Here is a 288,358-nt window from a genome sequence, read left to right as displayed (position 1 = left end):
TTATCTATTGTAACTATTTTGACTATGTGTGATTTTCAAGTTAAACAGAACTTAAATTTAGATAAAAGGAAACTGTTGATATTAAAAAAAAAAAGTAGATAATTTTCTTTAAAATAAAGCTATTGGCTTTTGAATATTTAGTTTAATTGTTTAAAAAATATATATCTGTTCAGAGATTCTCTGGGTCCAGGAGCTTTTCCCAGTAAGTAAAGTGTATCAGACTTGAGACTAAAACTGATACTGGAAAATCATTTGATCTAACAAAAATTGACTTCCTTCATTTTTAAAATGGAGATAATAAAGGTACCTTCCATGTAAAGTCATTGGAAGATATTCAATGAGATAATGTAATTTCTCAGCTTTATATTGTATTAGATATTATGAGTTCTAATGTATATATAAAATACCTATTAATATTTTTAGATTATACATATCTGCCTTGTAAATGGAAGGTCTTAGGATCATTTTTAAATAATGCTGTTCAAATCCATTACAGGTCACATGATTCTGTACCCTTTCTTTTAAGAGATAAGTTGTTCTTGCGACCCCTTGAACTGCAGCACGCCAGGCCTCCCTGTCAATCACTGACTCGGGAGTCTACTCAAACCCATGTCCACTGAGTTGGTGATGCCATCCAACCATCTCTTCATCCTCTCTCATCCCCTTCTCCTCCTGCCTCCAATCTTTCCCAGCATCAGGGTCTTTTCCAGTGAGTCAGCTTTTTGCATCAGGTGGCCAAGTATTGGAGTTTCAGCTTCAACATCAGTCCTTCCAATGAACACCCAGGACTGATCTCTTTTAGGATTGACTGGTTGGATCTCCTTGCAGGCCAAGGGACTCGCAAGAGTCTTCTCCAACGCCACAGTTCAAAAGCTTTAATTTTTTGGTGCTCAGCCTTCTTTATGGCCCAGTTCTCACATCCAAACATGACTACTGGAAAAACCATAGTTTGACTATACAGACCTTCATTGGAAAGTGATGTCTCTGCTTTTTAATACACTGTGTCTAAGTTTGTCATAGCTTTTCTTCCAAGGAGCAAACATCTTTTAGTTTCATGACTGTAGTCACCACCTGCAGTGATTTTGGAGCCCAAGAAAATAAAGTCTCTCACTGTTACCATTTTCCCCCTATTTGCAGTGATGTGATGAGACCAGATGCCATAATCTTCGTTTATTGAATGTTGAATTTTAAGCCAGCTTTTCCACTCTCCTCTTTCACCTTCAACAAAAGGCTCTTTAGATCCTCTTCATTTTCTGCCATTTGAGGTTATCTGCATATCTGAGGTTATTGATATTCCTCCCAGCAATCTTGATTTCAGCTTGTGATTCATCCAGCCCAGAATTTGCATGATGTACTCTGCATATAAGTTAAATATGCAGGATGGCAATATGCAGACTTAAGGTACTCCTTTCCCAATTTTGAGCCAGTCTGTTGTTTCAAGTCTAGTTCTAACTGTTGCTTCTTGTCCTGCATACAGGTTTCTCAGGAGACAGATAAGGTCATCTGGTATTTCCATTTCTTTAAGAATTTTCCACAGTTTGTTGTGATCCACACAGTCAAAGGCTTTAGTGTAGTCAATAAAGCAGAACTAGATGTTTTTCTGGAATTACCTTGTTTTTTCTGTGAGCCAGTGGATGTTGGCAATTTGACCTCTGGTTCCTCTGCCTTTTCTAAATCCAGCTTTTATATTTGAAATTTTTTGGTTTACAGACTGCTGAAACCTAGCTTGAAGAATTTTGAGAATAACCTTGCTAGCATATTAAATGAGTGCAATTGTACAGTAATTTGAACATTTGGCATTGCCCTTCTTTGGGGTTGGAATGAAAACTGACATTTTCCAGTCCTGTGGCCACTGCTGAGTTTTCCAAATTTGCTTGTATATTGAGTGCAGCATTTTAACAGTGTCATCTTTTAGGATTTGAAATAGTTCAGCTGAAATTCCATCACCTCTTCTAGCTTTGTTTGTAGTGATGCTTCTTAAAGCCCACTTGACTTCGCACTCCCGGGAGTCTGGCTCTAGGTGATTGATTACACCATTGTGGTTATCCAGGTGTTAAAGACTTTTTCTTTCTTTCTTTTTTTTTAAAATAAATTTCTTATTTATAGTCTATCCCCTTCTTCTTAATATCTTCTGCTTCTATTAGATCCATACTTCCTGTTCTTTATTGTGCCCCTCTTTGCATGCTCTAATTTTCTTGAAGAGATCTCTAGCCTTTCACATTCAATTTTTTCCCTCTATTGCTTTTCATTGTTCACTTAAGAAGGCTTTTTTTGTCTCCTTGATCTTCTTTGGAACTCTGCACTCAGATGGATATATCTTTCCCTTTCTCCTTTTCTTTTCACTCATCTTCTTTTCTCAGCTCTTTGTAAGGCTTCCTCAGACAACCATATTGCCTTTTTGTATTTCTTTTTCTTTGGGATGGTTTTGATCACCACCTCCTGTTCAATGTCCTCCCCCATCTATAATTGTTCAGGCCCTCTGTCTATCATTTCTAATCCCTTGAATCTATTTGTCACTTCCACTGTATAATCATACCTGAATGGCCTAGTGGTTTTCCTTACTTTCTTCCTAATACTCAAGAGATGAGTATTAGGAAGAAATTATTATTTTTCACATACAAAGTAAGAGAAACAGAATCTCATCTGTTAAAGAGTAATTATTAGTTCACATAACTAGTAGATAATATTAATTAACCATCTTTTATGCACTAAGCGTTTTGTTGTTGTTCAGTCACTAAGTCATGTCTGACTCCTTGCGACCCATGGACTGCAGCATTCTAGGGTTCTCTGTCCTTCACCACCTCTTGGAGCTTGCTCAAATTCATGTCCATTGAGTTGATGATGCCATCCAGCCATCTCATCCTCTATCACCCCCTTCTCCTGCTGCCTCCAATCTTTCCCTGCATCAGAGTCTTTTCCAGTGAGTCGGCTCATCACAGGTGGCCAAAGGATTGGAGATTTACCTTCAGCACCTGTCCTTCCAATGAATATTCAGGACTGATTTCCTTTGGGACTGACTGGTTTGATCTTGTTGTCCAAGAGATTCTCAAGAGTCTTCCCGAGCACCACAGTTGAAAGCATCAGCTCTTTGGTGCTCAGCCTCCTTTATGGTCCAGCTCTCATCTCTTTACACGACTACTGGAAAAACCATAGCTTTGGCAATATGGATCTTTGTTACCAGCATTATGCCTCTGCTTTTTAATATGCTGTGTAGTTTGGTCATAGCTTCTCTTTCAAGGAGCAAGCATCTTTTAATTTCATGGCTGCATTCACTCTCCACAGTAATTTTCGAGCCCAAGAAAATAAAATCTGTTACTACCTCTACTTTCCCCCCATCTATTGCCATGAAGTAATGGGACCAGATGCCAGATATCAGTTTTTTGAATGTTGTGTTTTATGCCAGCTCTTTCACTCTCCTCTTTCTCCATCTCAAGAGGGTGTTTAGTCCCTCTTCATTTTCTGCCATTAGTGTGGTATCATCTGCACAACTGAAGCTGTTGATATTTGTGCTTAAGTAATTCTCTGTGGTAAGTATTGTTGACCTTGGTTTATAGATAAAGAGACAGGTTCAGAGTGCCTAGATGAATTGTCCAAAGTCACATAGGTGATAGTGAGAAAGCAGATATGTCAATATCTAGTTTTAACTATCTTCAAAGATTAAGCATAATTCTGAACTGTGATGGGTATGGAGATGCACTGCCTTAGTTCTTCTAATGTGCAATATCATGTATCAGCTGCTCCCTAAAGGATCCTAAAGGATCCTCAGTAAGTTTCCAGGGTGGCCAACACTCAGTGACTGATACGGCAAACCTAACTCAGTTTTGACTCAGCTTACAACTCTGATGGACCATTTTGATTCCAAAGCCTCTTATGTGCTTGGTTGAGGTTTTCAGCCTGCTTATATTACAAAGTTAAGTTTTTCTCAGCCTGATCTTGATCCCTGGACCTTCTTGCACCAGTGTTGATTCCAAGAGTACTCCCTAAAATATCCTAAACACTAAAGTCAATCTCAGTTTTGTTTCCTGGAGAACACAACTTACAACACAGGTCAGTTAGAGAATGGTCTATTGAATCCCTTCAGCTATCTCTTAGTATCCCAGTTAATTTTAATTTTTTTAAGGGATGTTTTAATGCTAACTATCGAATAACATTATAAATCCTTTCTGGCTACTTTATTTATATAGAATTTTACCTGATGAAATAAGAGACAAAATTGATAGTTTTAAAATTTATGGTTGAATGTAAGATATCTCTCGAATAGATATCTTACAATATGTCTTGGTGATACATATTTGTAAAATGAAAAATAACTGTCTGGTTTTGGTAAAAAGATGGACTTTTAAACTGTGGGTTGGAAAGACTGAATTTTTGCTTTGCCCATTCACATAACTAGCTGGATTACATAGTGCAGCTCTGTCTTCTTTTAGTGTCTTATCTCCAAAAATAAAATGTTTCTGCTTGACTCTATACAGTTCCAAGAATGTGTTGTTTTTTGGTTTCTGGTTGATCTTCAGAATTTTTTTTAGCATTAAGCCTCTCTGTTTCCTCTAATCTTTCTATGAAGTAGTTAATGAACTAGAAACAATTGCTTCAAAACACTAGTGGAGTTTTAAAGGAACCCTGAAGTGAATCATTTACAGTGTAAATAATCACCACCTAATTTATGTGAGTTGTAAATTCAGATTTATCTATTGGAGTATGTTACTTATTCTAAGAAAATCTGACCTTTGACAGTGTGGTAGAGGTAGCTTCTAAAAACGGTCAAACTTTGGAATGTAGTTTCAAAGGTGAAAAAGGGCAATATTGAGACCACATTTTTAACATTTTAACATCCTGACCAATAAGAATTCTCCAGTTTTTGTGACTGAGAACATTATTTCTTAGTTGACTAAAATCTTTAGAGCTTCTGAACTGTATTCAACAGCAGTTAGTTGTACATGTCCTTAAAAATAACCTTGACATCCTTAATACCCTCTGAGAACACAGAAGTACACAGAGATTTTATTTTCACTGCTTTGGGAATAAAGTACATTCTGCTTCATTTCTCTAAATAAGACTATGTTAAAGTTATTTATTTTGCCAAGTTATGTTCAAGGGGAATATTATCCTAACTACTAATCTAGGCTCATGCTTAAATATCAAAACTGATGATGCATTATGAAACATAAAATTTTAACCAAACAAAGAATGAACAGATAGTGCAAAAGAGATGCCTCCAAAGGAAATGTGCTATATATTAAGGATTATGAATAAATTAAAAATCTTAAAAATAGTAATGTCCAGGATGTCTCTTGAGCACAGTGATAGATTGTAAAAATCATTTCAAGTTTTAGGTCATATATCTAGATAGTCTCAAAAATAAACTCTAATAATAATCCATGAACCTGGCTACCTCACCTTCCTGAAGTTCCTAGATTGTCATTATTGAAAATCATTGCTTCTCTTCTTCTCTCTCATGGAACTTTGTTTTCACATCTCTTGCACTCAATTCCTTCTCCTTCTATTACATGTAGTTGTTTACATATTCTCTCCTCTTATTAGATTATAAACTTTTGTGTGTAGAAGTTTATTCTCCTCTAAATCTTTGAAAATCTGATTGAACTATGATGAGAGTAATCGCAAAATAGTATTGGATGAAAATGGGTTAAATCTAGTCTGAAAAACATTTCGGTATTCTGCATTAACTTTTTATTTTTAACTGTAATCTTATATAAACAAACAATCAGATGAAACATAATACAATTTTGGCAACGGTGCATTTATAGCAATGAATGTTGTTCTAAGGAATGGAGAATGTTTTAAAAGTTAGAATCCAAACTAAATATGAACATGATGTTGAAGAAGAAGTAAGAGGCATAATTATTTTATGGCAACTGTTGTTATTATACTGTAGATGATTTAATTCTTTATAAATTTTAGAAATCTCTTAAAAATGAAAGAAAAATTTCAAAATCCAGACAGATCTCTTTGGAATTTGCTATCTTGATTTCTTGATTTATATTTTTCAGTATGAACAGACAGAAATAAAACATAAATGTAATTTTGCCTGTTCACTAAAGAAGCTAAACATGAAGGATACAATTAGGATTATCTCCTTTCCCAGTGGTTTCAATAGCTTGTGCTCTATTTTCCTTTTCCATCTTGTAGCAAAATATCTTGTAGATCTCTTCATCATCAATTTCAGAACTGAAACTATCTCATTTATATATAATAAAATACCTAGTCTTATATGAGTCAAAACTTTCACTCCTTTCACCTGTTTCACCAAGTCTTACTCTACTTCCCCTCAGAATGATGAAAATGGTATTATCTGCTTTCCTTCTGTCCACCCTTGCTAGGTTGCCTCTGACTCCTCTAGGACTGGGAAACAATAGGAGCATTAGTAGAAAAAGGCAGTATTACAATGGGTAGCATTTGTCACAGATGCCCATACAACATATGTGAGGTATTTTTGTTGACTCTTCTGAGGGTCCCTTTATTAGGGACCCCAATAGTGCATCCTTTACATGAGTGATAGATTTTTAATTTATTTATTTTTAATTGAAGGATAATTACTTTATAATATTGTGTTGAACCTCCCTCCCACCTCCCACTCCATCCCACCCCTCTAGGTCATCACAGAGCCCCAGTTTGAGTTCCGTGAATCATACAGCAAATTTCCACTGGCTATCTATTTTACATACGGTAGAATACGGTAGTGTATATGTTTCCATGCTACTCTTTTCATTCTTCCCACCCAGTCCTTCTCCCTGGCCTCACCTGGGATTCGTAAGTCTGTTCTCTGTGTCTACATCAAATTGCTTAAATTTCTGTTACAGCCCTCAGCTCCTGCACTCAGACCATATTCCCTGAAGAAACTCTTCCTGGGGTCTTCTTGACTGATCAATCAGCCTCCTTTAGTAGGGTTATTGCCACATTGCTTATATCTTATTTTTTATAGTATCTATGGCATAAAACTACATATTTTGTTATGAAATAGAATAACATTTATTATAATATGACTTATTACATGAAAAATATGCCCAGTATGACTTTCAACTTGTTAAAATGCCATATGGGTATTTGCACAAACTGGTAAAATCATGTCCTTAAATATATTAAGAATCTTTAACTCTGAGATTTCAACTGGTTTTAATTTTCTTCCTTGTAGTTTTCCCCGTTTTCCAAATTTTCCATGATGAACACTGATTGTTTTTGTAAAAAGAACAAGAATAAATGCCTTTTTAAAAATAGCATTTTAGAGGATTTTAATGTGAAAAAGAAAAGCTATTTTGAAAGTTAACATTATTGCAGTGTCCGATGGAGGCAGCAACAGCCCCAGAAGGAAATAGACCAGGGGATGCTAAGTCACAGTTTAGAGGCAGTTTATATTGTGAGTGTGGTGGGTTGAACACTGTCTCCCCCAGATTCATGTCCCTTGAGAGACTCAGAATGTGATACTTAGAATAAAGGTCTTTGTATATATAATTAAGATAAAGATCTTGAAGTGATATCATCCTGGAGATTCAAGCGGGCCTTCAATTCAGTGATTGAGGTCCTTATAAAAGAGAGGCAAATCTGAAATTCATCAATTCACAGGAAGAAGTCATGTGAAGATGGAGGCCAACTTTGGAGGTATCCAGTCACAAGCCAAGAAACACCAAAGGTTGCCCTCAATCACCAAAAACTGGGACATAGGCAGGGAACAGAATCTCTCTCAGATCCCCCAGAGGGAACCAACCCCACTGAGAGCTTGATTTTGGCTGCTGGTCTCCAAAACTGTGAGACAATAAATTTTTACTGTTCTAAAACTTTACATTTATGAAGATTTTTTGCAGCAGCCTCAGGAAACAAACATAGTAAGAATCAGGAACACATACATTGGTTGATCAGTTTCTACTTGAGTTTTATCAATACTTCACAACATTTAAGGTAATATTCAAGAACATGTATATGAATATGATAGAAATAAAAATGGTGATTGAAAAATTATGACTAAAAGAGAGTTATACAAAGGTTTGCTTTATGTTCTTGTGTAATATATGAAGGATAGTTCAAGAAGCTATTTTCTGCTCTCTTACTGTGCTCTCACATACTGTGTTATGGGAGGAGTGGGTGGATGTTTTTGATTTGGGTTTTTTTTCTCATTTAATTTTTATTTTTTTATTTTCTTAAATCCCAAACGGCAAGTTATATTTTTTCTACTGTTTCCTAAAAATGTGAATTGGACTGTATATGAAATATTTGGGGGCTTCTCTGATGGTTGAAATGGTATAGAATCTTCCTGCAATGAGTGGGTTGGGAAGATCCCCTGGAGAAGGAAATGGCAACCCACTCCAGTATTCTTGCCCAGAAAATCCCATGCACAGAGGAGCCTGGCAGGCTACAGTCTGTGGGGTCGCAAAGAGTCAGACACGACTGAGTGACTAACACACACTAACACGTGAAATATTTAAATCAGAGAGCTGCTTTAAAAAATATTCACTGCTTGCCACAACACTTCCAACTGAGAAGCAGAAGGTGCTAATACCTGTAACTTCAGACCTTTTCAATGCATTGGATGGAATAACAAAACATGTTATGAGCTGTGATGATTATTTCAAGAAGATTGTTCTCCACATCTAATTTTTCAGTTTATATCAAGCATTGGTTTTCTAAATCTGGGCCCTGGGAAATGATTCCTAGGGTCAATCCAAATCTAGGTGAACAGTGAATAATCAAGAAATCCAGGCTGCATTGTGTGGCACAATCAGAGTTCTACAGCTTGAGATAAGACTTGTGTTGCATGAGGAGTGTGAAGAGATGTAATATTGATATTTAGGATGTAGTTTATGAAATCCTGGATCTCTGTTTATTTCTTTGCCCTATCTTTGGTCACTGTTAACTGAAAAAGAAGGAAAGGAAAAATAGTATAAATGAAACTTTAATTTACTAATGTGATATGAGTGTAATGAGATCCTAATACTTATTAATATTATTTATTTGTGTATTTCATATAATATTTATTGTAATGTATTTTATATTAATATCTTAATTTTATTAATGTTGAAATTATTTTAATTTGTAATTTATACTTTATTTTTTTACTAAAGAATTCTAAATAACTTTATAAGATTAAAATCAGTATTGTGAAGTTAAAAAAATCAGAAACCCTTTAAAAGAGTTTTTAACCTAATGTTCATAGTTATAATCTGTGAAACTTCTGAGTGTATATGTTTAATTAATTTTACTGTATGTGTTCATTAATTGGGGGGTGGCTTCATAACTTGATCATGTTGTCCAAGTATTAGTAGGTCCAGAAGTGTTAGGTATCACTACTTTGGAAAGAGAAATATCATTGTACATAATTCAGAATAGTTAGTTACATTTATTGAATATTGAATTTCCCTTTCAGAATTCTTGTAGACAAAGTAAAACACACACACAAGCACAGAAGCTATATATAGCTCTTGTATAATAAAGAAGTACAATTTCATTTACAGGGATAGAATATTTTAAATACTGAGTTTCCAGGGAAATTAATCATATAGCTGGTTCAATAATAAACATAACACAATTTAATTTCTAAGTATCTTCGATAGCAGGATTGCAGAAGATATGAATGCTTTAAATTTATGTTTCTGGTGAAATAGAATGAAAGAAAAGCTGAAGACATGCCTTTACATCTTAACTGTGAAGGCATGACTATGTGTTGGGGATAAGTAATACAGACCAGATGTAATAATATAGAAATATAGCTCCAGCCTAGAGAAGTGGAAGTTTAACATATCTTTCAGATGAGCTCCTTCAAATATCAGAGAGGGCATGTGGTGAATGTTAGTCATTCCATTGTTGAATTCTTTGGTACTGGCCTAAAAAGAAATTGGTTGAAGAAGGATCATTTATTCTAAGAACTTGATATTAAAATGACAACTTTTATTGATTTATGTCATGATGAAGGGGCCATCTAAATATGCATAGGTGTGGATAATAGAAGTGACCCAAAACATGATCAAACTTTTCTCAAAAGTGAATATTTTATCCCAAATACTTAGAGAGTTACTCAGGTAAAAGTTATGCAGTTAGAGTTACTCAGATGTTAGAATTTAAATTCAGGACTTACTAAACTGCTTTAAACCACTTGAATCATAATTATGGGTCAATAGGATATTTACTTTTCCCAGAACAAAATATTGATGAATCCACTAGTATATTTTTGATAATTTTATTTATATTATCTATTTAGACAATTACAAATATTTAACAAAGTTGATTATAATCTTTGCAGCCAAACATGGAGAAGCTCTATACAGTCAGCAAAAACAAGACCAGGAGCTGACTTTGGCTCAGATCATGAACTCCTTATTGCCAATTCAGACATAAATTGAAGAAAGTAGGGAAAACCACTAGACCATTCAGGTATGACCTAAATCAAATACCTTATGATTATGCAGTGGAAGAGAGAAATAGATTTAAGGGCCTAGATATGTTAGATAGAGTGCCTGATGAACTATGGACGGACATTTGTGACAATGTACAGGAGACAGGAATCAAGACCATCCCTCAAAAAGAAATGGAAAAAAGCAAAATGGCTGTCTGGGGAGGTCTTAAAAATAGCTGTAAAAAGAACAGAAGCGAAAAGCAAAGGAGAAAAGGAAACATATGAACATCTGAATGAAGAGTTCCAAAGAATAACAAGAAGAGATAAGAAAGTTTCCTCAGGAATCAATGCAAAGAAAAGAGGAAAACAACAGAATGGGAAAGACTAGAGATCTCTTCAAGAAAATTAGAGATACCAAGAGAATATTTCATGTAAAGATGGGCTCGATAAAGAACAGAAATGGTACGGACCTAAAGAAGCAGAAGATATTAAGAAGAGGTGACAAGAATACATAGATGAACTGTACAAAAAAGAGCTTCATGACCCACGTAATCACGATGGTGTGATCAATCACATAGAGCCAGACAGCCTGGAATGTGAAGTCAAGTGGGCCTTAGGAAGCATCACTATGAACAAAGCTAGTGGGGGTGATGGAATTCCAGTTGAGCTGTTCCAAATCCTTAAAGATGATGCTGTGAAAGTGCTGCACTCAATATGCCAGCAAATCTGGAAAACTCAGCAATGGCCACAGTACTGGAAAAGGTCAGTTTTCATTCCAATCCCAAAGAAAGGAAATGCCAAAGAATGCTCAAACTACCGCACAATTGCACTCATCTCACACACTAGTAAAGTAATGCTCAAAATTCTCCAAGCCAGGCTTCAGCAATACATGAACTGTGAACTTCCTGATGTTCAAGCTGGTTTTAGAAAAGGCAGAGGAACCAGAGATCAAATTCCCAACATTCACTGGATCATCGAAAAGCAAGAGAATTCCAGAAATACATCTATTTCTGCTTATTGACTATGCCAAAGCCTTTGACTGTGTGGATCACAATAAACTGTGGAAAATTCTGAAAGAGATGGGAATACCAGACCACCTGACCTGTCTCTTGAGAAACCTGTATGCAAGTCAGGAAGCAACAGTTAGAACTGGACATGGAACAACAGACTGGTTCCAAATAGGAAAAGGAGTACGTCAAGGCTGTATATTGTCACCCTGCTTATTTAACTTCTATGCAGGGTACATCATGAGAAACGCTGGACTGGAAGAAACACAAGCTGGAATCAAGATTTTTGGGAGAAATATCAATAACCTCAGATATGCAGATGACACCACCCTTATGGCAGAAAGTGAAGAAGAACTAAAGAGCCTCTTGATGAAAGTGAAAGAGGAGAGTGAAAAAGTTGGCTTAAAACTCAACATTCAGAAAACGAATATCATGGCACCTGGTCCCATCACTTCATGGGAAATAGATGGGGAAACATTGGAAACAGTGTCAGACTTTATTTTTTTGGACTCCAAAATCACTGCAGACGGTGATTCCAGCCATGAAATTAAAAGATGCTTACTCCTTGGAAAGAAAGTTATGGCCAACCTAGATAGCATATTCAAAAGCAGAGTCATTACACTACCCTCAAAGGTCCGCCTAGTCAAGGCTATGGTCTTTCCAGTGGTCATGTATGGATGTGAGAGTTGGACTGTGAAGAAAGCTGAGCACCGAAGAATTGATGCTTTTGAACTGTGGTGTTGGAGAAGACTCTTGAGAGTCCCTTGGACTGCAAGGAGATCCAACCAGTCCATTCTAAAGATCAGTCCTGGGTGTTCTTTGGAAGGACTGATGCTAAAGCTGAAACTCCAGTACTTTGGTCACCTCATGTGAAGAGTTGACTCATCGGAAAAGACTCTGATGCTGGGAGGGATTGGGGGCAGGAGGAGAAGGGGATGACAGAGGATGAGATGGCTGGATGGCATCACCGACTGTATGGACATCAGTTTGAGTTAACTCCGGGAGTTGGTGATGGACAGGGAGGCCTGACATGCTGCAATTCATGTGGTCGCAAAGAGTCGGACATCACTGAGCGACTGAACTGAACTGAACTGAACAATGTTAATATAGGTTTAGAATAGTTGTAACAAGCTTTTTTTTTTTCTATCCTTGTTTTATTAAGGCTACATTTAGTTCTTAATGGGCTTGCCAGGTGGCTCAGTCAGTAAAGAGTCTGACTAACATATGAGAGACCTGGGTTTGATCCCTGGGTTGAGAAGATCCTCTGGAAAAGGAAATGGCAACCCACTTCACTGTTCTTGTCTGAAGAATTTGATGGACAGAAGAGCTTGGTGGGCTATAGTCTATGGGGTCACAAAGAGCTGTACATGACTGAGTGACTAACTATTACTTTCTTTCACTTAGTTCTTAATAATAAATATATATTTTCAAAATAAATGTTGTTTGATTCTTTGTTCTTTTAGACATGGATATGTATCCAATCTGTCTGATAACCATAGCAACTATTGTATTCCTATACTTATTCACTACTGCTTCATTCCAAAGAGATGTGAGAGTTTAGAAAGAGTTCTTTCTGTATTGTTTCAAAAGGTGAGGGAGTGGGGAGTCTCTAATGTGCTATTTTCCCTCTCAAATGATAAAGCCTGAACAACAACAACAAATTTGAAAGCTATTAGGAGTTTTTAAAATATAACTTTCACTGCTTTTGGCTTTTTTAAGTTTAAAATCTTTTTTGTTTTACTCATTAAGATATTATAAAGAAAACATAAGGAAAAACTCCTTGACCTTGGCTTTGTCAGTGAATTTTTTTTGGAATGACATCAAAAGCACAGGCAATAAAACCAAAGTATGTATACACAGGACATCAAACTAAGAGCCTTTCCCACAGCAAAAGAAACAACCAGCACAATGAAATGACAATCTATGGAATGGGAAAAATACTTGTAAACTATATGACTGATAAATATTTAATATCCAAAGTATATTAAAAAACCCATATGAGTCAACATCAAACAAACCAAGAAACTTGATTTATAAATGGGAAAAGGACCTGAATAGAATTTTCCCCCCAGAAAATGCACAAATGGAAATCAGGTACATGAAAAGATGCTCAATATCACTAATAAACAGGGAAATGCAAATTAATACTTCAGTGAGATATCACCTTTCATCTGTTAAAATGACTTATCAAAAAATAAGAAATAACAAGTGTTGGCAAGGATGTGGGTAAAAGAAACTCATGTACGCTTTTGGTGGGAACATAATTTGCTACAGCTATTATGGAAAACAGTGTGAAAGTTCTTCAGCAAATTAAAAATTGAACTACCATATGATTCAGCAATCCCATTTCTGGGTGCAGAGCACATCTTGCAAAAGGCTGGGCTGGATGAAGCACAAGCTGGAATCAACATTGCTGGGAGAAATATCAATAAGCTCAGATATGCAGATGACACCACCCTTAGGGAAAAAAGTGAAGAAGAACTAAAGATCCTCTTGATGAAAATGAAAGAGGAGAGTGAAAAAGTTTGCTTAAAACTCAACATTCAGAAAACTAAGATCATGGTTTCTGGTCCCATCACCTCATGGCAAATAGATGGGGAAACAATGGCAACAGTGACAGACTTTATTTCTGGGGTCTCCAAAATCACTGCAGATGGTGACTGCAGCTATGAAATTAAAAGACACTTGCTCCTTGGAAGAAAAGTTATGACCAACCTAGACAGCATCTTAAAGAGCAGAGATGTTACTTTGCCAGCAAAGGTCCATCTGGTCAAAGCCATGGTTTTTTCAGTAATCGTATAGATGTGAGAGTTGGACTATAAAGAAAGCTGAGTGCTGAAGAATTGATGCTTTTGAACCGTGGTGTTGGAGAAGACTCTTGAGAGTCCCTTGGACTGCAAAGAGATCCAACCAGTCCATCCTAAAGGAAATCAGTCCTGAATATTCATTGGAAGGACTGATGCTGAAGCTGAAACTCCAATACTTTGGCCACCAGATGAGAATAATTGACTCATGTGAAAAGACCCTGATGCTGGGAAAGATGGAAGGCAGGAGGAGAATGGGACAACAGGATTAGATGGCATCACTGACTTCATGGACATGAGTTTGAGTAAGCTCTGGTGTTGGTGATGGACAGGGAAGCCAGATGTGCTGCAGTCCATGGGGTTGCAAAGAGTTGGATATGAGTGAGCGACTGGTCCAAAGGAAAAGATCACTACCTCAAAGAGGTATCTTCCCTTTCATGTTCATTGTAGCAATTCACAATTGTCAAGACATGGAAACAACCTGTGTTTATCAGTAGTAAAAATACATATGTACATTGGAATACTATTTAACTATAAAAAAGAATAAATCTTGCCATTTGTTACAGTGTGGGTGAGCCTAGAAGACATTATGGTAAGACATAAGCCAGAGAGAGAAAGACAAATACTATTTGGTGTCATTCATATATGGAACCTTAAAAAGTTGAACTTGGAATGAAGGAATAAAATAGTTGTCACCAGGGACTGAGGAGTGGAGAAAATGAGAAGAGGTTGGTCAGAGGATAAAACTTCAGTTATAAGACTTTTTAAACTTGTTTTTTAAATGGAGTATGATTTCTTTACAATGTTGGGTTAGTTTCTCCTGAACATGAATCACCTATAAGTATACATAGATCCCCTAGATCTTGAGCCTCCCTCCCGTATTCACCCCATCCCACCCTTTTAAATCATCACAGAGCACTGAGCTGAGCATCCTGTGGTATATAGCAACTTCCCATTAGCTATCTATTTTACACATAAGGTAAGGTAAGGTAAGGTGAAGTCGCTCAGTCGTGTCGGACTCTTTGCGACCCCATGGACTGTAACCTACTAGGCTTCTCCATCCATGGGATTCTCGAGGCAAGAACACTGGAGTGGATTGCCATTTTTACACGTTAGTGTATGTATGTCAATGCTACTCTCTTAATTTGTCTCAGCCTCTCCTTCCCTCCCTGTGTGCACAAGTCTGTTCTTTATATCTGTGTCTCTTTTCCTGCCCTGAAAATGGGTTCATCAGTGCCATTTTCTAGATTCCATATATATGCATTAATATATGATATTCGTTTTTCTTTTTCTGTCTTAGTTATAAGTAAAATACTGTATTGTATGTTTGAAATTTGTTGACAGTAAATCTTATGTTGTTACCACATTTAAAAAAAAAGCACAAGAAACAAGTAAACAAAAGCACTTCAAACAAGTAGCTATGTCAGGTGATGGAAGTGTTAATTAGCTTGATTGTGGCAATCATTTCCTAAGGCATACGTATATCAAACCATCAGTTGTATACCTTAAATATATACAAATTTTGTTTGACAATTATCCTAACAGTGCTGGAAAAAGATATTAAACAAAATACACAAATATATTCAGTCCAAATAACAATTTAAATGACTATTCACATACTTAAAGGAGTATTCATATATATATATGTATATGTGTATGTGTGTAATAATGTGTGTATATGTATACATATATATATATGCAAGGGGGTAGACATTCAGTATATTTATATGGCCATATTGAACACATATGTTTCATAATCTATATTGAAGTTGTGCTTCACTATGAATGTCAAAGATAGAATTGTAATAAAAAATAATTTAAAAAATCATTACACTAAAAATACCAATATTAATTATAATCTTGCCCCATTTGGTTGGATAATCTTTAATCAGTGTTTTACTTCCTTTTATAATATGTCTGTTTTGAAAGCAACAGACTCAAATGTCCATAGGTTAGTTAAATGATCTATAATTAAATTGAAGAAAATTATGTAAAGGCTTTAAAAATGTTTCCAAATGTACAGTTATATGCCATATGAACACACAGAGAATAAATGGGAATATTATTTATCCCATAACCTGTAAACCTAAGTATCATTACATGAAAATGTCTAAATGTTTTGCAAAGCACCCATAACAGAAATCAGAACACATACAAAGTGTTAATACTCAAAAATTTATAAGACTGCAAATGGAAAGTTCTTTTCCATCTTCATCTAACATGCTATACCCTGATAACTCCTAATAGCTGTAGGTAGTGTTTGGAAAACAATGTTTGCATCTCTCAGCTGGCATCTATGAAAATGTGCAGAAGTTCCAACTGCTAATAAGCGTTCTTAATGATTTTGTCACCCACTGGTTACCATGGCATCAGAACCTTAAAGTGCATATGTACACAGTCTCACAGATTACTGCAGTGAGATGAACAGATTCCGCATAAACCCTGGCAGGGCGAAGGTTAAGATGCCAAGCAGCCATAGGCTCCTTGCTGATCCACTAACAAGAGTAAGCAGATCAGCAGGGACCTTATGGAGGAGTGCTGATGAGCCTAATTGGCAACAGATGCTAGATTCATGGACACAGAGGATCGAAGAAAGAGAAGGAAATGAAGACTTGAAAGTACATCTCATCCTAATTACACCTTCATGCTAGTGAACCTCCCCCTACCCCTAAAAACAGCCCCAAGCACTTGCTGTTGAGGGACCAGGTGATAGTCAAAGGTGTTTTCTTATCCTCATATCTTTTGATCTTTTAATTCTTTGGTCATAAAAAGAGATATATGGATAGTTAATTTCCAAGATTCCTTTCAATTTCACATTCAATGTTCATTCCTAATTTTATGGATTCTTCTTGAAATTGGCTAGAATTTTGAAATTTGGATATTGAAAAACACTTTTGTTTGTTTAGAAGAAAGAATGTTGTAATGTCAATAGAAAAAGCCTGTGTGATGGAATAAGAAAAACAAGGATTTTACTCTTCCTTCTATTTCTATGTATCTTGAGCAAGTCTCTTCAGTGTCTTCATTTGGGAAATTAAGACGATAATATCTAACTTGCAAGACAGTGGTGGAATAACTTAATGTTCATTTAATACAGCAGAATTTCAATGAGCATGTTTGCAAGTGTAAGAGAAACTTAAATATAAGTCAGAAAATATATTTATGTGTTATACAAAGAAGACTCTTGACTGAGATGACTAAAAGTACTATAATTTCCTTAATTATACCTCACCTCTTAGGATCTTTGATGCTATATTCAGGCTTTCATACCTATACTTTAATTTTGTTCTTTTAATTCACATTTAAATCCACATTTGACAAGCTTAAGTCTTATGACTGTCTGAAGTTTTTTTCACACCTATTGGTTTTCCCATTTGGCATTTCTGAAGATTATAGTCATTATTCCAATTATATTAAGTTTAAGAGATATACCTTTTATCACTAGCACAATGCATTCTTTTCTTTTGTTTTATATTTGCTTGAAAATAATACAGCAACATGCAAAGATAGTAAATCTTGAAATGTTTGTCTGCTGGCACAATTCTGAATTCTGTGCGTCGAAGACATAGAGGTATGAGTTAAAACACTGGAAAGCTGAATGGCATAAAAACCAAACAAATATTAAGTGCCTATAAATATACCATATTCCTTACATTGTGAGTCACTTTTTTGATAAATTAATTGTCCAGTTTTTTACTTTGTAATTTTTGAACAAATTTGAAGCATTTTACATCTCTTTTTTTGCCAGGCTGTTAAAAATCTCATGAACCACTGAAAAACCTGAAGGGATTTAATATGATTTATCTGTTTCTTGTTTTCTAAAGTATGTATCAAAATCATTAGTTTCTCTTAGGCTATTTAAAATTTGTATTACTGTCTTCAGTTTAGAAACAACCAAGAAACAGTAGAGAAAGCAAAGACAATTAACCTAGAAACAATTTCTATTAACATTTTGGTGTGTAATTACCCAGTTTTTCTATTTTTTTTTTCTTTTAACCATGCAGTAACTTATTGGGAAAGTATCTGACTAAACACTATTGTTACATTTGTGAATTACATGACACAGTGTGTATGTGTGTGTGTGCTCAGTCATGTCCAACTCTTTGGACTCCATGGACTATAACCTGCCAGGATCCTCTGTCCACGGGAATCTCCAGGCAAGCATACTGAAGTGGGTTGCCATTTCCTCCTCCAGGGATGACATAGTATATCCAGTGACAAATGCTATTTTTGAATCCTTTAAAAGAAGATGCTGGTAATAGAGGATCACTGATTCAAGATTAGGAACTCATCTTTTGCCTTCATTGATTCTGTTCAATAATCTATATACTCTTTAGGCAATAATAATAATAATAACTTCTGTAACATCATAACAATGTTTCTAAAGCTTCAGAGTTAACAAATTCTTTTGCAATGTTGATCCAACTATCAACTATCAAACTTAGGACATTTTTAAGCACTAAAGATAACCTCAAATATCTTCTGTAGCTCTCAATATGGAATTAAAATTAACTTTATATAGGCAAAAGTATATAGTCATGATTTTTAGAAATAAACAGCAGAGTATTTCATGAACAAAAAATGCATCCCATAATTAGACTTTAGATGAGTTAACACTAAATGAATCAGAATCACAGATGGGGGCCTTTATCCCCTTTGAAAGTATGTTTTCATGTTTCATGTTTTAGTTAAAACCTTATGAGTAGAATTATTTGGCAACATATTGGTTGCTATTTTATCGATCCAAATCATACACTCAATTTATGATGCTTGATAAAGGCATAATTCTATCATCTCTAATGAGGTAGAATTTTTAAAAGTGGAGCTTTTGAGGTTGAAAAGGCAGCTGCAATGTGTTTCTTATGAAGCTTTACTGTGAATTCATTATAATGGATTATTATGACATGACTGGATGAAAACAGCAATCTAGTTTGCTGAGAAGCTCCCTCTTACTATAATCATCCTAGGGAATTTAAACCATAGAGGAGAGCTAATGTTATTCAAGTGCAGATTTAAGTACTCCTGAGTGATGGCATTTGGTGACATCTAATGTTGGCAATACCCCAGTATTTAGATTTTTAAAGGGAGTGTGAACTGTGTCATTCATTTGCTTTTGCTATGTCCCCTTCTCTTCTCATTATCAACATAGTAAATATTTTGTAGGAGTAAACAAAGCCAAAATCCATAAAATAACAAGAGCTAGGGATAAGATTTTTAGGTGATACTTGAACTTAAGTATATGCCAGGGTTTAAAATATAGTTATTTTTAATTATGTGAAGTCAACAGGATCATTATTTTAGCCCCTTCACTGACTCTGTAAAGCAGAATAATTTAGTTATTTAGAAAAAAAAAATGTATGTATATTTTAAACTAAGGTCCCTCAAATATCTTAGATACTTTTAAACTTCCCCATTTAAAATTCTTTTTCATGGAAAGATTAAAAGCAAAATGAGAAGGAAAACAAGAGTTTTCATGGTTTTTTAGTTAAATTGACATCTCCCTATTAAAATGTATTACAGAGTGTACAAATGCTGTTGTCTAATCACTTAGAAGCATTTCCTTTGTAAAAGTGTAGTAGCATAGGACAGGTACAAAACATCAATTCTTGGTTATTCGCTTCTATGGGGAAAAAAAGAATAGAGAATACAAAACATTGAAATATATTCTGTAATTTTCTTAAAATGCAACAATCACATTTTTTTTTCTTTTTAAATTATCTTCCTTATTATTGTCATCTCTATACACATCAGTAGCCAAATGTCTTAAGGAAGTCACTTGGAAGAGGCAATTCATAACAATAAGAAATGTATCTTTACATTTTATTCGCATTTCTAGAAAAACTTTTAAAAATCTATTTGTTCCTCTCAATCTAGGTGAATCAGTCTCTAATCCACTCCCCTAAAATCTCTTTCTGACCTCGGCCCACCCAGCATTAGCTGTTTCTCTCTTCCCCTTTCTTTTGCCCCTACTTCTTTTTTCATCTTTCAATCAGTATCAGCTCTTTCTAGTGCATTTTCCCAAATCCAAACCAATTTCTAGTGTTCCTTTCCTTCAGGCCACTCTGCCTGATAAAACTTGAGTGTGTATATGTGTGTGCACACATACACATACAGGGGAAGTGTTGGTCATTGCCTATTAAAGATAAAATTTTCCTTAGCAGATATTAAAGGGAATGAGACTCAAATATTCTGATCTTAATCATCTTCTCCGTTCCAAGAAGAAAATTGCTAGGCATTTTTCAAAGAAATATAGGTAAGTAGATATCTAGTATTTTGATGCAATCTTTTTTCTCACAGTTGTTTTTGTCCCTTTTAAAAAGCCTGGCTTATTTAAGTAGGGTTTAAAATCAAAATAAAACTTCTTTAATAAAAAGCAATGCTGAATAAACTATGTAATAGATGCTTCTGTTTGACAATGAAAGAAGTTCCAAAAATTTGTTGAATAAATGAAAAGTGAATGAACAGATATTCCCTCTCCGTTTTTGAGATTAACTCCAATCCAAAACTATTTTTTTATTTTTCCCATTTCTGGCCTAGTTTTCTTTTTACTTTTAGAGATGAGGCCAAGGTGATCATGACTGATTGTTTGCATACATTTTCAGTGGTTAAAGCAAATATGTTCAAATTTTGATGCTACTGCATAAATAGCTATACAAAGTTATCTAACTATATGAGTGTCTCTGTTAGCTTTGCATCTGGCCTTTTAAGTCAGGTCAGTCCACTTATGTACCATGTCTAAATTTACTTTTAAGTAAAAATAAGATGCAGGTTGGAGGAGGCCCTGTTCAGTTCAGTCTCTAGGTCATGTCTGACTCTTTGCCACACCATGGACTGCAGCACACCAGGCCTCCCTGAACATCACCAACTCCCAGAGATTACTCAAACTCATGTCCATTGAGTCAGTGATGCCATCCAACCACCTCATCCTCTGTCATCCCCTTCTCCTTTTGCCTTCAATCTTTCCCAGCATCAGGGTCTTTTCAAATGAGTCAGCTCTTAGCATCAGGTGGCCAAAGTATTGGAGTTTCAGCTTCAGCATTAGTCCTTCCAGTGAATATTCAGGACTGATTTCCTTTAGGATGGACTGCTTGGATCTCCTTGCAGTCCGAGGGACCCTAAAGAGTCTTCTCCAACACCACAGTTAAAAAGTGTCAATTCTTTGGCACTCATTTTTCTTTATAGTCCAGCTCTCACATCCATACATGACTACTGGAAAAACCATAGCCTTGACTAGATGGACATTTGTTGGCAAAGTAATGTCTCTTCTTTTTAATATGCTGTCTAGGTTGGCCATAACTTTTCTTCCAAAGAGTAAGCATCTTTAATTTCATGGCTGCAGTCACCATCTGCAGTGATTTTGGAGCCCCAAAATATGAAAGTCAGCCACTGTTTCCACTGTTTCTCCATGTATTAGCCATGAATTGGTGGGACTGGATCCATGATCTTAGTTTTCTGAATGTTGAGCTTTAAGCAAACTTTTTCACTCTCCTATTTCACTTGCATCAAGAGGCTCTTTAGTTCTTCTTCACGTTCTGCCATAAGGCTGCTGTTATCTGCATATCTGAGGTTATTAATATTTCTCCCGGCAATTGTGATTGCAGCTTGTGCTTCCTCCAGCCCAGTGCTTCTCATGATGTACCCTGCATATAAGTTAAATAAGCAAGGTGACAATATACAGCATTGATGTACTCTTTTTCCTATTTTGAACCAGTCTGTTGTTCCATGTCCAGCTCTCACTTTTGCTTCCTGACCTGCATACAGACTTCTCAAGAGGTAGGTCAGGTGGTCTGGTATGCCCATCCCTTTCAGAATTTTCCACAGCTTATTCTGATCCACACAGTCAAAGGCTTTGGCATAGTCAATGAAGCAGAAATAGATGTTTTCTGGAACTCTCTTGCTTTTTCCATGATCCAACAGATGTTGGCAACTTGATCTCTGGTTCCTCTGACTTTTCTAAAACCAGCTTGAACATCGGGAAGTTCATGGTTCACATATTGCTGAAGGCTGGCTTGGAGAATTTTGAGCATTACTTTACTAGCATGTGAGATGAGTGCAATTGTGCAGTAGTTTGGTCACTCTTTGGCATTGCCTTTCTTTGGGATTGGAATGAAAACTGACCTTTTCCAGTCCTGTGGCTACTGCTGAGTTTTCCAAATTTGCCGACATATTAAGTGCAGCACTTTCACAGCATCGCTTAGGATTTGAAATAGCTCAACTGGAATTCCATCACCTCCACTAGGTTTGTTTGTAGTGATGCTTTCTAAGGCCCACTTGACTTCACATTCCAGGATCTGGCTGTAGGTGAGTGAGCACACCATCATGATTATCTGGGTCATGAAGATCTTTTTTGTACAGTTCTTCTGTGTATTCTTGCTACCCTTTCTTAATATCTTCTGCTTCTGTTACGTCCATACCATTTCTGTCATTATTGAGCCCATCTTTGTATGAAATTTTCCCTTGGCATCTCTAATTTCTCAAAGAGATCTCTAGTCTTTCCCATTTTATTGTTTTCCTCTATTTCTTTGCATTGATCATTGAGGAAGGCTTTCTTATCTTTCCTTGCTATTCCTTGGAACTCTGTATTCAAATGGATGTATATTTCCTTTTTCCTTTGCTTTTGGCTTCTCTTCTTTTCACAGTTATTTGTAAGGCCTCCTCAGACAGCCATTGTGCTTTTTTACGTTTCTCTTTGGAGGCCCTAGCTTTTTGTTTAATGACCGCCAGTCTACACCATTTTCTCTGATCCTCGTATCTCACTGATTGCAGTTTCTATACTGAATGTGAATCTTGAATTCTCATTTCTCACATTGGGTGACTACATTAATTTCCCTTTGGTATTTTAGACTATAGATATGTTGGAATAACTTTTGGATTTACCTAATCATTTGAACTTGAGGTCTTCTCTTGTCTACACTTGAGTTTTATTACAGTGCCTAATAACTTCAAGTTAACTCTTGAACTCATTTTCCAGTGACTGATTTTATACAGGTATAAATAGACTAGGGATAAACAAGGAAATAAACTCTACATCCCTAGAAATAATAGGGGCTGGCTAAATGGTTGTAATTCATTCCAGATTAAGTTTAATGTAGAGTACCCATACAAGGGCAAATATGAGTTGAGTATACTTAGCTTTGAACTGGCAAAAATGCTAACAGTGGCGATATAATTACTGGGATGAAGCTAAATCTATATTGAAGAAAGAGGTAGTAATAATTTTATTTTCCATTATTTTCACACCAGCATAACAAACATTGGATTAAATGAGGATTAAATGATTAATCAGAAAACAAATTGAGGACTGTTACACATAGTGGGATTTTATTTAAGTCATACCTGAATGTGTCTAGTGGTTTTCCCTACTTTTTTCAACTTAAGTCTGAATTTGGCAATAAGGAGTTCATGATCTGAGCCACAGTCAGCTCCCAGTCTTGTTTTTGCTGATTGTATAGAGCTTCTCCATTTTGGCTGCAAAGAATATAATCAATCTGATTTTGGTGTTGACCATCTGGTAATGTCCATGTGTAGGGTTTTCTCTTGTGTTGTTGAAAGAGGGTGTTTGCTATGACCAGTGTGTTCTCTTGGCAAAATTCTATTAGCCTTTGCCCTGCTTCATTTCGTATTCCAAGGCCAAATTTGCCTGTTACCCAGGTGTTTCCTGACTTCCTACTTTTGCATTCCAGTCCCATATAATGAAAAGGACATCTTTTTTGGATGTTAGTTCTAAAAGGTCTTGTAGGTCTTCATAGAACCATTCAACTTCAGCTTCTTCAGCATTACTGGTTGGGGCATAGACTTGGATTACTGCAATGTTGAATGGTTTGCCTTGGAGACGAATGGAGATCATTCTGTCATTTTTGAGATTGCATCCAGTACTGCATTTCGGACTCTTTTGTTGACCATGATGGCTACTCCATTTCTTCTAAGGGATTCCTGCCTGCAGTAGTATATATAATGGTCCTCTGAGTTAAATTCACCCATTCCAGTCCATTTTAGTTCCCTGATTCCTAGAACATCGATGTTCGCTCTTGCCATCTCCTGTTTGACCACTTCCAATTTGCATTGATTCATGGGCCTAACATTCCAGGTTGCTATGCAATATTTCTCTTTACAGCATCGGACCTTACTTCTATCACCAGTCACATCCACAACTGGGTATTGTTTTTGCTTTGGCTCCATCCCTTCATTCTTTCTGGAGTTATTTCTCCACTGACCTCCAGTAGCGTATTGGGCACCTACCGACCTGGGGAGTTCCTCTTCCAGTGTCCTATCATTTTGCCTTTTCCTACTCTTCATGGGGTTCTCAAGGCAAGAATACTGAAGTGGTTTCCCATTCCTTTCTCCAGTGGACCTCATTCTGTCAGACCTCTCTAACATGATCCACCCGTCTTGGGTGGCCCCAGACGGCATGGCTTAGCTTCATTGAGTTAGACAAGGCTGAGGTCCATGTAATCAGATTGACAAGTTTTCTGTGATTATGGTTTCAGTGTGTCTGCCCTCTGATGCCCTCTTGCAACACCTTCTGTCTTACTTGGGTTTCTCTTACCTTGGACATGGGGTATCTCTTCACGGCTACTCCTTACCTTGAATGAGGGATATCTCCTCATGGCTGCTCCTCCTGACCTTGAACGTGGAGTAGCTCCTTTTGGCCCTCCTGTGCCTGCACAGCCACTGCTCCTTGGATGTGGGGTTGCTCCTCTTGTCCCCGCCCCTGACCTTGGACATGGGGTAGATCCTCTCAGCCGCTCTTGTGCCATCACAGCCTGGCACTCTCAGCCACTGCCCCTCCAAGTCAGGCTTCAGCAATACGTGAACCGTGAACTTCCTGATGTTCAAGCTGGTTTTAGAAAAGGCAGAGGAATCAGAGATCAAAATGCCAAAATCCGCTGAATCAGGGAAAAAGCGAGAGAGTTCCAGAAAAACATCTATTTCTGCTTTATTGACTATGCCAAAGCCTTTATCTGCGTGGATCACAATAAACTGTGGAAAATTCTGAAAGAGATGGGAATACCAGACCACCTGACCTACCTCTTGAGAAACCTATATGCAGGTCAGGAAGCAACAGTTAGAACTGGACATGGAACAACAGACTGGTTCCAAATAGGAAAAGGAGTACATCAAGGCTGTATATTGTCACCTTGCTTATTTAACTTATATGCAGAATGCATCATGAGAAACACTGGACTGGAAGAAGCATGAGCTGGAATCTCTGGAGATGATGATTGCAGCCATGAAATTAAAAGACGCTTACTCTTTGGAAGGAAAGTTATGACCAACGTAGGCAGTATATTCAAAAGCAGAGACATTGCTTTGCCAACCAAGGTCTGTCTAGTCAAGGCTATGGTTTTTCCAGTAGTCATGTATGGATGTGAGAGTTGGACTGTGAAGAAAGCTGAGCACCAAAGAATTGATGCTTTTGAACCGTGGTGTTGGAGAAGACTCTTGAGAGTCCCGTGGACTGCAAAGAGATCCAACCAGTCCATTGTAAAGGAGATCAGTCCTGGGTGTTCTTTGGAAGGACTGATGCTAAAGCTGAAACTCGAGTACTTTGGCCACCTCATGTGAATAATTGACTCATTGGAAAAGACTCTGATGCTGGGAGGGATTGGAGGCAGGAGGAGGAGGAGATGATAGACGATGAGATGGCTGGATGGCATCACCGACTCGATGGACATGAGTTTGATAAACTCCGGGAGTTGGTGATGGACAGGGAGGCCTGGCGTGCTGCAATTCGTGTGGTCACAAAGAGTTGGACTCGACTGAGGGACTTAACTGAACTGAACACATAATGGGATTGTTTAATACTATGTGAGATAAAGACAATCATGGTAATAATTATGATTAATGAGGAAGACTAAGTTATGTTACTTGCCTAGAAGCTTTAGTTTTCCAACCCCAAATTCCAGAGTAGTTTAGATACTCCTACCACCAGCCTTTTGCCACACCAGGCAACGTTTTACAGCCATTCTTAAGAAAAATAGACAGGTACAGTATATATTTTCCAGTATTAACCTGAAGAGGATAGTCCTCTAAGATAGAGTCTGAAATTTTGCCTCCTTGTGTGTAGTAGAATATCATTACCTGACCATGAGCTGCCCTTAGGAACAAAGGATCTGACACCATGGAGTTTTCACTACCTAACCCTATCCCTCCCTTACCTTTCCTAGAAAAGGGTTTTGCTGAAAGCTACCAGGGAGTTTGGGGTTTTTAGTGCATGAGCCACCCATCTCCTTACAGAATTCTGCAGTTAACCTTTCCCTGCTCCAAACTCTGATGTTTTGGTATTGTTTGGCCTCACAGTGCTTTGGATACACAGACTTGCATTTCATTAACAGTCAGATAAGGCTTCCCTGATGGCTCAGTGGTAAAGAATCTGCCTGCTAGTGCAGGCCACTCAGGTTTGGTTCATGGGTCACAAAGATCCCCTGGAGAAGAAAATGGCAACCCCTCCAGTATTCTTCCCTGGGAAAATCCCATGGACAGAGGAGCTTGGTGGGCTACAGTCCATGAGGTCACAAAGAGTCAAACACAGTGACTCAACACCAAAAACAAAGTGTACTAGAAAATCAGTCTTGGTAGCAGTTAGGTTACAGGAATTTAGTAAAACTTTAAGTTTAATATATTAACTATGAACATATTAAGAATTGATTCCTGAACATTTACTGTAACTTTATTGTGATTCAAGTGTCTGTATTCACCTGTTGGTGGCTACAATTTTGGTCCCCCGATATGAAAATTTCTTTGTCACTTCATGATTGTAGAAATACTGACTTTTTAAAATACAGTTTCTTCTCCATCCCAATTCATTTCAGGAACCCCAACTGTCCAGAGTTCTCTTCTGATTATTGCTCTTTGTTTCTGAGTGCAGATAGTTATGCCAGAAGTTCCTAACATTTCCACAGCAGTAGTTGTTTAGCTAGAACATTGCTGCCTTCAACATTTCCTATATTGTGAATACATCTTCACCTTGTATAAAGACATATAGGTGTAACATGAAATAAGTCACGCCCACTGCCAGTGGAACCAGAAGCAGGTTCTTGTGCTTCAATCACATATATTTGTGATTGGTACAGTTGTGAAGGACAGAGTTGCCTTCCTCATTACTTTTGCCTTGATAGCATGCACAGAAGACTATGGGAAGCTCAGTGTGGCCAGTGGTTATGTAACATTCCATAGGCAAAATAGGGTCCATCTCAAAAAGCAAGCGTGACTCCAAGGCACAGTGTCATCTTGGAAAGTGAAAGTAGCCAAGGAAAAAACACACTCCACAGACAGTATTTGGGCCATCCAGAAGTTGAGAAATATGATTAGTTTTTATGGGCAGGGTAACTTGATAGGCTGTGTGTGAGGATTATTCCAACTATTTGGGGGAAGTGGTGGGGATTTCTAGAACTGGGCCACCATTCACTTTTTGTCCTTTTATGATTAGCTTCTGAAATGTCATGTCATCTGTGGGTGTGTCATTTAGCTTGCTAATGTATAACAATGCACATATAATGAGGCTCATGGTCTACTGAAAGTTGAATCTTCCACCATCTTGGACCTAGTTGGTTCCAATCAGTTTATGTCATATCCTCAAGGGCTGTGTCATTCTTTTAGAGGTTTTGCACTGCCCTCTTCCCTTCTGTTTCATTCCTCCTTCAGAGATTTTATTCCCATATTCTTTTGGGAGGCAGAGGGACAACAGCCCATCTTCCATAATTGCTTCAAAGCTGACAGACATTGACCCTGCCTGTCAGGGAGTAAAAATCTCTGGATGGCTGATTTAGGGGCCTCAGGGGCTGGACAATGCCTTGTTTTAAGTTGGTATGGGCTAGAATCCTCACATAGCCACCATTTTGATGTGGAGCTGTTGTAACTGCTTCTACAGCCTTCCTGTGAATCTTTTCCATGAAGCACTTTGTAACAGCATCAGAGTTCAACAATAACCTTCTATAAATGACAAAAGGCTTAAAAGGCATGGTTAAACTTCTGATTATAGTGTAATCAGATAACAAAACTTGGTTACAAAAACCAGAATTACAAATGATTACATTTAACTTAAAACACAAATAATCTTGGCTAAATATTTCTGAGATACCTCAGGGGCCATCTAAAGCACCCCAAACTTAACTGGAAATCAAAAGAAATTAAAATAAAATGCGGTATTTGGGAAGCTTATCAGAAAACTGTAAAACAGTAAAATAAGATGATAGGTCACTTTGAAACAATACTTACTCCTTCACTTGCAGCTAATTTTTAATATCAATAAAACTTCATTAAAATGAACATTTCAAGTTTCCTTATTCATCCTTAATATTTGGGACTATAAACTGTTACTTCATACTTTCATGATAGCTATCCAATACATCTGAGTAGTATTAGGCAAAAGGACATTCATTTTTATAAAATATGGTGTGTAATTTGCATTAACAGTTTAGTATTCAAATAAATCAAATATACACTGTAGAAATCTCTGAGTAAAATTTTCCTTCTCAAATTTAAAATTACTTTCTGTTATAATAAGGCATTTTATTTTTGAGGAATAATTTTAAAGTAATTTTAGGTAATTAAAATATTAAAAGGTAATTTTGAAAATTGATATGAAAGAAATCTGTGTGTGTGAGTGTGTGTGTACGTGTGCTCTTATAGCAATTTGTCTTTGCCTTTTATAGCTTGAACTTAATGGAGCTAAATATAAAATCTTTAAATTTTGAGGGAACAAATAATTTAGGAAGAAACAAATTGTAAAACTGGCTTCAGGTATTTTCACATCAGAGTTTTGTAATCTCTCCTATTCAGGAAATTAAGATGATAGAAAAATTCATATTACTACCAAACATTGCAAGTAAGAAGTTATATTTGAAATTTCCCTCCCAAGAACTTTAAACTATAAACTTCACATCTAAATGTTCAACTATTTGTTTATGTCCATGTAGTGAATATTTGGTGCTACTTTTATGACTATCCAGAAAGTCAGTTTCATTCTTTATGAAATATAAACTGTGTTACCTGAAGCAAAATAATTGACCCCATGAGAGTCTTCTGATGATATTGATTTTTTCATGATTGGGTTGCTAATTTTTGGAAATTTATTTAGCAAGAATAGTTTTGTAATTAAAGAAAACTCTCTCTGGAGTAATAAATATACCCCAACATCTTAGAGGAAGAAAAGAATAACATTTTGTTTCTTATTTAAATGCCAAAGTAGTTGTTAATGATGATTGTATGAGAAGCTCTCTTCTAGTAACTGTTTTCACTGAGCCAGTCTTTTTCCTTGTATCTATGCCATCTTTCCTCATGCTTGTCTCTTAAGCTGGTGAATAAATAAAAACTATGGAGGACTTCCTATGAGAGGTTTATCTGGGCCAGACTGAGAAAATGAGCATGTCAATACTTTTCTTTCCATAACTGGTCAGAACTCATTTGTATGGTCACAAATAATGACAATTTTGTTTTTTGTCCAAAAGTAAAAGGAAATAAGCCTGGTAAACAGCCAGTAGTCTCTATCACGATTATAAAGGAGATACACATTGATTTTAGTTTTGAGTGCATATGTAAGAGTGGAAATACTAGGTGGTATAGTAACTTCATATTTAACTCTTAAAGCTTTATGGAAAACTCCAAACTGTATCCCACAACTGTTGTAACATTTTGCATTCTCATCACCAGTGTACAAGGGTTCCAATTTTTCCTTATTCTTGTCAAAACTTGTTATCATTCATCTTTATGGAGTTAGATATCCCAGAGGGTATAAAGGAGTATCTTATTATGGTGGTTTTTTAAAACATTTTCCTAATTACTAATGGTATTCTGCATATTTCCATATTCTTAGTAGCCATTTATATATCCTCTTTTAAGAAATGTCTGAATCTTCCTTATATTTTAAAGTTATCTATTTTTTTTAACTACTGAGCTTTAACCATTTAAAAAAAATTCTAAATATGTCTCTTATCAGACATGATTTGTAAATATCTTCATTCATTTTGTGGGTTTTCATTATATTTTCTTTATTTAATTTATGAAAATTTTAAAGTTTGCACTCCACTTAACATTATTAAAAAATATTGGCTATTTAAAAAATATTGGCTATTAATATGTTCCCTGTGTTGAACAATATATCCTTGTAGCCTGTTCTATACCCAATAGTTTGTATTTCCCACTCCTCCAGGTCAATATTGCCTCCCCCACTACTAGTAAACTCTAACTTGTTCTCTATATCTCTGTTTCTTTTTTGTTATATTCACTAGATTCCACATTTAAGTGATATCATTCAGTATTTGTCTTTCTCAATCCGACTTCTTTCCTTCTATTTTATTGATGAGATCTTTTGAACCACAAAAGTTTTTAGTTTTGATAATGTCCAACTTACATAACTTTCTTTTCCCCACTTGTGATTTTTATGTCCTAAGAAACCATTTCCTAGTCCAAGGTCAAGAAAATTTAATCCAGTATCTTCTAAGAATTATATATTTTTGGCTCTTACATTTAGATATTGAATCTATTTTAAGTTAATGTTTCTATTTAGTCTGAGGTCAGATCAGCTTCATTCTTTTGCATGTGGATATTCATTTGTCTTAGCACCATTTGTTGAAAAGATTATTCTTTCTACATTGGATGGCTTAGCACTCTTGTTGAAAATTAACTGAACATAAATTTAAGGGTGATTTCTAGAATATTAATTCTACCTCATTTATCAATATATCTATATTTATGCCAGTACCATACAGTATTGATTACTGTAGTTTTGTTACAAGTTTTGAGATCATGAAGTGTGACTTCTCTAAATTTATTGTTCTTTAAGATTGTTTTAGGTATTTGGGACCCCTTGCATTTTTATATGAAGTTTAACATTGTCTGGTCAATCTGCAAAATATTAGCTGGTATTTTATAGCAATTTTATTGAATCTATAGATCAATTTGAAAAGTAGTGCCATCTGAACAATATTAAGTATTGTTACTTATGAACATCAGATGTGTTTTCATTGATTTTAGCTCTCTTTAATTGCTTTCTGCTTCCCTTGTGGCTCAGATAGTAAAGAATCCGCCTGCAATGTGGGAGACCTCAGTTCAATCCCTGGGTTGGGAAGATCCCCTGGAGGAGGGCATGGCGACCCACTCCAGTATTCTTGCCCTGTGAATCCCCATGGACAGAAGAGCCTGGTGGGCTACAGTCCATGTGGTCGCAGAGTCGGAGATGACTGAGTGACTAAGCACAGTAGTATAGTTTTGTATTTTTTTTGTGTGTGTAAAATTTATTTTAAAGAATTTCTTTGATGATATTGTAAATGAAATTATTCTTTTAATTTTATTTTCAGGGCATTGCTTGGTAGAATATAAAAATACAATTGAAATTTGTGCATCGATTCTGTATTCTTCAACTCTGCCAATCTCATTATTAATTCTAATTGTGTGTGTGTGTGTATATATATATATATATATATATATATGTATTCCTTATGATTTTCTACCTACAAGATTATGTGATTTGGAAATAGAGATCATTTTACTTCTACTTTTGCAATCTGCCTTTTATTTATTTTTCTTGCATAATTTCCTTGGTTGAAACCACCACTGCAATGTTGAACAGAAGTGGTGAGAAGAAGCACCCTTGTCATGATCTCAATTTTAGGGGAACTTGTGTGGTTATTCATAGTCAAATATGTTAGCTGTAGGCTTTCCATAGATGACATTTATCTGGTTGGGGAAGTTTCCTTCTATTCCTAGTTTGATGAAATTTTTCTGTTTTTCTATTTTATTTGTTTTGGTTGAAGATGTTAAAAAAACTCAGTGAAAGCCACAGTTTGCTAAGCTCTAAAAGAAAGTTAAACACTGGGTTCACTTTTAAAAAAATGAATTTTAATATACAGCACTTTGTCAGCTGTGTGGTTCAGTCAACATTCCTATGGCAACAATGACTTTCCCAGTTACTCTGCCAACTTCTGTGTTTCATTCACAATGTCACAACATGCTAAGTACTGTGCTTTTAAGAAAATTCTACATGATACATAAAAAATATTCACTAGAAAGAAAAATGTTCAAGATAATGGTATAGGAAAACCCTGAACTCACCATACCCCTTACCCTCAACATGGTAATGTGCATTAGGGAGGCATACCACAGAGGCCCCCACCTTTGTGGATTTGCCTACCTCAAGCAACAGCAAACAAACAATGGTTTAAAGGGAACCTAGACTATATGTGAAAGAAATCTATTTACTAACCCTAGAGCATTTGCCAAATGGACAAGGAACTACTATTAATAGTACTCTCTCTCCGAGGTTGGAGGTGCTGAAGAGTGCCATTTCTGTGTGTGTATGTGTCTCCATCTTGATAGCAAGAGTGGGAACACAGTCCAAGCCCTCTACCTGGCCTGCCAAGGCTGCCAGCATGCACCCGAGTTCCCTGGTCCACAGCAGCCTCAGCCCTCCCTCTAGGGTGGCCCTGGTGTAGCATGCCCCCATACCCCTAGCCTGTACCCACTCCAGCTCCCCCTGGCCAGCCAAAGCTGCCTGGCACATGCAGACTACACAGGAGACATTTCTAAACAAAGTCATGCCTTCAATACCAGATGAGGTAGAGGTAGCTATTTTATCTAATTAATAGAAACAAACACAAACTTGTCAAACCAAATGAGGAGACAGGGGAATATATAAAAACAACAACAAAAAATAAAACCCTGGGTTAAAAAATCCTAATGTAATGGAAATAAGTAATTTATCTGATAAAGAGTTCAAAATAATACTTATAATAATACTCCAAACTCAGGAGAAGAATAGAGAAAAACAATTAGAACATCATCAAAGAGTTAAAACATATAAGAAAGGATTAATCAGAGCTGAAAAATATCATAACTGAGACCATGAAAAATACACTAGAAGGAATCAACAGATCAGATGATACAGAAGAACAGATCAGCCATCTGAAAGACAGAATAGTGGAAATCATTCAATCAGAACAGCAAGAAAAAAAATAATATTTAAGGCACCACTGGGACAATATCAAGCAACCTAGCATTTGAATTGCATGTGTCCCAGAAGGAGGCAAGAGATAGAAAGGGGAAGAAAACTTATTTGAAGAAATAATGGCTGAAAACTTCCTTAACCTGGGAAAGAAAACAAATATTAAGGTTCATGAAGCACAGAGATCCCAAGCAAGACATATAAAAATTGAAATATTGATAGTTAAAGAAAATTTTAAGGCAAAAGAAAAACAAATAAGCACATATAAGGAAACTCCATAATACTGTCAGATGACTTTCCATCAGTAACTTATATTGAGGAGATGAACAGGGCTTCAAGAACCTGTTAGCTGATACCAAGTGATTAAATGAATGTGTAATTCAAGTACTAGAGAGAAAAGGGAGGCTGGGACAGGAAACATATTTGAAAAATAATGGTTGAAATCTTTCATTTTTTTAAAAGTTAGATATTTGAAGACATAAGGTTCTAAACATTAAACAGAATGAACTATTAAAAAATCCCATGCGAAGGTATATATATCATGGTAAAAAGCCAAAGATAAAAAGCAAATCTTGAAAGCAGCAGGAAAAAAACAAAACAAAACATATATTCTGTGCAGCAGAAGAATGATTCAAATTGTCGCTAACTACAATGCCCACTCACCCACCCACAAAAAAAATAACAGAAAAATATCTTTAGAGTGTTGACTTTAAAAAATCTGTTCACCTAGAATTTTACATCTAAATTTTTTTCAAGAATGAAACTAAATTGAATTTTTTTTCAGCGAAAATAAAGTAAAATTTTGTTACCAGGAGACTTATAAGAATTGTGATAGGAAGTCATCTCAAGGTAAAAGGAAATGATAATAGATGAACACTTCTGTCTTTAGAGGGAATGGAGAAATGATAAATGAAGGGCATTTTCCCCTTTTAAATCCTAACTTTGTTAGAAAGCTTATAAATTGTTAAAATAAAAGTATAGCATTGCTTTATGGAATTTGTTACATATAATTGTATTACATAAGAGCTATAACAAGTGAGGGAATAGACAGAGATATATAAGTTTAAATATTTTAGTATTTTACAACCTTACATGTAGTAATTAAGCTGTGTTAAAGATTATATACATATGCATATATGTATATAGTCTTCTATACATAATATTTACAAGACAACCACTATGAAAATAATGCAAAAAAGAATAGGCAAAAATAAAGCTGCAGGAAATTAAAAATTAAAGAGAATTCTGAAAAAGTTTCAGTAATCTTGTTAAAAGTTAGTAAAGGAAAAATAAAATGGAAAAAAAGTTGAGATAAGTAGAAAACAAAAACTAAAATGTGTACCTCTATTATATTAAAATTTTAATGAGCTAAACAGTCCAGTTGAAAGAGACTATCCAATTGGGGAAAAAAAAGCAAAAATAAGATGTAACTATATTTTTTCTCCAAGAAAGACATTTGAATATAAAAACAAGATAAAAATAAAGGAACAAGAAAAATTTATTGTGCAAGCAGTAATGTTGTGAAGGCTGGAGAGACTACATTTATACCAGAGGAAAAAAGGCTGTAATTTATTAGTGGATATAGGAGAAACAGCTTGTACTGACAAAAGCTCAATACAATGACAATATAATAATAATAAATGTGTACTATTCATTGACAAAGCTTCAAAATAACATGGAGCAAGTTTTGAGAGAATTAACAGGGGAAAAACAATTCCACAATCATAATTTCTCTCTCAGCAATTGAAAGATCTAGTCAAAATATCAGGAAGAAACTAAGATCTGAACAGTACTATCAACTCCAGTGATTTAATTGACATTTATATTTCAAAAAATATGCTATACAACAAGAGAATACACATCTTCTTTAAGTGCACATTATCTGTTACGAGGATACAAACATGAATCACAAGACTTTTCTGAAGTTTGAAATTATACAGAAAAATTTTATTTACCACACAACTAGAAACAGTAATAACAAGAAAAATGCCAAATATTTTGAAGCTAAACATATATGTTAATTACAGAGTCAACAAAGAATTCATAATTTACATTTAGAAACATCAGAAGTAGAAAGTATAAATCAGAATACTGTGAAATGTATGATAATGAGAATAAATTGTCCAAATTAGTGGGAAAGAGATAGAACAGTGCTTTGAGAGAAGTTAATACTTTTATTTTTAAAATTACTTTTATTAGAGTATAGCTTATCTATAATGCTGTGTTAGTGTCTTCTATACAGCAAAATGAGTCAGTTACACATATACTTACATCTACTCTTTTTAATCTTTCGCCATATGGGTCATTATAGCATATTGAGTAGAGTTTCCTGTGCTATACAGTAGATTATTATTATTTATCTATTTTATGTATAAGGTGTGTATGTCAATTTCAATCTCCCAACTTATTCCTGCTCCTTGTCCTGGTAACCATAGGTCTGTTTTCTATATCTGTGACTCTTGCAAATAAGTTCATTTGTACCGTTTGCATATTATGCAATATTTGTGTTTCTCTGATTTATTTCACCCAATATGACAATCTCTGAGTCCATCCATGTTGCTTCAAATATAATTTCATTCTCCTTAATGGCTGAGTAATATTTCATTATACATATATACCACATCTTCTTTATCCATTCATCTGTCAGTGGACTTTTTGATTGCTTCTATGCACTGATTAATATAAATAGTGCTACAATGAAAATTGGGGTGCATACATCTTTTCAAATTAATTACTTTCTCTGGATATCAGAGAAAATATCTGATAGCCCAGGAGTGGGATTGGTGGATCATATCAAGCTCAATTTTTGAGGAACCTCTATACTGTTCTCCTTAGTGGCTTCACCAATTTATATTTTTACCAATAGTGTAGAAGGGCTTCCTTTTCTCCCCACCCTTTCTAGCCTTTATTGTTTGTAGATATTTTTGATGATGAAATTAATGTTTTTAAATGCCATTCATAGAAAGAACAATCTCAAATCGGTGATTTAATCTTCTATTAATACCTTAAGAAACTGGAAACAAAATAGCAAATGAAACCCAAATGATGAAAGTAAATAATAGCAAAAAAGCAGAAATCAATGAAATAGAAAAAGAAAATAGAAGAAAATCAACGAAACTAAATCTCATTCTTTAAAAACTTAATATAATTCATAGGTCTCTAGCTAAGTTGATTAAAAGGATAAAGAAGGAAGACAAAAATTACTAATACCAGGAAAGAAAGATGGGACATCAATGTAACCTCTTCAAACTTTGAAATGATAAGAAAATATTATGAGTAACTTTATGCTAATAAATTTGAAAACCCATAATAAACATGAATTTCTGAAAGATATAAATTAATACTGACAAGAATATATAGTAACTCAAAATGAATCTTAAGGGTAAAAGTTAATATAAACTTTTACTAGAAAACACAGAAAAATATTTATAATATTGAGTTAGGCAGATTTCTTTAATAGAACCTTGGAACAATAATAATAAGCCCCAGAATACAAGGAAGAAAAGAAAGAGAAACAAATAAAAGATAGGACAAATTGAAAGAAAATTGTAATACAGAAGATATAAACCCAAATATATCAGCAATCAGGGTATATCAATGTGATTAAAGTTTTAAATATTAGCAAGGCAAACATTCTGAGAATGCATAAATAATATGATTGTATGCATAGAAAATATCCAGAAGAATGTATGGATATATTATTAGAATTAATAATAGTTTTATTAGGCTGCTGGATACTGTCAATATATAAAAACCAGCTAGTATATTTCTATAAGCAGCAGTAAACAGAAAATAAGATGCAAATATGTCACCTAGCAGCACAAAATATGACACACCTGTAAATTATCCTAGCCAAAGATAATCAAGGTCTTTATATGGAAAAACTAATTATTTTATTATGTTTCTGTAACATTACAGACAATAATGAAATAAAAACCTAATCAAATGGAGATATATACTATATTTATAGATTTGAGGCATCAATCCTATAAAGAAGTCAATTATTCCAAACTTGATCTATAGTTTCAAAGCAGTCCTAATTGGGGTGTGTGTGTGTATGTGTGTGCACATATCTGTAGAATTATTCAAGCTAATACAAAAATTCAAAAAATAAGCAAACCATTCTTAAGGGAAAATAATCAATTGGTTCAGTTCAGTTCAGTTCAGTCGTTCAGCAGTGTCCGACTCTTTGTGACCCCATGAATCGCAGCACACCAGGCCTCCCTGTCCATCGCCAACTCCTGGAGTTCACCCAAACTCACGTCCATCGAGTCAGTGATGCCATCCAGCCATCTCATCTTCTGTTGTCCCCTTCTCCTCCTGCCCTCAATCCCTCTCAGCATCAGGGTCTTTTCCAATGAGCCAACACTTCGCATGAGGTGGTCAAAGTATCGGAGTTTCAGCTTTAGCATCAGTCCTTCCAATGAACACCCAGGACTGATCTCCTTTAGGATGGACTCGTTGGACCTCCTTGCAGGCCAAGGGACTCTCAAGAGTCTTCTCCAACACCACAGTTCAAAAGCATCAATTCTTCGACACTCAGCTTTCTTCATAGTTCAACTCTCACATCTATAAATGACCACTGGAAAAATCATAGCGTTGACTAGATGGACCTTTTATGGAAAAGTAATGTCTCTGCTTTTCAATATGCTATCTAGGTTGGTAATATCATTCCTTCCAAGGAGTAAGCGTCTTTTAATTTCATGGCTGCAATCGCCATCTGCAGTGATTTTGGAGCCCCCCAAAATAAAGTTTGACACTGTTTTCACTGTTTCTCCATCTATTTCCTGGTCATGTCTTCAGGATAAAGTTATTTCTTCAACAGGTGACATAAGGAAATGATTGGCAAAATTAATTTATTTAGATTTCTTTTTGTTAAATGCTTTGGTATAGGAGATGATATTGGAAACATATATGCATAAATGACAAAAATTTCATATGAAGAACTCTAACAAACTATAAGGGAAAATTCACAGACAACCTAGTAAAGAAATGTGCAAAAGACTTGAACAAACACTTCACAAAAGATAATTTATAAATGGAATATATGAAAAAGTATTCAACACAGTAAGAGATGTGGGTTCGATCCCTGCATTGGGAAGATCCCCTGGAGGAGGGCATACCAACCCACTCCAGTATCCTTGCTTGGAGAATCCCCACGGACAGAGGAGCCTGGCAGACTGCAACCCATGGGGTCACAAAGAGTCAGACACAACAGCACCTAAGCACAGCACAAACTACAAAATGGGAACTTTATAAAGGCAAAACAAAAATATGGCAAGATTAACATAAATTGCTTGTTAAGAATTAGGATTGGAGATGGCAAGAAGTAAAGGTGCTTGTTAAGCAGGAATTGGTTGGGGGTTTGGAATGATTGCAGTTGCAATGGGGTGACAGAGACTTTGGAACTACAGAGATGCTGCCAGCAGCTGGTAGCAGATATTGTTTTAAAAATGGCTGGTGATGCCCTTGAGTTTGATATGGTTCAGAGAAAATTCAAGTTCTCACTAATGCAGGAACATGTCCAAAAACATATCCACACTGGTTACCTGGCTTCATTTTGGACCATTATTACTCCATTTTGATTTTTTAACGATCTTGAAAGTCATCAACTTCAACAATTTCATCAACTTCAGACGTCTATATTTTAATAGAGTCTGGATATATATGGTAATTCTTTAAATCTGCCAAGGTATGTGGCAGTATGACAAGAGGATGTTTGAAGCCAAATAATACATGTGGTACCACTTTTACTTGAATTCTGGAAATGGAACAGGAGAATTTTCATTGCTAAAGATAAAATGATTTTATATTAAAATGATCACAAATATAGTAGAGAATGCAATGTTGCATGACTTTGAAAGCTAACTTTAAGTTTTAAATATTTTTCACTTTTAAAACAAATCTTATTTTCCTTATACTGCTGCTACTGCTAAGTCGCTTCAGTTGTGCCCGATCTTATGCGACCCCATAGACGGCAGCCCACCAGGCTCTCTCGTCTCTGGGATTCTCCAGGCAAGAACACTGGAGTGGGTTGCCACTTCCTTCTCCAATGCATGAAAGTGAAAAGTGAAAGTGAAGTCGCTCAGTCGTGTCTGACTCTTAGCAACCCCATGGACTGCAGCCTACCACGCTCCTCCGCCCATGGGATTTTCCAGGCAAGAGTACTGGAGTGGGTTGCCATTGCCTTCTCCTTCCTTATGCTACTTCAAGCTATATTCCTCCAAACCCACCCATCCAGTAAGATTTCCACAAAGAAAATACAAGCACAAATACACACAAACACACACACAGTTTGCCTGGAAATTTTTGGAGTTCACTACTGAAAGTCACTACTGAAAAATCCTCCAGTTCAGTTCAGTTCACTCAGTCATGTTGACTCCTTGTGACTCCATGGACTATAGCATACCAGACTTTCCTATCCATCACCAACTCCTGAAGCTTACTCAAATTCATGTTCATTGAGTTGGTGATGCCATCTAACCATCTCATCCTGTGTTGAACCCTTCTCCTCCTGCATACAATCATTCCCAGCATTCAGGTCTTTTCAAATGAGTCAATTCTTCTCATCTGGTGGCCAAAGTATTAGAGTTTCAGCTTCAGCATCAGTTCTTCCAGTGAATATTCAGGACTGATTTCCTTTAGGATGGACTGGTTGGATCTCCTTCCTGTCTAAGAGACTCTCTAGAGTCTTCTCCTAGAGAAGGAAATGACAACCGACTCCAGTGTTCTTGCCTAGAGAATCCCGTGGACAGAGGGGCCTGGAGGGCTGCTGTCCATAAGGTTGCACACAGTCTGACACGAGTGAAGCAACATAGTATGCATGCATGCTTTCGAGAAGGAAATGGCAAACCATTCCAGTATTCTTGCCTGGAGAAACACAGGGACAGAGGAGGCTGGTGGGCTGCCATCTATGGGGTTGCACAGAGTCAGACACAACTACAGCGACTTAGCAGCAGCAGCAGCAGCAGCAGAGATTTCTCCAACACCACAGTTCAAAATCATCAATTCTTCAGTGCTTAGCTTTCTTTATAGTCCAACTCTCACATCCATACATGACTACTGGGAAAAAAAATAGCTTTGACTAGACAGACATTTGTTGGTAAAGTAATGTTTCTCCTTTTTAAAATGCTGTCTAGGTTGGTCATAGCTTTTCTTTCAAGGAGCAAGCATATTTCAATTTTGTGGCTTCAGTCACCATCTGCAGTGATTTTGGACCCCTCCCCCCAAATAAAATCTGCCATTGTTGCCATTGTTTCCCCATTATTTGCCATGAAGTGATGGGACCAGATACCATGATCTTAGTTTTCTGAATATTGAGTTTCAAGGCAACATTTTCACTCTACTCTTTCACTTTCATCAAGAGGCTCTTTAGTTCCTCTTTGCTTTCTGCCATAAGGAAGGTGTCATCTGCATATCTGAGGTTATTGATATTTCTCCAGGTAATCCCGTGCTTCGCCCAGCATGGCATTTTGCATGATGTACTCTGCATATAAGTTAAATAAACAGGGTGATAATATACAGCCTTGACATACTTCTTTCCTGATTTGGAACCAATCTGTTGTTCCATGTCCCGTTCTAACTGTTGATTCTTGACCTGCATACAGATTTTTCAGGAGGCAGGTCAGGTGGTCTGGTATTCCCATATTTTGAAGAATTCTCCACAGTCTGCTGAATCCACACAGTCAAAGGCTTTGGCATAGTCAATAAAGCAGAAGTAGATATTTTTCAGGAACTCTCTTGCTTTTTTGATGATCCAACAGATTTTGGCAATGTGATCTCTGGTTCCTCTGCCTTTCTAAATCCAGCTTGAACATCAGGAAGTTCACGGTTCACATATTGCTGAACCCTGACTTGGAGAATTTTAAGGATTACTTTGCTGGCATGTGAGATGAGTGCAATTATGCGGTAGTTTGAGCATTCTTTGGCATTCCCTTTCTTTGGGATTGGAATGAAAACTGACCTTTCCCAGTCCTGTGGCCACTGCTGAGTTTTCCAAATTTGCTGGCATATTGAGTGAAGCACTTTCACAGTATCTTCTTTTTTGATTTGAAACAACTCAACTGGAATTCCATTATCTCCACTATCTTTGTTCATAGTGATGCTTCCTAAGGCCCACTTGACTTCACATTCCAGGCTGTCTGGCTCTAGATGATTGATCACACCATCATGATTATCTGGGTTATGAAGAACTTTTTTGTGTAGTTCTTCTGTGTATTCTTGCCACCTTGTCTTAATATCTTTTGCTTCTGTTTGGTCCATACCATTTCTGTCTTTTATTGTGCTCATTTCTGTTTGAAATTTTCCCTTGGTATCTTTAATTTTCTTGAAGTGATCTTAGTCTTTCCCATTTAATTGTTTTCCTCTATTTATTTGCACTGATCATGGCAAAAGGCTTTCTTATCTTTCCTTGCTATTCTTTGGAATTCTGAATTCAAATGGGTATATCTTCCCTTTTCTCCTTTGCCTTTTGCTTCTCTTCTTTTCATAGCTGTTTGTAAGGCCTCCTCAGACAACCATTTTGCATTTTTACATTGCTTTTTCTTGGGGATGGTCTTGAACACTGCCTCCTATACAATGTCACCAACCTATGTCCATAGTTCTTCAGGCACTCTGTCTATCAGATCTAACCTTGAATATATTTCTCACTTCCACTGTATAATTGTAAGGGATTTGATTTAGGTCATACTTGAATGGTCTAGTGGTTTTCCCTATTTTCTTTGATTGAAGTCTGAATTTGGCCATAAGAGGTTCATGCAATGAGCCATTGTCAGCTCTGGTTTTGTTTTTGCTGACTTGTGGAGCTTCTTCATCTTTGGCTGCAAAGAATATAATCAATCTGATTTTGGTATTGACCATCTGGTGATGTCCATATGTAGAGTCTTGTGTTGTTGGAAGAACCTGTTTTCTATGACCAGTGTGTTCTCTTGGCAAGATTCTGTTAGACTTTGCCCTGCTTCATTCTGTACTCCAAGGTCAAATTTTCCTGTTACCTCAGGTAATTTTTGACTTACTACTTTTGCATTCCAGTCCCCTATAATGAAAAGGACACCATTTGGGGTATTAGTTCTAGGAGGTCATATAGGTCTTCATAGAACTGTTCAACTTCAGCTTCTTCATCATTATTGGTGAGGGCATCAACTTGGATTGCTGTGATATTGAATGGTTTGCTTTAGAAATGACAGAGATCATTCTGCAGTTTTTGAGACTTCATCTAAGTGCTGCATTTTGGACTCTCTTGTTGACTATGATGGCTACTCCATTTCTTCTAAGGGATTCTTGCCCACAGTAATAAATATAAAGGTCATCTGAGTTAAATTCACTAACTCCAGTCCATTTTAGTTTGCTGATTCCTAAAATGTTGGTGTTCACTCTTGCCATCTCCTGTTTGACCACTTCCAATTTGCCTTGATTCATGAACCTAAAATTTCAGATTCCTGTGCAATATTGCTCTTTACAGCATTGGACTTTACTTCCATCAATAGTCACATCCATAACTGGGTGTTGTTTGCTTTGGTTCCATATCTTCATTATTTCTGGAGTTAGTTCTCCATTGATCTCCAGTAGCATATTGGGCACCTACCAACCTGGGGAGTTCATCTTTCAGTGTCCTATATTTTTTCCTTTTCATGATGTTCATGGGGTTCTCAAGGCAAGAATACTGAAGTGGCTTGCCATTCCCTTCTCAAGCAGACCACTCTTTGTCAGAACTCTCCTCCATGACCTGTATGTCTTGGGTGGCCCTACACTGCATGGCTCATAGTTTCACTGAGTTCGACAGGACTGTGGTCCATGTGATCAGATAGTTAGTTTTCTGTGATTGCGGTTTCCTCCAGTCCTAGACAACCTGTGATGTATAGTAAGAGGCACTTTAGAAGACAAGCTTTAAAATCTTTTTCTTACACTACTTTTTAATATTTTGGACACTAACAATTATTTATTTATTTATTTATTTTATTTTAATTGAAGGCTATTTGTCTAGTCAAGACTATGTTTTTTTTCCATGGTCATGTATGGATGTGAGAGTTGGACTGTGAAGAAAGCTGAGCATTGAAGAACTGATGCTTTTGAACTGTGGTGTTGGAGAAGACTCTTGAGAGTCCCTTGGACTGCAAGAAGGTCCAACCAGTCCATCCTAAAGGAGATCAGTCCTGGGTGTTCATTGTAAGGACTGATGTTGAAGCTGAAACTCCAGTACTTTGGCCACCTGATATGAAGAGCTGACTCATTTGAAAAGACTCCAATACTGGGAAAGATTGAGGGCAGGAGGAGAAGGGGACGACAGAGGATGAGATGGTAGGATGGTATCATCAACTCAATGGACATGTGTTTGTGTGGACTCCAGGGGTTGATGATGGACAGGGAGGCCTGGTGTTCTGCAGTTCATGTGGTCGCAGAGTCAGACAAGACTGAGTGACTAAATGAGTGACTTTACAATATTGTGGCGGTTTTTGCCATACATTCACATGAATCATCCATGTGTATACATGCGTTCCCCATCCTAAACCTCCCTCCCACTTCCCTCCCCATCCCATCCCTCAGGGTCATCCCAGTGCACCAGCCCTGAGCACCCTGTCTCATGTATTGAATCTGGACTGGTGATCTATTTCACATATGATAATATCCATGTTTCAGTGCTATTCTCTCAAATCATCTCACCCTTGCGTTCTCCCACAGAATCCAAAACTGTTCTTTACATATGTGTCTCTTTCGCTGTCTCACATATAGGGTCATTGTTACCATCTTTCTAAATTCCATACACATGCATTAATATACTGTATTAGTGTTTTTCTTTATGACTTACTTCACTCTGTATAATAGGCTCCAGTTTCATCCATCTCATTAGAAATTACTCAAATGCATTCATTTTAATAGCTGAGTAATATTCCATTGTGTATATGTACCACAGCTTTCTTATCCATTCATCTGTTGATGGACATATAGGTTGCTTCCATGTCCTGGCTATTGTAAACAGTGCTGCAGTGAACATTGGGGTACATGTGTCTCTTTCAATTCTGGTTTCCATGGTGTGTATGCCCAGCAGTGGGGTTGCTAGGTCATATAGCAGTTCTATTTCCAGTTTTTTAAGGAATCTCTACACTGTTCTCCATAGTGGCTGTACTAGTTTGCATTACCATCAACAGTGTAAGTGGGTTCCCTTTTCTCTGCACCCTCTCCAGCATTTATTTTTTGTAGACTTTTTGATAGCAGCCATTCTGACCAGCTTGAGATGATACCTCATTATGGTTTTGACTTGCATTTCTCTGATAATGAGTGATGTTGAGCATCTTTTCATGTATTTGTTAGCCATCTGTATGTCTTCTTTGGAGAAATGTCTGTTTAGTTCTTTGGCCCATTTTTTGATTGGGTTGCTTATATTTCTGGAATTGAGCTGCAGGAGTTGCTTATATATTTTTAAGTTTAGTTCTTTGCCAGTTGCTTCATTTGCTATTATTTTCTCCCATTCTGAAGCCTGTCTTTTTACCTTGCTTATAGTTTCCTTTGCTGTGCAAAAGCTTTTAAGTTTAATTAGGTCCTATTTGTTTATTTTTGCTTTTATTTCCATTACTCTGGGAGGTGGATTTACATCAGAGAGTGTTTTGCCTATGTTTTCCACTAGTTTTATAGTTTCTTGTCTTACATTTAGATCTTTAATCCATGTTGAGTTTATTTTTGTGTATGGTGTTAGAAAGTGTTCTAGCTTCATTCTTTTACCAGTGGTTGACCAGTTTTCCCCTCACCACTAGTTAAAGAGATTGCCTTTTCTCCATTGTATATTGTTGCCTGCTTTATCAGAGATAAGGTGTCCATAGGTTTGTGGATTTATTGCTGGGCTTTCTATTTTGTTCCACTGATCTATATTTCTGCCTTTGTGCCAGTACCATACTGTCTTGATGACTGCAGCTTTGTAGTAGAGCCTGAAGTCAGGCAGGTTGATTCCTCCAGTTCCATTCTTCTTTCTCAAGATTGCTTTGGCTATTCGAGGTTTTTTGTATTTCCATACAAATTGTGAAGTCATTTGTTCTAGTTCTCTGAAAAGCATCATTGTTAGCTTGATAGGGATTGCATCGAATCTATAGATTGCTTTGGGTAGCATACATATTTTCACTATATTGATTTTTCCGATCCATGAACATGGTATATTACTCCATCTATTTATGTCATCTTTGATTTCTTTCATCAGTGTTTTATAGTTTTCTATATATAGGTCTTTTGTTTCTTTAGGTAGATTTATTCCCAAGTATTTTATTCTTTTCATTAAAATGGTGAATGGAATTGTTTCCTTAATTTCTCTGGTTCTTTTTTTTTTTTTCATTGTTAGTGTATAGGAATGCAAGGGATTTCTCTGTGTTAATTTTATATCCTGCAACTTTACTATATTCATTGATTAGCTCTAGTAATTTTCTGATGGAGTCTTTAGGTTTTTCTATGTAGAGGATCATGTCATCTGCAAACAGTGAGAGTTTTTCCTCTTTTCTAATCTGGATTCCTCTTATTTCTTTTTCTGCTCTGTTTGCTGTTGCTAAAACTTCCAAAACTATATTGAGTAGTAGTGGTGAGGGTGGGCATCTTTGTCTTGTTCTTGATTTCAGGGGAAATGTTTTCAATTTTTCACCATTGAGGATAATATTTGCTGTGGGTTTATCATATATGGCTTTTATTATGTTGAGATATGTTCTGTCTATACCTGCTTTCTGGAGGGTTTTTTTTAAATCATAAATGGATGTTGAATTTTGTCAAAGGCTTTCATTGCATCTATTGAGATAATCATATGGTTTTTATCTTAATTTGTTAATGTGGCATATCACATTGATTGATTTGTGAATATTGAAGAATCCTTGCATCCCTGGGATAAAGCCCACTGGTCATGATGTATGAACACTAAGAATTTTAAAACAAAGCAAATTATAATTTCAGAATTTAGAAATATACTAAAACTGAAAACTATTTTGAAGTTAAATTATGTTATTTGATAAATATGACTGCTTTATGCTATTTTGCCCAAATGAAGTTTCTCCTCCTGCTCAGAAGTATAGGCAAACCTTACTTACCCAGGCTTCCTTTACCTGATCTGAGGTGAGACACGACTGAGCTAATTTTAGCCAGAGGCAGACCTGAGCCAAGGTTAAGAACTGACTGGATTTTGAAGGATATATAACCATAACATAAGAAAGAAGAACAAGACATCTGAGAAAGAAAGACAGAATAAGTTGTTGGAAGAAAATTATGTGATTTATGGCCAAAATGTAGGACTAGAATTAATGACTGTAGCATTAAAACTTTTAATCTATAACATTTTTATGAGATGAGAAAATTCAGTGTTAATGCATTACATTTTGAATCACTGACTTATGTGAAGATATTGATATTTTATTCTCCTTTATTTCTAGATACTTTAAAATTTATTTTTTCATACTCATGTCTCTACTTTTGACATATACTAATATCACCACTAAGAAAGTCATTCTGATTTAGAAGACTTGACTCTATTTCCTGCTTTCCTAATTTGAACAGTCATAATTTAGTGTTCTTTTTTTTTTTTACTGTATTGAAGCATTAAGACATGAATTCCCCAGAGACAGAAATGACTATGAAATCAGTAAGCCACACAATTTAGCAGAAATTGTTTTTATTTTAATATTAAATTGTTATTTAAGGAGGCTGTATCTCCTGAAAATATCAATTCCCATGAACTATACCCTTGCAACTTGCATACATGTGCAAAGTTCAGTTTGCCTTTTGGTGAAATAAAACCAAACACATTGTGTTCAGTTAAATGATAGAGTCTGTTTACCTGTTATTGTCTGGTGAACAAGTTTATTTTGGAAGCTAGCAGTGTGCAGGAGAGGTAGCTAGAGTTTCTACAGACTGCTTTGGAGTATGCTTAAAATCCTTGAGAGAGTGAAGTTGCTCAGTCATGTCCCAGTTTTTGCGACCCCGTGAACTATAGCCTACCAGGTTCCTCCACCCATGGGATTTTCCAGGCAAGAATACCACAGTGGGCTGCCATTTCCTTCTCCAGGAGATCTTCCCCAGCTAGGGATTGAACCCAGGTCTCTTGCATTGTAGGCAGATGCTTTACCATTTGAGCCACCAGGGAAGTCCTTGAAGACTTATTTTATTCTCTTACCTTTATGAGAAAGAAGATTTCCATGAAGTTTGGAAGTTTTATGCTATTAACTCTTACCTTTTTCTACAGTGTCACTTTCAACCCCATCCCTAAGAATGTCATTTTAAATAGCAAGGATTTTATGAGCCATCTTGTATTTTTTGTGAGTAACTTTGGGAGCTTCCAAGATAGACAGTCCTCTCTGTTTTCAATTCAAAGGGGCAGAAAGGTAGAAATATGTTTTATAACACTCTCAGGTCTTTTTAACTTGAGGCATGCTTTCTGGCCTTGTGACCATGGAAAGAGAGAAATGAAATGAAGCCTACTCTTATGCCTGTTACTAAGGTTCTCCCATCTAAAAATGACAAGAAAGTAAACTGTCTTGTAGGAAAGAGACCTTACTTCCTTCATCAGGTGAGGAGTTTAAAGGAAAATAATTGTATGCAGCATGAAATTTAAAGATGCTTACTCCTTGGAAGGAAAGTTATGACCAACCTAGATAGCCTATTCAAAAGCAGAGATATTACATTGCCAGCAAAAGTCTGTCTAGTCAAGGCTATGGTTTTTCCTGTGGTCATGTATGGATGTGAGTGTTGGACTGTGAAGAAAGCTGAGTGCCAAAGAACTGATGCTTTGGAACTGTGGTGTTGGAGAAGACTCTTGAGAGTCCCTTGGACTGCAAAGAGATCAAACCAGTCCATTGTAAAGGAGATCAGTCCTGGGTGTTCTTTGGAAGGACTGATGCTAAAGCTGAAACTCCAGTACTTTGGCCACCTCATGCGAAAAATTGACTCATTGGAAAAGACTCTGATGCTGGGAGGGATTGGGGGCAGGAGGAGAAGGGGATGACAGAGGATGAGATGGCTGGATGGAATCACCAACTCAATGCACGTGAGTTTGAGTAAACTCCGAGAGTTGGTGATGGACAGGGAGGCCTGGTGTGCTGCAATTCATGTGGTCGCAAAGAGTCGGACACAACTGAGTGACTGAACTGACCTGAATACTTATAGCTGTTATTTTCTATTATGAAGAAATAGTCTGTTTTATAAAATGATTGTATTTTACTTGCAATAAGGACCTAAGTGAAGTGAAACTAAATGACATAACAGTTAAGAACATGTCTTATTGAAGTATAATTGGCAGATTTCAAAACTGGAAAAAATTAGTAAGAACATGCATCTGGAACTAGAATGTGTGTACATGCTAAGTCGCTTCAGTCCTGTTGGACTGTTTGAGACCTCATGGACTGTAGCCCGCCCAGTTCCTCTGTCATGGGATACTTCAGGCAAGAATATTGGAGTGTGTTGTCATGCCCTTCTCCATGGGATCTTCCCCGCCCAGGTATCAAACCTGCATCATTTACATCTTCTGCATTGGGAGGTGAGTTCTTTACCACTAGTAGCACCTGAATGTAAAGCCTGGATTCATTACTTCTATCTGTGTATATTGGCATGTATTATGGACCTCTGAGATCCACTTCCCTTAAATGTAAATGTAAAATATGGCTAATAAGCTCTTCTTCACAGAATAGAGATTAGAGCTGAGAGACAGGAGTCTTCTCTGACTCATCAGAATTACTCTACACATATTTAGTTAACGAAATCTTTACAAAAGTGGACTTTTCTAAAATAAAATCAGTAAACAATAGGGAAACTGGCATTCTTAGAGATTTATAATGATTTTCCTTAGTTTGGGAAGATACCCTGGAGAAAGAAATGGCAACCCATTTCAGTACTCTTGCCTGGAAAATCCCATGGACGAGGAACCTGGTAGGCTACAGTCCATGGGGTCGCAAAGATCAGACACGACTGAGTGAATTCACAAGCAAATATCATAACATAGTTAATTCAATTTTATTTTTAATAATATACAGGTATAATTGCATTGCCAATGATTTGATAGGCCATTTAAATTTTTCATTTGCTTCGTGGCTTTTCCAATATAGTACTTCTAGTTTTGCTATCTGTTAGTAGACAAATATAAAATAACTAGTAACCTTGCTCTTGAAATTTGGATAGATTAAATGATGAAAAATGATGAACAATAATCACATCCTCTAATCAACTACCAAAGACCAGAGCTGTCATGTTGGCTCTCAGCATATCAAGAAACTGAAACAAAATTTTTAAAAAACTTCCAATTTGATCAAGTGTGTTTTTCATATGAAAACTGTGATAATAAACACTTCTTCACATAATTTTTAAGACAGTGACATTATCCTTACAAAAATCTGATTACAAAAATACTTTTAGAATTTATCATTTAAAAAGACAAAATATAAAAGATAATCTATTATCCTGGCACATCTTTGCATTTGCCAATTATACCAAGACTTCTAAGTTCCTCCTGTTAATCATAAAACTAAATGGGGTAATAAATGCATGAGAGCTGTTATTTGAAAAATAATTTCAGATTTCTGCAATTTAAATTTGAGAAGAAGAGTGATTTCTTGAGATAACATGTTAATATTCCATTTCTCTATTTTTCTCTCTCTTCCTCTCTGACTCTATTTCTTGCTCTTTCTGTGTGTGTATGTAAGTAACTTGCTGTTTAAAATACTTAGCTAATTATAGGTTTAAAGGATTGCCTCATAAATTATTGAGCAATTAATTGCATTATTTAATTTTTCTGGGTCATTTGAATAGAGTTTAGATACATTCAACTATCATGAGTCTTATCTGTTCTACTTGTAATGGAGGCTCAGGACCAAATTAAATGATGTTATAATTTCATAAAGTTTTAGCCCAGTTTTTAGGAAACTTGAGTCAAAGATTACTTTTATACACCCTCAATTCTGTTTCTTCACTTGTAAACATAGTTGTCTTACTAGTTTTTCAGTAATTTTGAAACTTTCACATTATCTGTGCTTCAGTACAACCACATGACTTCTACCCGTTTACCCTGTCCATTGCACTGAGTTCTTTTGAAATGAACGTTAGATAACAATAGATAAGTCTCAAAGAATTAATCTTTTGCAAAAACTGGAGGCTTAGGCTAGGTTCATTATCAACTAGCTGGATTGTGGGCCTAAAACTTTTGGATGAAGACACCAAAAACAATTTAGAAAATAATTATTTATCATTAAAATAATATAATATTATTTAGAAAATAATAATTTTCTCTAGAAACCTTTTCCCCATGCATTAAGATAACATATATATATATATATATATATATATATATATAGTTGTGTGTAAAAATAGTCATTTATTAAGGAAATGGATTTAGAAAGAATAGTATAATAAATATCAAAATGTGTTTCTTTGAAAGATAGGACTGTTAGGAAATTTATTTATGATTATTATACATATTTCAAAAATCATGCAAAAGCTCAGCCACTTCAAAAACTCATCAAAAATAACATACATGGAAAGAGTGAAAATTTTTATAATTTTGAGTCTTCCATTTAAGATTCAAACATTTGGAAGTCAGTGGATTTTTATTACTTAGTTTATTTTTTAAAAATTTTATTGGAGTACAGTTGATTTACAATGTTGTATTAGTTTCAGATGTACAGCAAAGTGAATTATTTATTTATACATATATCTATATCTTCTCTTTTTTAGATTATTTTTCCATATGTCATTGCAGAGTATAAAGTAGAGTTTGCTGTGCTATGCAATAGGTCCTTATTAGTTATTTATTTTAGATATCAGTTCAGTTCAGTTCAGTTGCTCAGTCGTGTCCAACTCTTTGCTACCCCATGAATCACAGCACGCCAGGCCTCCCTGTCCATCACCAACTTCCAGAGTTCACTCAGACTCACGTCCATTGAGTCAGTGATGCCACCCAGCCATCTCATCCTCTGTCGTCCCCTTCTCCTCCTGCCCCCAATCCCTCCCAGCATCAGAGTCTTTTCCAACAAGTCAACTCTTCACATGAGGTAGCCAAAGTACTAGAGTTTCACCTTTAGCATCATTACTTCCAAAGAAATCCCAGGGCTGATCTCCTTCAGAATGGACTGGTTGGATCTCCTTGCAGTCCAAGGGACTCTCAAGAGTCTTCTCCAACACCACAGTTCAAAAGCATCCTTTTCCAGCACTCAGCCTTCTTCACAGTCCAACTCTCACATCCATACATGACCACTGGAAAACCATAGCCTTGACTAGGCGGACCTTAGTCGGCAAAGTAATGTCTCTGCTTTTGAATATGCTATCTAGGTTGGTCATAACTTTTCTTCCAAAGAGTAAGCGTCTCTTAATTTCATGGCTGCAGTCACCATCTGCAGTGATTTTGGAGCCCCCAAAAATAAAGTCTGACACTATTTCCACTGTTCCCCCATCTATTTCCCATGAAGTGATGGGACCGGATGCCACGATCTTCGTTTTCTGAATGTTGAGCTTTAAGCCAACTTTTTCACTCTCCTCTTTCACTTTCATCAAGAGGCTTTTAGGTCCTCTTCACTTTCTGCCATAAGGGCGGTGTCATAGTGTTTATATAGGGGCTTCCCTGGTGTCTCAGTCGATAAAGAGTCTGCCTACAATGTGGGAGACCTGGGTTTGATCCCTGGGTGGGGAAGATCCCCTGGATAAGGAAATAGCAACCCACTCCAGTATTCTTGCCTGGAGAATTCCATGAACAGAGGAGCCTGATGACTATCGTCCATGGGGTCACAAGTGTTAGACATGACTAAGTGACTAATTTTCATTTCACTTTTAATGTGTATATGTCAATCTCAATCTCCCAATTTCTTCCTTTATCCCCTGGTAACAACAAATTTGTTTTCTATATCTGTGACTTTATTTCTGTTTTGTAAATAAGTTCATTTGTACTCTTTTCTTTTTAGGTTCCGTGTATAAGCAATATTGTTTGACATTTGTCTTTGTGTATCTGACTTACTTCATTCAATATGACAATCTCTAGGTCTAGCCCATGCAGTTACAAGTGGCATTATTTTATTTTTTATGGCTGAGTAGTATTCCATTGTACATGTAAAACAGTACAGTGATTTAGAGATGGTATTTATCATGGAATAATATATCAGATAAACACAATATTCATCTTGGTTATGTCTTCTTTGAAGTTATAACAGTATGGAATTACTGAAGGTAAACAAACAGTTATGATAGCATAGTGTATCAGTTAAGCGTAGTGTATCAGTTACTATGTATTATTATATAAGTCACTAGTATGTGTATGCTCTTTGTATTTGTGTGTGTTTATATATGTCACACAGAGACAGAGGTAGAGAACTCCAGAGAAAGGGACAGAGAAAGGTAAGGTTAACAAGACAAGATTCTTCTGAGTATTTTTTTTGCAATATTGATACATTGTTATATGCTAGATACCACACTCCCTTTTTTAGCCTATTCTCCTTTCTCTGTTAGAGTATCACATTCCAGGTACCATATTACATTTAATTATCATGTCTCCTTAGCTTTCTTTTGGCTGTGACATTTTCTCAGAATTGTTTGTTTGTTTGTTTTTGATAATCTTGTTTGTGAGGAATATTGATAAATTATTTTGCAAAATAATTGCCCCTCAATTGGGTTTTGTCTTATTATTCCCTTATGATTATTGTGGGGTTATGTGTTTTGTGGAGAAAAATCATAGAACTAAAAAGTCATTGTCATCACATTATGTATAATCTATATGACTTACCTATTAATTTTAACTTTGATCACCTAGAAGTAGTTATCTTGCCTCATTTTCCCATATTCTTAGGAAGGAAGTCATTGTGTGTAGCTCATATTTTTAAGATATTAGTTTTTCTTTACTTCCTTATAGATGAGATATGTATATAAATTATTTTGGAATTTTTCTACTGTGAAATTTGTTTATTCTCTCCTATGTATTAATTTAATCATTTATTTACACTGGCACGAACTCAAGAAAATTTATTTTATATGTCAGGTTATAAGCTAATACTACATTTTATTGCTTAAATTGCTTCAATGTTGGACACTGGGAACTCATCCATTTGGATCCTTATGACATACACTGTAGTTTTCTTTTCTTTTTTTTTCTTCTTTTTCTTTCTTTTCTTCTTTCTTCCTTTCTTTCTTCTTTTTTTTATTACTCTCTTATTTTCTAGCAATATAAGATGTTCCAGGCTCATCTTATACATTCCCTGTCCCAGTTGTCAAGTCAGTCCTTTCTCTGAGGATCACTAGTTTATTTCATTGAAGAATGGTATTAGAAACCAAGATCTGAGCTCAAGGTGTGCTCTTTGTTACTGGGGTGTCATTAACTTTAGACCTTCTCAGCTGTCAAAACAATGACATGTATGTATACTAATCCACATGTTTACACACACACACACACACACACACATATTTTCTGGATATAACAACCTGTGCCTATATTAGATAATACACATGAATTTATATTGACGCTTCTGAGTCTCTTCCATTGCCACATTCTAGCCTTCTCTTCCTTATTTGTAACTTCCTACTTCAACAGTGAGAAACCTGCTACTCATCACTGACTATTCATTTACTTAATTTTCAATTCCAGTATACATATGCACTTGTTTAAAATTAATCTGTACTCCTTTGAGAAACAACTTCCTGTACCACAGTATAGTACTTGTGGGCAGTTTCTTCGTCTTTAGTATCACAGTTTCCACTCATTCCTATAGTTAAAAATTAGGTCATTTTTTTTATCCCCTCCATTGAGTTTCTTTCATGCATATGTAGTCTAGCTTTGATTTTTCTGACAGATTCTGCCTGATATTTCAGTTTCCTGAAAACCACTGCTCTATTTATTGCTTCTGTAATGTATTTTCCAAGATATCACATAAGTACAATCATATAGTGTGTTGCCTTTTCAGATTGGCTTCTTTATCTTAGCAATATGCTTTTAAAATATATTCATCCAGGTGTGCCTTGATATATCATTGCTTTTTATCACTGAATTATACCTCATTGTGTAAATGTACCACAGTCTGTCTACCCATTCACTTATTGAAGGTATATTGTTTCAGCTTTAGGGAATTATGGATAAAGTCGTTACAAACATGTATGTGCAGGTTTGTGTGTACACAAGCTTTCAAATTTTTTTCATATGATAAAAAGAAAATAACTATTTGACTAAATGAGATAAATACTCACTGTTGAATTAATTGCAATGCCAATATTTCTAATGCATGATCATTTCATAAGTGAAGAGGCTTATTAATGACTTCTAAAGCACTCCAGTGTCTCCACAGTGTCTAATTGTAAAACTGCTAAGTGATATATACAGTAATGTTTCCTAAGTAATTATTCTCTTCTTTGATCACCAATAGAAAAGTATGTATATTTAAATAATTTGGAGCTTGACAATTATTTCAGAAACTTGAACTGACACTAAGAAATATTCTTGGCAAGATAATTATAAGTATTAATCAGAAGAAAGATTTGAAATAGTTCCCTTTACCAATCAGCTTTTGAATATAAAATATATCTAGAAAAGTTCTTACTGATGAACTGTGAGAAAAATATCCAAACATATATCGTTCAATCATTTTTACCACTTCAAACACATCAAAAATTTTGTTTTTCAGTATGGTGTATAATATTACAAATACTAAAATGAACAAAATAAGATCCCCACTGCATACAGATTGCATACTATCACAGACATGTCATCAGTCACTTAATCATGTGGCATAGATTGTAATAAAGGTATGTAGGATACGTTGCAGAAGAATATATAGGAAAGAACTTGCCCTAGAAAGGACATTCAAATATTTTTGGATTATGTGGAAGTATATTGGGTGGGCAGGGAAATAAAAGAGACGTGTAAGGGGGTGAGTGGCAAAGAAATTCTATTTTTTAAGAAATTCTAAACAGAAGGAACAATATTTTGAATGATTTATTTGGAGATTAATCACTTGATATGACTGCAGCAGTGTGGTGGGATTAGAAATAATAGAATGAAAGGAGAAATAATAGAATGAATAATAGAATAGAATTTTTTCAAGGGATTTATTTTGACTTTATCTGGTGGACTGTGGTAAAAAAAAATAAATGAGATTTGTTCTAAAAGTACCTAATGTTTCACTATTTGGAATTCTTTGATGTACTATAAATAATTCATTTGCCATGTTGGATCATATTCTTGTTGGAAATCATGTTTTTACCATTCTAGTTAGTATTTTTGTGTATACACTTATTCTGTTATATTTTATTTTGCTTTGCCTCACTTTCATTTTACCGATACATAATCCCTGGCATCTTTGTCTCTGTTCAAGCTACGTCCAAGTTAACTTTTACATGGAAAGAACACTCTTTACACATTAGGAAACAATCTTTGTTGGTAGACAGCTCCACATGTGTCATTCTTTCAGGTACCAATCAATACCTTAGTAAAGGAAGTATCTAGAAGCTCTCTTTTCAAGGATCTCACTCATGGGACCACCACATTCTTGAGGTACCTGACAACTCACTTGACTCTTCTCAGTTATTTTTGGACTAGTTATACTCAGTCACAAAGCCTATCTTTGTTACTATAGATTCAGATCTGTAAAATCACAGTGACTTTCTTATTTTATAGGGAACACAGAAAGAGAGGTGAAAGAGACCCAGTCACCAAATAAATGATTCACCTGTATTTGTTGTCTCAAGAGATTGCAGTTCCTTTAGTTTATTTATACCCTAAGCTGATGGTTCCCAAGGGAAGGAGTGGCTGCTTCCTCACTGAGGAAACATTCCCGGGGCTTGGCCTGAGGTGAATAGTGGTCTGAGGAACTGTTCCAGGAACTCTCTTTGTTTTGTTAATTAAAAAAATACAGAGCAAACAGAGAACAACAGCTATAAGCTGTACACTTTTTTCAAAAAAGTGCTGATCATATAAGAGAGGGAAGAGAGAGGTCAATGGAATAGTAACTGACAGTGAAGATAATGTGGTTTTGATAAAGATTACTAGATTATGAACACATTTATATCTGATGAAAATGCTTTGTTTAGAAGACTGCTTTGTTTTTTGGGGGATAAATGTTTTTCATCTTTGAATTATGAGTATTAAATATGACTTCTGAAACTGCTGAGTTTTACATTTTGCACAATTTAAACTTAACAAATGAGGGTTTTTTGTTTTTTGTTTTTTTGAAAAGAGTAATAAAACATGCATGCCCCAAACCCAAAAGTGTGTGGGTAGCAACTGAGAACATAAATAATCTAACTTCAAAAAGTAAATTCCTTCTCACTCAGGACATTATTATTAATAATTGAAACTATGCAACTCCCCATGGGTATTATTATAACTAACTTAGAAAGTACAAGTGAAATAGATGTTTGCACTCTACAAGCAAGAAACAATAACTAAGAGTAAAGATTAAATTGATACCTGAAGGGGTCAATGAGCAATATGTTCACTTCTGAGAGTCAGTGAACAATGAACAGTGGTACAAACAAGAAAACATTTTTTTCTGACCCGTGAACTGACTACAACAGATACTCTGGAAAGACAGATGGTTTAACTTTAACAGCCTTCACCTATAAGACTGAGCAGTTAAGGATTCACTGACAGGGTAGAATTACAAGGATAATATTTTCTCAATAACAAATTGCAGTTGAACAAAGTAAATGACATAAATAGACCCTTCGGGAGGTTGTAGCTTTGTTCCTGAGCAGAAATGTTTGTATGCAGTCAGTTTGTGGAAACAAACTCTACTGGTATATGATTTTCTTTCTGCTTGACAGAAATGTCCAAGGATACTGGGGACAGGATCTTATTTCCTTCCCACTAGGCTTATTGGGTACATAGTGAAATACTTTCAACATTCCAACGTGGGTGGCAGTTAGGAGGGATCTCCTCCATAGTCTGCTTTCACAATTAGAATGGAAAGTCGTTTTAAGCTTGAGTGTCAAAAAATGTATGTTTTATGATAATACTTAAGAGAAAAAAGAGCAGAGCATACATATGTTACAACAAGGAAGGAAAGTCACTCTGGTTTTGAATACTAAACAGAAATCATATTTGCTGAATAAGATCAATTGCAAAGTTAACGTCAACCAACCACTTACCAACTGCTTGAATTTTCTAGTCTTCTGAGCTGCTATGACACTGATGGTTTAAACTAAAATCTATGTCTTAAGTTTGGTGCTATTTGCAAAGGGTTAAAATACATTTTTTTAAAATTTTCTTTTCCTTTATGTTTGCAAAAACACTATAATTATAATAAAGAAAAGCTTAGAAAAAAAATGGACAAATCTATGATTTCACTACTCTAACCCAACAATCTTCATAGACATTTATCTTTTATATCTTAAAACCTCACAAGATTGATTTGTTTTCCTTTTACCTTGCCTCTTGGTTCTCATATGGGCATAAAAACACACTGGTATTTCAAAAAAAAAAATTGCTTCTTTTTAGATTAAAAAATACTTCAGTATTCATCATAAAAAATTGCCTTTGTACATATCATTTTAAATGTAGATTTTTAATAGGAATTTAAGTACCTGAATTGGCTCTTCATTTGCTAAAGTCTATCGTTTTATTTATAAAACTGCACTTAACTAACTAAATAAAATAAATTATCACGACAGATGAAATCCTTTCCAAAACTAAGACTGAAAGTAAAATTCTAATTCTCTTTGTATAGAATAATGACTCTAAAATTAATGACTGCATAATTACATCCAATTTGTTCAAAGGGTAATGTTACTCTGCCACTGTTGCTAAGTCACTTCAGTCCTGTCCAACTGTGCGACCCCATGGACTGCAGCCCACTAGGCTCTCCCATCCCTGGGATTCTCCAGGCAAGAACACTGGAGTGGGTAGCCATTTCCTTCTCCAATGCATGAAAGTGAAAAGTGAAAGTGAAGTCGCCCAGTCGTGTCCGACCCTCAGTGACCCCTTGGACTGCAGCCTTGCAGGCTCCTCCATCCATGGGATTTTCCAGGCAAGAGTACTGGAGTGGGGTGCCATTGCCTTCTCCGAATGTTACTCTATGAAAGCTAAAAACATCACGGTAATTTCCCCTTTTAAATTTATCAAAATTCTAAATGTGTTTCAAACAATTTTATAGCTTTTAAAAATTGCATGAGAGAATTTGCTGTCTAAGATACCTAAGACATTTTTTTAAATTGCAAAACATTTCAAATGCCATGTTTACCAAGAGCCAAGTGCACAGAATGAGGAAAATAGAACCTTTTTTGATTTTTTAAATGTTTAGAATTATATGCACAATATTCATGAAGTATCACTGTTTTATGTACTCTAAGCACACAATCTAAAGCATCTTTAGCAACTGTAATGCAATCATAATCCAATTTTGATAGTACATTTAAAAAGGCCAAAAGAAATCTCAAAACTAAATGCTTCATTTGTAATGTCTCCTATTCTAAGATATTCACATGGAGATTGGTGTCTATATTATTTTATATGATTTTGTTTATTATTATATTTTCCCTCTCCATTTTTCTCATCTTCTTCCTTTCCTTCACAAGTTGCTTTTAGTTGCTTTCTTAGGACATTTGAAACTTACTTTAAACATCAATTGCAACACCTTTCATACAATTCTTAATTGCCTGCCTTACTATTTAAAGAGTGCTTCTATTAAATTGTTAACAGTTGAACACTTCTCCTTCTCATAGATATGTCTGCATGTATAGCATTGTGGTGAGACAAAGATTTTGAAGCAAATGGGAAAGACCTAAAATAGTTTGAGACAATAGAATCCCCTTTCTTTAGCTCTCTTTTAGCTGTTTCATAATATTCCCTATTCTGTCATGTCAAAGTTTATCAGCCTTTGCCATTTTATCAGCTCCTCTTTTTTTGTTGTTCTTGATGAAGTTTGTCTTACTTCTGAAAATTGCTTAGAAATTTTTGTAAAGCTAAAGGGAATTTTGGATTCCTTTTTTATTTCTCTCATGTACTATCTTTACATAAAAAATATTTGCATACATCCATTTAGGTCTTTTCTAAAATATCTCTTTGACAGGGGTTTCTTACAGTGTTCTCTATTTTCTGTTTGACGTGCATATTCTTTTAACATTTGCATAAGTAGTTTGGGTATACTTAGTTTTTTCTATCCGAGAAGGCAATGGCACCCCACTCCAGCACTCTTGCCTGGAAAATCCCATGGTCGGGAGGAGCCTGGTGGGCCGCAGTCCATAGGGTCGCTAAGAGTCAGACACGACTGAGCAACTTCACTTTCACTTTTCACTTTCATGCATTGGAGAAGGAAATGTCAACCCACTCCAGTGTTCTTGCCTGGAGAATCCCAGGGACAGGGGAGCCTGGTGGGCTGCCGTCTCTGGGGTCGCACAGAGTCGGACACGATTGAAGCGACTTAGCAGCAGCAGCAGCAGCAGCAGCAGCTTTTTCTATGCGTATTTGTACGTTTCTCTCTCTCTCTCTCATACACACACATGAACACACATACACACATACACACACACACACACACACACACAGAGGTTGTGAACATATGGCTCACCTCTCCATTGATATCCAGTGTTTTAGTGGTGTGGGGAAATAGAACATTTGAGGAGATTAATGAGTTTGTTTAGTTTTAAAGAAAGTAATATTGGATTTTGTAGCAGGACATTAAAGAATATATCATTAAAAAAAGGATATATCATGCCTACCAATCTATTTTGTGTAACTGTTGCCTGAATCATTGTTTAATGGTAAAATTTGTGTATCTTATTCTCTTCTTGTATTCCCATCTTGTGATAGAATATAGGAATAATCATTAACACCTAAATTTTTTCTATTTTTTCTCATATATCTTATTATTTGCTAGTTGGTAACACTAATATGCTATTTGATCATTTTGAATCCATTAAGACCATTTTGATCAATGAATAAGAGTTTTCTTTAAAAATTGCAGATAATCTTTACTTGTATTGCAGTTTTGCTTTATCATGTTACAGAAAAATAGCTTAAACCTTTTGTCTAACTCATACTGGATATCTATCATATTTTAAAGTTTTGACTAAAATTGTTCATAAAAATTTAGTAAAATTTCTTTATAATGTTAAAGTAACCAGCATGTTAGAATCAGAATTAAAACAGCTGAGAGGGTGAAGAAGACCATGAGATTATCCTCATTTTGAGATTAAAATAAACCCTGTACATTCTCAACAATGTTAATTGACAGATGCGCATGAAACACTGGTGATCAACTCTGAACTCTCTTTTTCTGAATTAAAAATCACTCATTTTAGGTCTATGGTCATTTATGTCACAGCCTTCCTCCTTCCCTCTTCTTACAGCAAACCCAAACCTCATTATTAAATTTTCTGATGTAGTGATAGAATAAGTTATAAATACCAATGTACTTTTTTATCTACAGATTTACTCAGTGTCTCTCATTAAGTTAACATATCAACTCACACTCTATAAAAATATTAAATTCTTATTTTATACTTTAATTATAGTTATAAATTATTAAATATGCCTTAACAAATATGTCTAATCCTGCTGCTGCTGCTGCTGCATCACTTCAGTCATGTCAGACTCTGTGTGACTGCATAGATGGCAGCCCACCAGGCCCCGCCATCCCTGGGATTCTCCAGTGAGTTGCCATTTCCTTCTCCAATGAATGAAAGTGAAAAGTGAAAGTGAAGTCGCTCAGTCATGTCTGACTCTTTGCGACCCCATGGACTGCAGCCTACCAGGCTCTTCTGTCCATGGGACTTTCCAGGCAAGAGTACTGGAGTGGGTTGCCATTGCCTTCTCTGATATATGTCTAATACTAAAATGTAATTTCTGTTAATATTTTCACTGACTTCATTATTATAACAGTTTTATATACCAAAAAATTATATTTATATCATATATAAAAATAACAATGGTGCTATCTAGTTCTAATCACATTATAACTGCTAGTTTGTAATACAGTCCTTGGAACTTTTATCTAGCTCTGAGATATTTTGTCATTCACTTAGCATAGATATATCACTTATATCCATAAGAAACATAGAACTCCTGACTCTCCTTCAGTGAATCTGATGTCAAGCCACATTCTTGTCATTTAAAGGCAAGGATGCAATTGCCTCAACTAAAAAAAGAGATCCTGCATACAGCAACAAAGAACCAGTGCAGCCAAACAAATAAATGAAAAACTTAATAAAGGCAAAGCTCATTTTATGTATAACTCAAGAATAACAACTTCAAAATTTGTTGATCAATCAGATAATGTTACTGTAAACTCTATTATGAAGTTTACAATGTATATTAGTTTTGCAATAATATCTTGCAAATATTATTAATCTTAAGAACTGAAGGATTTGATGTGACCCTGGCATTTCTTGCTAATGCATTATTATTCTTTCTTGCTAAATGTTCTTTGTTCTCCTCAGTTTATCTTCATCACTAATTTGTCTGATAGGTTATATGTTTGTTACAGTTTAGTTTATGATACCAAAACTTTAGTTTTTAATATGAATATATATGTGTGTGTGTGTGTGTGTGTGTAGTTATGGTTTCCCAGGTGGTGCTAGTGGTAAAGAACCTGCCTGCCAATGCAGAAGACATAAGAGACATAAGTTTCAATCCCTACTTCGGGAAGATCCCCTGGAGGATGGCATGGCAACCCACTCCAGAATTCTTGCCTAGAGAATCCCATGGGCAGAGGAATCTGGCAGGCTAACTGTCCATAGGGTCTCAAAGAGTCAAACACAACTGAAGTGACTTAGCACTCACATCTGCATATATATGTAGTCACCTTGGAAACTAAAGTTTTGTATTTATATACATATGTATGTATAGGGATTGAATCCAGGTCTCTTGCATTGCAGGTGAATTCTTTACCATTTAAGCCACCAGGGAAGCCCATATATATATATATATATATATTACATAAACTAAAAACTAGAGTTTTTGTATACACACACACACACTCTGAAGAATGGGTTTTAGCACACATCATCGTCTCTTCTAATTTACTGCCACCTTTTTCCCTGTGAGATCCGAGGATAGAGCTCTTGACATGCCTGCCTCCAACCACCTCTGCCACTTATTTTTTAAGAGTCTCCATTGTGAAAACTTTTGAAAATTTGATCTTGGTGTCTATAAGTAAATAGAATTGTTGGAAATAGTTTTTGAGTCTAAAGAACTTAGTATTACTGAGTCAAATCTATTTAAACTCCACTTCCAAGAAGGGTTTGAAGGCCCAGCCCTCCAGGTGATGTCCAAACTGTCCAAACAAACACCTCTGTGGTAATAGATGAGCGATAGAGAGATCTGCTTGGTCTATGGAGAGGAAATAATTTTGACAAGAAACACAATTTAGGGAGAAATCTATAAAAGATAAGATACATATTCTGGTTTTATAAAAGTGCAGCTGAATGGGTTAATGGAGAATTAAAAAAAAATCTTATTAAAGTAGAATGAAAAAGAAATGACTAAAACTAGCTATTGTAATACCAATCAAGTCGCTGTTATATGTTCACATTTCTTTGGAATATAGTAGAATTGTGATGGATATTTATGCATTAACTATTGGAAAAAAAACACTAAATTAAAATGTTGATTAAATGTAACCTGAATTAATGTGAGCAAGTTACTAAATCTTGGGGCATGTTACTTTTTTTTTAATAGCATAAATTGGTTTATCCATAAATTTCAAAAGTTGGAATGTAAGGACTAATACTCTTTAAAACTTTTTGAATATGAATTTGGAGGTTTGGGAATTCTTTCTTCCAATTTTAGGCTGTCTCCTTTCATCCACAGCTTGTAACACAGTGATGTTTAATTTCTTTATCAATATTTCTAAGTTTGGTACCAGTAAAATATGCATAATTATGATTTTTTTTAATTCTCCATATAGGAAAATTTAGTTTTCTTGCAGTTAGTTTTCTCATGCACTGTATACTCCTTTTTTGTTTGTTTTGAAATGCGAGAGAGATATATATGTAGGAAATAGGAAGGACAGCCTGCAATTTCATCATTAGTGGTTCATTCCCCCATGTTAAGACATTACATATCCATTAAGACCTATGGGAGATATTGAACATGAAATGATTAAAGTCTACAATAAATTAATTTACTATAGTAACAAGTAAGTTCCTAAAGACATGACTGTGGGATACATAGAGTTTGTGGTTTCTACCGGAGGCTAGAGTTGGCTATACACCTCTAGAAGCCAAAGCAGCCAAAACATACACTCATCAACAAAGTGGAAGCTTGCATCGAGGAGAAATTGGTCAACATTTCCTGATATCTGTGCTTCTTTTTATTTCTGTATATGCCTTTCTATTACAACTATCACTTCTCTCATGAGCTCACATTTGTATTATTACCAGAGGACCGTAACTTGTTATGCTGTTCTTTGTCTTGCCTCCCTTCAATACTACCTCTGTGCAATTTCCAGAATGCTCTTTCTAAAACACAGATCTTATCATATTACTACAGAGAGTATGCGAATTTCTTATTTTGGCAAAAGATCTTCCTCGTCCAGCCTATGTCTGTTCTCTGTCTTACCACTTTTTCCTTCCATGGCACCTGTCTTGAATTACTTGAATTTCCTCAAACAAAATGTCCTTGTTACTGCTTCTGTGCCTTTGTACCTGATATTATAATTGTCCATATTCCTCTTGTCCTCTTTCCTTTTCTAACTCATGAACTCTTTATTAGTTTTTGTTGTCACAGCTAATATATCCTCTCCTATATAAGGATCCCTTGGATTTACAAAAACAGAATAATCACTCTTCCTTTGTTTCATTTCTTTATTTCATTAGGACTTCAAATTTCTCACTTTATCATTTTGATATTCTGATATTTAAAATGTTATTAAAAATTCAGATACCTTAGAGTATTCATAAGTTTTTCAAGTTGACAATTAGACAATGTTAAATTAGTCCAACTGTGTGCCACAGACTATATTCTCTGGAAAACACACTCTGAGGTTGGAATTCGTATGCAAAATATTTATTGGAGTATTCTGTTGACAAAAATTGCTGGAAGAAATGAGAGAACAAGATTGTGCAGAGATAGAACTTGAATTATACAATTGTACAAAGGCCTTAACCAGTTCTTGAGCTTGTCAGAGATGTCTCAAACAGAGTCCAAGGAGCCAAGCCTCCCCGTAAAGTTCTTTGAAAACAGATGTTTCTGAACAGGAGTGTAGTTCTGGGTGAGGTTCACACTTACTCTAAGGGTAGTTCCTAAAGATGTCTACTTGTGACCTGTCAGCAGCCAGCACCCCCAGAAGCTGCAAGAATGAGGGCCTTAGTTGTGGAAGGCAGGTCTGGGTAGCACATCACAGTGTCCCCTACTCTGCACTTTAAGTCTTTTACTTGGGTCTCACTCAGTCTCCAATTAAACTGATGATTTGCTACGTAGGAGTAACTGGTATCTAAAGTTCTTTCCATTCTTCTTACAATGAAATTCTATTCTCCTCTTAATGTACTGTTCACCTCTTTGCTGCTGTAGCCACAGGCTTTTATATTCTTTTTATGAGCAGCAGCTTCACAAAAATAATTAGAAAAGGTAATCATTTAGAACCACACCAAAAAAGATAGCTCACAAATAAATACAATTAAGCTATTGTGTTTATTTACAGGGCTGCTGTTAAGATAATTAGAGAGAGAAAGTAATATTGTGTTCAGACAGAAGCAGTGGGAGGAAGAGGTTAGGCCTGTAGAACAAATTAAGCCATAAGAATATGCTTTACTGAAAAATATGACTCTTATCAACATATGTTTTTACTTAACTGCACTGACTAAAGCAATTTTCAATGATAGTGACTGCTGGCTCTTTATATCCATCACTATCTTGTTCTTACTGAAACATTTTTAATAAACAGACTCTGTTGGATAATGACTTTAGGAAAACATCATGTGGAAGCCAAGGAGAACAACAAAGTGAGGTGAAAGAAATCATCCTAAAGTGGCTAAAATTATGAGCTTTGGATTATGATTTATTGTAAATGGTACATTTGGGGCCTCAGGATTTTTTCACATGAAGGGTCATATTGGTAGCCAGGGAGACATAAAAAGGAAAATTTCCCATATGAACATTCCCTCTTTCAAAAGAAGGAGAAATAAGATTAAAGACAAGTTTTATGATATTGTCATAGAAGCTGGGCTTTTTTATGATTTGGTTTATTTATTTTGCTCTAGGTATTATTTGTTCCATTTAATCCTTCCTTTTTATTAGAAACACTATTCTAACTGCCCTGGACTGTCAGTGCTGAACTCTGATTGGAGATCATAGCAGATCTCAGTGGACTTAAAGTATATGGTGCCTCTAAACTTGCTGTTTCAAATATAGGTCTGCTTTTCTTTTCCCCCAAATCAAAACTTTCCACCACTGCTAAATTTTGTGTGTGTGTATGGTAGTAATATAACCTTAATATCTCAATATAGATAACTCTACATTCACTCACCTTCATTGCTTCACAACCTATCTCACAGAGTGTAATCTGTAAAAGAAAATGCAAGTCAAACATTAAAAATAAAAAGCTTGAAAGGAAAAGTATGTCTATGCTAAAGAGCGAAAATAGAGAAACGCTTTACATGACACATGGCAAAATATCCTGATTTCTCCTTTCTCCTCTGAGTCCCCAAAACCTCATTTATCCCTGGACTTGCTGTTCAAGTAACTGTCAATCCCCTTTTCCAATTACTTCCCCATTCCCATCTCTGCTGGTTCTTCTGTCTCTTCCCACTTCTGCCTCCTAATTGTGGGATCTTTTCTGTTCTGATATACACACACCAAGCAATTCAACTCAGTCTCTTTTTCTTTCAAGTCTTGCATCAAACATTACACTTAAAAGACAAAGAAGCTCAATGAAATCTACATGTCTACCGCAAATGGCTCTAAACAGTGTTTTGAATACCCTAATACCATCATTTTAGTATCAATTACATACAAATTTCCCTACCATTATCATTCTACAATTTTAACTGATTAGAAGTTCAGTATAAAGTCCAATACAGGATAAAGGCCAATATAATATAAAAATCAATACTTCAAGAACATATGCTAACAAAAAGATGATGTGTTAAAACATCTGCTTGGCTATATAAGATAATGTGATTTGTTTCTAGAAGGAACCCATATGAAAGGATTGCTAAAGATTCTGGATGGGCTTAGTTAATATGGAGAGATGACCACAGTACTTTTTTTTGTCTAGGAAGATGGTCCTCATAATTGATTCTACTTCCTTTGAAACTGACTTTCCTATGCTTATTATTTGAGATGTATATATTTAAAATTCACAGTGTACTTATGTATACTTTATATAGTTCTTTTGACAATACTGGAGTACAATTCTGATTTTTTTGTCTTCAGTTCAGTTCAGTTCAGTCGCTCAGTCGTGTCCAACTCTTTGCGACCCCATGAATCGCAGCACGCCAGGCCTCCCTGTCCATCACCAACTCCTGGAGTTCACTCAGACTCATGTCCATCGAGTCCGTGATGCCATCCAGCCATCTCATCCTCTGTCGTCCCCTTCTCCTCCTGCCCTCAATTCCTCCCAGCATCAGGGTTTTTTCCAATGAGTCAACTCTTCACATGAGGTGGCCAAAGTATTGGAGTTTCTTAACTGACTCTATATTTTGTTCTGTTTAAATATGTATAAATTGTCTCTTCTCTCTATCATAAAATTCATTTAATTTGTTTCTACCTCAGTGTCCCTTGTACAGTTATTCTTTCTCAAAGATGGGAACAGTGAGGCTCAAATAAGTTAAAGGGCACAGAGATGAATAGACATTAGAAAGCTAAGTGAAGATACTAAATCCCTTCTTTTATCTTTAAATCTAGTACTTTATTCATTACATCTCAGAATCCCATTCAAAAGGGCTTAACTGGGACATAGATTATGAGAATAAGCTGGGTGTAAATGTTCCATATAAAGAGAGTATAACATTTGATAGAATGAGTATGAGAGGTGGGGATGCTAAATAAGGAATCTTATCAAAGCAGCAAAGTACATACATTGCATTTCTCCATGGAACAGGGTTAGTCTTTGAGGTGTGGACTGCCTTTAGCATAACAGGAAAAGAAGGCTTATGTAATAGATTCATTTCTAATGCATCAGACTCTTTACATAGGAAAACTGGGTGGAAGGAAAGGGCTCATTTAATTCAATACTGCTGGTTTAGTTATGACTATGAAATAAATACATTTCCATATTTCCTGCTTTGAGAATTGTGTCTAGTTGTATGTAGAAATTTGGAACCATATACGTATATTAATATTATCAAATGCTTTTTATATCTCAAAAATTTTGTATACCCAACATCTTTTAGAATTTTATATCTGCTTGTAGCCAGGAAATATAATTCAAAAAATATTTGTCTCCATCTTATCCCATTCCCTCAGTTCTCTGACACTAATTCTCCCTTCTTTCCATGGTGCTTTTCCATGAGATAGGATCAAAGCCTTTTCCTTTATTGCACTTGGCATCTGGAAGAAAATTCTTGCATTTTTCTGCATCACTGATGCTATCTCTTTTCTTTTTTGTCATAGAGTTTTTGAAAGTCTCTTCTCCCTTGCCTAAAAGCTTTGTTAATTTGCTTCTCTCTTTGTGGTTATTTAACTGTGTAATTGTATTATTTAACTTTATAAATCATTTTGAGGTTCTGAGACTGTAAGTTGCAGTGTGAGTAAAGTATTCCTTGAATTGGATTTGTAAGTTCAATGGAAAATTTCACTTAAATAGCATTTGCACAAAGTTGGATTCTTTATTGATCTTTACTTTTTCCCATTTAAACCAGTATGATACAGGACAGGAAAAATAGATTAAAAATTATCAACTTAAGGTTTTTTAATCATTCATATATAATTGATTCTGTATTAAATGTGTTATCCTTCCCTGCTCCCTATTTCCCTGATGACTCAGATGGTAAAGAATCTGCCTATAATGCAGGAGACCTGGGTTTGATCCTGGGTTGGGAAGATCCCCTGGAGAAGGGAATGGCAACATAGTCCAGTATTCTTGCCTGGAGAATTCCATGGACAGAGGAGCCTGGAGGCTTGCAGTCCATGGGGTTGCAAAGAGTTGGACATGACTGAGCGACTAAGCACAGTACAAATACTACAGTAGTTTTTATTTTAATTGGAAACTGGTCGATATTATATTATACAAATAAGCAAGATAACATTGGTAAGTTTCAAACTTACTAAGCCACATATACTCCATAGTAACAATGATAACTATTTTTGTTGTTTATTTTGGTTTCGTTTGTATGTAATTTTCTACTGTAAATGTGATGAGTTCAGTTCAGTTCAGTTCAGTTACTCTGTCAAGTCTGACTCTTTGCAACCCCATGGGCTGCAGCACACCAGGCTTCCTTGTCCTTTACCATCTCCCAGAGCTTACTCAAACTCATGTCCATTGAGTAAGTGATGCCATCCAACCATCTCATCCTCTGTCGTCCCCTTCTCCTCTCACCTTCAATTTTTCCCAGCATCAGGGTCTTTTCAAATGAGTCAGTTCTTTGCATCAGGTGGCCAAAGTATTGGAGTTTCAGCTTCAGCATCAGTCCTTCCAATGAATATTCAGGACTGATTTCTTTCAGGATGGACTGGTTGGATCTATTTGCAGTCCAAGGTACTCTCAAGAGTCTTCTCCAACACCACAGCTCAAAACCATCGATTCTTAAGCACTTTCTTTATAGTACAACTCTCACATCCATACATGGCTACTGTTAGAGCCATAGCTTTGACTATATGGATCTTTGTTGGCAAATTAATGTCTCTACTTTTGAATATACTGTCTAGGTTTGTCACAACTTTTCTTCCAAGCAGCAAGCATCTTTTAATTTCATGTTTGCATTAACTGTTTGCAGTGATTTCGGAGACCAAGAAAAAAAAGTCTTTCACTGTTTCCATTGTTTCCCCATCTATATGCCATGAAGTGATGGGACTAGATGCCATGATCTTAAGTTTTTGAATGTTGAGTTTTAAGCCAGGTTTTTTATTCTCTTCTTTCACCTTCATCAAGAAGCTGTTTGGTTCCTCTTCACTTTCTGCCATAAGGGTGGGATCATGCTCATATCTGGGGTTATTGATATTTCTCTGGCCATCTTGATTCTAGCTTGTGATTCTTTCAGCCGGCATTTTAAATGATGTACTCTGCATATAAGTTAATAAACAAGGTGTCAATATACAGCCTGATGCACTCCTCTCCCAATTTTGAATCAGTCAATTTTTCCATGTCTTGTTCTAACTGTTGCTTCTTGAGCTGTAAACATGTTTCTCAGGAGGCAAATAAGGTGGGCTAGTATTCCCATCTCCTGAAGAATTTTCCACAGTTTGTTGTGATCCACATAGTCAAAAGTTTTAGCATAGTCAGTGAAGCAGAGGTAGATGTCTTTCTGGAATTCTCTTGCTTTCTCTGTGATCCGACGGATGTTAGCCATTTGATTTCTGGTTCTTCTGCCTTTCCTAAATCCAGGTGTACACCTGGATGTTCTTGGTGCATGTACTGTTGAAGCCTAGCTTGGAGGATTTTGACCCTTACTTCACCAGCGTGTGAGGTGAGTGCAATTGTGCAGTAGTTTGAACATTATTTGGCATCGTCTTTCTTTGTGTTTGGAATGAAAACTGACCATTTCCAGTCCTGTGGTTACTGCTGAGTTTTCCAAATTTCCTGGCATATTGAGTGCAGCACTTTCACAGCATCATTTTTAGGATTTAAATTAGCTCAGCTGGAATTCCATCACCTCCACTAGCTTTGTTTGTAGTGATGCTTCCTAAGGCCCACTTGACTTTGTATTCCAGGATATCTGGCTCTAGATGAGTTATCACACCATCTTGGTTATCTGGGTCATGAAAATCTCTTTTGTATAGCTCTTCTGTGTATTCTTGCTATCTCGTCTTAATATCTTCTGCTTCTCTTAGTTAGGTCCATATCACTTCTGCCCTTTATTGTGCCTATTTACATGAAATGTTCCCTTAGCATCTCAAATTTTCTTGAAGCGATCTCTAGACTTTCCCATTCTATTTTTTTCCTCTATTGCTTTGCATTGATAACTTAGAAAGGGTTTTTTCTTATCTCTCCTTGCTATTCTTTGAAACTTTGTATTCAAAGGGGTCTACCTTTTCTATTCTCTTGCCTTTTGCTTCTCTTTTCTCAGCTATTTGTAAGGCCTCCTCAGACAACCATTTTGCCTTTTTCCATTTCTTTTTCTTGGGTATGGTTTTGATCGCTATCTCCTGTTCAGTGTTACGAACCTCTGTCTATAGTTCTTCAGGCCCTCTGTCTATCAGATCTAATCCTTTGAATCTATTTGTTACTTCTACTGTACAGTCATACCTGAATGGCCTAGTGGTTTACCCTATGTTCTTCAATTTACGTCTGAATTTTGGAACAAGGAGTTCATGATCTGAGCTGCAGATCAGTCTTGTTTTTGCTGACTGTATGGAACTTCTCGATCTTCAGCTGCAAAAATCATAATCTATCTGATTTCAGTATTGACCATCTGTTGATATCTATGTGAAGACTCATCTTTTGTGTTGTCAGAAGAAGGTGTTTACTATGACCAGTGAGTTCTCTTGGCAAAACCTTGTCAGACTTTGCCCTTCTTTTTTTCTTCAAGGTCGAATTTGTCTGTTACTTCAGGTGTCTCTTGACTTCCTACGTTTGTATGCCAGTCCCCTATAATGAAAAAGGCATGTTTTTTTGGTATTAGTTCTGGAGGATCTTGTAGAGATCATTCGACTTCAGCTTCTTTGGCATCAGTGGTAGAGAGATAGGCTTGGATTACTGTGATGTTGAATTGTTTGCCTTGAAAACAAATCAAGATCATTCTGTGGTTTGTGATTGCACCCAAGTACTGATTTTGGACTCTTTTGATCACTATGAGGGCTACCCCATTTCTTCTAAGGGATTCTTGCTACAGTAGTAGATAATAATGGTCATCTGGATTAAATTTGCCCATTCCCATTCATTTTAGTTCTCTGATTCCTAAAACATTAATGATTACTCTTGCCATCTCCTGTTTGACCACTTCCAATTTACCTTGATTTGTGAACCTAATATTCCAGGTTCCTATGCAGTATTGTTCTTTACAGCATCGGACTTGACTTTCACTGCCAGACACATCCACAACTGGGTGTTGTTTCCTCTTTGGCTTAGACTTTCAATTCCTTCTGGAGTGATTTATCCCCTCTTCTGCAGTATGTTAGGCCCCTACCGACCTGGGGAGTTCAGTGTCATATCTTTTTGCCTTTTCATACTGTTCATGGGGTTCTCAAGGCAAGAATGTTGAAGTGGTTGGCCATTCCCTTCTCCAATAGGCCACACTTTTTCAGAACTCTCCACCATGACCCATGTGTCTTGGGTCACCCTGAACAGTGTGACTTATAGTTTCATTGAGCTAGACAAAGCTGTGATTTATGCGATCAGTTTGGTTAGGGAAAATATTTTAAAGGGGTTAAAATCATTTGACTTTTGCTTGTTGCAATTTGCCCTTTGACTTTCGACATTCTTAATCTTTCTCTTTCTTCCTGTGAAGAAATAAAAACAAAGCCTATACATTTAGCAATTAACACTGTGAGCCTAAGGAAAACAGTCACACCTATGAATATGGTAAAGATGAAATAGAGGAAAGGTCTGGGTCACTGGTGAAATTATGGATCTGCCATATGAACTTTGTACTAACTATCTGAAAACTTCTTGATAGATAACAAAAAATAATCCCTTATTAAGTGAACATAGTTACATATATCTGCATGTAAAACTTAATGATTGTAGTATCAGAAAGGCAGTGATACAGAGATTTACTTGTAGATGTATATTGTAGAAATGAAAACAATGTCTATACATTTAGCAATTATGCTGTGAGCCTAAGAAAACAGTCACACCTACAAATATGGTAGAGCTGAAATAGAGGAAAAATCTGGGTCACTGGTGAAATTTGCCATATGAACTTTGTTCCGTCTGAAAACTTCTTGCCAGATGACAAAAAAATAATCTCTTCTTCTTTTAAGTTAATATAATTTTAGTTACATATATCTGCATGTAAAACAATGTTTGTATTATCAGAATTGAAGTGGGTTTGGGGCTCCATTCTAGTTGGGCAACATGAAAGATAGATAATTTTATTTTACAAGGGAGGCTGTCCTTACCTCTCCTCTTTGCATCTCTGCAAACCATCAGGTCCAGGCTGAATGCTCTTACTATGCTTCAGTAGCCCTGTTGCTTACTTCTGTCATATCTTTTATTGTACAGATTTATAGTTGTTTGTTTGACTTTCATCACTTCAGAGATCAGGTTGCCTGGGAAACAAACAATGAGACAGAGATTTACTTGTAGATGTTTAGTGTAGTGTATCTTCCAGATCAGCTCTTAGGGGGGATTAAAATAAGAGGGAATAGGAAGTGGGAAGATTCAGTCTGCGATATGGTCACAACAAAGGCCTCAGACAAAACCGGGGGATAGGGTGCTTATGCTGCTGGAATAGTGCTTCATAATGGACAATTCTGAGGCAAGAGGACTGGAATATTACACTCACTCCTTTCCCCTATACAACTAGTCTTTGGAACTGGGCTTTGCTCAGAGAGGGAACATAAGTTTTAGCAAGGAGTCTTTGGTTGAGGGCAGTTCTCAAAGGGACTTCCAGAACATGGCCATCAGTACTCATGCTTTAGCTCCTATGAGGAGTGAGTAGTACAGACCTGAAAAGTGGATGCACACTGTAGTAGACATGGAGAAATTATGACCAAACCTCCTCTACAAAAGTATTTGTTCTTCAGCTTCTGGAAATGTAGTCATCGGTCATCACTGAACAGTCCCCTTAAGGTCTGGTTCAGTTGCAAAAAGCTGCCTTTGGTCTGAGTTCTAGGAAACCCCATGCAGTGACTGATCAAGGTGGAGTGTGAAGTCCTATCCATTTTTGCCGAAGCATGGAAAGCCCAAAGAGGTATTTCAGTTCCAGAGTTCCCCCTGGGGTGGACAGTTTGACTTCTGCAACTACCCAGTGCTACTTCCTCCTTCTACCTTCCACCAATGTTGATGATATATTCTAGAGTTCCAATGCTTTGACTGTATCCTCTTAGATATGCTCAATTACAAATTTCAGAGTTCCACTATTTCCCACCAGGGCCATGATCCTAACCTAGCATGCTTGCTGGGGCAGGGAATTTAACTTTCCCTAGAGCTAAGAACTCTTGTAATTAAGTCCTCAGCTTTTTTAGCCCATGGTTGTAGGAGATGAGTTTTATTATGCTCCCAAATAACATTAAATTCCATTTGATTTTCACACTTTATCTTCATTTGCTGATTCAATAACCTAAACTTTTCAGTCTTTCTCAATATACCTATGCCATCCAACAGGACCAATGCAGGAGCCATTAACTTTATAATTAATATTTTTTATATCCGCTTAAAAGCCTGAACTATTGTGCATGCTTATGCTTGCTCAGTGTTTTAGTCATATCCAACTCTCTGCAACCCCAAAGACTATAGCCTGCCAGGCTTTTCTGTCTGTGAGATTATCCTGGCAAGAAAACTGGAGGGGTCACCATTTCCTTCTCCAGGAGATCTTCTCAACTCAGGCATGGAAGCCGAATATCCTGTGGCTCCTGCATTGGCAAGCAGATTCTTTACTACTAATTCTTACCTATATATTCCCTACTAGTAGTATCCCACTCCAGTTTAACACTTGTAATTCTGACGATTGCACTTCTCTAAAAGAGTGTAGTTATTGCCTCATTTTACATTTGTGATGGCATCTTCATTGCCCTACAACCGGCTCCAAAATCCCATTTCTTCAGTCCTAAATACCCCCTGGCATCATCATCTCTCTTAGTTTGTATTTTCCATGGAACAGACTCAGAGATGGAGATTTTTGTTCAGAAATGGTATCTAAAGAGGCCTAAGGAACAATTTCCACCAGGAATGAGACAGTTGGGTTTTGGCAAAGGGAGGAGTCACAGTGCAAATCAGTTGGAACACGGGCTTCAACCAAACCCCCAGAAAACTATGGAATTCCTGGTATGCTGTTTCATGGTTATTCTCCTTGAGGTAAGTGAGCCAGGATTTTATTCATTCATTGTCATTGAATGAGGATTGCTTCTGGGGAAGAAGTGTAATATTATACCAGATAGATCTCTTCAGCTAAGGGAAATGCTCAGAGAGGGACCCAGCTGAGAGTCATCAACCCTCCCAGGAGCTAGGGGAATGAGTGCCTTGTGCATGAAGGGAGGGTCTGGGATTACATGTATTGCACTCAGTCTGGACTCTGAGTTTCTTTCAGAGGAAATTAACTTATTGATCTTCACATACTCAGCATCTAAGATGATCCCAGCATAGAAAATTGAGAATTTCTTACTGAATAAAAATAATACTAGCTATTTACTAACAGACCAGTACAGTTGTTTGTTAATAAAAGATTCAAAATAATTATTTACCATTTTTATTTAAATAGAAGAAAACAGGAAGAGTTGTTAACTTTTCAAGTATGAGATTATTAACAGCAAAACATATTCATTTATTTTTCATCTCAACACTTATTTGTTGAATGCTTTAACATGTGCTAGGCGTTATGTAACACAATAAGGCAAATGATTTCTCTTAATGGAAGATATGTTAGAGAAAACAGCTAGCTTCCCTTATCTTTTTTTTTTTTTTATAGACTTGTTTGAAAAGGCAGCATGGAAACTGATGCTTTCTTATGTTCTTTGAGCCTCCACCAGCCATTGTAATGATCATCCCCCCTGCTCTAGAATGGCTGACATTTGCTGACTGGGAGAAAATAATGATAATTGTTGTATCAGCCACTCCAATTACACCTGTGTGTTTAGAGCCTTTATTCTGTTTGGAGCTGAATACAGACTAGAAATGGGAACAAGAGCAATCTAAAAGAGACAGTCATCTAAATTAAAACACTTTGATTGTATCCTCAACTTGGTGTGTACTGATATAAATATATAAGAAGTGTGTTCCTACCTAGAAATGAAACTCCTCTTCATAATCCTTTTTCCACAAGTAGCCACAAAACTACTGCTATAGTGGATATTTGTTTACCTGCATCTGCTACAAAGGTCAGTGGCACATCATTGTCTTAACTGACAATTGGCCAGAAATTATATGACTTTCATTAATCACCTTAGTACTTCTCACTGGTTTATCAAAGAGACTACCTAGATTGAAAAGACATGCCATGCAACTACTCAAATATAGAGATTGTTTAAAAATATGCTCTTTTTTTCACAATGGATTTTTGCTTCAGTAAACAATGTGTTAACACCCTAAAGTAGATGTTTCCTAGAGCAAATTCAGTTAAAAATAAGCAAAGCTGTGACTAACTGAACACATCTCTTTCACTACATTTCCTATCATTCTCAGTCATGCTGAAAAAAGAATTGCTACTTTGATCCATTATAAATAGCCAATAAAATTAGAAAAAAACATATTTTAAGGGACATCAATATGGTAAAATGAAAAATGGGTATTTCCTTTGACTAACATATCCTAGATTGTGTTGACAAAAACGACTAGAGGTGGCATGAGCTCCAGGAGTGGGGGGTATTCAGGTCTACACTATACTCTACTTGTGAGATAATAGCATATGTATTTATTTTCTTGGGCATCCAAGGTGGCTTACAGGTAAAGAATCTGTCTTCCAATGTAGGAGGCCCAGATTCAGTTCTCAGGTCAGAAAAATCCCCTGGAGAAGGGAATGGCAACCCACTGCAGTATTCTTGCTTGGAAAAATCCAATGGACAGAGAAACCTGTTGGGCTATAGTCTAGGGAATCACAAAGATTTGGACATGACTGAGCAGATTTATTACCTTATGAATAATTTTCAAAAACTTTTTTCTTATATTTCAGTTTCCTGCACTATTTTGTTCCACTTCTCATCTATGATCTTATCCTAGAGTTGCCATTTTTCATTCTTGCAGTAATTTAAATATTTAAAGAGAATCTATATAACATTTTTGAGAATCTATATAATAGTTGGGTCCAGTATTTTTGAGCTTCCCTTGTGGCTCAGCTGGTAAAGAATCCACCTCCAAGGCAGGAGACCTCAGTTTGATCCCTGGTTTGGGAAAATCTACTGGAGAAGGGAAAGGCTACCCACTCCAGTATTTTAGGCTGGAGAATTCCATGGACTGTATAGTCTATGGTGTTGCAAAGAATTGGGCACGACTGAGTGACTTTCACTTTCAAAGTATAAAACCTATGTTGTTAAGACAAATAACCCCACTTTAGAGAAGTTTAGAGTTTTGTTTTGCCTAAATTAATAACAGAAGCAACTATTTAAACTTTTTGAGAGTCCAATCCATTTGTATCTGATAGCCCAGGTTTAGCCATCCTTTCTAAAATTTTATTATTATTTTTTAACCAAAAATTAGCCATGAAAGAGAGTCTTATTCTGGATTTTTAGAGTAGTTTTGTATTGGTTTCTATATAGATTATCGATCTAGTTCAGTGATTGTCCGACATTGATGTGCATAGGAGTCACTGAGGGATCTTATTAAAATGCAGATTCTGGTTCAGAAAGTCTGGGACAGGACCTGAAGATCTACATTTCAAACACGTTTCAGATGTTTTCAGTGCTGCACATCTATGGTAGCAAAGGTTTAGTTAATATGTTCTCTCACTGATGAATTATAATTCTAAAAAGATAAGCAACTTTCCTGTGAGAACCCATTATAAAAATACTTCTGCCCAATAAAGACAAAAGAAACTAGGAAAATTGTCTCAGATGATTGGATACAAAATATTATTGAAAAAAATGTGTAATTTAAAATAGTATATGGGGAAAAATAACTCCAAGACAAAGTAAGAGTTCAACATTGTGAGCTCTGTCTTGAAACTGTTTTTATTTCCTAGAAATGGTGAGCATCTTTACTGGTATCATTTTGACATTCTTTCTGTGATGCTTGGTGATAACTGGAAGTATATCATAGAAACAGTGGGAGGTTAAATAGAAGGAGAGGGAGCAAAGCTTTCTGTTTTGAGTTTAAAAAAGAGATACTTGATATTTCTTATATTTGGATGGAGTTGGATGAAATTCTTATTCAAAGTTCATTACAAAAATACTTATCCCTGGGGAAATCACTGCATTTCTATGTCTATCATTTTTAATATGATATATGAAAGTGTTATATTAAATAGTCTCAAAAATTCCTCCCAACTTTAATAGCCTATGATGTTATGATTCTGATATATATTCATGGAAAGATTTTATAGACTACTTCCTGAACACTCACAAAATTTTTTTAGAGCTGTTGAAATTGATGCCAGCCAAAACCAGCATATGGCAAAACATCTCATATTCCTCTTTCCAATCTCTTTTCAAACTCTAAAGCTACATTTCAGTTCTTTAATAAATAACCAGTTCTATTTATCCATATTTTTCCTTCCAACATAGCTCACCTAATGAATTCCAAATTGCTTGTTCTGACATGCTTAGCTAGATATTAGTATTTAAGGTCAACCTTAATTCAAACTTCTCAAGTACACTCCTGAACTTCTGGCTATAGTCATAAAACACAGACTATGTATTAAGGTTTCTTATAATTAATCAGGATAGTGAATATTTTAGGTTTGTAACACATGCAACAATGATAGTAATAATAAGCTAGTGAAAGTTGAAAGTGCAGATATAATTGAAAATCCCTGAAATTCATTACAAACCAGTAAATTAATAAATTTACAAAATGATGATTCAACTCAAATACACAAGTACTTCTGATTAATGCTTTAAAACTATGGAATTTGTGTATTTAAAATATAATTGAGGGCTTCCCCAGTGGCTCAGTGGTAAAAGTCCACCCACCAGTGCAGTAGACGGGGGTTCAATCCCTGATTTGGGAAAATCCCACATGCCTCAGAGCAAATAAACTCTTGCATCACAATTATTGACTGTGCTCTAGAGCCCCTGAACTGTAACTACTGAGCCCATGCACCGCAGCTACTGAAGCCCGTGTGCCCTAGAGCCCATCCTCCACAAGAGAAATCACTGCACTAAGGAGCCCAAGCACCACAACTAGAGAGTAGCACCCACTCATCGCAACTAGAGTAAAGCCCACGCATCAACAAAGACCCAGCACAGCCATAAACAAATAAATAAAATTATTTTAAAAAAGTAAAGTTGACTCTTAAAAGACTGGCCTATACCTGAAGTTTCAGAAATCCATCATTACATAAAGTAAAGCAACATCTGTATAGTAAAAAATGTTGTCTTCCTGAGAGGTATTGATAATTAATAGACATTCAAGGGAATACATTCAAGCTTAAGCAGTTAAGGATTAAATGAGTAAGAATGATGTTGTTGCTAATGCAATATACTAAGAATTAGCTCTCAAATAAGCTGATCAATAAATTTTTACTGTAATTTAAATTTTTAGAATAACTTAAAGTAAAAAAAATACTTAATGCATTGTAATATGATGATTATAAAAGGCTATAAATCCTACTCAAATATTTTCTCTTATATCTGATAAAGCAAAAGCTGTGCATGCATGCTAAGTTGCTTCAGTCATGTCAGACTTTTTGCAGTCTTATGGACTGAGGCCGCCAGGCTCCTCTGTTCATGGGATTCTCCAGGCAAGAATACTGAAGAGGATTGCATTTCCTCCTCTAGAGGATCTTCCTGACCCAGGGATCAAACCTGGGTCTCATATGTCTCTTGCATTGGCAAGACAGTTCTTTATTGCTAGTGCCACCTGGGAAGTGAAAGCTGATGCACTGACAACTATTGCTATGGTTATAGAAGTTCTCTTATTTATAAACTTTTTCATTCCAAAAAGCATTTGGGTTGTCTTTTATAAAAATATCTTCATATTTAAAATAAAGATGAAAACCTAAAAATATAAGCCATGTAAAGAAAGCAGTGATATATAGAAATAGTCTAAATGTATATTAATGATTCAATGGATAAAGAAAATGTGAAATATATGCACATATATAAAAAGATATTCATACAAAGAAATAAATCATGTCATTTGTGACAACGTAGATGAACCAGAAACTGGGAGGTCATTGTGCTAAGTGAAATAAACAGGAAAATAAACACTGCATAGTGCACTTGTATATGAAGTAAAAAAAATAGTTAAAATTATAGAAAAAGAGAGTAGAAAAGGTTTGTCAGGCTCTGTGGAGGGGAGAACATGGGGAGAGATTGGTAAATGGGTACAAGCTTTTAGTTACAATGAGTATATAATGTGTATGTGTCTATAGCTGATAATGCCATATTGTGTAATTAAAATTTGCTAAGAGAACAGAACTTAAATATACTCGCATATATTTATATAAAGATAAATATAAGTGAAGTCACTCAGTCGTGTCCGACTCTTTGTGACCCCATGAACTTTAGCCTATCAGGCTTCCCAGTCCATGGCATTTTCCAGGCAAGAGTACTGGAGTGGGTTGCCATTTCCTCTCCATGGATCTTCCTGACCCAGGGATCGAACCCGAGTCTCCCTCATTGCAGGCAGACGCTTTACCTTCGGAGCCACCAGGGAAGCTCAAATATAAATATATATCATATATAAATATATATCATCTATATCACATCTATATCACATATATATGTATATGTATACATGTATATAAATATAAAATATCATATATATCATATATAAATACGTGAGGTGATAGATTTTTAATTGACTCATTGAGGGTACATTCTTTCACAGTGTATATGTATATCAAATCATCATATTGTACACTTTAAATATCTCACAATTTTATATGTCAATTATACCTGAATAAACTGAAAAAAATCTGGAAATCTGTGTCTAAGATAAATACACAACAAAGAAGTTATTTTTTAAATTTGCAATGATTTAGAGATGATACAGAAGAAGGATTAAAGTCATTAATTATACCAGAGATAAAGAATAAACAGAACTTGCTTAAAGTATAGTATAAAACTGTCTTGATAGTCAGAGAATAAATATATTTTTATTTCATTAAAAACATGAAAGAAAGAGGAGATACAAAAGTGACTTAAAACATGAAATAATTATGCAATCATTTCAGCCCTAAGCTTTCTGTCAATTAATGCACAAATAAGATGATATAGGTTGCAAGATGTCCCCTGAGCACAGAAAGAATACTGGTACTTCAAGAGACGTAAATGTTTTCCTGACAATAAAAAATGAACATTTACCATATAGTTTTCTCTATGATGGTTATTGAGTTCTGATGCAGTTCTGACATAGCCAGAAAATCTCTTTCTCATAGCCATTTTTTATACCTATATTTTACCTTCATGGATCACAGTTTTGTCATGGAAAAGGGGCTTGCATAACTCAATGAAACTATGAGCCTTGCTGTTCAGAGTCAACTAAGATGGACAGGTCATAGTGGAGAGTTCTGACAAAATGTGATCCACTGGAGAAGGAAATGACAATCCACTCCAATATTCTTGCCTGGAGAATCCCACAGACAGTATGAAAAGGCAAAGAGACATGACACTGGAAGATGATCCTCCCTCCACCTTCAGGTAGGAAGGTGTCCAATATGCTACTGGGGAGGAGTGGAGGGCAATAAGAACCAGCTCGAAGAAGAATAAAGTGGCTGGGTCAAAATGGATATGACACTTAGCTGTGGATGAATGCATCTGGTGGTGAAAGTAAAGTCCGATGCTGTAAGAAAAATATTGCACAAGAACCTGGAATGTTAGGTCCATGAATCAAGGTTCAGTTCAGTTCAGTCACTCAGTCGTGTCTGACTCTTTGTGACCCCATGGACCACAGCATGCCAGACCTCCCTGTCCATCACCAACTCCCAAAGTTTACCCAAACTCATGTCCATTGAGTCTGTGATGCCTTCCAACCATCTCATCCTCTGTCGTCTCCTTACCCTCCTGCCTTCAATCTTTCCCAACATCAGGGTCTTTTCAAATGAGTCAGCTCTTCACATCAGGTGGCAAAAGTATTGGGGTTTCAGCTTCAACACCAGTCATTCCAAATGAATATTCAGGACTGATATCCTTTAGGATGAACTGGTTGGATCTCCTCGCAGTCCAAGGGACTCTCAAGAGTCTTCTCCAATACCACAGTTCAAAACATCAATCCTTCTGCACTCAGCTTTTTGTATAGAACAACTCTCACATCCATACATGACTACTGGAAAAACCATAGCCTTGACTAGACAAACCTTTGTTGACAAAGTAATGTCTCTGCTTTTTAATATGCTGTCTAGGTTGGTCATAACTTTCCTTCCACGGAGTAAGCATCTTTTAATTTCATGGCTGCAGTCACCATCTGCAGTGATTTTGGAGCCCCCCCAAATAAAGTCAGCCACTGTTTCCACTGTTTCCCCATCTATTTTCCATGAAGTGACGGGACCGGGTGCCATGATCTTAGTTTTGGAAATAGTCAAGTAGGAGATGGCAAGATTGAACACTGACATCTTAGGAAGCAGTGAATTGAAATGGACAGAAATGGTCAAATTTAGTTAACCAGGCCATTATATCTACTACTATGCCAAGAATCCCTTAGAATAAATGGAGTAGACCTCATAGTCAACAAAAGAGTCTGAAATGCAGTATTTGAGTGCCATCTCAAAAATGAGAGAATGATCTCGGTTCTTTTCCAAGGTAAACCATTCAACATCACAGTAATTTAAGTTTATATCCGAACCACTGATGCCAAAGACGTTGAAGTCAAACGGTTCTATGAAGACTTAGAATATCTTCTAGCACTTAACACCAAAAAAAGATGTCATTTTCATCACAGGGAACTGGAATGCAAGTGTGTGGTCTGGAAAATGTGTGTCCACCACAAGGACATAAAGTGAAAAGAGAAACTGCAAAAGTAAAAATAGCTATCTTGCTTGTTACTAGGTTTGTTTGACACCATTGGCACTAGTTCAGAAGCAGACCTAATAGAACCGTGCCTTATCACCAGGAGATTTCCAGGCTAAAGATACATTATACAGGTGTCATCCAGTTGGACCTGCCTTGTTTTAGTGATGCCAGCAAGGGGAAATACTACATCTGATCATATGGTGCATTTCCTTCTACTTCCTCACAGAAGACAGTCAAAGATTTGTTATACATAATGCCGTCATTACAGACATTGATGCATAAATCTGCTAAGAACCCTCTCCTGACATTTACACTTGTAACCTTAGAACCCCTATAACTAACTGAATGGTTTGTCCTGTCAAGTGCTGCTTCCCATTTAATGATTTTGTAGTTAAAATATTCTGATCATTACCAGGTTAATATGTGATTGCTGCTGCTGCTGCTGCTGCAAAGTCGCTTCAGTCGTGTCTGACTCTGTGCGACCCCATAGATGGCAGCCCACCAGGCTCTGCCGTCCCTGGGATTCTCCAGGCAAGAACACTGGAGTGGGTTGGGAGTTATTCAAAGGTTTTTAGAAAAATACCCTTGTCATTTAGTTCAGGACCAGTTCTAGGTAAGGTATTAACTTTCCACATCCATCTTAGCTTACCAAGGAAAGTATATTCTTATTTAGAATGACTTTTTAAACTGTCAGAAGAAGTTACTAGTTTGGTTTCTGTAGATTAGGGAAAATTTCTCAGTTGAATTCCAGCCACATAACTGTCTTTAATATGTCTGTAAGATTGTTTATGTAGTTTTTTTTTTTTTCAAAATGAAAACATAATTTTTTGAGAATATTTAACTTGTACTACTGGATGGTAAATTCAGATTTTACTGAACAATGAAATGAGTTTGGTTACAAATAACAGTAAAAATAGCACTGAGAACTAGGATGCTCTTTTTTAATGCCTCTACTCCAATGAATTGAAAGTTTTAATCTGATGAGGCTGAGGGGAATAATTGTCTTTACAAGAGCCATATTCTTTTCTTTGCCTAGTCATCTTTACTTTCTCAGGTTAATGATTTCCTATTATCCATGTTCATACTTGTTAAAGAAATTATCAGACCTTTGTTCTAAATGGCTCAAAATCCACACTTCAGTACAGTTGTATTCTAACATTTATTGTTGATCTTACTGTTGCTACTTGTTAGGTACTAACTTTTCATTATTAGAGATTTGCTTTCTTTCTGTGTTTTCCCACAGAAATGCTTGCTCTAAGTGCTCATGGTCTTAAAAATGGAAGCGGATATCTGTCCTGTTTTCTCATGGCTTGGTGGGTTCTGTCCTTTACTTCTGCTTTGAATCTGTGGTCATTGTTTTAATGATGGAAAAAGCAAGAGATTTCCAGAAAAACATCTATTTCTGCTTATTGACTATGCCAAAGCTTTTGACTATGTGGATCATAATAAACTGTGGAAAATTCTGAAAGAGATGGGAATACTAGACTACCTGACCTGTCTCTTGAGAAACCTGTATGCAGGTCAGGAAGCAACAGTTAGAACTGGACATGGAACAACAGACTTGTTCCAAATAGGAAAAGGAGTATGTCAAGGCTGTATATTGTCACCCTGCTTATTTAACTTATATGCAGAATACATCGTAAAAAACGCTGGGCTGGAAGAAACACAAGTTGGAATCAAGATTGCCGGGAGAAATATCAATAACCTCAGATATGCAGATGACACCACACTTATGGCAGAAAGAGAAGAAGAGTTAAAAAGCCTCTTGATGAAAGTGACAGTGCAGAGCGAAAAAGTTGGCTTGAAGCTCAACATTCAGAAAATGAAGATCATGGCATCTGGTCCCATCACTTCATGGGAAATAGATGGGGAAACAGTGGAAACAGTGTCAGACTTTATTTTTTTGGGCTCCAAAATCACTGCAGATGGTGACTGCAGCCATGAAATTAAAAGATGCTTACTCCTTGGAAGAAAAGTTATGACCAACCTAGATAGCATATTCAAAAGCAGAGACATTACTTTGCCAACCAAGGTCCATCTAGTCAAGGCTATGGTTTTTCCAATGGTCATGTATGGATGTGAAAGTTGGACTGTGAAGAAGGCTGAGCACTGAAGAATTGATGCTTTTGAACTGTGGTGTTGGAGAAGACTCTTGAGAGTCCCTTGGACTGCAAGGAGATCCAATCAGTCCATTCTTAAGGAGATCAGTCCTGGTTTTCTTTGGAAAGAATGATGCTAAAGGTGAAACTCCAGTACTTTGGCCACCTCATGCGAAGAGTTGACTCATTGGAGAAGATCTGATGCAGGGAGGGATTGGGGGCAGGAGGAAGAGGGGACGACAGAGCATGAGATGGCTGGATGGCATCACCGACTCAATGGACGTGAGTTTGAGTGGACTCCGGGAGATGGTGATGGACAGAGAGGCCTGGCGTGCTGCGATTCATGGCGTCACAAACAGTCGGACACGACTGAGCTACTGAACTGAACTGAGCTAAACACTGCCCGTCAGAAGTTCAGGCTGAAAATTAGAAGTCCTTCCAGAAAGCTTCTTTCTCTCTCTCTCCACCACCAAATTATTTTTGAGTCTTATTTCTTCTACTTCCTATATTTGTCTAATGTTTTCTATATTTTAATCCAATTCAGCTTCTCATTAGTGCTCAGGTGAAATTTTGTAATATTATTTTGTTTTAATTCAAAGTGTCACCAGAGTGACGTTTCCAATAAGCAAATCTGATAGTGCTATTCCCTAGCTCTGAATAATCTGTAGTTCTCCATTGCCTCTTTGTTTATATTATGTCTGTCGTGCATCTTAGATTCCAGCCATGTTAAATTCCTTGATGGCTCTATGCTCTCTCACACCTTTTCACCTTTGCTTGGTTTTCATTGCCTGAAGTTCAAAGCTCAGATTTATACAGTTAGCGAATTCCTACAGGTTATTTAGAATTTAGCTCAATTTACCTCTTCTGAGAAGGCTTCTCCAAATCCCTTAGGCAAACTATGATGCTTCTTTTTCTGTGGTACCACTTCTACCTTCAAAGCAGTCATTATGTTTATTATGGGTTTGTTTCTTTTTTGATTCCCTAGCAGCATCTGAAATTTACATTGACAATTGGAGAGATTAAGTAATTTGCCTAAGGCCACCTAGCTTGGTACTAAAGGGCTAAAATTGGAATACAGATGGTTGGACTTCAGAAATCCGGGGTTTACCCCACTAGTTATCCCAGCTACTGTCATTTATTATGGAAATGATTGGTTACAGAATGCCCTTTGATCTGCTGTCAGGGCAGGTAAGCTAGTTTTGTTTTTGTTTTTTCCTTTTCTTTTCTTTTCTGTTTTTGTCAATATGAACTGAGATTTTGGATTGAAAAAGGCTTTGCATCAGGCTGAAATTATTTAACCATTAAGGACATTTCTTGAGTCTTCCCTACTAACTGATTTTTCTGACCAAAACTTTTTAGTATTTTCTGTTTGATGAATATTCTCTATGTTCAGGTAAAAATTAATGACATCAAACTCTTTTCTACCAAAGATCCCCTCTCACTCTTCTTACTCAAAAAGTATTCTGAGCTTCACTTCTATCAGTTTTATTCAAACCATGCTGTCAACTAATTAGGAAGAGAATTTGGCAACCTGCAGTTAGTTAGCTACAATTTGCATTATTTTAGGATATTCTTGGAAATAAAAACTTTTAAGATCCAGAAGTATGGGTCTCATAGAAGGGCAGCTTGTGGGTTTTGAAAGGATATATTGTCTAGAACTTAAATCACAATGATTGGATAAATTTCTCTCTGAATGGAGCTGGTGATCTTGCTTAGAAATTATCTTTTAATCTTGAAAAACTTACTACCAACATTTAGTGATGAAAGCTTAAGACTTTCTCCCAATATTTTATTTCTCCTAACTATAGCTCATAGGCATATGAATGACTCCCAATCTTAAATTTTCTAGCAAGTTGCTTTTGCTTCAGAGAAAAGCGGAAATAGAGACACTGCTGATCCAAACTATGCAGTAGGATCTCCTAAAGTCACTTCACTGTTCTACAATTTATATCACTTTATTTCATTACATTGATTTAAAATTATCTGTTATGATCTCATCCTCCATTAAACACACATAACTAATGAAAAATTAATTATGTACTGCCTTCTTGTGTTTCTTGTAAAGTTCAACACCATGTACTATAAACTAGCAGTTATTTGTAAATGCCAAATTAACACAATATTCTATCAATCTGTTTGATTCATAGGAAATATTTACTTCATTTGCCCATTACACAGGTTTAAGACAGTAAAACAAAGAGAAGAAAAATTATCTTTTTGCTCTACTCAGGAATCTAGCACTTATAACACAACTTCTTCTCAAACTGTGAAGCATGGTACAAGCTTACAACAAAACAAACATTCTGGAGTTATGAAATGTTTCCTTGTTCACGATGGTTTATGAGGACACCATTCAGAGAAAGCACAGATGATGTTCTAACACTTTTTAGTAGCTTACTTGAGAAAATATAAAATATGGGTAACCTGATTTTTAAAATGAAAATTAGAAAAAGTAAGTATAAGTTATTGTTGGAGTTTAGGAGTGTTGCATTGTTTGATTTACGTCAAATGGAGCTGAGAATATGTGGATGAGGGGGACAAGACACATAGAACAAAAGAGCAATCATAAAAGCAAGTCTCTTCCCCCATGGGCTACTTGAAATGGGTTGAAATTTTCTATGTAATCTTGCTCTACCCATTAAGTTGAAACCTTAGCTTCCCTCTGGGAGATTAGAGAATGGAACCAAATGGCCATATTTCATGATGCATTTATTGAGCTAGGAGAGATATGACAGAAGAGAATGGCATTTCCTTTCAAGTGTAAGGTAGGACTCAGAAATCAGGCTGCTACTGAAAGATTAGTCTTAATACCATCCGGAGACCACCTACAACGCCTTTATTTGTGTACAACTACTCACTTTCACTCAAGTAAACACCATCATTTTATATCTCTTTAAATTGTACTTTTCCCTTTCTCTAGGATGAGATGTATCTGCTATCTTCCTTCATTAATCCTCTTAGATTCATCCTTTAAAATTTTGTTTGAAAAAATACATCTGCAAAGATTTTTATTGATGTATTTCTCATTACAATGTGTGTGTTGTCTCCTTTGTATAACAAAGCATAGCGTATTTGAAGGTTATGACTATTTTTTCCCATCTTTGTATCTGAAGAATCTATTCAATAAATATTTATCAAATGAATACATTCTAAGAACCTGATCATATTTTTGGTTCACTGAAAATTAGTTTCAACACGTCTAACAAAATGTTCAAGTTATTGTTCTATGATTTTGATCTAACTAATCTGAACAAGTTCTCTTGAAGAAAATATTCTATATTTATACTAAATTCTGCTTAAACAAATATAGCTTTGCCTATTTCTTTTCTTTTTTCTTTACTCTGCTTTCTTAATTTTTTCTTTGTTTTGTTTAAATATATTAGCAAAGGACCTACTCAATTCCAACACCTTATCAAAATCACTTTATGTAATGTTGCTAGAAACTGTTTTTCTGCTTAACTTTCCATCATTCTAGGAATTAAAATTTTAAGGAGCTGCTTGTATTGCATAGGCATGAGAGCATCTGTGTATGGTTTTTTATTTTGTTTTGTGAGGGTTTTTTGTTTGTTTCATTAGTCCCAGCTTCTAAATGCTACATTTATACTTTATTTTGTAATTTACAGCCTATAGTGTTGAAGTTTAACCATGACTCTTATGTACATAAGAAAAAATCTATTCTGTTCAGTAAAACCTTTCCTAAAGTTTACTCTGCTTGTTGAGCTGTTGTAAAATGCTGACATGGAAATTTTTAATGAGAGAGACAGAGACAGAAAGACAGTGACTTTGAGGACAACAGTGATTCATACCCTAAATTTCTTTCTCAGTCTCCATATTTCTTCTTGTATGCTGGTGCCTGATGTGTGAGAAACTCAAATCTTAAATTTGTACTTAGCAGCAGCAAGAGAATGTGGTCACTTATTTATGAACGTCATGCTCTGAAATGGTTCTATATCCACAAAGTAGCAATAAATTTAAAAATGGGGCACATTACCTTCATTTAACCAACTTAGGGCATGTAATATAAGCCTAGCTTGGTAATGTTACATAGTAATTCACTACTGTCAAGGCATTAGTCCAATATTTTTACTCTCCTGAAAAACTCCACATCTAGAACTTTTCTGAAGAGTTGACCTTTATAATGATAGAATCCATGTCTAAAATGTGAAATGCTCTCTATGATTATGGGTTTTCTGGTTTGATATATTGTTTTCAGTTCTTTGGTTGGTCAGCTGTTTGAATGAAAGTATATGAAGGTTTTATGCCAGAGATTCTAAGGCAACTGGAGTGACTTTTTCTTTAAAGTCTAATTCATAAAAATCATAGGTTCTGTAGGGGTAGAGATCATTTGCTTATTAGTCAATATATTATTTTTAGTATTTAGTACAATATGTTAAAACATAAAAATGAAGGTGGGGTAAAGTATTTCTTTTATTTAATTGAAGAATTTCCTCAAATAGGAAATGTTTCACGTATTCTTTTGTCTAATTTAATGCTTGGAACAATTCCATAAATTAGCTTTTATCATTCTTATATTATAGGTGGGCATAATAGGTTTACGAAGATTGAGCGATTTCTTAATGTTATATTGAAAGTAACTGTCTGATGAAGGTTTTGAATCCAGATTTCTTTGACTTCAAAGGCCATTAAACCAGTTTTCTATAGTATCTCCAATATTTTTCCACTGACTCTGAAAATTGTATGGCCAAAAGCAATGAACTTTCCTTTCTATCTTTTTCTTCTACTGCTTCTTCCCTTTTTTCATTGAATTTTATAGATTTTTGTATGAAAAAATTGATATATATATAATTGACATACAACATTATATTAATTTCAGGTGTTTGACAACAATATTCATACATAGTATGAAATGATCATCACAATGTTTAGTTAACATCCATCTGCACATATAGCTACAAATTATTTTTCTTGTGATGAGAACTTTTAAGATCAATTTTCATAACAACTTTCAAAAATATATAGTACACTGCTGCTGCTATTGCTAAATCACTCCAGTCGTATCTCACTCTGTGCGACCCCATAGAGGGCAACCCACCAGGCTCCGCCATCCCTGGGATTCTCCAGGCAAGAACACTGGAGTTGGTTGTCATTTCCTTCTCCAGTGCATGAAAGGAAAAGTGAAAGGGAAGTCACTCAGTCATGTCCGACTCTTCGCAACCCCATGGACTGCAGCCTATGAAGCTCCTCCATCCATGGGATTTTCCAGGCAAGAGTACTGGAGTGGGTTGCCATTGCCTTCTCCATATGTAATACACATGTTGATGCAAATAGCTTTGTTTATTTTACCAGCTCTACAGGAGTACAGTATGAAATATACCACTGTTTGCATTCAGAGTGTCATGTTGGTGAATGCTTAGATTGCTTACATTTTATTTGCTAGTAAAATTTAATGATTCAATGGATAATCTTCTACACATTTTCTTGTGTGCTGGTGAGAATTTCACAAAAATATATACCTATACACGAAATTTACTGTCTTATGTATGTACAGCTACTAGGTAACACAGCATTATTCTCTCTCTAAAGTAATTGAAAATATTTGCATTCCAACTAGTGATACTTAAAAGTTTATATTTTTTTATTCTTTGCCAATATTTTAAATTATCAGATATTATTTGTCTTGCAAATCTGGTCAGAGCTAGAGTACTTTATTTATTGTTTCAATTTACATTTCCTTCAGGAATGTTGACCATACTTTCATATATTTATTGGTCATTAGAGGGTTTTTTTTTTTCTATAATTTAAAAATTTGCCTATTTTTTCTATTCATCTTTAAAAATTTAGATTGTATTCTTCATATATTCTAATTACTAATATTTTCCTGTTATATATTATGGAAGTATCTCTTCCAGCCTGTGTCTTTTAATTTTTAGTAGTTCTTAGGAATGGCTGGAATAAAATCACCTGGAGAGTATTTTCTAAATTTCCACTGACTCAGTATCACCCACCAAATTAGACCATCAATATTAATGGTTTATTGATGGTTTATAAATGGTTATTAATGGTTTATTACACCAAAAATAAACCACTCAATATTCTCCCACCCACCCAAATTGAACCATGGGGTAAGGGAAGGAAGGGTATGAAGTTTAAGGTTTACTTATTTTTTTTTTTAATTTAGTCAGTTAATTCTGAGGCAAAGAGAATAAAACCAATAATTTATTAAGTTCTGATTTTATGGGCTATGTGTTAGTTTTCTGAAAAATTCAGTTCAGTTCAGTTGCTCAGTCGTGTCTGGCTCTTTGTGACCCCATGGACTGCAGCACACCAGGCCTCACTGTCCATCACCAACTCCCAGAGTTTACTCACACTCATGTTCATTGAGTTGGTGATGCCATCCAACCATCTCATCCTCTATCATCTCCTTCTCTTCCCACCTTCAGTCTTTCCCAGCATCTGGGTCTTTCCAAATGATTCAATTCTTCGCATGAGGTGGCCAAAGTATTGGAGATTCAGCTTCAAAATCAGTCCTACCAATGAACACCCAGGACTGATTTCCTTTAGGATGGACTGACTGGATCTCCTTATAGTTCAAGGGACTCTCAAGAGTTGGCACGCAGCTTTCTTTATAGTCCAACTCTCACATCCATACATGACTAATGGAAAAACCATAGCCTTGACTAGATGTACCTTTGTTGGCAAAGTAATGTCTCTGCTTTTCAATATGCTGTCTAGGTTGTTCATAACTTTTCTTCCAAGGAGTAAGTGTCTTTTAATTTCATGGCTGCAGCTACCATCTGCAGTGATTTTGGAGCCCCCCAAAATAAAGTCTGTCATGGTTTCCAATGTTTATCCATCTATTTGCTATTAAGAGATGGGACCAGATGCCATGACGTTTGTTTTTTGATGTTGAGTTTTGAGCCAACCTTTTCACTCTTCTCTTTCGCTTGCATCAAGAGGCTCTTTAGTTCTTCTTCACTTTCTGCCATAAGTGTCATCTGCATATCTGAGGTTATTGATATTTTTTCCAGCAATCTTGATTCCAGCTTGTGCTTCATCCAGCCCAGCGTTTCTCATTGTGTCCTCTGCATATAAGTTAAATAAGCAGGATGACAATATACAGCATTGATGTACTCCTTTTCCTATTTGGAACCAGTCTGTTGTTCCATGTCCAGTTCTAACTGTTGCTTCCTGACATGCATATAGGTTTCTCAAGAGGCAGGTCAGGTGGTCTGGTATTCCCATCTCTTTCAGAATTTCCCACAGTTAATTCTGAACCACACAGTCAACGGCTTTGGCATAGTCAATAAAGCAGAAATAGATGTTTTTCTGTAACTCTCTTGCTTTATCAGTGATCCAGAAGATGTTGGCAATTTGATATCCGGTTTCTCTGCCTTTTCTAAAACCAGCTTGAACATCTGGAAGTTCATGGTTCATGTATTGTTGAAGCCAGGCTTGGAGAATTTTGACCAGTACTTTACTAATGTGTGAGATGAGTGCAATTGTGTGGTAGTTTGAGCATTCTTTGGCATTGCCTTTCTTAGGGATTGGAATGAAAACTGAGCTTTTCCAGTCCTGTGGCCACTGCTGAGTTTTCCAAATTTGCTGGCATATTGAGTGGAACACTTTTATAGCATCATCTTTCAAGATTTGAAATAGCTCGACTGGAATTCCATCGCCTCCACTAGCTTTGTTCGTAGTGATGCTTCCTAAGGCTGACCTGACTTCACATTCCAGAATGTCTGGTTCTAAGTGAGTGATCACACCATCATGATTATCTGGGTCATGAAGATTTTTTTTTGTACAGTTCTTCTGTGTATTCTTGCCACCTCTTCTTAATACCTTCTGCTTCTGTTAGGTCCATACCATTTCTGTGCTTTATTGAGCTCAACTTTGCATGAAATGTTTACTTGTTATCTCTAATTTTCTTGGAGAGATCTCTAGTATTTCCCAGTCTCTTGTTTTCCTCTATTTCTTTGCATTGATCACTGAAGAAGGCTTTCTTATCTCTCACTGCTATTCTTTGGAACTCTGCATTCAAATGGATAAATTTTTCCTTTTCTCCTATGCTTTTCCCTTTTCTTCTTTTTACAGCTATTTGTAAGGCCTCCTCAGATAGCCATTTTTGCTTTTTTGCATTTCTTTTTCTTGGGGATGGTCTTGCTGCTTGTGTCCTGTACAATGTCATGAACCTCTGACCATGTTCATCAGGCACTCTGTCTATCACATCTAGTCCCTGGAGTCTATTTCTCACTTTTACTGTGTAATCATTAGGGATTTGATTGAGGTCATACTTGAATGGTCTAGTGGTTTTTCTACTTCATTCAATTTAAGTGAATTTGGCAATAAGGATTTCATGATCTGAGCCATAGTCAGCTCCCTTTTTTTTTTTTTTTTTTTTTTTTGCTGACTGTATAGAGCTTCTCCATCTTTGGCTGCAAAGAATATAATCAATCTGATATAGGTATTGACCATCTGGTGATGTCCATGTGTAGAGTCTTCTCTTGTGCTGTTGAAAGAGTGTTTGCTATGACCAGTTCCTTCTCTTGGCAGAACTCTATTAGGCTTTGCCCTGCTTCATTCTGTACTCCAAAGCCAAATTTTCCTGTTACTCCAGGTGTATCTTGACTTCCTACTTTTGCATTCGAGTCCTCTATAATGAAAAGGACATCTTTTTGCATGTTAATTTTAGGGTGTCTTGTAGGTCTTTATGGAACCATTCAACTTCAGCTTCTTCAGCGTTACTGGTTGGGGCATAGACTTGGATTACTGTAATAATGAATGATTTGGCTTGTAAATGAACAGAGCTCATTCTGTCGTTTTTGAGACTGCATCCAAGTACTGCATTTCGAACCCTTTTGTTGACTATGATGGCTACTCCATTTCTTCTAAGGAATTCTTGCCCACAGTAGTAGATATAATGGTTATCTGATATAAATCCTCCCATTCCAGTCCATTTTAGTTCTCTGATTCCTAGAATGTCAATGTTCATTCTTGCTATTGCTGGTTTGATCACTTCCAATTTGCCTTGATTCATGGATCTAACATTCCAGGTTCCTTTGCAATATTGTTCTTTACAGCATCGGACCTTGTTTCCATCACCAGTCACATCTACATCTGGGTGTTGTTTTTGCTTTGGCTACATCTCTTCATTCTTTCTGGAGTTATTTCTCCATTGATCTCCAGTAGCATATTGGGCACCTACTGACCTGGTGAGTTCATCTTTCAGTGTCCTATCTTTTTGCCTTTTCATACTTTTCATGGGGTTCTCAAGGCAGGAATACTGAAGTGGTTTGCCATTCCATTCTCCAGTGGACCACATTTTGTCAGAACTCTCCACCATGACCTGTTCATCTTGGGTGGCCCTACATGGCCTGGCTCATAGTTTCATTGAAAAATTGAAAAATTAGAAAACATAAAGATGCTGAGCCAATTTGCAGCATGAATCTTTTTCCCCCAGAATGATTCATGGTTTATGAATCACCATATTTGGCTCAGAAACTGTTTTCTGTGCATTTACACTAAATATTCTAATTCTACGTTTCTGTCTCTTCTGTTCCTACTTGCTATTATCTTTCATGTCTCCTGTTGATCCAATACAACACTTTCTTTGAATTTTCCCTCAAAAAAGAAAGACTTTGGATTTATATATTGTTTATTTACTCCCACAGGAAATGTTTGAATGTTTTCATACTATAGGGGAGGAAAAATTATTTTCCCTCTTATCTGTATTCTTGGCTGAAACTCCTGTGATTAAAAAAAAAAAAAAAAAAACAGGTAAATAATCTCTGATCCCACCCTTGTGTGTATCTGCATGTAATCTTTTCCTTCCTAGTAAACACTTTACTTGTTTCCCTGATAGAAAGAGAGGCTAATCAGAAGAGAACAAAAAACGTTATATTTACATAGGAGACACTCAAGGTAAAACGAGTAACTCCCAGAGGTGGTTTGGATTTCAGGGTTAAATGCCAGCTTCCCTGATGGTCAGATGGTAAAGAATCTGCCTGCAGTGCAGAAGACCCAGCTTCCATGCCGGGATTGGGAATGTCCCCTGGAGAAGGGAATGGCTATCCACTCTGGTATTCTTGCCTGGGTAATTCCGTGGACAGGGAAGCCTGGCAGACTGTAGTCCATGGGGTCGGACAGGACTGAGTGACTAACACTTTCACTTTAATAGGAAAAGGTGAGGAGGTGGAGATGTAGGTCTCTTAAGGAGGAGGAAATGATTCCCAGGAAAGATGAATGGGCACTTAGAAGAATGATGGGAGGTATGATAGTTTGTGACACACTACGTCCAGAGATGATGGCAACTTCTAGTCTCCTCCCTTGTAATAGTAGTCAATCTTCCTTGCTTGATGAAGCTTCCTGGCGAGAGGATTTATGACAAATAAGTTCCTTTTAGAGATCTGTATTTAGGCAGATAAGGGAAGCCCAGAGGAAACCTCTCCTGCATTTTCTATCTTTCAAGAGCCAATAGCTTGGAATGCATGTGTCTCTCAGATAAATTCTGGTTTCCTCGGTGTGTATGCCCAGCAGAGGGATTGCTGGGTCATAAGGTAGTTCTATTTGCAATTTTTAAGGAATCTCCACACTGTTCTCCAAAGATACTGGCCACCATTTTGCAATAAGGGGACTGACTCACAATGAAGTTGCCGTCACTGAAGTGAGGAGGCAGAAATTTCAAGCCTGTTTAAGTGAACGTTTTACTTGGGAACTCCTAAATGGTACAAACTGCCTTTTGATTTCAGTGATCAAATACCCTTCCTTTTGTTTATGTCATGAAAATTCTTTTAGTAGTCCAGTGTTCCCCTCTGGGGGGCTTTATTTTATTGTTCTTTTTCTGACTTCTTGAGTAGCATGCTTAATTCATTCATTATTTTTGGTTTCTGATATTTTCAGTTAATTCCATAAAATTTCCTGTGAGTCTCACTTTGGCCTCATTAGATATTTGACCTCATTGTCATTCATTTCTATATTACTTTTTAATTTCTCGCTGTATTTCTTACTTAACCCAAGAGTTCTGTGTGTTGTTTAATCCCCTGACAGATAGTTTGGGAAAGGGATAGGAGAATTTATTGAGGTTTTCTTTGTGCCTAGTATTTGGTAATTTTTATTGAATATTTCGTATGTGTGTGAAATAAAATTATGTGTTTTGAAACAGAAAAAAAATAATAAAAATAAAAGAAAAAAAAAGAGCCAATAGCTTGGAATAATCAACATAACAGAGCAGCATATTTTGGGGTGGCTTTCAATACAAATGACTTCAATACAAATGTTAGCCTTCAATACAAATGGTCCACATACTCTGGTCTACACTTTGGAAACACCACTTTTTAACATGCCAAGCTTCCATATTCAAACTCTTCCATTTTATAAAATACTCTACATAAATATGATGTTCCTATTCTCTTAAAAGTTCCAAGTGATTTTTAGTTTTCTTGAGGAATACTTAGAGGAAATAATTATTTTCAAAAATCAAATCTGGCATAGATTGGAAAGGAGAGATTGCAAGGGAGACCACTTGTTTTTCTCTTCATCAGTTTTCTGCCTTATCCTTTATAGTTCAAGAGGCTGTCCTCCCAAGACAGATGAAGAGTTTACATTGTAACCAAGCATCAGGAGAATCTGAGCATAATGTTAAAGTCCTGAGTGCTTCTGAGGTCACAGGAAATGGCAAAAATGCCCAAGGACAGAGCTGAGAGAGGAGCAGAAGCCTCAGCAGAATGAGGAAACAGGTTAAATTCTTGAGGGAGGTTAAATTCATTCCCATATCCAAGGTGAGAATTATTTATTATTTATTTATTTTTTTATATTTCTACCTCAGATCAGATGGAAACCTCATTGTTTGGTGCAGTGGAGCATGGTCTGCCATGTTTGTTCATCCGGCTCTCTCTGGTAAGAGTAATGAGGCAAGAAATGATTTTACAACTCCTGATCTTTAAGCCTAATTCCTGAGTCATCAATGGCTCTTTGTTTCACTATCTTTTGTTTGAAACTAGCCAGAAACAATGCCTAAGGAAAAATCTGGAAAAGGACAGAGGATTTACAGGTTGGATGAGGCACCTTCTTAGTGGATTTGACTGTCCTCCTTTCCCCCATTGCTCCTCCACCAAAAACTTGGCAGGTGGTTAGGGGCTCCTCATCTTGTGTTCTGCCTCATAACAGACTGTCTATTCGGCTCTTCCTTCTGCTCAGTCAGACATATCAGCAGAGACAATGGCCTAACAGATGCTGATACAGCCGGGATCAGCCTATGTTGATTTTATGCTTATTAGTCTGAGCTAGTCACAGCCAGCTGGTTGCTGTTTGCCTTGAATGAGCAGTAGAAATACACACGACTGCAGTGGTCCCTTGGGTACATAGACACCCAGGTGCTGGTTGCCATAATCCCTCCCATTGCATGAGGAATATTTTTGGATTATTTAATGTTTTGTTTTGTTTTTAGCCTTAGAACAAGCACAGAGAGGGAATAAGAAGGACCAAGTTTATAAGACCGGTATACTAAAGAGAATCCCTGATGTTTGACACTGTGGTAACTAGAGAAATAACCTAAAGTTTAAAGCTTGCTTATTAGTTTCCTCCTAAGAACACTGAGAAGCTAGTACAGATTTTAAAAGACCCATAAGCAAGCTTCCTTTAAGGCATAGCTGGTGAAATGTTGCTTGGGCAGCCAGGTGTCATGCTGACTGGTGCCTTAGTATTCACAACTTACTCCTTTATTGGTCCCAGGAGTGAAATGTTTTGAACTGGCCATAAGCACTGGGGGCTTGCTGTGACCTGCTCACTTCAGAACTAGAAGCGTCCTGAATGCTTCAGGCATTGTCCTATCCCATAATGAAGGAAAGTGGGAAGTCCTTATCAGGGTTGAAATTTAGCTTTTCTGGTCTAGCTGATATTCTTGCCTTGATTTATAAAATACTTAAACTATTTTTTATTTAAGTTTTTAAATAGTCTACCTAACTAGTAATATAATCCCCCACCACCACCACTGTCCACCATTGGTAACGTTTTACTCCTTCCCCTAAAATGCTTACTCATCCTTCCTTTTATCCCATTTGATTAACTAAATAATAGTATCTTGAAAGATATATGTGGGCTTCCCTTGTGGCTCAGCTGGTAAAGAATTCACGTGCAGTGTGGGAGACCTGGGTTTGATCCCTGGGTTGGGAAGATTCCTTGGAGAAAGGAAAGGCTACCCACTTCAGTATTCTGGCCTGGATAATTTCGTGGACTGTATAGACCAAGGGGTCACAAAGAGTTGGACACGACTCACTGACTTTCACTCACAAAATATATGTATATATACGTGTATAATTAATTATTCTTTTCTCACTCATTTTCCTGAGCAATCATATTAAAGAGGAAATTGGAGTGGATGAACATGACTTATACCCTGCTGCTGCTAAGTGGCTTCAGTCGTGTCCGACTCTGTGCAACCCCAGAGACGGCAGCCCACCAGGCTCCCCCATCGCTGGGATTCTCCAGGCAAGAATACTGGAGTGGGTTGCCATTTCCTTCTCCAATGCATGAAAGTGAAAAGTGAAAGTGAAGTCGTTCAGTTGTGTCCGACTCTTCAGGACCCTATGGACTGCAGCCTATCAGGCTCTTCTGTCCATGGGATTCTCCAGGCAACAGTAATGGAGTGGGGTGCCAGTGCCTTCTCTGGACTTATACTCTAAACAGATGAAATATTTGCTTTCGGTTCCAGTTTATGAAAACGTGAGATAGATGTTATTAAAATATTGAAAATACCCTTGCTCTACATTTTAATGAATTATTTGGATAAGGATATAGTGGTCTTAGCAAATTTGTGTGTGTCCCATAAATATAAAGAATAAATATATATGATGGCAGAATAAAGTTTTGAAAATAGGTCAACAGACTAGAATAAAGGGCTCAAAATAATACTTAATAATATGATAAATGTTAAGTATGAAATTTAGAAAAATCAATTTCAGTATTGGAACAGTCTGGATTAACAAGATTTTAGGTTTAAAAATAGCGAATACATAGTAAGAGTGTACCATTTTCCATTATTTTGCCCAAGGCAGACATTACTAATAGTGCTCTTTCCCTTGGAGCCAGGATAAAATTTTAAATTTTGCTCAGGAAAATGACTAACAATTGATTACACTCGGCACCAGAGTTAAAACCTGTTGGTTTTGGATTTGTAATCTGGTCCTGGTTCCATCAATACTAGGAAAATAAGCCATGTAACCTTAGTAAAATAGTTTCCCCTCTCTAGTCTTCAGTTATTATTTCTTCATTTGTAAAAATGAGATTTGAGCTATTTGATTACTGAATTTTTTTCTAATTCTGTTTTATTATTCTATCATTTTATCAGTAAATCAAAATTCAAAAATATAATGTTCTAGATTTAAAATAATAGATAAACTGAATTAGATCAAAGGAAACAATGTTATAATGTGAAATGATAATAATCATGTTTACAATTGGACTTTCATATAATTTCCTAAGTATTGCTTTTAAAAATGATATGAATGAGTTCAAGTTATACAGAAGAGGGAATGTGGATGGTAAATAGTTTGGAAAAATTGTATATGGAGAAACTAGGTAAGTTTCATCCCACACCAAGACAAAGACAAAAATGAGTAAAAGAAAAAAAGTGAACATGAGCAGTGCTTTGTAATTATGAATAACTAAAGAGGCACTAAGTTGCCTTGTTTGAAAACATAAATGGGACCAAGGTTCCAGGAAGGTAGGTTCGATTCAATATAGGGAATAATTTTCTGTATTAAAGACTATCAAACAAAGAATTGGATGAACTTTTGGGCTCAAAAGATATACTTCCAATAAAGGCTAGAAATTTTGGAGACTCAACTGTAAGTCAGTCTGTCTGACTTTAAGCACTGTCCAAAGTGCTCTACTCATTTTAATACACTTATTGACACACTGAGGTAGGTACTATGATCTCTTTTTTTAAATGAGGAAATGGTGGCTCAGAGAAACTGAGAAATGTGTCCATATTGCAAAAGCAGATTTAGTAAACTTTCCAAAGTTGTCCAAGGTGACAAAGGCAGGACTTGCTACAAAGACTGTTCAGAAACTAGATTGTAGCATTATTCTGTGCCATCTAAACTAAGAGTATCAGTTTTATCCTCATACTCCAGAGATATTGAAGAAGAAAATGGGAAACTGAAATGGATAATGTTTAAGGCCCCTTCCCACTCTATGATTAATACTGAAATGGAATTGCCTACATTATGCTTTTTCAGTTTATGCAAATATAGAAATTTGAAAGACTTTTAAACATATTTTACTCTAGCTTTCTGCTATTACTCTTTAGTTTTATTAGTAGAGTTTCAGAAAATAGTCTAAAAATATAAATAAAGACAATGTTTATATATGGGTAAAATTATCTAAAATTTTTAATGTATTTTCTCCAGTTTGGTAGTCTTAACTAGAAGATTCAAGCTTAGGAAGGTATTAAGTATAGATATATGAAATATATTTTTCTTAAAACATCACTGCCTTTCTGACTTCTAACCTACAATATCCCTTTCCAGAAAGATATGCATCTATATTAGTGGCATTTATGTCACTATATCGTAAATGGCACTTATGTCATTTATTGTAAACACAATAAGTGTTACTAAAATGTATTCTGGCTTATTCATTGCTGTACTTGGTAACAGTAACTAAAGCACTTGTGAGTGACCCATAAAGCTCATGGGAAAGCAAAGTAATGAAGACACGAAGAATCTGGAAAAAATAAAAGCCTGGGCCTACTGTTTTCCATTTGAAAGTATAGCTCATCATTCTCTTTGGGTGCACAGTCCTCCACAAGTTCCTCCGAGCTATCTGGGACATTAATAACTGAGCAGTGCAAGACTTGGAAAATCTTCCTGGGAGCTTCTGGCTTTTGTACATGCTCTGTTTAAGGAAACAAAATCATATTTACTGATCCCCTCCTCTAGGTCTTTCTAGGCATTTTTATTTATTGTTATTTCATATACAATTAAATTTATAACTCAGTGATATTAAGTAAGGTCATTATAACTCCAACTCAGTAAGCTATCATAGAGACTTAGATTCTGTAATCAGATTGAGTCTATCACTACTGATGCTATGATTCTTTCTCCCAATGCTTTTATCCCTCCTGGATTATCAGTAAGCTTCAGTGACCTCTGTAGTTGAAGCTAGGGCCCAGAGCATCATCATTCATCAAGCTGCTTCTTCTGTTGCTACTCAGACACAAGAGTAGTTCTCTGGCATCTTTCCAATAGAATTTAGGCCTGAGTTATACTATGTTATTTATTTATTTTTTAATATTGCCCTTGCTCTGTGATTGTCTTTTATTCTTTGTTCTTTTTTTTTCTCCTAATCTTGATAAGTGACTTAACAGCAGCAGCAGCTACCTGTTTTATATACTTTTTATTTTACATGTCTATCCAAGTGTCTTTGCTCACAAATTAAAATGTATTATTTGTTATTTTTTGTTATGTGCATCTTACCAACATTTCCTCTCTTAATGACTGATCAATAAAAAGTGAAGGATATGTGGTTTCTCCTCAGTCAAAATAACATTAAGCTTGGTTGATATATGTGTTTTGATGATAACACTGGCCTCTAAGATTGCTGAGAGAAATGAGTGGTATAAACATTATACAATATATATGCTGTTCAAGTGGAAGTAGTATCATTACTTCTATTGTTTATAAGGAAATAAATTTATTATTAGAAAAAATAGCTAAAATGATTGAATTTTCTCTAAGAGATTCATAGTTTATGTACCAGTGTTAGTTACATAGAAGGATTGCATTTTGTGTAGTTGAGCCCCAGACTGTGCCTTGCATAATTACTGTCACCTAGTAAGTCAGTTGAATGGACAAATAAATAAATGAGTTTATAAATAGGATATGAAAAATAGAGTTTAGCTATTATTATACCTAGTTGGTGTGCTATATAAATTATTGTACCTGAAGAATAATAGAACCCATTAGGGAAAAGACATATGTGATTTTAATCAGCTTGCCTGATGCCATATTATATATTTTCCTATAATTTAAAATAAAAATGAATATATTTACCATTCGTGTTAGACAAGTATATTTACACAGCAAGAAAACCCAAAAGAACCCTTAGTTGAGTATATCATTTGATTTACTCATTCTTATTCATAAGTGTCTCATAAGTGTCATGGAATACAGTAGATTAAATGATCTTCGATTTGAGCATTAAAGTTTTGGTAATTTTGCAGTGTAAGTTTTTTCAATGGAAAGAATAAAAGCAATGTTTATGAAAGGTTTGAGAATCCTAGTCATATAGAATTATGGGAATTTAGATCTTTTTGAATCTTAGTATCTAGCATGTCTAAGCCCTTTAACTGTTAGATGAATTAAGTGAGTTTCCTATAGATTCAGTACAATGCTTGGGAGCTACAGAGTAAAACTAGTACAACTTTATTGTCCTGGAACTGAGGTTGTTTTCACTATTCTTTATTAGTTTTGTTCTTCCCAACAGAAATTCCACTCTTCGTTACAAGTTCATGTCAAAAGATTTTCCTAGGGTTTTTTCCCCAAATCTGTTTGTTTGTTTTATTGGTTGGCTGTTTATTCATGTGTTTATTTGTTTTCACATCTGCCAGAAAGACCTTGCATTGATCCAAAGTAACCAGTAAGTTTAAGTTTAATAACTCCTCACTTAGGTGATAGACAGTAGCATGTCAAGACCATGATGTAGTAAATCTACTACGATTTTGGCATCTCTACCGCTTCTTTGAAGTTCCTTTTACTAGCATCCAATTTCCTGTTAATATCAAGGTTTCCCCCTAATCCATGGTTGCATGAAGGTGCTAATTACTCTTTACTGTTTTATACTGAATTTTCAGCAGCTAATTGGGAGATGTTAGAATAGAAGTTAATCTGTGGCCCCAGACTGGCAGATATGTTAATTGCCCATTAGCTATTCTCTTTCACTCTTTTCACTGCATTAGGCAACCAACACCAGTCACTGATACCTGCTCTAAGTTCGTTCTGGAGGTTTCAGAGCCCTAAACAAAAGTGGAAAAGATGAGTTGTTGCAAAGAAAGGAGAATTCATAGAAACTATTTGAAGTGTTGCTATTTTACTTCCCTAGTGTGAGAAAGACTGAATACGTAAGTATGTTAAATCTCATTACTCCCTAATATTTTCTTAAAATTAGGGGGTTGCAATGCTATGGCTCCTGTCTTTACATATTTGTGTCTTTCCAAGGTTTTGGCTTGTTTGTTTGCCTTTTGTTTTTAGCCTTTTAAGATTTTTAAGAAATCTTAATCTCATTTCTTGAGATTTCTTCTCTGTTTTAGAATTATTTCTACTATCTTAGCCTAACTTTTTTTATTTTCAGTTATTTGATGGTATAGATTAAGTATGCTTCATTTTCTGTCATGTATTCATTTTAATTATAGAATTGGTATCTATCATTTCTTGATACTATATCCTCTATGATCCAAGAGCTAGAATTTCAATATTAGGATCTAATTTGAAATCTGTTGTAAGAGACCACTGGAGTTGCCAAAATAGGTAATATTTTTGACTGGAAAACAGTGACATATTTACTTTAGGTTTGCAGTGGCATTCTAATTAACATTCATTGAGAAATTTAGGAAAGATTATGAAAATGAAACATATATATGGGGCTTGCATCAGAATGTTCCAGACAGACCTAGGCTCACTAGATCTCTCCTGCAGAGGAAATGTGATCAAACAGACATTTGGATGTTGCTTTGACTTTCCCCTTTATCTGAAGATAAGGAATTGAGTCCTAGTAATTGGAAAGTGCACACACACACACATTTTCTTGACTTCAAAAGATTTCCTAAGAGATATATACATATATATATATATATATATATATATATATATATTTCTTTTCTGCATCCATTCCACTTTATTTCTTTTTGGAACTTCTTCAATTCTAATTCTCTGAATCCTGTCTCCACCCAACTCCAGGTATATGGGAGTAGAATCACCTTCATAATTGTTGAAGGAAAGATAAAATAAAATGCAGAATTTTTTAGAAAAACGTATTCAGAGCTGTGCTAAGTTGCCTCAGTCATGTCTGACTCTGTGTGACCCTATGGACTATAGCCAGCCAGGCTCCTCAGTCCATGGGATTCTCCCAGCAAGAATACTGGAGTGGGTTGCCATGCCCTCTTCGAGGACCCTCTTCCTGACCCTCCTAATCTAACCCACATCTCCTATGTCTCCTGCAGTGGTAGGCAAGTTTTTTTTTTTACCACAAGCATCACCTGAGAAGCCCCATTCCAGGCTACTGGAAATTTTATCAGGCACTAGAATAGTACAAATTCAACCTGAAAACTTGGAGCTCTGAAGAATTTTTTCGGACATGAAGTGAAAAAATACTGAAAAATGAAAGAATTTAGAAAAAAATAAGTCTTATGAATATTGTCAAAGAAGTCATCAGCAAGTAAGTCAGAAACCAATTCAGCTTAAACCCAGAATTTTGCTAAATGCAGGTTAGTCAAACGTGTAGTAAGTCTTTTGATTCTTCAAAGAAAACATGTGAATAATGTTAATTAATATATAGTCACTTGAAATAAACATTTCTGAGGGGAAAAAAAAAATGAAAACCATACATACCAGTGAAGTTAGTACAATTTCAACTTCACTAATTAATACCTCAAAATAAATCTGGATATTGTCAAGATGAATCCAACTTTTAGATCAAGAGAATGAGGAAATAAAATTTTAATATTACTCTTCTGGCTGTGGGATTTGAGGTATATGTGGGATTCACCAGGTTCAGAGAAACAGGTTTTGCTGCTCTTGATTTTCTAGTTAGCCAAGTCATTGGAACTAGTGCAAGAACATTTCTCTTTGTTTATTGTTTCCTTTTTTAACTTTTTCTTTGGCTTTTTTTCAGCTTCTTCATATCTATTTCATATACTTTAGCCTCCACTCCTCCTTTTGAAATATTTTAACTAATTTGAGAGGTGTTCTGGAACCAAAGTAGAAAGCAAAGCAAAAAGTATGTTTGTAAGCTCAGTGTTGATTTTGGCACTGACTTGCCATGTGAACTTTAATGAGTTACTCCATCTTCTATTCATAAAAAAGATTGGAAAAGTCCTCAAACAAAATAGCAGTAATAGCTGTTGTATATATACATACTGCATATAAGTTGACTATTAAAACATTTGATCCTTGCTTGATTTTTCTTCAGGTCATTTCAGTATGTATACTACTCTACATTTTACTAACATTTTTCAAGCATCAGGACATTACTTGCCTTTGCCCAATCCTATCCATTTTGAGAAGCTATATAATTTGCAGCTTTACCATTACTTCCCTTCCCAATCTTTTAACCATTTTTGCTACATTATCTCAATGCCTTTATTCATTTAAATGCACATTCCTATTAGAATGCATTTTATTACTAGGAGTCTTCATGTACCATCACCCTGCATAAAAGAGCCTATTACTGTCATCTATGTGGCTAAAGATGCTAAAGAAGTAGACCAGAATGCTGCCCATTTGATGTGTTTTGAACAGTGCCATAAAAATCCAGCTGCCTTTCAAAATGTCATCAAGTGCCTGCATTGCCATGGTCAAAAAAGTTTAAAGCCATTGAGAAGCTCATATAAATTAGCACAAAAAGTTAAATGATATAGAAAATAAGTAAATAAAACATGCATCAAACATTAAAAAATAGATGCCTTTAAATACAAAGTACATATTCAAAGTTATGATAGCATCATGATACCATTACATAACTGGACCTATAATGAGTGGCTAATTAATTTTAAAAAATTCCAGGTAGAAAACAAACATCTGGTAGCATGAAAAAGTTCTCTACTAATTAAAGACTTGCAAATTAAAACATTCAAAAGGTACATTTAGAACCTATTACATTAACGAACATAATACCTGAGGCTAATGAGATAGAGGTAAAACTGGTACATTTATACATTAACTAGTAGCAATGTAAATTGGTACAAAGCTCTTGAAAGGCAATATCATCATTCTGAAGACCTTGAAATTTGTTTCTACACATTGATTTCTTAAACCATATCAAAATTATTTTTAAAAATGCAAAAGCAAAGTGAATCTTTTCATCTCTGTTATTTACAGCATTTCAAAAAATTACTGAAACACTAAAAATGATTTAATAATCCCAAATCTTAAATTTTAACATTAAGGAAAAATAAGCCAAATTCAAGATTATATGAATATTTTCTGTGCATATGGTCAAAGACTAAAGGCGTAGTACAAATTTCAAGAACAACTGTTGACCTATTTTGTTGGGATTACTATTTAATTGGTTTTATTTTCAAATTTATTCTTTATTATATTGTTTTAATAATAACTTTTGTAAAAAGGACACAACTTTTTATAATATAAAATCTTATTAAAATTGCAACTTGGCTAGGAGACTAATAGGGCTTTGCAAGTGGTGGCAAAAGTGGTAAAGAACCTGCCTGCCAATGCAGGAGGCTTGAGAGACTTGGGTTTGATCCCTGGGTTGGGAAGATCCCCTGGAGTTGGGCATGGCAACTCACTCCAGTATTCTTGCCTGGAGAATCTCATGGACAAAGGGGCCTGGTGGGCTACAGTCCATGGGGTCGCAAAGAGCTGGACACGACTGAAACGACTTAGCAAACACGCACACACGAGATTAATAAGCTTAACAAGAGTATGTCAACAACAAATAGCATAAATTAACCAACCAGCTTTTGGGATAACGAAAGGAGAATTGTTTAGGAAAAGAATACATTTTTTAAAGAGATAAAACAATTAATAAATTCTGTTAGTGAACCAAATTCAGACCTTTTCTACATTGAAACTTGACCTAAGACTCAAGGTACTAATGATCTTCACTGCAGTCTAAAAACGAGTGAAAATTACCTTGTTGGTAGTTATCGAGTTGGCTATATTTCACCTATTAAATGTTGATGTTTTCATATATGTCCTCTTTTATCTGTATTTTTTTGTATCTTTTTCCTCCAAGTCACTCTTTCAGGTTATTTCAATATTAAAGAATGAAAAAATATAAATTCTGTGTATATAAGTAAATCATTTTATCATTTTAAGCATGCTACTTTATATTTTAGATATCTTTTTATGATTTTATATATACTTCTTTTATTTCTTCACTTACTGAATATCTTGTGGTAAATCTATTTTAGTTGCCGTTTTAATTTCTAGCCTTCCTTTCCAATGTGGATTAGATTTTCTTTCCGTTTACCTCTTTGTATCACTTTAAATCATGAGAAAGTCAACCAAGGTGACAGTTTGGATTAATTTCAGATCTTTCAGGAAATGCATTGTTTATAGTTTTTGTTAATATCTTTAATATTAGAAAACATTTTTGGTATTCTTAAATTGCTAAATTATGATTGGCCCATAAGAGAATGTAAATAACTCAATAATCTCAAGTAAATTATTGACTGAAATAAAGGTTTAAGAATGTTCTCATGGAAGGTAAAAGTCCTTCCTCCATAGTTATGACCATTACAATCACTGTGGAAAATTTTACTGACATACCTGTGAAATATTTAAATGCATATGTAGCCTTTCTCAGATGGTTTCTAAGCATAAAATATTTTTAAGCATTAACCTTTGCTTCCTAAGTATGTGCTTGAAAACTTTCTCTATAGCAATAAATATGTCAAGATCATAAATGAAAGCACAAGTTGTATTATTATCAGACGCATAGTTTTACAATAAATATAAAACATAGAATCCAGCAAAGCCAGAAGGTTATTCTTCTTAGGACAGGGGAGCTTAGTACTATTAAGAATGAGGTTTTATCCATTATTTAACAAATGGCAACATGGGCTAAAGAATGTTTGAATATTTACATATATTATCTTCATGTTAAAGCTCATAAGCAAAATTTAAATGACTAAATGAGGATACAAGAAAGAAGGAAATAAATATGCTCTAGAATTCCATAATCTGCACAGCAGTTCATTTAATTCTTACTCCAAATATAATAAAACAATGTCTGTCATGTCTGACTCTCTGCAACCTCATGGACTATAGCCCACCAAGCTATTCTGTCCATGGAATTCTCCAGTCAAGAATACTGGAGTGGGTAGCCATTCCCTTCTCCAGGGAATCGTCCTGACCCAGATATCAAACCTGGGTCTCTTGTGTCTCCTACATTACAGGAGGATTATTTAAGTTCTCGTCAACCAGGGAAGCCTCAAATATAATAAAAGAACATACTATTTTACCCATCAGAATGCTAGAACAGAGATACAATTTAGCCTCATTTTAAGGGGAAAAAGGAACCCTCATCAGTGGCCAGTGAAGAAAACCTTTTAGGAAAACAGATAATCCTGTACGTATCCTCCCTCGCCCCTAACTGTGTACATGGTAACTCTATGTTATTGTATAAAATCTGTCTTTCTTTGCCTTTATCTGTCTGTTTGTCTGTCTTTCTGTCTTTTTCTCTCTCTCTTATGGGATCTGAAAGTGTTCTTGCCTGAAGAATCCCAGGGATGGAGGAGCCTGGTGGCCTGCCGTCTCTGGGGTCGCACAGAGTCAGACACAACTGACGTGAATTAGCAGTAGCAGTATGGGGTCTGAACTCCAATTTAGAAGTTGGCTTACCTGTTTACTTTGATTAAAAAGCTTAACATTTCCATGCCTCAGTTGCTCGTATGAGATGATAATAGATTCTATCTCATAGAATTTTGAGGAATATAAGTGAGTTATTTTATGAGATGTGCTTAGATTAGAGCCTGGCACATTGTAAATTACCCACGAAGTGATGTATTTGTATTGAATGCTCAATAAATTACCTATTCAGATTGGGAATTATTTTCAGTTGCTGTTCAGTTGCCAATTTGTGTCCAACTCTTCCTGACCCCATGGACTGAAGCACGCTACGCCTCCTTGTCCCTCATCATCTCCCGAAGTTTGCCCAAGTCTATGTCCATTGCACCAATGATGCTGTCCAGCCAATCTCATCCTCTGATGCCCTCCCTCCTCTCTTTTCAATTCTACTTACATAAATATTTTAAAAAATGTGTGCTAGGAAAACTTTTTAACTAAAGACTGCTTGAAGCAATATTGCCTCCACTTCAAATTCAAACTGTTCTTATCCTTTATTTTAACTCAGAAAACCATCTGCCTGTCTCCTGTGGACTTTCTGTCATACTTGATGCAGTGACTGTTCTAATGCTTTCTGAGATGTCTCACATTATCCAAACACATCACCATCTTCTTTACTCTCAGAGAATGACCTTGCTTCCCACTTGTCTGTGATTAAATTCACCTTTCTCTTTGAGCTTTTTCTATATTAAGATTTTCTTACCTGTTCATTTCCTTCTTATTTCACAAGAAAAATTTCCTCTGCTCTTATATGTCCAACTACTCTGTGCCTCAAGTCTCTCTAACCTGTCTCTTTCCATCTCCTCCAGTCCTTGAGACATTTGTGATACTTGCTCTCTTGATTGGGTTTTTCTTGTTTATTCACAAGTTTCCATGTTCTCCTTGTCCTGAGCTTACTGTTTCTTCTTTACTATTCTTCTTTTATCGTTTCATTTCTTAAGGCTATCTTTTCCTGCTCCTACTGATACTGCTCCTACTGATCAGTATCCTACTGATACTACTCTCTCAGAATTAATGTCAATTGGCAAATCTCTTAGTTCCTATGTTTCCTACTGTTAATGGCACACTATTTTAATCTTCTTTTTTCTTCTTAATTCTTTTATTTTTAATTCAAAAGCCATTTTTTGAAAAACAGCTAGATACCAATTTCCAGGAAGTTACAAATATCTGTTATAAAAGATCTCTGCTATTCAGAAATTCCCTCTAAAATAGGAAAGATATGTGATGATTCTCACTGTAATATAAGGGAACAGTGATCATTGAAAGAGATGCAAGCAAGATTAATTTATTTCCTTGATGCAATGAACTTTATAACTTTATTTTTAGGATTTTTATTTGGGAGTTGTAGTCGATAACTATCCTTTTCTTTTGGCAGCGGTTGCAGTATGATGATGGTATATTATCTTAGAATGTTTTGGTCTGCTCTGCACAGTGACTGTTGATTGCATAATACTCTGAGGTAAGAATACCTTTGGGAATCCACATACCTGTATATATTCAAAGCTACATGGATGTCTTAGACTTTCTTTAGTCTTGTTGTTAATATGTGTTCACACAGGACACATATATTTACATTTAACCCAAGGCAGAGACAAGTTTTTTGGAAAGAATGTAGGATGGAGATTAAAGAGATTGTGTTTCTAATCCTGGACCTGGAGATTATTAGCTGAGCTGAAGGAAATCTCTTAATTAGTCTGGGCTTCAATGTACTCATCAAAATAAATGGCCTCAGTTCCTTTCTGTGTTTACATTTGTTTTAGATGGTCTCATCTAGTCATATGTCTTTAAAGATCATAAATGCACTGACAATTTTCAAATGTATAATTCTAACCCAGAACTGTTTTTCCCCTGAAATCCAGTTTTGTGTATTTAGCCTACTCTTAATCATTGCCACTAACTAAAGAACTATTAGAATTTCAACCTTCTAATATCCAAAAGTGACCTCTTGACTACACTGAAGTCTCCACTATTTTAGTAAATGGCAAGTCTAGACTGTCTGAAGTAAGGCATGTCTACTCCAAACCTGACTCTTTCTTTATACGAACTCAGAAAGGCATTTTGCTTGAATTTAATCTCCCAAATTCTCCTTAACAGACTTCCTCCAGTTTTTACTTGGTGGAGACTTGTCCTAAATGACCATTGTAAGAAAGATTGTCTCTATAACAGAGAGTTCAGGTCAAACTCAAATGTTTATTTGAAAATAGTAAAGGTAACATGAGAGAATTTAAATCATGTGAAAAGGGCATGGTAAGAAAGGATAACACTGTGAAGTTATCTTTCCATTTGACATAAAGGTCAGTGGTAGTACAAGAATTCTTTCTTTATCCCAGCCAGGAAAGACCATTTCGATACTGTGGCATGTGGAAGTTAATGGATTTTTAGATGTGAACTGGACTCGGGCTGAAGGGATAGGAGACAGAGAAAGGAGATAGGAGACAGAGAAAGAGCAGAGGGACATATTAAAAATTCAGCATTTTAAATGGACAAATGGAACTTCATTTGCTGTAAGAGAGAACTAAGATTCTGTAAAATGATCCTTTAGATATCAGATTTTCTCTAATTTAGACACTGTAGATAAACAAAACTTCTTTATGTGTAAAACACTATTGAAAAAGTACACAGTCATTTCAAATATAATTTTGGAGGTTGATAAGTAATATTTTTCATTTTTGATAAATACTTGAAAGTTTAAGAGTCAAATTTATAGCCATTGTCAGCATTTTTAAAATTAGAAAGTGTTTTCTATATGAAGTTAGATTTTTTTTAAAGTGATTAAAACTTTACTCTCTATACTGTTTTTTAGTTATAATTTTAAGACCACTTTATGTTTTTTTCTAATATAAATTTATTTATTTTAATTGGAGGTTAATTACTTTAGAATATTGTATTGGTTTTGCCATATATCAACATTAATCCACCACAGGTATACATGTGTTCCCCATCCTGAACCCCTCTCCCTCCTCCCTCCATGTACCATCCCTCTGGGTCAACCCAGTGCACCAGCTCAAGCATCCAGTATTATGCATTGAACCTGGACTGGTGATTCATTTCATATGTGATATTATACATGTTTCAATGCCATTCTCCCAAATCATCCCACACTTTCCCTCTCCCACAGAGTCCAAAAGACTGTTCTATACATCTGTGTCTCTTTTGCTGTCTGATTTTCTATTTTTAGCTGGATAATTTCCCCTTCTGTTTTCAGTAGAATTTGGTCAGTTGATATATAGATATATCTAGGAGACCACTTCACTGATTAGAGAAGGTGAAACTCCAGGCCCTATGTGTGGTTCATTAGGCTACTTTCCTAACCAAACCACAGACAGACTGAATGTCCATGGTTTATTTTCTTCAGAGTTCATAAATTACTAAATTATTGTTGTAACCACTTGAGTCTGGATTTACATTCCATGCTCTAAAGAAGATGATTACAGAATAGTGCTTTGCCAGTGAATAATTACTATTGAAAGGCTTTTTGAGATTTCAAAAGATTCAGAAAATGTGTCTTTAAAATTAAGATGAAGGTTTTCAGACCTTTAAAAAATGTGGACTCTCAGTTCTTGAATGTGAGTAAGATAAAGTTAAATGCTATCTATGAAAAACAGCAGACCAAATTATAGATATTCTGGCTTTGTGAGAGGAATTACATTTCAGAAGAATTTGTTTGAAAGAGAATCCTTTATTATATATTTCTAAAGAATCAGAAATTGGATAAAAAGGAAATCATCATCTACCTTTTATTTAAAAATCATAACAAGTTTATTGTATTTTTCTGTTTCTCTATGAATTACAATTAAGGACCAAACCTGAACACTGAAGGTTCTAAGCACACAACATTCTAAGTTCACAGTGGGGGCAAACACTCCTTTGTTCCCATTTAGACTTAAGGGACTTCAGAAATGGCCTTACAACCCTTAACATCACCCTAAACGCAAATAAATAGGAAAGGAGGATTGGAGAGATAGGAAACTAAAGCCTTTGAGGCCAGCAGAATTCAAGGTGATAGAACAAAGAAGACAACATCAAGAGACTTACCTGTTTAGCCAGCAGAGTTGCTGACCTGCTCTGTATTAGTTAAACAAAGGACAAGGACTGGAAAGGAGTTGCTGGAGTCAAGAGTGAAGGAAGTTATGTTCCTCCTCACAGTTCCCATTTCAAATTGGATAGATAGGAAGTTTGCTTGAATCAAGTAAACACTAAGAAAGGCAGCTGGGCTCTGTCTCCTTAATTTTTCACTCAAGATGAATATCCATTGCCTGAAGGTAGTCCGGCAACAAGAAGTGGTGGAGTGGAGCTCTTCCACCTCAGCAAACTGCAGTAGGAAGGCCCTTTTTCATCCTCTCCAAAGAACCCACATGTATATTCTAGGGGAGAGTTAAGGCTCGGATGGCTGCCACACATAGTCATTTCCCTTTGTGTGAATGTCCTGAAGTGTACTGCCAGTTCCAAAATGTGAATTTTATTTTGTGATATAAATTGGCATCATGTCAATATAAGTCAAAAGAGCAGAAGCATTAGAGAAGAGATATTTGCTGTCTCAGTGATCATCACACCGAGAGAGCCACAGCATAATGGATTACAGCTGGAAGAACTGCAAGACAAAATAATTTTCTAAGAGATACTTCAGGATAACTGAAAGTCATCAAGAGGGGAGGCAAAAGCTAGGATACTAGAGGAATTGTAAGTCTTTGCAAGGCAGTTATACTCACCACTCTAGCAGCAATGATGCAAGTTATTTGAAGACTTGTACCTGTACTTGTGCTCGGTTGCTCAGTCCTATCTGACTCTTTGCAATACTATGGACTGTAGCCCACTAATCTGTCCATGGGATTTTCCAGGCAAGAATCTGGAGTCGGTTGCTATTTCCTACTCCAGGGGATCTTCCCCACACAGAGATTCAACCCGCATCTCTTGAGTCTCCTGCACTGGCAGCTGAATTGTTTCTTATGAACACACCCTGGGAAGCCCTATACGTAGAGCAAACACTAAAAGCAGTCCAGCTTCTAGCCAGATTAATATAAATCTTTACACTGTAGGCCTATTTACCTCAGTTTTCATTACTGAAAACAAAACCTTGGTTTTCATGAAAAAAAAAAAATATATATATATATGGTATTGTTGAGTCTGGGTCAAAGTCAAAACCATATGTATGATATTTTGGGACCAGACATAGGCAATTACAAGTTTTCCCTGGCAGGTTGTGGGGAGAGAAAGAGGCTACATTCCCCATCCTAGACTTGATAAAAAGTCAGCCAGTTGTGCTTCTTTGGAAGAATTGTAGGCAAGCACTTAGACACTCCTTTTAGTCATATCTGCCTTTCTAGCCCAGGGACCTTCATTTGGATGCTTTCTTATTGAGAAGAACACAACTACATCCAGTTGATTAACATCAATATTGATAAATATTAAAATATGTACACACAACTCCAGTTAAACATGAAACACCATACAAATTCCTACTGCAACACATCCTACAAAATACCTGAACATTCTTTCTCAAAACTATAAAAGTCATCAAAAATAAGTCTCTCACAGCCAAAAAGTGAATGAGATATGAGTAGTAAATGTAATGTGGTATCCATGACAGAATTTTGGAAAAGGAAAAGAACTTTAGTTAAATTGAAGATATGTGAACAAAGTAGAGTCTTTTAGTTCAGTTCAGTCCCTAAATCATGTCCAGCTCTTTGACTACAGCGTGTCAGGCTTCCATGGCCATCACCAAGTCCTGAAGCTTGCTCAAACTCATGTCCATTGAGTTGCTGATGCCTTCAAGCCATCTCATCCTCTGGCATATTTCCCAGGATCAAGTTCTTTTATAAGTCAACTCTTCTCATCAGGTGGCCAAACTGTTGGAGCTTCAGTTTCAGCATCAGTCCTCCCAGTAAATATTCAGGACTGATTTCCTTCGGGACTGACAGATTTGATCTCCTTGTAGTCCAAAGGACTCTCAAGAGCCTTCCCCAACACCACAGTTCAAATGCATAAGTTCTTTGGTGCTCAGATATTTTATGGTCCAACACTCACATCTATATATGACTTCCTGGAAAAACCATAGCTATGACTAGATGGACCTTCGTTGGCAAAGTAATGTCTCTGCTTTTTAATATGCTGTCTAGGTACAGTAGAGTTCAGTTGCTCAGTTGTGTCCGACTCTTTGTGACCCCATAGACTGCAACATGCCAGGCCTCCATGTCCATCACCAGCTCCCAGAATTTACTCAAACTTATCCCCATTGAGTCAGTGATGCCATCCAAACATCTCATCCTCTGTTGTCTCCTTCTCTTCCTGCCTTCAATCTTTGCCAGCATCATGGTCTTTTCAAATGAGTCAGCTATTTGCATCAAGTGGCCAAAGTATTGGAGTTTCAGCTTCAACATCAGTCCTTTCAAGGAATATTCAGGACTGATTTCCTTTAGGATGGACTGGTTGGATCTCCTTGCAGTCCAAGGGACTCTCAAGAGTCTTCTCCAACACCACAGTTCAAAAGCATCAATTCTTTGACAGTCAGCTTTCTTTATAGTCCAACTCTCACATCCATACATGACTACTGGAAAAACCATAGCCTTGACTAGATGAACCTTTGTTGGCAAAGTAATGTCTCTGTTTTTTAATATGCTGTCTAGGTTGGTCATAACTTTCCTTCCAAGGAGTAAGTGTCTTTTTATTTCATGGCTATAGTCACCATCTGCACTGATTTTGGTGCCCCCCAAAATAAAGTCAGCCACTCTTTCCACTGATTCCCCATTGATTTGCCATGAAGTGATGAGACAAGATGCCATGATCTTAGTTTTCTGAATGTTGAGCTTTAAGCCAACGTTTTCATTCTCCTCTTTCACTTTCATCAAGAGCCTCTTTAGTTCTTCAGTTTCTGCCATAAGGGTGGTATCATTTGCATATCTGAGGTTATTGATATTTCTCCCCCTAATCTTGATTCCAGCTTGTGCTTCCTTCAGCCCAGCGTTTCTCAAGATGTACTCTGCATATAAGTTAAAAAAGCAGGGTGACAGTATACAGCCTTGACATACTCCTTTTCCTATTTGGAACTAGTCTGTTGTTCCATGTCCAGTTCCAACTGCTGCTTCTTGACCTGCATATAGGTTTCTCAAGAGTGAGGTCAGGTGGTCTGGTGTTCCCATCTCTTTCAGAATTTTCCACAGTTTATTGTGATCCACACAGTCAAAGGCTTTGGCATAGTCAATAAAGCAGAAATAGATGTTTTTCTGGAACTCTCTTGCTTTTTCCATGATCCAGCAGATGTTGGCAAGATTCTGAGGTCCTTATTTCAGCTGTGATCCACACAAAGCCTTTAGCATAGTCAATGAAGCAGAAGTAGATATTTTTCTGGAATTCTGTTGCTTTTTCTGTGATCCAACTGATGTTGGCAATTTGTCTCTGGTTCCTCTGCCTTTTCTGAATCCAGCTTGCACATCTGGAAGTTCTTGGGTCACATTCTGTTGAAGCCTAGCTTGCAGAATTTGAGCATTAATTTCCTAAATTGTGAAATGTGTGCAGTTGTGTAGTAGTTTGAACATTCTTTTGCATTGCCTTTGTTTGGGACTGGAATGAAAACTGACCTCTTCCAGTCCTGTGGCCACTGTTGAGCTTTCCAATTGTTGGCATATTGAGTACAGCACTTTCACAGCATCATCCTTTAGGATTTGAAATAGCTCAACTCGAATTTCATCACCTTCACTAACTTTGTTGGCAGTGATGTTTCCTAAGGCCCACATGATTGCCCTCCAGAATTTCTGGCTCTAGGTGAGTGATCACACCATGTGGTTGTCTGAGTCATGAAAATCTTTTTTGTGTACTTGTTCTGTGTATTCTTGTCACCTTTTCTTAAATCTTCTTCTTCTGTCAGGTCCATACTGTTTCTGTCCTTTATTGTGCCCATCTTTGCATGAAATGCCCCCTTGATATCTCTAATTTTCTCAAAGAGATCACTAGTCTTTCCCTTTCTGTTGTATTTCTATTTCTTTGCATTGGTCACTTCATCAGGCTTTCCTATCTCTCCTTGCTATTCTTTGGAACTGTGCATTCAGATATATCTTTCCTTTACTCTTTTGCCTTTTTCTTCTCTTCTTTTCTCAAGTATGTGTAAGACCTCCTCAGACAACCATTTTGCCCTTTTTGCATTTCTTTTCCTTGGGGATGATTTTGATCACCACATCCTGTACAATGTTAGGAACCTCCATCCATTGTTCTTCAAGCACTCTGTCTATCAGATCTGATCCCTTGAGTCTGTTTGTCACTTCCACTGTATAATCAAAACTGAAAATGCATGAACAAAGTATAGTCTTTAGTTAATAATAATATGTCAATATTGGTTAATAAATTGGAATAAATGTGCCATAATGACATAAGATTTTAATAATAGTGGAATTTGTATGATAGATTTTGTACTATTTTTATAATTTCCCCCAAATCTCCAACTGTTCTAAAATCTAAAGGTTAATTTTAAAAAAGGTTTGAAAAAAATCAGTAAAAGAATGAAAAATAAAAATGATGTGAAATGCATGCCACATCCTTTTAGCAGCAAGATCCAGAAGTTGTTCTTGTTATTTCAGCTCATATTTCATCTAACAGATTTTGGCTATTTAGTCTTACCTAATTGCAAATTCAGGATATGAGCCTACTTGAAAATGTTTCGTTGCTAATAAAGAAAGAAAATAAAGTAAAGAAAATGGATTTTGGAGAAATTCTAATTTTATCCCACAATTCCATGAGAGTATTATTCTATTAACATAAATTCATATAATACAGAGAAAAATCCGCAATGAAGAATTTTAAAAGCTCCTGAAGAATACTCTCATTAAGAAGGCTGAGTTCCAAAGAACTGATACTTTTGAATTGTGGTGCTGGTGAAGACTCTTGAGAGTCCCTTGGTCTGCAAGGAGAGCAAACCAGTCAATCCTAAAGGAAAATCAACCCTGATTATTCATCTGAAGAACTGTTGATGAAGCTGAAGCTCCAATAGTCTGGCTACCTGATGCAAAGAGCTGACTCATTGTCAAAGATTCTGATGCTGGAAATGTTTGAATGCTAAAGGAGAAGAGGGCAGCAGAGGATGAGTTGGTTAGATAGCATCACCAATTCAGCAGATATGAATTTGAGTAGACTCCAGGAAATAGTAGAGGACAGAGGAGCCTGGCATGCTGTAGTCCACGAGGTCAGAAATAGGTGCACACAACTTAGCCAATGAACAACAACAAAATGATATTTAGTTACCTAGATTAAAAACTAGGTAATGCCTGTCATGTTTCAGAATAAGAACTCTAGTTAATAAAACAGGATTATTTTCAAATTTAAATTGGAATGATAGAGAATATGAGCTCTGAGTAGCTCAAACTGTTCTATAAGGAACATGATGCTAAACATGATATTACAGGAGAGGGTGGTGAGAAGGAAATTGTCAAGGTGCTGACTGCTTGATAATGTCAAAACAAAATACAGATTGCTAAAGACTGCTGCCAGAAGACCCAATGAAAGGCCAAACAGAAGAGGCAGAAGGGGTGGTCATGCCTGGGAAGTTTCAAGAGCTTGTTGCCAAGGTGGTATTGAGTTACCCACATAGAATATGAGTCCTGTTTTATAGCATCATAAGTCAGAGGAAGGCTGTGAACCAAAGTCAGGCTGACTACCGGAGAACAAATCTTTTGAAGAAGAAATTTGTTATTACATGAGAGACCATTTAGGCAAAAAAATGAATAGGCTCTAACTGGAAAGGCACGTAAACAGTGAGGTCAATAGGGAAGAATTTTAAGTGATAGAGAAACATGCAGCCCTGATTTTTTATTCTGTGGTCTTTTTTCTCATAGTTAGAGATTCGAGAGGAATTTCCTGTAGTACTTTTGTAATGTCTTTGGTTCTGTCTCGTCACAACAAAAATTTGAAGTAACAGATGAACCAGTGTTACAGCCCTCGGACTGACCAGTGTTACAGCTCTCTGTTACAGCTCAGTTTTATTTAGAAAGTAAAGGGAAAAACATCCTCAAGGTGTGAGGGCATGCCGACCCAAAAGATTAGAAGAGAGCCCTCTCCCCCAGCCCAATATTGGCCCCTCTTTTCATATGCTTTTTTCTTCTCCCCCTGGGCCTGCCCTGTGTAAATTGGACTAGCCAGGGGTGCTGTTTGTTTCACCTGAGGTCCTCACTCCAGTCCTCAGACCTTCCTTTGTTCTATTTTTGTGGGTTTTTTCCTTCTTTGTCTTTTTGCCACCGCCAGTCTAGTCTCCTTTTTCCTATTCTAACTACCTAACACAAATCATGGGACAAAATTATTGCTTGGAGACCATGTGAGCAACCAGTTGGCTGAAGGCAGTGATATTATCACATCTTCTGGCATTAATTTGGCTAAAATGACTTCCCACTGTGACCTCAGGCTTGTTGCTTCCTATTGTCTTGAAAGAACAAAAAGTGGCCCCAAACTATGCAGAAATATTTCTGGAATCTTCAATCAAAAAGGAGTTGGTGAGGATGAACTTAAAGTGAAAAAGATTAGCCAAGGAGTTTAAGAGATATTTGTTTCAGGGCTCTCATTTCATCAATAATAGTTTTCTTTGATCTTGGACAAAGTATAACATTCTGTCCCTTTGCATCTGTTTCCATCCAAAGTAGGAATTTTGAGCAAACTAACATTCATAAAAGGAAATTAGGCTCTATGGACGGATAATCACTATGCAAATCTAGGTTTTAATAGCTCTAAGATAGCTTCTATTATTGGGGACTATGTAGAATTCAGTGAGATTATAACAGCGTTATTGATAGTAGCAGCCTAAGTACAATTTAATATTCTTGGTCATTTTGAATTTTAGTTTAACTATTTCAGAAATGATTGCAGGAATTTACTTTGATTTACTTTTCTTGAGCCAAAAATACAGCTGGAATATTATTAAAAGACATCATCAAACATTATTATTATGAGATGTATATCCCATCATTGTATGCTGCTGTACATCCTAATACAGTAAATCGATTTTTGTAAAGACTTAACTTGCATTAAATATATAATGCATTAAAATATATAATATCCTTTTATCTTCCATTCTTGCACATACTGTTTGACAAAGATTGGGTATTTCATGACTCCTCTTATCCCAAATTTTATAATTTGTACTCTCTGGCTGGAGAGATTGAATCTGTTTGAGGTAAACCTATTTAGTGGAGGTTTTCAGTGTGAGTCTAGATTCAGTCTTATTCTGGGGATAAACTACATAGCTGCAGGCCTGTCAGTGGGTGTGTGGCTGTTTAATTACCAACTCAGTTGTACTTTCAGACTAGATGTAGTGACAATCACTCTCTAAGTCCAGTGTCTTTTAACTTTCTTTTCCTTTATATATTGTCTTGCAATTTTCTTTATGTATGCTTATGTATAAATAGGTACATAAGTATGTGCACATATGTGTGTGTGTGTGTGTGTGTGTGTAGGAGAGACTAAAGTTGATTGACTAGAGTAACTGATCAAAATGTAATATGATATTACCTATTCTAATTATTATTAATTTTGATAATTTGGATTTAAGAAGATACTTGTTTTTTAAAATAAGTAACACTATGAAAAATGATGATTAAGTGGACTAGAGAAAATGAATTCTAAGAAATATAAAAGTTGCTTCTTATGCCCTTAAAAAGAGATTTGAATTTACAAGATACCTTAAGATAATTATCTCATGCTGATCTTCAAGAAGATTTCCTTTTTGTCCCAGCTTTTGAGATATACTTCACAGATACATTTGTAAGATATTTAAAGACTACAATAAGATCCCCTGGAACAGGACATGGCAACCTACTCCAGTATTTTTGCCTAGGAAATCCCATGCACAGAGAAGCCGGGTGGCCTACAGTCCAAAAGTTTGCAAAGAGTCCTCAGGCATGACTGAGAGACTAAGCACACACACATACACAGACACACACACACACATCCATCACCTCACATGTTTACCTTTTTTTGCTTCTATTTCCCCCCTTTTTTTTCTTTTGATGTGATTATTTAAGTTCTTATTTCTTAGTAAATTTTAATTATGCAATACAGTGTTATCAACCACAGTCACTGTGTTATATATTAAATCTTCAGACCTTATTCATCTTATAACTGAAAGTTTGTAGACTTTTACCAAATTCTCCCTTTTCTCAACTCCCAAGCTTCAGCAACCCCAATTTTCTACTATATTTCTGAGCTCAATTTTTTTTTAAGATTCCAAATATAAGTGCAATACCATATGGTATTTGTCTTTGTCTCCCTTATTTCACTTAGCATAATGTCCTCCAGATTTACATATGTTGTTACAAATGACACGATTTTCTCCTTTTTATAAGGTTGAGTAATATTTCCTTATATATATGTGTGTATATATAACAAGGAACTTCCCTAAAACACAAAACAGATCATTTGCTTCAATTCTATACAGCAAGTCCTTAATAATCCCTAAACTAGATGTAGTTTTAAAGAAGCAAATAGCACAGGGATAATCCAGAGAGATGATATGGGGTGAGAGGCGGGATGGGGGTTCAGGATTGGGAACTCATGTACACCCATGGTGGATTCATGTCAATGTATGGTAAAACCAATACAGTATTGTAAAGTAAAATAAAGTAAAAATTAAAAAAATTTTTTTAAATAAAGAAGCCAATAGAAGAAGTAACTGTAATTTACTAATGTAATCTGTGTATATACAAATATATTTGACATTTCTGATCTCTTACACGTTTATGGTTTTCTTTTTTAAGTATTCTCTCAGGTTATAGAAAAATCTTCTTTAATCATCTCCATATTCTGTACTTTTATTGCAAAGTAGAAGTAATTTTTATATTAGAATGAAAAATCTTATTTTCATTGAAAAATAGAAGTGTAAAACAATGTCCCATTGTTCTTCCATTCTAAAGTCAAGGCAAATGTCTAGAAGAAGAAATGAAGAGAAGATTATATAGCATAAAAATATTCAGTCATAGTACACTATCACTTTTGTCTCTATTAATCATGTAGTTACTTCCAATAGTAATAGTAACTAGCAAAATATCTGACTTATCTTGAATTGGTATAGAATAATATATATTCCCTGATGGCTCAACATTAAAGAAACAGCTGTCAATGCAGGAGACATAGATTCATCCCAGGGTGGGGAAGATCCCCTACAGAAGGAAATAGCAATACACTCCAGAGTTTTTTGCCTGGGAAATCCATTGCAGAGGAGCTTGGTGGTCTATAGTCCGTGGAGTCTCAGAGTCAAACACAGCTTAGCAACTGAGCACTCATGCATGCAATATGTATTTATATCTATGCTGTATCTCCCAGTCTTCTTTATAGTAATTCTTAACTACAAAGACTATACTTTTATTTTAAGCATTACAGTAAAATAAAAAATGTAAAAAAAGTATAATGGGGATAGGAGAAAAATATTATTATAAGTGACTTAGAGGCAAATTATCCAGTTGGCAGATGGCCACTAGCAATCCCTTTGATCTCTCATCAAGATTTGGATGCTATTTTCTCTCTCTTGAATCATTGCTAGTCCTATGACTTGTTTTGACCAGGAGAAGGAGGCAAAGTCATCTTGTGCAAGTTCTGGTGCATGGCTGTTCTTTACCAGGTATATCACCTTTCATTTTCATTCTCTTGGGATCCAGCCATGAAGTGAAAAAGCTATGGGCAAGATTACTGTGACAAAAGAGAAAAGGCCCAACGCAGTCTACACAGGCGTTCCAGTTACTACAAAAGAGGTGCCATGAGTGTGAATGAAGCCATTTTGAATATGCTATCCCAGCCACATTCCGCAGAAGGTAGCGAAAGAAGGGCTTTGTATTTTTAGCCAACACCCCGTGGCAAAGAAAGAAAGCTAAGTCAGCTAACTGAAAAAAGTTATAGGAAGCAAGAAATAGTAAATCATTGCCATTTTAAGTCACTAGATTTTGGATTCATTTGTTACATGGGAATTCAGAACTGAAACATGGTTTCTTTGAGAATATACATTCTTTTCAAGAATAAGAATTTTTTTTAAATTGAAATACAGTTAATTTGTGATACGTTAGTTTCAAGAGTAGCAAAGTGATTCAGTTACACACACACACACACACACACACACACATTATTTTTTCCTATTCTATCCATTATAGGTTATTATAAGATATTGAGTATAATTGCCTATACTGCTATAGCAGGTCCTTGTGGTTTACATATTTTATATATGCATGTGTGTGTGCTAAGTCACTTTAGTCTTGTCTGTTTGTGACCCTATGGACTGTAGCCTGCCAGGTTCCTTTGTCCATGGGATTCTACAGGCAAGAATATTTGGTTTGCCATTTCCTCCTCCAGGGGATCTTCCTGACCCAGAATGGAACCTTCATCTTCTGCACTGGCAGGTGGGTTCATTACCACTAGCATCACCTGGGAAGCCTATTTTATATATAATAGTGTCTATATTTTAATCCCAAACTTCTGATTTATCTCTCTCTCCCCACTCCTGCTATCCCCTTTGGTAACCATAAGTTTATTTTCTATGTCTGTAAGTCTATTTCTGTTTTGTAAATAAATTCATTTGTATCATTTTTTAGATTTCAGATATAATTGATATCATGTGATATTTGTCTTTGTCTGACTCACTTCGCTTAATATGACAATCTCTTGGTCCACCTGTGTTGGTGCAAATGACATTCTCTCATTCTTTTTTATGCATTTATATAGGTCACATTTTATTTATCCATTCATCTGATTATGGACAATTAGGTTGCTTCCATGTCTTGTCTAATGTAAATAGTGGTGCTATGAACATTGGGAATTGGAAGGGTTAGTAGCTCAAGTAGTGTCTGACTCTCTGAGATCCCATAGACTGTATCCTGCCAGGCTCCTCTGCCTATGGGGTTTTCCAGGCAAGAATACTGGAGTTGATTGCCATTCCTTTCTCCAGGGAATTTTCCCGACCCAGGAATCAAGCCCTGGTTTCCTGCATTGCAGGCAGATTCTTTAGAATCTGACCACCAGACGAAAATTGGTGTATGTGTATCTTTTCAAATTAGAGTTTTCTCCAGATATATGCCCAGTGTGGGGTTACAGGATCATATAGTTATAATACTTTTAGTTTTTTAAAGAACCTCCATGCTGTTGACCCTAGTGGCTGTACCAGTTTTCATTATTATCAACAGTGTCAGAAGGGTTTTTACTTTCTGTATCCACTCCAGCATTTTTTATTTTTGGGGGGGGGTAGATTTTTTAATGATCATCATTCTGACTGGTGTGAGGTAATACCTCACTGTAGTTTTGACTTGCATTTCTCTAATAATTTGTAATACTGAGCATTTTTTCATGTGTTTTTTAGCCATCTGTATGTCTTATTTGGAGAAAAGTATTTTTAGGTGTTCTGCTCATTTTTAATAAGATATTTTATATTAGATGCTTTTTCTGGAACTCTCTTGCTTTTTCCATGATCCAGCGGATGTTGGCAATTTGATCTCTGGTTCCTCTCCCTTTTCTAAAAGCAGCTTGAACATCAGGAAGTTCATGGTTCACGTATTGCTGAAGCCAGGCTTGGAGAATTTTGAGCATTACTTTACTAGTATGTGAGATGACTGCAATTGTGCGGTAGCTTGAGCATTCTTTGGCATTGCCTTTCTTTGGGATTGGAATGAAAACTGACCTTTTCCAGTCCTGTGGCCACTGCTGAGTTTTCCAAATTTGCTGGCATATTGAGTGCAGCACTTTCACAGCATCATCCTTCAGGATTTGAAATAGCTCAACTGGAATTCCATCACCTCCACTTGCTTTGTTCATAGTGATGCTTTCTAAGGCCCACTTGACTTCACATTCCAGGATGTCTGGCTCAAGGTGAGTGATCACACCATCATGATTATCTTGGTCATGAAGATCTTTTTTGTGCAGTACTTCTGTGTATTCTTGCCATCTCTGCTTTTGTTAGGTCCATACCATTTCTGTCCTTTATTGAGCCCATCTTTGCATGAAATGTTCCCTTGGTGTCTCTAATTTTCTTGAAGAGATCTCTATTTCTGCTTTATTGACTATGTCAAAGCCTTTGACTGTGTGGATCACAATAAACTGTGGAAAATTCTGAAAGACATGGGAATACCACACCACCTGACCTGCCTTTTGAGAAACCTATATGCAGGTCAGGAAGCAACAGTTAGAACTGGACATGGAACAACAGACTGGTTCCAAATAGGAAAAGGAGTATCTCAAGTCTGTATATTGTCACCCTGCTTATTTAACTTCTATTCAAAGTACATCATGAGAAATGCTGGGCTGGAAGAAACACAAGCTGGAATCAAGATTGCCGGGAGAAATATCAATAACCTCAGATATTCAGATGACACCACTCTTATGGAAGAAAGTGAAGAGGAACCAAAAAGCTTCTTGATGAAAGTGAAAGAGGAGAGTGAAAAAGTTGGCTTAAAGCTTAACATTAAGGAAACGAAGATCATGGCATCCGGTCCCATCACTTCATGGGAAATAGATGGGGAAACAGTGGAAACAGTGTCAGACTTTATATTTGGGGGCTCCAAAATCACTGCAGATGGTGACTACAGCCATGAAATTATAAGAAGCTTACTCCTTGGAAGAAAAGTTATGACCAACCTAGATAGCATATGGAAAAGCAGAGAGATTACTTTGCCAACCAAGGTCCATCTAGTCAAGGCTATGGTTTTTCCTGTGGTTGTGTATGGATGTGAGAGTTGGACTGTGAATAAAGCTGAGTGCCAAAGAGTTGATGCTTTTGAACTGTGGTGTTGGAGAAGACTCTTGAGAGTCCCTTGGACTGCAAGGAGATCCAACCAGTCTATTCTGAAGGAGATCAACCCTGGGATTTCTTTGGAAGAAATGATGCTAAAGCTGAAACTCCAGTACTTTGGCCACCTCATGTGAAGAGTTGACTCAATGGAAAAGACTCTGATGCTGGGAGGGATTGGGGGCAGGAGCAGAAAGGGACGACAGAGGATGAGATGGCTGGATGGCATCACTGACTTGATGGACGTGAGTCTGAGTGAACTCCAGGAGTTGGTAATAGACAGGGAGGCTTGGCATGCTGCGATTCATGGGATCGCAAAGAGTCGGACATGACTGAGCGACTGAACTGAACTGATCTTATATTAAGCTTTATGAGCTATTTGTGTGTTTTAGAAATTAATCATTTGTTTGTAGTATCACTTGAAACTATTTTCTCCCAAATCATAGGTTTCCTTTTGCTTTGTTCATAGTTTTCCTTTGCAGTGCAAAAGCTTTTAATTTAAATTAGGTCCTGTTTGTTTATTTTTTATTTTATTTTCATTACCCTAGAAAATGTATCCAAAAAATTATCACTACAAGTTATGTCAAAGACTGTTTTGCCTGTTTTCCAATAAGAGTTTTATAGTATCCAGTCTTGCATTTAGGTTTTTAATCCATTTTGAATTTATTTTTGTGTATGGTGTTAGAGACATTCTAATGTCATTTTTTTTTACATGTAACTATCCAGTTTTCCCCTCACCACTAATTAGAGATACTCTCTTTTCTCCATTGTATATTCTTGCTGCCTTTGTCATAGATTGACTGACCATGGGTACATTGTTTTGTTACAGAGCTTTCTATCCTGTTCCATTGATCTATAAATCTATTTTTGTGCCAGTACCATAATGTTTTGATTTCTATAGCTTTGTGGTCTGAAGTCAGAGAGAGTGGTTTTTCCAGCTTTTTTTTTTTTTCTCAATACTGTTTTGGCCATTTGGAGCCTTTTGTGTTTCCATACAAATTTTAAACATTTTTGTTAAGTGTAAGATTTTTGAACTAAATACTTTTTGTTACAAATAAAAAGGGCCAAGCTACCCCATCTATATTCTCATGAATTGGAAATAAATATAGTTTAATTATAAGAGAACTTGGATTGATCAGTAACTACTGATCAGCTTAGAGTACTTTCAGCTGCAAGTAAAAAGTTTCTTACTTATACTTGCTTAAAGTAATAAGGACATTAACCATCCCCAAGGCTAGACAAACAACACAGTATTGATAGACAAACTTAACTTCTGCAGGCAACTATGTTCTTTTCATCATTCTGTGTTTCATCCTCAACAAGTTACACACTGTGTCATGGGTATAAGATGACTTATCTGAGATTCAGACATTACATTCATATTTAAGGCAACAAAGATACTGTCATATACAGGCTTCTTTTTGATAGAAACTAACTTTTTCTAGAAGCAGTTCTAATCAAATAGTAGCCATGTGCTGTGTTCCATTCATCAGAACAGGGTCACATGGGCATAACTGGCTACAAAGGAAGCTAGTAAATTCCACATGTGGCAAAGGAATAAGAATTATCATGACAACTTAGACCGGTTTTGCTTTATTATAAGTGGAGGGACATTCATACTATTCTGAACAAAGCTATAGTCTATTAATAGTAACAAGAAACAGATGATGGTGGACAAGCAACCAAAAAGATATGGCATATTCAGTGAATTCATACTAGTACCCTATCATTCTGAGTTTGGAGGAAAATGCTTTTTGCTTTCTTTTTAAATCAGTGACAGATATTGCTTAAAAATCCCTGGCAACAGTTAAAAGTCAATAAAAGAAAATTCCTGCTTATTCTCAGTATATTTTTTAAAAACATATAAATTATACTGAAATTTGTCTAAATCTTTTTCTTTACCTAGATGAATCACATTAATTTTTTATTGATACTTAGAAAGTAATTTTGCAATATTGGGATCAATCTGGTTCTGTCATGATATCCTTTTCATTTTTAAAAGTATTTACTTTGCTCACATTTGTTTAGAATTTTTGTATTCATATTCGTGAATGAGATAAACCTCTAATTCTGTGACATTTTAATCTCCTTTTCAGATTTTGGGATTAAGATTACTCTAACATCATAAAATAATTTGAGGAGTATGCTCATTTCATTTTCCCCAGAAATGTTTGTATGTGATTATACTTATTTTTTCCTTGTATATTATTTCTGGTTTGCATTGAAGGAGTGATCTTTTTTAATCAGGCTTCTTGTGATGTAATTTATGTGCTATAAAATTGACCCATTCAAGATATAGTTTGATGATTTAGATAAATGTATACCAACTACATGTTTTAGATAATTACAACCACAATCAAGATGCAGATACTTTTACTAACCTCAAAGTACCACTTTTTGGCAATTGTCTATTATCCCACCCTTAGCTCCTGGCAGAAAATGATCTGATTTCTCTTCTTATAATTTTGCTTTCTCAGAATATCAAGAAGTATACCTGGAATTCTAAGATTTACCCTTTCCTCTTACTCTCACCTATCCTTGAGCTAAGAAAAAACAACTTTTCTTCAGTGTTTCTATTTCTTCATGACATCTATGCCTGTGTGGTAGAAAGCTTCAAACATGGCCTGCAAATATCCCCATCTCCTCTTGCTCATGCCCTTGTGCAATATGTTCCCCTCGAACACAGGATGGAATTATTGACTCACTTCTAACTAACAGAATAAGGCATATGTGGTAGGATTTCACTTCCAACATTAAGCTAGAAAAAGACTGTGGCTTCCACCTTGGTGCCTTCTTTTGCTTTCAGATTGCTCACTGTGGGGAAGTGAGCTGCTATGAACTAGTGCATCTATGTGGAAAGTACTGTGTAAATGAGCTTGGAAGCAGATCGTCTGAGATCACTCAAACTATATGAATGAACTTGGAGAGAGATCACCCTCAGCTGAGCCTAGAGATGATCACAGAGGCTTTGATCATGGATTTGTAAGAGATCTTAAGCCAGGGAAATCCAGTTGAGTCAATTGTATATCCCTGACCCTGGGAAACAGTGAGAAAATAAATGTTCATTGTTTATAGCTGTTAAAGGTGCATTAGTTTCCTATGGCTGCTGTAACAGATAGTCACACACTTGGTATCTTCAAACAATAGAAATGTATTCTTTAACAATTCTGGAGTGTAGAGGTCTGAAAACAGTTTCACTGAGTACATATCAAGGTGTTTCAACCAAGACACACATCCTCTGGAGGCTATAGGGGAAAAATCTCTTCCGTGATTCTCCTAGCTTTTGAAGTCTGCTATTGAGTGGCCTGTCAGTGCATCACTCCAGTTTGTGTCTAATTTCCCTTTCATTTATTTTGTAAGGACACTTGTGATAGGATTTAGGGCCAACCTGAATAATTCAGAATAAGCCCCTTATTGCAAAGATTTTAATTTAATCACACCCAAAACTTTTATCATATAAAGCAACATCCATAAGCTCTAGAGATTTTGACTTGATGTCTTTGGGTCTACTAACTACACGGGATAATTTGTTATGTAGTAATAGGTAACTAATGAGGCTTCCAGGATGGCTCAGCAGTAAAGAATCTGCCTGTAATGCAGAAAATGCGGGTTGTATCCCTGAGTCAGGAAGATCCTCTGGAGAAAGAAGTGGCAACCCACTCCAGTACTCTTACCTGGGAAATCCCATGGTGGGCTACAGTCCACATGTGTGCATGTATGCTAAGTCACTTCAGTCATGTCCAACTCTTTGGGAACTTTGGATTGTAGCTTGCCAAACTCCTCTGTCCATTGGATCTGGAGGCAAGAATACTGGAGTAGGCTGCTGTTTCCTTCTCCATGGGATCTTTCCAACCCAGGGATCCAACCTGCATCTCTTACGTCTTTCTGCATTGGCAGGCAAGTTCCTTACCACTAGCGTCACCTGAAAAGTCCAAGGGCTATAGTCCATGGAGTGGCAAAGAGTCAGACATGCCTGAGCACCTGAACACAGTAGATAACTAGTGTACTACTCAGGGTAATTTCTTGTGCAATAATAGATAATTAACACACTGACTTTTATTGCAGAGTTAAATCATTTGGGCTTCCCCAGTAGCTCAGCTCTAAATAATCTGACTGCAATGCAGGAGATGCTGATTGATTCCTTGTTGGTGAAAATCCCCTGGAGAAGGGATAGGCTACCCACTCCAATATTCTTTGGCTTCCCTGATGGCTCAGATGGTAAAGAATCTGCCTGCAATGTGGGAGACCTAGGTTAGATCCCTGTGTTGGGAAGATTCCCTGGCAAAGGGAAGGGCTGCCCACTCCAGTATTCTAGCATTCTGACCTGGAGAATTCCATGGACTGTGTATTCCATGGGGTCAAAAAGATCATAGGTGTTTTATTTATTTTTTCCTCTGCATTTTAAAATTTTAATTTTAATTAATTAGTTAATTAATTTTTGTCAATAGCTTTTTGACTCTCAAAGTCCTTCTCAGTCTTATGTCTTACTGCTTGGTTTCTAGGAACAATCGTATTTTCTGATTTTTCTCTGCTACATTTTGTTAAAAAGTCAATTTTCTTTTATTTTGACTGTCAAAGTAAAGCATTCTTATTTGAGGTTATATCTATCTTGTGATACCTTACCAAAATCAGAATTCTACATATACTAATACACTAATTCTTTCCTATTTTACTAAGAGCAGCAGACACAGAAAACATATGGTTTGCCTTCCAAATTATAGCTCATGTATCTTTAAGTGTTTTGCCAACTATTTCATGTTTATCCATTTGTTTTTAGTCATTAATAAGAATTCATGGCAACCTAATGTGGATATATGTTTGCAAGCTGATATATTGTATACTTATGTTTGTATATATAAAATGATATACTGTAGTATACCACTTCTGATATCAATTTCTGTATCAGATATAACACTAGCATTTGTAACAGATAACCTATGAAATCTCAGTGAGTTAACAAAATATAATTCCATTTCTTTTTCATGTAAAGCTTCCAACAAATATGTTCTTGATTAAGAAAAGGCTTTTCTCTAAGCAGTGATTAAAGATTCCAGGCATTTTTTAATATCTTGGGTATAGTATCTTTGTACAAGGCTTCAATTTCTTTATATTTAATACCATGAATGAGATAAGGGAATGAGCGTGAAGAATTTTTATGAGAGGTGTTTATAGTACATGCTTGAAGAAACATATATCATTTTGGCTCACATTCCATTTAATAAAATAGCATTTATGACTATATATGATGCATGTACATTCTTGTCTCAACTGGAATTAAGTCTGGGAAGTGGAATTCAACTACTTTCTTAAAAAAAAAAAAGACAGGGGTTTGGTAGACTTAACAGTCTCTACAACACTCTATGAATATCCCCTTTATAACTTTGTTGTAACTTGTTTTATGGCTCTTAACATAGTCAATTTTCATGAAAATTGCAGGTATGCTAGAAAATATTGCATTTATGACAGTTTTTATTTGATCATTCTTGTTAATTATGTTAATTTAAACTGCCATGTCTTTAGTGAAATACTCTTCTATTTATCTAAAATTTAATGATCAAAAGTGTAATAAAATCTCTTATAATAATGCTGTATTTATAAATTTTTAATTTTAATTGTATGTTTGAATTTGGTGTAGATTTTGAAGTTATTTTATTGTGTATTTATAAATTTTGATTTTTAAATTTTGTCCTTATGAATTAAACATTTTATTAACATGCAAAAGTCTATCTATAGTAAATTTTTTCCCTTAATCCATATTAACATACCCACATCAATTTTCTTTTGGTTTATATTTGCCTGGTATAACATACCTACATCAATTTTCTTTTGGTTTATATATGCCTGATATATCTTTCTCTTTGTCTTATCCTCATTTTATATTCTTAAACACTGAGTACAACTAGCTTTTTTTAAAATACACTTAGGTAATCTTTTTCTTTTAAGTAGAAGTTTTAAGTAGAATCTTATAGTAGTACTATCCAATTTTAAGTAGAAACATTTTTCTTTTTACGTTTAATATTATCACAGAGAGATTTGGATTTATTTCCATTACTAATCTTGTTTTTTCCCATTTATTTTTTTGTATATTGTATAGATTTTTCTTTCTTATTCCCTTATTTTACTCTGAGTTTCTTCATCCATTACACCCACTCTTTATCTGTCTCCTAGTTTGAAAACTATGTATTCTAAGTTTTTCTTTTATTAATCTCCCTGTAATTTACTATAACTATTTAGCATGTTAAATATTGAATTAATATTTACTTTACTTTTCTTGTGAACAAGTAATTTAAAATATTCTGACATATTAGCCTCTTCCCAGATCATATTATTGACTATAATTCCAGTTTTATCTCTCTTGATTCTCTTAACAACACAAATTGTTTTATACATTTTAATATTTATACAAAATTTACTCTTATCTTTGCACTTCATTCCTTCTTAAATTATATCCTATAGACCTGCTGTCTAATACATAGCCACTTGCCATCTGTGACTATTTAAATTTAAATTAATTAAAATTTAAAATTCAGTTTCTCAGTCATAGTAGCCACATCTCAAGTGCTTAAAGTTACATGTGGCTTGCCATATTGGACAGCACAGATGTGAATATTTCCATCATTGAAGAAAGTTCTGTTGGATAGTACTACATTATTAAGTCTTCAGTGATATATTTTGATCATGAACAAAACTTTGTTATTTTAAATGTGTGTTTATTTTGACCACTTTTTTAAAAGATAGAATTTTAGTTCAGAGGTTGTTTTATCTAATTACTATGAGTATATTATCCAATATATTTGTATTTCTATTATACTGAGAAGGCAGCTGTTGGACTCTTGTCATTGAGTGGTACGTAACCCATTCTAACTCTAAAAGCTTACAAAATTTTTCTTTCACTTTGGTGTTCTGCCTTTCACTGCACTCCATCCAAGGGACAGTTTTACTTATCCTCTTTGGACTTTCTTTAAGTATCTGAATCTATGATTTTATTTTTTCTAAATTCTGGAAAACTATTAATCTACTTCTCTTTAATAATTGTCTGTCTCCACTTTTCTTTTATATGCTTCTAGATATTTAATTTGCAGTCTGTCTTTCTCTGTATATTTTCTTCTAGTGCTTTTATGCCTGTTTTACATAATTTCTTTATATATACATTTTCCACTTCACCAAATCCTTCTTTATATAAGCCTAGTCTGCAGTTTGATATGACCATTTTTTAGGACTTTAATTATTTTGTTTTTTAATTACTAAAAATTATATTTAGTTGTTTCCCTATATAAGCTTGGTCTACATTCTGTTTTAAATATTATCATATTTATATTTTTTAAACATACAAAATTCTTTTATACTTTATAGCTTATAATTTCAACATATGAAATCTTCAAGGATTAACTGTCAAATTTGTGTGTATCTGTTTTCTGCTGATTCTTATTGATGGTGGTTGATTTCTTCATTTGTATGTTGATTTTGTTAAATTGTGAGCTCTTGTAACTATGAACACTATTTGTTGGAATCATTTGAGAATTGTATTAAAATTCAGTGTTCTAGAAATAATTTCTGCTTGCTTCAATCAACTGCCCTAAAATTGGACCAACTTAACACCCTTTACATTTTTGACTTGGAGTTTTTGTGCCCATGCTGATAGAAATGCTGACTGTAAAACCACTAAAACAAGGATTTACTAGATAGTTATTTATATCTGGTAAATTTTACTTGTTTTTGTTTTTCCTTATCCAATGATGTGTTAAATTATATTCAGATTGTATGTGGGTGGGGAGTTCTCCTCCTGTGCTTATACCCTATGATTTGCTTCTATTTTCCTTGCCAAGAGGCCATGAAAACCCTTGATGTCTTTGGGTTGCCAGAGTTGAGCAGATGTCCTCAGTGATAATGTATTTCCAGGGCTCACTAATTCACTGGACACTTATATGCCAGCATTTACTAGAATAGGTTATTTGTTTCCTTCACCACTAGCTTGGCTGTTTCTATAAAGAAGTTTGTATGCTGACATCATTTACCATTTTCAGAGTTTGCTGTTTCATGAACTTACTGTAAACTGAGATATTTGAAAAGCTTAAATGTTTTCATCTATGATATTTTTGTTTTCCAGAAATATTCCATACTGAATTATAGTTTCAGTATGTAGAGAAGACACTATACATGGGCATCACCAATAGTCAACACTGAAATCAGATTGATTATATTCTTTGCAGCCAAAGATGGAAAAGCTCTATACAGTCAGCAAAACAAGACCAGGAGCTGACTGTGGCTCAGATCATGAATTTCAAATTGCCAAATTCAGAATTAACTTGAAGAAAGTAGGGTAAACCACTAAACCACTCAGGTATGACCTTAATCAAATCCCTTATGATTATACAGTGGAAGTGAGAAATAGATTTAAGGGACTGGATCTGCTAGACAGAGTGCTTGATATGGACGGAGGTTCGTGACATTGTACAGGAGATAGGGATCAAGACCATCTCCAAGAAAAAGAAATGCAAAAAGGCAAAGTGGCTGTTTGAAGAGGGCTTACAAATAGCTGTGAAAAGAAGAGAAGCAAAAAGCAAAGGAGAGAAAGATATACCCATTTGAATGCAGAGTTTCAAAGAGTAGCAAAAAGAGATAAGAAAGCCTTTCTCATTGATCAATGCAAAGAAATAGAGGAAAACAGTAGAACAGAAAAGACTAGAGATCTCTTCAATAAAATTAGAGATACCAAGGGAACATTTCATGCAAAGATGAGCCCAATAAAGGACAGAAATGGTATGGACCTAACAGAAGCAGAAGATATTAAGAAGAGGTGGCAAGAGTACACAGTAGGACTGTACAAAAAAAGATCTTCATGATCCAGATAATCATAATGGGGTGATTACTCACCTAGAGCCAGACATCCTGGAATGTGTAATCAAGTGTGCCTTAGGAAGGAAGCATCATTATGAACAAAGCTAGTGGAGGTGATGGAATTCCAGTTGAGTTATTTCAAATCCTAAAAGATGATGCTGTTACCATGCTGTACTCAATATGCCAGGAAATCTGGAAAATGAGGCAGAGGCCACAGAACTGGAAATGATCAGTTTTCATTCAAATCCCAAAGAAGGGCAATGGCAATGGATGCTCAAACTACTGCACAGTTGCACTTATCTCACATGCTAGCAAAATAATGCTCAAAATTCTCCAAGCCAGGTTTCAACAATATGTGAACTGTAAACTTCCAACCATGAGCTGATTTTAGAAAAGGCAGAGGAACCAGAGATGAAATTGCCAACATCCTCTGGATCATCAAAAAAGCAAGAGAGTTCCAGAAAAACATCTACTTCTGCTTTATGGACCATGGCTGACCATGCCAGCTTTTCACTGTGTGGATCACAGTAAATGGTGGAAAGTTCTGAAAGAGACGGGAATACCACCTGACCTGCCTCTTGAGAAATCTGTATGCAGGTCAGGAAACAACAGTTAGAAGTGGACCTGGAACAACATACTGCTTCCAAATAGGTAAAGGAGTATGTCAAGGCTGTATATTGTCACTGTGTTTATTTAACTTATATGCAGAGGACATCATGAGTAATGCTGGGCTGGGTGAAGCACAAGCTGGAATCAAGATTTCTGGGAGAAATATCAATAACCTAGGATATGCAAATGATACCACCCTTATGGCAGAAAGTGAAGAAGAACTAAAGAGCCTCTTGATGAGTGAAAGAGGAGAGTGTAAAAGTTGGCTTAAAACTCAACATTCGGAAATCTAAGATCTTGGCATCCAGTACCATCACTTCATGGCAAATAGATGAGGAAACAGAGGAAACAGTGGCTGACTTTAAAGTTTGGGTGTCCAAAATCACTGTAGATGGTTACTGCAGCCATGAAATTAAAAGACACTTATTCCTTATAAGAAAAGTTATGACCAACCTAGGCAGCATATTAAAAAACAGAGACATTACTTTGCCAACAAAGTTCCATCTGGTCAATGCTATGGTTTTTCCAGTAGACATGTATGGATGTGAGAGTTGGACTATAAAAAAAGCTGAGCACCATATAATTGACACTTTTGAACTATGGTGTTGGAGAAAACTCTTGAGTCCCCTTGGACTTCAAGGAGATCCAACCAGTCTATCCTAAAGGATATCAGTCCTGAATATTCATTGGAACGACTGATGTTGAAGCTGAAATCCCAATACTTTGACCACTTGATACAAAGAACTGACTCATTAAAAAAGACCCTGATGCTGGGAAAGATTGAAGGTGGGAGGAGAAGGGGACGACAGAGGATAAGATGTTTGGATGGCAACACGGACTCAACAAGCATGAGTTTGAGTAAACTCCAGGAGTTGGTGATGGACAGGGAGGCCAGGCGGGCTGTGGTCCATGGGGTCACAGAGTTGGACAGGACTGAGTGACTGAACTGAACTGAACTGAACTGAATTATTGTTCAAGATCAAATGTAAAACACATTTTAAGTTTAAGTAATACATACTGCCTTAGTTTATTCAAGTTGGATGTGATATAAACAATATGCAAACCATGGTAATTAGAAATAGTCAATTTTTCCCATAAGATACAACTTTTTAAACTATAATCTATAGTCCTCAAAGAGTTCAGAGAAAGTGAATCATGTCTCAAAGTGAGATAGTAAGGACAAAAATAGGGGCATCACTACCCATTGTATCCTGTCTCCACCCAAGTAGTTCAACAAACTGGAATTCTAAGAAGTGTTTTATTGGACTAAAGGTCTGTATCAGTTTAAAAATGGTTTGATAATTGCTGCTGAAAATTCCCATATTTTTTCTAATGTTCTGGGCACTGACTCAGCTACAGAAGGGAACCATGGTATCTTCTTGAGATCAATTGCTTTGTCTGGTTAATTAGATTTCTTCTGGAAAAATATTTATCCATTCATCCATCTCAATGGTAAATAATTAGGTGCTAATTCAAAGAGTCTATAATATAATTTATTATATAATAAATAACTATGAATATATGATAACTATAAATATATATTTGTGTCTATATTATATATGAGTTATAGGTAAGAAGTTCTGTTCATATACTTTAAATTGTACTACTGAGAAGCTCCTGAATGTAGCATTAAAGTATAGACAATCTCGGAAGTAGAAAATCCGCAAAATTTCTTATTACTTGAAACATTTATGGTGACTAGGAATCTTTGTTAGCCTGTATGTGTAGTGTACAATGCTTACATAGATTTGAGAGTTTTTACTAAAGGAGAGAACAAGAAGGTGGACAGAAAAACAGCGACATCTGAAAGAGAACTGAATCTTTTGGATATTAATGAAATTGATATAAGATAATAATGGAACTTACAGCCGAAATTGCAGTTTGAAACATGGCTATTGAATAACTTTGGGATGATTTATGCCTACATTAATGGAGAAGGCAATGGCACCCCACTCCAGTACTCTTGCCTGGAAAATCACATGGATGGAGGAGCCTGGTAGGCTGCAGTCCATGGGGTCACAGAGTCGGGCACGACTGAGCAACTTCACTCTCATGCATTGGAGAAGGCAATGGCAACCCACTCCAGTGTTCTTGACCGGAGAATCCCAGGGACGGAGGAGCCTGATGGGCTGCCATCTATGGGGTCACACAGAGTTGGACATGACTGAAGCGACTTAGCAGCAGCAGCAGCATGCCTACATTAATGGCTAATTCCTGACGCCATATTGGGCATCTCTGAGAACAAAAATAGTAACATAGTTGGAAAGATGATATCTTAACAGAGATCGTGGGGTGGGAACATTTATTAAAAATATATAAAATTTCCACTAAAATGAGAGAAAACATTTTTCTGCAAATATTTCTTGTGGTCACTGAAATGCACCAGAATTTCACAAACTGTCTCTGTTTTTTACCTGCTGCAGATGGCAAAAAGTGTTTGGTTGCCAAAGGGGTAATCTCTTCAGAGGGTTGAAAATAAATGATCTATTCTAAGATGACAGAGACCTGTTTTCTTACCAGCTGTCCAGTTTAGATATAGAATTCTAGGGAGCACTCCCAGAAGCAATTTTGTGTCTGTTACAAGTTTATTAGAGAGAAGCGTATGTCTTATGGTCATTTCTGAAGAGAATGGTAACAATACTTAACTTTGCAGATCTGACTGATTAAAAATTAAGTGATTCTCTGTGCAAAGAGTTAGCTGACTGACTCCAGATTGGCAGTTTTCTTAAAGAAAGAAACATTTTTAGATATAAGGATATTTTATACATACAAACACTAATATACGAGAGATGATTTCCATCATTCTATAGATTTGACAAATCTATTTCTATAATTAGATTATAATTTATGTCATCAAGTTCAGAAATCTTAGGCAATTAAGATCAGATTTTATACTTCTTTTAATATTACTAAAAATGTTGTTTATGAGAATTAAAATCTATTTGCTCTCTAATGGAAAAATACAGATTATGGCAGACCTCAGTTGCCACTGACAAATGAGAGGATAGGAAATAGATTATCCACTAGCAAATATACCAAGGAAAAGTTACCATTCAGAATGAGCTCTTTGATTAGTCTGTTCTCTATGTCTTCATTCTGTGGGACACAGGGAGCTCAGCCCAGTGCTCTGTGACTACCTAGAGGGGAAGGATGGGGAGGGAGATGGGAGGGGGTTTCAGGAGGGAGGGGACATATGTATATCTGTGGCTGATTCATGTTGATATATGTCAGAAACCAACACAATATTATAAAGCAATTATCCTCCAATTACAAAAAATTAAAAATCATTCCATTACATAATTAATTACATATTTCTAGCTCCTAATGGAAAAGTAAGGACATCTCTCTCCCAGTTTTTCAAATTCATTTTAAAATAGAAATTACACAGAAACGGTGCTAATTAATAATCATAATTTTTTTTCAACTATAACAGGGTTAGAGTATAACAAAGTTTCCCATAGGAAATTTTGAGTTATTTCAGCAATACTGACAGCAGAAAGCATGTGAATGGGGAAGAAATCAGAGCAAATAATGACCCAAATCACTAGGAATATTTGAGCCTCTTTTCAAAGAAGCCTCCATGAACTTCTAAGTCAAGAACCAAAACAGCATCATATGGAGGGTGAATGGGAGAGGGAAGCATTAGATTAATTCATGAAAGAGCTATATTAAATTCACTTGGCTCTTAGGGTAACTTTTCTTTTACTCTCTATAAATAGAGCATCAATTCTTGCCCACAGTACAAATCTTGAGAACTCCTATAATGAATTTATAAATGAATTTATAGATCAATTAATATATTTAGAAGAAATTAGAAAGTGTTTGTCCTAATAGTGTAGTGAACAGAGTGAGGTGTCAGTTGAACCTCTTCAACAGACAAGGAAAAAAATACGGAGAGATAAGAAGACAATTTGGTAGAGCAGTAAAATATACTGAACTGCCTCGCCTTTTCAGAGTAAAGCCCTAATTGGCAGTTGGTATCTGTTCATTTTGTCTGCTTTCTTTGCTTTTCATTCCTACTTGTGAGCCCTGCCTATTAAAGTATCTGTTTTAGTTATACACAAATAATCCACATTCCCATTCAAGAGGCAGATTTGTTTGTTGCCTATCTAATATCATCCTTTGCCAGATATCTATTCTAACATCATACTTCATTAATAGTGTAAACAACAGGAAAACTAGTGTTAGTCGCTCTATCGTGTCTAACTCTTTGCGACCCCGTCAACTGTAGACCATCAGATTCTTCTGTCCATGAAATTCTCCGGGCAAGAATATTGGAGTGAGAGTAGCCATTCTCTTCTCCAGGGCCGTTCCCTGACCTAGGGATAGAATCCAGGTCTTCTGCATTGCAGGCAGATTCTTTACCTTCTGAGCCATCGGGAAGCATTAATAAATACAACTAAACAACTGTGGCAGCTTACCTGGTAGTTCAGCTGGTAAAGAAGTCACCTGTACTGTGGGATACCTGGGTTTGGTCCCTGGGTTGGGAAGAACCCCTAGAAAAAAGAATGGCCACACATTCTATTATTCTGGCCTGGAGAATCCCATGGACTCTACAGTCCATGGGATCACAAAGAGTCAGACACAACTAAGTGACTTCACTTTTTACTTTAAATAACCAGGACCCAACCTCTCAGTAAAACCATTAGCATGAAAGAGAAGACCCAAAGGGATGACAGAGGACAAGATGGTTGGATGGCATCACTGACTCAATGGACATGAGTTTGAGCATGCTCCTGGAGATGGTGAAAGACAGGGAAGCCTCATGTGCTGTAGTCCATGGGGTCACGAAGAGTTGGACACAATTGAGTGACTGAAAACAACAACAAGATGGACAAAATGACTGATTCTAGGGAAAAGATAATGTAGCCATAAACATAGAAAACAATTTCAATTAGTATCCTCAGAATCACTGAATGAGTATTTCCTGCATGAAACTAAAACTATTTAATGTGGAAAGGGATGTGAGAGACATGTAGGAGAGAATTCAGATTTTCTTACCTTCCTAGTCATCCCAGTTGTTCCCATCAAAGACCACCCTGCGAGAGATAAAATCCAGCCAACCTCCAGTGATAAACACATCAGATGACTTAAACAAGAACAAAAAGACAACTTCCTCAACTTTTGACTGACTGCAGACCGATGAATGAGTTTAATGAAGGGTAGAATAATGGTTCATCTAAACTGTATTTTCATGAACAATAGTAAATGATCATAGGTTTAAGTTTTTTTTTTTTTAAGTCTTTTAATTGAAGGTCATTTGCTAAGCAGCATTGTTGGAGCAAATGATAACAAACTAATAACATGATTTTTAATAGCAAATTACTAAAATTGACCATCATGACCTTAATTTATCCAGCTAAGTTTAAAAAACCTTCCTTGATCAATTAAAACTATGATTAAATTATAGTGCAAACAATGATATACACTGTAGTTGTAAATTCATGTTTTATTATGAAACAACAGGCTTCCCAAGTAGTGTAGTGGTAAAGAATCTGCCTGCCAATGCAGGAGACATAGAACACGTGGGTTCGATTCCTGGGTTGGGAAGATCCCCTGGAGAAGGAAATGGTAACCCACTCCAGTATTTGTGCCTGGAAAATTCCATGGACAGAGGAGCCTGGTAGGCCACAGTCCATGGGATCAAAAAGAATCAAACATGACTGAGCTACTGAGCATAAGACATGGAACAATTTCTAAGATGTTTGGTTAGAAAAGGCAGACAGAATGTTGAATACAACCATTTAAGTTTTGTAAATGGCTATTCATATTCATAACATTTATATCTACATATACATGGGTTTGTATGTGTATATAAAATTTCTAAAGGTACATTCATAAAAATGTAAGATTGTTTTTTAGGAAAAGGTGGAGGAACTTAGGCGGAAAGGAATAATTATGTTATAGATTATACAAATTATATTTTTAATATTTTGAATTTTTATTATTAGCTGAGCGTGCATTCTTTTTTCAATTAGAAACAATAGAACTGTAACATAAATGGTATTCATAGAGTTTAAAATTAATTGTAATTGAATGCATAAGCATAAAAACTATAATGTATAAATAAATTTAACAACTTCTTGAATTATTTCTATGTAAAGGCAACATATGTGAACAGCTTGACAGAAAATGAGGTAGAGGGAACACCCAAGGCTTAATTCCTTTATTTTAAAAATGGATTCAGTAGAATTTCTTTTGCAGTGGAACACTCTCTATAAATACAACATTATGGAGAACTCCAAATACAAAATGAATAAAATCAACTGAAAACACTGGAGTGATAAGCTCTTATAATTGAATCCCCTTGGTCTCTCCTTTGACCCCCTCACACCGCAATCCTCTCCTCCGAAGGACCTTTTGAAACAGTTGTTATGTCAACTGTCTTCTTCACTCTTGCATATCCCTCAGTTCTTTCTAAAGTTTTCTTGTGAGGTTATTCACAACGTCACATTAATTACAAAATAACCCATTTTCATATTTTGTAAAAGAAACCATCCATTGTGGGAATGAGATTCAACTGTGTATAATTGGTAAAGAGGAAGAATTTTCTTTGAAACCTGGAATGGTTACTATTCCAGTTTCATCCTCACCTATATCACAAGGGGCTTTAATTCGCAGCCATAACTCTCTCCACAGGATAAAGCATTCACAAGAGTGAGTTAATCATCTATTCCAAGTGCCAATTAATGCTCCAGCAGCAGTGGTGAGAAAAATCTGCCGGAAGCAAGTTTTGAGCAACTCCAAGATATTCATTTAGAAACTTTCTCCTCATTAATGCACAGCTTCTTTAGAATATGTCACTTAACAGGCAGTCATAATTATAGACTTTATATTAAAACTGATTATATAGGTAATGAATCTGCTATAAAACAATTTACACTGCACAGAGGTATACAAAGAAAAAAGTACAAGATTCCTGATTTCTCATGTAGCTTCCAAAATCTGATCTAACATCCTCAGATGCAGTCATTATTAACATGCAAAATATTTTCTATTATACACAAATACACCCACCTATTTAATCTGTCGGGATCATTATGTGTGTCAGTTCAGTTCAGTCACTCAGTCGTGTCCAACTCTTTGCGACCCCATGAATCGCAGCACGCCAGGCCTCCCTGTCCATCACCAACTCCCGGAGTTCACTCAGACTTGCGTCAATCGAGTCAGTGATGCCATCCAGCCATCTCATCCTCTGTTATCCACTTCTCTTCCTGCCTTCAATCTTTCCCAGCATCAGAGTCTTTTCCAATAAGTCAACTCTTTGCATGAGGTGGCCAAAGTATTGGAGTTTCAGCTTCAGCATCATTCCCTCCAAAGAAATCCCAGGGTTAATCTCCTTCAGAATGGACTGGTTGGATCTTCTTGCAGTCCAAGGGACTCTCAAGAATCTTCTCCAACACCACAGTTCAAAAAAATCAATTCTTCGGAGCTCAGCTTTCTTCACAGTCCAACTCTCACATCCATACATGACTACTGGAAAAACCATAGCCTTGATTAGACGGACCTTTGTTGGCAAAGTAATGTCTCTGCTTTTGAATATGCTATCTAGGTTTGTCATAACTCTTCTTCTAAGGAGTAAGCGTCTTTTAGTTTCATGGCTGCAGTCACCATCTGCAGTGATTTTGGAGCCCAAAAAAATAAAGTCTGACACTGTTTCCACTGTTTAGGTACACATATGTCTATATACCTATAGCTGTATGTTATATGAACATACATATATATGAGATTCTGGAAATTGCCTTTTTCACTTATCAATATAATGTGGGTATGCTGAATGATGAAATATGCAATTGGGGAATAAATGATTTTACTGCATTTACTGAAATGCATTTTTCTTTGTTCCCTTTTCTATTGAAACGAGGAAAAGCAATCACCAATTTTAGAATTTGGGACCAGCCCTGCATTCCTGGGATTAACCCTATCTGATCATCATATATTTACCATTTTCTTTATGTTGTTAGATTTGATTTGTTAATGTTTTATTGAGGGTTTTGGCATTTTTATTTCATAGGGATCTTGGATTGTAGTTTTCTTTTCTCACAGTCTTTATCTTAGTATTTGGTTTTGATGTCAGCACAATTTTGTTTCTTTCCATTTTTAGTTTTCTGAAACTGTTTGTATAAGATTGGTACTATTTCATCTTTAAATATTTGTTAGAGTTTTCCAGAGAAGTCACATAGGCCTAGAGTTTGCTGCTGCTTCTGTAATTTTTTAATACAAATTTGATATCTTTACATGTGTAAAACTATTGAGATTATACACACACTTATCTCATCAAAGTTATATAACTTTTTGGTAACATTCTCCTATTAAGTTTTGTAAAATTCCTCTGCTAAATTAAGAGAAAGTAGACAGTGAAGTTGCTCAGTCGTTTCCGACTCTTTGCGACCCCATGAACTATAGCTTACAAGGCTCCTCCATCCACTGGATTTTCCAGGCAAGAATACTGGAGTGGGTAGCCAGTTCCTAAAGTCAAAGATGGAGAAGCTCTATACAGTCAACAAAAACAAGACCAGGAGCTGCCTATGGCCCAGATCATGAACTCCTTATTGCCAAATTCAGACTCAAATTGAAGAAAGTAAGGAAAACCGCTAGACCATTCAGGTATGACATAAATCAAATCCCTAATGAATATACAGTGAAAGTGAGAAATAGATTTAAGGGCCTAGAACTGATAGATAGAGTGCCTGATGAACTATGGAATGAGGTTCATGACATTGTATGGGAGACAGGGATCAAGACCATCCCCATGGAAAAGAAATGCAAAAAGCAAACTGGCTATCTGAGGAGGCCTTACAAATAGCTGTGAAAAGAAGAGAGGCAAAAACAAAGGAGAAAAGGAAAGATATAAGCATCTGAATGCAGAGTTCCAAAGAATAGAAAGAAGAGATAAGATAGCCTTCCTCAGTGATCAATGCAAAGAAATAGAGGAAAACAACAGAATGGGAAAGACTAGAGATCTCCTCAAGAAAATTAGAGATACCAAGGGAACATTTCATGCAAAGATTGGCTTAATAAAGGACAGAAATGGTATGGACCTAACAGAAGCAGAAGGTATTAAGAAGAGCTGGCAAGAATACACAGAAGAACTGTACAAAAAAAGATCTTCACAACCCAGATAATCACGATGGTGTGATCACTCATCTAGAGCCAGACATCCTGGAATGTGCAGTCAAGTGGGCCTTAGGAAGCATCACTACGAACAAAGCTAGTGGAGGTGATGAAATTCCAGTGGAGCTATTTCAAATCCTGAAAGATGATGCTGTGAAAGTGCTGCACTCAATATGCCAGCAAATGTGTAAAACTCAGCAGTGGCCACAGGACTGGAAAAGGACAGTTTTCATTCCAATCCCAAAGAAAAGCAATGCCAAAGAATGCTCAAACTACTGCACAATTGCACTCTTCTCACTTGCTATTAAAGTAATGCTCAAAATTCTCCAAGCCAGGCTTCAGCAATACATGAACCATGAACTTCCAGATGTTCAAGCTGGTTTTAGAAAAGGCAGAGGAACCAGAGATCAAATTGCCAACATCTGCTGGATCATGGAAAAAGCAAGAGAGTTCCAGAAAAACATCTATTTCTGCTTTATTAACTATGCTAAAGCCTTTGACTGTGTGAATCACAATAAACTGTGGAAAATTCTGAAGGAGATGGGAATATCAGACCACCTGACCTGCCTCTTGAGAAATCTGCATGCAGGTGAGGAAGCAACAGTTAGAACTGGACATGGAACAACAGACTGATTTTCAAACAGGAAAAGGAGTAGGTCAAGGCTGTATATTGTCATCCTGCTTATTTAACTTCTATGCAGAGTACATCATGAGAAACGCTGGACTGGAAGAAACACAAGCTGGAATCAAGATTTTTGGTAGAAATATCAATAACCTCAGATATGCAAATGACACCACCCTTATGGCAGAATTTAAAGGAGAACTAAAAAGCCTCTTGATGAAAGTGAAAGAGGACAGTGAAAAAGTTTTCTTAAAGCTCAACATTCAGAAAACTAAGATCATGGCATCCAGTCCCATCACTTCATGGGAAATAGATGGGGAAACAGTGGGAACAGTGTCAGTCTTTATTTTGGGGGCTCCAAAATCACTGCAGATGGTGACTGCAGCCATGGAATTAAAAGACGCTTACTCCTTGGAAGGAAACTTATGACCAACCTAGATGGCATATCTCAGTTGATATGCAGAGACATTACTAAGGTCCATCTAGTCAAGGCTATGGTTTTTCCAATGGTCATGTATGGACATGAGAGTTGGACCATAAAGAAAGCTGAGTACCAAAGAAGTGATGCTTTTGAACTGTGATGTTGGAGACGACTCTTGAGAGTCCCTTGGACGGCAAGGAGATCCAACCAGTCCCTTCTGAAGGAGATCAGCCCTGGGATTTATTTGGAAGGAATGATGCCGACGCTGAAACTCCAGTACTTTGGCCACCTCATGAGAAGAGCTGGCTCACTGGAAAAGACTGATGCTGGGAGGGATTGGGGGCAGGAGGAGAAGGGGACGACAGAGGATGAGATGGCTGGATGGCATCACTGACTTGATGGATGTGAGTCTGGGTGAATTCTGGGAGTTGGTGATGGACAGGGAGGCCTGGCGTGCTGCAATTCATGGGGTTGCAAAGAGTTGGACACGACTGAGCTACTGAAGTGAACTGAACTGAGCCATTTCCTTCTCCAGAGGATGTTCCTGACCCAGGGATTGAACCTGAGTCTCCTGCACTGCAGGCAGACTCTAAATTAAATGTCTATAGATATGTTGTTATGTTCTTTGTTTCCTGACAGTAATTTGTGTCTACTCTCTTTTTTCTTGCCTAGAATGTTGTCAGTGTCCCCATTCTTTATCTTTGGTTTCTAGATGTTTGCTTAGGAGGATTTTAGGTTCATTTTTGGGGGGCAGAGTATTTACTCTAAGGTTCTCTGAGAATTTTAGATCTGTTGTTTTATATTTTTCATCACTGTTAGAAATTCCAATTGATTATTTTCTATAGTTTCCATCTTTTTGCTAAATTTTTCCACTTGTTCATGTGTGTTGTCCATCATTTTCTACCAGGACCTTTAGCATATTAATCATATTGTTTCAATATATGGGCTGTATCTAAACTCTAAATACTAGCTGATGCTAAATCTTCAGAAGTTTATTAATAAAAAGTCTCTAACTCCCTTTTATGACAGTTTTCTATTTTGTCTCTGGTTCTGCCCCAGCAATCTAAAATATGTGACTACATCTCTCCTTGACAGTGTGTACTTCTCTTTAGATTTCAGGCTAGTTGATTGCCCTGTGACCTCAACTATGTGATAGGTTCAAGAAAAGATATGGATTTGTAAATCACCTTGCTTTTTTCCTGGTTGCTAAGATGTGAACAGCACTCTTGCCTGTTTTCTACATTCTTTAAACAAACTGGAATTCTTTGTTACCAATCTTTATCAATTTTTACAACTTTGTTGCTTGACTTAACATCTTTAAGGAGTAGCTAGAAATATTCATTGAGTAAATGAATCTATTTACACTATATTTCACCACTTCTACCCTTCTGACACATTCCAATTAGAATAAATCTCTCTAGTTATTCTGATGATTGTCATTACCTTAAGTACAACATTTAAATTTGTATTTCTTATTTTATAAATTACAGACATGTTCTACTTCTTACTATGAATGTTGAGAATTTAGAGCACTTTCACCCTCCCATGAACTATAGGTTCATAATACTCTTTTTAAAATTGACATATAACATTGTATTGATTATAGATGTAAAACATAATGACTTGATTTATATAAATATTGCAAAATTATCACCACAATAGGTGTAGTTAACATCCACACCCACCCATGATTGCAAATATTTTTGTGTGTGTGTTACTGACTTTCAATACACAATACGTTATTGTTAACTATAGTCACCCAGGCTATATATTGCATCCCCAAGATTCTTTGTCTTTTAACTGGAAGTTTGTACCTTTTGATTATCTTTGCTTATTTTGCCTACCCTCTACCCTCCACTTCTGGCAAGAACCAATCTGTTCTCTGTGTCTATGAGTTCCTTTTGTTTAAGGTTCCACATATAAGTTAAATCATATAGTATTTGTTTTCTATATTTGACTTCTTTCACTTAGCCTAATGCCCTTGAAGCCCACTCATGTTGTAGCAAATGGCAAGATTTATATCACACTTCTTTATACATTCATCCTCGATGGATACTTTTCTCTCATTTCTTGGCTTTTGTATAATAATGCTGCAGTGAACATGGGGGTTGCAGATATCTTTTTGAGATAGTGGGATTTTTTTCACTCAAAAAATACCCAGAAGTAAAATTGTTGGATGATATGGTAGTTCTATTTTTAATTTTGTGAGGAGCCTCCATATTAGTTTCAGTAGTGGTTGTACAAAATTTCCATATTTGTAATATTCTAATTTTTGCTTTTGTGAGTAGTTATCTTTATGATTTAAGAAAATTTACTGGGCATTGATTGAATCTACAGAACTATAAAAGAGAAAAAAACATTATGTATTTATTATATTCTGCTCCCTCCTCCAAGATAGTGATAGCTAATTTTAAATTTGCAAGCTTTTTAATACTTATGCTCAATTTGTCCACATTCTTCTAAATGTAGTTCTCAAATATATAATCTAATGAATCAATTCTATGATAATTTGTTAATACCACTGAACCAAGAAATAATACTGAATCTAATTTATGCAAACTTGATTGTGTACATGATAAAGATGGACACAAAGACCAATTATTGTTCAGACTACCAAGTGGAACTTTCACCTGAGTGTCTATTTTCACACATCCATGTCAGTCTGAGTTGCAATTAAGGAAAAATTTACCCATCTGTATATAAAACACTAAACATTTTAAGAGTATTCAAGAATTTGAAATGTACAATGCTTATGTCTTTTCTCTGTGTAGCCAACTATTGCTGAAAACAGCTACTGATTGATGGAGCTCAATTGCTTTTTTTTATATAAATATATACAGATCAAACAATTCTAGTAGAAATAACATGACATGTATAACATTAGTTTTATATGTCACAAAGAGCCTGAGTATCTCATATTTGTAAACTATTTTTATTTTTGCTTTAAGTTGTGAAAAAAGTGAAAGTGTTAGTTGCTCAGTCGTGTCCAACTCTTTGCCACCCCATGGACTGTAGCCTGCCAGGCTCCTCTCTCTGTCCATGGGACTCTCCAGGCAAGAATACTGGAGTGGGTTGCCATTCCTTTATCCTGGGGATCTTCCTGACCCAGGGATTGAACCAAGGTATGCTGCATTGCAGGCAAATTCTTTGACAGCTGAGCCACCAGGGAAGTTTTAGGTTGTAAATCCTTTTAATTCAGTTTTATGATTTATACGAATCCAGGTTTAGTTCCTATGGCTATCTGAATGTAAAGTGTGCCGTGCTTAGCTGCTCAGTTGTGTCCAACTCATTGCAACCCCATGGATTGTAGACCCACAGGCTCCTCTGTTATGGGGATTCTCCAGGCAAGAATACTGGAGTGGGTTGCCATGCCCTCCTCCAGGGGCTCTTCCCAACCCAGTGATTGAACACCCGTCTCCCACACTGCAGGAAGATTCTTTACTGACTGAGCCACCAGGAAAGCCTCCTGAATGTAATAAAGATACTCAATTCCCCATACAATGCCTCTGCATTTACTCATTGTAGACCTGATTGAAAATGTTTTGTAAGAGACTCACTCCAAAGTTTTAAAATTCTTAGACATAAATGATATATTCTAAAATTCAAAGTCCAAAATAAATTGCAATATCTAAACTAATGTCGAAAACTGAGTGGCCTTGGGTGAGTATGGATTGCTACCAGCTTCATAACTAGTTAATGGGTACACATTCTGGGGGAGTTAATAATTTGTCAAATTTATCATGGAGCAAATTGGTCTTATGATGAATGGCTATTGGTGAATTAACATTCTGGAAGTTGATCTAGGAGCATTTAGTTCATGGCCCCAAAGTGATGATCCGGGAAGACATGCTCACCACATTGACAAACTACTGAAGGTACCTTGCAAGGACATACAGATGTACTTCAATGGATGGTCTTGGGCATGCCATGTCATGCCTCTCTGGGTTTGTATTGTTGCTGTGAAGAGTATTTTCTAAAATTTTAAAAATGATTACAGATTGCTTTTGGAATTATGTCAAATAAATGAATGAAAAAACATATGAATTAGTGATATTTATAATATTAAATCTGATTTTCACTATTTTTCTCCCTAGGTCACTTTCAGTCCACTCATTGTTTTTTTTATCAATATTTCTACTTTGGATTGCCTCCCGATTCATATATCTTATAAATGTACACAAAATTTATCTATTCTAACAAATAGAATTTGTTATTTTTCCTTTAGCATTAGTTTTAAGTCAAATATAGATTGAGAGAAACTAAATATGATTAATTTTAAGCATACTCATTCTAATAGAGTCACATAGTGGGATCAATTAGAGAAACAGTTGTAAAATATCATATTCCCTCTTTTTTTATGCTTGGGTTTCCCTTTATTAATCATTATGAAGAACTCCAAAACTGGTTCATTCTTTCATAGAATTTTCTTTTCATATGATTTTTTTCTTTTACTGACATTGTATTTTTTCTTTTCTCAAAGAACAGTAAATCACATTTTTATGCCTTCTTTTTGGTGATGCTGCTTAGGTTACACAATCCTGCTTCAAGAACTACTTGATCCATAGCTATGTGATTTTGTGTAGTTTATTTAAGGCTTTTTCTTTTCTACCTTCAGCTCTCCAAAAGTGGCTCTTTTCTGTTACTTGATTTCTGAGTTATATTTCTTACTTTGAATAAAAAAACTTAGCTTCAGTCTCTAGCTTAATCTCCTTTATTTGTAGTGATGGCTTCCTTTTTCATTCCCCTTTTCCCCTTCATAGTTAGATTTCACACAAAGCTGTATGTTCAAAAGTAAACTTGCTGTGTCTCACTCACTCTGTAAGAGCTGTCTTCCTCCTGCTATTTTCTCATTGTACTTCTTATTTATCTCCAACTACTTTACATTGTGCCTCTCATCTTTTCTCATCACAACATGAAATTCATCTTTCTTATTTTTCATTTCTATCCTTAAAATCTCTATTACTCACTTTGTCTTTTAGAGCCCCCAAAGACTCCCCTTCAGGTGATTTGAACTGGAAGACTTATCTATATATCTATTTATAGATCTATCACTGACGATGGACATGAGTTTGAGCAAGCTTCGGGAGTTGGTGATGGATAGGGAGGCCTGGCATGCTGCAATCTGTGGGGTCGCAAAGAGTTGGACACAACTGAGTGGCTGAACTGAACTGATCTATCTATTTATTTTTACCCCCTTGAGCCAATGAAACAGGTCACACTTTGCTACTCAGCTTTATTAAGGAATGTTTTGGTGGAAGCCTGAATAGCTATGTTCTTCTAATCACAAAGGTTATATCCATTTCCAACTTTAGAGGAAGAACTCAGAGTTTTAAGTATTAAGAACGGTGGCTTTGGACTCAAACTTCATTTGGACTCCTGGTTCTGCAGCTCACAGGTTTTGGTTCTTAAGCGAATTCATTTATCCGTTCTTAGCTTGCGGTTTTTCATTTGTAACAATATTAGTACATATGATAACTTTTAGTCTGTATATGTGAATTAAATAATATTTACAACACTTTCCTGAATGTCTGGCACATCAACACTTCATAAAAAATATATACTATATGTATATGTAAAACAGAGAGCCAGTGGGAATTTTCTGTGTGACTCAGGGAACTCAAACTGGGGCTCTATGACAACCTAAAAAAGTGGGATGGGGGGAGGTGGGAGGGATGTTCAAGAGGAAGGGGACTATATATACTTATGGCTGATGCATGTTGATATATAGCAGAAACCAACACAGTACGGTAAAACAATTATCCTTTTTAAAATGAAGTGCTGTAGTTAGCAATTATTCTGATATGTACTTATTCTTTGTATCATAGACCCTTCCAGGTTAAACATCACATTAAGTTGATGTTCTAGACCTTTTATTAAGAATTACTGGGGAAAAATTTTGTAGTTATTATTCTCTTCCTTACTCATTGCAAAGTTACCCATAAAGTAGATGACTTACCCTCCTATTGTCATAGCTCTATTTTATAATTTTATTACCTAGACCAAGTCCAAAATTGTGTGCTATTTTAACCATATCTGTTCATTTATCCCAATTTATTCTAACTAGTTCCCAATCTCTCCTATGTCCACTGTGTTACTTTAGAAAAGAGACCACAAGGTTTGGTTTTTCACCTATTAAGTTGAATTTCATCAATATCAAACTAGTTTTTTATTCAATGATAAAATTTTTATTTGAATTTTGTTGTCTGTAATTTAGATCATTCACTAAACCCCTGAGCAATTGAACTATTTTAGTAGCAATTTCAGATTTCTTAAAATTGAATATTTATGACCCAGGATGTTGTTTATTTCTGGGAAGATAAGCTAATAGTTATAAAAGTGACCCTGATAACTTCTTCCTGTACAGAAAATTTTATGGTATGAACAGGTTTAATGCTTCTAGAACTGGAATTATGATTCCACCAAGGTTAGTTCAAAGTAGTATACACACACACACACACACTCACACATGGGCTTCCTTGGTGGCTCAGCAATAAAAATCTCTGGGTCAGGAAGGTCCTCTGGAGAAGGGCTTGGCAACCCTCTTCAGTATTCTTGACAGGAAAATCTCATGGACTGAGGAGCCTTGTGGGGTATGGCCCATGGGGTCACGAAGGGCTGGGCAGGACTGAAGTGACAGGGCATGTATGCATATGTGCACACACACACACACACACACACACACGTTGTATGCATGTTGTTGTTAAATTGCTAGGTTGTGTCTGACTCTTTGCAGCCCCATGCAATGTAGACTTCTGGGCTCCTCTGTCCTTGGGATTTTCCAGGCAAGAATGCTGGAGTTGGTTGCCATTTCCATATATATATATATATAGATGCTGCTAAGTCACTTCAGTCGTGCCCAACCCTCAGTGACCCCATGGACTGCAGCCTTCCAGGCTCCTCCGTCCATGGGATTTTCCAGGCAAGAGTACTGGAGTTGGGTGCCATTGCCTTCTCTGAAATATATATATATATATATATATATATTTTAAATATTATATGTATAATGTTTAATAATAGGAACAGAATAGGTTGTGTTGATGTCATTGTAAGAATACTTATAAAAAGGACAGTCTTAGATTTTCATGAATCAAAATCTTATTAAAAGATGTTTATGAATGTTATAGGTTTAAGCAACTCTAGCAAAGCTTTTGAACTCAGTAGCACAGATTTCACAGACTACTTTTCCCTATTAGTTTCACACAGAGATAGCATTGTGTTGAAGAAAATCTTCATAGTGCTTCTTTTCTTTGATTTAAAGGCTGATCATATTCTTCCATAGGCTTTCTCTAGATAAATTGTACAGAATCCGTAAAGATGTGGCTTGTAACAACTTTTCAGGAGTGCATGGTGTGTCATTACTACACGCACAAAGCTGATAGCTGAGAACCGATTCACGAAACAGCATGGGAATGCACAAGCCTTTCAAAGAGTCACAACGTACTTTTGCAATGTGGCAAATTGCAATCCACATGAGATGATGGCAGTCAAAGGAGAATCTCTCCTTTGCAAAATTTAGGAGAGAAAGTCAAGGGCTTTATGAAGCAGAATTTATTTATTTTTCCTTCATAGTAAAAAAAAAAAAAAGAAAAAAGAAAAAAAATCCATAGTGAGAGTTTCCACAGTCATTGCGGAGTCGTGGCCGAAAGAGCCAGATTGGCAGGTCTGAAGGATATTTCACGTCCAAAAATTCTAGGAAGATGGATTCCCTGAGTTTTTCACCTCATTGCTTTTACTGGATGCCAGATGTGGAGGCTATATGGTGACAATCAGATGATACAGCTTGGGTATGAGAGAAAGGGTGTGTGTTTAATCCACATGCAAATGAGCAGAGAACAGTTTAACAACAAATTCCTGGAGTACATCAAACAGATACAGTGTAACTGCTTTGATGGAACAAAGCTGGAGTTTCCTAATAATTGAAAGAGGAAATAGTTCTCAAAGGAAGGGAGGACGAGAAATATAGGCAATTTTTGCAAGTAACATTTCACATCCAAGATACTATTTTCCCTATATCATGTTTTTGATAGTATTGAAGAATGAAGGAGATGAATAAAATCATTCCCATCACAGATGAAGCAGACAGTCTGCAAAGAGCACTTTGTGGAAGGCATTGCAAAGGGCTTCTGAACAAACATGAACAGATTTCCTATCCCTACATTTTCTATTTCACAAATGCAGGTAATATAAACTGTGGTATATATAACTAGAAGAAGAGATATTACTGATGAAATCCATATAGTCAACTGTTCCTCTTGCTTTAAATACTAAATTTTAAGCAGTTTCAGATGGAAAGATAATTTTCTTTAATTAATATCCTGGCACTAAATAAAGAGAGTAAGTTGCCTGCTATTGTCTACCATGAATCAATGTGTAGAGAAGCAGATAAAAAACAATCACGACAGTAAGGAAAAAGAACATCTTGACAGGGTAAGGAGGGAGATTTTCCTCAGATAGTCATGACTAATGATTTCCACTAAAGCCCAAAGATAAGTGACTTATAGTTTACATAAGAATCACACTCTAGTGATGTGTAATTTTTTTCATTTTTTTTCTATATATATTTAGGCTTATATTCAATGTTTATAAAACACTGCTCATTTCTCTCTGTGTTAAATTATTTAGAAGTAAATTTAAAATTATTTTTATCAAATTGTTAGTTAGATAATATGATGGTAGATACCTGAGCATGAAGAATCTAGTAGACAATTTTATTCAATGTATTTTTGAGTGAGATAATCTCAGTTCCACTTTTCATATGGTATATGAAAGATATAATTTCCATTTTGACAAGCCAACCAATGTACATTATATTTCCAGAGATTTTGTGTTCAAGGGTTAGAATAATTTGCTACTGGATTGTATTGAATATTTATTGAGAAAAAAATAAAAAATGCCACTAACCACAATTGCCCGTTTGTAACCTGGACAATCTTGTGCTTTCCGGTTAACTTTTTTTTTGCAAATCAACATTTAATTATTTTCTATTTTATATTTTTCAAATGTTTCCATTTTAAGTTTTGTTACCCAGTAGTGGGGATTATCAGTTCAGTTCAGTTAAGTCGCTCAGTCATGTCCAACTTTTTATAACCCCATGGACTGCAGCACACCAGGACTCCCTGTCCATCACCAACTCCCAGAGTTTACTCAAACTCATGTCCCTCAAGTCGGTGATGCCATCCAACCATCTCATCACTGTTGTCCCCTTTTCCTCCTGCCTTCAATTGTTCCCAGCATCAAGGTCTTTCCCAATGAGTCAGTTCTTCGCATCAGGTAGCCAAAATATTGGCGTTTCAGCTTCAACATCAGTCCTTCCAATGAATATTCAGGACTGATTTCCTTTAGGATGGACTAGTTGGATCTCTTTGCAATCCAAGGGACTCTCAAGAGTCTTTTCCAACACCACAGTTCAAAAGCATCAATTCTTTGGTGCTCAGCTTTCTTTAGAGTCCAGTTCTCACATCCATACATGACTACTGGAAAAACCATAGCCTTGACTAGACGGACCTTTGTTGATGAAGTAATGTCTCTGCTTTTTAATATGATATCTAGGTTGGTGATAGCTTTTCTTCCAAGGAGCAAGTGTCTCTTTATTTCATGGCTGCAATGACCATCTGCAGTGATTTTGGAGCCCCCAAAATTAAAAGTCTCTCACTGTTTCCATTGTTTCCCTGTCTACTTGCCATGAAGTGATGGGACCAGATGCCAATATCTTAGTTTTCTGAATGTTGAGTTTTAAGCCGACTTTTTCACTCTCCTCTTTCATTTGCATCAGGAGGCTCTTTAGTTCCTCTTCTCTTTCTGCCATAAGGGTGGTGTCATCTACATATCTGAGGTTATTGATATTTCTCCCAGTAATCTAAATTCCAGCTTGTGATTCATCCTGCCCAGCATTTAGCATGATGTACTCTGTATATAAGTTAAATAAGCAGGGTGACAATATACAGTTTTGACATACTCCTTTCCTGATTTGGAACTAGTCTGTTGTTCCATGTCCAGTTCTAACTGTTACTCCTTGACCTGCATACAGATTTCTCAGGAGGCAGGACAGGTGGTCTGGTATTCCCATCTCTTAAAGAATTTTCCACAGTCTGTTGTGATCCACACAGTCAAAGACTTTGGTGTAGTTAATAATGCAGAAATAGATGTTTTTCTGGAACTCTCTTGATTTTTTGATGACCCAACAGATGTTGGCAATTTGATCTCTCGTTCCTCTGCCTTTTCTTATAAAAAATTTATAAAGGGCTTCCTTTGTGGCTCAGCTGATAAAAAATCCACCTGCAATGTGGGAGACCTGGGTTCGATCCCTGGGTTGGGAAGATCCCCTGGAGAAGGGAACAGCTACCCACTCCAGTATCCTGGCCTGGAGAATTTCATGGACTGTTTAGTCCATGGGGTTTCAAAGAGTCAGACAAGACTGTGAGCATCTTTAACTTCAGTTGGGATTATAACAAGTTTTAAAAAAATTCTTTCCCTATCAGTGAAGCATCTCTAATAATTCTTTAAATCATAGTCCTTTTCCATCTGTGCCTAAAGAGAGGCTGGGCTTACAACTATGCTTTAAATTGAGGTGGGGCTCCATTAAACATGCAAGGCCATTAGTATGTGAGTGGAAATGATGAATGTCATATCCAGATCTGGCCCCTAAACCTCTATTACAGCCCTCCATGGTTTCATTTCCCTTATCTGCCAGCTGGATACAGAGACTTTATTTGAGGGTACCAAGGATCTAGAGCTGCGATTGGGAATTTTGCTTTTCCTGAAAAGTCCAGAGAGTAAATGATTTGCTTGTCATATTCTCTCTCTCTCTCTTTTTTTAAAATAGCTGTTAAAAATGCAAAAATCATTCTTTGCCCAGATGACATACAAAATTAGGTTTGGGCCAAAAATTTTCCGTGGATCCTAGTTTTCTAACTTTTGCTCAAGATGATGGTAGATAAACTTCAGGCAGAAGTCTGAGTTCCTTAATGACTTCATGGAGTAGCTCCTGCTTGTCCTTTTCTTCAGCCCCCAGTGGATAAGGATGCAGAGATCTGAGAACTGCTTGTTTTATCTGTTTCTTCAGTCTAATATATAATCTTTTATCTAATGCTTCATCAGTCGTGTCCAACTCTTTGTGACCCCATGGACTGTAGCTCGGCAAGCTGCTCTGTCCATGGGATTTTCCAGGCAAGAATACTGGAGTGGGTTGCCATTTCCTCCTCCAGTAGATGGTCCCAACCCAGGGATCCAGCCAACGTCTCTTCTGTGTCCTGCGTTCTCAGGCAAGTTCTTTGCCACTAGTGCCACTTTGACACTATCCTTGGAAGCTGCTGGACATCCATTGCATCTAGTTCTCCTCCTGAGACTGACTGGGAGATTTTGGAGTATAATCCCAGATGACTAGCAATGGCAACTGCGGTCTCCTGTGAGACTTCAGTAATCAGTGTTATTGACACTCCCGAGACAATGAGTGCTGTAAAAGCTTCTTTCACACCAGTTCTAGGAGGATCAATGATTCCCACCAGGCCAAGGAATGTCAGTTGTCCCATTTCAGGACCAGAAGCCAAAGCAAGAACTTTGAACTCTGCAGAGCACATCTGGGCCTTCTCTTGTTGGTGTAGATCTCTCTGATGCTGGATGAATGTCAAGGTCTGCCTTTCACTGTGATATGTAGCACAATAATCATCTGTTCATTAGCACTCTTCATGATACTTGATCCTAGTAAGATCTAATTTAAATGTGTATTTTTCTTACTTTAAGAACCTACAGACCTGAATTTATGCTTGTTTTAACTATTAATATTTATTTATTTTTATTTATGGAAATTGCTGAAGTTTTCCCAAATTATGATATGTCCTCAAGTACACACATACACAAATATATAAAACTCTATATTTTCAATCATTTTTATTATTATTAATATTGAACAGAACTTAATCTCCTCAGAAATTATGTTAGTATCTATGACAAATTATGTTACTATTTATGACAAATTATGTATCAATCTGTAGATATTGAAGCATATGCATATATATATATATATATATATACACATATATACACACCAATAGGCACACATATATAGTTTAGAAAGTTTGCTAAGGCAAATGTTAGAGCAGTTAGGACCCTTCATATCAGTAGTCTAAGAATTACAGTCCCCTCATAAGGAACAAAATAGTATAAACTGTGATGTTAGTGTGGATTTTTCTTTTTTTATGAGAGTCAAGTTAAATACATGCTTTACCTAAGCCAGCTTTAAAATTCTGAACCCATGAGAATTAAAATACAATTAGTCAGAAAAACAAAACATGAAAAGGATAAACTACATCTTGGTCAGCCAATGTTTCTCCAAGAATGTCAGCTTGATATAATGATTAATCTATTAAGATTATATGAAATACACATATGCAAATATTTAAATTATCTACATGACTTTTTTTTAGAATGATTAAAATGTTGGATGATTAGTATGTTCTCTAACACAAGACTGGAAATACAAAACAAAGAAAACAAAATATGACATTAATTTCTATTTCAAACTATGATTCTATTTTCTACCAAGGCTTTTGCAATGTTTCCTTAATATCACACTATCCAAGTCATGTTTGCTATTTTAATGCTGTCACTGGATTGTAAAATACATATTTACACGTGCATATATTTAAATCTTTCAGTCTTAAGCTGACAATATAACCAAAAGACGTCTTTTTATATACTTGTGACTCTTTATTATGAAATGACTTTGATTTTACAGTTTCATGCTCTAATCTAGATGGTGGTCTAAAATATATTTTATTCAAACCTTCTCAGTTTTAACCGTACTGAATTTTTTCTTCATACCAGCAAAATCCTGTAGCGCAACTGCTAATGCAATAAGCATGCAGAGGGTGTGAATTATTTATTCATACAGATGACTTTTAAGTTGAGGTTAATATTAATTTGACTAGGTCACTGGCTTTGGAGAGCTGAAAGCCATGTAAATAGCTGGGAAGCCAATGGCTTTTAATTAGCACACTAAAGCCTACTATTTCTGAATAACATATATTCACTACAAAAAATTAAGTTACTTGTTGTTGATAAAAATTATCTTTGTTATATATATTCATTAGTCAGATTCTTTCATGCTTAATAACATTACTTCATATAATTTTCTGATCAGTTACTGTTAAATGTCAAAACTCTTTGTATGCTAAATTATGCTAAATACTTATTGTTGGTTCATCTTTTGCTGTTTTATAGATGAAGGTGAGCCTTTGCAAGAATCATAAATCAACCCAACCTTCTTTCCCGTTCATCACTATATACAGCTTGCAAATCTGAGCTAATTTCATAAATTCTGGATGGATTTTTCATTGATTTTTCAAGATCCACATCCTCAAAATGAGACTCCTTGTGTTTAACTAAGATATGGATTCAAGTTTTAGCCCATCTGAGGTCTCTGTACAGGGAATACTTTCCATTATTGACAATTTCAGGTTGCCTCTCAGATTTCACTTCACTTTGCAAGATGGATTTAATGGTAGAATTAGAGTAATGCCTTTTGTTAAATAACACACTGATCTCTTTGTTAAAACAGCTCACCTGCTTTGGGTATTTAAATTCTCTTCTTTTTCCTGCATGCAAATGTACTCATTTGTAAGTCTCTTATTTATTTTTTCTGCTCCTGCTGGCACTTTTGTGCTATGAGTACTGTTTTCTCTCTAAACGACAGATTTTTTTCTTTTCCTGCAATTAATGAAACATATGCATTATGTAGGAGTTCCAGTTTTCTTTGGGCCCAGGAAACAGTTTAGGCAACAACTTGATTTGTTTCAACTCTGTTTATTAGTGGACAAAAGCCAACACATTTCTCACACTTCATAGACTTGCTTGGCGTTTTATGCAGCATTCAGTTTAATCAAACAGTCCTAGTGTATGCTTTGAAAACATCAAAATCTTGCTGGTTCAGTTAGAAGACACAGGACTTAAACTCTCTGGGAAGCTGCTCATTTTCTTACCCTTGCCCTTTGAAGGGGTTGGGAACAAGTGTCCCCAAAATGTGCCACTTTGGCATTTGGACTAAATTGAATTGAAGGCAATCAAGACCCAGCAGGTTCAAGAAAAACATTTACCTCTCCTTTAACTGCCTGAAACAAATTGGATAGAGGGGCTGGTCTAGGAAGAAATAACAAGGAAAGCTTTGACATGGGTATGGTATGCTGGAGAGAGCTTAGCTGGGCTTAGAGATCACATTCCTTTCTGAGCTCCATGGTTTCCGCATGGCACAGTCAACATTTATTTACCAAACATTTATTCTTCCCATCTTCCTGTGAACTTTCTCCTCTGAAGTCCCAAACCCTCCTCCCTTTTTCTTAGCTCAGGATAGCATGTAACTGTTACTGAGTCCAAGCTCACTCTGCTCACTGCATGATAGACCAATGAATACGAGGCAAGGAAGGGACTTTATTTGGAAAGCAGCTGACTGAGAAGATGGCAGGCTGCCTCAGAGTAAACAATATTGGGGTCTGGATGCCAGACTCTTTTATAGATCAGAGGGAAAGAAGCAGTGAGAAACTAAAGTCAAAAGGAACAGCAGAGAGGGAGATGCACTGGGGAAGTCAGTAAAAGGGTATTCAGCCTTGCAAAACATCTCCAAGGGAATGGACAGCTTTCGGAAGAGGTGTGTTAATCTCTTCTGTTCACAGGTGGGCAGGGAAAAACTATCTCTCCCTAAGCTAAACAAAAGCACTTTAGTTTACAATCAAGCAGAGGTGCAAGGTCCTCCAGGCAACCCATTGAGTATGATTATAATAATAAAAGCAAGTCAAAGAAACAGTTTCCAACATGGAGTCAGAATTGACTTCCTCCATGAAACATAATCCTCAATTGTCCTACTGCCTGTGTTATCAAAGTCATCTGGGGGCCCATACGTATATAGTTAGATTTTATTTTCTCTTATTAATCTGCCCTGTGTTGTTTTGATTATTACACCAAAGATCCAAGGAAGGTAGAGAAAAAAAAAAAATTCCTCCTCTGTATTTCAGAAAAGCAGAGTATTGATTCCATGCAATAGGCAATTAACTAGTTATGCTAATTTATTTATTTCATATTTTCTTTGCTTAACTGCTCTAAAACATGAATCTAAATTTGACCCTGCCAGGGCGTTTGGCTTCCCTTTTGGGTTCAGTCATAAAGAATCCTGAAATGCAAGACACACAGCAGGAGAAGCAGGTTTGATGGGTCGAGCAGATCCCCTGGAGAAGGAAATGGCAATTCACTTCAGTGTTCTTGCCTGGGAAATCCCATGGACAAAGGAGCCTGGCGGGTTACAGTTCATGGGGTCGCAAAGAATCGGACATGACTGGGCAACTGAGTGCATGTTGCAGGTCTTTATATAAAATATATATCTCATTTATTTTTCCACACCTCTATTTTATTGGTCAAAGGAGAAATCTAGGTTTCTCCTGCTAACTCCTAAGTAACTCAAGGAACCTGATCAACCTGTACATGATAAACTGTTCCACAGTGCCAACTGCAAAGTCTGTACCTGTCTGACAAGTCAGAATAACCTTCGGTAAACTTTCCAATAAATAACTCTCCAGGTTAGAGAAAAACAAGTGCTTGACAAATTTAAGACATTCTTCTCACTGTATACTCTTGTAGTAGAGGAATGATTAAACTTCTTTATAAATAAAGTTGTCAGCCTAGCTTAAAAGCTTTTTCTTTCAAAAATTCTAAATACATACAGCCAGATTCAGGTCTATCTCATGGTGAGTTCTGCTGTTGAGTGAACACAGTTATAATGAAATTACACTGGATTATTATGCAGATGCACGCATACATTGATGTGCTTTGTCTTTCATTTTTAGATTGAAATCCATTCTACTTCAGTGTCAGTACATTCTGGATAGAAGGGATATCCTACTGTGATTTCAGGATAATACAGTCTGATTGAAGTGTCAATGATTCAGCTGTGTTTTGTATTACAAAGTTAAACACGAGCTTTTCATTTAAACAAAGTGGTTCAGAATAGATGGGGTGTCAGGATGATAGGGCACCATGGAACAATTTAAGTATGTGGCATACTCCATCAGAAAATAAAGAGGAATTTATTAACTTGACCCTGACTGTGATTGGAGCTATACCTCCCCCTCTCTCACTTCAAGAACAAGATCTTCACAAGCAGCACAACCTTCTGAGCACACATTATTTTTGTTTTCTTGGATGTTAATGCTGTGTAAGACCATTTGAATTGTTTAAAATTTTGAGAAAAAGGAAGATGCTAAATATTGGAAAAAACCTAGAGATTTTATTATTCATATATTTAGAATAATTTTCTTTTTGGGGGGATGGAGGCAGGTGTGGAATAGCTTTCAAATACATGACAGCACTCTTGAAAGTGAAGTGGGAGATCTTTGCAAAGTGTAGATAGCTTCATTCAGGTTCTGATTACGTCTCTGGCCTTAAAAATTACAGCAACAAAGTAATTTTGAGATTATAATAGGAATTTAGACCACACCCTTCTTTTAAAACTATATATATATGAATTTATGTATATACATGAATTTTTATATATTCACTGCCAGCTTATATATGAATATATATATGAATATAAATTGGTAGTGAATATTAATAATTGAGTCAGGAAGTGAAAATATAATCTTATTCTGCAGCTAACGGGTGAACCAAACGTAGTCAAAATTTGGCATTCTTTACACTTCTCTGCTAAAACAAAGAGTTGGGCCAGATCTGTAGTCCTCTGCTTCTGTGCTCTACCCTCTTCTGATTAAAAAATCAACTCCCTAAACTTGATTTTTCTCACTTCTAAAAGTGGGATAACCATACCTTTACATCTTCTGTAAGATTATGTCCACAAAACGTGAAGCAGAATGGCCACATGGGGTAAGTGCACGATGTACACTAGTTGCTTCTATGATTATAATCACAATTACCATCGTTGTTGTCACTATCAATCATCATCACTGTTGTCGTCGTCATCTTCAAGTGTCAATATTATGGGTGATTGTCAATGTCTCCTTTATAATTTTTCTATATGTTTCAGAATTTTGTTTACTTTTAATTTGTGTATTATTTATTATTGTTATCATGCTTACTATAGGCTCATGGAAGAGGTATTGATTTTTGTCATCTGATTTAAAACATAAATTTTGGTGTTACTGAACTAAATTTGGGTCACTCACCTGCACACAGTCTATCAACACTGGGTTGCGGTGAAGGAACGTGCAGCGTTTATAGTAAGGCACCCAGACAAGGAGTCCAGGACAGCTAGTGCTCAAAAAGCCTAAACTGCACCATGGATTTCAGAGAAGCGCTTTTAAAGGCAATGTGAAGGAGAGGATTGCAGTGTATTTGATCAGTTCATGCAGAATTTCCCTGATTAGTGGATGTTGAGGTAACAGGTGAGTGTCATGGGAGTTTATGTATCAGGCTCCCAGAGGCCTGGGGACTCAATGCTTATCATCATCAAGTACTTAATATCTTCCATTTGGTGGGGGTTTTCACACCAGAAAAAGTGCATCAGATGCTATTATCTCGGTACTCCAAAGAGGAGTTAAAGAAGAAGACATGGAATCTGTCTGGGGAAGGCACTATAGGGTCTTATTTACCTTGGCAGAATACACTAGACCAGACCAAGTTATACTGCCCTTCTTTCCTTTAAAGAAATGTTACTTATTAGACTCTAAGTAGAGACAGAATGTAGTTAAAATTCAAGGACAACAATTTGTCTTCCTCATGAAATATATCCACTAGAAAAGGTAATACACAGCGCGTTTTGATCTTTCCCTCCACAAAAGTTTGACAAAATCTACCAGCACCTCTCCAAGGGGCCATCTCTCTCTGTGTCAGCAAGGGCACTGTCAGGGAGGAAAAGCTTTTCCATTACTCTCTTTGGTAATGTATGGGGTCCTGCAAATTAAACTGACAAAAGACAGATTAACAGAAGAAACCCAAAATGTAATCAAGTATTTTTATTAATGTAGGTATGGAAGTTCACAGAAAAATGTGATTCCAGGAAGTGATTAGAAATTGAGGCTTATATACCATCTTAATAGGGGAAGGAAATGGGGAGAAGGGCCCTTCCAGGAAAGTGAATGATGTCTTAACATGGAAAGGGGTGAAAGCAACTAATTTATGGGAAAACAAATGACTTTTAGGAAAGATAATTGATGGTTCCTTAAGATAATAGATGAGCAATTTGAGAGTTCTGTGGCAATGTCTGTTTACATGTGGTGTGGACTTTTCCTTTCCACTGGGTAAGAATCATCTTCCCTGATTGGGGAACTCCAGGGAAACAGATTTATGAGAATTGAGCTCTTTTGGAAGGCTCTGCTTTTAGGAAAATAAGAGGGTTCAGGGAAAAAAAAAAAAACTATTCTCAAATGCCTTCAGCTCAAAATAATTTTTATGCCACAGTGACCTATCTGGACCCCTTCAGTACTGTGTGAGACAAGCTTTAAAACATGTTGGATACTCCCTCTGAATAAACAACTTACTGGGATCAATATATTTTTTACCTTACTAGATGGCATTCCTTTAAAAATACATCCAATGTAGCAATGGATATTATAACTCTACAGAGTATAGAAAGTTGCTGTTGGCTGATAGTGACAGAGAAACTGCTTAGTAGTGGATCCTCAGGTCTTAACCTTTCTGGAGCCTCCCTGTGTTTCACAGAGGCAACATTTGCGTGATTCTGACATTCACAAAATAATAAACAGCATATTATTTTATTTCACATTTGAAGAAATTGAAATTTTCAACACCGTTCCTCACTTGATTTACACTGTTCAGATCAATTTAATAGTGCATATCGACTAGATATGCATTCAGTTAAAGTGTTAATGTTTTTATATCCATAACTCAATTTAAATCTTAGATGACTCAGTGCTACACTGACATTTTCTTTCCAGCAGCTGTGATATCAAGAATGGATTTCAGAATTTTTAATGTGATTAACTCAAGTTCACTGGGAAAATTATAATATAAAATTCATATAAGTAAAAAGAAAAATGAAAAACCTTATATAAATATGTGAATAAGAGACATTGTTTTTCTAGATATGCAATATAAATGTAGATAAATTATTTTTATGAAACTGGGCCTATTGTCCATACTGTTTTATAATCTGCTTTTCTCCCTAAGAAAGGTATTGTGAATATTCTTCCATGTTAATAGGATAAAATTCTTTTTAAAATATTGCCTTTGCCCTTTTATAAAATTTGCACACTTTACAAGCTGTAACTTATAAATGGATATTCAGATTGTATTACTATTTCAGTAATAAAAGCATTTTACTTTGAAGACTCTTTTCGTATACATTTATAGATATGTCCCGTTATTTCAGATATATATCCTCATTCATCAGAATTTTATTGTTGCTGTAGTTTAGTCTCTAAGTCATGTCCAACTCTTTTGCAACCCTGTGGACTGTAGACCACCAAGCTTCTCTGTCCATGAGATTTCTCAGGCAAGAATACTGGAGTGGATTGTCATTTCTTTCTGCAGAGGATTTTCCTGACCCAGGGATCAAACTTGTGTCACCTACAGTGGCAGGCAGATTCTTTACCACTGAGCCACCAGGGAAGCTGAATTGTCAGAATACATCCTTAGAAATATAATGATTCAAAGCTTACACATATTTTTAAGTAGCCACAATTTTGCAAATTGTAATCTTTTTATGGTTTTCTTTCTATTTGTTATTGATAAATAACCCTCCTCTGCCCTCTTCTTTGCCCCTATGGTAGTCCAATGTTCTTGCTTCTCTGATTTCAATATTTTTGGTGTTTTCCTTTTTCCTCTATTCAGTCCTTTAAATTTATGTTTCCTACTGCCTATTAAATTGGCAAACAATAGATCAAAGATAAAAATTAAAATACATGACTGTGTAATATTACTTAAATGCAAATACATAATATTGCATTTCAACTTAATACTACAAACTTACGTAAATGATGACTGGCAAGTAACTTGAGAATAAAAGTATAGACCTAAGGAACTATGAAGAGACACAGATATTTAAGATAATAAAGAAATAAAGAATTTCCTTTTTTTAATGCTCCATTTTCTTATTCTCACATCACCTTATGAAAACCACTTAGCCTCAGTCCTACATTTGATGGTCTGTTAAGTATCTCCTATGTTCATATCTACTGTTGCCAAGGAATTTATGTAAAAAAGACTTTCAAAACCTTATGAACAGTGAATACAGTAAGAAAGTATTTTACCATTTTGAAAAGTAAACACACAAAAATGACTTGTCAATTATTAACATTAGTTCACTTTGGGCTGGTAGCTTATAGAATGAAAGTTATTACTAAGAATAGAGAAAGTAGAGGTACAGATTTGTGGAATCTTGGATAGATTAAATGAAGGATCCAAGTTTCAGAATTCAGGTGGGTGGTTGTAATGCAATGATCTGAGGTTTGTCACTCTGATAAAGTTGTTGAGAAGATTATCGAAAGATTACGTAATCAAAAGTATACTTCTCTTAAAACAAGTAATATTGTTTAATATATGTAATATATAGATTATTCAACTTTATTAATCTCTTACATTTGAAAATCCTTCTTTACTCAAGGTCCACAAATCTATTACATACACCTGAAATGTACTTGAAGCTTCCCTGTTATCATCAGGATTCTGTTTTCATTGCATTTTCCTCTGTTAAATCCCTTGACTTTGAATGTCATTGATCATTTAAAATACATTTCTTCTCTTCTAACTTTCGAGTGGCATAACTCTCTTATTCATTCTTATGTCCTTAGCATCTAGCTTAGGGATTAGGACATTGAAAAGTGTCCAGATCAGGTACTGCTTTGTCACCACATAAACTTACCTAGGTAGTACCTGGTGGCTTTACCTCAGTGGGATGCTGTACACATCACCTAGGTGAAGCCAATAGCGAAGTTGACATGCAAATTTGTAGACACAGTGGAAATGTGTTTTCTTTGTCAACTCATTAATACGGTATAGGGATATCTTGACAATTTAAAAATTGAAGTTTTTCCTCTACAGTAGATACATTTTTATGAAAATAAAAGTTGTATTAGAAAAACAAAATTTGCTTGTAAAACTAAATAACTTATAAAAACCAGAACTAGACATAAATCCCTCAGTGTCAAAATTGCATCTTATACATTACATTTGTTTTTGTTTTGTTTTGATTTTGGCTACACCAGGCAACATGTGGGATCTTAGTTCTCCAGTCAAGGGTTGAACCCATGCCCACTGTGTGGAAGCATGGAGCCCCAAACACTAGACTGCTGGGGAAGTCCACATTTGTTTTTGTTGATAAAGTAGTGGGATAACTATGAATGGGCTTTGGTGGGAAAGTCTTTCAAGGCTCTGTGTGAAAAATAAGATTACTATTTGTTAATAACCGTTATTAAGTAGTAATGAAGTGCTTAGCATGTACAGACTCTCTTTTCTGGCCTCTTATTTTTCTTTTTTTGGTTTGTTTTACCTCCCATATTACCACAGTTCCCTGAATAGCTGCTGTGGCTGAGATTAGCTGTCCTAGTTTAGGTATCTGTGCCTAGATAGAAATAATTGTCTTCCCATGATACTTCTCATTTCCACTGGTCACTCTTATTGGAAAGAACATAGAAGGAATAATGAATAATAAGTGAGTAACTTTAATTTGTTTATTTCTAAAGATTTAAGATATTATTTTTACTTCCATGTTTTATCTTTTCTATCAATAAAAATTAGAACATATTATCTTCTTTTATTTTAATTTAAAATGTGTGTGTGTGTGTGTGTTTTTTTAACATGAATCATTATTACTATCTTTATAGCTCTTCATGGGGGTCAGAACGATTGCTGAAATTACATTCTAAAAAGATATTTCTGATATTTTAAATGATTGTTACTGAAGTTAATTTAGCTTGAAAAAGGTAAATCTGCTGACAGTCTAATGTACTCAGAGCCTTTGTTCTCCTGTCATTCTCCCGGCATGTGATCTACACTTGATTATAATTGAGAAGTAAGTTTTCTGCCGTCACATAGGCTGAACTAAAACAACATTTCTTTTCCTTAAGATATGCATACCCTGGAGATGATTGGTTAATTAGAATGTGAAGCCAGAGGTGGAATCGTGTGACACATGAAAAGCAAGCACTGTTACATGTCCATGATTTAAAAAGGCTCATGTATGTTTCTGGAAGACCATGGAGAAGTTTTGTAGAGATAAGTATGTAGAAGTCTGATCTAGGGAGATGATCACCCGACCAAGAGAAACTGCATGCTGTTAACTTTCCAAGAGTGTCTAGCTATATTCCATAGGAAACAAATTTAACAAAGTGATTATTTCTGGGAACAAGTGTGGGGAATAGGTTTCAGAAGAGTACAAGACATGTAAACTGATTCTATACTATTGACTCCCTAAAAAATGAATCTGACAAAATTCTAACATTTTAAAAATCTTGATGGTGCATAAGTATCATGAACATTGGTCTCTTTGCTTCTGGATATTTGTGAATTTATAAAATATAAATTAAAATAAGCAATATGTTAAATGGAGAAATGCAAAGGTAATTCCTCATTATATCATCCTGAAATTTTAAGAAGGCAAGAATCTTTCAGATAACTAAAGTATTGGAAAATATGACCTGAAAATAAAAGTAAATAAAATAAATTATTAATCTATTACCATCGGCTAGAAAATAGTCTTGACAAAATTTTGAATGCATTTATAAGTGGCAGATCATTTTTTGTATGAGGAAATAGTGAAAATGAGGAAACAATTTATATTATAATCATCAACTCTAAGGTATCACTTAAGACCTCAGTCTTAATGATAAAAGCTTAAAATTTGACTTGATCAAGAATACAACTAAAATATCAATCACTGGCATATGTCATATTCAAAAGAACATATAAGATATTATATCAAACTTTGAAACTATTTTTATGTTTTGCCATCTGGAAAAATGTTTACAGCTTTATTGTCACAGCATGAGATAGCTAAAATTGAAATAGACAAAGTCTAAGAAAGGTTGCAAAAACAAAGCAGGGAAAAAAAAAGGGGCAAGATGTTATAAGAGGATTTTTCCATTGTGAAAGGCAAACTCTGGGAGAAGGTGTGCAGTTACTATCAGGAAAAGTATGAACACTATACATAGGACTCATACCCATGCTTACATTGCCTCACAGGACAGGTAACACCTCCTAAGAGTAGGGGGAGATAAATCTACAGATAGACTGAAAGAAGTTCAGGAAGAAAAAAATATAATCATTAATCATTTATCCATAATTTTCCCTCAACAAACTGAGGGAAATGGACATGTCTAGGGAAAGAAAACCATTGTTTCTCTCCTATCCTATCTCTACCATGTGACAAAGACTCTCTTTGACCAAATTTTAGACATGTTCCTCTAAGTCTTCTTTTCAACTCAGTTTCATCCTTGCATCCTGCTTTTGGTCTACCTAGTATAGTTGTAACAGGAATCCTGCTAAGTCAGTTTAGTGAGGATTCACAGACCTTGATCTGTGATAACCCTGGTCTACCTTAAGTAAGAATCCTGTTAGGTCAGTGTAGCAAGACTCTACCCCTGATGTCTTCTCTTAGTGATTTTCCATGCACTGACCCCCCTCATTCTTCTGGTTGACTATAAATCCACAGCTGTCTGCTGTATCTCTCTCTCCCATTGCAGTAATCTTGACACCTACTACAATAGTCCTGATAAAATTTTTCTTACTCTTTTAACAAGTGTCAGAATAAATTTGGTTTAATACATATTTGTTCTTTCTTCCACTAAAGATAGAATCCTGGGGTCAAACCAGCATCAGAATTCTCATGATCTTTTAAACATTGTATAGATAGGAATAAGATATGTTAAATTAATATTTGTGTCTTGAGTGGTTCAGAAATGAAAGGTCCTGTTTGTACTAAGCACTTGGGAATATGTACAATTTCAAAAGCTTTTGGGCAAATGATAAAAGTACACACACACAAAACAAGAATAAAAAGCACAAGGGAGAGATCACACAGAATCAATATCAGTAGATTTCATGAAGAATTAGAGGAATATACAGGATAACAAAAGGCAGAGATGGAGTCAATTTCTCAAATGAATAACATTACCGTGATTCAAATTTGAGGCCTTATGTTAAGTCATAAGTTAAGGGGCAGTGATGATAACATGCAAGGTCAGAGAGGTACAACAGGCCCTCCCAATGGAAGGCATTGAATGGCTAAATGAGAAAAGTTCCTCTGTCTCAAAGAAGAGTGGATTTGAGTACACTTGATATGGTGTAAATCTCTATCACTAACCATATAAGCCTATCTAAAAATTCTACATCTGAGCATTTCAGTTTCCTCATTCATTATAAAAGCTAGAATATTTTATAAGTCTACTTCTGTGATAAAAAATATGATAATGGATGCAAAGTGCTTAGTTAATTGTAAAACATTATTATGCAACTTAAGGATTATTACTTAGCTCTCAGTGCATTGGGGGAACACTGAAGAATTTTGAGATGCTAAAATTATAATCATAATCTCAGTTTTGAAATATTTACTGGGCAAAATTACAGAGAGATCGCATGGAAAGCAACAAATCTATTACAGTGATTCCAGTGAGAGACAAAGAGAATTAAAACACAGCCATATGCGATTAAGAAACAAATTGTATTGAATTTTAACAACTTGCTAGAAATGAAAAAAAAAAAGGGGGAGAGGGGATGGACAAAGATAACTCTATGGCTCCAACTTTGATGAGGATAATGTCAGTAACAGAAAGAAAAAGTCAAGAAAGAGTTTAGAAGAAAGAAAATAAGTTTGACTTTGAAAATATAGATTTAAGAATTTTAATGAGATAATCATGCAAAAAGGCCCAGCAGGGATTGAAAACAAAGCTTAGCTGAGGGACCTGGGATATATATAAAGATCTGGGAATCAATTATTAGTCATTCATTAATCGCTGGTTAGTATCAGGATACAATAGACGTGAATATAAATGATGATGAAATACATGAGGCTGTACAAATAAAGCAAAGGTGATGTTGATAAAGCTCTCATTAGTAGCATCCACCTTTGAGATTAAAAAGTAAAGACCTCTGTTGAGAGTGAGAGTTTATAAATAATATTGAGACCTTGCAGATTATCTACAGGGAATGCCAGGTCATGTCAGTCAAGTAAAGACTGATAAGAATAGCAGAAAACAGTTGTGTGAGGCCATCTGAGATTCTTCTGGAAATCCATCTCTTCTTTCAGGAAAGTGTTCTATCCTGCAAGTTCAGGCTGCTGTAACAAATATCGGAGACTCAGTGGCTTAAACAACAGAAATTGATTTCTCGTAGGTCTGGAGGTGGTAAATCCAAGATCAAGGTACCAGCATATTCAGGTTCTGGTAAGAATTCATTCCTGGTTTGCAGGTGGCTGTCTTTGTGCTGCTTCCTCACATGGCAGAGAGCAGAGGGAGCTCTTGTCTCTCTCTTCCTATAAGCCCACTAATTCCATTTTAGGGGCTCCACCATCATTGCTGCTGCTACTGCAAAGTTGCTTCAGTCGTGTCCAACCCTGTGCGACCCCATAGACGGCAGCCCACCAGGCTCCCCCGTCCCTGAGATTCTCCAGGCAAGAACATTATTTCACCTAAATCTAATTACCTCTCAAAGGCCACTATGCTAATACCTTCTCTTGTGGATCAGAGTTTCAACATATGAATTTGGGGAGAGGGAACACAAACCTATCCCCATTTGCAGGGTTACTGCTCAAAGAGCATTGCTCTACCACTCATAGCTTACAGTGAATGGTGTCGGATTCATGATCTCCAAAGAAGAAGACTTAGCTTCAGGACCGGGGAACAGGCTTGATCACTCAAGAGCTTTTATGTAGCAGAGTTTTATTAAAGTATGAAAAGGGACAGAGAATGCTTCTGACATAGACATCAGAAAGGGAATGGAGAGTGCCCCCTTGCTAGTCTTAGCACGGGAGCTACATACTTTTTTAACTGGTTATTAAAATAAATCAAAAGAATGTCTCAAGGTTGTAAGATCTTACTAGACCCACTCCCTCAATTTACATTTTTAGATGACAGGATTAGAACTAACAGTAGAAATATCTTACCAGACCCACTGCCATAATACGTAGTTTAAGATAACAGAATAGTAGTGTTCTTGTCTGGAGAATCCCAGGGACAGGGGAGCCTGGTGGGCTGCCATCTATGGGAGCCTAGTATTCCTGTCTCTTTCAGAATTTTGCACAGTTTATTGTGATCCACATAGTCAAAGGCTTTGGCACAGTTACTAAAGCAGAAATAGATGTTTTCCTGGAACTCTTTTTTGATGATCCAGAGGATGTTGGCAATTTGATCTCTGGTTCCTCTGCCTTTTCAGAGGAATAGGGTAAGTAAGAGATTTTCAAGGAGAAACTGTCCTCAAGCAAGATACATTGTTGCTATATGATCCTTATACAGAGTTTAAGCTGAGTTCTTTTGTTTAGTAATCATCAGTTTGGGTTTAAAGAAGAAGAAGAAGGAGAAAAAAAAATGTTTTATATGACTAAGACTAAGGAATGTAGAGGGGAAAAAAAATTTTGTCTTTCCCTCCTCCTTGAGAATTCCAGATGCCTGTCTCCTCCTTGAGAGTCCTAGACCCCTTTCTCCTCCTCAGGAACCTGGGACTTCTTATTGTCAACTAAAAACAGACGTACAACTTGAGAGCTGTGAGTTAAGTTTTATTTGGGGCAAAATGAGGACTGCAGCCTGAGAGGCAGCATCTCAGATAGCAGTGGGTGAAAGACTGCTGAGAGACTTCTCCAAAGTAGCAGTGGGTGAAAGTCAATATATAATGTTTTGGTGAAGGGGGAGTTCAACACCATGGAGCACTATTTTACGAAAGGTTTTTGTTAGTCATGAGGATCTGATGTCACCATGAAGAGATTTAGTGCTTCTCTAGACATGAAGAGATGCAAGGATTGAGATCATAGAATCTGCTCCTAAAAGCATTCAACTGTTTAAAGACTTAAAGATCTGAAGGTGCTGTAGCAGCTGCTGCGTGGCACTGGAACCACTGGGAGGAGATACCCCACATCCAGGGGCAAAGGAAAAGGCCTAGCAAGAAGGTAGGAGAGAAAAATTTGTGTTTAGAATTCAACCCCATTCCTGCCAGAGACACTCAGAGGGCTCAAACAAACCTTGTGCACATCAGGACACAGGGACCCCACAGAGACTGAGACAGAACTGTGTTTGAGCATCTCCTGTGGAGGTTTGGGTCAGCAGTGGATTGCAGCAGGGGCAGGGGCTCTGGGTGCAGTAAATCTGGGTATGGCATAAGCCCTCTTGGAGGAGGTCGCCATTAACCTCACCACAGAGCTGCCAGAACTTACATAGGACTGGGAAATAGACTCTTGGAGGGCACAAACAGAACTTTGTATGCACCAACACCCAGGATAAAGGAGCACTAACCCCAAGAGACTGACACAGACTTGCCTGTAGGTGTCCAGGGGTCTCCAGCAGAGGCATGGGGCAGTGATGGTCTGCTGCAGGGTTGGGGTCACTGAGTGTAGCAGTACATATATGGGATTTTTTGAAGGAGGTTGCCATTATCTTCATTACCTCCATGATAGTTTCAATTCAGTTCAATTCAGTCATTCAGTCATGCCTGACTCTTTGCAACCTCATTAACCACAGTACACCAGGCCTCCCTGTTCATCGCCAACTCCCAGAGGTTACCCAAACTCACGTCCATCAAGTCAGTGATGCCATCCAGCCATCTCATCCTCTGTCATACACTTCTCCTTCTACCCCCAATCCCTCCCAGCATCAGGGTCTTCTCCAATGAGTCAACTCTTCGCATGAGGGGGCCAAAGTATTGGAGTTTCAGCTTCAGCATCAGTCCTTCCAATGAACACCCAGGACTGATCTCTCTTAGAATGGACTGGTTGGATTTCCTTGCAGTTGAAAGGACTCTCAAGAGTCTTCTCCAACACCACAGTTCAAAAGCATCAATTTTTCAGCTCTTAGCTTTGATCACAGTCCAACTCTCACATCCAGATATGACGAATGGAAAAACCATAGCCTTGACGAGAAACATCTTTGTTGGCAAAGTAATGTCTCTGCTTCTCAATATGCTGTCTAGGTTGGTCATAACTTTCCTTCCAAGGAGTAAGTATCTTTTAACTTCATGGCTGCAATAACCATCCGCAGTGACTCTGGAGTCCAAAATAATAAAGTCTGACACTGTTTCCACTGTTTCCCCATCTATTTCCCCTGAAGTGATGGGACCAGATGCTATGATCTTCATTTTCTGAATGTTTATCTTTAAGCCAACTTTTTCACTGTCCTCTTTCACTTTCATCAAGAGGCTTTTTAGTTCCTCTTCACTTTCTGCCATAAGGGTGGTGTCATATGCATATCTGAAGTTATTGATATTTCTCCCAGCAATCTTGATTCCAGATTGTACTTCTTCCAGCCCAGCGTTTCTCATGATGCATTCTGCATATAAGTTAAATAAGCAGGGTGTCAATATACAGCCTTGACGTAGTCCTTTTCATATTTGGAACCAGTCTGTTGTTCCATGTCCAGTTCTAACTTATGCTTCCGGACATGCATATAGGTTTCTCAAGAGCCAGGTCAGGTGGTCTGGTATTCCTATCTCTTGAAGAATTTTCCACAGTTTATTATGATCCACACAGTCAAAGTCTTTGGCATAGTCAATCAAGCAGAAATAGATGTTTTTCTGCAACTCTCTTGGTTTTTCCATTATCCAGCAGATGTTGGCAATTTGATCTCTGGTTCCTCTGCCTTTTCTAAAACCAGCTGGAACATCTGGAAGTTCACGGTTCGTGTGTTGCTGAAGCTTGGCTTGAATATTGAGCATTACTTTACTAGTGTGTGGATGAGTGCAACTGTGAGGTTTGAGCATTCTTTGGCATTGCCTTTCTTTGGGATTGGAATGAAAACTGACCTCTTCCAGTCCTGTGGCCACTGCTGAGTTTTCCAAATTTGCTGAAATATTGAGTGCAGCACTTTCACAGCATCATCTTTCAGGATTTGAAATAGCTCCACTGGAATTCCATCACCTCCTCTAGCTTTGCTTTGTCATGATGCTTTCTAAGGCCCACTTAACTTCACATTCCAGGATGTCTGGCTCTAGGTGAGTGATCACACCATCGTGATTATCTGGGCCATGAAGATCTTTTTAATACAGTTCTTCTGTATATTCTTGCCACCTCTTCTTAATATCTTCTGCGTCTGTTAGGTGCGTATCATTTCTGTCCTTTATTGAGCCCATCTTTGCATAAAATGTTCCCTTGGTACCTCAAATTTTCTTGCAGAGATCTCTAGACTTCCCCATTCTATTGTTTTCCTCTATTTCTTTGCACTGGTCACTGAGGAAGGCTTTCTTATCTCTCCTTGCTATTCTTTGGAACTCTGCATTCAGATGCTTATATCTTTCTTTTTCTCCTTTGCTTTTCACTTCCCTTCTTTTCACAGCTATTTGTAAGACCTCCTCAGAGAGTCATTGTGCTTTATTGCATTTCTTTTCCATGAGGATGGTCTTGATCCCTGTCTCCTGTACAATGTCACAAACCTCTGTCCATAGTTCATCAGGTACTCTGTCTTTCAGATCTAGTCCCTTAAATCTATTTCTCACTTACACTGTATATTCATAAGGGATTTGATTAAGGTCATACCTGAGTGATCTATTTGTTTTCCCTACTTTCTTCAATTTAAGTCTGAACTTGGCAATAAGGAGTTTATGATCTGAGCCACAGTCAGCTCCCAGTCTTGTTTTTGCTGACTGTATAGAGCTTCTCCATCTTTGGCTGCAAAGAATATAATCAATCTGATTTTGGTGTTGACCATCTGGTGATGTCCATGTGTAGAGTCTTCTCTTGTGTTGTTGGAAGAGGGTGTTTGCTATGACCAGTGCATTCTATTGGCAGAACTCATTTAGCCTTTGCCCTGCTTCATTCTGTACTCCAAGGCCAAATTTGCCTATTACTCCAGGTGTTTCTTGACTTCCTACTTTCGCATTCCAGTCCCCTGTAATGAAAAGGACATCTTTTTGGGTGTTAGTTCTAAAAGGTCTTGTAGGTCTTCATAGAACCGTTCAATGTCAGCTTCTTCAGCATTACTAGATGGGGCTTAGGCTTGGTATGAAACAGTATGAAAAGGCAAAATGATAGGATATTGAAAGAGGAACTCCCCAGGTCAGTAAGTGCCCAGTATGTTACTGGAGATCAGTGGAGAAATAACTCCAGAAAGAATGAAGGGATGGAGCCAAAGCAAAAACAATACCCAGTTGTGGATGTGACTGGTGATAGAAGAAGGTCCAATATTGTAAAGAGCAATATTGCATAGGAACCTGGAATGTTAAGTCCATGAATCAAGGCAAATTGGAAGTGGTCAAACAGGAGATGGCAAGAGTGACATTGACATTCTAGGAATCAGCAAACTAAAATGAACTGGAATGGGTGAATTTAACTCAGATAACTCAGATGATATCTACTACTGTGGGCAGGAATCCCTTAGAAGAAATGGAGTAGCCATCATGGTCAATAAGAGTCCAAAATGCAGTACTTGGATGCAATCTCAAAAGCGACAGAATGATCTCTGTTCGTTTCCAAGGCAAATCATTCAATGCCATCATATTTTGGCCACAGGCACATAGCAGGAATGTGAGACAGATCCACCCATCAACAGAAAATTGGATTAAAGATTTACTGAGCATGGCCCTGCCATAATTACAAGACCTACTTTTCCCCTCAGTCAGTCTCTCCCATCAGGAAGCCTCTTATCTTTCTCCATCATAGGGCAGACAGACTAAAATCCACAGTCACAGTAAACTAACCAATCTAATTACAGGGACCACAGCCTTGTCTAACCAATGACATTATGAGCCATGCCGTGTAGGGCCACCTAAGATGGACAGGTCATAGTGGAGAGTTCTGAAAAACCATGGTCCACTGGCAAAGGGAATGGCAAACCACTTCAGTCTTCTTGCCTTGAGAACCCCATGAACAGTATGAAAAGGCAAAAAGATGGGACACTGAAAAATGAACTTCTAGGTCAGTAGGTGCGCAATATGCTACTGGAGATCAGTGGAGAAATAACTCCAGAAAGAATGAAGAGACGGAGCCAAAGCAAAAATAACACCCAGTTGTGGATGTGACTGGTGATGAAAGCAAGGTCCGATGCTGTAAAGAGCAATATTGCATAGGAATTTGGAATGTTAGGTGCATGAATCAAGGAAAATTGGAAGTGATTAAACAGGAGATGGCAAGAGTGAACATTGACATTTTAGGAATCAGGGAACTAAAATGGAATGGAATGGGTGAATTTAACTCAGATGACCATTATATCTTCTCCTATGGCAAGAATTCCTTAGAAGAAATAGAGTAGCCATCATCATCATAAAAGAGTCTGAAATGTAGTACTTGGATGCAACCTAAAAAATGACAGAATGATCTGTGTTCATTTCCAAGGTAAACCATTCAATATCACACTAATCAAGGTCTATGCCCTGACCAGTAATGCTGAAGAAGCTGAAGTTGAAGGGTTCTGAGAAGACCTACAGGACCTTTTGGAACTAATATCCAGAAAAGATATCTTTTTCACTGGAATGCAAAAGTAGGAAGTCGAGAAACACCTGGAGTAATAGGCAAATTTGGCCTTGGAGTACAGAATGAAGCAGGGCAAAGGCTAAATGAGTTCTGCCAAGAGAATGCACTGGTCATAGCAAACACCCTCTTCCAATAACACAAGAGAAGACTCTACACATGGACATCACCAGATGGTCAACACCGAAATCAGATTGATTATATTCTTTGCAGCCAAAGATGGAGAAGCTCTATACAGTCAGCAAAAATAAGACTGGGAGCTGATTGTGGCTCAGATCATAAACTCTTTATTGCCAAGTTCAGACTTAAATTGAAGAAAGTAGCGAAAACCACTAGACCACTAAGGTATGACCTAACTCAAATCCCTTATGATTATACAGTGGAAATAACAAATATAGATCTCATAGACAGAGTGCTTGATGAACTATGGACAGAAGTTCGTGACATTGAACAGGAAACAGATCATCCTCAAGAAAAATAAATGCAAAAAGGCAAAATGGCTATCTGAGGAGGCCTTACAAATACTTGTGAAAAGAAGAGAAGCCAAAAGCAAAGGAGAAAAGGACAGATATAAGCATCTGAATGCAGATTCCAAAGAATATCAAGGAGAGATAAGAAAGCCTTCCTCAGTGACCAGTGCAAAGAAATAGAGGAAAACAATAGAATGGGAAAGACTAGAGATCTCTGCAAGAAAATTTGTGGTACCAAGGGAACATTTCATGCAAAGATAGGCTCAATAAAGGACAGAAATGATATGCACCTAACAGACGCAGAAGATATTAAGAAGAGGTGGCAAGAATACACAGAAGAACTGGACAAAAAAGATTTTCATGATCCAGATATTCATGATGGTATGATCACTCACCTAGAATTAGACATCCTGGAATGAGAAGTCAAGGGGTTTTAGGAAGCATCACTACAAACAAAGTTAGTGGAGGTGATGGAATTCCAGTGGAGCTATTTCAAATCCTGAAAGATGATGCTGTGAAAGTGCTGCAGTCAATATACCACCAAATTTGGAAAACTTAGCAGTGGCCGCAGGATTGAAAAAGTTCAGTTTTCATTCCAATTCCAAAGAAAGGCAGTGCCAAAGAATACTCCAACTACCACACAATTGCACACATCTCACATGCTAGTAAAGTAATGCTCAAAATTCTCCAAGCTAGGCTTCAGCAACAGGTGAACCATGAACTTCCAGATGTTCCAGCTGGTTTTAGAAAAGGCAGAGGAACCAGAAATCAAATTGCCAACATCCGCTGGATCATCAAAAAACAAGAAAGTTCCAGGAAAACATCTATTTCTGCTTTATTGACTATGCCAAAACCTTTGACTGTGTGGATCAGAACAAACTGTGGAAAATTCTGAAAGAGATGGGAATACCAGACCACCTGACTTGCCTCCTGAGAAATCTGTATGGAGGTCAGGAAGTGACAGTTAGACTGGACATGGAACAAAGGACTGGTTCCAATCGGGAAAGGAGTACATCAAGGCTGTATATTATCACTCTGCTTATTTAACATATATGCAGAATACATCATGAGAAATGCTGGGCTGGAAGAAGCACAAGTTGGAATCAAGATTGCTAGGAGAAATATCTATAGCTTCAGATATGCAGACGACATCACTCTTTGGCAGTAAGCAAAGAAGAACTAAGGAGCCGCTTGATTAAAGTGAAAGAGGGGAGTGAAAAAGTTGGCTTAAAGCTCCACATTCAGATAACTAAGATCATGGCATCTGGTCTCATCACTTCATGGCAAAAAGATGGGGAAACAGTGGAAATAGTGGCAGATTTTATTTTTGGGTGCTCCCAAATCACTGCAGATGGTGACTGCAGTCATGAAATTAAAAGACGTTTATTCCCTGGAAGAAAAGTTATGGCCAACCTAGACAGCATATTAAAAAACAGAAATATTATTTTGCCAACAGACATCTGTCTAGTCAAGGCTATGGTTTTTCCAGTAGTTATATATCTATGTGAGAGTTGGACTATAAAGAATGTTGAGCGCTGAAGAATTGACTTTTTTGAACTGTGGTGTTGGAGAAAACTCTTGAGAGACCCTTGGACTGTAAGGATCTCAAACCACTCCATCCTAAAAGAAATTAGTCTTGAATATGCTTTGGAAGGACTAATGTCGAAGTGAAACTCCAAAACTTTGGGCCTCTGATGCGAAGGACTGACTCGTTTGAAAAGTCCGTGATTCTGGGAAAGTTTGAAGGCAGGAGGAGAAGGGGATGACAGAGGATTAGATGGTTGGATGGCATCACCAACTTAATGGGCGTGAGTTTGAGTAAACCCTGAGAGTTGGTGATGGACAGGAAGGCTTGGCTTGCTGCTGTCCATGAGTTCACAATGAGTTGGACAGGACTGAGTGTGAACTGAACTGATCTAAAGACCTGTGAGATTCCCTGTCCCACCAGATTCCCTGATTCCCTGGAGCACAGAGTGCCTCACTCCACCCTGAACTCCCTGAGGGGTTGTTGAAAGTCAATGGCTATAGCAGCATGGGGTTCAGTCTCTGCAGAAGCAGATAGCAAATGCCTTTATTGTTCAGTCATTGGCTATGCTTTTGGTAAGTGAAAATGTCATTATCAACCTGCCTAGGAACTGACTCTCTCACCACTGTGAGGGGAGTGGTGTTTCCTGGAGTGCTCATGGTAGTAGGCAGAAAAATGGCTCCTCAAGGATGTCCACGTTATTATCCATAGACCCTAAGAATCTGTTGCTTTACAGAATAAAGGGGATATTCCTTGCGTGTGTAATTATGTTAAAGACCTTGAGATGGAGAAGTTATCTTGCATCATGGTTCAGATCAGTGGCTCAGTCATGTCCGACTCTTTGTGACCCCATGAACCGCAGCACTCCAGGCCTCCTTGTCCATCACCAACTCCCGGAGTCCACCCAAACCCATGTCTATTGAGTTGGTGATGCCATCCAACCATCTCATCCTCTGTCGTCCCCTTCTCCTCCTGTCTTCAGTCTTTCCCAGCATCAGGGTCTTTTCAAATGAGTCAGCACTCCGCATCAGGTGGCCAAGGTATTGGATCTTCAGCTTCAGCATCAGTCCTTCCAATGAACACCCAAAACTGATTTCCTTTAGGATGGACTTGTTGGATCTCTTTGCAGTCCAAGGGACTCTCAAGAGTCTTCTCCAACACCAGAGTTCAAAAGCAATTGATGCTTTTGGTGCTTAGCTTTCTTTATCGTCCAACTCTCACATCCATAAATGCCCACTGGAAAAACCATAGCCTTGACTAGACAGACCTTTGTTGGCAAAGTAACGTCTCTGGTTTTCAATATGCTGTCTAGGTTGGTCATAACTTTCCTTCCAAGGAGTAAACATTTTTTTTTTAATTCCATGGCTGCAATCACCATCCACAGTGATTTTGGAGCCCAGAAAAATAGTCACCCAGTTTCCACTGTTTCCCCATCTATTTCCCATGAAGTGATGGGACCAGATGCCATGATCTTAGTTTTCTGAATGTTGAGCTTTAGTCCAACTCTTTCACTCTCTTTTTTCACTTTCATTAAGAGGCTCTTTAGTTCTTCTACACTTTCTGCCATAAGGGTGATGTCATCTGCATATCTGAGTTTGCTGATGTTTCTCTTGGCAATCTTGATTCCAGCATGTGCTTCCTCCAGCCCAGCATTTCTTGCATCATAAGAGTGGGTCCATTGTGGTCACAAGGCTTATTATAAGCAGGAGCAAAGAAAGTCAGAGAAGGAGATGTTTCAAACAAAGGCCAGAAAGGAAATAGATTTGAAGATGCTGTGCTGTTATCTTTGGAGATAGAAGAAGGAGCCAGGAGCCAAAGAAAGCAAGCAGGTCTAGACAGTGGAAAAGGGAAAAGAATAGATTCTCCCTTGTAGTTTCTAAGAGAAATGCTGGCCTGTCCACATATTGATCATAGTCCAGGAATACTGTTTCAGACTTCTGACATCCAGAATTATAGGAGAAAATTTTGTATTGTTTTAAACTGGTAAGTGGGTTTTCCGAGAGACTCTGGGAAGAATATGCCTACCAAGGTGGAGGCCATGAAGAGATATGCAACTGATTACAAACACCATGAAGACCATGCTTGAAAGTACAGACTCTCTCTTCAAGGTAAGAAAGACTTAGTGAAGGATTTCAAGTTGGTGAAAGACACGATCATATCTGTGGTTTACATAGAGCACCTATCAGCAGTGTGGGAGAAAGGCTGGTCTGCCACGCAGAAGACCCAGGTTTGATTCCTGAGTCAGAAAGATCCCCTGGAGGAGGGCAAGGCGACCCACTCTAGCATTCTTGCCTGGAGAATCCCATGTACAGAGGAAGCCTGGCAGGCTACAGTCCATGAAGATTCAAAGAGTGGACACCACTTAGGGACAGCACTTTCCAGTTTCCTTTGCCAACCATATATTACTTCTCTTGTTTGGTAACCATATTTAGTGATTCAAACAAGGACAATAGATTTTTTTCACTTATTGATATAAATACTGGAAGATAGATGATTGGTAATTGATAGATGATTGATGTTTGGTAGAACTCATTTTCAGAGAAGGCAATGGCATCCCACTGCAGTACTCTTGCCTGGAAAATCCCATGGATGGAGGAGCTTGGTAGGCTGCAGTCCATGAGGTCGCTCAGAATCAGACATGACTGAGTGACTTCGCTTTCACTTTTCACTTTCATGCATTGGATAAGGAAATGACAACTCACTCCAGTGTTCTTGCCTGGAGAATCCCAGGGACGGGGGAGCCTGGTGAGCTGCCATCTATGGGGTCACACAGAGTCGGACATGACTGAAGTGACTTAGCAGTAGCAGCAGCAGAACTCATTTTGAGTATTAACTACAAAGGACCCATAAAACTGGATAAAAAGAGATCATTCTGTTAATATATGGAGATATATTTTATCTTCATAAGTAAATAATATATTTATTATGTTAAAAATAGCACAGACCAAAGCATAATCAATAAATTGGGAAAAACAAAACACAAAAATAGATTCCTGATGTCCTTGGCTGACCAAGGATCCAACTATAAAAATGTCACAATTCCATGCATTATTATTCAATCTGAGTTGAATTTATGTCAATCATGTCTGACAAAAGTTCTGGAACAATACACAAGATAAAAGACATAAGATGATTCAAAGGGGAAAAGAGTAGAGCTGGCATTAGTTGAAGCAAAGCATGTTAAGAAACTAAGATTTGCAGGCATATAAAGTTCTTGAAATCGATGTTATGGAATAAGAGTTAGGAAAATATAGAAAAAGGTGTTAAATGATTGACCTGGAAAGAAATGAGCTTAAAGATTGATAGATGGTAGAGCAAGATAGAAGAAAACATTAGAAAAATTGGTATGACTTTCAAAGGGAGTTCTATAATGAAGAAATAATGAGAGACATCTAGAAACAATATTATGGGCAGACAGAGATGTGACCTCCTTAACTCACAGTAACATTGGAGGAAGTGAATAAGAATAAGTCTGCATTAGAAGAGTCAGTGTTGCCAAAGAAGAGATGTAGAAGCAAAGTAATGGAATTAAAAATTGTAAACCACCGACACATTTCAGAAATTTTAGCTTTGGGATTTTTAATTTTTTTTAGTCCTTTGGCCAAAATTTAAAATATAACCAGTAAGAGAAAATTTCACCTGAATGGATTCTATGGTATCCAGCTGAACCAGTCTTCTAATGCACAGGAAATTATTTTCTTAACTCTTAGTTTATGACGGACAAAGGAGAAGAAGCAAGAGGAGGAGACAGAAGAAAAGAGAGGTGGAGAAGGGAATGGGAGGAGAAAGAGAAGGAAAGACTTTAGAAGAAGGATCTAAAGCACAGTTAAGAACAGTGGTCACGATGTCTTCTGTTACTACCTCCTTCATTTTAGTCCCTCCACTTCGCTCCTTTTCCAGCAGGAGCAAATTAATTTTCACAGGACATAGAGTCTGTACAACAATGTTTAGTATAATATAAAGGCATTACTCCCATAGCACTCAAAACATTTGTTGATGAAAATGTTTGTCTTCCAATTATTATCATCATTCTAATGAGCAGTGACATGCATCGAAGGTGAGAAAAAAAGAGGTTCTGGGCTACTCACATGGGGATAACTGGGTATTGAATAAAAAGTAGAGCAAAGAATTGATATGTTTTCTCCCTTTCTTACTCTGAAGTGGAGGTAGATGCCAGAGGATGTAGTGAAGTGTTAGTCAAGCATAAACCTGGTTCCTTCTCAAGCCTAATTCCAGAGTCACTTCTCTGAACGTGATTTAAGAAGTACAAACATTCAACCGTGTTAGGGCAGGACTTCATCCAAGATAATCCTGTAATAAGCTTTAAAAATGGTCATGAAAAGCAGTGGTAACCACACTTCTTGTGTGTGAAATATTTAAATACCTTTCACTGTTCTTGGGACTGCAGACTTGAAATTTGGCAGAGACCCCTGTGTTCAGTGCTAATCTGTTTTGGGGTTTCTTCCAACTTGAGCAGAGCAAGAAAAATGTCGCCACTTTCATCTGGATTAAAGATGAGGAAACATACTAACAGCATGCAGTTCTGGTTGTTTTGCTAAGCCTTTTGAAAGAATTATTTGTACACAAATTGTTTCCCATTGTTAAAAAAAAAAACTAACTAACTTTACCTCTTAATGTTTTCCATTTTTCCGCGTAATGAGAATTTTAAGTTTCTAATAGCAGTTTCATCTAAAGGTTTCTAGCTGACTTTGCCTTTTATAAAATGGAATGCTTAATAAGTCAGGAAGAGAGAGAAAGGGCTACGATTTCATCAACTTGTTGGCACATCTATAGGTACAGGTCTGTAGATGTTCACACAGCTACAGACACATCTACAACCAGAAGCTTCCCAAGTGGCTGGTGGTAAAGAAACAGCCTGCAGTGGAGGAGACACTGGTTCGATCCTTGGCTCGGGAAGATCCCCTGGAGGAGGGCATGGCAACCCACTCCAGTATTCTTGCCTGGAGGACCCCATGGACAGAGGAGCCATGGGGTCACAAAGAGCCAGACATGACTAAAGAAACTGACCACACATGCATGCAGACAGAGAAATGTATGCAGAAATCTTAAAAGTAAGGGAAAAGCAGAAAGGTTGTTTGCATTTTAATACACATACCACTGAACATTTGTCCTCTTTCTTTATGAAACCTCCAACCCATCCCTCGGAGCTAAAGTCTACTTCCTCCACCTTCCTGTTACCTTTTTTTGTCCTATGAAATTTTCGAACATAAGTTAACCTTACTTTAATTATTCCTTCAGGTGGACAATATAATTGCAAAGGATTAGATAAATCACAAATTAGGGAAAATTGTGTCATTTTTTTCCCAATGGAAATTAAATATGTTGTCTAATGATAAAGAATGAGCCTCAGAAGGTCGTGCTTTTCTAATCTGCTCTCAGGCTGGCTGGGGCTCACAGTTTACTCCTGGGCCATCAATATGCAGAATAGCACTCTCCACTTCGTGCACTGGTTTTTTGAGTTTCCTCCAGTCTGCTGCATGCTAATGAAGAAGGTTGGCAGTGTCATCTGCCAGTGGCAAATCCTAGGATATATCTACAAGCATCCAGAAGGGGAGGGTTAACTTGTCTTTAGTTAGGGACCCTCTAATTAGGAGAACAAAACTAAAAGCTTGTCAAAATGTATTCCTTTGAGTTGAAGCAAGTAAATTGTGATGTTTTGAAAGTGTATATATAATAGATAATTTGCTGGGGTCAGTTACTAGTCTATTTTGCATTTGATCATCAGTGATTTCTTACTATATAAAAAGACTAGCATTATTATCACATAATCATTTATACTATTAGTTTAATTATAATGATAATGATATGGTAATTCAAGGTTGGTACATTATATAATATATATTTATTTAAAAACTAGTCACAATTATTTCAAACTGAAAAACAATGATATTTCTTAGTGATTTCCCCCAAAGGTGTACTTCAAGTAAAATATGCTTTTCAGTGACAAAGTGTTTAAAGGAACACTTTTAAAAATTGAGGTATAAATGACATGTAACTCCATATTTGTTTCAGATGTATAATGTAATGAGTTGATATTTGTGTGTACTATGAAATGATCACAAGACTATTTAATATGCATCACCATACATAGCTACAAAATTTTTCTTGAGATAAGAACTTTTAAGATCTACATTCTCATAACTTTTCAAATAAACAATATAAAATTGTTAACTATAATCACTATGCTGTTCATTAGATCTCCATGGAATTTATTTACAACTGGAAGTTTGTGCATTTTGACCCCCTTTTCTCAGTTTTGCACACTACCCCCTGCCTCTGGCAACCTCCAGTCTCTTCAGTGTAATCATACTGTAGATTTTAAAAATTACAAGCTTACTTGTTTAAGGTATTATGCAGACATATTTTATATGCGAATTTATTGCCTGTCCTCATAAGTAGCTATGTAGCCTGGAAATTCTTGGTTTAGTTCAGTTGCTCAGTTCTGTCTGACTCTTTGTGACTACATGAACCGCAACATGCCAGGCCTCCCTGTCCATCACCAACTCCTTAAGTTTACCCAAACTCATGTCCATCAAGTCAGTGATGCCATCTAGCCATCACATCCTCTGTCGTCCCCTGTTCCTCCTGCCCCCAGTCCCTCCCAGCATCAGTCTTTTCTAATGAGTCAACACTTCGCATGAGGTGGCCAAAGTATTGGAGTCTCAGCTTTAGCATCAGTCCTTCCAAAGAACACACAGGACTGATCTTTAGGATGGACTGGTTGGATCTCCTTGCAGTCCAAGGGACTCTCAAGAGTCTTCACACCAGAGTTAACAAGCATCAATTCTTCAGTGCTCAGCTTTCTTCACAGTCCAACCCTCACATACATGACCACTGGAAAAACCATAGCCTTGACTAGACGGACTTTGTTGGCAAAGTAATGTCTCTGCTTTTCAACATGCTATCTAGGTTGATCATAACTTTCCTTCCAAGGAGTAAGTGTCTTTTAATTTCATGGCTGCAATCACCACCTGCAGTGATTTTGGAGCCCAAAAAAATAAAGTCTGACACTGTTTCCACTGTTTCCCCATCTATTTCCCATGAAGTGATGGGACCATATGACATGATCTTAGTTTTCTGAATGTTGAGCTTTAAGGCAACTTTTTCACTGTCCTCTTTCACTTTCATCAAGAGGCTTTTTAGTTCCTCTTCACTTTCTGCCATAAGGGTGGTGTCATCTGTATATCTGTGGTTATTGATATTTCTCCCGGCAATCTAGATTACAGCTTGTGTTTTTCCACCCCAGCATTTCTCATGATGTACTCTGCATAGAAGTTAAATAAGCAGGGTGACAATATACAGCCTTGATGTACTCCTTTTCCTATTTGGAACTAATCTGTTGTTCCATGTCCAGTTCTAAGTGTTACTTTCTGACCTGCATATAGGTTTCTCAAGAGGCAAGTCAGGTGGTCTGGTATTCCCATCTCTTTCAGAATTTTCCACAGTGTATTGTGATCCACACAGTCAATGGCTTTGGCATAGTCAATCAAGCAGAAATAGATGTTTTTCTGGAACTCTTTTCCTTTTTCCATGATCTAGCAGATGTTGGCAATTTGATCTCTGGTTCCTCTGCCTTTTCTAAAACCAGCTTGAACATCTGGAAGTTCACAGTTCACGTGTTGCTGAAGCCTGACTTGGAGAATTTTGAGCATTACTTTGCTAGCATGAGGTGAGTACAATTGTGCTGTAGTTGGAGCATTCTTTGGCATTGCCTTTCTTTGAGATTGGAATGAAAACTGACCTTTTCCGGTCCTGTGGCCACTGCTGAGATTTCCAAACTTGCTGGCATATTGAGTGCAGCACTTTCACAGCATTATCTTTCAGAATTTGAAACAGCTCAACTGGAATTCCATCACCTCCACTAGCTTTGTTCGTAGTGATGCTTTCTAAGGCCCACTTGACTTCACATTCCAAGATGTCTGGCTCTAGGTGAGTGATCACACCATCGTGATTATCTTAAAATAAAACCTGTTTTGGGTTTTTTTTTTTTTTCCCATTTCCATCTTTGCTATTTTTTATACTTGCTCTTTTCTACTTTTGATTCTTTCTTTGATAGCAGATTGCAGAATAACTTTTATGTAATCATTTTAGTTTTAGCTTTATTTAAGATAGAATAAAATATATAAGTAATGATTTAGCTTAGAAGTAGAACACAGCTTCAACAAAAGGAAGACCTATGACTTTTCTTTCCAAATTTTGTGGTATATTTTTCATGTGTTGTTCACAAAGGCAATACAACCTGTAAAATACTAGATATTTATTTAGCATCTAACATGTGTTAGACAATATATAGACAATGGATTTATAAGTATAATATGATACGATGACAAACAGACCTTGTTCCCTTTCAGTGAAACATTCTTTTCAATATCTGAGGCATTTACAAAGCATTGTATGCTTATTAGAATAAAAGATATTATTTTAAGAAGAAATGTTCTGACTAAAGAAGCACATAATATACCTAATGCAAAAGACTGATACACTGAAAGTTATTGATGGTGCAGCAGCTAACAAAAGAGATAATAAAAATCACTGACAAAAGATAAATTCAGATGCCAAAATCAAATTGATTATGGCTCATAAGAAGGAAAAATTTAATAAGTTCCATTATGGTTTAAATTCCCCCCAAAAATGATGCCCCATGTGATTTACCGGTGAACCAAAGGAAGGATAAGAATATTATCTGTCATTACATAAAAGAATGAAAAGAAATTAGATTGGGCTGTTCTGTCCTAGCATTAGGCCTGGTATACACATGAGTCTATTTAGGTGGGGTATTAAGGAAATTCATGAGTGATAGATATAGGCTTTGATTTTATAATTTTAAACTAAAATTGAGACCAATCTGAACCTATCTTAGAATTAGAACAGGAAATTTTAGCACAATTTTCCTATTAGCTATCTAGTTGGTGAACTTTTTTACTACTTTCAGATGTTCAAACTTCAGGTCCCATGTCTGCACGCACAAATATTTCTATGCACATAAAAAAGGTAATTTCATGCCTAAATGGAAAATTCTGCCTGCGTTTTGCATATAGAATATTCATTTACATAAAAAAATTCATGTTTTGAGGAAATACACTTTGTGAGTTCAACTTATGTATCAATGGATGAAACATTTCATGAATATCAGGTCTGGTTGGATGACCTTAGACAAATCTTTTGCTAGTTAGCCAGCGCCTCCTCCCCCAACCTGTTAAATGCTATCAATTTTAGGCTTTACGATCTCCCTGAATTCCATCTATGAATGGTTCAATTAATACATTGTAGCACTGTCTTTTGTAAAGTAAGACTAACTAAAGACAAACTGACAACAAAAAAGTAATGCTGCTGTGATATTATGAACTGAAGATCATGTCCTTTAGGTAAAAATCTTGTCCTGAAGGTTGGGAATTCCCATGTTAAAGAGAAATAAGTTGTTGAAATACAAAGCTAAGAAAATGAATCAGAGTATTAGATCTGTATGACACCTTGGCCTTTATGATTCTAATCCTTTTGACTTCTAAGATTGGTTGATCTTCAGTTCAGTTCAGTCGCTCAGCCGTGTCCGACTCTTTGCAACCCCATGAATTGCAGCACACCAGGCCTCCCTGTCCATCACCAACTCCCGGAGTCACTCAGACTCACATCCATCGAGTCAGTGATGCCATCCAGCCATCTCATCCTCGGTCGTCCCCTTCTCCTCCTGCCCCCAATCCCTCCCAGCATCAGAGTCTTTTCCAGTGAGTCAACTCTTCACATGAGGTGGCCAAAGTACTGGAGTTTCAGCTTTAGCATCATTCCTTCCAAAGAAATCCCAGGGCTGATCTCCTTCCTAATGGACTGGTTGGATCTCCTTGCAGTCCAAGGGACTCTCAAGAGTCTTCTCCAACACCACAGTTCAAAAGCATCAATTCTTTGGTGCTCAGCTTTCTTCACAGTCCAACTCTCACCACCCTTACGGCAGAAAGTGAAGAGAAACTAAATAGCCTCTTGATGAAAGTGAAAGAAGAGAGTGAAAAAGTTGGCTTAAAGCTCAACATTCAGGAAATGAAGATCATGGCATCTAGTCCCATCATTTCATGGGAAATAGATGGGGAAACAGTGGAAACAGTATCAGACTTTATTTTGGGGGGCTCCGAAATTACTGCAGATGGTGACTGCAGCCATAAAATTAAAAGATGCTTACTCCTTGGAAGAAAAGTTATCACCAACCTAGACAGCATATTGAAAAGCAGAGACATTACTTTGCCAACAAAGGTCTGTCTAGTCAAGGCTATGGTTTTTCCAGTGGTTGATCTTAGACCACAGATTTTTTCCATGTATTTCCCCTCATTGCATTCTCTGCATGGAAGATAAAATCCTCAGAGGAGGAAACAACTTCCCTCAACCTTTTAAGGTCTCTGGATGGATCTGAAAATTAAACTGAGAAAGACAAATTCATAGAAAAAAGCATACAGATTTATTTAATATAAATTTTATGTGACACAGGAACCCTCATAAGGTAATGGAGACCCAAATAAACAGCTAGACTTGAGTCTTTTGTGTTAGTTCGATGAGGAGTGCACAGCTGGGTGTTCCAGGTGGCACAGTAGTAAAGAATCTGCTGATGCAAGAGACATGGGTTCAATGCTTGGGTTGAGAAGATCCCCTGGAGGAGGAAATGGCAAACCATTCCAGTATTCTTGCCTGGTAAATCCCATGGACAGAGGAGCCTGGTGGCCTACAGTACATAGGGTCACAAAGAGATGGACAGGAGTGAGCATGCACACACAGTTATGGAGAAACCTGGTAGGTTGAGGCATATGAGGCAATCATAATAAACTAGATGAAACTTAACCAAGCCTGTTTGTTAGGATTCTTCTTAGTGTCCCTTTGTTTTAATGCTTTTTTTTTCTGGATATAGGGAAGACATCTCTTTTGGAGGAGTTTGCAGCGGGGGAGGTTCTGTTATTTTCTCAAACTCTTTCAGCTTAAGATACTCAATATGCCAAGATGTCATATTTTGTGGTAGTGTGTCTTAAAGCCCATAAAATTGAAAAGATTCTGCTAAAGTGAAATAGCTGTTTATTGTATTACCAAATGTGATGGGTAGATTAAATTACCTGAGACAAATGGGAGATCAAAGAAATTGGAAGGAGGACACATCTTAGAATCAAGAAAACTTGGTGATATATACTTGGGTATTTATTCTATATATACATATATATACATACATACATATATATTTAAAGGCCATCTTGGACTCCTTTTGTTGGCACTATTTGCTTTAAAATTATATTTGTCTTTTCAACAATATCCTTAGTATTGTTATGACAATTATTTTTGTAATTTGCACAATTTCAGACTTGGAAAAATATAATACCCTAAACTTTAATTCAGAAGATTATGAAAATGTTCACATGCTTTCATGGCCTTAAAACCCCCCAAATCCATGAAATAAAATATGACCTGTTTATACTTTCCTTTGTCAGATGACCTTGGTGTTCTCAGCCAGAGCTGTCTGCTATCTACCAATATTTTCCTACCTGTAGCAAACATATCCTTCCCCAAGGTGGTGCATATTTTATGTCCCAATGAACGCCTGTCCTCCCGTCCTCCATTTGACATCCTGACTCTCTCAGGTCATGTGGCTCAGTGGTAAAGAGTCTACTTGCCAGTGCAGGAGATGCAGGAGACTCAGGTTCAATCTCTGGGGCAGGAAGATCACTGGGAGGAGGAAATGGCAACTCACTCCAGTATTCTTACCTGGAGAATTCCAGGGACAGAGAAGCCTGGTGGGTTACAGTCCAAAGAGTTACAAAAAGTTATACATAACTGAGCATGAGGCTTCCCTCTCACCTCAAATGCCCTTAACAGTAACATGTTATGAGTAAGTAAATTGTTATTTTTCATAACAACACTCATTTTTCATGTATTTGTAGATAAAAGTTTCAATGTTACCATTGCTAGTTCAGGAGACCTCAAGATACATGTTTTTAACTTTCTTAAAATACAGGTGCAGGACTTTTAAAAATCTCTTTTGGGGGGTTTCTTAGCAATTGCTGTGAATGATAATATCTAAATGGCATAAGTTAGACAGGAATCAGACACCCCTTTTGCAAAACAATGAGCTGAATCTGGTTTCTGATCAAGTAAAAGATAGTCTGCTGGAGTCTAAACAGGGAATAGTATTCGAAAGATCAACTAGCCTTTAGGCATGGTCTCAGCTCACTCCAAATTCCAAAGCACGTCAGTAGTTACCCCCATCAGGTCCATCCATTGCAACTTTGATGCAAAGCTTGGATTGGGTGAATCAAGACACAATAAGCATCTTTTTTTTTTTTTCCAAAGAGTGATGGTTTGGAGAACTTTCCACTTCCTTTCTTCTCTCCTTTTGATCTGCATGTACTGGTTGATGCCTAACAGAACATTTTCAAGTACATTTTCTTTCATCATATCTTCATCATGGAAGCCAGGTGCATCCAACAAAAGATTCTATTATAGTGAAAAGCTTTATTTAAAGGGATTAAAACACCTGAGACTAGTGAGTGTTCAAAGAGTTGGGAAGGAGGGCGCTACTCAGGACCAAGAACTCTTGAGACAATTACTCCATCTTATTGGCCCCATGGTTTGATATGTTTTTTGTTAAGATTGAAATTCATTTTGAAGACCTTGCTATAGCAAGAACAATAGTTTACCAATAAGCACCTTCTTTCTCTTTTCTTTTATAAGGATTCATGGTGTTTAGGGGACTTCCCTGGTGGCTCAGCCGGTAAAAGTGTCTGTCTACAATGCGGGAGACCCGGGTTCAATCACTGGGTCGGGAAGATCCGTTGGAGAAGGAAATAGCAATCCACTCCAGTCCTATTGCCTGGAAAATCGCATGGACAGAGGAGCCTAGTAGGCTACAGTCCATGGGGTCACAAAGAGTCAGACATGACTGGGTGACTTCACTTCTTCATGGTGTTTAGGAAGGTTGCATTAGATAAGTGGCAGATAATCTAATTCCTCTCCTCCCCTCCCCCCTACTCTCATCTTGTATTCTTTCTTCTTTCATTACATTTCTGCTGGATCTTTCTAGTCAAAGGAAATGATCTTTCTGAGCTATTAAGCTAAGACTGAATATTTCTTTCCTTTTACTTCCTCTGCAAAACACTCTTCACTTTTTTCCTTCACAAAATACTTAATGGCTCATTAGTTTCTGGCTCTAAACAACAAAATCATCTTATTCCTTTAGAAGTTTTATATCCCTTCGCTAGAGGACAAAACGGAGAAGGCAATGGCACCCCACTCCAGTACTCTTGCCTGGAACATCCCATGGACAGAGGATCCTGGTAGGCTGCAGTCCATGGGGTCGCTAAGAGTCGGACATGACTGAGCCACTTCCCTTTCGCTTTTCACTTTCATGCACTGGAGAAGGCAATGGCAACCCACTCCAGTGTTCTTGCCTGGAGAATCCCAGGGACGGGGGAGCCTGGTGGGCTGCCGTCTATAGTCAGACATGACTGAAATGACTTAGCAGCAAAGAACAAAAAGAGCTTCCTTGAATATTTGTAACACAGGACAAAAGAAGAGAAAAGGAAAAGAAAAGAAAGGAAAAAAAATGGGAAGGAAGGGAAAAATCTTCATTCAGGAAACCCAAAAAACTAAACTGAACTGAACTGAAAGAGTCACCTCCTTCTACCCTCAGAGAGGAGGTATCTTACTCTCAGAATTTAAACATATGCTAGCTCTTTGGAAATTTTCTTTTATTTAAAAGTTAGAGTGCCACTTTGGCCTCTCACTAGTAATTGGCATATTATTTTTCCAGCCTGTATACTCTGTTCAGCCCTGTTTATGAAGTTCTTTTACCTGAAGGGATCTTAGTGACCATCTTGCCCTTGTTACTCCTTCTTTTACAATAAAAATAATCTTTTTTTTTTTTTTTTTTAGGAGACTGAACCATTGCTATTGTGATGTAGTGACCTGTCACCTCTTTCATTGTTGACCAAGGACAGAAAGCTTGTTAAGGGCGTCATGTTGCCCTATACTGTATGATTAGACATTAACTATTGTACTATATCATTTTAAAGTACAATTCATCAAAAAATATATGCTGTCCTCACTTCCAAAACTTCTCACTTCCTCGTCTCCCTCCTTTGCTACCCCACACGTGCAAATACAGACTCAGAGATACATGTGTTCCATTTGTACTCACTTAAGTTCTATAACCATAGAGATACCCTTTATCTGGTGACAAAAAGAAAGACAGAGCCTTTTGAGGCCCGAGTTTGCAAACCTAAACTTAACAGGTGACATTCATGCCATAAAAATGAATATACTTTCTTATAGAAGGATCAGAGTGCAAGATATATCATCAAACGAAATTGGGCCCTCGAGGGCTCTTCATAGCTCATACTTATTGATTGGAATGGCAAATGGAGTAATTTGTAGGCAGCTAGCTTGTGACACATTGTAATGAAGGAGACATATGTAAAAGTATGTGGAATTAACAGGAGCAATGTTACTCCTTCAGCATTTTAGATGAAAAACACATGCAATTTTGAAACTTCAGCTTTACTGTTTCAAAGACCCTAAGAGCATCTGTTAGGTATTGTATGATCTCATCTCTAACACAGCACATGCAGTCAGCTTTTCAGCATGTCACACCATTACTAAGTAAGGAGCCAGAAAATGAGCAGGCAGGTCACTTTTCACCTCATTAGCACAGCAGGAGGGGGCTCTGGAAAACAAGATGCTAGCAGAAGCCGAGGGGCTTGCTGATATTTTTTTGAATAACAGAGGAAGGACCCAGCTGTGTACTCCTTCTAACTCTGTACTTCTGTTCTTTCTCACATAATCCCTTCCTTTTTCTTCTGACCTTTAATCAGTTTGACCCCTGAAGTGTTCATAAACCACCACAAATTTGTTTCTCTGGAATATATAATTTGTCTCTATTTTTCCTCATGGTAGATCTTGGTTTTAGCACAATTCTGTTGCAATATGATATGGATATGCAGTCTTTAAAGTCCTTGAAAAGATTGAACTTCAGGGTTCTTTGGACACAGAGAAAATAGAGTAGATAATGGGAAATCAGCTATCATTTCATTCTCTGAACTGCTACTTGCATTTATAAAGTTATCAAATAAAGGTTTACGTTCTGTTCTGAAATTTGTTTTCTATTTATTCATCTTTCCATCATCAATCTTATTATCACGATGGTGACTCCTTTATTAGTCTTAATTTCTGTGTTGCTACAGTGATCAGATCCCTTCTGCCAACCCACGGTGCACAAAATATATATAATTTTCTTCTTTTAAGCCATTAAAGTTTGGGATTATTTGTTACATAACATATTGTAACTGATCCTGAGCAATCAAAAGAGCTAAAATGTATTGGGCAACCACACTGTACCAGGCAGTGTGCTAACTACTTTACACATCCATGCTAAGTCACTTTAGTCGTGTCTGACTCTTTGACCCCATGGACTCTAGCCCACTGGGCTCCTCTGTCCATGGCTCCAGGAGAAGATACTGGAGTGGGTTACCGTTTTTTCCTCCAGGGGATCTTTCTGATCCAGCGATTGAACTCATGGATTTCCATTTCCTCTTCCAGGGATCTTCCCAACCCAGGGATCAAACCTGCATTGCTTATATCTCCTGCATTGGCAGGTGTGTTCTTTACCACTAGCACTACCTGGGACGTCCCCCCACCCCAAAAGCTTTTAACTACTATCTTAATTTCATAACAGTGGTATGTGGATGGAAGGTACTACTCTCATCCTCACTTCAGAATGAGAAAGCTAGAACTTGTAGGTATTGTTTCACACCTTTTCTGCATCTTTACAAAACTCTTTTGCATCATCTCCTCTTCTAGCCACTGCCACAGAAACTAATCCCAAGTGTACTTCTTACTTCATAACTCTAGGCTTTTCCTGCTCCACTGTGTGCGGCATCCACAACTTTGCTTTGTGAAAACACAACCCAGACCCACATAAACAGGATGTGGACCAGTGAAAATTAGTTGTATTAACACCTGACCCAGGCAGGAGACAATGAGAAGTGCACTCTTGGTCTCCTTTTTCCAACTGCAGATAGTTCTGACACATTTCACTGGATTCCTCATAAAGGTCTTAAAGTCAGTGTTTAATTTGATAAGACATTTTTTGAACTGACCTTTTTTTTTTTTTTTTTTTTCCCCACTCCCTTTTACTCCCATTGTCCTGCATTCCTTTCCCCTCAGATCAGTAATGAGGCAAAGTACTGGCCTGGAAGCCTTTGTCTCAGACTCTACTTTGAAGTAGAACCAAGAGTAAGGCACTAACTAGCCCAGAACACAAGAAAGAAAGTGAAAGTGAAGTCGCTCAGTCATGTCCAACTCTTTGAGACCCCTTGGACTGTAGCCTACCAGGCTCCTCCGTCCATGGGATTTTCCAGGCAAGAGTACAGGAGTGGGTTGCCATTTCCTTCTCCACAGTATCTTTCTGACACTGAGATAGAACCCAGGTCTCCCACATTGTAGGCAGACGCTTTATCATCTGAGCCACCAGGGAAGTCCAGAACACAAGGCTTCCATGCAAATCTAAGATCAATGAAGGACAAAAATTTCATCTAGTAAAGACTTTTTTTTTTTTTCATATGTAGGAGGCAGTAGTCCAAACTCATTGGAATAGACACTTAAGCAGTTTGTCTTTCTTTACCTGCCATACTCTGCTTTTTTTTTTTTTTTTTCCCGTTTACTGACTGCCTTATACATCATGATGGTACTTCTGCAAAATACTGAAAAGGAGCTTACTTTTTTACATGTAGACTTAATTTTTTAGAGCAGTTTGAGATTCACAGAAAAATTAAGCAGAAAGTACAAGAATTTCCTGTTTGCCTCTGCTTCCGCTCTGTGCATAACCTCCCCAGTCTTCAGCAACCCCACCAGCATGATACATTTGTTACAACTAATGAATCAATAGAAATGCAGCATTATCACTCAAAGACCATAGTTCACAGTAATGTTCACTGTTGTATGTGTTAAAGACATTTTAATCTCATATTCAGTAATTACTTCTGTTTCTTTCATTAGCTTAAAATAAAGTAACAATAAAGGTAAGATTTTTACTTCAAATGCTCTACATATGAGATAATTTTTATAAAATAGTTTGTTCTTCTTTCTTTTTACATATATTAGTAGAAAAGTGTTCAGCTAATGTTAACAGTGGTTGCTTTGAGGGGTGGAATCTGAAGCAATTACATTTTCTCTATTGCCTGAATGTCCTATAATAAGTGTGTTTCATTTCACCAAAATAAAATATCATTATTAAAGAAAGAACTAAAAAGAAAATGATATACCCTAGGAACCACTGATAAATATTAATCTGATTTATAACATATTTGGCAGAATTGACTCAGGCACTGCCTTAGTATATGTTGTTACAATTTTCATTTTTTGGTACCACAACAAGTCCGTTAATTAGTTGGCTTCTCTTTAGCACTCAGTGTTTTCCCGTATAATGATGAGTTTTTCTGTGTTCTACTAATATGTAAAATTCTTTTTTTTTTTTTTTTGGAGTGAGAATTTTTTATTTCTTTACAAGAAGTCTTCCATGTTCTGCCTTGAAAAAACAAACTTTAGTATATATTTTAGGCTTTAAATTACCATTTTTAACATTACCTATATAGCAGTATATTACTCATATGCTCTTCTAAAGTATCCCTATCTTGGGACTTTCACACAAAAATGTTTATCTATAAGGCATGCATGCTAAGTCACTTCAGCTGTGTCTGACTCTTTCCGACCCTATGGATTGTAGTCCACCAGGCCCCTCTGTCTGTGGGATTCTCCAGGCAAGACTGGAGTGGTTTGCCATACCCTTCTCCAGGGGATCTTCCTGACCCAGGGAAAGAACTCTCGACTGTTACATCTGCTGCATCAATAGGCAGGTTCTTTTCTGCTAGTGCCGCCTGGGAAGCCCTCTACCTATAGAGACTAACATATTATAGTTTATAGAAAATAGGATTGAGAATTTATGTCATCACTCGATTTTAGAGTAAGAGAGGCCCATATGTAATTTAAAATTTTCTGATCATCATATTAAAAGCAGTAAATTATAATAATTGTAATTCTTTTTATATTTTATTTAATCCAATGTATCTAACATATCAAAAGTATTTCAGTGATAATCAAGATGATTATTATTGAGATATTTTGCCTTTTTTAATACTAAGTCTGTGAAATCAGGTGTGAACTTTACGCTTACAGGACACCTCTGTTTGATCCAGCTGTATCTCAAGTCCTCAGTAGCTGTGAGTGGACAGTGACCACCACATGGGACAGTGCAGCCAGCTCTAGAGCTTGCTGTTTTTGTTTATAACTTAGCAATTCTTCCAGTCATGGTTTATTTCCTCTATTATATAGAGGGCTTCCTGGTGGCTCAGACAGTAAGGACTTTTCTAATTCCCTGAATATTTTTAATCATTTAGAAAAACATTTTTTTTAGATCACTTTTCTAGAGTTTGATTTTCCCTGCTTCATTTATTGCAAAGTGCCTCATGAAAACCTGTAGTCTACTTTTTATCAGCTGTATATTCAACAATTATACAACTTCAGGGCCAAGTCATAAGCCGGATATACGAAACAATGCATTTTCAGGGTTTAATCTTAGAATGGCTTGATTTATACCATATTCCAGAAATATATTATGTTCATAAGCTGAAATTATTTATATTATATAATGCTCCAAGCATTAACTCACTAAGACAGCCTAATGTCTAGAAAGAGGTACTAATAGAGCCAATAAAGTGTTTACTTCACAGAACAGTTCAATTTGAGGAATTACTCTATCAATTTCTTTAAAGCTTCTCTGCATCACAGATTATTTATCTGTAAAATGCGGATAATACAGAACCTACCTCATGGGAACATTGTAATAATTAACTAGCTAATACATAGAACCACTTAAAAGAATGACTGGTACCTAAATAAATGTTGTTTCAGTAAATATTAGCTAGTAATTATTATTTCAATCACAGTTTTATCAGATTTTTTCCCTAATGTAAAAGTAAGTCTAAATCCAAGTATTTTGAGTAGTACAACAGTTATTACTAATGGCTTTACCTTTTTGAGTATTGATTATTACAGGCATAATCTGTACATATAAAAAGACTATGTATAGAATCAAATATGTAAATACATATATTCTTGAGTACAAATTATATTTTTTCTCTATCAGAAAAATAGTAGGTGAAATTATAAATTTGCAAGAATTAAATAATTCACAATTTTCCATCTTTTCCCATTTCTCTGTAAAGGAAAATATTTCCAACATTCTGATTTGTTTAATTTATATTTCAATATATTATCACTTCCCTATCAAACTTGAATATATTTGGGTAATTTCAACTACTTACCTACCCTTGACAAGTTTGGCAGAGAATGTTTATGTTCTGGCAACTTTTCAGATTCAGGGATGATCACTGAGTTGATGCTATAATGGAATTTATCAAGTTAGATAAATAGATCACATGTGATTTTATGTGTTCATAAATATTAGTGTGTCTTTTAAGGTAGTGGTGAATGGAGGGCAAAAGAATATTAGAACTGCCATCTGTATGAACTACAGATTACAGGCACTCACAAGAAAAGTAGTAACTTTTCTTAAAAGGCAGTAAAGACCTAGACCTTGACACACTATTTGATAGAATAGCTCAGCAATTTGTTGGCCCCACATTTTTCACTATTTCTGATTGCATAGTTGGTAGATAGGATAAAAGTTGGCAAGCTGGGAAAATGAAGCTTTTACAGTGTGTAGGAAAGAGGATTTAATGCCACTGTTAAGTAAAGGACAGTGCTCTTATGCAGTTTAGGTACCACAAAGAAAGCAATCATTCTGACACTGAGTGGAAAATAGCTTAAACTGGGAAGTTACTCATAGCATCCATTATTCAATATTTTTTAGTGATACATCCTTTTGTCCAAACCAATGAATGTTCTCGTAATTATTCCAAGTGCTGTGCAAACTTCTCCTAGAATCAACTCACTGTGAAACATCACCTTGAATCAATAAGAAGAGCAGAATTCCCTGGAGTTTGGAGAGTTCTGGCTCCTCTCCAAGAGTTTTAAGCTAAGAAGTTCTGAAATAGGACTTTCCCTTTTTTAAAGATTTCTCCTGTGGTACTTTGAGCTCTTTCTTATGCCCCTCACCACACTTATCTCCTGTAGCCTGGGCTGAATGACAATATTCCCTTTTATCTGGCTCTCATTAGGAAAGCACTAGGTTCCAGTATACAGATCTGATATAGTATGGAGAATAGAGCACTTTAAAAAAAAAAAATCAAGCAAACCTTACTTCTTTTAAGTCAGCTGCCAAGATTATAAACATGATCTATCAATACAGGTAGTACAGAAAATGTCTAAATGTGTTTTTTTTTTCTAATTTTAAGAAGCATTCCTGAATACCTAATAAATTGTATAGTTATTTGAGCTAATATGTGCTAGCCTCTCAGTTGCATCTGACTCTTTGCAACCGCATGGACTCTGGCCTGCCAGGTTCCTCTGCCCATGGAATTCTCCAGGCAAGAACACTGCAGTGGGTAATCATTCATTCTCCAAGGGATCTTCCCAAACCCAGGGACTGAACCCAGGTCTCCTGCAATGCAAACATATTCTTTACCATCTGAGCCACTAAACGTCTGAGCTAATAGGTCACAACAATTTGTTGAAATGGATACTACCTCCTTTGGCTATGCACTTCACAGTCAAGTGTAATGGTTCACTGAATATTTTTATTGGAAAGAAGAGACCTAATTACTGCTATTGACTGAAAATCTCCTGACACACTGTCTTATGAGAGAATCTACACAGTTGAAAATTAATCACATAGCCTGCATATCAGCATGTTTATTACTTTATAATCAATTTGATTTTGCAGCAGCGTCAGGTAATGATAGGAAATGTTTTCAACAGAGGATCCAGATGTACATAGGGCACCAAAAGTATATTGTCAATTTGAACCAAATGTACCAAGAAAGTCATTTGCAGAGCGAAGGGTAGACTAGTAATTGGGGTCTTGATTCCAACTCACTTTTCTCCCTAGTAATCTTTATTTGGAATACTTTATTTCCCAATGTCATCCCACCTTTCTTTTTGTAAGTCAAAAGAAATATAATAGAGCACCAAGTTATGTTACACAGTAGAGCTTGAGTAACAGAGCCGCCCCCAAAACAAAAGTGAGAGAGGGAGAAAGAAAAAAAAGGTGGTGGTGGGGGGGGGAGGAAACTAAGCAAATTGAAATAAAGCTTTTTTCAACTGCTAGGATAAATTAAATCATCTTACACTTTGCACCAAATATAATTACCCTTGAACTACAGCACGTAACTAGAGGAAGATAGAGGGTATGAAGCTTTAGTAATCAATGAAGAAATTTAAATACATTATCCTCTCTATCATTTGAGATGATGGCATACGGGAAAGAGAAGTGCTTGTACTGAATCTCACAGATGATTCAAATCGCCTTTGGCAAAACATAATGTGACACAGACTATGGATTTAATTACCTTTTTGCTTCTGTTTATTATTTGGTTGATTTTGTTTTACTATAGGATTTCATCTTGCTTTTGTTTTCGGTTTATATGATGGGTTGAAGATCTTAAAAATCCTATGAATAATTCCCCACATGAAGTAGGAATCTGAAGGATCCCAGGTGGTGATGGTACTAAGTCGTGTCCAACTCTTTTCCACCTTATGGACTGTAGCCCACCAGGCTCCTCCATCCATGGGATTTTCCAGGCAAGAATACTGAAGTGGGTTGCCATTCCCTTCTCCAAGGAATCTTTCCAACTCAAGGATCCAACTGGAGTCTCCCACACTGTGGGCAGGCTCTTTACTGTCTCAGCCACTATGGAAGACTAGAATACTGGGGTGCATTGCCATGCCCTCTTCTAGGGGTCTTCCCAATCCAGGGATCAAACCCAGGTCTCTGGCATTGCAGGTGGATTCTTTACCATTGGAACCACTAGGGAAGCCCAAGAATACTGGAGTAGGTAGCCTATCCCTTCTCCAGGGGATCTTCCCAACCCAGGGACTATCTCTCCTGCACTGGCAGGCAGGTTCTTTACCACTAGCGTCACCTGGGAAGCCCAGCACACAGAATGAGTGTGATGAGCTCTTTCTAATCATGTATAAAGAGAAGTCTGAATTATCTATTAACTCATGGAAAGCTACCACTAAAAATATTTTATCTATATTTCCCCATATGTAAAAGTTTAGGAAGGAAAATTCATCTGAAACTGACTTACTGTTGCTGCTGCTGCTAAGTCACTTCAGCCGTGTCCCACTCTGTGCGACCCCATAGACAGCAGCCCAACAAGGCTCCCCTGTCCCTGGGATTCTCCAGGCGAGAACACTGAAGTGGGTTGCCATTTCCTTCTCCAATGCATGAAAGTGAAAAGTGAAAGTGAAGACGCTCAGTCATATCCGACTCTTAGTGACCCCATGGACTGCAGCCTATCAGGTTCCTCCATCCATGGGATTTTCGAGGCAAGAGTACTGGAGTGGGTTATCATTGCTTTCTCCGGAAACTGACTTACATTTATCTATAAATATTGCATCTCTGAGTAGTCAAGTTCCTACATCCCTACATTTTTCTTTGTGTGTGTTTGAGTCTGTAAATTCGCTCAGTCGTGTCCGACTCTTTGCGACCCTATGGGCTGTAGCCCACCAGGCTCCTCTGTCCATGGGATTCTCCAGGCAGGAATACTGGAGTGGGTTGCCATTTCCTTCTCCAGGGGGTCTTCCCAATCCAGGGATTGAACCCAGGTCTCCTGCATTGCAGGCAGACGCTTTACCCTCTGGGCCACCAGAGACTTATTAAATTAGATGACTTCTAGGAAATATTCTTATTCAATACTTACAAGTGTAAGAGTCTTTTTTTTTTTTTTTGTAAAGCTAGTTTATCATGTTTTGTGTTCATAGAAAGCCAATATTCTATATAGTAAGGAAAGTAAGTAAATATATTCTAAATGCTCAGAATATGATCCTAAATTTGAGACTGTCCCTGAGTGCTGAAGAATTGATGCTTTTGAACTGCGGTGTTGGAGAAGACTGTTGAGAGTCCCTTGGACTGCAAGGAGATCCAACCAGTCCATTCTAAAGGAGATCAGCCCTGGGATTTCTTTGGAAGGAATGATGCTAAAGCTAAAACTCCAGTACTTTGGCCACCTCATGCGAAGAGTTGACTCATTGGAAAAGACTCTGATGCTGGGAGGGATTGGGGGCAGGAGGAGAACGGGATGACAGAGGATGAGATGGCTGGATGGTATCACTGACTCGATGGATGTGAGTCTGGGTGAACTCTGGGAGTTGGTGATGGACAGGGAGGCCTTGTGTGCTGCGATTCATGGGGTCGTAAAGAGTTGGACACGACTGAGTGACAACTGGACTGAACTGAGGGCAAGCTACTGTAGATTGAGTCAATTAAATGCTAGAAGCATATCATGTTTATATTGTATCTTAAAATCACCACAGTACCTAGCATGTAACTGGGAATCTACATGAGATTGTTTACTTGCGGTAGTATCAGTTCAGTTCTAGTCAACAATAAAACACTCCCTGTGCCGCTGGAATACCAGACCAAGGAGCAGAGAACAGTACTGAATTATCTGGAGCAGAAAATGTTTAAAAATATAGACGCAAGTTGAAATTTGAGTCTGTGAAGTCTCAAGGCTTCTTCTGGATCTTGGTTTCTGGGTTAAGATTCAGGTCCTGGAATCCAGCCTAGAGCAGAGATGGGTTTGCTAATAGGAGCAAAAATAATATATGTCCTAAATGTTTGAAAAAAGAAAGTGAACGTGAAGTCCTTAGTCGTGTACAACTCTTTTCGATCTCGTAGACTGTCCATGGGATTTTCCAGGCAAGAGTACTGGAGTGGGTTGCCATTTCCTTCTCCAGGTGATCTTCCCAACACAGGTATCGAACCCAGGCCTCCCACTATGTAGGCAGATGCTTTACCATCTGAGCCACAAGGGAAGTCCTAAATGTTTGAGACTGGTTAACAAAATGGAGCGGGTGCATGCTAAGTTGCTTCAGTCATATCTGACTCTGTAACACTATGGACTATAGCCCACCAGGCTCCTCTGTCCATGGGATTCTCCAGGCAAGAATACTGGGGTGGGTTGTCATGCCCTCCTCCGGGGATAGTCCAGATTCAGGGATCGAATCCAAGCCTCTTATTTCTCCTGCATTGGCAGCTGGGCTCTTTACCACTAGCGCCACTGGAGAGATGAAGCAAATGCGTTATTATCACCATCAGAGACCAAATCTCAACTTGAATTCCTGGCAAGACAGTTGAAGGTGAATCTCACAGCAATGTTGGTTATTGCTTCTGGACATGGCTTATCCTCCACAACAGGAGTACAGGACAGAAATGCAGAATAAACACAAAACAGCTTTCTAAGATGGTATGGAAACTTGGTACCAATTTTCAAAGACATTTTGATGTATGTCTATATCTGTTCTAACTAGATTAATTAATTTATAGGTTTTTAAAATCTGTAAAATGGAGAACCTTACTGATGCTGTTGCTGTAAGAATTCAATGATGTAAATAAAGCATACCTCCTGAGCATCTGTTACAAAATAAGCACTCAGTAAATACTATGAATAATTGCAAGGTAGTATTCGTTTGGACTTCCCAGGTGGCACAGTGATAAAGAATCTGCTTGCCAATGCAGGAGACCCAAGAAAAATGGGTTTAATCCCTGGGTCAGGAACATCCCCTGGAGTAGGAAGTGGCAACTCACTCCAGTATTCTTGTCTGGAAAATTCCATGGACAGAACTAGAGGCTACAGAGCCTGGCAAGCTATATAGTCCATGTGGTAACAAAGAATCGGACACCACTGAGAAACAACATCATCACCACCAGTATACATTATATATTTACCTTGTATTATTATATCTAGTAATTCATAATGTATTGGTAATATTTTAGCAATTACTCATGATTTATTTGCTGATTATTCTTGTTTTAATAAATGATCTTCCTGTGAAGACCTGAAAGAGAGAAGGCCAGATTACTTGAAAATCAATTCATTACACCACTAGCTTGTTAAACTATAGAGAACTTTTTTGAAGATATGGTCTATGTATTGAGTTCCTTTCTTTCTTTGTAGCTATTTAAGGCAGCTCCTTTGTAAAACAGCTAGATTTAATATCCCAAGGGTCTTGTATTCCAGAATTCCCATTATAGTTCTCACCAATGGTGGGCTTTCCCTGCAATCCATCTCCTGTCTTTATTTTTGCCAAGCTGTTTCTGCCATCCCTGTTTCCCCTCCTTTGTCCCTGCCAGGACCAACCACCTCTGCCCGTTGTATTGCATGTCTTTCTTTCTAAACTCCTGCTCCTACCTCCGTAGCCCACTCTTCCCGAGTCCTTCTGCCTCAGTTTCTGGTGAGTAGTCAGCTGCAACAGATTGTCCTATATAATGTGGAAAGTGTTTGCACATCAAGCTTTTAGTAAATTCACTTTTGTAAATTAGCAAACTGAGAGACACCTTGAAAATTTTCATACTAAAGAATCACATAATTCCCTTTTTATTGAGAGTGTGTAGTTACCTGACTCAGTTTCTCAACAACTTTTCTATTCAACACAGGTCTCTAATTACTATCAATCTTCAAATGCTACCAGTCTTTTCTTACCTTACAGAATTTTCCTCAAAGTTATATATACTTTTTTAGTTCCTTGAGGAATAATCTCCCCACCCCATCCCAACCCCACCCGGGCCAAGTAAACAAACATGATTAGAGAGTTTATGTGATTTCTTACAGTCTTTTCTTTATTTAACCAGTTGGGGATGCTGATGCCCTCTTAGCAGTTTGTTTTTGTCCTAAATCATCTAAAGATCACTTTTCCTGAAAGTAAAAATACCATGAGGGGATCTTACTCTTCACCTTTCCCTTTTCCTTTTCTTCTCCTTCTCTAGCTCTTCTCCTCCTTTCTCTTTCTGCTCTAAACAGAAAAGCATGATCCCCTTTCATTGTTCTTATTTCCTATTACTCTAAACTCATCATGACCTTGATTCTCTGATGCTGCCCTTAATATGACCTAGTGATACTTTTGAAGGACATTTTTGCTCCTTCAGCTGGTAAAGAATCCTCTTGCAATACAGGAGACCTGGGTTGGAAGATCCACTAGAGAAAGGGTAGGCCACCTTCTCCAGTATTTTTGGGCTTTCCTGGAGGCTCAGATGGTCAAGAATCTGTCTGCTACCCAAGATCTGGGTTTGATTCCTGGATTGGGAAGATCCCCTGGATAAGGTAAAGACTACCCACTCCATTTCACTTGAGTAGTTTTTTAAAAATCTAAGTTATTTTTAGAGTTCATTTTTCAGCCATCTTACCTTCTCTTTTTTCATATCTTTAAAACAATAGGCACTGTTGTTGTTTTGTCTCTAGGTCCTGTCTGACTCTTTGGGACCCCGTAGACTGCAGTATGGCCGGACTTGCCTGTCCTTCACCATCTCCCAGGAGTTTGCTCAAACTCAAGTCCATTCATTCAGTGATGCTATCTGATTATCTTATCCTCTGTAGCCCCCTTCTTTTAGATAAAAATTTACATAATTCAAAAACATGAAATGACGAAAATTTCTCAATCTCATTGAAGATAGCTACACAAACACATTATTAAATTTCCTTCTGTTTGTTTATATGCATATATATATTCATAATATGCTTTATATTTATATAAAACACATATTTACTTTTTTAAAAAATACTGATTTATAAACTTCTTTTGTTCTTTTATATCACATTTTTCATATTAATAAACATAATTGTACTACATATATTTAAATGACCACATGGTATTTATTTCCTGGAAATAACATGAATTGCTTACCCAAGTCTTTACTTTTTGAACTTAGGCTAATTCCAATTTGTCATAATTTTAAGCAAAGATATCATGAATATCTTTGTGCTTACCTCTGGAAGATAGCCTTAATTCATTATTCTTAAAATGTATAAACTGGAAAAAAAAAATTGTACATTCTTAAGGCTTTACACAAATGTTTGCCAAGTTTTCTTCCAGGAAGATTTTGTAAGGGTAGTAATGCAGCCATGAAATTAAAAGATGCTTATCCCTTGGAAGGAAAGTTATGACCAAAGGAAATAGAAACCCACTCCAGTGTTCTTGCCTGGAGAATCCCAGCTATGGGGCAGCCTTATGGACTGTCGTCTATGGGGTCGCACAGAGTCGGACATGACTGAAGCGACTTAGTAGTAGTAGTAGTAGTAGTAGTAGTAGTAGTAGAAGATAGCATATTAAAAAGCAGAGACATTACTTTGCCAACAAAGGTCCGTCTAGTCAAGGCTATGGTTTTTCCGGTGGTCATGTATGGATGTGAGAGTGGGACTGTAAAGAAAGCTGAGTGCTGAAGAATTGATGCTTCTGAACTGTGGTGTTGGAGAAAACTCTTGCAAGTCCCTTGGACTGCAAGGAGATCCAACCAGTCCATTCTAAAGGAGATCAGTCCTGGGTGTTCTTTGGAGGGAATGATGCTAAAGCTGAAACTCCAGTACTTTGGCCACCTCATGTGAAGAGTTGACTCATTGGAAAAGACTCTGATGCTGGGAGGGATTGGGGGCAGCAGGAGAAGGGGGTGACAGAAGATGAGAAGGCTGGATAGCATCACCAATTTGATGGGCATAAGTTTGAGTGAACTCTGGGAGCTGGTGATGGACAGGGAGGCCTGGCATGCTGCAATTCATGGGGTCGCAAAGAGTCGGACATGACTGAGCAACTGAACCGAACTGAATTTTATGAAAGCTCCTTATTAGTGGGTAAGATAAATGCATTAACTACTGCTTTTTATATTACTGATAGGGAGTTGATTTCTTCCTATGTCAAATGAAAAATTATATTGGTTTTCAAATTAAATTTCTATTTATTTCCATAGGCTATTTTTAGGGGGATGCTTATCTTTCAGATTGATTAGTAAGGGCCTTTAAATATATTTAAGTTGCTTTTTGTCACACCCTTTGTTTTTCTTTTGTTTTATAATTTTGTGTGTGATGATTTAAATTTGAGTGGAGTAAAAATATTAATTTTTCTTTTTGATTACCTGTTTACATTTTCTAATGGTTTCAGAAGTTATTTTCTTCCAAATATTTTTGAATATTAAGTGAACTAACAATACAATGAAAACATAAATACTTTTTACCTAGACTCATCAATTTTAACATTAGCTGCATTTATTTTCTTTCTTTCTCTTTCTGTCTTTACCTGCCTCTACACACACACACACACACACACACACACACACACACACACACAAGAAGCTTTCGTGTTTTCAACTCTAAATATTTTAGCATATGTCTAAGAACAAGGGCATTCTTTTACATAACAGAATATCATTACCATATTCAAGATTTAACACTGATATAGAAATAGATTTAAGGAAATAGATCTGATAGACAGAGTGCCTGATGAACTATGGATGGAGGTTCATGACATTGTACAGGAGACAGGAATCAAGACCATCCCCAAGAAAAAGACATGTAAAAAAGCAAAAGGCTGTCTGAGGAGGCCTTACAAATAGCTGTGAAAAGAAGACAAGTAAAAAGCAAAGGAGAAAAGGAAAGATATACCCATTTGAATGCAGAGTTCCAAAAAATAGCAAGGAGAGATAAAAAAGCCTTCCTCAGTGATCAATGCAAAGAAATAGAGGAAAAAAATAGAATGGGAGAGACTAGAGATCTCTTAGAGAAAATTAGAGATATCAAGGGAACATTTCATGCAAACATGGATGCAATAAAGAACAGAAATGAAATAGACTTAACAGAAGTAGAAGACATTAAGAAGAGGTGGTAAGAATACACAGAAGAACTGTACAAAAAAGATCTTCTTGACCCATAAATCAACTGTGTAATCACTCACACTCATCTAGAGCCAGACATCCTGGAATGTGAAGTCAAGTGAGCCTTAGGAAGCATCACTATGAACAAAGTGAGTGGAGGTGATGGAATTCCAGTTGAGCTATTTCAAATCCTAAAAGATGATGCTGTGAAAGTGCTGCACTCAATATGTCAGCAAATTTGGGAAACTCAGCAGTGGCCACAGGACTGGAAAAGGTCAGTTTTCATTCCAATCCCAGAGAAAGACAATATCAAAAAATGTTCAAACTACCACACAATTGCACTCATCTCACATGCTAGAAAAGTTATGCTCAAAATTCTCCAAGCCAGGCTTCAGCAATATGTGAACTGTGAACTTCCAGATGTTCAAGCTGGTTTTAGAAAAGGCAGAGGAACCAGAGATCAAATTGCCAACATCTGCTGGATCATCGAAAAGCAAGAGAGTTCCAGAAAAAAAACATCTATTTCTGTTTTATTGACTGTGCCAAAGCCTTTGACTGTGTGGATCAGAATAAACTGTAGAAAATTCTGAAAGAGATGGGAATACCAGACCACCTGACCTGCCTCTTGAGAAACCTGTATGCAGGTCAGGAAGCAAGAGAGATGTTGTGGGGAGGGAGGTGGGAGGGGGGTCATGTTTGGGAATGCATGTAAGAATTAAAGTTTTAAAATTTAAAAAATAAAAAAAATTAAAAAAATTAAAAAAAAATAAAGGAAAAAAAAAAAAAAAAAAAGAACTAGACATGGAACAACAGACTGATTCCAAGTAGGAAAAGAAGCACTTCAAGGTTATATATTGTCACCCTGCTTATTTAACATATATGCAGAGTACATCATGAGAAACGCTGGGCTGGAGGAAGCAAAAGCTGGAATCAAGATTGCTGGGAGAAATGTCAAAAACCTCCGATATGCAGATGACATCACCCTTATGGCAGAAAGTGAAGAAGAGCTAAAGAGCCTCTTAATCAAAGTGAAAGAGGAGAGTGAAAAAGTTGGCTTAAAGCTCAACATTCAAAAAACTAAGATCATGGAATCCGGTCCCATCACTTCATGGGAAATAGATGGGAAACAGTGGAAACAGTGGCTGACTTAATTTTTCTGTGCTCCAAAATCACTGCAGATGGTGATTGCAGCCATGAAGTTTAAAAATGCTTGCTCTTTGGAAGGAAAGTTTTGAGCTACCTCAGTTCAGTTCAGTTCAGTCACTCAGTTATGTCCGACTCTTTGCGACCCCGTGAATCACAGCACGGCAGGCCTCCCTGTCCATCACCAACTCCCAGAGTTCACTCGAATTCATGTCCATTGAGTCAGTGATGCCATCCAGCCATCTCTTCCTCTGTGGTAGCCTTCTCCTCCTGCCCTCAGTCTCTCTCAGCATCAGAGTCTTTTCCAGAGTCAACTCTTCACATGAGGTGGCCAAAGTACTGGAGTTTCAGCTTTAGCATCAGTCCTTTCAAAGAACACCCAGGACTGATCTCCTTTAGAATGGACTGGTTGTATCTCCTTGCAGTCCAAGGGACTCTCAAGAGACTTCTCCAAAACCACAGTTCAAATGCATCAATTCTTCGGCACTCAGCTTTCTTCACAGTCCAAATCTCACATCCATACATGACCACTGGAAAAACTATAGCCTTGACTAGATGGACCTTTGTTGGCAAAGCAATGTCTCTGCTTTTGAATATGCTGTCCTGGTTTGTCATAACTTTTCTTCCAAGGAGTAAGCGTCTTTTAATTTCATGGCTGCAGTCACCATCTGCAGTGATTTTGGAGCCCCGAAAAACAAAGTCTGACACTGTTTCCACTGTTTCCTCATCTATTTCCCATGAAGTGATGGGACCAGTTGCCATGATCTTAGTGTTTTGAATGTTGAGCTACCTAGACAGCATATTAAAAAGCAGAGACATTACCTTTTCAACAAGGGTCCATCTAGTCAAGGCTATGGTTTTCCAGTGGTCATGTATGGATGTGAGTGTTGGACCATAAAGAGAGCTGAGCACTGAAAAATTGATGCTTTTGAACTGTGATGTTGGAGAAGACTCTTGAGAGTCCCTTGGACTGCAAGGAGATCCAGCAAGTCCATCCCAAAGGAGATCAGTCCTGGGTGTCCATTGGAAGGGGTGATTTTGAAGCTGAAACTCCAGCACTTTGGCCACCTGATATGAAGAGTTGACTCATTTGAAAAGACCCTGATTCTGGGAAAGATTGAGTTTAGGAGGAGAGGGGACAACAGAGGATGAGATGGCTGGATGGCATCACCAAATCAATGGACATGGGTTTGGGTGAACTCCGGAAGTTGATGGTGGACAGGGAGGCCTGGCTTGCTGCGGTTCATGTGTTTGCAGAGTCGGCCACGACTGAGTGACTGAACTGTACTGAACTGAACTGAATGGAATATAAATGACATTTATTTTATATTCTAATTGTCAGGAAGCATTTAACAGGAGGCTTCCTCTGTGCTCTTTTGGATCTGTCAGGAATTCTCTGTTCCTTATTAATTCCCGAATACTCAGGAATTAAGAGGAGAGGCAAGTCTCTCCTAGGGGCTGAAGAATCCAGGCAATATCTTCATTAGTTTTTCTATACAGTGATAAGTACCCTCTTCCTTCTTGTGAACCATATGGTAAAAGTGATTGTTTCCAACTCTCTGTCTCTTAAATATGGATCGCCTATGTTTTGTAAGTCTAGAATTTTAATTTTTATCTTTGCTGAGAATAACTATCTCATAAGACAGCATATATGCCCACAACATGTTGATTAAAACATCTTTGCTCCATCAGAGATCTGATCCCCATGTCTTTCTTTCTTTCTCTCTCTCCCTCTCTCTCCCTCTCTCTCTTTTTCAGGCTGATCCCCTGGAGTGCAGAGGCTCTCTTTGTTCACTTTCCTGCCTGGGCTTCTAAGATCCGCTTGAGAAGGCTCTCTGCACTTTTATCCCATCAAGAGGGTGCCTGAGGCCTTCGTGAACAGAGCAAACCCAGTGCAGGGGCTTTATTGGCTTTCTTTGTAAACCAAGGAATATCAGCCTCTTTCTCTCTCCTTTACTTTCCTATCGGTCGACTCCAGACCACCAGATTCTGGTCCATTAAAGGACCTCAACATCTAATTACTTTACTTACGGGACAAATTTCCTTTATACTTTTTAAGACATTTTCCTCTCCAGGAGGTAATGTACAATCATATACCACATTAAGATATCTTTGCATTATTTTTTGTTCTTAGACTATATAGCTACTAAATGTGCAGTTTGAATTCTGTTCTCACTAGTTTCTGTTTCATTTTACCCTTCAAGTTTGTCTTTTCTTTTACTTTTAATTTAATTTTTAAAGTATACAAAACATTTACATGTTTCACAAATCAAAACTCAAAGTGTTTTCTCAGTCCCCTTATTCCCAGACTTATTCCTTCTCCCCATTTTTCGCTTTTGGATACCATTTTTAACAGCTTCTGGTTTATCCTTCTTGAATTTCTTTTTGCAAACCAAAGGGTGCTTATAACCCCATGCATGTGTGCACACGTGCACACACACACACACATACACACATTCTCCTTAGCCTCACTCTAGATTGATTAAATCAGAATATCTGGAAAAGAGGCCCTTGAATACATTTTTTAAAAAACAACCTTCTCAGATTATTCTTATTTGCTACCAAAACTGAAGAAAAAATATTTTAAAGATTTTCAATTTGCCTTCTGTAAAGCCTGATACCACTCCTCCCCTTCTTCACAAGATCTTCATAGCTACCACTTCAGCAAATATTTTTCTTCCTTGGCAGAATTCCATTCAGGGCAACAGTTTCCTCATTGCTTCAGAGCCTTACAATGATGAAACTGTCAAAAAAAAGTCAAGAATATATTCAAGTTAGTACTTTTATTGAATAAGACAACCATCTGTGCTGGTTGTGGTTTTCATCAATGTGCATTTATTAAAGAAAAGAATGTTTGAATAAATGTATGAATCAATGCAAACATGAATTAATCAGAGAATAGGCTTGTGGCAGTTTTCTTTTATGCTCCATGAATCAATTGTGTATTTTCTCCAACTCTCCAAGTAACTTTCTGTAAACCACTGCAATGATGTCACTTATGAGCGTAAGTTCATTCTAATACCCTCTCTCATAAGAGTTCAAAGGACATTTTGCTATTAACTGTGTGACACTGGACAGTATCAGTGAAGTTCTTCAATCTTCATCTTCTATAAAGTGGGGCAAAATAATGATACTTCACAGGACTCTTGTGTGTGTATATAAAATGTATATAATGTCCTTTACCAAGCTTAAGGTGATATATCCATAAGTTAACTACTATGATATATGATATAAAGAGCAAGGATATCTGAAAGGCTGCATTTATGTCTTTGTATTAAAACATAGCTGCTCTCCTGTGTACTAATATTCTGTAAATTGGTACATAGAGATCTTAGGCCATTAGTTTTTTGTTTTTTGTTTTTTTGGTTATCATTATAATTTTTCCTGGTTTTCCTACTTTAATTCACGATGTTCTGCTATGCAGTATTACAATTGATTTTTCCTGGAAATGATTACAATGTTTCAAGCTGAGCATTATAAATTGAAATGATGAACAGTTAAAGATGTCATCTTTTAAAAATCTGTTTTTATGTAAAAGCTCCTCCCCAAATAAAAAGAAAGGAGGAGAAAAAAATAAAAATTAAGGATACGCCACAAAAACATATCTTGATCTTTCTGTCACAAGAATCAAAAGAATTAACACAATACGTTAGTAAATGTTGTTAGGTAATAAAAGCATATGATTCATTGACAAAAAATTGATGTGATATAAACAGGTGTTAAATAAGTGAATTTGTAGCTCCTCAGACATCATTTTTTGTTTCTTTCCTTTTTTTGCCACTAAATCTTCCTTCCCTCAACCAGGCAACCAGGAGTTCCCTTTCAGAATTGAGATCAAGGTGTCTTAAGTAAGAAGTCTGTGCTCTTTTTTGTATTTTCTTTTTCTAAAATATTCAGGGAAGCTCCTGAAAAGTCAGAGAAATTCACAGCTTATTTAAAATAAGATATTTACTTTGCAATTTCAAGCTTGTGAAAATATCTATAAATAAGAGCCTATGTCCACATACCAGAAAAATATAACTTTTATTGTTAAGACCTAATGCAAGTACTACAGATAAGTTTATTTGTTTGAAAGTGAAAGTGTTAGTCACTCAGTCGTGCCTGGCTATTTGCAACTCTGTGGACTGTAGTCCATCAGGTTCCTCTTTCCATGGAATTTTCCAGGCAAGAATACTGAAGTGGGTTGCCATTTTCTTCTCCAGGAGATCTTTCCCACCCAGGAATTGAACCCGGGTCTCCCACATTCCAGGGAGATTATTTACCATCTGAGCCACCAAGGAAGCACATCAGTAGTTGGATTCTGAATAAAAATGCCAAACACCTCAAATCAAGGTTGGCCTCACAGTCCTGTGGTCTGGCCTGCACGGAAAATTAACTGTACTTGGTTTAATGCCCTGTTGTTACTGTATTAAAATTCTTGATAATTTTAAAGAAAGAACCCACATTCTTACTTTTCACTTAGCACCACAAATTACGTAGCTGGTCTTGCCCAAAATCAATTATTCAACATCTTTTAAGCAAGAACAAGTGGAAGATTAAGGAAGTAATGCTAGGCAGGTGCCTGCATAATCAGCTAAAGTCTACTCAGCACCAGCGGATGTAAAACCGAGACTAAAACTACAGTAGAATCAAGTGGGACCATTCCCAGCCACAAATGACAACTCATTCTACGGATTCACAAAGTAGTGGAAAGGAATAAGCCAAAGGGACTCAATTTTTAGAATTCCACATTAATGTAGTTGAGATTTAAATGAGAAAGAGAGAGAGAAAGAGAAATAGAGAGCGAGCCAGAATGCACTTACTTCCCCATAAATATTCAACAATGACCACAGAAAAATTACACATTTATGTCACTTTAAGGAAAAGCAACTCTTAGAATAACAATTTGCTCTGTTGCATGAGAATAACAATATTAGCTAATATAGCAATGTCTTCTTCCTTGTGCCAAGCATTGTTTTAAGGCTGTACATGTATTCACTCATTTAATCCTCACAAAATCTTATCATGTAGGTACCAGTTATTTTATCCTGATTTAGAGGAAAAAGAAGTAAGGCACAGAAAGGTGAGAAAACTTGGCAAAACCATGGTCAACCTTGGAAGCAGTGTTCGATCCTGAGAATTGATAACAGTATCCTCTTCTTTGCCTCTCTAGCAAAAGCAAGCTTTGGCCAGAAAATTATGAAACTTTTGAGACCCAGGAGTCTAAATCAACATGTTCCAGTAACAGATATCAAACCCTTGATTTCTGACTATTGTGTCTTTAAAAAGATCTTTCTAAGAGAAAATATCTTGGAATAAACACAGATTTTGATTTATTTTATTTTATAACGCCTAGCCCAAAAAGCACATTTGAAGATGGGAATAACCATTGTCTAATGGTTTTCACAGACTTCTTTTTCTCAGCTCACTAGTCTCCAGATTGAGGAAAAACATGCATGGTAAAGGTGATAATATTAGCTTAGACTTTGGGGCTGCCTTGGCCACTCTCCTCTGCCAATAAACAGACTTTAGTCTCTAGGGCTGTCAGATGAGCAGCTTCACAGATGCTAAACTTCTTGCAAATTAAGCACATGTAGGGGGAAAAAATGACAATAGCAGCAAATGCAATCCTGCCAACAGTTTCAGTAGGCACATTGATAAATCAAATGGGTGCTGAAAACAACATCTCTAAATTTCTCTTTTATCCAAATTGTGTAATTTGTATAGTTTTTTAATGTATCACAGTGGACTTTTTTTTTTTTTTTCATCAGTTGACAATATTGTCCTTTGCTTTCTTCTCTAGAATGATATAGATTGTGTGGCTGGCTGGTTGACCACTCAGAGGTGACCTTTGCTCCAGCCAATTCCTGCAATTAGTTGATGGGTAATTCAGCATATTTTTATACCTGTCAAACTAGCTTTATACCAACATCTGCCTTGACAATTCAGAGAGAGCGAGATCAGTGCCTGTTTACTCAAGTTCATGTGAAAATGGAAAAATTAAGCAGAAGAAGTTAATTGTCCAAATAACAGCCAGGTGTAACTGGTTTCTCTGTGTACCCATCACCTGCCACTTTCTCTGGCTGATGGTTTGTTTTATCCTTTTTTTGTTTCTTGCCGGTTGATGTACAACACCATCACTAATTGTAGAAATTAATTCATCTGTGGCGTGTGAATGAGAACACCATGTAACAATGGGCAAAATAATTGAAATGACGTATCTGAGGTGAAAATGTGGCTCCGTTGGCTATGTTTGCTAAAGAGCATCAGGACATCAGAAATGTTCATCAGAAATTTCTTGTTGTTTCTATGAAGACTTACACTTCCTAGAAAATTGTATTAATCTCATGTGTTTCCAATACTTGAAATAATTCTAGAGACTCCCTCGTAAGCAAAATACAGGGATATTGAAAATCAATAAATTTCTCTTTGTCCAAAATTATTCTAGGAAGTTGCTCGAAACTAGTAGTTTCACCCATATGTATGGCATATGAAGTTTCAGTTTTTTAGTGGAAGGGGAATGAGATACTAACATAGTATGATGTGAGGAATTTGGAAGGCCAATGTGACCAAATATTCGTTCTCCTCTGTCTCACTAATGCAATACATGTATGCTTACCATTTTCATTCTGCTTTTTGGGAGAGGTTCAATTATTGTTTTTCAGTAGCTCAGTTGTGTCTGTCTCTTCGCCATCCCATGGACTATAGCAAGCCAGACTTTTCTGTCCTTCACCATCTCCCGGAGCTTGCTCAGAATCATGTCCATTAAGTCAGTGATGCCATCCAATCATATCTTCCTCTGTCATCCCCTTCTCCTCCTGCCTTCAATTTTTCCCAGCATCAGGGTCTTTTCCAACAAGTCAGCACTTCACAACAGGTGGCCAAAATATTCAGTTTTAGCATCAACCCTTTCAATGAATATTCAGGACTGATTTCCTTTAGGAATGACTGCTTTGATCTCCTTGCTGTCCAAGGGACTCTTAAGAATCTTCTCCAACAGCACAGCTCAAAAGTGTCATGCTTAACTCTCAGCCTTCTTTATGGTCCAACTCTCATATCCATAGGTGATTACTGGAAAAACCATAGCTGTCACTATACAGACCTTTGTTGCAAAGTAATGTCTCTGGTTTTTAATATGATATCTAGGTTGGTCATAGCTTTTCTTCCAAGGAGCAAGTGTCTTTTAATTTCATGGCTGCAGTCACCATCTGCAGTGATTTTGGAGTCCAGGAAAAGAAAGTATGTCACTGTTTCCATTGTTTCCCCATCTATTTGCCATGAAATGATAGAACCAGATGCCACGATCTTCATTTTTTGAATGTTGAGTTTTGAGCCAGGTTTTTCACTCTCCTCTTTCACCTTCATCAAGAGGCTCTTTAGTTCCTATTCATTTTCTGCCATAAAGGTGGTGTTATCTGCATATCTGAGGTTATTGATATTTCTCCTGGCAATCTTGATTCCAGCTTGTGCTTCATCCAGCCTGGCATTTTGCATGATGTACTCTGCATATAAGTTAAATAGGCAGGTTGATAATATACAGCCTTGACATATTTCTTTCCCAATTTTGAACCAGTCTGTTGTTCCATGTCAGGTTCTAACTGCTGCTTCTTGACCTAAATACAAGTTTCACAGGAAGCCAGTAAGGTGATCTGAAATTCACATCTCTTTAAGAATTCTCCACAGTTTGTTGTGATCCACATGAAGGCTTTAGCATAGTCAATGAAGCAGAAGTAGATGTTTTTTTCTGGAATTATCTTGCTTTTTCTATGATCCAATGGATATTGGCAATTTGATCTCTGGCTTCTCTGCCTTATCTAAATCCAGCTTGAACATCTCGAAGTTCTCGTTCCTGCTCTGTTGAAGACTAGCTTGGAGAATTTTGAGCATTACTTTGCTAGCATGTGAAATGAGTGCACTATGCAGTAGACTGAACATTCTTTGGCATTGACTTTCTCTGGGATTGGAATGAAAACTGATCTTTCCAGTCTTGTTGCCACTGCTGAGTTTTCCAAATTTGCTGGCCTATTGAGTTCAGAACTTTAACTACACCATCTTTTAGGATTTGAAGTAGCTCAGCTGGAGTTCCATCACCTCTACTAGCTTTGTTTAGAGGTTCAATTACAGAACACTTATGGTTTTTTCTTGTTGTAGAATTCTATGGCTAAGTAGTCAATCAATGAAGCAATGGGTACATATGAATCAAATAAAAATGCATGTTAAAATGTAGATCCTCTGCTATTCCTTCAGATATTGTTTAAAAAGGTTAAAGGAAGAGCCAAGATGTCTGCATTTTCATATATTTCCAGGAGTTATTAATTCAGGTTTTCTGAAAATTTCACTGCCACAAAGTCACTTGGGATGCCTATGGCTTTTCCTTAGTTTTCCGTTGTTCCTTACCATGTTCATAAGGAACTAAGTCTTATGAAACTTCAAGAAATTTGAGAGCACTGAAGTTGGCATTGGATATAGAAACATGCCTGTACATGCATGCATGCTCAGTCACTTCAGTTGTGTCCTACTCTGTGACCTTATGGCCTGTAGCCCTTCAGTTTCCTCTGTTCATGGACTCTCCAGGAAAGAATACTGGAGTGAGCGGCCATGCCCTCCTCCAGGGGATCTTCCCAACCCAGGGGTCAAATCCACATCTCCTGTGTCTCCTGCTTTGCAGATGGATTCTTTCCTGCTGAGCCCCTGGGGAAGTCCCAGAAACATGCTTAATACCTGGAAAATCCATTGAGAGGTTTCAATTAGGTGTGAATGGATGGATGTTCACAGACAAAATTGTGTAAAATGAAGCAGTAAATATAAAGCGCAAAGTGGATAGTATATACAAAAGTGTCACAAGAGTTTAGGGAGAGATTGGTCTCTTAGGATTTCAGATGCTGGGGAAGGCTTCTCAGAAGTAGTGATATTTCATTTCATCTTTGAAATAACAATAGGATAGAAAGAAAAATGAAAGCCTGAACCAAAAAAAGGCACTAAAGAAAGAGTAGAGATGGAGATGCATATTGAATATTTGGATGAGGGGAAGATAGAACAATATTGTTAGAGGTCTATGGTTATAAGAAGCAAAGATCAATTAACAATAGAAAAGGAAAACAAAATTTGCAGGTCTTCAGCACCCAAGGTACTTGCTTTCTCTATCTCAGGGGCCATGCAGACAGAAGTGATTGCTTCATCTGTCAATGGGCTTTCCTAAAACTGCTATTTCTTTTCTGCTCCTCTCTGTCACTACCATGAGGGCCACCTTAGTCCCCATCTCATAGCACATTATGCGTATTTGTGGGGTGAAATGGAGCACCCATCCACACCACAGATTCTTGATGAACAAGAAAACTCAGAATTTCTATGTGTGTGTATATGTCTGTGCATGTGTGTGATGTGTAATTTAACTAAGAACTAGGGCATATATTTTGTTAGTATGACAACAGCAGTGTTAAGTTCTTAAGGATTATGAGGACTTCCAGGTTTCAGTTCTGCATGTAAGGAGCACGGAAGTCACACTGAACAAATTGGACATTTCAACTTGGATCCATGAGAGAGAGAGAGAGAGAGAGAGAGAGAGAGAAAGTACATAGGGCAAAGCTCTGCAGCTGAGATTGGAGAGACAGGCACACAAATAACTAAGAGAAGACGCTTATTGGACCAGAAGAAGCTCGCAGAGAGGAAACCACTGTAGGAATCAGTGCCTGGGTAGAAAACTTGAACTATAATCGATACATGGAGGCTCGGTGAAGACAATTCTGAGAGTTAATATCCCCAGGGAGACCCAGTCATAGGAAAACACCCATATTACTGTAAATTTACACTGAAGAACTTGACTAGATTGCCACAGTAAATGTTTGAAAAAAATTCCTACATGATTCAAGCAGGGGTATGGGAAAAAGTATCTTTGAAATTAGCCAGAGGAGTCTGTTCTTAATAAGGCTCAACAATAAAAGAATTAATAAGAAAAAAAATTGTTAAAGCCTTAAAGATATCTCACCAAAGAAGATTTTATTTAAAAAATTAATAAACAGAAACCTCAATTAAATAGAGTCAGATGACCATGGGGGAAATGCTGTTTGTTGATGTCCTCTCAACTTCCTCCTACTCACCATGAAAGTTTTTTCTTTCCCTTGTAGTTAAAGGACTTGAATGCCGTAGTTGCAGACCCCCCAAATTGCAATTTTCTGTTGATTTTAAATAAAACCATCTTTACTGGGAGAATATCTAGCAGTCTATATGTTTCCAGTTGACAATAAACAGGTAGCAAATAAGCATATAAAAATAATCCACATCATATGTCATCAAAGAAATGCAAATTGAAAGTACAATGAGATGCTTATACTACACACCTAATAAAATGGTCAAAATATGGAAAACTGGTAACACCAAATACTGGCAGGTATGTGGAGTAACAGACACTTTCATACATTGTTGAAGGGAATGCAAAATGGTATAGCCAATTCAGAAGGCAGTTTGACAGTTTCTTATAAAACCAAGTGTACTCTTACCATATGATTCAGAAATTGTGCTCCTTTGTATTTACCCAAAGGAACTGAAAACTTATGTTCACACAAAAACCTGCATGTGGGTGTTTATAGCTGCTTTATTCATAACTGCCAAATTTTGGAAGCAACCAAGATGTCCTTAAGTAGGTGGATAGATAAATAAATTTTGATACATCCAGACAGTGGAATATTACTCAATGCTAAAAATAAATGAGTTAGTAAGCTATGAAAATACATGGAGGAAACATCTAAGTGAAAAAAGTCAATCTGAGAAGAAAGCATACTGTATGACTCCAACTATATGCTTTTCTGGGAAAGACATAACTGTGGATACAATAGAAGGATCCTTTGGGTGAGGGCAGGAGTAGGGACAGAAGACAAAGGGACTTTAGGGCAATGAAAATACTCATATGACATTATTATGGCGGATACATTATACATTTGCCAAAACTCATAGAAGAAGGAATTTTAATGTAACCTAGGTATTTTATAGATTAATACTTTTCAAAAATATATCATTCTTGTGATTGATGTTGACATTGGGGGAAACTATGCATATGTGGGGATATGGGGTTTATGGTAAAACTGTACTTTTAATTTTGTCATAAACCTAAAACTACTCTAAAAACAATATTTAAAAAAACAACAAAAAAAAAAACTGTAACTGATCCCGCCATGTTCCTTTCTTCAAAAAATTTTCCAGGTGAAAATACAGGAGTCGATAGCCATTCCCATCTCCAGGGGATCTTCCCTACCCAGGGATCAAACTTGGGTCTTCCACATTTCAGGTAAATTCTTTACCATCTAAACCACCAGGGAAGCCCCAAGAAAAGGATATACAATTTCTAGGTCTTTATTGCTTCATGTAGGCTTTCTCCAGTTGCTGTGAGCACATGGGCTTAGCTGTTCCATGGCATGTGGAATTTTCCTGGACCAGGGATCAAACTGGGGTCCCCTCCATTGGCAAGCAGATTCTTATCTACTGTACCACCAGGGAAGTCCAGAAGGATATATATAGTTTCTTATATTCAGAGTAACACAAATGGTTTTTCAGAAAAAAAAGAAAAATAACCTATCTCAATAATAGATGTATTTGATATGATTTTAAAGATCCTAGGAAGAGTCAGCCACAGCTTGAAGTACCTCCTGTTTCCTCTTCTTTCTTCCTGAAGTCAACTAAGTCACTGATCTCCCCTATTCCCATCCCTTTCAGTCCTCTTTTATAGAGGATCAGTGGTTAGGCTTTTGAGAAAAGTATCCGGAGGCCCCTTGGGATAGTTTTCACAGATGGTTCCACAGCTGGAGTGGGGGCAGGGAAACAGTAAAGAATATGCCTGTTTCCCAGTAAAGGCTGTGAGCAAGAGAGTACCCTGAAATGTATGCAGCTAAAGAATATTTATGCAGCAAGAAATAAGAAAGCTCAGTTAAATTTAATTAGGAAACATTTTATCAAATGCATACTATTTGCAAGGCACTGAGGCAATTATTTTGAAACGTGCCAGTGGTTTTATTTTTTCTTATACTCACTCTTCTCCTAAAGTTAGTTTAAATTTTCTTCTTTACAGCATATAAAAGGAAGATAATATCTCAATGGAGAAAGGCTTTCAGTTCAGTTCAGTTCAGTCGCTCAGTCGTGTCCGACTCTTTGCGACCCCATGAATTGCAGCACGCCAGGCCTCCCTGTCCATCACCAAGTCCCGGAGTTCACTCAGACTCATGTCCATCGAGTCAGTGATGCCATCCAGCCATTTCATCCTCTGTCGTCCCCTTCTCCTCCTGCCTCCAATCCCTCCCAGCATCAGAGTCTTTTCCAATGAGTCAACTCTTTGCATGAGGTGGCCAAAGTACTGGAGTTTCAGCTTTAGCATCATTCCCACCAAAGAAATCCCAGGGCTGATCTCCTTCCTAATGGACTGGTTGGATTTCCTTCAGTCCAAGATGTTATTAAATAATTTGTGATTATCCTGAAGGCAAAACTCAGGTATTGAGGGATTCTAAGCACAGAAGACACTGGGAAACAACACCGTGCCATATATGTGATCTTACTGATGTATGGCGAGAGTCTGGAGGCTGCCCAACCAACTGAATTGGAATTGTCAGGTATGAGGGCTGACTGAGATTTTAAAATGGAAAACAAGAGGAGACCTGATTGGAACTAGGTGCTAAAATGATTTGTTCTTGGTGTCTGGCTGCATGTCAGAGGAAAAGATATCAGATAGAATCATGACTTGAGTGTCTAAGCAATAGGTCTTCTTTTAGAAGTATTTCCACATTATTTTGAGTTCTCTGTTTTTTCTTCATCAGCTGTTATCACAGTATCTATACACTTTCCTTTATCTCTCAAGTCCACAGTCAATATTTTCCTTTGTTTGAACATCTTTCTTAAAGTCTTTTCTACTCAACTAAAAATACATTTCCCTTTGAGGGATTTTTTTGTCCTCACAGAAGCACTCTGAAAAAGAGCATGTAAAATTAATATTTTAAAATTTAAATCTTCCTTTTCCAAGAGTCTCTCTGTCACTCGAAATTGGTCAAATATTTTCTATCTTGCAGTTCAGGTGTTTTTAATAAAACAAGATATTTAAACCAGTTAATTCCTTCTCTAACAATGTTAATGTGAAACTGTCTTCAACTCACATTATCATTCATCCGACGATTTTAAGATTTTTTCCACCAAAACTTTGCCCTTTTCTGAAACTGTGAGGATAAATGAGAAATAGACATCCCCTTTAAACCGATAATAGGAAGAGAAAATGGTCACTGTGCTGGTTCAGGGTTGCCTACCTTCTAGTCTTCTGAGCCTTGAAATAACAACCATTCATCCACGGGCCATAAAACGTTGACTGATTTCTTTCCATTAGACTGTTTGACCCTGGAAGTGTTTATTTAAATAAGGAAGGAACCTGAAAAAAAAAAAAAGTTTAATGACTTGTTTGAAGAAGGAAAAAGAAAACAAAAAGCAGTATTCATGGGTCAAAGATAGAGAGTGTAAGATTTTTGTGACTATAGGGTCAGTTAAGGAGGAGGCAACACATATTTAAGTGTCTGCCACATGCCAGGACTCACTTAGTGATTTCCCTATGTTACCCATCTAATTCTCAGAAATACCTTCAAGAAACTTGTTTCCACAACTGCATAAAAGATGAAATTATTTTTCCTTCTGTTAGTGTTAGGATAAAGAAAAGTAGTATTACCTATAAATATTCTATTCCAGTACTTAGTTATTTACTTTATTTCTCTATGCCCATAAATCATACATATAAAAATAAATTATTCTAAATAGCTTTCTTATAGTCTCCTTAAAAATTTAACTACTGAAGATTCTTTTAAAAAAATATTTTGGTTAAAAGAGAAAACAAGGCAAATGACAATTGACTGGTGCATCTCAAAGAGTGTCTTCCAGATGCCATGTAAAAAATGAAGTTCTGTGATAAATATTTTTTAAAGTCTACATTAAACAATGTTAAAAAGGTGAGACTTGGTGCTATAAATGTGATAATGTGCATTGTGAATCTTGAAGAAGGGAGACAGGGTAAAGAATTTTTCAAAGTTAGTTAAGAGAATTTTCACACCATCCAGGAAGTATTTATTAGAATGCAATAAAAGAATACTCACATCATCAACTTTGGTCAATGAATGATTTCTCACATATAAATGTACAGTAATTTAGCTAATCTCTTACTGCAGAATATATATTTCATTTCCAAGGTTTGATATTTGACATATCTGTATGCATATAGACATTTTCATGTGACTGTATATGAGATCGTTCTTCTGTTTGAATTTATCTTTCTTTACTTTTCTGTAATTTCCTTAGCATACATTCCTAAAAGGGATTTCTTGGACAAAAGGCAAGAATTGTTTTAATTTATATTGCAAAACTGACTTCAAGAAAGATTATTGCTATTTACACTTCTACTAGGGAAATGTGAGCAGGCATTCACACATCCATTACCACTTCCTATTCTATTTCTGTGGAGTTTTCACTTTATGTAATTTGTTAATTTAATCAACAAAGATTTTTATTAATAATAACAAAAGTATATATTGTTTTAGGAGAAGGCAATGGCATCCCACTCCAGTACTCTTGCCTGGAAAATCCCATGGGCGGAGGAGCCTGGTAGGCTGCAGTCCATGGGGTCCCAAAGAGTCAGACACGACTGAGCGACTTCACTTTCACTTTTCACTTTCATGCATTGGAGAAGGAAATGGCAACCTACTCCAGTGTTCTTGCCTGGAGAATCCCAGGGATGGGGGAGCCTGGTGGGCTGCCATCTATGGGGTCGCACAGGGTCAGACATGACTGAAGCAACTTAGCATAGCATAGCATATATTGTTTTATATATTTGATTTGATTATATACTTATATATTATATTATTTAATATATACCTTCTAAGAACATGTATTCGTTATTATTCCTAAAATAAATCTGAATAGCAAATAAATATGGAAAATATTTCCATTTCACTAATCTTAAATTAAATAATATGTATTTAATAATACTATATCAGTTATATGCAGTGATGTATAACATATTTATTATTGATATAATATGTGCATAAATTATATATAAAATAAAATATATACTTTGTACTATAATCAACATAAAATATAAATATAAAATATATTACATTTTATAATAAAATAAATGTGCTACAATTACTTCATATAAATTATTTTAATTATTTTATTTATAAAATGATTGAGAGGGAAATCTTTTCTGTACTTATTTGCCACTCAGATTTATTCTTGGGATAATAATGGACATATATTCTTATTACATTTTTCTGTTAGAAACCCCACCTTTGAAAAATGATTTGTAAGTATTCTTTATAAATTAAAGCTATATTAATCATAGAAACATCATAATTGTTGCATATATTTTTCAGAGTTTACTGTTTTCCTTCTCAGTTCCATTAAACATAATGTACCAACTCAGGTCAAGACATCAGCTGTGTAATTCTTCAGTAGCAAAAGGTATATTTTTCAATGTGAATATGAAATTTGGTTTAGATCTACCAAAGACATATATTGCAATGAATGGTTTCTCAGTCTACAGGCTCATAAGTTCTCTCTTTCTACACTGCAATCTCAATGTTGCTGGAGTAAAGTTAAACTTCCTTGATTAACACTTCAAAAATATCAAACGTATATATAGGAACTCAGTTTTCAAATATTTAGACAAACATTCTTTCATGCCTTGTAGCAATGATGCATGCATGAAGTAAATGGCCTTTGATAATCTGGCTCTCATCTTCTTCCATCTTTTCCTACATTATGCTCATAATTTTCTATTTTTTGAAAAAAAAAAAAAACAAACAAACAAACATAATCCTCCCCATGGTAAAATCAATGTTCCCTCTGTTGGGGACACATGTTGTCTTAAAACAGATAAATGTGTCTGTGTGTGTGTGAGTGCTCAGTTGTATTGGACTCTTTGTGACCCCATGGACCTTTGTGAGCTCACCGGGCTCCTTTGTCCATGGGATTTTCCAGGCACGAGTACCGGAGTGGGTTGCCATTTCCTTCTCCAGGTGATCTTCCCCAACTTGGGATCAAACCCATATCTCCTGCATTAGCAGGTGAATTCTTTATCCCGAGCCACCAGGGAAACCATTTACTCCCTTACTCTTTTGTAAATTTCTTGACTGCTGAAAATTTGACCATATTTGCCTGCCATTGTATCCTGGGGGTGAAACACTGAGCCTTGCACAGGGTAAACATTCAAAAGATATTTATGAAAGACTGGATATATGTCATTATTATACTAATTTTACAGATAAGTATTGAGACTCAGGAAAGCAAATGTCTTTGTAGTTAGTTATTATACAGTCAGTAACCAGGATGACCTCAGTCCATAGTTCATAGTTCATCAGACACTCTATCATATCTAGTCCTTTAAAACTATTTCTCAGTTCCACTGTATAATCATAAGGGATTTGATTTAGGTCATACCTGAATAGTCTAGTGGTTTTCCCTACTTTCTTCAATTTAAGACTTAATTTGGCAATAAGGTGTTCATGATCTGTAAACCAGTCCCCTGCCCCGCCCAATCACTTCATGGGAAATAGATGGGGAAACAGTGGAAACACTGTCAGACTTTATTTTGGGGGGCTCCAAAATCACTGCAGATGGTGACTGGAGCCATGAAATTAAAAGACACTTACTCCTTGAAAGGAAAGTTATGACCAACCTAGATAGCATATTCAAAAGCAGAGACATTACTTTGCCAACAAAGGTCCATCTAGTCAAGGCTATGGTTTTTCCAGTGGTCATGTATGAATGTGAGAGTTGGACTGTGAAGAAAGCTGAGCGCCGAAGAACTGATGCTTTTGAACTGTGGTGTTGGAGAAGACTCTTGAGAGTCCCTTGGACTGCAAGGAGATCTAACCAGTCCATTCTAAAGGAGACCAGTCCTGAGATGGCTGGATGGCATCACTGACTCAATCGACATGAGTTTGAGTGAACTCCGGTAGTTGGTGATGGACAGGGAGGCCTGGCGTACTGCGATTCATGGGTTCTCAAAGAGTTGGACACGACAGAGCGACTGAACTGAACTGAACTGAACTGAACCAGGATGACTGAGACTTGAATACCTGTACAATTCTGTGTTTGTCCCATTTTATAAGCTTCCTAGATATTTCCATCACCTACTCTTCTTCTTCTTTTTTTTTTCTTCCTGATCTTTTCTTTCTCTTTGTTGGATTTCAATGTGTTTAGTTTTGGAATGAAGTGTACTCAGGGTCCAAAGACAAACGTGAGGAAAAAATGTTGGAATAAGTCAGAGATCCTTTCAGAAAATCAACGAACTATTTTTTTAGACTGTTTTCTAGCAAACTCCCACACTTAATTAAGCTTTCAATTAGGTGTCTCAGGAGCCAATTCTCTATGGTACGACTCTCTCTTTCTTCCTTTCCTGTCTTATTTCTTTTCATCTTCAGAGTTAACAATTATTTTATGCATTACCTAAACTTACTTTCTGTATCTCAGTTTTTCCATCTGTAAATGTAAGGGCTAGAATGTCACATTTTGTATATTATTAATGCTGGAAATCTCATAATTGCAATGAACTTCACTGAATGTCCTACTAAGAATGGATTTAGAAGGGCTGGGCGAGATGGTCAGATATGGACAGAAAAACATAGTTCACCAAAATGAAAAAACTGAAGTAAACTTATTTAGGTAGAGTGTCTGATCCCAGTGTGGAAACTTTACTTGCCTATCTCTGCCTGTTAGTGAGACCCATACCAGAGTCACTGGCCTGGGACTGTTTTAATCAACAGTGGCGTTGTGTTGAAGAGTTCATGATAACAGAAGCCATTTATATGACTCCTGTCTTGTTATGTAAAGCAATGGGGTGGGGGCAAGCATTCAGGTAATGGGAGGTGGCAATCTTTCCTATTTAGGAAAGATTCCATACACACACACACACACACACACACCCCATAGGCTTTATTTTCATCACTAGTAAGACTTTAGATGACTTTCCAGACCGTTAGTACCACAAATCAGTAATAAGGAAATGAACTTAGAACAGCAACAACAAAAGGGTCAGCACATCACTTACGGCTAAAAGAACAATATTGGCTTGTTTATGGTTTCAATAATTTTTTATCACCTTGAGAAGCAAAAGTCACTCACTGGAGTGGGTAGCCTTTCCTTTCCCCAGGGGTTCTTCCCAACCTAGGGATCGAACCCAGGTATCCCGCATTGCAGGCAGATTCTTTACCAGCTGAGCCACAAGGGAAGCCCTGATAGCCTTATCAGTGATGCAAAATTGATAATTAACATCAAGAATTCTGGGACTTCTCTGGCAGTTCAGTGGGTAAAACTCTATGCTTCCAATGCAGGGGGAGAGGGTTCGATCATTGGTCAGGGAACTGAGATCCCACATGTCATGGGGTGTGGCCAATAAATAAGTAAAACAAAATAAAATTACTTTGTAGAAAAAATTTAAAAACTGAATATAGCAGACAGGTCTCTTCCTCTGAATCCAGAATGAAAAATTTCACTCATTTCTTCTAGCTTCAACCTGTGGTTTCAGTCAAGGACCAAAGGCAAAGGAAAGCCCCTAAAGCATTTTAAACATCTCATTGAACGCTTCCTTCTTTAAAAACAGGTATTTCCTCTCATCAGAAAGCCCTGAAGTACAATGTCCTTAGAAGCTAAGAGGAGAAAGAAGAAAGGCAGGGGTTTCAAAAGATTAATAAACAGAATCCAGATAGAACTAATGCAGAGAAATATTTATTTAGATATTTATTTAGCTGTTGGTTTTCATTGTTTACAATTGTGACCAGGATGGAAATTGGAAATTGTATTGCAGATGGTCTAATACCTGAACTTCATTGACCTTCATGCAGAGAGAACTGTGTTTTTGATGGATGAAAATTTTAACTATGAAGAAGTATGTTTTTCATTTTAAAAACTGATGATTAAACTACCTTATCAATAATAGCAAAAGGTACCATTCCAGAATATTTCTGTCTTCTTTACTCTCCACTGTAAAATTTGCCTCAACTCTAAGTACATTTTTGTGTTTATGTGAATGATATATTCAGTCACTCAGTCATGTCCAACACTTTGCAACTCCATGGACTGCAGCACTCCAGGCCTCCCTGTTCATCACCAACTCTGAAGCCTACTCAAACTCATATCCATTGCATCGGTGATGCCATCCAACCATTTCATCCTCTCTTGTCCCCTTCTCCTGATTTCAAACTTTCTCAGTATCAGGGTCTTTTCAAATGAGTCAGTTCTTCACATCAAGTGGCCAAAGTATTGGAGTTTCAGCTTTAACATCAGTCCTTACAATGAACATTCAGGACTGATCTCCTTTAGGATGGACAGGTTGGATCTCTTTGAGGTCCAAGGGACTCTCAAGAGTCTTCTTCAACATCACAGTTCAAAAGCATCCATTCTTCAGCACTCAGCTTTCTATAGTCCAACTCCCACATCCATAAATGACTACTGGAAAAACCATAGCCTTGAGTAGATGGACTTTGTTGGCAAAGTAATGTCTCTGCTTTTTAATATGTTGTGTAGGTTGGTTACTCTTCTTCCAAGGAGTAAGCATCTTTTAATTTCATGGTTGCAGTCACCATCTGCAGTGACTTTGGAGCCCAAAAAAATAAACTATGCCACTGTTTCTTCATCTATTGACCATGAAGTGATGGGACCGGATTCCACAATCTTAGTTTCTTGAATGTTGAGCCTTAAGCCAACTTTTTCACTTTCTTCTTTCACTTTCATCAAGAGGCTCTTTAGTTCTTCTTCAACTTTCTGCCATAAGGGTGGTGTCATCTGCATATCTGAAGTTATTTATATTTCTCCTGGGAATCTTGATTCCAGCTTGTGCTTCTTCCAGCCCAGCCTTTCTTTTATGTACTCTGAATATATGTTAAATAAGCAGGGTGGCAATATACAGCCTTGACGTACACCTTTTCTGATTTGGAACCAGTCTGTTGTTCCCATGTCCAGTTAACTGTTGCTTCCTGACCCGTATACAGATTTCTCAAGAGGCAGGTCAGGTAGTCTGGTATTCCCATTTCTTTCAGAATTTTCCACAGTTTATTGTGATCCATACAGTCAAAGGCTTTGGCATAGTCAATAAAGCAGAAATAGATGTTTTTCTGGAACTTTCTTGCTTTTTTCATGATCCAACAAAGGTTGGCAATTTGATCTCTGGTTCCTCTACCTTTCCTAAAACCAGCTTGAACATCTGGAAGTTCACGGTTCACATATTGCTGAAGCCTGGCTTGGAGAATTTTGAGCATTACCTTGCTGGTGTGAGAGATGAGTGCAATTGTGTGGTAGTTTAAGCATGTTTGCCATTGACTTTCTTTGGGATTGGGATGAAAACTGACCTTTTCCAGTCGTCTGGCCACTGCTGAGTTTTCCAGATTTGCTGGCATATTGAGTGCAGCACTTTCACAGCATCATCTTTCAGGATTTTAAATAGCTCAACTGGAATTCCATCACCTCCACAAGCTTTTTTAGTAGTGTTTTTTCCTAAGGCCCACTTGACTTCACATTCCAGGATATCTGGTTCTAGGTGAGTGACCACACCATTATTATTATCTGGGTCATGAAGATCTTTTTTGTACAGTTCTGTGTATTCTTGCCACCACTTCTTAATATCTTCTGCTTCTATTAGGTCCATAACATTTCTGTCCTTTTTTGAGCCCATCTGAATGATATATAACTATCTTTAATTTTTCAGTTCAATATTGCTATACATAAGATACACGGCACTATCTTGAAACTGCTTCTTTTCTTTCTTTTTTGTTACTAAGTCTTCAAAATACAGTGTATGTTTTCTTACAGCATATCTGATTTCTTTTTTTTTTTTTTTTTTTTGGCAGGTGCTGGCAGGCCATGTGGCTTGTTGGATCTCAATTCCCTGACCAGGGATTGAATCTGAACCACTGCAGTAGAAGCATGGAATCCTGATCACTGTACCATTAGGATGTAGCACAAGTTGGAATGAAGACTGACAGGAGAAATATCAATAACCTCAGATATGCAGATGACACCACCTTATGGCAGAAAGTGAAGAAGAACTAAAGAGCCTCTTGATGAAAGTGAAAGAAGAGAGTGAAAAAGTTGGCTTAAAAGTCAACATTCAGAAAACTAAGCACATGGTATCTGGCCCCGTCACTTCAAGGCAAATAGATGGGGAAACAATGGAAACAGTGTCAGACTTTATTTTCTTGGGCTCCAAAATCACTGCAGATGGTGACTGCAGCCAAGAAATAAAAGACAGTTGCTCCTTGAAAAAAAAGGTATGACCAACCTAGATAGCGTATTAAAAAGCAGATACATTACTTTGCCAACAACGGTCCATCTAGTCATAGCTAAGGTTTTTCCAGTAGTCATGTATGGATGTCAAAATTGGAGTTTAAGGAAAGCTGAGTGCTGAAGAATTGTTGATTTTGAACTGTGGTATTGGAGAAGACTCTTGAGAGTTCCTTGGACAGCAAGGAGATCCAACCAATCCTTCCTAACAGAATTCAGTCCTGAATATTCATTGAAAGTACTGATGCTGAAGCTGAAACTCCAATTCTTTGGTCACCTGATTTGAAGAGCTGATTCATTTGAGAAGACCCTAATTCTGGGAAAGTTTGAAGGCAGGAGGAGACACAACAACAGAAGATGAGATGGTTGGATGGCATCATTGCCTCAATGGACATGAGTCTGAGTAAGTTCTGGGAGTTGGGGATGGACAGGGAAGCCTGGCATGGTGCAGTCTGAGGGTTCGCAAGGAGTCGGACATGACTGAGCGACTGAATTGAACTGATACTACTAGGGAACTCCCCTTGGAACTGCTTCTTAACAAATGCAACAAATGTTATATTGGTATGGAGAAGTCAGCTAAATCATAACATCCAAGACTTTTCTTTCATTTACTGTATAGTCAGTGACAGTCATATAGAAAAGAAGAATGTTAAAAGTTTATAATTTCCAAAATAGAAACACATTCAAGATTTAGGAAAATGAGATGGGGCCCCTGACTATTGAGAATATGGCATATCTGACTATCAGAATTATGAGGCCAACAGAATTATCCTCTGTGTTTCAACTTCTTTCTAAAAAGTAAGAGCCCTTAAGAAAAATTTTGGTGAAATATCACAGCTTACTACCAACAGGGTTATGGGAAATTCTAAGAGGAATTGTGACCCACTCTTCAGCAAGAGAGATTAAGGGAGCACAGAGCCATTGATAGCTGTGGCAGATCTAGGCTTGAATATATTCCAATAATTGATAAAGACTCTTAAGAATTTTCCCAGCTGGTCTCCTGTCACTTACTTCTCACTTTCTTTTTCCTTATGTCTCTGCTCAGGATTCTGATCATGCCAACTTCCCTGCCACCAAGATGAGAAGAGAAGAAAGAAATATGTAACATGAAAGTGTCAGTGACCTGAAGTGTTTGCCAGTGAGGGATATTTTCATTTGAAGGAGTGTAACAAGGACTGCTTTAGCCAACAGACTTAGGCTTGAGAGATAGAAATACAGTCACATTGGCACCAAGTGAAAAAGGAACTTCTCAGCAAAGCGTTTTCTCTACTCAGCTCAAATAGCACTATGTAGTATTGGTTACTATGACTGACAATGAGGCAGACACTGATATGAATGCAGCTACCTTATTAAAAGTAAGTGCATATGTGTTTTGATAATCAATGTGGCCTTTTCTAGATAGCAAATAAACTGATCCAACACTTGTGTAAAAAAAATGATCAATTTTTGAAAACACAATCTGATAAACACTTTAAAAATATTTTTTCTTCTGAGGTTTTAACTTTCTGACTTCAGGAGTTATGTGAATCATTGAACTTTGAAATCAGAAGTCAAGCTATAACTTTTAGAGTGCCCTTAGGCTAACATGATAGTAAGCAATTTTATTTTGGCCTTGCTGCAATTTTTCAAGTCAGTAACAGTCTTGCAGCAAGTGGGATTTACCCCTGGGTAATTATTCCCACCAAGGCTGTTAGTCTTTATTATTGGCCAAAATAATTGTTAAAGGAAGACAAGCAATCTAGGACCTGTGTGTCATTGAACTCTTGAAAGTTCTAAATATTCCAGTCTATCCCTCCCTACTTCTATTTACTGCCCGGCAGAGGCACATTAGCCTTACATGTTGCCCAAAACAGACTAGTTAGTAGTATGCCTGCTGAGCATAAGAAAAAAAAAATATTTGAAATGAACAACTCTATTAGGCGAAAGGGTAGTGTGGTGATATATTGAGGACTTATGCCCATGGCAGCAATAGCTAAAAACACTTTTTGGCATTCTTAAGGGAGTACAGCCTAATAAATCAGCTCAGCTGGTCAAAACTTCATGCCTTACCAAACTGGTGATATTTGAGTCAAGTCTTAGACTCTGACTACTTTTCAGCTCGTAGTAATGAAATAATACTATTCAGAGGCAGCATGGAGTAAGCAACCCATAGCTATACATGTCCCAGATGAAGCTTACAGAGAAGGAACAACATCAGGTAAATGGTTGTGTATATGATATTTCAGGGCAGACAGTGTGTTGTGAATACCTGGCTTAAACAGAACCATTATCACTGTTTGACAGCTACCTAGTCAATTGATAAAGAGGATACAATTGATTCTTGTCTTACAAACCCATTCATCCCTGTTCCCATTAATCAAGTAGAGGAGCATTCTATATTTCATGGACCTAAGGATATGCACAGATGTGAGAGTTGGACCATGAAGAAGGCTGAGCACCGAAGAATTGATGCTTTTGAACTGTGGTGTTGGAGAAGACTCTTGAGAGTCCCTTGGACAGCAAGGAGAGCAAACAAGTCGATTATAAATGAAAGCAACCCTGAATATTCATTAGAATATTGGACTGAAGCTGAAGCTGAAGCTCCAATACTTTGGCCACCTGAAGCAAAAGGCCAATTCACTGGAAAAAGCCCCTGATGCTGAGGAAGATTGAGGGCAGGAAGAGAAGGGAGAACAGAAGATGAGATGATTGGATGGCATCACCAACTCAATGGAGTTTGAGCAAACTCCAGGAGATAATGAAGGACAGGGAAACCTGGTGTGCTACAGTCCATGGGGTTGCAAAGAGTTGGACACAACTGGGTGACTGAACAACAATAAAGATATGAACTACATACCTCAGAAAACTCGGAAACAACAGGGACTTAAAGGGAACAACCAAATTAAGGACAACCAGTTCTTCAGCATAGGCAATCCTATTCCCATGATGACATAATTGATTTTTTCCAAGTACTAAAGACTGAATATACAATATAAGGGAAAACTAGTTATCTCAAGTATTCAGTTATCTCTGTATTCTTCTGGATCCAAACATCATTTATCTCCTTATTGCTTGAAAAATTCACCTCCTTGCTTGGACCTGGGAAGTAGGGTTCCCTTATGATCATTATTACACTGTGGACAGTCCCACCCCTTGTCAACCCTTTCCATATAACATGGAGTTTGTGGAGCTGAGAGAACATGCTCACTCGAAAACTGTGCACCCTTCTTCAAATCACACTCCAGGTTTCTCCTGGAATGTTTTTGTACAAACAGTTCTGTTTAAATTTCTATGACATAAGCATATCCTTCACTAGCTCTGTTTTCCCAAGAATATTATGTTAGCGGTGGAGAAAACAAAGGTGAAATATTCAAGCTAATGGGGATTATAGTAAAAGAATGCAAAAAGTATTTACAGAAAGGAGAGGCAGTTTCACAGATGCAGGGAATTTGCTTTACAAATGAAGAATTAGAAAGGAAAGAATGCAAATAAATTGTACACAATCATGTTTTAAAGACCAAACATTTCTGCACAAACTTAATAAGAAAAAGAACATCATCAACAACAATTTAACTGCAAATAACCAAATATCTGATTAGAGTCAGTCATCTCCTCTATAAGAATAAGTCTGATATGAGAGATAATGCTGTGGAATTATGAAGAGAAACTATTGTGAGTAAATAATACTGTTTGGGGGAAAATAGGCAGCCCAAAGAGGTCTATACTCTAAATCCCAGATTCTATGAATATATTAATTTATAGGATGGGACTTTACAGATGTGATTAAGATAATGGATTTTTAGATAAGAAGATTATCCTGGCCCAAAATAATTAGAGTTCTTAGAAGATGTCAACTTTTCTAGGCAGTGGTCAGAGATGTGACAGTGGAAGAAAGGTCGTGGTCAACATTAACGATAGAGGAAAAGGTTGCAAGTTAAAGAATGTAGCCAGCTTTTAGAAACGAGGAACGTAGGAAAATATTCTCCCTTATAACCTCAGAAAGGAACTGGTCCTATAGCTATGACAATGCTAGCCTTCTGGATCTTACAGTAATGAAAAATAATAAATTTTTGCTTTCATACAAAATTGACAAAATGAAGAAAATTTTATTTCATATTTTATATTTTTCTTAATGCCTGTGACCATGTATCATACAAGTCCACTTAAACTTCTTATAAGTAAATAATAAACAAGCTAAACGAAGACCAATCGGCACAGAACTCAGGCATTTGCATTGTTGCAAGCAAATTCACAACAAAGACCTGAATGATATAAATCATTTCTGGTTGAACAGTATGACACTGAGATACATGAAAATGTACTTCTGACTTTACTAAAATTCTCCTCAGTTCACTTCAGTTCGGTCGCACAGTCATGTCCAACTCTTTGCAACCCCATGAATCACAGCACACCAGGCCTCCGTGTCCATCGCCAACTTCCGGAGTCCACCCAAACCCATGTCCATTGAGTCGGTGATACCATCCAACCATCTTATCCTCTGTGTGCCCCTTCTCCTCCTGCCTTCAATCTTTCCCATCATCAGGGCCTTTTCCAATGACTCAGCTCTTTGCATGAGGTGGCCAAAGTACTGGAGTTTCAGCTTTAGCATCATTCCTTCCAAAGATATCCCAGGGCTGATCTCCTTCAGAATGAACTGGTTGGATCTCCTTGCAGTCCAATGGACTCTCAAGAGTCTTCTCCAACACCGGAGTTCAAAAGCATCAATTCTTTGGTGCTCAGCCTTCTTCACAGTCCAACTCTCACATCCATACATGACCACAGGAAAAACCATAGCCTTGACTAGACGGACCTTTGTTGACAAAGTAATGTCTCTGCTTTTTAATATACTGTCTAGGTTGCTGGGAGAAATATCAATAACGTCAGATATCCAGATGACACCACCCTTATGGCAGAAAGTGAAGAGGAACTAAAGAGCCACTTGACTAAAGTGAAAGAGGAGAGTGAAAAAGTTGTCTTAAAGCTCAACATTCAGAAAACTAAGATCATGGCTTCTGGTCCTATCATTTCCTGGCAAATAGATGGGAAAACAGAGGAAACATTGTCATATTTTATTTTTCTGGGCTCCAAAATGACTGCAGATGGTGATTGTAGCCATGAAATTAAAAGACGCTTACTCCTTGGAAGGAAAGCTATGACCAACCTAGATAGCATATAGAAAAGCAGAGACATTACTTTGCCAACAAATGTCCATCTAGTCAAAGCTATGGTTTTTCCAGTAGTCATGTATGGATGTGAGATTTGGACTGTGAAGAAAGCTGAGCACCAAAGAATTGATGCTTTTGAACTATGGTGTTGGAGAAGACTCTTGAGAGTCCCTTGGACAGCAGGGAGATCCAACCAATCCATTCTGAAGGAGATCAGTCCTGGGTGTTCATTGGAAGGAATGATGCTAAAGCTGAAACTCCAGTTCTTTGGCCACCTCATGTAAAGAGTTGACTCATTGGAAAAGACCCTGATGCTGGGAGGGACTGGGGGCAGGAGGAGAAGGGGACGACAGAGGATGAGATGGCTGGATGGCATCACCGACTCGATGGGCATGAGTTTGAGTGAACTCCGGGAGCTGGATGGCATCACCGACTCAATGGGTATGAGTTTGAGTTAACTCTGGGAGCTGGTGATGGACAGGGAGGCGTGGCGTGCAGCGGCAATTCATGGGGTTGCAAAGAGTCGGACACAACTGAGCAACTGAACTGAACTGAACTGAACTGAACTGAACTGAGGTTGGTCATAACTTTATTTCCAAGTAGTAAGCATCTTTTAATTTCATGGCTGCGATCACCATCCGCAGTGATTTTGGATACCAGAAAAAGAAAATCAGCCACTGTTTCCCCATGTATTTCCCACGAAGTGATGGGACATGATGCCATGATCTTAGTTTTCTGAATGTTGAACCTTAAGCCAACTTTTTCACTGTCTTCTTTCACTTTCATCAAGAGGCTCTTTAGTTCTTCTCCATTTTCTGCCATGAGGGTGGTGTTATCTGCATATCTGAGGTTATTGATATTTCTCCCGGCAATCTTGATTCCAGCTTGTGCTTCCTCCATTCCAGTGTTTCTCATGTACTGTGCATATAATTTAAATAAGCAGGGTGACAATATACAGCCTTGATGTACTTGTTTTCCCATTTGAAATCAGTCTGTTGTTCCATGACCAGTTCTAACTGTTGCTTCCTGACCTCCATACAGATTTCTCAAGAGTCAGGTCAGGTGGTCTGGTATTCCCATCTCTTTCAGAGTTTTCCACATTTTTTTTTTTTGTGATCCACAGAGTCAAAGGCTTTGGCATAGTCAATAAAGCAGAAATTGATGTTTTTCTGGAACTCTCTTTCTTCTTTGATGATCCTGCAGATGTTGGCAATTTGATCTCTGGTTCCTCTGCCTTTTCTAAAACCAGCGTGAACATCTGGAAGTTCATGGTTCATGTACTGCTGAAGCCTGGGTTCGAGAATTTTAAGCATCTCTTTACTAGCCTGTGAGATAAGTGCAATTGTGCGGTAGTCTGAGCATTCTTTGGCATTGCCTTTCTTTGGAATTGGAATGAAAACTGATCTTGTCCAATCTTGTAGCCACTGGTAAGTTTTCCAAATTTGCTGGCATATTGAATGCAGCACTTTCACAGCATCATCTTTTAGGATTTGAAATAGCTCAACTGGAATTCCATCACCTCCACTAGCTTTGTTCATAGTGATGCTTCTTAAGGCCCACTTGACTTCACATTCCAGGATGTCTGGCTCTAGGTGAGTGATCACACCATCGTGATTATCTGGGTCATGAAGATCTTTTTTGTACTGTTCTGTGTGTTCTTGCCACCTCTTCTTAATATTTTCTGCTTCTGTTAGGTTCCTACCATTTCTGTCCTTTATTGCACCCATCTTTACATGAAATATTCCCTTGGTATCTCTAATTTTCTTGAAGAGATCTCTAGTCTTTTCCATTCTATTGTTTTCCTCTATTTCTTTGCATTGATCACTGAGGAAGGCTTTCTTATCTCTTCTTGCTATTCTTTGGAAGTCTGCATTCAAATGGTTATATCTTTCCTTTTCTCCTTTGCTTTTCACTTCCCTTCTTTTCACACCTATTTGTAAAGCCTCCTCAGAGAGCCATTTTGCTTTTTTGCATTTCTTTTTCTTGGGTATGTTCTTGATTCCTGTCTCCTGTGCAATGTCATAAGCCTTTGTCTATAGTCCATCAGGCACTCTGTCTATCAGACCTAGTCCCTTAAATATATTTCTCACTTCCACCGTATAGTCAAGGGATCTGATTTAGGTCATACCTGAATGGTCTAATGGTTTGCCCTACTTTCTTCAATTTAAATCTGAATTTTGCAATAAGGATTTCATGATCTGAGCCACAATCAGCTCCTGGTCTTGTTTCTGCTGACTGTATACAGCTTCTCCATCTTTGGCTGCAAAGAATATAATCAATCTGATTTCAGTGTTGACCATCTGGTGATGTCCATGTGTAGTCCTCTTGTGTTGTTGGAAGAGGGTGTTTGCTATGACCTGTGCGTTCTCTTGGCAGAACTCTATCAGCTATTGTCCTGCTTCATTCTGTACTCCAAGGCCAAATTTGCCTGTTACTCCAGGTGTTTCTTGACTTCCTACTTTTGCATTCCAGTCCCTTATAGTGAAAAGGGCTTCCCTGGTGGCCTAGAGGTTAAAGCGTCTGCCTGCAATGCGGGAGACCTGGGTTCGATCCCTGGGTCAGGAAGATCTGCTGGAGAAGGAAACAGCAACCCACTCCAGTATTCTTGCCTGGAGAATCCCATGGACAGAGGAGCCTGGTGGGCTACTGTCCACGGGGTCGCAAAAAGTTGGACATGACTGAGTGACTTTACACATAATGAAATGGACATCGTTTTGGGGTGTTAGTTCTAAAAGGTCTTTAGGTCTTCATAGAACTGTTCAATTTCAGCTTCTTCAGCATTTTTGGTCAGGGCATAGACTTGTATTACCATGATATTGAATGGTTTGCCTTGAAAACGAACAGAGATCATTCTGTCATTTTTGAGATTGCATCCGAGTACTGCATTTCAGACTCTTTTGTTGATTATGATGGCAACTCCATTTCTTCTAAGGGATTCCTGCCCACAGTAGTAGATATAATGGTCTTCTGAGTTAATTTCACCCATTCCAGTCAATCTTAGTTTTCTGACTCTAGAATGTTGACGTTCACCCTTGTCATCTTTGGCCACTTCCAGTTTTCCCTGATTCATGGACCTTACACTCCAGGTTCCTATGCAATATTGTTCTTTACAGCATCGAACTTTCCTTCCATCACCAGCCCCATCCACAACTGGGTGTTGCTTTTGCTTTGGCTGCATCCCTTCATTCTTTCTGGAGTTATTTCTCCACTGATCTCCAGTAGCAATTTGGGCACTTACCGACCTGGGGAGTTAATCTTTCAGTGTCCTATCTTTTTACCTTTTCATACTGTTCATGGGGTTCTCAAGGCAAGAATACTGAAGTGGTTTACCATTCCCTTTTCCAGTGGACCACATTCTGTCAGACCTCTCCACCATGACCCGTCTGTCTTGGGTGGCCCCACGCAACACACCTTAATTTCATTGAGTTAGACAAGGCTGTGGTCTGTGTGATCAGTTTGGCCTGTTGTCTGTGATTATAGTTTCAGTGTGTCTGCTCTCTGATGCCCTCTCTCAGTGCCTACCATCTTACTTAGGTTTCTTTTACCTTGGATGTGGGGTATCTCTTCATGGCTGCTCCAGCAAAGTGCAGCCACTGCTACTTACCTCGGATGTTGGGTAGCTCCTCTCGGCGGCACCTGTGTGCCCTCACAGCTGCCGCGCCTGTTTTTTTTAAGGCTAAACATTTTGAAGGCTAAAATTCTTTTAGCCTTACCAGATCAAAAATTTAAGTATCAAAATTAAGGATAGAATGGATGTTAGGATAACTGAAATTATTAATTTGTGTTGAAGACCAATGAAGTTATTACCACAATCATCATATAATAGGTATAAAGAAAATGCAATTAAATCCTGGACAAGAGGCAAAAGAAAACCTATAGTTAGGTGTTGAAAAATATAAAAAATAGATAATAAAATTATCTTTCTATATATTTCAGAAATGGTGACTGGAAAATAAAATACTGACTTTTAATGTCACTTTTTATTCACATAAATTCTTCTACAGGCTAGAATGTTTCTTGATGTTACATTCTCTTTTTTATTAGAATTTTTCATAGAATTTTAACAGAATTAAATACATTTTTAGTAGAACCTGTCATACACTTTTAAATTTTTGTTTTCTTTTTTTATTTTGTTTTATATTTGAGTATGGTTGATGGGAGAAAGCAATGGCACCCCACTCCAGTACTCTAGCCTGGGAAATCCCATGGACAGAGGAGCCTGGTAGGCTGCAGTCCATGAGGTCGCTAAGAGTCAGACACGACTGAGCGACTTCACTTTCACTTTTCACTTTCATGCATTGGAGAAGGCAATGGCAACCCACTCCAGTGTTTTTGCCTGGAGAATCCCAGGGATGGGGGAGCCTGGTGGGAGGTGGCCTATGGGGTTGCACAGATTCGGACATGACTGAAGTGACTTAGCAGCATCAGCACAGTTGATTAACAGTGTTGTGTTTCAAGTGTACAGCAAAATGATTTGTTATACATATATTTGTATCTAAACTTTTTCAAATTTTTTCCCATTCAGTTTATTATAGAACATTGAACACACTTCCCTGTTCTGCATGGTAATTCTTTGTTGGTTATCTATATTAAATATAGCAGTGAGTACATGTTTGAGATTTACATTACCTTCTTTTGATATTTTTTATTCTTGTTATGATAGCATAGTTTAGTTGTTCAGTCACTGTCGTGTCTGATTCTTTGCAACCACATGGATTGCAGCATGCCATGCTTCCCTGTCCTTCAGTATTTCCCAGAGTTTGCTTAAATTCTTGTCCATTGAGTGGGTGATGTTATCTAATCATCTCATCCTCTGCCACCCCCTTTCCTTTTGCCTTCAGTCTTTCCCAGCATGAGGGTCTTTTCCAACAAGTTGTCTCTTCCCATTAAGTGGCCAAAGTATTGGAACTTCATCTTCAGCATTAGTCCTTCCAACGAATATTCAGGGTTGATGCTGAGAAGGATTGAGGCAACGAGAAGCGGGTGACAGAGAATAAGATGGGTGGATGTCAAAGCTGACTCAATGGACATGAGTTTGTGTAAGCTCCAGGAGACTGTGAAGGACAGAGAAGCCTGGCAAGCTGCAGTCTATGAGGTTGCAAACAGTTGTACATGACTTGTGACTAAACAATAACAGCAACTCTTTTTCAAACTTTTTCCCATACAGATCATAAGTGCACATTGAGTAGAGTTCCTTGTGCTATACAGTAGGCCCTTATTAGTCTATTTTGTATTTAGTAGGGTGTATATGTCAATCCAAATCCCTCAATTTATCCCTCTCCCCATTTCCCCCTGGTAACAATAAGCTTATTATGAATTTAAATGTGTATTACAATGTTTTGAAGGTATTTAAATTTAAATTGTTGTTTTATGGATAATTTCTCCATTATTTGTTTATACCTTTATATTTCATGAAACTTTTTTATAATAAATATGGATTCCATTTTCTGCACAAAGAAAATACTTTTTACAAAATTTAATTGAATTCATGTAGTAAGTGCTTTACTGTGACATCAACAATTAGTACAAATGTTTCTTTGTGGCAAATTTGTAACTATGTACAAATTACTTTGACATATATAATTCATTCAAATAAATTGCTCACAAAGTCATTCCTAAAAATATAATTTAAGCCATTTGACCAACATTACAAGAGTTACTTTTAATCTTTGTTTTTAAGTTTTGAATTTCAATAAAATTAATAACTGTTACTTCAGTCACATTATTTTCTTAACACTTACTATGCACACAACACTGGCCTTGCTGCTTGAGAGAGTTTAAAATGGTGTAACTCATAGTCTTTATTCTTCAGGATCATACAATGATGTATGAAATTCAAATCAACAAAAATATAAATTAAATCTTTTTTTAAATAATTGGCTACAAATGACCAAGATAGAATACAACTGTTGCTTGTTATCTATTTAATTTCAAAACTCAACTAACTTTTGGAATGAGGTGGAAAACATAATAAAGAAGTTACAATGTTTACGGGAAAATCCATATCATATTTAGGAAAAAGTATTTGTTAAAGAGGGCTTCCCTGGTAGCTCAGATGGGAAAAAATCTGCCTGCAAACCTGGAGATCCAAATTCCATTCCTGGGTGGGGAACAGCCCCTGGAGAAGGGAATGGCAACCCACTCCAGTATTCTTGCCTGGAGAATTCCATGGACAGAGGAACCTGGTGGCCTACAGTCCCTGGGGTCACAAAGAGCCAGAAACAGCTGAACCACTAACACTTTTACTTTCTTCATTGGTTGTGCTGTGCTTAGTCACTCAGTCATGTCTGACTCTTTGCAACCCTATTGACTGTAACACGCCAGGCTCTTATGTCCATGGTGATACTCCAGGCAAGAATACAGGAGCGGCTTGCTGTTCCTTCCTCCAAGGGATTTTTCCAACCCAAGGATCTAGCCCAGGTCTTGCACATTGCAGGTGGATTCTTTACCAGATGAGCCAACAGGGAAGAGAAAGGTTAAAATCACCAACTCAGACCAGCTGGTGACATCTTAATGGTTAAGAGCATTGGTTGGAATCTTACTACAGAAATCAAATCCTGACCATGCTGCTTACTAGCTCTGGCACCTTGAGTAATTGATTTAACTTGTCTATGCTTCACTATCATCATTTGTATAATTGGAATTTGAGGTTAAAACTATTTATCATAAGACTGTTTTTACTGAGTTGCTGCTGCTGCTGCTGCTAAGTTACTTCAGTCGTGTCCGACTCTGTGCGACCCCATAGATGGCAGCCCACCAGGCTCCCCCATCCCTGGGATTATCCAGGCAAGAACATTGGAGTGGGATGACATTGCCTTCCTTTTTAAATAATTATAATAGTGATCGGCAAAACTTATATTTGCATTACTATTATTTTTGTTATAATTGTGATGATAGAAGTATTAAGAACTTTGAGTTCTTGAGCAAGATTTTGGAGGCATCCTGAACTCACACTCTGTACAACTTCAGCTCCAGCCTTAAGGTTGATTGGGAACCTGGATAAGGTCAATTGTTTATTGGATATTGCCCCATTAAGACAAACTACACATGTCTTGTATTTTTTAGAAGTAGGTTTTTAGAAACAACAAAAAACTGGATTGTACATGGTCTTGTAAAAGATGGAACAGTTTAATAAACCTCAAACCAAATGAATTTTAGATGTGATTCCGGATTCAGCTAGAGCAGATGTTGAAACACTAAGAAAAGTCCACTTGAGAGTCAGTTTTGCACTTAAAAACAAAGAAAATTAACCAGAAAATACAGCCTTGGAGGGAAAATATAGGCTGGTTTTATTGTAATTATTTGATAAATTACTAGTTCTAATTATAAATGGAGATATTAGAGGAGATCCTTTTAGAAAACGTACACTGCAGTGAACAATAATGATCTTTGATGATTAGACTGTCTTTGAAAATTAACGATTCCTAAAGAAACTGTATCAGTAAATTAGAAAGCATAGAAAAATATTTTTAAATAAAGATCCCAGGGGTTTGTAACCCTCACCCTCAGCATAGCGATTTTGATGGAATAAACCTGGGGTGGAACCAGGGTTTTTGCCATGTCCACAAGCCCCTGAGTATGCTGAGCCAGGAGGTGACAGACTGACCCCACGTTGAGAAACACTTCCAGGTAACTGTGTGTGATTCTGTGTTCTGGAAGCGAGAAGATTTTGCTGGAATCAGCTGGGCTGATAATGAAGTAGAGAGAAGCAGGAAAAAAACCAAAAAGAGAAATAAAAATATGAAGTATAGAAACTATTAATTTCAAGCAGATACTTTGCAATGCAACCTAGAGGAAATCCTTTAAATTTTCTATGACATAATAATTGTGATGAACCAGAAAAACATATGAAAAATGCACCTAAACTGGAAATTGCTTAAATGTCCGACGAAAAAGACATGGTTTAGTGAATTAATGAAAACCAGGTCATTTTTAGAAATTACAAAGAAACGTGAGTAGTGTTTATTGTTAGGTTATTTGAAGAACATTTGAAAAGAATTGAATTTATATGTATGTATGAAAGGTAATATTTTTATTTTTTAGGACATTACATTTAATTATATATAATTATTTCAAAACCATATCATCATTTTGAGTAATAATCTATTTTAAATGGACACATGTCCTTTATCATATCTAATAACATGTGTTTACAAATACAATTTTGTTTTAAATACACATAGTCTGAAAAAGTTACCTTTGGGAAACTACAATAGGTAGCCTAAATATTTCTGAGTCAGATAATTATGCAAATGTAAAATTATGAATCAAGTAATGTGATGATATCTACAATATATATACATATAATACACAACATGCAGTTTTTGCGATTATGCATGCTAGGTATGTTGTTTATTAAATTACCTAAAATGCTGAATACTAGAAGTTTTGTGGTGCTCCTTTGTATATATGTTAGATTAATGACTTATAAAGTAGAAGAAAATATAAATTTTGTGTTTTATGATGCTGTCTTCTCCAAGGCATTTTTCTAAGTAGTAGATAAAACACTTGAAGAATGTTTGAAAACATGTTTTTGAGACTCCATTCAGCAGGCTTTTTCTTTTAGAAACATGAGTCTACATTGTTGTATCTCTGTCTCTTTTAAAAGTTATTCATAGGTGTGTGAAGACCACATTTTGGAATGTACAGGCAAAGGAACTGGGCTGAGAGTTAATGACCTCAGTTTCAAAAGGTTATAAGTTTCAGTAAAGAACTGTAATTTCAGGGTTAAAAAAAAAAAACTCTTCATGATCACAAAACATCTGTATATTGATCTCTTAAGCCCATTAAATATGATAGTTTAAATTTATGTACCCAAGCAATATATTAGAAATCTTGATAACTTAGAAGGATTATGACTCTGAGTGTGGAAGACATGAAGGAAGAAGTCATTGATCTTAGCAATGTTCCCAGGGAGGAGGCCAAATGATGCATCAGTGCCCGACGATCATGATTACATCTTTATTCTTCATTTCTGGAGAAAGCAACAGTTAGATGGATAGCTTCTGTATGCTACTACTGCGATTGAAGTTCTTTTTTGAGGGAGCAGGGAAGAATAAGTCAGTATTGCTTGGTCATTGCTGTTTGTACTTCTTGGAACACAATTCTATAGCTATGGTAAGCAGGTGTTTTTAAATGTCCAGCTCTAATCCCTAGAACCTGAGATATGATATCATGCTTATGACTCTCGTGTTATACGGCATGATTTACCTTAAAGTAAGGAGATTGTCTGGGATTATCCATGCAGGCCCTATGTAATCACATAAGCTTTTTAAACAGAGCTTTCTTTGGCTGGTAGCAGAAGCAAATGTCAGAGAGAGATGAAGTCTGAGAAGGACTCAACACATTCTTGCTTGTTAGAGGTGGAGGGAGTCACATGAGAAGACATGTAAGTAGCCTTCAGGAGCCGAGAGAGGCCCCTGACATCCAGCCAGGAACAGAGATCTCAGTTCAGCCACTGTAAAGAACTGGATTCTGTCAAAAGCTTGATTTGGAAGCAGATTCCTTTGAAAACTTCTAGATAAGAGCCATTTCTGGTCCAGCTGAACTTACTTAAAATGACCTACAGAGTTGTGAGGTAATAGATAGCTGTTGTTTTAAGCAAAGTCTGTGGTAGTTTGCCACACAGCAATAGAAAATCAAAGCATAGTTTGAAAGATTTATGTCATTGTGATTAATTTTAATGTCATATATATGTTATATATTAGAGACATGAAAAGTAGTAAAATCACGTAATTAGTGCTGTTCAAGTGAATTGAGTTTCCATATTTATGACTGACCAAACCCTATCTCCTCCTTTTAATTCCTTTCTTGTTTCCACAGTTTGCATACCTTCCTTCCTATTTGCCCTGTAGATGTGAATACAGTATATTCTGTTACCACTAATATGATATTTTCTTCTCCAGAGGGTATTAAAAAATGCTTTAAGTAAATCTCAGTTATTGTATGTGTTTGTGTGTTAGACACTTAGTCATGTCTGACTCTTTACGACCCCATGGACGGTGCCCATAAGGCTCCTCTGTCCATGGAATTCTCCAATATTGAAGTGGGTTGCCATTTAGTTATCCTTATGTTTGGGCTTCCCATGTGGCGCTAGTGGTAAGAACCTGCCTGCCAATGCAGGAGACATAAGAGATGGAGGTTCGATCCCTGGGTGGGGAAGATCCCCTGAAGGAGGGCATAGCTACCCACTTTAGTATTCTTGCCTGGAGAATCCCATAGACAGAGGAGCCTGGCAGGCTACAATCCATGGGGGCTGTACAGAGTTGGACATGACTGAAGCGACTTAACACACATGCACACATCTTTATGTTTACAGGTTAAGTTATGCTTTTCTTTACAAAAGAAACTAGTGATATACTTTTGATATGTTTATGTGTGATATTTTAGTCACAGAAATATCTTTGTGTGGTATCCTTGAGCAGTGCTTTTCTCTTTATGTCTTTACTTAATCACATAGTCTATCACTAACACCACCAGCAGACAAACAAAAATCAAAGAGACAGAGGACTTGGCACAAAATAGATTTTATCTTTGAATTTCTCATAGCACCTAGAATTATGTCTTGTATATAATTGCTGCAATACATATTTTAAGAACATATTTATGAATCACTTACTTGGTGTATATATTCAAATTGTCCTCATTTAGGTTTGCAGTGATTTGGCTTCAACATAATTTCAAAAAAATGGGATAGCTTGCTTGCAGATAAAGAAATAACAATTCAGACTTAGGACAAATTCAGAGCATGTAAAATCTGAGTGTCCTTCACTCAACCTCATGATCTTGTATGTTCTAGAAAAGGCTACGTTCACTTCTCTAGCCAACAGCCCTACGAATGAAGTATCCTAGTCCTTACTGCATCTCTTTTCTCAGCAACTGTCTGCAGCTCCTCTTCTCTACTCTTTCTTTGAGACCCTCAGTGTCTGTGGCTCCAGCATGTAACTGCTGTTATTCATTACTACAGCTATTGTTGATGTTTTAGGCTCCATTAAGGCACTGCAGATGGTGGCAATGACTTATCTGTGACCTCAAATGCCTTCAGACACTTGATCCTGACTGCAATGCTTTATTATCCTCTCCTGTTGAACACTGAATCTCCCATTTTTCTCAAAGCGTGTAGGGTCTCTGTGTAAGGGGTTGGAGAAGGGGTTAGTGGAAACACTGAATCTGAGTGGAATCTAATGCATCTGTGCCTTGAACGTAGAACAACCACCTCCTTTGACCCAAGACACTCCCTTTGCAATTTGAGCTTACTCTGTTGGATATACTTTTCACTTCATAAAGCATTTCTTTCAAGAATTACTTTATACTTTAAAAAAAAATCTGCACTCTGCTGAAATATGTAGCTATGTTGGTGAATTGGTGATAATCCTATCATGGCCATGGGAGTACATGGTTAAAGGCATATGCATTTAGGTATTTCACACATTTTAAAATAGTTGAGAACATTTTATTTCACTAAAAACAGAGAAATTTCAGAGAATCATTAGTTCTTACTCAATTAGGACACCAACATATATATTTGAAATGTTTATAAAAATGTCCTAAGATAATTCTTTAAGACTAACAGAGGTATACTCCCCTTTACATACAATTTATGAATTTGTTAGTATTTTAACAAGTAAGAATTTGCTTTTACAGCAAATTGTCTGATATATTAAAATATAGATCTGACTCAGTACAAGTTTTGAGTTTCTCAAATGACAGCTTTATCATTATGTGAAAAGTTTTGTTATTTTTGCTATCTATTCTGTTTTTCAACAGAGATGGGGAAATATATTTCATTTCTATTTTGCCATCCCCCTGTGCACTCACATGCAACTTTTTACTGAAAAATGTTTAATTTGCCAAACACTATCTTAATGTAGCATACAATAAATTACTAGAACACTGTACCTTAGAACATGTGCCACATTCTAATTAAAGCAATGATTTTTGTTCATCTGGCCACCCAAGAAGATGTCATACATTTTGATTGTTTAATTCATGCTATGTGTCATGAAGCATTTTCATCCTGAGAGCCTTTATTATGAAGAATTTTTTTTTTTCTTGACCAAGTGTGAGGAAAGGCCCTTAAATTCTAGATGTCATAATTCATCTGAATGAAAAGATCTGGACCCTTAAATAGCTAAAAAACAATGTAGACTATCCCTTTATTCAGCATATTAAAAGAAACCTCAGCTTTTCAATGAAAATGAGCAAAAATTTCTTCTTTCTTTTTTATCCTGGCCAGTTTCCAAAGTTGGCTCTCAGTTTTTAATCATATGTCTTCATATCTATAGCCTGTTAAATAAGAGTAACAATCACAAGTCTATGATGTGACTGTTGTCCTTTTACGTGGCATGTATGCCAAATGCTAATGTACATAAATTAGTGCCTAATATGCATATGCTATTAAATGGGGTTGAATTCATCCACAGGGATTCAATAAAAAATTATTGTCCAATTTTGGTCAACCAATTCCTATGTCATGAGGACAATTCCTCCCTCCAAAACCTTGTATAAAATGACCTTTAATCATATAACTTTTAACATTTGCTCTCAATTTCCTCTTCCTTTAACTGAGGCAGACACAAAAGCTGCTCTGATATGTGGCTAGTGAGAAAGACAGTAGCTGTCATTGTCCCTGCATGAACTGGATATCTGAAAAGGGTAATGCCGGTGTTTGAAACTTCAATGATTCTTTTTGAATCTGGGCCCTGGATACTACTCATTTCACCTTAAAATGATCTGTCAATGCATTTTAAGTATATTGTATGTGTTTCTAGCTTATTTTAGAATTGATAAAATGGAATGATATTATTTTGGCAAATTTCTTGTTTATTTCTTTTAAATTAACTGTCCTATTTTAAAAGTGAGAAAATAATGTTTAGAGCAGATATTTGGTGTATTTATAGCACAGCTCATCACCCTTCCTTTTTAATTTGTTGTTTTGTCTTGGACTCTAAAATCTTCTGTGGTACATGCTAAGTGACTGAATCAGATTGGAAGTCAGAGTCCCTAAGGATAATGAAGAATGGAAGAGCAGAACTTCTATCATATTATTGGTCTCTACTGGAAGTTTGTTAATTGGTGAATAGAAAGTAACAATTTGATTTGGCTACTGAAACTTGTGAAGTCCTGGAATTATTTGTCTTTGGTTCCTGAATGTTGTCAAAAATAATGCACAGATAAATAAAATTCATGAATGGCTGAATTTGAGAACTCCTGGTCTTCCAACACCAATACCCTATCTCTCAGAGAAAAGCTCATCTTTAGATATAGCAGTATTTGTGCATGTGTGTGTGTGTCTGTGTGTGTGTGTGTGTGTGCTCAGCCATGTTCTACTCTTTGAGACCCCGCTGACTACAGCTTGGCAGTCTCTTCTGTCCTTGGAATTTTCCAACCAAGAATACTGAAGTGGGTTGCCATTTCCTACCCTAGTGGATCTTCCCAACACAGGGATCAAACCCGTATTTCCTGTTTTGGCAGGCAGATTCTTTACCACTGTGTCTCCTGGCAAGCCCAATGTCATTTGTACAGTCCATTTATTTTACCTCTTAATATATGCTGGCTAAATTACATTATCTCTTGGGCTACCTGCCCCCTCTTTCAATTTGCCCCACTGTTTGAATGTCTTTCCTAAACAGAACATTCTTACACACAGAAACACACACACACATGAAACACACACCTTCATATTCACTTAGAATTCATTTTTTTACTCCCTCACATTATAGCATAGTAATTGATTATGCCTGTTTCCCTTATATATTACATTCTTCCCGTGTCTCCCATCCTACAATTTTAGTAGTTTTATTAATCATCATTTTAAGGTTTCACTTGTAAACTTGTGTGCCAATTTATTAGTTTCTTGAGGTTGACGTAACATATCACCACAAACTGGATAATTTAAAACAGAAATGTACAATCTGTCAGTTTTAGAGGCCAGAAACCTGAACTCGAGATGTCAGCAGGACCCTGCTCCCTACAGAAGCTCCAGGCTAGATTCCATTCTTCCAGCTTCTGTTGTCTATCGACTACATAACTGCAATCTCTGTTTCCATAGCCACCCTGCCTCCTCCTCTTCTGTCTGTCAAATCTCCCCTGTGTGCTTCTTATAAGGACACTTGTCCTTGGATTTAAAGCCCATCCTGGTAATCCAGAGTGATCTCATCTCAAAATCCTTAACTTAATTACATCTGGAAAGACCCTTTTCCCTAATAAGGTAATTCTCACTCATTCCAGGGATTTTGTATATCCTTTGGAGGACCATTTTTCTGCCTCCTAGATCAATATGGCCCTACAAGATTCTTGAGCTCATGTGTTTCTTTTTTCACATTCCTACCAAGGAAAAAGTAACTGGAAACTATTTTGTCTTAAAAAGGAGCACATTAAACTTTCAATCATTACATAGGGAGGGATTGCCTGTCTAATGAAAATAGGAAATATTCTTCCTAAGTTTCAGAAGTAGAGGTTGAAAATCTAGGTCAATGCCTATGGAATTAGTTTACAGTGAAGTCCTCTACGTTTTGTTGTTCATTGTTCAGCTGCCCAGTCATGTCTGATTCTGTGACTCCATGGATTGCAGCACCCCAGGCCTCCCTGTCCCTTCAGTTCAGTTCAGTTCAGTCACTTAGTCGTGTCCGACTCTTTGCAACCCCATTAATCACAGCACACCAGGTCTCCCTGTCCATCACCAACTCCTGGAGTTCACTCAGACTCATGTCCATCGAGTCAGTGATGCCATCCAGCCATCTCATCCTCTGTCATCCCCTTCTCCTCCTGCCCCCAATCCCTCCCCAGCATCAGAGTCTTTTCCAATGAGTCAACTCTTTGCATGAGGTGGCCAAAGTACTGGAGCTTCAACTTTAGAATCATTCCCTCCAAAGTAATCCCAGGGCTGATCTCCTTCAAAATGGATTGGTTGGATCTTCTTGCAGTCCAAGGGACTCTCAAGAGTCTTCTCCAACACCACAGTTCAAAAGCATCAATTCTTTGGCGCTCAGCCTTCTTCACAGTTCAACTCTCACATCCATACATGACCAGAGGAAAAACCATAGCCTTGACTAGACGGACCTTAGTTGGCAAAGTGATGTCTCTGCTTCTGAATATGCTATCTAGGTTGGTCATAACTTTTCTTCCAAGGAGTAATCATCTTTTAATTTCATGGCTGCAGTCACCATCTGCAGTGATTTTGGAGCCCCCCAAAATAAAGTCTGACACTGTTTCCACTGTTTTCTCATCTATTTCCCATGAAGTGATGGGACCAGATGCCATGATTTTCGTTTTCTGAATGTTGAGCTCTAAGTCAACTTTTTCATCCTCCACTTTCACTTTCATCAAGAGGCTTTTTAGTTCCTCTTTACTTTCTGCCATAAGGGTGGTGTCATCTGCATATCTGAGGTTATTGATATTTCTCCCGGCAATCTTGATTCCAGCTTGTGTTTCTTCCAGTCTAGTGTTTCTCATGATGTACTCTGCATATAAGTTAAATAAGCAGGGTGACAATATATAGCCTTGACGTACTCCTTCCAACTCTTAAGTTTGTCCAAGTTCATGTTCATTGTATCAGTGATGCCATCCAGTTATTTATCCTCTGACACCCTCTTCTCCTTCTGCCTTCAATCTTTCCAAGCATCAGGGATTTTTCCAATGAGTTGGCTGTTTGCATCAGGTGATCAAAATATTGGAGCTTCAGCTTCAACATCAGTCCTTCCAATGAGTATGCAGGGTCGATTTCCCTGAAGATTGACTGGTTTGATCTCCTTGCTGTCCAAAAGACTTTAAAGAATCTTCTCCAGCACCACAATTTGAAGGCATAAATTCTTCGGAGCTCTGCCTTATTTATTGTTCAGCTCTCACAGCTGTATGTGACCACTGGGAAGACCATAGCCTTGACTATATGGACCTTAGTTCGTAGAGTAATGCCTCTGCTTTTCAAAGTGCTGTCTAGGTTTGTTATAGCTTTCCTGCAAGAAGCAATTGTCTTTTGTTTTCATGACTGCAGTCAACATCTGCAGTGATTTTAAAGCCCAAGAAGAGGAAATGTGTCACTAACTCCACAATTTCTTCTTCTATTTGCCGTGCAATAATGGGGCTGGATGCCATGACCTTAGCTTTTTTAATGTTTAGTTTTAAGCCAGCTTTTTCACTCTCCTCCTTCACCCTTATCAAGAGGCTCTTTAGTCCTCTTCACTTTCTGCCATTAGAGTGGTATCATGCACATATCTGAGGTTGTTGATGTTTCTCCCTCTGCATATATAGATTACATCATTTGAAATAGATCAGGAATTATATAACAAGATTTAACCATTGCTCTGAATGCAATAATTTTCAGTTTGAGTTATTTGAATCCTTAAGTGATATGTAATGCCAAATTAAAGAGTGAGAAAGATAACATGTAAATGGAAACTGGAACAGTCTACAACAAGAAGAGAATGCTAGTTTCACTTGAGAGTCTCAAGTACTTCCCCAAATAAAGACATACTTGCATGATGTAGATATTCTCTGTTCATATGTTGCTAACAGTACATTTCCTGATACTGCCTCAAATTTTGTATCTGAATTAAAAATATTGATGACTATTTTACACTTAAGTTTATAGCTCTCAGGACTATGGTGTTCATTAATAGCTTTAACTTTGAGATACAATTACTGTTTAGGTTAATGTAATATTTCATCCCACCTTAAGCTTCCAAGCTCTCAATTATTTAAGCAACTGGCCAGTCCAGTTCAGTCACTTAGTCGTGTCCGACTCTTTGCGACCCCATGAATCACAGCACACCAGGCCTCCCTATCCATCACCAACTCCTGGAGTTCACTCAGACTCATGTCCATCGAGTCAGTGATGCTATCCAGCCATCTCATCCTCTGTCGTCCCCTTCTTCTCCTGCCCCCTATCGCTCCCAGCATCAAAGTCTTTTCCAATGAGTCCACTCTTCGCATGAGGTGGCCAAAGTACTGGAGTTTCAGCTTTAGCATCATTCCCACCAAAGAAATCCCAGGGCTGATCTCCTTCAAAATGGACTGGTTGGATCTCTTTGCAGTCGAAGGGACACTCAAGAGTCTTCTCCAACACCACAGTTCAAAAGCATCAATTCTTTGGTGCTCAGCCTTCTTCACAGTCCAACTCTCACATCCATACATGACTACTAGAAAAACCATAGTGAAGTTTAAATGAGCCTTTATCCTGGAAACAACGTGCATTGGTAATTTTTTGGAAAGTAAGAACATAAGTGATCACTTATAAGTTAATGTGTATTTTTTCCAAAGGGAAAAATTATTAAAAATATTTTTGCCTTATAATTTTTTCTCCAGAGACTGTCATTCTAGTCTGCTAACATGACGTTTTGTTTTCCCACTTGAACTATACTTGTGTGTGTGAGAGTGAGAGAGAGAGAGAGAGTGCTATGTATACATATCAGGTTTTATTGTTGTTGTTTAGTTGCTGTTGTGTCTGACTTTTTTGAGACACCATAGACTATAGTCCACCAGGCTCCTCTATCCATGGAATTCTCCAGGCAAGAATGCTGGAGTGTGTTGCCATGCCCTCCTCCATGCGATCTTTCCCACCTAGGGATCAAACCCACATCTGAATTGCAAGAGGATTCTGTTTATCTCTGAGCCACTCAGGAAACCCATATGTATTAGGTAGACTTCCTTACATATATTTATTGACTGCATTCATCTATTGTATAACATAATACATAGGGTTTTTTTTTTAAGATAACACTTTTAACAACCTTCCCATACACAAAAATTAATGGTAACTGATTATTCTTATTGGAGTACTAAAACACTATGTTTCTAAAATGCTATCAAACTGTTCCTTGCTGTTAAGACATGTCTCTCAGTTAACTGGTGGAATAAGAGCAACCTGAATTAAAAGAGTAGTAATATGGTTGAATGGGGGAAACAGGAAAGTGACTTCTATATATTTCTGTGAGTCATTCTCACACATTTAGGAAGCAAAAGGAGATATACAGATGACTACTGTGTGAATAAATAATAATTCTATCATTGTCCATCTCTTGCTTCCACAGAGACCTTCTGCGAAAACTGAGACTACATGTGAACTTCTCAGGAAAGTGTTATTTTGGATTTTTACTCAATATTCTCAATTAAATAATAGATGACAGTGAGAACAGCACTTCAGTATTCAAATTACTCATCAAATCACTCCTTTAATATGTAAAGTTCTAGCTGCAAGAAATTGTTTTGTATCTTTGGAGTGATGGACATGTTAATTTTAATGACTGATTTAGGAAACAATTTTCTTGAGTCACTGTGGAGATAATCTCATCAAGGATCATATTAACTCTTATTTGATAAAGACTATTCTCGTCCCTCTGGAAAAGACCAATTAAATCAATGAAATGGTGTCCAGTCTCATGTTTATTTTAAGGAATAATAATGAGGTGAAAAGTGGACTTGAGAATTTAGTTTAAATTTTAAATATTTATTATTCCATTGATTTCCTCAAATCAGATGCTGCCTCTGCTTAAGGACAGCTTGCTTTAGATGTTACTGATCTATACAGATCATTTCTCTGGAGAGCTAGATGAGTCTGGTTTTATCATCCTAACTCGTGAGCAAATAGTGTTAACAGTGTCTTGATCATGATCAACTTGGCACTCACTCTCTGTATGGTTCAATGTGTTAGTATTATGGTTGTATCATAGGCATGCTACATTTATAATCTTTCACTTGAGAAAAACTATAAAGTATGTTTAAGAAGAAAATGTAATATTGAAAATATTAGGTAAATCATCACAGCTGCATAAAGTAATATTTGCGTATGTGTCAGTATGTCTCTGTGAACCATCAATTTTTACAGAGAAGTTATTAGAAGCTCTATAGCTCTGCTGAGTCTCTGATTGAGTTTGGCTTCTGCTGCAGTTCTTATTGATTTCTTAGAAGCATTTTGCATATCTACATTTTCTCAGTATTTGATGAAAATCATACAAGTTTTGCTACCATTACTACGAAAAATCATTCTCTACTATTACTTTTAGGACTGCCTCTATTTCTGCTATTAAAATGTTCATAGTTTTGAAATTATATGAAATTATATGAGCTTCTTCTTCTTCTTTCTTGTACTCTGAAAGTGTGCAGGCATGTGTGGTAAGTCACTTCAGTTGTGTCTTTGTGACCCTATAGACTGTAGCTCACCAGGCTCCTCTGTCCATGAGATTCTCCAGGCAAGAATACTAGAGGGGGTTGCCATGCTGTCCTCCATAGGATCTTCCCAACCTAGGGATCAAACCTACATTTCTCACATCTCCTGCATTGGCAGACTGGTTCTTTACCACTAAAGCCGCTAGGGAGGCCCTCTATAATGGATAAGTTTAGTGAAAAGAAAATTGGATTCAGAGCTTACTGATTGAAGGAAAGTTACATGGCTCAAAATAGCCTGGAATTAAAACTCTCCTCCAGGTCCTCCCCACCATTCTATGCAAAATGAACTCTCTCACCCAAAGGAAAAAAAAAAAAAAAAAGGACATTAAGGTTGATTATACCCAGTTCCCAGCCAGTCCAGCCTCTGGCCAATCTCCAGAATTCCTTGCCCCAGCCATTTAAGAGATAAATACTCTGAACAACCTTGAAGAAGTACAAGCCCCTTTAAGACAGTAGATTTCCACATACATGCCTATATATACTTACTTTTTTCTTGGGTTAATACAGCAGCTCACTAATCTGACCGCTGCCCCTTCTTGCCTCATTAAAGGTGATCTGTTCCTGTAAAGTGCTAGTCTAGTTCTTTTTCCAAACCTTGCCTTCTCTAACTCTCTTACCCGACACTGATGATCTCAAGCTTGTTGCATTTCTTACTGAGACTTGGATCTATTAACTCTACTGAGCCTTGGTTTCCTAATCTCTAGGCTGTATTTAATATTCACTGTGGAGCTTTATTATTTTTCAGAATTAGACATAATGTATCCAAGAACCTACCAGTTATTGAAACATATTATTAGTGTGACAGGTTATAAATGCACAAACAGTTTTGACAGGAAAATAACTATTTAGTTCCATTGTGTATTCTGTTGTTCTGATGTGCTTAAAAAGTGAAACATAAATACTTCATTTTATCTCCTAGGAACATTTGAAGACAAATATCATCCCTGCTCCTGTTTGAATTGGCAGTAATGTTTAAAGTGAAAAAGAGAAATACTATTTGAAGAAAATAAGATTTGAAGTATTGTTGGACATTGAGGAAGAGTAGGCTGTGGAGGAATAATAAATTTTTGTGAGAGCAACTGCCGAGCCCTGTACCATGTGTTAGCTCAATGATGCTTCAAGTGAATATATGAGAGTGCTTTGCTACCTATGCTCCATGTTACCTGTTAGTTGAACAGCAAAAACGACACACACCATAGCAACAAGAGTGTTTCTGTGCATCTGTCCTGTGTGGACTATTGAGGAAGAGTGGGATGTGTTAACAGTTCTCTCTTAGATGTCTCTAAGGGACATCTAACAGGGTAACAATAGGTGAAGTCCTCTGTACCTGTACTTGGAGAAACAGCCTAAACAGGGTTAAAATCCCCGAATGAGAGTGAAATTATTGATTAGTGACATTCTAGGGACATTTGTAATATTAGCAACCCACCTTTTCCACGGATGACTGCATTTTCTCTTAATTTCCCAATGATAGAAGTGCCTCTTTATCAGTTCTCTCTCTTGTTACACGGGCACAGTCTTCGTGACTGACTGCTGGTATTCCTGTTTTATCTTTAGATTACTCTCCTGTGGTTACAGAGCAAAGAACTGCTGGCCTCATTGTTTCAACATTTTGACTTTGTTGACTTTTGAGATTTGTTGGAAATTAATCACCAGGCAGTCATAACTTATGTAGAGCGCTAAGCATAGATCAGGACACATAATGGGTAATCAATAAAAATGTGCCTGCACCCTAGTGACCAGTTCTGATCTCATCTTGATTTTGTAATTTTGGGTTCTTAATGATGCAATAATTTCCAATTAGCATACCAGGCTGAGTTCAACCTCAGGGTAAGGACATAAAACTCATACTTAATTTTTTTTTAGCCTGTGATCATTAAACAAAATCATTTAAATTTATTTTCTGTTCACTTCTTGTGAGTGACAGAAATATCCTCTTAAATCATGCTTTGGTCTTCCCCCAGTGGGTTTACTGCAATAATAAGATACTTGCAGACTCCCCTTATGTGGGTTGATAGAATCAAGGATGCTGTAACTGAAAAGAACCTGGAAAAATGACTTACATTTCTTGTGCAAGACGTGGCAGCATCTATTAAATTTTGTAATTGTTCTTTTATGTAGCATTCATGCTGTCAGATTTAGCCCACATGCCGTTATGTGTTTCTACATTTGGATTTTTTTCTTATAAACAAGCTGCTAACACAGTTGTCCTTCTTAGGAAAAATAAAGCCTTAGCTAAGAGAAAGTATTTGTGTGTTTGGAGCTTCAACATCTGTATTCAAACACAGACCACACTTCCTATTTTAAAACTGAAATTGATGTTGACAGCTCATTTTTTTTCCATTGGTAGTGGGTAAAGTGCCTGTCTAGCGGCACTAATTTTAGAGAAATAACTTTGTTTGAAATTAGTTAAACTAAAGACAATAAACTTCAATGAGAGAAAACATATTGTTTGGTTCTTGGAGTTGGATACATTTAGCATTAGTGACAGAGGCCTCACTCAACGGTACTTCAAGGTGAGTTAATACCTTAAGAAACAGAACATTTGAATATAAATTATAAGTGGTAACACTTTTTGTGTTTGGAGTTGTTTGTTATTAGGGGAATTTTGCCAAAGACCAAAATAGTTTCTTCTTGAAATGCTACTTCATTTTCTTTCATTCCACATTGACTTTTCTCCTTTGGAAAATACTTAAAAATTTTAACCTCTTTGAAAAGAGTTGACAAATAAGATAGGGCTCAGGAGAAGTGATCATGAGAGTTATCAGTTCCATCATGCAAAATCTGTATCCAAACCTGACAGGGAGAGGGAAATTTTCAGCTTTCTGACAGTTTTTCTTCTTTCCCCTGTACACTCTGCTCCTAGTTTGCTGCTGCTGCTAAGTCACTTCAGTCGTGTCTGACTCTGTGCTACCCCACAGACAGCAGCCCACCAGGCTCCGCCATCCCTGGGATTCTCCAGGCAAGAACACTGGAGTGGATTGCCATTTTCTTCTCCGATGCATGAAAGTGAAAAGTGAAAGGGAAGTCGCTCAGTCGTTTCCAACTCTTCGCGCGACCCCATGGATTGCAGCCTACCAGGCTCCTCTGTCTATGGGATTTTCCAGGCAAGAGTACTGGAGTGGGGTGCCATTGCCTTCTCCTAGTTTATTTGAGTTCAAATTTAATTTGTAATATTTTTTAAAGTTTGTGCCAAAAAATGTTCTGGATGCTGAATGGAAAACAAATATACTGTTTAATTTACTATAATTTCAACCAGCATTCATTGAGTGTTTGCTGCTTCTGCTGATAGGTCACTTAACAGGCTCCTCTGTCCCTGGGATTCTCCAGGCAAGAATACTGGAGCGGGTTGCTATTTCCTTCTTCAATGCATGCATGCATGCTAAGTCGCTTCAGTTGTGTCTGACTCTATGCGACCCCATAGATGGCAGCCCACCAGGCTCCTCTGTCCACAGGATTCTCTAGGCAAGAATACTTGAGTGGGTTGCCATTTCCTTCTCCCACTGAATGTCTCCTGGGAGACAATAATGGTCTCTTCTCTTATGTAGTTTAAACTCTTACTGAGTAAGTACTTCATGATAAAATTATTTTCAGTGCCAAAATATATGAATAAAACCTATAGGAAATTATACTATGCATACCAGCTTTTAGACTTGGGGAAATCTTTTTGTAGGAGCTGGGAATGTAGTTGTGTTTTGAAAACAAATATAAGTTAATAGAGTAGAGGAAAAAAGAGGGCATTCCAAGAAAAGTTATTGGTGTGAATAAAAGGGAAATGAAGCAAAATATATTAACAGGACAATAAAAGATATCATCCAGATGTGCACAGTTGACAGAAGATTGAACAACAAATTCGGATTATGAACACAAAAATGACTGCTCTTATTCCACATTCTTATAAATATTGCTTTGAATTTTATTCTGCCTTTTCAAAATTAATTTTATTTACACAAGATGAGTGTAGTAATTTAATAAAATTACATACGTATTTATCCATGAATTCTGTATCCACATATATGCACACATACATATGCATACACATTAGATAATATAAATTAGTGTGTAAAGAGAAGCAACACCTTCCTGACTCTTCCCTCCATACCATATAAACCTGCTCCCTAGAAGTATATGTTTTAAATTATTTTAACTGTTTTTTTCTGATTAGTGTGTATGTATGATTTTTTATTAATCTAGTTTAAAACCAGCTTTCGAAGAACTAATGCTTTTGAATTGTGGTGCTGCAGAAGACTCTTGTGAGTCCCTTGGACAGCAAGATCAAAACAGTCAATCCTAAAGGAAATCAACTGTGATATTCATTGGAAGGACTGATGCTAAAGCTGAAGTTCCAATACTTCTCTTTATGTTTTCATTTCAACGGAACAGTTTTCTTAGCTGATATTTAAGAGTATATTTGGTGACATGCTTATTGAGGATTGTTTAAAGTATCACATTCTCATTTGATTGACAGTTTGGCGGGGTACTAATGTTTCTATGGTATTTAGATGTGTAATGACATTTAGCAGCTAATAATGTTCTCAATAGCCCTGATCCTTTGTGGATAGTTAACCCTTCCTATGGGCTTCCCTGGTGGCTCAGAGGTTAAAGCATCTGCCTGGAATGCAGGAGACCTGGGTTCAATCCCTGGGTCAGGAAGATCCCCTGGAGAAGGAAATGGCAACCTACTCTAGTATCTTGCCTGGAGAATCCCATGGAGTGGGGAGCCTGCTGGGCTACAGTCCATGGAATCACAAAGAGTCAGACACAAGGGCTGTGTTTTTGTTTTCTTTTTAAATAAATCTCTCAAAGCACTTAGTGCTTCTTTTTCTCATTGGTGTTACAGATTTTACAATGATGGGCTTTTGGTGTGAGCATTTATCATTCATTATAGCAGATAATCAGAAAGCCCTTTCTCTTCAGAGGTTTAATTCTTTAACTCAAGGAAATATTTAAGAATATATCTTTAAATTTCCTGCTACTCCATTTTATTTTCTGCAACTCCTTTAAAAATAAACATCGGTCCTATAATTTTCTTGTTCTTTCTACACTTTCATTCATATTTTGAGTTCAACTACTTGATCTTCTTGACTTTGTCTTGTAATTACTTTAATAGTATTTTATTTTGGCTGTCTTATTCTACATTTGGCTTTGATTTCTTATTTTGAAATCTAAGTGAGTTTGACCAAGTGTTGCATTTGCCTCATTCAAAAGTCAGAACTCAGGAACTGAAATGATATACACAGATATGTCTTACTTCCCTCCTGCCTTCTCTAGCCTGTTTTCTTTCCCCATCCCATATGTAGTCATCTTTATTATTTTATTGTTACTTCTTGGAAATAAAAGCATATGCTTTCATCTCTGTGTATGTAGGTTAAAAAAAATATTCCTATTATCCCACATCCTATCTAACATTAGTTTTTATGTGTAATGTTCTATACTTTAATTTTTCTCCTAACCCTAATTTGTAGATCTTGCTATATTAACACGACGAAATTTTCTTTTTTCATTCTTCATTATGGATGCATACCTTGTTATTTTGTACCACATCCTTATTTATTATGAGGAGATTCTTTTTTTATCTTTTATTTTATTTTGTTATTTATTTATTTATTTTTTACTTTACAATATTGTATTGGTTTTGCCATACATCAACATGAATCCACCATGGGTGTACAGATTCGTATGCAATGGGATAGCTTAGCAACCTGGCTTGTACTGACTAAAAACCAGCAGCAACACTTCTCTCTGTCTTGACAAACAAAAAGTTTCAATAACATGGCCAAATGTCCGTTAAGGGGTAAAACCACTCAGGTAGGTTTATCATGATTTTGCTGTTACTGTTTCAATACTTCTCTTATTCAACACCTCCCTTATTATTGGACAATTGATATTATCTTAAGATTTGCTGTTACAAGCAATACCATCAATTTTGAAAAGTAGGTGATTTTATACTTAGGCAAAATAGCTTCTTGGAAGTGAATTGTAAGCTAGCTATTAAGATGTTTTTAGTTGTAAGATCTATCCATATCTGTGCTAGGAACCAGTTGGTACAGTCTTAAGTTTTTACGGAATCCAATTCAAATTTAGAATTATTGAATTTTAAAATTTTATTTACTTTAAAAACTTGCTCTCTTCTTTGTATCTCTTTTCTCTTAAAATGAATATCTTGTTTCCTATCCATATTAACACATATAATCATTCATATACACACATATATATAAATTCAACTGTATATTTTAAATATAAATTATAAATAATATATATCATATATAAATTAATTCATTTATGTAGATACTCATATATAAGGATTCATATATGGAAATCATATATAAATTCATATATACATACATATAAATCTCTTTGTTGTTATAGCACAAGTTTGTTACTCAAGGTTTATGTTTCATTTTGCTTTGATTTTAATATTTTTAAACATTTGTTTTTTATATTTATATAAAATATTTATGTGGTTCCTAAAGCAAAGCTACAAATTAGGTATATATATCAATAATTTATAGTAGCTTCTTTGTTCATTCTGTTTTCTCTGTCCTCTCTGATAATCATTTTTTGTTAGTTTTGTTTCACTTTTTTATTTTTTAAATAAAATAAATATGTATCAACTGTATTCCTTCCTGTCTTAAGTATCATATTATTCATGTATCTTTTTCCTTTGTTTTATATAACTTACTATATCCCAGAAATTATTGCATAGCATTTCATAAAACATAGCCTTTTTCCCTTTGACAGATATTTAGCACTCCACTGTGTGGTTACACCACAATTCTTTCCAATGCTTGAAAGGCAGTAAGAGGAAAACATGTGCTCAGTCTGCCATCTTTATCTGAATGTGTCCTACTGGCATCAGCTTAGGTTGCAGTTCCCTATTTGGTAGCTCCTGTAGTATACTGGATAGCCTGGAAATGAAGTTTGAACTTATAGTTCAAACTAATATTTAAAATGAAAGTGAAAGTTGCTCAGTCGTGTCTGACTCTTTGCAACCCTGAGGACTATACAGTTCATGGAATTCTCCAGGCCAGAATACTGGAATGGGTAGCCTTTCCCTTCTCCAGGGGATCTTCCCCAGCCAAGGACTGAACCCAGGTCTCCCACACTGCAGGCAGATTCTTTACCAGATGAGCCATGAGGGAAGCCCCAAACTCATATTAATAAAGATCAATTTAAACAGTACTAACATAATTTAAAATGGCAATAAACTTAATCTGAATTAAAGGGTGAAATAAAAACTGAATGTCTTAATTCAGACTTTTCTAACCTAGGAGTATAAGATTAGGAACAATTGTACAAATATGACCTAAATCAAATCCCTTATGATTATTCAGTGGAAGTGAGAAATAGATTTAAGGGACTAGATCTGATAGAAAGAGTGCCTGATGAACTATGGATGGAGGTTCGTGACATTGCACAGGAGACAGGGATCAAGACCATACCCAAGAAAAAGAAATGGAAGAAAGCAAACTGGCTGTCTGAGGAGACCCTACAAATAGCTTGAAAAGAAGAGAAGCCAAAAGCAAAGGAGAAAAGGAAATATATACACATTTGAATGCAGAGTTCAAAAAATAGCAAGGAGAGATAAGAAAGCCTTCCTCTGTGATCAATGCAAAGAAATAGAGGAAAACAGAATGGGAAAGATGAAAGATCTCTTCTAGAAAATTAGAGATACCAAGGGAACATTTCATGCAAAGATGGGCTCAATGAAGGACAGAAATGGTGGGAACCTAACAGAAGCAGAAGATATTAAGAGGTGGCAAGAATACACGGAAGAACTATACAAAAAAGATCTTCACAACCCAGATAATCACGATGGTGTGATCACTCACCTAGAGCCAGACATCCTGGAATGTGAAGTCAAGTAGGTCTTAGGAAGAATCGCTATGAACAAAGCTAGTGGAAGTGATAGAATTCCAGTTGAGCTATTTGAAATCCTGAAAGATGATGCTGTGAAAGTGCTGCACTCAATATGCCAACAAATTTAGAAACCTCAGCAGTGATCACAGGACTGGAAAAAGTCAGTTTTCATTCCAATCCCAAAGAAAGGCAATGCCAAAAAATGTTCAAACTACTGCACAATTGCACTCATCTCACACGCTAGTAAAGTAATGCTCAAAATTTTCCAAGCAAGCCTTCAGCAATATGTGAACCATGAACTTCCTGATGTTCAAGCTAGTTTTAGAAAAGGCAGAGGAACAGGAGATCAAATTGCCAACATTCTCTGGATCATGGAAAAAGCAAGAGAGTTCCAGAAAAACATCTATTTCTGCTTTATTGACTATGCCAAAGCCTGTGACTGTGTGGATCACTGAAAACTGTAGAAAATTCTGAAAGAGATGGGAATACCAGACCACCTGACCTGCCTCTTGAGAAACCTGTATGCAGATCAGGAAGTAACAGTTAGAATTGGACATGGAACAGCAGACTGATTACAAATAGGAAAAAGAGCACGTCAAGGCTATATACTATCACTCTGCTTATTTAACTTGTATGCAGAGTATATCATGAGAAATGCTGGGCTGGATGAAGCACAAGCTAGAATCAAGACTGCCGGGAGAAATATCAATAACCTCAGATATGCAGATGACACCACCCTTATGGCAGAAAGTGAAGAAGAACTGAAGAGCCTCTTGATGAAAGTGAAAGAGGAGAGCGAAAAAGTTGGCTTAAAGCTCAACATTCAGAAAACAAAGATCATGGCATCTGGTCCCATCACTTCATGGGAAATAGATGCGGTAACAATGGAAACAGCTGACTTTATTTTTTGTGGCTCCAAAATCACTGCAGATGATGATTGCAGCCATGAAGTTAAAAGATGCTTGCTTCTTGGAGGAAAGTTATGATCAACCTAGACAACATATTCAAAAGCAGAGACATTACTTTGCCAACAAAGGTCTGTCTAGTCAAGGCTATGGTTTGTCTAGTGGTCATGTATGGATGTGAGTTATACTGTAAAGAAAGCTGAGCACTGAAGAACTGATCTTGTGAACTGTGGTGCTGGAGAATACTCTTGAGAGTCCCTTGGACTGCAAGGAGATCCAGCCAGTCCATCCTAAAGAGATCAGTCCTGGGTGTTCATTGGAAGGACTGATGTTGAAGCTGAAACTCCAAAATTTTGGCCATCTGATATGAAGAGCTGACTCATTTGAAAAGACCCCAATATTGGGAAAGATTGAAGGCAGGAGGACAAGGGGATGACCGAGGATGAGATGGTTAGATGGTATCACTGACTCAAGGGACATGAGTTTGGGTAAATTCCAGGAGCTGGTGATGGACAGGGAGGCCTGGCATGCTGCAGTTCAAGGGGTTGCAAAGAGTTGGACACAACTGTGTGCCTGAACTGAACTGAACTGATAGTACTTAAACTGTGTCTTGACTAACATTTAAAAAGCAGAGCCTCTCTTCACTTAGTGGGAATAATGAGAAGATTGGCACATGTTTACTAATGTGTTTACAATTTTTAAAGGAAAGAGTTGATCAGTTTGGTTAATTACTAATATACTCCATTAATGAAATTCAATTTATGAATCAAATTGGTTAATTAGAACTTTAATTATAAGAATAAATGTTATCCTTCAACATTGTCTAGGATAATTGAGCCAGTATTTGTAACAAATATAATAGATTGGTGTTCTCATTTAAAGACTTCTTTAAACTGAAATGGGCTTCCCTTGTGACTCAGATGGTAGAGAATCTGCCTGCAATGTGGGCAACCTGGGTTTGATCCCTGAGTTGGGAAGATCCCCAGGAGAAGGGAATGGCTGCCCACTCTAGTATTCTGGCCTGGACAATTCCATGAACTATATAGTGCATGGGGCTGCAAAGAATTGGACATGACTGAGTGATTTCACTCACTTTCACTTAAACTGAAAAGCATGAAACCACTTCTGGGCATATTCTGCATTGAATCATAAAGAAACAGGTCTCACACTAGTATCTTTACTAAACAATGTAGATTTGCTATTGTAGATTTTATCTAGAGTGACAATAATAAGGGTATTATTACTGCTCTTTTTTCTTATATCTTTCCAACATTTCATATCATGGCAGTTGTACAACCACCCTCTCTTTCGATTAATATAAATTCCTCATCTTCAGTCTAGACTGTTTCTCGGTGCAAAGTTCCCTCTCTCGACTCAGCCTTTCTCCTTAGATGGGCACTTGAAAAGTTCTAAATGCTTCCAGTTCTTCTTTCTTTAAAAAAAAAAAAAATATATATATATATATATATATATATATATATAAATATATATACATATTTCACTATGCTGGGTTAGTGGCAGCACACAGAATTGTAGGTCTTTCTTGTGGCAAGAGGGATTATTTATTTATTTATTTTTTTAGTTGCAACATGTGGGATCAGTTCCCTGACCAGTGCTCGTACCTAGGCCACTTATAATAGAGCCTTAACCAGTGGACCACCAGGGAAGTCCCTGAATGCTTCTAGTTCTAAATGTCTGTTTGTTTGTTTTGTTATTATTATAAGAAACAGTGTCTTGGAATCTTAGTAGGGCTCAAAGAGGAAAATATGTATAATGTTAATATGTAAGGAATAATTTTATTTATTTAAAATGCAAATGAGAAACTTTATATCAGCGTTAACTCTACAAAAATAGAAGAATGTATAATATTATTAATATATCATCAATTCTTTTCAATCAACAAGCACTAACCCAATAGGAAAATACAGAAAGAATATGAACAATTCATAATGAAGAAACCCAAAGGGCTCGTAAACATATCAAAAAGCATTCAGTTTCATAAGTTATCAAAGAGATGACAAGTAAAACATGAAATCTTAAGTGATTTAAACTATGGTAATAACTGTGTAAGAGTTCAGGATATGGAATTTTTTTCTTGTATATCGCTACTGGGATTCTATGTTAGCAAAATAATTCTGGTGTGATATTTGGAAGAATGTTTCAGAAGTGTTAAAATTTCTACTCCTTTTCAGCAAATAATTCTCCTTGTCAGTATCTATCAAAAGGAAACAATAATCAATTCCTATGTGTTAGTTGCTCAGTGGTGTTTGGCTCTTTGCAACCCGATAGACTATAGCCTGCCAGGCAACGCTGTCAATGGACTTCTCCAGGCCAGAATACTGGAGTGGGTCTCCATTCCTTTCTCCAAGGGATCTTCCCAACCCAGGGATTGAATCCAGGTCTCATGCATTGCAGGCAGATCCTTTACCATCTGAGCCACATAAATATATATTTATAAATAAAAATTTATATAATACAAATATATATTTCTGATTGTATTATATATAAAGTGTATATATATATATATATATGTATATATATATATATATATAAAATTTTATGATTGTGCTTAACCACTAAAATGGCCCCTAAAATCCCCACCTGCTGGTATTCACACCCTTAGTAACCCTTCTGCTTGATTATGGGCTAGATATAGGGACTTACTTCTAATGAAAAGAATAAAGCAAAAATGATGCTGAGAAATTAGGTGTTGAAAAACTCTGACTTCGATCTTGCTCACAGTCTTCCTTTGAGTCTTCTCACTATATGGCTTGGTGACAAGCTGCCATGTTTTGAGCTGCCTCACAAAGAGACCCACATGCTAAGGAACTGAAATCAATCAGCCAGCAGCAACAAACTAAAGCCTTATGTGCAACAGCTCACGAGGAATGCAGTCCTGCCAACAAGCCCTGAGAGAGCTTAGAATTGAATCTTGCCCAGGCTGATATCTTGATTTCAGTCTTGTATGGTCTTTTGACTTGGAGGATTCAGTTAGCTATACCTGGATTCCTCATTCACAGACACCATGAGATAAAAAATGCGGGTTGTCTAAAGTTGGTAAATTCTGGAGTAATTTTATATGCAGCAATAGATAACTAATAAACATGCAAAACTGATCTTGCTGTATGATGACTGAGAAAATAGAATCTAATAAAAACATAAGGTATCATCTAGGTTTAGGTATAAATACAACCATCCCGCATATAAAGAGATATGTTAAAAATACTGGGAAATGTAGATAAAATAGTCAATGTTACTTTTCTGAGCTACGAGGTAATATGAATTTTAAAATTATTTTCCTCGGATGTTACTATATATTTCAAATGTTTTAGTAATGAGTTAACTTTAATTTTGATATCTAAAGGAAAAAAGAAACAAAACAAAGTGACCAGTAGAACAAAATGCCTTTAAAGTCCAGTTTAGTACTTTGCATGGAGTTGAAAATCAGTTAAGTCCTAGGCAGAGTTTCTTTAATAGATGAATTTAATGCAAATTCCCAAAGTTTCTTAGGGCCAACGAAGCTTTAGATATTTTCTTACAGTACAGACAGTCAAAACACTGGTTTTTATTTCATATTTTTATTTTAAATTTTGTCAACATGCAATAACGCACTAAAGAAACAATTCTGTTTAAATCTGGACAACTGTAACAGAACCTCTAGATAACTCAGAGAGTACCTTACTGTGATTTACATTAACTGTACAGCACATTATTCCAAGAGGGCAATGATCCCTGCAAAAGCTGAAGATGAAACTTTGCGATGGAAGCTTGTCAGAGTGAAGACACCAGGGCACCTGCTGAATGGCTGTTGTCTGCAGCGGAAAGGGCACTTACCAAAGCTTATTAGTTTAATATGCCAACCCAATTGCATGTTAAGTTACACTCAGCTTCTCTGAAGGTCTATACTATGAATCATTTGGTGTACTATAGCTTGAGACTGAATAAGAGACAACATACCCTGGAGCACACGCTTAACTTGGACTATCCATCTTTTTAATATGCCTAATAATAGGATAGTCAGACATAATGAATTACATGGTTTTATGTATTTGAGGAACTATAGACTGGTTTGGCTGTGCAGTTTTCTCTCCCTTTCTCCCGCTCTCCCCTCAAGTCTTATCCCTGGTGAATTTGAATGTGGTATTCCTGGAAGATAAGCTTGTCAAAACAAAGGACAATTGTCTGCATATGTGATTAAATAAAAATAGCAATAATTCTTTTTTTTGATACTTCTAACTCAGAATCATTGATTTTAAACTGCCTACCTAAATAATGAGAATAAAGGTTGTTCTAAAGCTTAGTGACTAAGTTGTTGGTTATCAGGAGACTTGGAGTTGCTTTCCAGTTTTAACATAGCCTATCTGGGGAAATTTTGGCAAGTCATTTACTTTCTTGGAGGCTTCATTTCTTCAGCTATAAAATTAGTTTAACAGTCAGGACTTACCTCATGGATTTGCAACGAAACAGTATATTTAAAACCTTTTGCATATTACTAGCACAGACTAAACACCTCAAAATATGCAATAAATATGCACATCTATCTCGTTTCTTATCTATCTCTATATATTCTTATTGTAGTAAATTCAAAATAGCTAAAGCTTATTTAAAAAATATTTATTAAGCACCCATCAAGTGCTCAGCACCAAGTTTAAAATGCCTCTTTATGCCAAATTTTACCTACTTTCTAATTATATAGCATAACTTGTCTCTATAGATTACTATGTTTTAGTTTCCATTTCAAAGCTTCTTTTTATAAGATGCATTTCTGAGTTGATTTGTTGGTGGGGGGTCCTTGGCTTTCATTTCACATTCCAGCTATGTTCTCAGGGCATCAATTAAGTTAAATTGTCAAATTTCTTTCCTCAGGAAGAACATAAAGCATTTAAAATATGTATTTTCTATAATGCTTATGTCAAAGCATACTGAGTAAATGATTGTCAACAGCAATTTCTATGGCACTTCAGTTTTTCTTTTAGATCTTCTAACTGAAAAGTACTAAATAAATTAGGATAACATTCACAATAATACCTGCCATTCCTCTCTTTCTATTAAGATAGGCACTATTCATTTTGGTACTGGGAAAACCCCTGAAATTCCACATGGCTGCCAGCTCCACAGCATTTGTGCCAGAACACAAAGAAAGCACACCTCCCTGAAGCACTTACTCAGAGATGCTTTACCTGATTAGTCAGTGAGCAGAAGAGAGAATTTTCTGGACAAGTACTATCTCTTGTGAAGAGGCTTTGTAAGAACTTTATTCTTTTGATCAAAGCCATGAATAAAACAGAGATCTGAGTTTGATATATCTCACATATATGAGGATAATGGCTATTTTGCACATCAATGCAAACCTTTTCTACTTTTACTATGAAAAAAAAAAAAAAAAGCCAAGTATGTCCTGCAGTATCTCTAAAGCTAAATCAGGCCAAGATAAGGGAGAATTTCTAGAAGTCTTTGCCTTTTTGAACTGGAGGGAGGATAGGATTGTGCGGTAGGCAGACCACTGGATTGGGACTCAGGGAAACAGGCTTCCTAGGTGGCACTAGTGGTAAAGAACTCGCCTGTCAATTCAGGGAGACAAAATAGATGTGGGGCTTGATCTGTAGGTCCGTCTGGAAGATCCCCTGGAGTCGGGCATGGCAACCCGCTTCAGTTTCTTGCTTGAAGAATACCCATGAACAGAGGAGCCTGGAGGGTCCATAGGGTCACAAAGAGTCAGACACGACTGAAGTGACAGCATGCTTGCAAATGGGCTTCCAATCTGAGTTCTGCCATTAACTTGCTTTGTAAGTTTTGCTGACTACTTAGACTTTTGTGCTTTATCTGTAAAACAAAGAAGTGGACAGGAAGATGTATGTTTCCACTCTGATGCTGTTCTCTGGTTTCTTCCACCACTCCAACTATTATATCATCTGTCTCAGTTTGGTTTTGGAAGATGATATCGGTTACGTTTACAATTTGATCATTCCTTCGCACACACTGGGGAGGTTTTTCTGTATTTCCCTGATCCATCAGGGTCCTAGGTGTTGCTAGGACTGCCCACAGTTCCACTCAGGTTCCTCGGAAGATTCTTTTTGGAGTCCTCACATTTTCTTTATTTCTTGATTTACCTCCAGGCTCCTCTCTGTAGTTATGTAAACCCTTAGTAATTTCTTACACAGTAGGTGGGCTCTGCATGCTCCTCAGGGCTGATGGAAGGTCAAATTCTCAGGCCTGTTGCTCAGGTATATTATGCCCCTAGCATGCCCAGGTTTTAGACTGGCCTGTGAGGCCATTTCAGCTATGAATATAGATAAGTCACCTGATCATATTGAATCTCTTATCTTTTAGATGGAGGTGATAATGACCATCTTTCCCCGCCCCCCCCCCAACTTTTTTTCTGTTGTGTGCAGCTGAAAAAACTATCTGTTAAATTTTAAGTAGAAAAAAAATGCTCTCTAAACTCTGGGGAAATAGCTCCCTGAGTTTCAGACTGCCTGATAGTAATGACAGACATTACTCTTTGGAAATAGGCATAAGACTTTTGGTACTTATTGCTTTTAGTACTTATTGATGGAGAATGGCAATGCCAGGCTTTGTTAGGAGCACCCCTTGGCCTGGATGCAGAGTTCTCAGATAGCCTATGTGTTGTTATTCAGTTGCTAAGCCTTGTCCATTTCTTTGCAATCCCATGGACTGCAGCACGCCAGGTTTCCCTGTCCTTCATTCTCTCCCAGAGTTTGCTCAAGCTCATGTCCATTGAGTCAATAATGCCATCCAATCATCCCATCCTCTGTCCCTTTGGTCCCTTCTTCTCCTGCCCTCAATCTTCCCCAGAATCAGGATCTTTTCCAGTGAGTCAGCTCTTAGCCTCAGGAAGCCAAAAATAATGGAAATTCAGCTTCAGCATCAGTCCTTCCCATGAATATTCAGGGTTGATTTGCTCTAGGATTGACTGGTTTGATTTCCTTGCTATCCAGGTGATACTCAAGAGTCTTCTCCAGAACCACAGTTTGAAAGCGTCAGTTCTTTGGCCCTCAACCTTATTTATGGTCCAACTGTTACATCTGTACATGACTACGGGGAAGAAACAACAACAACAACAACAACAACAAAGCTTTGACTATATTGTCCTTTGTTGGCAAAATGATGTCTCTGTTTTTCAGTATTCTGTCTAGGTTGGTCATAGCTTTTCTTCCAAGGAGCAGTAGGTCTGGTGGTTCTTAATCACTAACAAGTGGAAATGCTGGATAATTAGACTTGAAACCAGCAGTTTGTCAATATACTATTATAATCTACTAATACATATTGCAAGGCTTAGGAAAACTGTTTTCAGGTATTTATAGTGTATGAATTGTGAAGAAGAAAAACTTTAAAAGAAATAGATCTGTATTTCACTTTATACATGGAATAGTTACCTTTTAGTTGTTTTAGTTAAGAGGATTTTTTAATTGACTCCAAAGTGGTGTAAACGTAGATTTGTAGGGCTTGAAAAGTATAAAATTTAGAGATTTTGGTGTCTTTTGGAGTTCATTGTAGAGCACGTGCCTTCAATACAAGAAACAGACTAAAGAACATCTTCTAGTCCAAAACTTCTTCCTTCTCTTCCCAGTGTACTACATTTCACAAATTAAGTAACTTATTTTGTTAAAGCCGCTTTGTATTATATTCAGTAAGACAAAAAGAAAAAAAAAATCAACAACAACACAGCAGTTCCAAGAAAATACAGTCTGTAGTAGGAATGTCTCTAGTGGACATGTGTTAATAATAACAATTATTATTATTATTGCTATGCTTTCTGTGCTGCTTAGATGGTACTTGCCCAAAGCTGTAAACTTTTGGGGTTGAAATAGTGTTTTCTTTTCTGACCTATACAGTGCATTGTTTAGAATTCTAATAACACTCATTATCAGATTGATAATGCTAATGAATATTAATTTCTCATTGACTATTTTTTTGGGCTCCAAAATCACTGCAGATGGTGATTGCAGCCATGAAATTAAAAGACGTTTACTCCTTGGAAGAAAAGTTATGAGCAACCTAGATAACATATTCAAAAGCAGAGACATTACTTTGCCAACAAAGGTCCATCTAGTCAAAGCTATGGTTTTTTCCAGTAGTCATGTATGGATGTGAGAGTTGGACTGTGAAGAAGGCTGAGCACCAAAGAATTGATGCTTTTGAACTGTGGTATTGGAGAAGACTCTTGAGAGTCCCTTGGACTGCAAGGAGATCCAACCACTCCATTCTAAAGGAGATTAGTCCTGGGTTTTTCTTTGGAAGGAATGATGCTAAAGCTGAAACTCCAGTACTTTGGCCACCTCGTGCGAAGAGTTGACTCATTGGAAAAGACTCTGATGCTGGGAAAGATTGAAGGCAGGAGAAGGGGATGACAGAGGATGAGATAGTTGGATGGCATACCAACTCGATGAAGATGAGTTTGAGCAAGGTCCAGGATTTGGTGATGGATAGGGAGGCCTGGCGTGCTGCGATTCATGGGGTCTCAGAGAGTCGGACACGACTGAGCGACTGAACTGAACTGAACTGAACTGATGCATGGAAATATATAGTAAAGGAGTTTTAACTTTGTGTTCAAGAAGCTCACAATTAAAGTATTGTCTTCCTAAGTTTTTCCCTGTATTTAATATGTATTTTATTTTCCTATATCTCAATTAGATGTCTGTCATTCTGCAGGAATACACATTTGTGCAATGAATGGATAAATGAATGAAAAAATAATTGAATGAACAAATATATCAATCAGTCAGTCATTGAGTAATGAAACAATTCTCTTCCCTTTCATCTTATACTTCTTAAATTCAGTCATTTTTCCATGACACTTGCTTTTGATTCAGGATGATTTAATGGGGTTAGGACAAACTTTGGCATCAATAATTAGACATATAAGTCCAAATTCCACTTCTCCATGTAATCTTGGCTATAATCCAGTTCTACTTTTCTATTTTTCCCTCTGTAAATAAGAGATAATTCTAACTTCTCCATGTTCCTCTGAGAGAAAATGAAATATAAAACTGTGAGTACCTAACTGTGTGCTGCTAGCAGCTAAAACTCAATAAATGTATTTTTAAAAAATCACTCCAAGTGTCAAGACATCTAAAAGAAGCAAAATTCTTCAAAGGAAGACAAGAAAAAGAATAGTCAACTTTTATTTGAATTTTCTTTTAAAATGTAACAATTGCCTTGAAATTGTTGGATAGAACTTGGATAGAACTGCTCCGACAGCAATATCCCAATCACACTTAACACAATCAAAGAGCAAGCCCCAGGGACTGCTTGCCAATTCTTCCTTAGTTATTCCTTCAATGCTAACATTAAGAGTCCTTCTTTATACACTGAACATATCTGTGTGGGGAAATATATATTCTTTCCATATGTACTTAATCCTGCCTCCCTTAAAAATAAACACATTAATATTTAGACCTAAGACTTTGAATACTAATTTCTTCAAATAAATGGATGGTTAATAATAAAGTAAACACACATTGGAATATTATATACTTATATGATTGTAACTGTTGTTGACCTCTGTCTTTCTGACCTAAGCTGGTAGTTGATGATGTAGGTTACAGCCTTTCTCTTTAATCCCCTTACAGGTGACTCTTACCAGGTTTCCCCACTACCCCAAGATCTTCTTTCTGACCCTTGTTTTAGTGATGATTTGTATATTCTTCCTTTCAAGTCTGAATCTCTTTCCAGTTTAAAGATTTCAGCAATATAGAAAAACAGTCATTTATGTCAGTTGAATTGGTCCTTTGCTGTCTGAAGCTACCAGAATGGCCAATATTCTATTTTATAAGCATCTTTAGTTCAGAGATGGCCCTTTTGTTGATAATAAAATTTACATAACTTGTAGCTATATAAGCTATCTTTGCATGTAGTGGATGGAAGAACCCAAGCCATCTCAAATAAAAGAAAATAATGAGGATAATAGCATTGATAATAATTGAGTTAAAAGCTTCCAACTTGTTGGTATGAAGTCCTTAGACTACTGATTCTATAGCTTAATATGGACAAAAAGAAGCTATTTAAATTGTCACTAGAGTAATTAGCTATTAGGAAGGAAAAAAAACCATCTGTATTCTGATTGTAGAAATCGCAACTAAATGTTACATTTAAATAAGTTACAGTTTTTTAAAAAATAATTGTTTCCTTGTTGATTTCATCAGCTAGCCAATCAAAGAATAATTTTTATATTTCAGAAATTTTGTATTTCTCATCTTTACTAATAGCTATATTTGCTGATTTATATCATATAAATAAAGAGAAGCTAGTGTTCTTCTAAGTCACATTTTCATCATCATATGCAACTCCCTTTCCAAGCAATTTGTAGCTCTTAGACACCTTTTATGGAAAAACTCTGGAGCCACAACAGTTTCCATGGTATTTATATTTCAAGACTGAAATAGAACTTATGGTTGTTGGCAAACAATAGCCATGGGTAATAGAAGGTATTGTGGGCCCTAGAGCTTTTTTTGCAGACCTTTCTACTCTTAGCATGATGTTAACAAAAACAATCTTTCTGCTCTGCAAATATTTTTCAGTGAGTTAGTTTTGCATAATTGTAAATGATTGGAATCTCAGAAGCAGAGTCCAGCGCTATAGTTTTAATGATTATTTGAAAGAATTTTTGGGCACAGCATACCCTGGTACCTTCAAGCTCACATGATCTTTTGACTTTTTTTCAAATGTCATTCAGTTCAGTTCAGTTCAGTCATTCAGTCGTGTCTGACTCTTTGGGACCCCATGAATTGCAGCATGCCAGGCCTCTCTGTTCATCACCAACTCCTGGAGTTCACTCAAGCTCACGTCCATCGAGTCAGTGATGCCATTCAGCCATCTCATCCTTTGTCATCCCCTTCTCCTCCTGCCCCAAATCCCTCCCAGCATCAGAGTATTTTCCAATGAGTCAACTCTTCGCATGAGGTGGCCAAAGTACTGGAGTTTCAGCTTTAGCATCATTCCTTCCAAAGAACACTCAGGACCATTCTCCTTTAGAATGGACTGGTTGGATCTCCTTGCAGTCCAAGGGACTCACAAGAGTCTTCTCCCACACCACAGTTCAAAAGCATCAATTCTTCGGTGCTTAGCCTTCTTCACAGTCCAACTCTCACATCCATACATGACCACAGGAAAAATCATAGCCTTGACTAGATGAACCTTTGTTGGCAAAGAAATGTCTCTGCTTTTGAATATGCTATCTAGGTTGATCATAACTTTCCTTCTAAGGAGCAAGCGTCTTTTAATTTCATGGCTGCAATCACCATCTGCAGTGATTTTGCTGCTGCTACTTCTGCTAAGTCACTTCAGTTGTGTCCGACTCTGTGCGACCCCATAGACCGTAGCCCACCAGGCTCCCCCATCCCTGGGATTCTCTAGGCAAGAATACTGGAGTGGGTTGACATTTCCTTCTCCAATGCATGAAAGTGAAAAGTCAAAGTGAAGTTGTTCAGTCGTGTCTGACTCTTCGCGACCCCATGGACTGCAGCCTACCAGGCTTCTCCATCCATGGGATTTTCCAGGCAAGAGTACTGGAGTGAGGTGCCAGTCTGACACTGTTTCCACTGTTTCCCCATCTATTTCCCATGAAGTGATCGGACCAGATGCCATGATCTTAGTTTTCTGAATGTTGAGCTTTAAGCCAACCTTTTTACTCTCCTCTTTCACTTTCATCAAGAGGCTTTTCAGCTCCTCTTCACTTTCTGCCATAAGGGTAGTATCATTCTGCATATCTGAGGTTATTGATATATCTCCTGGCAATCTTGATTCCAGATTGTGCTTCTTCTAGCCCAGCATTTCTCATGATGTACTCTGCATATAAGTTAAATAAGCAGGGTGACAATATACAACCATGACGTACTCCTTTTCCTATTTGGAACCAGTCTGTTTTTCCATGTCCAGTTCTAACTGTTGCTTCCTGACCTGCATATACGTTTCTCAAGAGGCAGGTCAGGTGGTCTGTATTCCCATCTCTTTCAGAATTTTCCACAGTTTATTGTGATCCACACAGTCAAAGGCTTTGGCATAGACAATAAAGCAGAAATAGATGTTTTTCTGGAACTCTCTTGCTTTTTTAATGATCCAGTGGATGTTGGCAATTTATAACTACTGTACTTTAAACTCTCATCACCATTCCAATTTTTCTCTGCATTGTTTCTTGCTACTGCTGTAAATGCCAAGGGGATTCTGCCACATGTCACCTGCTGCACCTCACCCCCACCCCCACCCCCATCCCCGGCAATAACAAAACCAAAACCAAACAAAAATCTCATTTGAGCAGAAGCTATCAGAGCACAAACCTGGGTAAGGTAATTAAAAATAGATAAGGACTTCCGGTGTTACTGCAGAACCACCTATGTACACAGTCAGAAGCATTTCCACATGTGGTCATTGGTATATGATAAGGGAAACAGTGGAAACAGTGTCAGACTTTATTTTCTGGGGCTCCAAAATCACTGCAGATGGTGATTGCAGCCATGAAATTTAGACGCTTACTCCTTGGAAGAAAAGTTATGACCAACCTAGATAGCATATTCAAAAGCAGAGACATTACTTTGCCGACTAAGGTCCGTCTAGTCAAGGCTATGGTTTTTCCTGTGGTCATGTATGGATGTGAGAGTTGGACTGTGAAGAAGGCTGAGCACCGAAGAATTGATGCTTTTGAACTGTGGTGTTGCAGAAGACTCTTGAGAGTCCCTTGGACTGCAAGAAGATCCAACCAGTCCATTCTGAAGGAGATCAACCCTGGGATTTCTTTGGAGGGAATGATGCTGAAGCTGAAACTCCAATACTTTGGCCATCTCATGCAAAGAGTTGACTCATTGGAAAAGACTCTGATACTGGGAGGGATTGAGGGCAGGAGGAGAAGGGGACAACAGAGGATGAGATGGCTGGATGGTATCACTGACTCGATAGACTTGAGTCTGAGTGGACTCCAGGAGTTGGTGATGGACAGGGCTGCCTGGCATGCTGCGATTCATGTGGTCACAAAGAGTTGGACACGACTGAGCGACTGAACTGAACTGAATAAAGAACATATCCTGGATATGTGCAGTGGCCTTATACCTAACATTTCCTGGATCATATACTGTTTCTGCCATCAATTTGTTATTTATTTGAGCCTGTCATTTTTCTTTTTCTGTTCTCTTTAAGGAGGTGCACCACCACAATCTCATTAAGGATAGAGAAATAGCTTGAGATTCTGAGAAGAAAAATAAGTGGCAAATTATAAGCCCCTTAATTTCTCCATGATAGTGCAATTTATTCTCATATGCTTTGTTCAGTAAACACCTGAGAAACTGCTTTTTCTTCATAAAGTGATTTCTCATTAGGCTCAGAGACTTCATGTGTGGTCAGATAAAAGGAGTGAACTAATTCTTTGAAGTCAGAGGATGCAACCTAGTATCAGACTCAAGACTGAGTCCAAATGTGATATATGCTTTCCATTATCTTTTAAGTAAAGAAGCCAGGCAGATTTCCCTGATATTATAAGCTCCCATCAAAAATTAGTCATTCACTTCAAATTCATCTCTCTTACTTGCCTCCCTCTTTTGCTGTTCAGATATTTTGCAATAAAGCTATGATAGCTGAAAGCAAACTGGGCATTACTAGAGTAGAAAGGGGACTAAAATAAACACTTTACCTTTCTGAAGAAATGGAACTGTAGATTCTTTTCTAGAGAACTCTTCCCTATAAAATTTCCATCAGTAAGTCACCAAAATATTTCATTTTATCCTAAAGAATGCTCTTTTTTTCTTAAAGGGCTGTGACTTGTCCACAGAGAGGAGTGAAGTGGGATGTGTTTGTGCCTGTGTTTGGCAGTGGGAGGCGGGAGGGACATGGAATACAAAGGTCATTTGATTATCATTCCAGGAAATTAGAATTTTCAGAATATTAGAACCAATCCACGATAATGATGGGTATCTTAAGAGACTATCATATAAATAAATAATGTATCAAAGTTAGTTTCCAAATATAGCTGACTCAAAATGCAAAACAAATCGAAAAGAAAAATCTCTCCTTGGAATGTGAAAGGAAAAAAACTTGCGAATATCCAGGAAATACCATCACTAACAAAGAATAGAATACAAATCTCTTTTCTCTCTAAAGAAGCACAATTCTCTTATTGCCTGTAGCTCCTTACAATACTATTAGTCATTGCAGAAAGTTTTCATAAACCTAGTCTTAAGGGATCCTGCCTGTCACTCTGTTTCTGCTTGCCTCAATATTTTTTCCCCTTTCTTCACATTCCAATAAACTTGCCTTTTCCATTTTTTACATATTTGAATGGAACATTACTTTCAGTTGAATCTTAAGCAGAGGTTTCTACTTCTTCAGTCCTGGCATTTATCCCAGGAGGAATACTTCCTGAGGGCTTGTGCTTTGCTGAATGGGGGTGGGGAGAGTTTTTCCTTTAAGCCATTATTTTCTCTGGGTAGGTCTACCAGGGCACTTTGCCCATTCCTTTCGTCTACAGAGCAGTGAGCTTGGGATGCTGCCACTTCGGGTTTCTCCCCAAGAGTCATTTTCCCAGAGGACCCTGAGCCTGGGAAAGAAGCAAGGGCAGGATTCCCTTTAGTTCCTAAGTTGTGAGCTTTTCTCTTTTTTTAGTAGAAGAAACACTGCCAACTTGCCACCTTCTTCATTCTTTCTACTCTCATTCTAAAATACTTCTAAGTACAGCAAAGATTCCATTCCTTGGTAAAGAAAAATAAGGGACCTTCAATTCCATAAGAACAAGGCAATGTTGGTGTGAGGATTTTACTGTTATTGTGAAATAATAGCTATTTTCTCTCCAAAATGTTATCTGGAATAGGTTTGCAACTCCAGATAACAAGTAGGGTGAGGAAAGCTAGACAAGGGCAAGCATCACTAACTTAGCACAGTCAATAATTATCTCTGCCTCTTCATTTTCTGAAACTCTTGAATTTCAATATAACTTGAAATTTTATGTAACTTTAACTAATGTGCATGTTTTTGTCACATATTTATTCAAACAGAAAACAAAAAATATATATTTAAAGCCATGTCTTCACAGCTTTGCTTTCATGATTCTATTCTTTCCAGGCATGTATTATTAAAAGTTTGGGGTATTTTTTTCCAGACTTTTAAAATGCATTGAACACATATGTGCGAAAATGTAGAAACAATTTAAGCAATGATATTATACCATAAACATTATTTTACTTGAGTATTCCTTTTTTAATTTAATAATTTCACATATGGCATTTTCAAAAGTATTCATACATTCTTTATTCTTTTTAAGTCATATGGATAAGAAATATATTGAAATTCCCCATTACCTTGATTTATTTACATTAGAGTGATTTCCATTACCTTCACCCACTGATTAAATTAACCAAATATTTTTTCCTAGATAATTGTGGATCACAATAAACTGTGGAAAATCCTTCAAGAGATGGGAACACTAAACCACTTCACCTGCCTCTTGGGACCTATATACAGGTCAGGAAGCAACAGTTAGAACTCGACATGGAAAAACAGACTGGTTCCAAATAGGAAAAGGAGTACCTCAAGGCTGTATATTGTCATGCTGCTTATTTAAATTATATGCAGAGGACATCATGAGAAATGATGGGCTGGAAGAAGCACAAACTGAAATCAAGATGGCCAGGAGAAATATCAATTACCTCAGATATGCAGATGACACCACCCTTATGGCAGACAGTGAAGAAGAACTAAAAAGCCTCTTGATGAAAGTGAAAGAGGAGAGTGAAAAAGTTGGCTTAAAGCTCAACATTCAGAAAACTAAAATCATGGCATCTAGTTCCATCACTTCATGGGAAATAGATGGGGAAACAGTGGAAACAGTGTCAGACTTTATTTTCTGGGGCTCTAAAATCACTGCAGATGGTGATTGCAGCCATGAAATTAAAAGATGCTTACTCCTTGGAAGGAGAGTTATGACCAACCTAGACAACATATTCAAAAGCAGAGACATTACTTTGCCAACAAAGGTCCGTCTAGTCAAGGCTATGGTTTTTCCTGTGGTCATGTATGGATGTGAGAGATGGACTGCGAAGAAAGCTGAGCACCGAAGAATTGATGCTTTTGAACTGTGGTGTTGGAGAAGACTCTTGAGAGTCCCTTGGACTGCAAGGAGATCCAACCAGTCCATCCTAAAAGAGACCAGTCCTGGGTGTTCATTGGAAGGACTGATGCTGAAGCTGAAACTCCAGTACTTTGGCCACCTGATGTGAAGAGCTGACTCATTGGAAAAGACCCTGATGCTGGGAGGGATTGGGGGCAGGAGGAGAAGGGGATGACAGAGGATGAGATGGCTGGATGGCATCACCTACTTCATGCACATGAGTTTGGGTAAAATCCAGGAGTTGGTGATGGACAGGGAGGCCTGGTGTGCTGCGATTCATGGGGTCACAAAGAGCCAGACACGACTGAGCAACTGAACTGAACTGACCTGAACTGAAGTACTTGAAGTGGGAATTGATCTGCATTCTTTACAGAAAGGTATGCTTTACCTTAAAATTGTTATAGAACAATTTTAGAATATGTCAGTCAATAGCTTAGAAGATGTATTTTCTTTCTTATTTTTTTCTTTTTTTACTCTTAGCAACCTTTTCCATATAAACATGGATAAATTATGTGTTCAGTAAATATGTATTAAATGCCTAAAAAGGTCTAATGATAGTGCTAAATGTAGAATATGTAAGACAGTTGAACTCCATTATGAGTTTTAGTCTAATGGAGAGACAGATATTTAAAAATTAATTTTGAAAGTTATAGATATAAAATGATAAAAGATGTCCTAGGAAACCTTGTTCAGCACAAATGACAATATAGTCCTAAAGATGCCATGTAACTCACAGAGAATTTGGTGAATTTTAAAGATGTGCTTTACAACTCAAATATTTATGAGAAACTCATATGGACACACAAGGTGGCAAGATTTGTCACTGTAGGACTTCATGAACTGAGAGATATACTTACTTAGTTGCTTAGAGTAGTAAATATACAAGTCTGACATCGGGGATGGACAAAGGGAGGTCTTAAAAAATCATCATCATCATTATTGTCATTATCCCCCATTGACATTCAATTCACTTCAGTCACTCAGTCGTGTCCGAATCTTTGCAACCCCATAAATCACAGCACGCCAGGACTCCCTGTCCATCACCAACTCCCAGAGCTCACTTAGACTCACGTCCATCGAGTCAGTGATGCCATCTAGCCATCTCATCCTCTGTCATCCCATTCTCCTCCTGCCCCCAATCCCTTGAGCATCAGAGTCTTTTCCAATGAGTCAACTCTTTGCATGAGGTGGCCAAAGTACTGGAGTTTCAGCTTTAGCATCATTCCTTCCAAAGAAATCCCAGGGTTGATCTCCTTCAGAATGGACTGGATGGAACTCCTTGCAGTCCAAGGGACTTGCAAGAGTCTTCCCTAACACCGCAGTTTGAAAGCATCAATTCTTCGGTGCTCAGCCTTCTTCACAGTCAATTCTCACATCCACACATGACTACTGGAAAAACCATAGCCTTGACTAGATGGACCTTAGTTGGCAAAGTAATGTCTCTGCTTTTGAATATCCTATCTAGGTTGGTCATAACTTTTCTTCCAAGGAGTAAGTGTCTTAATTTCATGGCTGCAGCCACCATCTGCAGTAATTTTGGAGCCCCCCAAAATAAAGTCTGAACTGTTTCCACTGTTCAACTCCCCATTTATTTCCCATGAAGTGATGGGACCAGATGCCATGATCTTCGTTTTCTGAATGTTGAGCTTTAAGCCAACTTTTTCACTCTCCTCTTTCACTTTCATCAAGAGGCTTTTTAGTTCCTTTTCACTTTCTGCCATAAGAGTGGTGTCATCTGCATATCTGAGGTTATTGATATTTCTCCTGGCAAACTTGATTCCACCTTGTGTTTCTTCCAGTCCAGCGTTTCTCATGATGTACTCTGCATAGAAGTTAAATAAGCAGGGTGACAATATACAGCCTCGACGTACTTATTTTCCTATTTGGAACCAGTCTGTTTTTCCATGTCCAGTTCTAACTGTTGCTCCCTGACCTGCATACAGACTTCTCAAGAGGCAGGTCAGGTGGTCTGGTATTCCCATCTCTCTCAGAATTTTCCAAGGTTTATTGTGATAGACACAGTCAAAGGCTTTGGCATAGTCAATCAAGCAGAAATAGATGTTTTTCTGGAACTCTCTTGCTTTTTCCATGATCCAGATGTTGGTAATTTGATCTCTGGTTCCTCTGCCTTTTCTAAAACCAGCTTGAACATCTGGAAGTTCACGGTTCATGTATTGCTGAAGCCTGCCTTGGAGAATTTTGAGCATTACTTTACTAGCATGTGAGATGAGTGCAATTGTGCAGTAGTTTGAGCATTCTTTGGCATTGTCTTTCTTTGGAATTGGAATGAAAACTGTCCTTTTCCAGTCCTGTGGCCACTGTTGAGTTTTACACATTTGCTGGCATATTGAGTGCAGCACTTTCACAGCATCATCTTTCAGGATTTGAAACAGCTCAACTGGAATGCCATCACCTCCACTAGCTTTGTTCATAGTGATGCTTTCTAAGGCCCACTTGACTTCACATTCCAAGATGTCTGGCTCTAAATTAGTGATCACATCATCGTGATTATCTGGGTCATGAAGATCTTTTTTTGTAGAGTTCTTCTGTGTATTCTTGCCACCTCTTCTTAATATCTTCTGCTTCTTTTAGGTCCATACCATTTCTGTCCTTTATTGAGCCCATCTTTGCATGAAATGATCCCTTGGTATCTCTAATTTTCTTGAAGAGATCTCTAGTCTTTCCCATTCTGTTCTTTTCCTCTATTTCATTGCATTGATCTCTGAGGAAGGCTTTCTTAACTCTTCTTGCTATTCTTTTGGAACTCTGCATTCAGATGTTTTTATCTTTCCTTTTCTCCTTTGCTTTTCACTTCTCTTCTTTTCACAGCTATTTGTAAGGCCTCTGCAGACAGCCATTTTGCTTTTTTGCATTTCTTTTCCATGGGGATGGTCTTCATCCCTGTCTCCTGTACAATGTCACAAACCTCAGTCCATAGTTCATCAGGCACTCTATCTATCAGATCTAGGCCCTTAAATCTATTTCTCACTTCCACTGTATAATCATAAGGGATTTGATTTAGGTCATTCCTGAATGGTCTAGCAGTTTTCCCTACTTTCTTCAATTTAAGTCTGTATTTGGTAATAGGGAGTTCACGATCTGAGCCACAGTCAGCTCCTGGTCTTGTTTTTGTTGACTGTATAGAGCTTCTCCATCTTTGGCTGCAAAAATTATAATCAATCTGATTTCGGTGTTGCCCATCTGGTGATGTCCATGTGTAGAGTCTTCTCTTGTGTTGTTGGAGGAGGGTGTTTGCTATGACCTGTGCGTTTTCTTGGCAAAACTCTATTAGTCTTTGCCCTGCTTCATTCTGCATTCCAAGGCCAAATTTGCCTGTTACTCCAGGTGTTTCTTGACTTTCTACTTTTGCATTCCACTCCCTTATAATGAAAAGGACATCTTTTTCGGATGTTGGTTCTACAAGGTTTTTTTGGGGTGTTGGTTCTTGTAGGTCTTCATAGAACCGTTCATTTTCAGCTTCTTCATCATTACTGTTTGGGGCATAGACTTGGATTGCCATAATATTGAATGGTTTGCCTTGGAGATGAACAGAGATCTTTCTGTTGTTTTTGAGATTGCAACCAAGTACTGCATTTCAGACTCTTTTGTTGACCATGATGGCTACTCCATTTCTTCTGAGGGATTCCTGCCCACAGTAGTAGATATAATGGTTATCTGAGTTAAATTCACCCATTCCAGTCCATTTTAGTTTGCTGATTCCTAGAATGTAGACATTCACTCTTGCCATCTCTTGTTTGACCACTTCCAATTTGCCTTGATTCATGGACCTGACATTCCAGGTTCCTATGCAATGTTGCTCTTTACAGCATCGGAGCTTGCCTCTATCACCAGCCACATCCACAGCTAGGTATTGTTTTTTCTTTGGCTCCATCCCTTCATTCTTTCTGGAGTTATTTCTCCACTGATCTCCAGTAGCTTATTGGGCACCTACTGACCTGGGGAGTTCCTCTTTCAGTATCCTATCATTTTGCCTTTTCATACTGTTCATGGGGTTCTCAAGGTAAGAATACTGAAGTGGTTTGCCATTCCCTTCTCCAGTCGACCACATTCTTTCAAACCTCTCCACCATGATCCGCCAGTCTTGGGTTGCCCCGCAGGCATGGCTTAGTCTCATTGAGTTAGACAAAGCTGTGGTCCTAGTGTGATTAGAGAGACCATGGATCTTAGAGAGATCATTATCAGCTCTTTTTTTCTGATAAGCAAGAGAGGATCAGTACCACTCAGGTGTCCTGAGGATAAAGTAATATCCAGTGGCCCTGGAATCTGTTATAGGTGCTGAACAATGGCAATGATAACTACAATTCCAGTGTTATTTCTTAGGCCCTGAACCTCCGTCACTTCACATGCTGAGCAAATTCCACAGAGAGAATTTCCTCTTATGATACCCATAACTTGAGAGCATGAGCAGAGGACACTTGATAACGGGGTACAGAAACAAGAAGAGTAAAACTAGTACCACAGAACCTGTACTCATCTTTAAAGATACAAATTATGACCTAGTCTTCCATCAACATCCTTTATCCTAGATATTAAAGGACAAGTAGCTCAGTTGATAAAAAATCTGGCTGCAGTGCAGAAGACCCAGGTTCAACCCCTGGGTTGGGAAGATCCCCTGGAGAAAGAAATGGCAACCCACTACAGTATCCTTGGCCTGGAAGATCTCATGGACAGCAGAGCCTGGTTGGCTGCAGTTCATGGGGTCCCAAAGAGTCAGGCACAACTGGGCAACCAACACTTACCAAGCTAAGAGCACAAAGATATTTGATGAACTAATGAGTTACTCTCGTGAAATGAAAGAGAAGAAAGAAAGGAGGGAAGGAGGGAAGGAAAGGAAGAAGGAAGGAGGGAAGGAAAGGAAGAAGAAAAGAGGAAGAAGGGAAAGAATCTATAAGTATCATTGAAAATGAAAGAGCTGGATCACTATTTTATAAAAAAATTAGTTTCCAAATATTTTTAGAGAGGTAAAGGGTATAGGAAACCTGAAGTATGATAAATAATGAACAATAAAATTAAAATAAGGACACCAAAATATAATTGTTGAAATAACTCATTGGACGAATTGAATACCAAATGAGAAATATATGGAAAATAATGAATTTTTAAAATTGGGTTAAAGAATATTAGAAAGAGTAATAAGATAGAATATGGGGATTGTTAAAGAATATGGGAGACAGGGGTAGAATCTGCAACATCAACCAACGTGGATCCCAAGAGGAAAAAGAATAAAAATCAGTGAAAATTATATATTTGAAAAAATGAACTATACTAAACAAGAGTTTTTTTTTCAGCAAAAAAGTATATAAGACCTTAGATTCAAAGGATATACAGAAGACTATACAGGACATCTAAGAAAATGATTCATGCCTAGACTCGATGTAACCAAAATTCAAAGATGTTAAAATCAGACAAGTATTTTAAAGACTATAACATTGAAAAAAAATAAAATCTGTCACTCTTAAAAACAAAAATCATATTGACACTGGTCTTCTAAATATTGTTATTGGGTGTGTGGAAACAATAGTATAGTTTTTCTAAAATACTTTTTAAAAATAACTATGAATTTTAATTTTATATCCAGGCAACTTTTCATTAAAATTAAAGGGTGAGATGAAGTATTTCCAAGCATATGAGGTTTCATTGCATATCCGCAATACATATTTTCTTTGATGTCATGGAGGCTATGCTCCAGCAAGAATATAGATGAAACCAGGAGGAAGAAATGAAACATGGAAGAATATGAATATATAACAATTCATTTATTTGTGCTACTATTGGTGGGCATTTAAGTTGCTTACAGATTTTGGCTCTTACATATCATGTAACTATAAACTTCTTTATACATATTCTCTTGGAGCACATATATGTGTATTTTTAGGCATGAAACTCCTGGTTATAGGGAATGTGTACGTTCAATTAGTAGGTAACATTTTTATGAAATTACAACCTAGACAGCATATTAAAAAGCAGAGACATCACTTTGCCAACAAATGTCCATCTAGTCAAAGTTATGTTTTTCCAGTAGTCATGTATAGGTGTGAGAGTTGGACTATAAAGAAGGCTGAGGGCTGAAAACTTGATGCTTTTGAAGTGTGATGTTGGAGAAGACTCTTGAGAGTCCCTTGAACTGCAATATTCATTGGAAGGACTGATTTTGAAGCTGAAACTCCAATACTTTGGCCACCTGATACAAAGAACTGACTCCTTGGAAAAGACCCTGATGCTGGGAAAGATTGAAGGTAGAAGGAGAAGGGGATGACAGAGGATAAGACAGATGGTTGGATGGCATCAACGACTCAATGGACATGAGTTTGAGCAAGCTCCAGGAGTTGGTGAGGGACAGGGAAGCCTGGTGTGCTGCAGTCCATGGGGTTGCAAAGAGTCAGACATGATTGAGAGATTAAACTGATTGACTGACAAGTAGTGTACAAGAAATGCAGTTGTTGCAAATATTGACCAAAACTGTTATTTTTATTATTTTCATTTAAATCATTTTAGTCACTGTGTATTGATATCTCATTTTATATTTACTTTTAAGATTTTTAAATCTATAGACACTTGGTACTATGTTATATATTTAGATTTTATGTTAATCATCTAGGGCTGCTATAACAAATCTTCATAAACTAGATTACATAAACACAGAAATTTATTTTCTAAATGTTCAGGAAGCCAGAAATCTGGGCCCAAGATGTGGACAAGGTTGGTTTCTTTTGAGAGCAGTGAAGAAGAATAAGTTCTATGCATTTCCATAGCTTCTGGTGGTTTCCTAGCAATTTTTCACCTTTCTGGGGAGGATATGTGGGTTCAGTCCCTGGGTCTGGAATGATAAGCCCTGGAGAAGGAAATGGCAACCCACTCCAGTATTTTTGCCTGAAAAATCCTGTGGACAGAGGATCCTGGTGGGCTACAGCCCTAAAGGCCACAAAGAGTTGGACATGACTGTCTGACTGAATGACCTCTCCAGTCTCACCTCTTTTTAACTAACTACATCTGCAATGATTCTGTTTCCAAATAAGGTCAAATTCTGAGGTACTAGGTCTAATTGAGAAATTAGAACTTCAACAAATTAATTTTGAGGGGATACAATTCAACCTATAACAGACTTGAGGTCTCTCTATTACTGCCTTTTGTGAATGGTTAAAGGTATTACTTTTCTTCTCTATGGATAGATCAATATCATTTATTGCTAATATTTCTTTTTAATTGCTTTGTTCTCAATGCTGACTTATTGATAAATTAGAAATTTATATATGTGCTACCTTGTTTCTGGAGATAAAGTTCAGGGAATCACTGGAAGACAATATTTTTAAGATAATCTCCAAATTGATTAATCACAATAAAAATGCAATCTTATTTTTTGGTGAAAATTGATCAGCTGAATCTGGACTACATACACACAGATGCCACAAAGACATATGTACACAAAGGAACAAAAAATAGCTAAGAGAATGCTGAAAAGGAATAAAGTGTGAAGATTTACACAAGATAGAAGTTTAACTGTATTAAACAGACTAATGTTAGCACAGTGATAGATGAAGGGACCATTTCATTCCTTCCTAAGTATTTTATGTTTTTATGTTCTTAGAATTTTATGTTAAAATTTTTATTTTCTAATTTGTTGCTTACATACAGAATTTCAGGGGTTGACCTGGCATCCAGTTGCTATTTAAATTCACTTATTAACCATAATAATTTTCCTGTGAATTGTTTTGTATTTCTACATGTACAATTATATAATATGCAAAATGACAAGTTAATTTTTTCTTTCCATTCCTTATACATCTCAATTGCTCTTCTTGCCTATTTCCCTGGCTGGGATTACAGGACAACGATAAAGAGTATAGATAACAACATCCCTCTCTCATTTCTAATTTCAAGGCAGACTTTTAGTTAATCTCATTATTGATGATGTTTTCAGTATTTTTTAAATAGTTATCATTTATCTATTCCTGGCTATTTCCTCTTTATACATAACAAGTTAGCACAAACTTAATGGTTTAATATAACACCTATTAGTTCACAGTTCTACACGTCAGAAGTCAAGGATTTTCTGTTCACATTATCACAAGGTTGAAATCATGGTGTCTCCATCAAGCTGAAATTTCATCTGGAGGCTCTGAGAAAAAACCTGCTCTGAAGCTTTGTCTTGTGTTTATCAGAATCCAATCCTTGCCAGCTGTCAGCTGGGGATGACTGAGCTCCTGTAGGCTGCCTGCATTCTTTGCCGAACTGTTCCCTTCAACTTTAAGTCAATATCTGACTAGCATGCCAAATCCCCATACTTTGAATTCTGATCTTTCCCAGTTTCTGACCTCTAAATCCGGATTTAGAAAGTTCCTGTGATTTGGTAAGGTTCACCAGTTAATCTCCCCATTTTAGAGTCAACTCAAAATAGGTGAATTGCATCCTGATAGATTTAATTTTATAAGATGTTCAGAATTTTTTTCATCTTACAAACATAGATTGTATTCCTTACTACCATTTGTCAGGTTTTGATATTAATAATATACTGACTTCATAAAATGTGTTGGGAAACTGTTTCTTCCTTCTCTATTCCTGGAATATTTTATACAAATTCAGTTCAGTTCAAGAAAGTCACTCAGTGGTGTCTGACTCTTTGTGACCTCATGGACTGCAGCATACCACGCCTCCCTTTCCATCACCAACTCCCGGAGTTTACTCAAATTTATGTCCATTGAGTTGGTAATGTTATCCAACCATCTCATCCGCTGTCATCCCCTTCTCCTGTCTTTAATCTTTCCTAGCATCAGGGTCTTTCTTTGCATCAGGTGGCCAAAGTATTAGAGTTTCAGCTTCAACATCACCTCTTCCAATGAACACCCAGGACTGATCTCCTTTAGAATGGACTGGTTGGATCTCCTTGCAGTCCAAGGGACTTTTAAGAGTCTTCTCCAACACCACAATTCAAAAACATCAATTCTTCGGCTCTCAGCTTTCTTTATAGTCCAATTCTCACATCCATACATGACTACTGGAAAAACCATAGCTTTGACTAGATGGACATTTGTTGGCAAAGTAATTAATGTCTCTGCTTTTTTATATGCTGTCTAGGTTGGTCAGAGCTTTTCTTCCAAGGAACAAGTGTTTTTTAATTTCATGGCTGTAGTCACCATCTGCAGTGATTTTGGAGCCCCCCGAAATAAAGTCTGTTACTGTTTCCACTGTTTCCCCATTGATTTGTCTTGAAGTGATGGGACCAGATGCCATGATCTTAGTTTTCTCAATGTTGAGTTTTAAGCCAACTTTTTCACTGTTTCTCTTTCATCAAGAGGCTCTTTAGATTTTTGCTTTCTGCCATAAGGGTTGTGTCATCTGCATATCTGCGGTTATTGATATTTCTTCCATCAATCTTGATTCCAGTTTGTGCTTCATCCAGTCCAGCATTTCTCATGATGTACTCCACATATAACTGAAATAAGGAGGGTGACAATATACAGCCTTGAGTACTCCTTTCCCAACTTGAAACCAGTCTGTTTTTCCATGTATGGTTCTAACTCTTGTTCCTTGACCTACGTACAGATTTCTCAGTAGACAGGTCAGGTGGCCTGGTATTCCCAAGTATTGAAGAATTTTCAACAGTTGTTTGTTGTGATCCACACAGTCAAAGGATTTCATATTTTTAGGATTTAAAACAATTCACCAATAAGCTCTTTTTTTAACAAGTGTAGTTTATTTAATAGATATATGATTATTCAGAATTTCTACTTTTCCGTGTGTTTTTCCTCTAAAGTTCATTTTATTTCACTTTTAAAATTTATTAAGTCACTTATAAGATCCTTATGTTATCTATGTAATGCTTGTACAATCTATAGAAATGTCAATTTTTCATTTCTGATATTAGAGTCTTTTTTTCTTGATCTGATAAAAATAAATGTTTAAAAATTTTCTATATTATGTTTGTTTATATTTTATTTATTTTTCCTTTTATTATTTTCTTTGTTCCCAGTTTATATCATTTTAATTTTATGTTCTTTGCCTCACTTCCTTATATGTTTGCTACATTATCATTATTAGGTAAAAACAGAATATTTTAAAATGAAAATCATCCTCATATCAAATTTTAGAAGAAATGATATAAATCTAAAGCCTAAATTCCGTTTTGATTGATGCTTTATTTTTATTATTTTTAATTTTTTTTAATTAAATTTTTATTTTTTCTTTATTTTACTTTACAATACTGTATTGGTTTTGCCATACATTGACATGAATCCACCATGGGTGTACATGCGTTCCCAAATATGGAACCCCCTCCCACCTCCCTCCCCATAACATCTCTCTGGGTCTTCCCTGTGCACCAGCCCCAAGCATCCTGTATCCTGCATGGGACATAGACCAGCGATTCGTTTCTTACATGATAGTATACATGATTCAATGCCATTCTCCCAAATCATCCCACCCTCTCCCTCTCCCTCAGAGGCCAAAAGTCTACTCTTCACATCTGTGTCTCTTTTGCTGTCTTGCATACAGGGTCATCGTTGCCTGATGCTTTAGTTTAATTGTGCATCCCACTATGTGCTGTGGCTTTGAACTCCTGTACTGCTTTTCCAAATCTGGATCCACAGTCTCTCTTGAGTAAGTCACTTACATTATTCATATGTGTTCTTAATATTCCTAATCAAGT

The sequence above is a fragment of the Ovis aries genome, chromosome 1 (assembly GCF_016772045.2).
Source record: "Ovis aries strain OAR_USU_Benz2616 breed Rambouillet chromosome 1, ARS-UI_Ramb_v3.0, whole genome shotgun sequence".
NCBI lineage: Eukaryota > Metazoa > Chordata > Mammalia > Artiodactyla > Bovidae > Ovis > Ovis aries.
The sequence above is the reverse complement of the archived record's forward strand: the minus strand, read 5'-3'. Positions refer to the sequence as shown.